Source organism: Chiloscyllium plagiosum, unplaced genomic scaffold (genome assembly GCF_037043375.1).
Source record: "Chiloscyllium plagiosum isolate Xiang-an unplaced genomic scaffold, Cpla_swu_hap1 HiC_scaffold_7, whole genome shotgun sequence".
Taxonomy (NCBI): Eukaryota; Metazoa; Chordata; class Chondrichthyes; order Orectolobiformes; family Hemiscylliidae; genus Chiloscyllium; species Chiloscyllium plagiosum.
This window is the reverse complement of record NW_028270145.1, coordinates 28,651,473-28,939,830: the sequence shown is the minus strand read 5'-3', so window position 1 is coordinate 28,939,830 and position 288,358 is coordinate 28,651,473. Positions and strand designations below refer to the sequence as shown.

The 288,358-nt window shown below is 41.9% G+C and overlaps 1 protein-coding gene and 1 long non-coding RNA gene across 10 annotated transcripts; one reads left to right on the top strand and one right to left on the bottom strand.

Moving 5' to 3' along the window:
* Positions 1 to 122,932: 122,932 nt before the first annotated feature.
* LOC122551425 (uncharacterized) lies at positions 122,933 to 187,310 on the bottom strand. Of its 2 annotated transcripts, none has more exons than XR_006312100.2 (4): positions 187,202 to 187,310; positions 182,411 to 182,805; positions 143,922 to 144,053; positions 122,933 to 134,796 (listed from the first exon to the last, which is right to left on the bottom strand). It is a non-coding gene; the product is annotated as an uncharacterized LOC122551425 (long non-coding RNA). The 2 variants fall into 2 exon arrangements; XR_006312101.2 differs by lacking the exon at positions 187,202 to 187,310 and adding an exon at positions 184,208 to 184,774.
* Positions 186,657 to 273,760, top strand: creb1b (cAMP responsive element binding protein 1b). Of its 8 annotated transcripts, XM_087988876.1 has the most exons (11): positions 187,487 to 187,623; positions 194,407 to 194,472; positions 195,632 to 195,742; positions 196,757 to 196,825; positions 224,124 to 224,240; positions 231,238 to 231,381; positions 241,068 to 241,168; positions 256,411 to 256,550; positions 265,720 to 265,902; positions 268,005 to 268,161; positions 269,169 to 273,760. In XM_087988876.1, exons 5-11 carry the CDS (start codon positions 224,136 to 224,138, stop codon positions 269,311 to 269,313), a joined length of 975 nt encoding a protein of 324 aa, XP_087845002.1. In that variant the 5' UTR covers positions 187,487 to 187,623; positions 194,407 to 194,472; positions 195,632 to 195,742; positions 196,757 to 196,825; positions 224,124 to 224,135; the 3' UTR covers positions 269,314 to 273,760. The 8 variants fall into 8 exon arrangements, with proteins under 8 accessions (XP_087845005.1, XP_087845004.1, XP_087845002.1 ...); XM_043693306.2 differs by lacking the exon at positions 195,632 to 195,742; XM_087988877.1 differs by lacking the exon at positions 195,632 to 195,742 and having other exon boundaries at positions 187,506 to 187,623; positions 194,410 to 194,472.
* The last annotated feature ends 14,598 nt before the right edge of the window (positions 273,761 to 288,358 follow it).

Sequence of the window (288,358 nt, the reverse complement as noted above, 5' to 3'; positions counted from 1 at the left end):
ATGGAAAATTGTCCATACTGTCCAGGAATGTGCAGGCTAGGTGGATTGGCCATGGAAAATTGTCCATAGTGTCCAGGAATGTGCAGGCTAGGTGGATTGATCATGGGAAATGCAGGGTTACAGAGATAGTGTAGGAAGGGTGGATCTGGGTGGAATGCTGTTCGGAGGGTCAATGTGAACTTGATGGGATAAATGGCTTGCTTCCACACTGACATGACCATCTCCAATCAGAGTTTGATATTGGAGCCTGTCCTTGATATACTGTGCGGGAACACATTGACTGAAGGCTGGACTCAACTATAGACTGTTGACATCCATGACAAGCTTCCTGGCTTTGTGTCTGCTAAATAATGAGGCAACGTAAAGGTACTATGCCCTGGTAGCTCTGATTACGTGAGTGGGAGGAGTGCAGGGAGGCAGATTAAAAAGGCAAGGCAGGGATATTGTGAGCATCCAGGTAGGTTCAGGGTGAGTGAGCACTAAGGTAGAAAGTGAGCACCGCCGAGATGCAGTCTGATCCAATCCATGAACTGGGTGCCCGTTCCTGTGTGCAAACTGTCCTTGCAGCATTATTTCAAATTCCAGTTGCTGGTGTGCCCCAAAAGTATCTTTTAACTGCAGATGCGTGCAGTACATGGATTGTGCAGAGGTACCGTGAGGATCCTGAGAGGTTGGAAGGGGTCAGAAGATAGTCATTGTGAATGGGGGCAAGGGTGAGCACAGTTACTGCATGCTTTGGAGCGTGCTCTGAGATGCTGTTGTACTGTTTGAGACAGAGATCTGGAGGAGCAAGCAGTGAGCTGGAGTGACCAGGTACCCACTAGGATTTCTACATCAAGAATTCTCAGTGTCTAGCTCCACGTGGCAGGAGGTAGGATAGGAGGCTGCATACTATTGAGGTGAGATGCGCGGTTAATGAGGCCGACAACAAGGGACAACAATCCCCATTAAAAGTCATCTTGCTACTACCTAGCAAGAATCATGTAATGATGCCTGGATCTCTGTTGGAAAATGCAGCGAGCTGTTCCCATTGTCAAGAAAGGCCCCTCTAAACTTCTCGTGCAATTCTCCCAGATTTCACACCATTGCCCATGTCTTCCATTTAAACTGCCTGGTCTTGCTGTTTTGAAATCCGTCACTGTTTTGCCCATATGACGTAAGCATAGAGGGCAGTGCAGATGGTATTCCCCAATATCAATCCTTTCAGACTCTTTTAGAGCCATATACATCTACCCCCACGCTTATTTTAAATAATAATATTATACATTTGAGAACATAGTCACATTTACTATTACCCAAAACTATGCCTGCTCTCCCTACCATGACACTGATTCTACAAATTCTGATGCTCTGGAGATTCAACTATTCTCCCAGAACACATTCTCTTCAGAGCTGGATGATTGATCATTTACTTGGTTGGAAGGTTGTCGTCTTTGATTTCCTTCTTGACAGTTTGAGGTTGCTACTTTAAACTGGAGGATCCTTAATCTTCTGGACTTCTTTCATGAAGGACGTATTCCTTATTGAAACAGTCAGCTGCTTCTTTGTCCTACCTTGTGTAGTTGGACATTAGTCACCCCTTCTCTGTGGTTGTTTCCTTAGGTTGGATACAGCACATCTTCAAGTAGTGTTAACAGCTTTTTGTTCTCAATCTGTCTGTAGATTTGAGCTGAAACATGTAAGCAGTGTACTTCAACATGTCAATCGATTTGGACTTTCTCCTTCACCTCAGCAATTGTGTTAATGGTGAAACAATTTTGTTCACCTTCTCAATTCCATTATTTGAGAATTGCTCTTGGCTGGACCTAATCTCTGAAAATGTTCCCAGGAATACAAGGAACTCAAATATCCACCTCTGACTCTGAGTTATATCAGTTACAGATTTGTCAGTTAGCTCAAGTGAGGATGCTTTTCATTGGCCAACTCCTTGTTTGTTTTTTTCCCATAAACCTTACTGGTTCCTGCAGACTGAACACTCTTCAGTATTGATAGCAGTGAAAAGCATTTGGGCCAATTCAGTATAGTTACAAGTTCCCAGCTCTTTGGCAATATGAACTGTTGTTTTTAATACCAAGATAATTAACCTAAATGCATTCCCTTTCTTTTGTTTAGGCTTTCCTATGAGTCAAGGGAAATGTTCTGCCAGCTATCCTTTGATAAGTTGTACTTTATTTAGTTTAATTCATTTCCTATGGCACAATGGCTCAGTGGTTAGCACTGCTGCCTTGCAGAGCCAGGGACTCGGGTTTGATTCCAGCATCAGGTGACTGTGTGGAGTTTGCACATTCTCCCTGTGTCTGTGTGGGTTTCCTCTAGGTGCTCCAGTTTCCTCCCACTGTCTGAAGATATGCAGGTTATGTGGATTGGCCAAGCTAAATTGTCCATAGTGTCCAGGGATGTGTGGGCTGGATGGATTAGCCATGAGAAATGCAGGGTTACAGGGATAGGATAGCAGGTCAGGCAGCATCCAGGGAACAGGAGAATCGACGTTTCGGGCATAAGCCCTTCTTCAGGAAAGAAGGGCTTATGCCCAAAACGTCGATTCTCCTGTTCCCTGGATGCTGCCTGACCTGCTGCGCTGTTCCAGCAACACATTTTCAGCTCTGATCTCCAGCATCTGCAGACCTCACTTTCTCCTACAGGGATAGGATAGGCTAGTGAGTCTGGGTGGGATGCTATTCAGAGGATCAGTGTGGACTCGATGGGCTGAATGGCCTGCTTCCACAGTGTAGGGATTCTATAATTACCTGTAGAAGATTGAGATCAAGATGTGCCTCCCACTCAAGAGTGAGAACTGTTGAGGTTTGTACAGGTCTTCAACTATTTGACATGCCCTACATTGGAGAGTTGTTTGTAGAAAAATCTGTTAACACCTTTAATCTTAAGTGTGGTGCTTCCTGGACCATTAATTATATCATTATCACATATAGACAGTATTTTCTTAACCGTAATTGACCACTTGAAATTTATGAGTTGATTATTGACATAAATATCAGCTTGCCAACCATATACGATCCGGATCACGTATTTCCAAATGGAACATGTTAGGTTTTCTTCTGTTGCAGATTGGCCCACATCATGAACCTATTTGTGTGGGGAGTGGTTTGATTTCTTGCTTTTCTGAAACTGCGTCATACTGTGCATATTTTCTGAAAGTGACCTATGGTATGATAGATAAAGCATTAATTTTTAATAGCTGAGTACTCTGTGTGTCTGTAAGGTTTCATTGTTCCACAGCACTGAAAGGGAACATCTGATGCCTGTCCTACCCTCTGTATTGGTTTCACATATCTATCATTTGTGGTTCTGTACCTTAAAGAATTGAATGGACTCTGCTGATCTCCTGTGACAAGTTTGAGCTTCCTCATTTAGGACTGAACTGTGTTGCTCCTGAATCTCTACATCATTCATCATATGATTGGCTTTCTCTGGAGTCAGGTCTCCTTCAGCCAAAAATAAATTTTATAAAAACTTATTAGCAATTTCTAAAACAATTCTATTCTTTATGAATGCTGACTTGAGGTCACCAAAGTCATATTTCTCCACAATTCTGAGGAGATTGTCAATGGATCTCCGGATTTTTCTGAATGCTATTAAATCTTGCTCCTTCAAGAATTTTATTAGTTCTGAGAATGAAGAACCTCTTCAAAAATATCTGTTGCTTCTCTTACCTCTCTGTTGAGGTATAACTTCATCAGCTACACTCTCAAAACTGTATTTATTTATTCAGCTTCTGATTTAGTACCTAGTTTGCAAAGTATTCTGTATATCATAGATTATTTTCTCTAAGATGTCCAACTACAAGGCTTGCTTGGTCTAGCATGATCGAGTAAAATTGCTTCCTGATCTAACTGCAAAAGTACCTTGAAGTTAGCAAGATATAGTTTATTGAACGTTAGCAACTGGTTACACTGACATATTAGACATTTTTATAGAGACTTTGAAGAGATGCAAAGCTGTTCTGCATGCAGGTGCATATGATATTATCATAGACTTTGGTGCTTTTGGCACTTCTCAGTATTAATCCATTCTGTCGAATGTACAACAAACAATGCAGCATTTATTTTGTTTGACATAAAGAAGAAAGAAAATTCTGCATCTGTTTTGCACTTTTCACAATCTCAGGACATCCTAAGAGCTTCACAGCCAATTGAATATTTTTAAACTGCTGTAATGTGGGGAGTATGGTAGCCAATTTTTGCAGACTCATCTGAAAGATAATACTTCTGACAGTGAAGAGCACTCTCAATACTTCTTATATTTTACACTCTTGACGAGCTAACTTGCAGAATAAATGTCAATGCATTTTATAAGTACCAAGTTGATTTCACATAGTCTAATTTTCTTGTGGGGTTAACTGTTCCATGTGTAATTCTGCCTTAAGACCTGGTATCATTCACACTACTTTACTCGAGGGTAAATTAAATTTGTAACTCTATTTATAAGTTTGCCTAAGTCACTTATTTTGAGAGGTGTTGAAATTTAAGTGCAAGGGGAATATGACACTTTCCATTTAACATGCCAGCATGATGTACTTCTAAATCGGTCAGGGCATACACCAGAGATACAGTGCATAGCTCCATGACAGTAGTAACTGATTGTTAGATTAATTCATATGCAAAAGGTTCTCAAGTGATGTGTTAAGATTCTAAACAAATGCATGTTCTTTATTTCCTTATGCTGTCCCAAAAAAGATAGTTAACACCAAAATAAAGGAAAACTCACCCTCCTGTGTCATTGTGGCATTCGCATTTTCTATATTGTCAATCCTCAGGGACTTGCTTATGTTCATATTGCACTTGTACCTTGCGCCATGTAAAAGTGCTGCAAATCCCCTGAATAACTTGCCTTTAGCATCCTAAAATATCACAAGGTGCTTCAGAGGAGTGTTATCAAAGAAAGAAGATATTATGACAGTGAGTGCATTTCTATTTAAGGTTTAAAGAGCTTTTAAGGCTTTCGAAGAGGATGGTAGAGAAGTGGAAAAATGTTTAAGGAAGGAGCTCCAGAACTACTAGACCAGGTAACTGAGAGCGTAGCCACCAATAGTGAAGAGAAGGGACTGGGAGGTGAGCAAGAGACTATGAGTGGAGCAATGTAGGCACCAGAGACAATTGCAGGGCTGGAGGTGCTTTAGAGATAGGGTGAAAGAGAGATTTAAACATGAGGGTAAAAATTATTTCATTTGAAACATTGCCGGACCAGGAGTTGGTGTCAGTGAGCACTGCAGTGATGTGTGCATCGAATTTGAAGTGAGTCAGAATATGGGGGACAGAGATTTAAATATATATGCCTCACAACAAATATTGAGGCAATTTTTCCTTCCTAGTGCTGGTGCCATGTAATGCATAATATAATGTATCCACCAGCTTACCTGAGATCAACACAGACCTGGCAGCAAACCAATGCCTGTGCTAGTCTGTACAGCTACTCACTGGATAAAGGCACTTAGTGGCCCCAGAAGAGAAAATTATTAGATCAGACTACCAAATTAGTGCCAAATTATGGGCAGATTTTTCTGTGCATTTACTACCATCAAGAGCCAAATTGACGCAATCCAAATTAATTTCACATTGGAACTAAATAGCCATTCGGGAGGAGTTGTTGTCTCAATAGCCTGGATTGGACTATGTTCATATGCAACAACAAAACCTTATATTTATGTAGCACCTTTAGTGTAAAAAGATACTTCATAAGACCTTCATCAAAGAAAATTTGATTCCAAGCCATTAAAGCGATAGTAGGACAATTGACAGAAATAGGTTTATAGATGTGTCTTCAGGTAGCAGAGTTAGAAAGACTGAGAGGGTGTAGAGGAAATTTTAAGAATTTGGTGTCTGGATTGTCAGAGGTAGCATTGCCAATTAACAATGGGGTTATAAAATTGGGATGGCCGAATTGTAGGCATGCAGAAATCTCAGAAATCACAGGGATGGAAAAGGTTACAGAGATAGTGATAGGCAAGACCAGAAAAGGATTTGAATGCAAGGCTGAGGATTTTAAGATTTTTGACTATTATCTGAAGCATAGTGTTTTGCAAGGCTTTGTACCTTTTTAGTCCACCCTTCTGCACACCTTAGATGAGACATACGAATCCTTAGAGCTGACAACACAGACCAAGAGAAAAGTCTAATAACAGATGAGTTTGTGCCTTTTCCATTATTTATTTTGCAATTTCCAGCACCCAGGCAAATTATGCTTCAAGACAAAAATATTTGTCAAGCCCGAAGTAGGACTGAATTATTAACAATGATTAATCATTGTGCAGTCGTATTGTGATACCTGAGGGAGCTGCGCCTTGAATAGCCCTTAGAACAATCATTACACGGCTTTGAAATGCACATTAACACCCATCTACAATCAAAGGCGGATGGGAACTCAGCCAATTATCCTCACAGTTATTTATCCCTAATGCGCACTGCCTTTGAATCTCAGAGCCCTTCTGGTATTAATGTATAAAATGAATATAGGCACAGGTATCAAGTCAACCAATGAGTGGGACAAGGCTGGTCAGTGATTTGAATTCACCATTTATTTGCAGCTGTTCTTACATTAGAAGAGAGACCTTATTGAGAAATGTCAAAATTGCCACAATTAGTAGAGGAAGACGTCAGCCCTTAAAAGATTTACAATGATTAGCTTCAGAAGAAGAAATCACAAACATGACCATGACAGATTTAAGTATTGCATGCACATGTGTCAATGCTCCGTTAAGGAATTTTACAAGGAGAGATTTGTTAAGAAGTAATGCCATGATGTGGAATCAATCCTAGAACTTTTAAGAATTGATTAATCCACTATAAAATACATTGACTGGTGCTTTGTGGTAATCAAATGCCTACTGTAATGCAATCACTTCAAGATTATCAAGTAACTATTATTAATCTTTCTGCACTGACATCATTGTGTTTCAGGTGAGGTTAAGCTACACTGGCCTTCCACATTTGCAGAAAACATTGAACGTCTACATAGCTTACGAACAAGAGACCAGTCAGTCCCTCAAGCCTTTTCTGCCATTCAGTTAGTTTATGGTTGATTTCCATCTCAATTACATTAATGCTTAGACAATGCACCAATCCTTTTTGATTCACTGATGCACCAAGTAATTAATTTTGAAAACCTTCAAGTAGAAAGCTCTACTGATCTCTCGGTGTGAAATATTAGCTTCTGGAACAGTGAGCCTCTTGATGTGTTACATGCCAGGGTGGTGTATGTTGATTCTCTGCATGCTTCCAAATTCCAGATGGGTAGTGATCGTAGGAACATAGATTCAGGAGTAGCCTTTCAGCCCATTACACTTATCCTACTATTAAATACAATCAGGGATGATTGAAAACTATGGAGGTCTTTCACTCAGACAATCCCCATTACCCTATACTCTGTTAGTATCCAGAAACCTATCAATCTGTACCTTAAATATACTCGAAGATTGGCCCTATCTGTGATAGGAAGTTCCAAAGGTTCACAACCCCCTGAGTAAAATAATTTTCCTCAACTCAGACCTAAGTGGCGTTCCCCTTATTTTCAAACTGGGCACCCTGGTTTTAGTCTCCAACCAGGGAAACATCGTACCCACATCTACCCTGTCTGTCCTTTTAAATATTTTGAAGGTTTCAATGTGATCATTCTCATGCTTTGAAACTCTTTGAACGTAGGCTCATTTTGCCCAATCTCTCCTCATTGGACAGTCCTAACATCCTGGGAATGAGTCTGGTGAGTCTTTTGACTGACTCATTGTGATCTCCAGCATTTGTTGTTTTCTGGTGCACTTTTATTGCACTCCCTGTACAACAATAGTATCATATCTGAAATGACCGGAACTGCACACAGATGTGGTCCTTGGAGTTAAGGGGAAAGTGAGAACATAAACAAAACTGTCTCAATAACAGGAAGCCAATCACGGTGGTGTTAGTGATGATGGCGGTTGAATGTTTTTCAGACTGAATGGTGGTTTGCAGTAGTCGGTCCCCAGGGGTGTGTTTTGGCTCCATTCCTCTTCCCCATTTTAATAATCATACATAAAAAGTAAGGGTTACTTTTGAAGAAACAGAAGAATTACAGAGATTGTACATTAGACGTTTTCAGCTGGGTGAGGGGTTTTCATAGGGTAGATAGAGAAAAACAAAATCCAACTTCTAGTGAGTGGGTCAATAACCAGAGATGATAGATTCAAAACCATTGGCGAGAGATCCAGAGTGCAGACAAGGAGATTTTACAACTTTTCCCCTGCATTTTCACATATGTCATTCATTGCATCCGTTGCTCCTGATGCGGTCTCCTTTACATTGGGCAGACTGGACACCTTTTCGCAGAGCGCTTCAGGGAACATCTCGGGGACCCTCGCACCAATCAACCCCACTGCCCTGTGGCCCAACATTTCAACTCCCCCTCCCACTCTGCAGAGGACATGCAGGTCCTGGGCCTCCTTCACCGCCGCTCCTTCACCACCCGACGCCTTATCTTCCTCCTCGGAACCCTTCAACCCCAGGGCATCAATATGGATTTCACCAGTTTCCTCACTTCCCCTCCCCCCACCTTACCCCAGTTCCAAACTTCCAACTCAGCACCATCCTCATGACCTGTCCCACTTGTCAATCTTCCTTCCCACCTATCTGTTCCACCCTCCTCTCCGACCTATCATCTTTACCCCTTCCTCCGTCCACCTATTGCACTCTCAACTACCTTCTCCCCAGCCCCATCCCCTCCCATTTATCTCTCCATCCCTGAGGCTTCCAGCCTCATTCCTGATGAAGAGCTCCTGCCCGAAACGTCGATTTTCCTGCTCCTTGGATGCTGCCCGGCCTGCTGTGCTTTTCCAGCACCACTCTAATATTGAGGAGCTTTTACAGTCAGAGAGTTGTTGGGATCTGGAAAGCTAAGCTGAAAAGATGAAGGAAGCTGTTACTGTAAGTTATTCTTAAAGCAGATGGGATAGATGCTTGAGAATGAGGAATATTCAGGGTCAGAGGGACTGAGCATAACTGCTCCTTCATAGAATCAGCACAAGAACAACGGGCAGAATACGTGACTGCTCTGTAAATTCCTAAGATTCAGCGATTCACGTTGGACTGCTTCATTTTCTCTCTGGTTCTTGCCTCTTCCGGGAGATCATGTGGTTTTGGGTGAGGTAGGAAGTGTGTGAACCTTGATGCACAGAGGTATTGCAATTGTGTGACTCAGGCTGGATGAGCCATGGGTTCTTTTCCTGTTTGCCATTGTTCACTAATGGAGTCTTGTTATGAACACAGTGTCTGGTTGCTGAGGTCACAGCTGGATGGCCAGGTCATGCAACAAAGAACATATGTTAGAACAGAATGGGGAAGCAGCTAGCCCTGCTGGAGGGCCTGGTCTCCAACAGGAACAGGAGTGAATCAAATTCCAAATAACTAGCATTATGATATAAAAAGCAGAACGTGCTAGAAGCACTCAGGCACCTGAGGCAACATCTGCGCAGGGACAGAACTAAAGCTTTAGTTCAATGCCCTTTCATCAGCCCTCAGAGGTTCAAGATTTAACATTTTTAGAAACGAAAGCAGTTTTGCCTGAGCAGAATTTTTTCTCTCAATTTATTCAATCAAAGCATTTCACTAACTTGAAAAGATGTCTCTTCATGGCAGGAGGAAACAATGACAAGGTAGAGTTGAGATGGGGGTGGGGGTGAAGGGGCAGACTATATAACAAAAGAGAGAGGAGCAGACAAGTTGAAGACCCCCACGCAGAAGCGGGTGAGGTCAGTGGTGAACAGGTATGGGATTCGGGAGAGGGAGCAGTGAGGCAGATGGAGCAGTAGAGCTGTGTGGCCCTCAGGTCCAAAGGGGCAGGGAGACCAGAAGGACCCAGAAGCAGACAGACCAGGGGCAGAGAGGTGTGGGACTTGGGAGCTTTGGCAGTGAGGTTATAAAGAGCAGCGAGAGTGGAAAGGGTCTAGAAGCAGACAGACACGCAGCGGAACTGTGTGACATTCAGGAGCAGAGACAGCAGGTGTTTGCATGGATTAGTGGGGAGAGAGGGATCCCAGAAGCAGACAGACCAGCGGTGAACTTGTGTGGGAATGACTTGGCCAATATTGGGACTCCATTTCCTCTTCCAGCCCCTCATTATTTCTTCTAAATTGTCTATAACCAGGCATAATGACTTGCAACAGCCCACCTTTCAGCTAGGTTATAGCTATCATATCATTTCATATCATTTCATTTCAAGGAGCTGCTTCTGGGCTACTTAGGCCAAATTATATTTTATCTCAGAAAAATTAACCTTTCTACAGTTCAAAACTTTTATTCCCAGCACATTTTTTGTCTTTCTCCAAAACTGTCCTAAATCTAACTGAGTTATGTCACTATTTCCATTGACAAGATAGTGGCAGAGTAAGATGCTCCAGCCCCAGAGCTCCTCTGTTCCATCCATTCTTTTTCTTTCTTTTTCACTCTTTCTTTTCCCTCCTTCCTGAAGTTTTCTTTTCAACTAATGACTTATACTTACCAGGAAGGGAATGGAGGAGCTGGTGTGCCTCGGAGATGAATCCCAACGCGAAGGTCAGCATGGGGAAGCAGTCCCGGAGCGAAGGTCAGTACGGAGGAGCAGGCCTGGGGTGAAGATCAGCATGGAGGAGCAGGCCTGGGGTGAAGATCAGCACGGGGAAGCAGGCCTGGAGCAAAGGTCAGCACGGGGAAGCAGTCCCGGAGCGAAGGTCAGCACGGAGGAGCAGGCCTTGAGTGAAGATCAGCATGGAGGAGCAGGCCTGGGGTGAAGATCAGCATGGAGGAGCAGGCCTGGGGTGAAGATCAGCACGGGGAAGCAGGCCTGGAGCAAAGGTCAGCACGGGGAAGCAGTCCCGGAGCGAAGGTCAGCACGGAGGAGCAGGCCTTGAGTGAAGATCAGCATGGAGGAGCAGGCCAGGGGTGAAGATCAGCATGGAGGAGCAGGCCTGGGGTGAAGATCAGCATGGAGGAGCAGGCCTGGGGTGAAGATCAGCATGGAGGAGCAGGCCTGGGGTGAAGATCAGCACGGGGAAGCAGGCCTGGAGCAAAGGTCAGCACGGAGGAGCAGGCCTTGAGTGAAGATCAGCATGGAGGAGCAGGCCTGGAGTGAAGGTCAGCATGGAGGAGCAGGCCTGGGGTGAAGGTCAGCACGGGGAAGCAGGCCTGGAGCGAAGATCAGCATGGAGGAGCCGGCCTAGAGTGAAGGTCAGCATGGAGAAGCAGGCCTGGAGTGAAGATCAGCATGGAGGAGCAGGCTGGGGTGAAGGTCAGCACGGAGGAGCAGGCCTGGGGTGAAGGTCAGCACGGGGAAGCAGGCCTGGAGTGAAGGTCAGCATGGAGGAGCAGGCCTGGAGTGAAGGTCAGCATGGAGGAGCAGGCCTGGGGTGAAGGTCAGCACGGGGGAGCAGGCCTGGGGTGAAGGTCAGCACGGGGAAGCAGGCCTGGAGTGAAGGTCAGCACAAAGGAGCAGGCCTGGAGTGAAGGTCAGCATGGAGGAGCAGGCCTGGGGTGAAGGTCAGCACAGGGAAGCAGGCCTGGAGTGAAGGTCACCACAGAGGAGCAGGCCTGGAGTGAAGGTCAGCATGGAGGAGCAGGCCTGGGGTGAAGGTCAGCACGGGGAAGCAGGCCTGCAGTGAAGGTCAGCATGGAGGATCGGGCCTGGGGTGAAGGTCAGCACAGGGAAGCAGGCCTGGAGTGAAGGTCAGCATGGAGGAGCAGGCCTGGAGTGAAGGTCAGCATGGAGGAGCAGGCCCGGAGTGAAGGTCAGCATGGAGGAGCAACCTGGGGTGAAGGTCAGCACGGGGAAGCAGGCCTGGAATGAAGGTCAGCATGGAGGAGCAGGCCTGGAGCAAAGGTCAGCACAGGGGAAGCAGGCCTGGAGTGAAGGTCAGCACGGAGGAGCAGGCCTGGAGTGAAGATCAGCATGGAGGAGTAGGCCTGGGGTGAAGGTCAGCACGGGGAAGCAGGCCTGGAGTGAAGGTCAGCACGGAGGAGCAGGCCTGGAGTGAAGGTCAGCATGGAGGAGCAGGCATAGGGTGTAGGTCAGCATGGGGGAGCAGGCTGGAGTGAAGGTCAGCACGGAGGAGCAGGCCTAGAGTGAAGGTCATCATGGAGGAGCAGGCCTGGAGTGAAGGTCAGCATGGAGGAGCAGGCCTGTGGTGAAGGTCAGCACGGGGAAGCAGGCCTGGAGTGAAGGTCAGCATGGAGGAGCAGGCCTGGAGTGAAGGTCAGCATGGAGGAGCAGGCATAGGGTGAAGGTCAGCATGGGGAAGCAGGCCTGGAGTGAAGGTCAGCACAGAGGAGCAGGCCTGGAGTGAAGGTCAGCACGGAGGAGCAGGCCTGGGGTGAAGGTCAGCACGGGGAAGCAGGCCTGGAGTGAAGGTCAGCATGGAGGAGCAGGCCTAGACTGAAGGTCAGCATGGAAGAGCAGGCCTGGAGCAAAGGTCAGCACAGGGGAAGCAGGCCTGGAGTGAAGGTCAGCACGGAGGAGCAGGCCTGGAGTGAAGGTCAGCATGGGGAAGCAGTCCCGGAGCGAAGGTCAGCACGGAGGAGCAGGCCTGGAGTGAAGGTCAGCACGGAGGAGCAGGCCTGGTGTGAAGATCAGCACGGAGGAGCAGTCCCGGAGTGAAGGTCAGCACGGGGAAGCAGGCCTGGAGTGAAGGTCAGCACGGAGGAGCAGGCCTGGGGTGAAGATCAGCACGGAGGAGCAGGCCTGGGGTGAAGGTCAGCACGGAGGAGCAGGCCTGGAGTGAAGGTCAGCATGGGGAAGCAGTCCCGGAGTGATGGTCAGCACGGAGGAGCAGTCCCGGAGTGAAGGTCAGCACGGAGGAGCAGGCCTGTGGTGAAGGTCAGCACGGAGGAGCAGGCCTGGGGTGAAGGTGACCACAGGGGAAGCAGGCCTAGAGTGAAGGTCAGCACGAAGGAGCAGGCCTGGGGTGAAGATCAGCACGGAGGAGCATGCCTGGAGCAAACGCCCAGTGAGGGGAAACAGTCCTGGAGCAAAGGTTGTGAAGGGGAGCAGTCCTGGAGTGAAGACCCAGCGAGGGGAATCAGTCCCGGAGAAAACCTACCTTGCAGCAGCTGAGAGCTAGTGCAGAGCAGACTGGAGGCTTGGAGCGGAGCAGGGATGGTTGTTGGACTGGGGTCTGGCGTGGGCGGTCAGACCATGTGTGGAAGCCCTCCGCTGAGCTACTGCAATGTAATGTTAATGTGTAATTTGTTTACATCTATCCTTTTAACCATGTCTTATTTCTAACTAATTCTATGAATCACTGTAAAGTAATGCAACTACATTTTTTTTTATTCCTCTTTCTGTATCTAAGATTTGTACCTAGGTACTTTTACCTAAGATGGTGCCATCACAGGCAACATTGTAAAACGTTTCACTGTACTCCTGTATCTTTGTACTTGAGTACATGTGACAATAAAGGATATTCTTTTCTATTTTATTCTACTTTCAAAGAGCTCCCTACTTGCCCAGCTTCATTTCTGAATATTAGGTCCAAACTATCCCTCTGTTGTTAGGCTTTCAAAATTTCTCCTTGATGCAATTTAAGATTTTTGCAACCTCCCTACCTTGCATGAAAGAGCTATCTCAGTTAATATCTGAATAGCTAAAATCCATTGCTATTCATGCCTTACCCTTCTACATTCTCTGAAATCTGACTACATAATCCACACATGATAGCGTGCTTGCCCCTTTTTCACTTGTACCCATATGGTCTTGTTTGATGATCCTTCCAAGGTATCATCCCTCTGCCCTGCTATAATTGATTCCTCGATCAAGATACTAATAATGTTAACTGTTTCTCTCTCCGCAGATGCTGCCAGACCTGCTGCGTCTCTCTGAGTTTGTTTCAGATTTCCAGCATCTGCAGTATTTTATTGGATAGGCTTGGGGTTGTTTTCCTTGAAGCAGTAAAAGATCTGATTGAAGTGTATAAGGTGAGGGGCATTGATAGGGTGGATAAGAAGGCACTTTTCCATTAGTAGAGAGGTCAATAACCAGGGGGCAAAGATTTTAGGTCGGGGTAGAAGTCTACGAGTAAAACTGAGGGGGGAGATTTTTCTCTTATTGGGTCGTGGGAGTCTGAAAATCACCGCCTGAAAGAATGGTTGAGTCAAAAACTCCTAAGTAGTACTTAGATGTTCACTTGCATTGCCATAGCCTTCAAGGCTAGAGGCCAAGAGCTGTAAAATGAGATTAGCATAGTCAGATCTTTGTTGACTGGTGCACACATGATGGGGCAAATGGCCTCCTTTAAATGTCTGTCACCCCATGTGTCTTTGCGATGGGTGAAAATGGGCAACTAAAGAAATGGAAAAAGTGGCAGAGATAACCAGCAACTGGGGACATTTCAACAGGGCACCAGCAAATAGAGGTACGGCGGAAAACAGTAACTGGAGAACTGTGGTATATGTCATTAAATGGTGGAGTTAAGATGTAGGGAATTGTTGGGAGGGTCCAGTAAAGGGGGAAATGGTGAAAGATAGCAGAAGGGGAATTGGGATGAGGGAATAGGAAATGGGCACTTGGCAGAGAGGGGAGCTACTAGTTGGGGAAATGGGAGGGGGCATTTGTAAATACAGTTACTGTTAGATGGCAGCAGTAACTGGGGAATTACTGGACACTTTCCTCTTTAAAAAAAGGCTGACGTGACCTAATTGAGGTCTTTAAAAATTAAAAATCTGTTCATGCGGCAAATACTGAACGTTTCCACTTATGCTGGCGTGTGTTTGTGTGTGTGTGTGTGTGTGTGTGGAGGCGGATGTCTAATCACTAATATGCCCATTAGGATTCCATCAGGGAAAGCTTGTTTAACCACAGAGTGGTTGGAATGTGACACTTACCACTTCAACTGCCACTGTATTTCAGTGGAGTAGCATAGCTATCTTCAAGAGGAAGCTGGAAAAATAGGTGAGGGAGGAAGAGACAGAATGATATAATGAAATAAAGTGAAGGTTTTAATGGGCGTGTGCAGAACATAAACACTTGCACAAACCAGTTGGACGGAGTGGCCTATTTCTGTGCTATAAATACTTTGTAATTATTGTGTACAATGAAAGATGGGCCCAGGGGTGGTATAAGTGGTTCCAGCTGAACTATTACCAGCATTCGCTATCCCAGAAAATGGAAACGATAGCATTGAGTGTGCTTAATTGGGAGAGGAGGTACCGTTCCATGATTCTGCATCAATAAGATGTTAGAAACAAACCAAACAACCGATACCTAGGAATCTGAAGAAGCCCTGGGTATGTGTATTTTTAAATGCATTCTCAGCTCCGCAGCCCTGTAGCAGCAAAACAATGAGACAACCCTGAACACCAAAGCTAGGCAGGAGCCTTCAGAGAAAAAAAAGTAAACAAAATCATTTCCCATTTTCTTTGCCTCCCTCGGAACAACTTGTCAGAAGTGGTTGTCATGAGAGACGCAACCTGCTGCTGCCCCCATCGTGTTAATAAGACTGGTGCCACATGAAAGAGGGAAGGAGGAAGGAGAGAGAAAGCCTGCTTGCCCCCGAGGTGAACAGCTGCTAATGGTTTGACAAAACTGATGATTATCAGCTCTCTCAACCATCATCGCCTCGCCCTCCTGAATGCTCCAGTTAATTTCCAAAATGCCACTGAAGCCACCCGCTACCCACATCTCAATTCTTTTCTCCCAGGTAATCCGGTTCTGGTGTGATTAGCACAGCAGAGCAGTAAGGATGTTACAATGCGAAGGGTAATCACGGGCAAGTGCACTGAGCAGCAGGCTAATTTCTGGCCTCCCACACTCCTGGGGAACTGTGCCTCATTCCAATCTTTCAGCACCTGCATAGCCAAGGATAGAGAGCAGACTATGGCTGTAAGGTGGGTGGTCCAGTCATTTCTGTCAACACCTCCAAGGCTTTGCATTAAAACCTGGTAGCATTTGAAGCACGGCGTTCCTTTAATGCCTTTCATTTCCAAGCATTGGAACTGTTACTTGATTCTCTACTTAATGTGCGGCTGTGGTTTTTTTCTGAAATCTGAAAAGGAAGTTTTACAAGAAGCTGCTGATGCTATGTTATGACCAGAGCCTGGATGAGGTTCCCCAACTTGCTTCCGTTCTAACAGGATGCACCAAATTGTTAAGGTCCCAGATGAGGAGGGATGAAATGGCTACCCTTCTACGTTCACCCAAATCCTTAATAGCAACAAGGTCAGTTTGAAAGAAGATCTGTCTTCCTTGTGGATATTTTTCTCTCAGATCAAATGAATTTGTGCTTTAAAAGGAATTGAATTAAGCAGGCTTTCTTGAATTAACAGAAAAGTGAATTTATAGATACTAAACACATGAAGAAATAATAACGCAGCACATTTACACATAGATTAGAAATGAGAGCTGAGACCAAAAACCATATAAGTTAGAAGGTAAATGGATCACGCTCTGTGAGTCATTTGTGAAGACTAGATAGTGGAATGTTGATTATTGAACAAATTATTTTGGGATTCTTGACCTTACAGCTGAGTGGAAATCCTATTGTCCTGTTCCTTGTTGCTGACTTGCTGGTTAGTTGACTTCTGTAACTCAAAGGGTGCAACTTTTGACAATCTGTAACGCAGAGATGACTAGTGTGGTTGTTCTTCAACTGCAACTTTCCCAGAACACTAGCGCTTGAACCAAATGAAGTCTGTAGCCTAACAGCACATAGGAGCACCTTAGCTTATGAACACAACTCCTTCCACTAGCACACAAAGACCGGGATTGTACTGGCTTTTAATACCTGTTCTTGTGTATCTGTGACATGGGAAGACACAAACATGTCTCCGGTCCACACTGCTGCCTTTTCTCCCTTCATACCCATATCTCTGATATGCCCCAGGAGTTTATAGTTCAGTTTTGTGGTGCATTTCTGCCCTTTTTAAGTCCATCCCTTTGAAGCTTCTGTGAAATCTTCTCAGATGTGACATTCCAGGGCCTTTCTCAGATAGACACTGAATTTACATCTACAGTCATATTTTGGTGGAATGTCCTATTTTTCAAAAATAAATATTGCACTTATCAGTTCAATACATCAGTAAGTACTTCAGGAGTCCTCATAACATATCAGACATACTGTGGCAACCATAGCTTGATGGGTGAAACTGCTACTTCTGAATTAAAAAGGTTTGTCCTTCCCAGTGCCACAGCAGAAACTTGAGCTATGAAATTTTGGTGAACACATTAATGCAACACTAAGGAAGTACTGCTCCATTGAATCAAATCTCTTGATCCAGTCTCTCTGTGAAATATCCCATGGACTATATTTAAGGAGTATATTGAAGTACTTCCTGGTGTTCTGGGCAACTTCTATCCCTGGTATTATAAAAGACAGATGAAAGGTTCATGAAACTATTGTTGCTTATGTGCCCAAGTTGGCTGTTGTATTTTCCATGTTACAACATTAAGTACACTTTAAGAGGACTTCATTGACTGAATTCCAGCATTTTCTTAATGACAGACATCAGGTCATCTGGACTATAGTTCCCTATTTTCTATCTCCTCCATTCTTGAATAATGCAGTTGCATTTGCTAACTTTTAGGGAGTTCTCAGCAGTATCCCGGCCAACATTTGATCCTCAACCAACATCAACAAAACAGATTAGTGAGTCATGATCACATACTGTTTGATGTCTGTAAATTGACTGCCATTTTTCCCACAAAAAGTAGTGAGGACACTTCAAAAAACTACTTCAGTAACTGTGAAGTATTTGGGGAATTTTATGTGGTGAAGAACACTATATAGACATGTTTTACTTTCATTTAGAAAAAAAAATCCATCCATCAAAATATGGTAGCTATGTAGCACTTGAGATTAAGAATTGGGCTACTCACTGGGGATGGAATGTAGGAGCCTATGAGTATGGAGACTGATCCACCCACATAGCAAGAGTCATATCAGAGAATCCAACAAAGCAAATTTCCTTGAAGTTGAGCAAAAGAACCACGTGTGAGGTAAGGAGAAACAATATTGTTATAATCTGACATGTACTTTCTGACAGGATGGTGAAAGCAGACTTCATAAGTTACTAAACAATTCCACCGACCTTAGTGTCATCTGCAAATTTACTAACCCATCCTTCTACGCGCTCATCCAGGTCATTTATAAGAATGACAAACGTCAGTGCCCCAAAACAGATCCTTGTGGTACACACTAGAAACTGAACTCCAGGATGAACATTTCCCATCAACCACCACCCTCTGTCTTCTTTCAGCTAGCCAATTTCGGATCCAAACCGTTAAATCACCCTCAATCCTACCACTGTTAAGATTAATTACAGTTCAGCGACAAAAAAGGAACACTTACAGTTGTATGGTGCTGTAAGCAATCTTAGGAGTATAAAGGTGCTTTGCATCTGTTGGGATCGTCACTGCTTTTCTTTACTTTTCTCATTTATGATTTGGAACTGTGAGCTGAAGTTGAGAATTGAACTTTAAAATTTGAGCAGCAATTTGCTCTGTAAAGATGGACAGAGCAAACAAACTGATGCTTGTTTATGGGAATTGGCCTGGAAAGATAATTGCAAATTAAATATTATTCTAAGAACACTGTAGACGTTTCAGCACCAGGATATGTTATGCTCAAGAATTGGCAGCTAGTTGAATGTTGCACTGGTCAATCCAGGAAAGGCTGGTGCTGGCCAGCCAAACCCAGACGATGTTAAAAAAGAAAGAGATACCATAGATGAACTGGTTTTGCCAGATTTCTTGGTTTGGACAGAAGGGTGTGTGCTCAAAAGCTCCTGGATTGGGAACTTATGTCTTGTTTTATAGTCAGTTGATGAAAGTTCCTAGAAAAGAATCCCAGTTTATAGGAACTAAGGCAATTTTTCTTCAGAGTCTGTCGGAAGCAGTTTGCATTGACTCGTGACTTTGGAATTCAAGCAAGATACATTCCAATGTGCCTATGATAAAATGCATTGATCAAAGATTCCATAAAGACTTGATCCTCATCATTGAATTGGTTACATTGTTTTATTTTCTTATTGATCCTCTAACTGTGCCTGTCTGTTTGAATTCTGTTATCCTTAAATTCTGGTCAGGAACAATCATCTTTCCCAAGATGGCTGCAGAGTTGGGCTCCTCAGCCAGAGCTTGTCCACTCTGTCTGCTTTTATTTTCCTTATTTTTGTCTTATTTTCTGTTTTCCTTACTTACCCTTGAGCTCAAATGGCATCGGCAGCAGCATGGGGCCAGCATTGACCACAAGGGGACCCAGCACAGATCTCAAGTGAGCCCTTACTTACTTTGCCACAGTGAGCACAGGACCTGGCATTAAAATTGCAAGCTATTACATCGGCGGAGGTGACATTGATGAGGTAGGCCCAGCAGCAATAGATAGTGCCTGAGGATCAGCAACTTCCTCTGGCTGGGTCTGGTGTAGACAGCAGTGAGGTGGAGGGATGGCAGTGTTGGCGTTGTTGATGGTGATGAGCTGGGTTCAGCCTGATGGAGTCTTTAAGCTATACCTTTCTACATTTTTCCCTTATTCTTAAATTATTCAAAATGGCTCCAGATTGTGGTGCCATTGGAAATGCTTTTCACCTTTTTACTGTTTTTCACACTGTAAAATATATTTGACAATAAATCATTCATTCATTCAATTGGGCAATTTTGAGGCTCATTGAAAGTTTTAATTTCAATGTGTTGTGAATTTTGATTTGATCTGTCTTGCTAACCCTGTGTCATAATAAAGCCAATTAAGTGATAACTGTGGTAATGGAAGGGACACAGCTGCCAACTTGTGTACAGAGAGGTCCCCCAAGCAGCAACATTAGAATGAGCAGATCACCTTTTATGTTAGCTAAAGAATCAATGTTTGTCAGGATATTGGACAAAAGTCCACTGCTTTTCTTCAAAATAATGCCTTTGGATCAAAACAGAAAAGACGAGTAGGAGCAGGCCATTTGTCTCTCTGAGACTATTCGCCATTTATTATAACCATGGGTGATCATTCAACTGAGTGACCTGTTCCAGCTTTTGCCCCATACTCTGATCCCTTCAGCCCTAAGATCTATATCGAAGTCCTTCTTGAAAATATCCAATGTTTTGACCACAACTGCTTTCTGTGGTGGAGAATTCCGCAGGCTCACCACTCTCGTGGGATTGCTCCTCATCTCACTCCTAAATGGCCCACCCCAAATGCTTAGACTGTGACCCCTGGTTTTGGACTGGTTGGTCATCAGGAAAACCCTTCCCACATTTACCCTGTCCAATCTTGTCAAAACTTTATTGTTTCTGTGGGATCACCCTTCCTTCTTCTAAACTCTGGTAAATTTAGTCCTAACCAATCCAATCTCTCTTCATATGTCAGTCCTGCCATCCCAGGAATTAGTCTGGTAAATATTCATCACATTCCCTTCATCGCCAGAACATCCTTCCCAGATAAGGAGACCAAAACTGCACGCAATACTCCAAGTATGGTCTTACTAAGGCCCTGTACATTTGCAGCAAGGTATCCTTGCTCCTGTACCCAAATCCTTTTGCTGTAAAGGCCAACATACCATTTTCCTTCTTCACCACTTGCATCTGCATGGTTACTTTAAGTGACTGATATACAAGGCCATTCATATCTCATTGCACCTCCACCTTTGCCAATCAATGCTATTTAGTTAACAGTTGGCATTCTTGCTTTTGCTACCAAAGTGAAAAGCCTCATATTTATCCACATTTTACTTCATCTGCCATGCATTCTTCCACTTACTTAACATGTCCAAATCACACAGCGGCATCTCTGCATCATATCAGGGTTCACCATCCCACCCAGAATTGTATTGCCTGCAAACTTGGAGATATTACAGTTAGTTCCCTCATTTAAGTGATTAATATGTATTGTGAATAGCTGGGATCCAAACACTGATCCATGGGCACCCCACTAGTCATTGGCTGTCACTTGGAAAAGATCCGACTCTTTGTTTCCTGTCTGCCAACCAATTCTCTATCCTAATGAAGGGCTTATGCCTGAAACGTCGATTCTCCTGCTCCTTGGATGTTGCCTGATCTGCTGTGCTTTTCCAGTGCCACACTCTCAACTCTGATCTCCAGCGATTGCAGTTCTCACTTTCTCCTAGTTCTCACTTTCTCCTAGTTCTCTATCCATGTAAGTACACTCCCTCCAATCCCATATGCTTTAATTCTACATGTTAATCTGTTTTATGTGAGACCTTACTGAAAGCCTTCTGAAAGTCCAAGCAAACCACATCAACTGGTTTCCCCTTATTAACTCTACTAATTAAATTCCCAAAAAGGTCAAGTAGATATGTCAAGCATGATGTGCCTGCCCTAAAGCCACACTGACTTGATCCAATCCTGCTACCGTTTTCCAAGTGCTCTGCCAATAAATCTTTTATAATGGACTCTAGCATTTTCCTGACTACCAATGTCAGGCTAGCAGCTCAATAGTTCCCTGTTTCCTCCCTAACTCCTTTTAAAATGTTACATTAGGTCCTCTCCAATCCACAGGAACTGTTTCCAGATTTGAAAGAATCTTGAAAGATGACCACCAATGCAGTCACTATTTCTGGGGCCTCTTACTTTAGAATGGGCCCTATTGGGCCTTAGGGATTTATCAGCCTTTAATCCAATCAATTTATGCAACACCATTTCCTGACAGATACTGATTTCCTCAGTTCTTCCTTCTCACCAAACCCTGTGCTCCCCAATATTTTTAGGATGGTATTTGTGAATATAGAACCAAAGTAAATATTTAATTCATCTGCCATCTCTTTGTTCCCCATTATAATGTCCCAGTACCTGTCTGTAAGGGACCTACCTTGTCTTCACTAATCTATTGGTCTTCACATACCTATTGAAGTTTTAACAGTCAGTTTGTATGTTCTCTACAAGGTTACTCTCGTACTCTAGATTCACATTTATTCAATTACTTTGTTCTCCTTTCCTGAAATTTAAACTGCTCCAAATCCTCAGATCTGCTGCTTCTTTTAGTCGAATTGGTATTTCCCTACCTTGGATCCAATACTATCCTCCCTAATTTTCCTTGTTAGCCATGGTCATTAGGGCACTGTTTTGATTTAATTTTTGTGCCAGCCAGGAATTGTTGCAGTTTGCCTGCGCACTCTTTAAATGTTTGCCATTGCCTATCCACCATTGACCCTTGAAGTAATAGCTCCCCAATTGTCATAACCAGCTCGCGGATCTCTTATGTCAGACAAACAGACTTGCATTGGCATAGCACCTTTCAGAATCTTGGAACGTCCTAAAGCACACTATGACTAATTACACATCTTTTCGAACTGCAGTTGCTGTTAAGATGGCAAATGGTATCTGGGTTTTCAGTCTCATTCTAAAAAGTCCCTTTGAGAATGCAGCCATCTCCCTCAATGTTACACTGGAGAGTCAGTTGTTTTAGTGCTGAAGCCTTTGGAATGGGACTTCAACTTGTCTGCATGTCTCAGATACTTATTAATGAGCTACGTGATGAGTCCATAAACAGTATGAATACCCAACAGAGTGTGCAGTGTAAAATTAATGATTATCAATGCAATCACCATCAACTTTATTGAGAAATCGGTGGCAGCTGATTAGAGGGAAGAAACCTCATTGGTCCATTTTGTAATCTAATAAAGCATTCGTATCTTAACAGAAGGAAAGTAGATGAAGTATAAATAATTTAGGGTAGGTAGAGTATTTACGCTATTTATCTCATTGCATCCCTCCTCTGTGGTGAGGTCAAAATGACATGATCAAATGAGAATGTTACATTCCATTGAACAGTACAGATCTTATGTTGAGTTTGTGCCTGGTGGTTTATTACATTATAAAAATCAAATACAGTATGTGGCAAGCAATGCTATCAAACATCTGCCTCAGGCACGGCAATCTCATAATCTTTCCCACTGTCTCCTCCGTGGAAGGGGTGATTCACTCATTAACTGATGGTAGGATTAGCTCTCTCCAGTGTCTAGGGACTGCCTGCTTTACTCACACAGGATTGGATTAACCTCACTCGTAATACTATTAATAATCTATTACCAGAAGCCATGCCTGATCGATTTGCACTCTTGCTGCCACTAAGCAAGACTCTGAGAGGATCAATTTCCATAGGGGATTTACCAGTCTACCTTGAATTATCACCAGGTGTAGCAAGGTGGCATATTACTTACTCTGAGTTATATTTCAAGAATTTTAACACCTCCCTCTTTGTAAGTTCACATTTTGGCACAAAGGTTTGTACAGAGAAAACATTCTATTCAACCAACCGTAGCTCTTAAAATGTTTGCCTTTTTTAATGGGAAATATTCCCTCCTGAAGGCACTGACTGAGACAGGGAGAGAGAAACAGATGGAATTAATGTGATGGAAAGAACCAATAGAGAATGAGAGAGAGAGGGGGAAAGAACAGACAGAAACAGAAGAAAAGAAAGAATAGGCATTTTAATTCAAGGATATTTTAAGTCCAGTGAAATGTTTTTGCATTGCAGTCACTGCTATGTAGTGAAACACAATAGCCAATGTGTACACAGCAAGATTCCATTTATAGCGTCATAGAGATGTACAACACAGAAACAGATGCTTCAGTCTAACTCGTCCATGCTGACCAAATATCCTAAACTAATCTAGTCCCATTTGTCAGCACTTGGCTCATATCCCTCTTTGCCCTTCCTATTCATATACCCATCCAGATGCCTTTTAAATGTTATAATTGTGCCAGCCTCACCACTTCCTCTGGCAGTTCATTCCATACATGCACCACCTTTTGCATGAAAATGTTGCCCCTTAGTTCCCTTGTACATTTTCTCCCCTCCAACCCTAAATCTCTAGTTCTGGACTCTCCCACCCCAGGGAAAAGACCTTGTCTATTTACCTATCCATGCCCCTCATGATTTTATAAACCTCTATAACGTCACCCCTCAGCCTCCGATGCTCCAGGGAAAACAATTTCAGCCTATTTAGCCTCTCCCTATAGCTCAAATCCTCCAACCTTGGCAACATCCTTGTAAATCTTTTCTGAACCCTTTCAAGTTTCACAACATCCTTCTGATAGGAGGGTTAATTATCAGATGTTTTTGATGATGTTGATTGAAAGAAAAATACTGTCTATCTCACTGAAAAGTTATCCTGCCTCAAATACTGAGAATCAAACTCTTCTTATTACCTTTAAATTAGGGGACATGGTTTGAGTTTCATGTGACAGGCAAGTTGAAAGACTGAGATAACCACAAGCTTGACCAAAGGTGTAGACTTAGGTGGCGGAGAAGTTTAGGGAAAGAATTCCAACCCTTCCTGTTAAACCATCGACTGTCATCACAAACAAAGACCTTCTGGCCTGGTGCTGGACCCACCATAACCTTGCACCCTCATTCTCCTTCACTAAATGGGGTCTGGCTCAGTCAGACGTTGAGCGGGGAGAAAGGGAGACTAGGAAAATTGGATCAAGAATAAGAGTTGGGGCAGACTGATGACTGGAAAGACTGGTAATTTCAGAGTTTGAGCAAAGAAGGAGGGATGATGAGATCTGGGATCATCAAAATTGGGGTTAAGAGGAGAAAGGCACAAAGGCGACATGGGATCATGGAAAATGGGATTTAGATGTTTACGGAGACTGGAATCGGAGGTTTGGGAGAAACAAAGTTGAAGTCTGGGGAGGTTGCGCCTTCAGTGTAGAGATTTTGGGTGTGCATAGGGACAGTATTTTGCGCAGTTAGAAACTTAGGCAGTGTGGTGAGCTGGACTAAGTGTGCAGAGATGAGCAACCAGTAACGAAGTCAGTGAAACCTGTAGTTAAATAGTGAATAAGTGTTTCTCCTGTGGAAGAAAAGGAACATGGATTGATGGCACTGATTTCAATGTAATAAATGAGATGGTTTTCATAAAAAAAAGGCAATATTTTCCAGCAGGTTACCATCCAGTGAAAGTGAAAACCAAATCTCTGAGTTTTTTAACTCCATCTTCAGATCAGGTGTTCACTTCATTATCTGCCACCATTTAAAACCAGTTTCCAATTCTATGTGGAAATTTTGTGTTCTCCCCTTCCCTGTTGCTGTTGCATTCACATCAAGCACTCTGCAACTTTTCACGATTATGTTGTTGACTACATTTATTTTCACTATCTACCACCATACGGTAACATATTTATCTATTGACCCATCCACTAAATTCTATTCTCTGTTTACCTCAAATAGGCCAACCCATTTCAAGGCAGGTCACCTATTCTTCAAGCTGAATTAAATGCAACATCTTCCCAACTGACTACAGATCCTCTTGCTACTGTTCTCCAATTTCTTTCCATGTCCTATGATTAACTGCTGTCTTTCATCATTTCCTGAAAGCCACGCTCTAACTGAGTATCTGATCAACACAAATGCAGCTCTGCTTTTCAGTCCCCCAAGCTCAGATTATCAACTATACTTCACAGAGAGACTATCAGAATGTAATTGCGTTTCAGAGGATGATCTTATTTAATACCCTATTACTGCAAATCTGGATTGCAAGGTGAATAATGAACATGAGACTGAATTACAGGGAGAATAATAGATATGTAAGATTGTTTCACAAGGAATAATAAGGTTACCTGAACTGATTTTGTAATTTTAATTTTTCAGCAAAGTGGGTGTGGAAATCTAGAAAAAGGAAAAGTCTATTCATCTCCACAAGCCTATTCATTAGGATCCTAGCTGATATGACCTATATCCTACCAACTTTTTTCACATATCTCATTAACACCTTTGCTTCACAAAAGTTGCTAAATCACAGATTTAAAATTCACAATTGATCTTGCTTCAATTACCATTTGCAGAATATAAAATCTGCTATCCACTCACTGTAAAGGTGTTTCCTAATTTCACTGCTAAAAGGTCTGGCTCTAGTCTTTGGGCAATTGTTTCCTAGTTCTAGATTGGAGCCAAGGAAAAAAATATTTTCTCTCTATATACCCTGTTTGTTCCTCTTAATAGCCAGAAAACTATGAACAAACTACACCTTAAACTTCTAAATTCTGAAGTAGGCAACTCCAGCTTGTATTACATCTCCCTGCAAATTAAACTTTGGATAGCAGGTATCATTCTTGTAAACCTATGCTGCTTTCTCTCAAAGGCTAATATAACCTTCCTCAGGTATAAAACCTAGAACCGCTCATGGGTATTTCAGGTGTGGTCCAAGCAGCAAATCGGTGTACTGAAGCTTGAATTCTGTTCTACCCTTCTGATTCTAATCCTCTACATATAATGGCAAGCCTTTTATTAGCCTTTTGGTCATTGTCTTTATCTCTTTGTGACATCTTAATGATCTCCGATTTGAATGCCTAAGTCGCTTTGGACTCACTGTTTTTAGATTTTCATAATTTAGAAAGTAGCCTTTTTGATAATCTTTAAGTCCAAAGTGGATGACCCCACAGTTGGCTGTCTTGAGATCTCTTGCTGCAGTTCCGCCCATTCGCTTAATGCATCATTATCTCTTTATCTCTAGCCTTTCTAGACTAAGGCCAGTAAAGACTAAGAGGAAGAATTGTCAAGGGGAGGTTACTGAACATGGTGGGACTGGTAGTTCTGAAGTATATTTGCTTTAATGCGAGGAGTATGACAGGTAAGACAGATGAACTTAGAGTTTGGATTTATACATATATCTATGATGTTGTAGCTATTACACAGACTTGGTTGAGAAAGGAATAAGACTGGCAGCTTAATGTTCCAGGATTTAGATATTTCAGGCAAGACAGCGATATAAACGATGTGGGGGAGTTGAAATACTGAATAGGGCGAATATCACAGCTGTACTGAGGGAGAACATCGTGGAGGGCTCATCATTCAAGGTCAGAGAGGTAAGAGCCCAGGAATATGAAGCGTGCAATCACCTTGATGGATTGTACACAGACCTCCAACCAGACAGCAGGAGATAGAGGAATAGATATGCAGATAGATTATGGAAAAAGTCAAAATAACAGGGCTGTTGTGGTGGAGTACTTTAACTTCGCCTATATTGATTAGGACTCCTTTAGCGTCAGGGGCTTGGATGGGAAAGTATTTGTTAGGTGTATCCCAGGTTGTTTTTTGAAAACATGCAAATCATCCAACTAGGGAAAGGGCTATCCTTGGCCAGGAATGAGCCTGGCCCGGTGAACAAAGTTTCAGGAACAGTGACCATAGTTCTGTAAGTTTTAAGTTACTAATGGATAATGACAAGAGTAGTCCTCAGATGAAAATATTAAGTTTGCCGAAGGCTAGCTACCACAATATTAGACAGGAGCAGGGAATGTAGATTGGGGGCAGTTGTTTGAGGGTACATCCACACCAGTTCATTAGATTTCATGACCAGCATGTTCCTTTGAAAATGAAGGATAACGATGGCAAGATTCAGGAACCTTGGATGACAAGAGAAAAAGACAGAGCCCTTGAAGATAGCAGAGAAGAACTCAAACAAGGAATTAGGAGCACTAAAGGGGTCATGAAATGTCTTTGGCAAACAGGATTAAGCAAAATCTCAAGGCATTTTTTATATTATATATATATATATATATATATATAAAGTGCATAGGTTTAGCCAGGGAAAGGGTAGGTCCATTCAAGGACAAAGGAGGGAATTTATGTGTGGAGCCAGAAGTAGCAGTTGAGGTCCTTAACGAATACTTTGCAATGGTATTCACAAAGAAGAAAGACATGGTGGATGGTGAGTCTCTGAGGGGTATGCTAATATTCTGGGGCATGTCCATATAGAAAAGGATAATGTATTTTGAAAAAGCATTGAGGTAGTAAGTCCCCAGAACCTGATGCAAATCTTTGTATCCTCTTTAGTCACAGGAGAGGTCGCAGAGGACTGGAGAAAGCCAACATTGTTCCTTTGTTTAAGAAGGGCAACTGGGACAATCTGGGAAATTACAGGCAGGTGAGTGTTACTTCAGTGGTAGGGAAATTACTGAGAAGGTTCGTAGGGACAACATTTACTCACATTTGGAAAATGTTCTGAGCAATAAGCAGCATAGCTTTGTGTGGGACAGATTGTGTCTCACAAACTTGATTGAGTTTTTTGAGGAAGTGACAAAGCTGATTGATGAGGCTAGGGTGTTAGATGTTGTTTACTCGGACTTTAGCAAGGCCTTTGACAGGATCCCTCATGGCATATTGATACAAAAGGTGAAGTCACATGGGATCCGCTGGGGAGCTGTTAAGATGGATATAGAACTGGCTTAGTCATAGAAGACAGAGAGTAACTGTGAAAGGGTGTTTTTCTGACTGGAGATATGTGACCAGTCGTGTTTTTCAGGGATCAGTACTGGAACCCCTGTCATTGTTATATTGTTTGTAATATATACAATGATTTGGAGGAGAATATTAATGGTTTAATTAGTAAGTTTGCTAATGACACAAAGACTGAGGGAAGTGCAGTTAGCGAGGAGGATTGCCAGAGAATACAGCGGGATATAGATAGGCTGGCGACACAGAGCCTTGCCAGACACCACTGGTCACACCCTGTCAATTAGATTTACAGCTCTTTATCCCTGCTCCATGTCTCCTGCCATTCAGTTAATCTCCTAGCCAATTTAATAATTTGTCCCTTATTCTATAAGCTTCCACTTTAGTTAACAGTCTCTTATGAAAGACTTTACCAAATGCTTCTGAAAATCTATTCAAATAATGCACAGATATTTCTGAGTCCAGTACTTCTGGTAGTACTTAAAAGAAAATCAATCAGGCTTGACCTACCCTTTTCAAATCCATGTGGGTTCTCTTTGATCAGCTGGAATTTTTCAAGTATTCCCTATCCTCTGTTACCGCGTCTAGTATAATTACCTAAAATCAGATGTTAGTCTATAATTTCCCTTAATCATCTTTATAGAGTCATGCAGTGATAGAGTCCTACAGCACAGGGACAGGCTCTTTGGCCCAAACTGGACCATGCCGACCAAAATATCCATCCACTCTAACCCCATTTCCCTGCACTAGGCCCATATCCTTCTAAACTTTTCCTATCCATGTTTATGTCCAAATGCCTTTTAAATGTTGTTCATGTGATCGTCTTAACCACTTCTGCTGGCAGCTCATTCCATAAGCTTAAAATGTTGCCACTGAGGTTCCCTTTTATTCTTTCCCCTCTAACATTAAACTAATGCCCTCTTGTCCTCGATTCCCCAACCCTGGGAAAATGATACAGTGCATTCACTCTTTCTGTGCCTCTCGTGATCTTGCACACCTCTGTAAGATCCCCTCTCAGTCTTCTATGCTCTAAAGAACAACCTCTCCCTATCACTCAGACCCTTGAGTCCTGGCAACATGTTTGTAAATTTCTTCTGCACTCTTTCCAGTTTAATAACATCCTTCCTAGAGCAAGGTGACCAAAACTGAACACAGTACTCTAAGTGCTGCCTCACCAACGTCCTGTATAACTGCAACATAACTTCCCAACTTATATACTCAATGCCCTGACTGATGAAGGCCAGTGTGCCAAAAGCCTTCTTCACTGCCTTGTCTACCTGTGACTCCTCTTTCAGAGAACCATGCATCTGAACTCCAAGGTCCTTCTGCTCCACTACATTCCTTAAGGCCCTACAATTCACCATGAAACTCCTACCTTGATTTGACTTTCCAAAATGCAAGAACTCACACTTGTTTATATTAACCTCCATTTGCCATTTCTCAGCCTACTTCCCCAGTTGGTCAAGGTCTTGCTGCAACTTCTAAGAACCTTCCTCACTGTCCACGATGCTGCCTATTTTAGTGTCATCAGTAAACTTACTAATCATGCCTTGTACATTCTCACCCAAACCACTGATATAGATAACAAACAGCAATGGGCCCAGCACCAAATCCTGAGGCACTCCACCAGTCACAGGCCTCCAATCTGACAAGCATCCTTCCACTATGACCCTCTGCTTCCTACCATCAAGCCAATTTTATATCCAATTTGCTGGCTTCCCCTGGATTCCATGTGATCGAACCTTCCAGAGCAGCCTACCATGTGGAACCTTATCAAAGGCCTTACTGAAATCCATATAGATCATGTCTACCACCCTTCCCTCATCAATCTTCTTGGTCACTTCGATCTCATACACACAAAGCCATGCTAATCAAACCCTGTCTTTCCAAATGCATGTGTACCTTATCTCTCAGAATCTTTTCAAGTAACCTACCTACCAGAGAGGTTAGACTTACTGCTCTATAGTTTCCACATTTTCCTTTGCAGCCCTTCTTGAATAAGGGCACAACACTCGCTATCTTCCCGTCTTCTGGGACCTCACCCGTGGCTAATGATGATGCAAAAGTATAAGACAGAGCCCCCGCAATTTCTTCTCTAGCCTCTTGCAGTGTTCTTTCTTAAGGAATTAAGTGACTTATGCAATTTTTGAAACTAATGTATAGGTTCATGAGTTGAGTGACCATTGGAAAATTGTGGCCTGAATTTTCCAATGGTCAGACAATTGTTTCTGACGTTTTGATGGAAATTGCATGTGGGGACCTTGCAGAACTCCTATCATAGCAATCGTTGAAGGAATTGCTTGGGAAATTAAAGATTCTGACAGGTAATTCCTATGTACCTGGAACCCTCTGAAAGTATCCATTTAGATTGGAGAATTTGGAGGTTTCCACTCCAGTTTAGTACTTATTTACTCAGGAGGAGTTAGACTATTCAATAGCTGGTCTAACTCTTGACTGACTGTTCAACTGAACCACAAACTTAGCACTCACTACCCACCCTCAGACCCCCAACAAACTCCAAACACTGAATCAATATAACCCCCTGGTCAAGAAACCGACCTCCCTTCGGCAACACCTGACATCCACCTCTCCTCAATCCCCCCAACTGTTAAACTGGTAATCTGCCCCAATCCCCTACCCTCCCAGGGACTAAGCATACCACGTGCACCCCTCCCCTCCTGTGACTCAAGACTCCTTCTCCCACTGCCAGATCCAACACCTTTCCTTTGCCAGTGACTCCAACATCCAGCCTTGCTTGCCACTGGACCCAACATCCCCTGTTCTCTCTGAACCAGAACCCACAACCTGCACACTTATTGCTGATAGACCTGACATCTTGCACCCCTACTGCCCACTAGACTGGATCTATCTTGCCTACTCTGTCATCCTAAACACTCCACACTTACCTGGTCCTCTTGCCACTTTGAACCCTGGCATTCTATTTACCTGATGTTCTATCCACCTGGCATCTTACCCTATACCAACTTGGCACCCTGCACAGCAAGCACCCTATTTAACTGGCACCTAACTGCTATCAATCGGTTATTTTACCTTTCTGGCACCCAATCCTTACCCACCTAATATCCTGTGTTCCTGGCACCCTACCCCATTACCCACCTGGCATCCTAACCACCAGCCACTTCAAGTTCACACTTACCTTACATACTTACTGTTTCACAACAGTTGTCAAAGTGTCTGTCTATGATGATGGAACTCTAAATTACAGAATGCAGCAGTGGAGAAGGGGGCATACTTGCACTCCCCAAATGTTCTGGGCTAGAAAGAACCTGGAAGTAAGGCTCTCCATTTCTGAATTTGGCCTGATCAGAATCTCTTGACAGATATATTTTCATTGGTTAAAAAAAAGGAGAGTAGCAATCTGCCTTTGACTGCCGCTCCTCATGATACCTGGGCCTATAATTCTCACCTGTATTTCCTTGAAAACCCCAGACTAGAAACCTTATGGTCCTGGAACTTGTCAGTTACTCATGTCATTATGTTCTGTTATTTTGCTTTTATTAATTCTGGGGAGTGTCTCTCCCTCATTCAGTATCAGTTCCCTTGATTTTTCCAGCATGCCAATGTTTTTCTCTACAATGAAAACTGGCACAAAGAAATTACTCAATATGCTTGCTGTTTCTTTATTCCCATTGGTAATATCCCCATTATCATTAGACTATTCAATGCCCGGTGAAACTCCTGAGTAACTGTTCCTCACTACGCTCTTCTATCCTAACTCAATTGTAAAAATCATTTTGTTCAATTTGGTACCCCTTGTAAATGTCTTTTCATACCCTCTTTCATAGCACTCATTATTTCTTTTGACACTCTTTGCTGTTCTTTGTATCTCTCTTATCTGCCAGGACCTGTGCTATTTCAGACATGTTTGTATCCTTCTCCTTTTACTTTCATGTTGTCACTTACCTCCTTATTTATCCATGCTTTTTTATTTGACAGGTCAAGCTTTTGATCCTGGCTCTGTATCATGCAAAACCTCTTTTTTGGAACCTCACTCACTTAATCTCCTGTCATTTTTCCCATTGTGGCTCATTTTTAACAGACCTTTTAAAAAAAATTCTAGTGATCTGGCCATCACTGGCAAAGCCAACATTTGTTGTCCAAGCTTAATTGTCCTTGAACTGAGTGGCTTGCTAGCCCATTTAGAGGGCACTTAAGAGTCAACTAAGTACCTTTGGGTCAGGAGTCATTATGTTGGTCAGAGCAGGTGAGTTTGGGAAACTTCCTTTCCTAACAAACATTAATGAACCAGCTGTGTTTTTATGATAACCTCATGGTCACCATTACTGACATACCTTTATATTTAAGATTTATGGATCAAATTTGAATAGAATGTAATTGATTTGAACCCATGCACGCAGAGCATTAGCCAGGTACTCTAAATTATTAAACCAGTAGCACTACTACACTGTCGCCTTACATAAACCTAGAATCTGAGTAATTGTTTCCCATTTCTCCCTTTCAAACATTGTGTTGAATTTTATTCTATAATGACATCCCATAATGCCCCTAGGAAAGCTGCCAACTCAGGTTGGGTATATTCCTAGAAGTCTCATCACATGATCTCCTGCTTGACAACATCTGACCCACACTCCTTCTATTGGTCCACCAGCCTGCCACACCATTCTCCCACAGCCAACTGGAAAGGAAATAGACTCTTTGGGCAGAACCTTCCCAGCCTCCTCCAGTCTTCCAGTACCTTACCCGCATCAATCATACAAAAAAGGGACCCAGCAATTTCTTCACTACCTTCCCACAAAGGTCTAGGATACACGTGATCAGGTTCCGGGAATTATCCATGTCCAGCATGTCCTCCTCTGTAATGTGGACACTTTTCAAGATATCACTATTTATTTTTCCAATTTCTCTAGCTTCCATATCCTTTTCCACAGTAAATACTGATGTGAAATATTAGTTTAGTATCGCACCCATCTCCTACAGCTCCACACGGTCTTGTTGATATTTAAGGGGCCCTATGCTCTCCCTAGTTACTCTTTTATCCTTCCTGTATTTATAGAATCTTTGGATTCTCCTTAACCCTGTTTGCCAAAGCTATCTCATGTCCCCTTTTTGCCTAGCTTATTTCCCTCTTCAGTATACTCCTGATGCCCTTATGCTCCAGGAGAGTTGGAATAATAAGTATATATCCCAAATTGGATAGATATAACATACGCCTCTCAGTGATCTGCAAGTTTTCACTATTTTTATATCCTCAATGGTTTACATTAAGGAAGAGAGAGTCCATGCTTTGAGAGAACTCTCTGGTAACCATGTCTTGGACTGCTGTGCCTATGAGTATGGATTGTCACACGTAATGAAGTACGGAGAAAATATTGTTTTGTGTGCTAACCAGACAAGTTATACATAATTATGTAAGTACATCAGAGTAATAGAACAGAATGCAGAATATAGTGTTACAGCTACAGAGAAAGATCAACTCTAATATATGAGAGGTCCGTTCATAAGTCAGATAACAGCAGGGAAGAAGCTGTTCTTGCATCTGTTATACAGTCATAGAGTCGTACAGCATGGAAACAGACCCTTTGGTCCAACATGTCCACGCGCCCATGTTCCCAAATTAAACTAGTCCCACTTGCCTGCATATGGCCCATATTCCTTTAAACCTTTCCTATTCATGTAACAGTTCAAATGTCTTTTAAATGTTATAATTGTACCTGCATCCACCATTTCCTTTGGCAGTATATTGCACATACGATCCACTCTGTAAAAACAGTTGCCCCTCGTGTCCTTTTAAAACTTTCTCCTCACACCTTAAAAATAGGTCCCTGAGTTTTGAACTTGCCCATCCTAGGGAAAAGACCCTTGCTTCTCGTCATTGTATAAACCACTATAAGGTCATCCTCAACCTTTTTCCAGTGGAAAAAAGTCTCAGCCTATCCAGCCTCTCCTTATAACCCAAACTCTCCTCTCCTGGCAATACCCTGGTAAATCTTTTCCGAACCCTTTTCAATTTAATAATATCCTTCCTATAGCAGGTCAACCAGAACTGTATACAGAACTCCAGAAGCGGCCTCACCAAGTCCTTTATGACTTCAACATGATGTTCCAAATCCTTTATTGAGCAATGAAGGCAAGTGTGCTAAACAGCTTCCTAACCACCTTGTCTACCTGTGACTAAATTTCAAAGAATTCTGTACCTGAACCCCTAAGTCTCTCTGTTGTAACAACACTACCCAGGGTCCTTCTTTTAAGTTTCCTGCCCTTGCTTGTTTTACCCAAATACAATATCTTGATTTTTCCAAATTAAACTCCATCTGCCACTTCTCAGCCCATTGACCCAATTGATCAAGATCTCTTTGTAATCACAGATATCCTTCTTCACTGTCCAATATGCCACCAATTTTGGTGCCATCTGCAAGCTTACCAACTATGTCTCCTCTATTCTCATCCAAACCATTTATACAAATGATAAACAAAAGTGAACCTAGTACCGATCCCTGTGGAATACTGCTGGTCACAGGCCTCCAGTCCAGAAAAAAAGCCTCCACCACCACCCTCTGTCTCCTACTATCAAACTAATTATGTATCCAACTGGCAAGCTCACCTGAATCCCATGTGATCTAACTTTACTAATTAGTCTACCATGTGGAACCTTGTCAAAGCTTTTACTAAAGTCCATGTAAATGACATCAACCGCTCTGCCTAATCAATCTTTTTGGTTACTTCCTCAAAATTTCATTCAGGTTTATGAGACACAATTTTCCTCACACAAGACCATACTGACTATCCTAAATCAGTCCTTACCTCTCCAAATGCATGTAAATTCTACCTTTCAAAATCACCTCCAACAACTTGCTCACCACCGATGTCAGGTTCACAGGTCTACAGTTCCAAGGCTTCTCATTCAGCATTTCTTAAATAAAGGCACAATACTAGCCACCCTCCAGTCCTCTGGCACCTCACACATGGTTGGTACGTGTTTTCAGATTTTTGTATCTTCTGCCCAATGGCAAAACTGGGATGGGAGGGGTCCTTGATTATGCTGATTTCCTAAGACAACAGGAAGTGTAGACGGTGTCAATGGAAGGAAGGCTGCTTTACATGATGGACTGGACTGGGCTGCATTCACAACCCTCTGTAATTTCTTGCAGTCTCTGGCAGAGCAGTTGCCATTACAAGCTTGATGCAACCGAATAGGATGCTTTCTATGATGCATCCGTAAAAATTGTTAAGAGTCATTACGGATATGCTGAATTTGCTTAGCCTTCTGAAAAAGTGGCTTGTGTGCTTTCCTGACTGTAACGTTGATGTGAATAGGCCAGGATAGATTGATGGCAAAATTTGCTCCTAAGAACTTGAAGCTCGAGATTACCTCTACCTCAGCACTATTGATAGACCGGGGCATGTCCTCCACGTTGCTTCCTGAAGTCGATGACCAGCTGCTTTGTTTTGCTGACACTGAGAGAAAGATTATTGTCTTTAAACCATGCCACTAAACTGCCTATCTCTCTCCTCTCTCCCTCCCCCCTACAATTGGCACAACCGAGATGTCCGCCTGGAGCTCAGGGGGTAAAGTGGGGAGATAAAAAGTTAAATGAAGGAGTTGGACAGTAATGTGGGGAAGGTCAAACCTGATGGGATAAACAGAGAGGGCAAAGCAGAAAGGTACCTGAAGGTGTGGGGTGGTTATCAACTAGGTTGAGGGCTGAGCCAGCGTCTCACTCTGTGAAATGATACCCCTGTTGCCTTTCACCCCATACAATTCACAGGTATGCAATTGATATGAAAAATGACTGCCAGCACACCTGGAGGGGGCAAGGTACATTTTTGTTTTTACTCTCTGAGGGAGGGTTTTTTTTTGAGTGAGTGAGTGAGGCCTTTCAAGGGGCAATACCATTAAGCAGACACTCATCCAGGACATGTTAAAGATATCACAGAGTTCTTCATGTAAACCTCATCCTTTGAACAACCGTCTTGACTGAAAATCCTGGCCATGAGCACTCGTGACCATCTCGCCTAACGTTACCCGTTAATCCGAGTCACGTGTGCTGCAAGGGTTGACTGGTTCCCATGACTGAGGAGCTGCTTTGTTCCTGATATTGCCCACACAGGCTGATTGGAGCCAGTGGATCCTGACACAGAAGCTGTGGGGCTCTCTGGGGCAGCTGCACTAAAAGCATCCACAGGAATGGATGAGGATCTCTGTGTCAGAAAGCCTAGGAGCAGCCTTGAGCAGATACACTGCGGCCTCTGATTTGCAGAATTTCCAGCCATAAGAACCCTCATGTTGCAGCAGAAACAGAGGAAGCCCACAGTATCTACCGTGAGTGATGGGAGGAGACAGAGACTCTGTTTAGAGGTGGTGGCCAGAATCTGACATCAAGATGCCCAGCATATCTGCAATACAACAGCATGTTCAACCGGCGCCAAAGACAACCATAAGGTGACTCCTTCATATCAGGTAACCACGCTGTCAGGTCTGGGGATTGGAGAGGTGTTGCAGTACTGTACAGATAGAAACTACGTTATAAAGTAATCTATTTTCTAATTTCTCCCTTTCTCAGGAATACTGCTTTGCATATCCATCAGCATCCAAGATTTCTGCAGGACTGCCCCAAACTGAATAATAAAAAAATGTATTTCCCCTAAGCTTTAAAGAGTTAAACCAGATGTTTCTAGCTGAAACCTTGAGGCACAATTGTTTACCTTGCTTAGTTATAAGCTCTTCCTAATATTAGCCAAACACATTTGACCTGAAGGCTTCTCAAACTGTTTTAAAAGAAATCGTCTCTACCACAGAACTACTTAAAAGTTAGTCGTTAAACCTTTCAGATACACGGAAAAACAGTTTTGTCACTATTTCAAAAATCCAAACTTTAAAATAAAATATAATCAATTATATGTAAATCAAACATCTTACATCACACTGTTGCCATTTAGCTGACATCTCAAGATCCAATTGTCCTCGAGCAAAGGGCAGCACAGCGGCTCAGTGGTTAGCACTGCTGCCTCTCAGTGCTAGGGTCCCAGGTTCAATTCCATCCTGTCTGTTCTCCACATGTCTGCTTAGAGTTTCCTCTGGGTGCTCCAGGTTCCTCCTACAGTCCAAAGCCGTGCAGGTTAGGTAGATTGGCTGTGCTAAAATTGCCTGTAGTGTCCGGGTGGGTGAGCTATGGTAAATACAGGGTTAAAGGGATAGGTAGTGGGGTGGGTCTGGGTGGGATGCTCCTTGGAGGATTTGTGCGGATTCAATGGGCTGAATTCCATACTTTAGGATTCTATAATTCAACAGCCTGCGTCCATGTGGCCAACAAAAACAGAAATCACTGGAACAGGTCTGGCAACATCTGTGGAGAGAAAGCAGAGTCAACGTTTTGAGTCCAGTGACTCATCTTCAGCATTGATGGTAGCTAGGAAAAGGTGGCATATACACTGAAGACAGGGGGAGAGAAAGACACGCAAATAAAGAGATGGAAACTGGTAGGAAAGGGAGAAAGAAGAGCTGCTCATAAATAAGTGACAATGGGTTAGCTGGGCTGAAAGCAACCCATGTCAAGACAGGGCCTTGGGTTTGGGAGTGAGCAAAGGACATGGAGGGAGGTTTTCAAGACCCTAAAATTATTGAACTCAATATTAAGTACTAATGCTGCAGGGTCACCTGGTGAAAAATGAGATGCTGTTCTTCCAGGTTGAGTTGAGCCGCTCTGGAACACTATAGCAGACCTGAGACAGCGAACAAGGCAAAAACTGAAGTGGAACGAGGGGGCAGGATGACTCTGAGATAGCAGGAGGTGGTGCTGATGGAGAAAGAGGTTGTGAGTGTGCAAATGGCAGCGCTGTGCATGTGAATCTCAGGGTGTGGCAAGACAGCTGTCTGAGGAGCATTGTACAGTGCGTCACGGAGATACCTGTGATCCTGAGTGGATTCGAAATGCACAGAATGAAACTTGAGTTGGAATCCACGTGGTGTGTGTTTGAGCTGGAGGTGGTCATTGACGAATGAAATTTGGCCGTGAAAGTAAGTTATGGCAAACACTTTATCGAACAATAAGGAAAGTAATGATGATGAACAAGAAGCATGATTAGAAAGGAAATTGTCGGAGAAGTTCAGAACTCCTTCAAGGTGGGAATACATGGGAGAAATGTGACAATGAGTTTAACACTGAAATAAAACAAAAAACTTTAGATAATGAAAATCTGTTTTTGATAGCCAGGGTGAATTCTGTGTGATGTTTTTAGCTTAAATTATAAGTGGTTACCACCAATAAACCAAACTGTAAGCAACTGAGATATTAATGACTGTGGTGTTCGTGAATATTCGAGACATGTTAATGATTGCAAAACAGGTAGGTTGGGAAAGCTGACTTGCCTAAGAGATTCTGAGAACCTAAGAGCAGCATTTCAGCCCGCTGTCAGGAAACTGATGTTTTGTTTCCTGCCCAATTAAGTTCACCCGACTGCCCTGCTAAAATTCTGGTTCCCAATTCCGGACACCTGAAGGTTGTGAGAGACAGGGTTAAAGAGTGAGGGGAGAAAGGGAGTAAGTGGTCTGAGAATAAGAGGAACACCAGGCCCTATGATTTCTCTCCCTGGTCCTAATATTGCCTTTCTGATTTCAAGTCAATTTTTGATTGATTTTGCTCCTGAGAAGCTCTATGGGGAACTTTAAAAGTTGTTACTTTGTGTAGTTCAGCTTTCTAATGGTGTTGCTGATTGCTGCACAGGATTAGTTTTCAGTATTTAATCCGCCTTTGATTTATTCACTTATACCTATTTTCATTCTGCAATTTCTATGTAACCTTATCCAAATCCAGTGCTCCTCCTCATTTGCTATCAAGTCTGACTAACTTGCAATTGAGTTTCTGAATCCAAAAACACTGGGGTTCTGTGTCATCTAGTTTTGTCCCTTCCTCCCACAGGGGCCCTTCTTCCCTGTGGGACAGTCAACACTGCTGGTCATGTCACACAATCCACAGTAGCACTGCTTTACTGAGCTGGTCAGTCACCTTAAGTAATTTCGTCAGTGTTAAGGTTACATTTTCTTTATATTTCACCTTAAAATCTGCCTGTTTTAACCCCACATCATATGCCTGTTCAAGAAGGCTGAGCACTTCTGTGTGAAGACCATTGTTATCATTGAAAGTTCAAGCTCGCCAAAGCTAAAATTATTTGCTTTTTCTCTCTCTATCTCTCTGACAGCACTGCAATAGTCCTTGAAAAGCTTTTCCACTCAAATGTAGAGAATTGGATTCATTTTTCTTGATGAACTGTCTATTGATTTTTGTTTTACAGAACACCGTGGAGAGGTGCTAAGTTGGAGTACAGTACTCGATAATCACATATATCTGAAAGGTATGCTTTCCAGGCCAAACTCCTGCACCCTGCTGGTCTGATTATACTTGTGACGCACAGGTTATCCATTGTACCCTCTGCAGAAATCATCACACCACCTTTCCAAGCTTGTTCCTTTACTGGGTTGCAATCACAAACTAAAACAACTTTATTCCTTGTGTACATGCATAAGGAACAAATGTGCAGTATTCACCAAACTGTTATGGCAGAAAAATAGCTGTTGTTTCTCAACTTCAAAGGAGGGGAAGGGATCATGTCCTTAGCCATAAGGGAAATAAAGTTTGTTAATTAAATTAAAGTCCTAAGCCCTGTTAGATGTTTTCAAATGTTAACAGGATTGTCCTCTGTAAATTAGTAAACATCCAATTTTTAAACCATTGTGCAACAGCACAAATGTAGTTTTTAACAAATGCTAAAGCTCACATAGAAATGACCGTGAACCAGCTTCAAGCTGCAATATGCAATTCTATTTCATTTTCTTTTCCAAGGGAGTTAAATGAAAAACAAAGGCCTCTGGGCATCTTCTTGCATTGTCTTGTCAAGTCTAGCCTGCCGAGTGAGAGCTCTTAACTGAGGCAATGATTATTTAATTTAGAATGTGAATATCTTTATATAGGTTTGTTCCATGTCATCTTCTGGACAGGTTTAGGTACCCTCTGGGAAGTTCAGAGAGTAATTTTCCAGAGCAATTTTCCCTTATTTGTTTCTCTGCCTCAATTACATAGCTGCTTGAGTGAGGGTGAGATTGTGTGTGGTGGGATAGGCAATTACAGGTAGTATCTAGTCCATTGTACTACAGCCACTATGTGGATGGGGCAGGTACAATGGACTAGCTGCTCATCACTTTTATGTCTCAAAAAATAAAGTTTGGAGAATGGCATGAGCGATCCATAACCTGGTCATTGTCCAATATTTGGATACTTGTTAATCCCAAGGAACAACGTTCACCCATCACTCCTGTAATCACCGGCCTGCATTGCTGCATGATGGGGCATTACCTTGATTATAAAATTGTGATTTTTGTATTCAATGCCTCCACAGCCTCACCCTTCCATAGCTCTCTAACCTCTTCTAGTTCTGCCACCATCAAAGATTTCTGTGCTTATCCAATTCCTACCATTGGCACACTCCTAAGCTTCATCCCTCTACAACTGATGGCTGCTCCCTCAGCACAAACCCTAAAATCTGGAATTCCTTTCCTAAATGTTGTCACCTCTTTACCTCTCTCTGCTCCTTAAATTTATTTTGTAGACCTTCTTCTTGAACCAAGTTTTGGGGGTCGCCCATTGTAGTAGCTTCTGAACACTCATTGTGTAATCTTGTTTGGCTCCTGTGAAAATTTACTGAATTACAGGTGCTGCATAAATGCAAATTGTTGTTGTTGTTAATCTGGAGGGTCAGAAAGCTAAAGGAAAACAGATTTCAAATTGGCTAGAAACAATCTGTTTACTGAATCAGTCATTGTAGATAAATGTAATGGGTAAGGAAAGCCATCCAGCTGTTAATCAGCCTATGTGCGATTCTCCTGATGAAGGGCTTTTGCCCGAAACGTCGATTTTACTGTTCATTGGATGCTGCCTGAACTGCTGTGCTTATCCAGCACCACTCTAATCTAGACCCCGATTCTCTGGTCATACTGTGTTCTTGGAGAAGGGAATAAGACAAAAGATTTTCAAAAAATTGATTCTCAGAATGTGGGTGTTCACTGGAAGGCCGATAATTATTGCCTACTCCTCGTTTCCTATGAGATGTCAATGGAGAGCCTTATTCAACCATTATAGTCTATCTGATGAAGGTGCTCCAAGGTCATGTCACATTGCCAGATCCAGAACTTTGCAACAGCGACCTGAAAGGACAGTAATATATGGCTGAATCGGAATGCTGCGAGACAAGTAGGGAACGTGGAAATGATGGTATTCCCATGCGTTTGATGTTTGTAAAATTCTGGATGGTAGACATCAAAAGTTTGAGGAATGCTGCCAAAGAAGCATTAGTGGGTTGCTGTGGTGCATACTGTAAATTATGCACATTGCAGCCAGCGTATCGGTGAGAGTAGGTTTTTAAGTTGGTGGATGGACCTCTGATTAAGCAGACAACCTTGATAGTAAGACGTGTGATGATGTCGTTCTTTTGTTATATCAATTTGTGTCGCAGGGACCAAAAATCCAGGAAACATTGTAACATGCAGGGGATGGAAAGTTCCAAGGAGTTGCTATATTTGACTGTTCCAAAATGTTGGATACATTCAACACTGTTTAGGAACAAGGCAAAGCCTGTTTCAACGTTTCAATAGGTCACTTGAAATAATTACAGGGCCATTGAGAAATAGTTCCCAAGTCACAGTTAGTTGGAGAAGGAGACAAAGTAAGACAGAAGAGTTCAAAAAACTAGACTTGAAACACTAACTCAATTTCTTTCCAGAGATGCTGCTAGACCTGCTGAGTTTCTCCAGCATTCTCTGTATTTGTTTCACTTTTCCGGCATTCACAGTATTTTGCTTTTATAACTCAGAGGCAGGCTCTGTGCTGTAAAGATCTGATCAGCTGTACTGCTGAGAAGGCAACTTAGGACCATTGGCCCTGAGAGTCAGAGCTCAGGAACTGAGTTCCATGAGTCAGTGTGCATACTTAATATTTCAGTATAATTGAAAAAGGAGGTCAACAGTACACAAAAATTAATAGCTTGTTGCAACCAAACTTAAAGACCGGTTAAAAAAAAACAAAGGCACAGTACTGACTTGGTAAAGCTGTATCTGTCAGTAAATTCTGGAGTGCAGTTTCCAGAATCCAAGGGAGTTTAGATCCAGGAAAATAAGGTTAATTACCAGAATATGAGCTATCATTATGGCAGTCCATGATGTAAGTGCTCTAGAGGCAATTTCAAGACCAGGTCATTTGAAGTGAATAATTGGAATCCCTTCTGAAGTTTAAATGAGATGTGGTGATCCATTGTGTCACTAATGACTGGGAATGGGTTGGAAAGGTATGTGGGGCAGAGAATTGCTGGGAAATCCAAGGTTTCTGTCTTGATTGAATTTATGTTTGTTGTGTAGGGAGTTCGATCATGTTTATCTGTTACACATATTTGCCTCATAAGACCATAAGGTATGTTAAGTTTGGGATATTAGAATATAAGTGATATATATTCTGGCACAATCTAAATCTATTCTGTCAACGTTAAAAATCACACAACACCAGCTTATAGTCCAACAGGTTGAATTGGAAGCACTAGCTTTCGGAGCGCCGCTCCTTCATCAGGTGCTTCTTCAAAAGGTCATAACCACCTGACAAAATCAAACTTGATGAAATTCGGTCCAAAGGGGTTGCATGATTAGAAACACTACAATACATGTAGCTGTGATCTCCAATGGGTTTCACCTGATTTGACAATTATTCATTTCAAGCAATATGGCATCCAAGTGTGACCTGCAAGGCATTTTGTAACTGAGTGAGGTACAGCCTCACTCTAAACGCCACTCAACTGCAAGCCAATATTTATATGTGTGGTGTTTTAAAGTAAATAAAGTGTTCTTGAATGTTAGCTGAGGTCAGTGATAGCCCTCCCACCTCTATATCCAAAGGTCATGGTTTCCAATCCCACCCCAGAGACTTGTGCAGATCATCTAATGTAGTGCAACTACTCACTTCAATATTGAGGGTGCATTATATTTTGGAAGTATGGAGTTAAAACCGGTTTTAACTCAGGTGGATGTAAAAGGTCCTACTTGGAAGAACATGAGTGTTCTCCTTGGCTGATACTTTTCTCCTCGCTAAATCAGGTAAAACAGATCACCTTGATCATTATTTCCTTCTCTTTGTCAGACCTTTGTTGTGTTTTAACAATGAACTGGAAAACCACTTCACTCGCTGTACACTACTTCATGATATTCTGAGATCATGAGAAATGCTTTATAAATGGAAGTACTACCAAGTATCAGGAAGCTCCACCAGCTTCAATAGTAGAGCAAAAATGACAGGAGTTTGTGGGTATAATTGAGGACACTGTACAGAGGTTCATCCCCAAGAAAAGAAAGATAATCTGGGAGGGATTAGACAGCCATGGCTGACAAAGGAAGTCAGGAAATGTATCAAAGAAAAAGAGAGATCCTATAAAGTGGCCAAGAGCACTCGGAAATCAGAAGATTGGGAAGGCTACAAAAACAAATAGAGGATAACAAAGAGAGAAATAAGGAAGGAGAGGATCAAATATGAAGGCAGGTGAGCCAGTAATATTAGAAATGATAGTAAAAGTTTCTTTCAATACATAAGAAGCAAACGACAGACAAAAGTAGACATTGGGCCACTTCAAACTGATGCTGGAAGCCTAGTGATGGGAGATAAGGAAATAGCTGGAGAACTTAATAAGTACTTTGCGTCAGTCTTCACAGTGGAAGACATGAGTAATATCCCAACAATTAAAGGGAGTCAGGGGGCTGAGTTGAGTATGGTTACCATTACAAAAGAGAAAGTGCTAGAAAAGCTAAAAGGTCTTAAAATTGATAAATCTCCTGGCCCTGATAGAGTTCTGAGGGAGGTGGCTGAGGAAATAGCGGAGGCGTTGGTTGAGATTTTTCAAAAGTCACTGGATTCAGGGAAGGTCCCAGATGATTGGAAGATCGCTGTTGTAACCCCCTTGTTCAAGAAAGGATCAAGACAAAAGATGGAAAATTATAGGCCAATTAGCCTAACCTCGGTTGTTGGTAAAATTCTAGAATCCATCATTAAGGATGAGGTTTCTAAATTCTTGGAAGAGCAGGGTCGGATTAGAACAAGTCAACATGGATTTAGTAAGGGGAGGTCATGCCTGACAAACCTGTTGGAATTCTTTGAAGAGGTGACAAGTAGGTTAGACCAGGGAAATCCAGTGAATGTAGTCTATCTAGACTTCCAAAAGGCCTTTGATAAGGTGCCACATGGAAGGCTGCTGAGTTAGCATGGTGTTCGAGGTGAGCTACTGGTATGGATTGAGGATTGGCTGTCTGACAGAAGGCAGAGAGTTGGGATAAAAGGTTCTTTGTCGGAATGGCAGCCGGTGACAAGCGGTGTCCCGCAGGGTTCAGTGTTGAGGCCGCAGCTGTTCACGTTATATATTAATGATCTGGATGAAGGGACTGGGGGCATTCTAGCGAAGTTTGCCGATGATACGAAGTTAGGTGGACAGGCAGGTAGTACTGAGGAAGTGTGGAGACTGCAGAAGGATCTAGACAGTTTGGGAGAGTGGTCCAGGAAATGGCTGATGGAATTCAAGTAAATGCGAGGTCTTGCACTTTGGAAAAAAGAATACAAGCATGGACTACTTTCTAAATGGTGAGAAAATTCATAAAGCCAAAGTACAAAGGTATCTGGGAGTGCTAGTCGAGGATTCTCTAAAGGCAAACGTGTAGGTTGAATCCGTGATTAAGAAAGCGAATGCAATGTTGTCATTTATTTCAAGAGGGTTGGAATATAAAAGCACCGATGTGCTACTGAGACTTTATAAAGCTCTGGTTAGGCCCCATTTGGAATACTGTGTCCAGTTTTGGTCCCCACACCTCAGGAAGGACATACTGGCACTGGAACGTGTCCAGAGGAGATTCACACGGATGATTCCTGGAATGGTAGGTCTAACATACGAGGAACGGCTGAGGATCCTGGGATTGTATTCATTGGAGTTTAGAAGATTAGAGGGGGATCAAATAGAAAGTTACAAGATAATACATGGCTTGGAAAGGGTGGACGCTAGGAAATCGTTTCCGTTAGGCGAGGAGACTAGGACCCGGGGACACAGCCTTAGAATTAGAGGGGGTAAATTCAGAACAGAAATGCGGAGACATTTCTTCAGCCAGAGAGTGGTGGGCCTGTGGAATTCATTGCCGCGGAGTGCAGTGGAGGCCGGGACGCTAAATGTCTTCAAGGCAGAGATTGATAAATTCTTGATGTCACAAGGAATTAAGGGCTACGGGGAGAATGCGGGTAAGTGGAGTTGAAATGCCCATCAGCCATGATTGAATGGTGGAGTGGACTCGATGGGCCGAATGGCCTTACTTCCACTCCTATGTCTTATGGTCTTATCGTTCATTGATTTCTCAGCAACAAACCCAAGCAAGCAGACAAAATGCGTCCAGAAACCCTAGCCACTCTCCCCTACATCAAAGGCATCTCAGAAATGACTGCCAGACTACTCAGACCTCTTGGCATCCTGATAGTCCACAAGCCCACCAATACACTAAAACAGCAGCTAATGAACTTGAAATACCCCATACAGACCAACAAGCAAAACTAATGTCATTTACAAAATACCATGCAAGGACTGTAACAAACACTACATTGGACAAACAGGCAGAAAACTAGCCACCAGGATACATAAACGTGAACTAGCCACAAAAAGACATGACCCACTCTCACTAGTAGCCTTACATATGGATGAGACAGGACACCTTTTTGACTGGGACATCACATCCATCCTAGGACAAACCAAACAAAGACATGCATGAGAATTCTTAGAAGCATGGCATTCCAACCGGAACTCTATCAACAGACACATTGATCTGGACCCCATTTATCACGCTGAGAAAAGGGACCAGAAATGACATTACCACATGAAATGACATCGCCAAAAGAACTGACATCACCAACCCAAGGAAATATAAACACATAAATAGAACGTGGGTCACTAACATCGGTGCATCACCGGAGGCTCACTGATGATGTTACCTAGTATGGTGACAAAACATCTAAAAATGAACCTTCTAGCTCAGCGAGCAAACCTACATCCAGAACCTCAACCTGAGATACAAATCTTCTCAAAACTCGCTCAGATGATCTGGTCATTTATTTTCATTAATAGGCCAGAATTAGTCTCCTATCTTTGTTAAATGTCCTCAATCACTCGGTCCCCGTAGACTTGACTGGATTTTGGAAGGTCAATGATGACCAGGGACAGATTAAAATTTCCATTGAAAAGGCAAGCAAATCCAGACAGTCATTGCCCATCACAGAACTGGCAAAAAGAGAGTGCTGCATGTTTACAACTGATAGCGTACATAACAGCAGTGGTCTTAAATGGTGTTTTGAGAAAAAGCATCATAAGCATTTGAAATAAATTATGGAGACACAGATTTTCCTCTCTGAATCTGAGTTTGATTGGAGCCCTGGCCGTTTGAGTGAAAGCTTTCTCTCTCTATTGACTGTGAGTATGGGCAATACCCAGATCCTCTGGCTACATGTCAAATTACCTACCTTGTAATCAGGACTGGGTGACCTAAAGCTGGCAACAGTGCTCAGGGAGGTTTAGAGTGTTACATGCTGTAGGAAATGGCTAAATTAGTATAGATACTGAAGATGCATCATTCAAAGGTTAGATTTAGGAGCCAGGCTGCAATTTTTATACCTGCTCCAAGAGTGCTTAATGTTGTGTTATGTATAATGATAAAGAAAGACACTCATTTATCACATTTCCCCATGACCTCTAGATATTCATTGAAATGGAGTACTGTTGTGAAGCAGAAACCACAGCAAACAATTTGTGCACAGCAAGATCCCATAAGAATAATATAATCATTTTCAGTATTGCTGAAATAAGCCAAATTCTGTCAAAGCTTTTCACCTTGCAGCCATCAGGACAGTTTGCAAGAGTACAAATTCAAGGGAAAATCTAACATTTATACTGCATGACAAAATAATGCTCATGAGTTAGTGTTATGGACCAGATCAAACCTCCTCAAAACATGTCTAGATAGTTTAGACTCTAACTTTTTATTATTTTAAAGGAAAGTGGCATTCCGAATGCAATTCGATTGGTCAAACTGTTCAGCTTCAAGCAAAGCACACTTTATTTCTTACACTACAGTTATATTACAGACAAAACTAGAAAAAAAGAAAAAAAAGGCTTAACTGTAACTCTATCTAAATACTTAACAAAATAGTATATCATTTAATTACTACTAATTAATTGCTCCAATATAGCAGCATTCTACAAACACACTTGGCAAAGGCAAATTCTGGAGAACTCAAAAACATATTCCCAGCAGTAAGGAGAGAACATAAGCTTTTGTCAAGAGACAGAGAGCTGTATCTTCCTCCGAAATCCTCGGTCACCAATTGAAAATCAGAACCAGAAAATCCTGGGTTTATGTGTTCCTCACTCCATTTACTAATGCTTCATTTGTCTGCTTCTGAAAAAAAACACAAAGCCAGCTGCACTGCTGGGGACTCCGCAGACAGCTCTGCTCCAAGTTTACTTTGCTTCGAAAGAAACATAAGACCATAAGACAAAGGAGCAGAAATAAGGCCATTCAGCCCATAGAACCTGCTCCGCCATTCAATCATGGCTGATAAATTTCTCAATCCCATTCTCCCACTTTCTCCCTGTAACCCTTAATATTCAAGAACCTATCTACCTCAGTCCTAAGTATACTCAATGACCTGGCCTCCACAGGTTTCTGTGGCAGTGAATTCCATAGATTCACCACTCTCTGGCTGAAGAAGTTTCTGCTTATCTCCATTCTAAAAGGTCTACTCTGAGGCTATGTCCTCAGGTGCTAGTCTCTCCTCCCAATGGAAACATCTTCCCAACATCTACTCTGTCCAGGCCATTCAGCATTCTGTATGTTTCAATTAGATCCCCCCTCATGCTGCTAAACACTATTGAGTATAGACCAAGACTCCTCAAATGTTCCTTATATGTCAAGCTTTTCATTCCTCGGAACCTCCTTTGAACACCCGCCTAGGCCAGTACATCCTTCCTGAAATATGAGGCCCAAAACTGCGCACAATACTTCAAATGTGGTCTGACGAGAGCCTTTTAGAGCCTCAGAATTATATGCCTGTCTTTATATTCAGGTCCTCTCAAAATAAATGTCATCATTGCATTTGCCTTCCTAATTACTGACTCAACCTGTCAGTTTACCTTGACAGAATCCTGGACTAGAACTCCCAAGTCTCTCCTCACTTCAGACTTCTGAATTTTCTCCCCATTTAGAAAATAGTCCATGCCTCTATTCCTCCTACTAAAGTGCATGACCTCACGCTTTCCCATGTTGTACTCCATCTGCCATTGCTTTGCCCACTCTCCCACCCTGTCCAAATCCTTCTGCAGCCTCCCCACTTCCTCAATGCTACCTGTCCCTCTACCAATCTTTGTATCGCCTGCAAACTTAATCCAGAATGCTCTCAGTTCCTGCATTTAGATTGTTAATGTATCAAGTGAAAAGTTGTGGTCCCAACACTGAGTCTTGTGGAACATCATTTGTCATCAGCTCCCACCCTGAGAAGAACCCTTTTATCCTCACTGTCTGCTTTCTGCCAGACAGCTGAGCTTCTATCCATGCTAGCATCTTGCCCCTGACACCATGGGCCCTTATCTTACTCAGTAGCCTCCTGTGCAGCATCTTCTCAAAGGCCTTTTTGATGTCTAGCTAGATAACACTCATTGGCTGTCCTTAGTCTAACCTGCTCATTAGTTCCTCAAAGTATTCTAGAAGATTTATGAGGCTGAACCCCCCAACCCCTTCACTTTGATGAAACCATTCTGACTTTGGCCTATTTTACCATACACTTTCACGTATTTAGAAATCTCATCCTTCACAATGGATTCCAGGATCTTACCCACGACCGAGGTTAGGTTAATCAGTCTGTAATTTTCCCTCTTTTGCCGTAGCTGCCTTTTTAAACAAAGATGTCACGTTAGTGATTTTCCAGTCCTCTGGGATTCTTCCTGATGCAAGTGACTCCTGAAAGAATCACTAATGCATCACTACCTCTTCAGCTATCTCCCTTAGAACTCTGGGGTGTAGTCCATCTGGTCCAATAATATATTCACCTTCAGTTTTTCTAGCACCTTCTCCTTGGTAATGGCCACAACACTCAGCTTTGCCTCCTCACTCTCGAATTTTTGGGAAATTACTCATGTCTTCCACCATGAAGACTGACGCAAAATAATTATTCAGTTCCTCAGCCATTTCCTTGTTCCACACTACTATCTCTCCAGCATCATTTTCCAGTGACCCAATGTCCACTTTTGCCTCTCTTTTGCTCTTTATGCATGTAAAGAAACTTACAGTCTTCCTTTATATTACTAGCTAGCTCACCCTCATATTTAATCTTCTGCCTCCTTATTTCTTTTTTTGTTGACCTCTATTAGTCTTTGTAATCTTCCCAATCCTTTGGTTTCTCACTGCCCTTCGCTACATTATATGTTTTCTCTTTTACGTTTATGCTATCCCTGAATTCCTTAGTTAGTCATGATTATCTCATCCTCCCTGTACCATGCTTCTTTTTCCTCGGGATGAATCTCTGCTGTGTCTCTTCAATTACTTCCAGAAACTCCTGCCTTTGCTGTTCCCTGTCTCTCCTGCTAGGCTTCTCTCCCAGTCAATTCTACCCAACTTCTCCCTCATGCCTCTGTAGTTGCCTTTATTTAGCTGTAATACCATTACATCTGATTCTATTTTCTCCCTCTCAAATTGCAGAGTAAATTCAATCATATTATGATCACTGCTTCCTAAGTATTCCGACACATTAAGCTCCCTTATCAAGTCGGCTTCATTGCACAATACTAACTCCAGTGTTGCCTGTTCCCTAGTGGGCTCCACCACAAGCTGTTACAAAAAGCCGTCACATAGACATTCCACAAATTCTTTTTCTTACAATCCATCACCAACATGATTTTCCCACTCGACCTGCAAAATGAAATCCCCATGATCACGGGAACTTTGTCTCTCCTACAGATCCCTTCTTTCTCTTGGTGTATCGTGCGCCCCAGCTCCTGATTACTGTTTGGAGGCCTGTACATATATCCAGCTATGGTTTTTATTACCTTCAGGTTCCTCAATTCTACTCACACAGATTCTACACTGTCTGAGCTATCTTTTTGATAGAATGTATATCCTTGAATATTCAGCTCCCAATCCTGATCCCCTTGCAGCCATGTCTCTGTGATGCCCACTATGTCATACCTGCCAATTTTGATATGTGCCACAAGCTCATTTGCCTTATTCCTTACCCTGCATGCATTCAGATATAATACCTTCAGTCCAGTGTGCTTGGTTTGATTGCTAACCCTTTCCATACACTATTTGTGGTTGTCATGGAGATTTTTAATAACCTCTCCTAGTTATGCGATACGCCAGGACTCTGGTCCCAGCGCAGTTCAGATGACGACCATCCCATTGCAACATGAAGTCCCAACTCCTATACTCAATCTGGTCCCATCTTCCCCAGTACTGGTGCCAATGTCCCATGAGTTCAAACCCATTTCTCCCACATCAATCTTTGAGTCACATATTTACATGACAAAACTAATCGTTCTGAAATCCTTTATAACATTAGCAGTCATCTGAACTGCCATAGTGTGAAGGGTTTAGATGGAGAAGAATTTGTTAAGTGCAGACAAGAAAATTTTCTGATTCAGTATGTGGATGTAACTACTAGAGAAGCTGCGAAACTTGACCTACTCTTGGGAAATAAGGCAGGGCAGGTGACTGAGGTGTCAGTGGGGGAGCACTTTGGGGCCAGCGACCATAATTCTATTCGTTTTAAAATAGTGATGGAAAAGGATAGACCAGATCTAAAAGTTGAAGTTCTAAATTGGAGAAAGGCCAATTTTGAAGGTATTAGGCAAGAACTTTCAAAAGCTGATTGGGGCAGATGTTCGCAGGTAAAGGGGCGGCTGGAAAATAGGAAACCTTCAGAAATGAGATAATGAGAATCCAGAGAAAGTATATTCCTGTTAGGGTGAAAGGGAAGGCTGGTAGGGGATTTTAACTTTCCAAACATTGACTGGGACTGCCATATTGTTAAAGGTTTAGATGGAGAGGAATTTCTTAAGTGTGTACAAGACAATTTTCTGATTCAGTATGTGGATGTACCTACGAGAGAAGGTGCAAAACCTGACCTACTCTTGGGACACAAGGCAGGGCAGGTGACTGAGGTGTCAGTGGGGGAGCACTTTGGGGCCAGCGACCATAATTCTATTCGTTTTAAAATAGTGATGGAAAAGGATAGACCAGATCTTGAAGTTCTAAATTGGAGAAAGGCCAATTTTGACGGTATTAGGCAAGAATTTTCCAAAGCTGATTGGAGGCAGATGTTCGCAGGTAAAGGAACGGCTGGAAAATGGGAAGCCTTTAGAAATGAGATAACAAGAATCCAGAGAAAGTATATTCCTGTCAGGGTGAAAGGGAAGGCTGGAAGGTATAGGGAATACTGGATGACTAAAGAAATTGAGGGTTTGGTTAAGAAAAAGAAGGAAGCATATGTCAGGTATAGACAGGATAGACCAAGTGAATCCTTAGAAGAGTATAAAGAAAGTAGGAGTATACTTAAGAGGGAAATCAGGAGGGCAAAATGGGGACATGAGATAGCATTGGCAAATACAATTAAGAAGAATCCAAAGGGTTTTTACAAATATATTAAGGACAAAAGGGTAACTAGGGAGAGAATAGGGCCCCTCAAAGATCAGCAAGGTGGCCTTTGTGTGGAGCCACAGAAAATGGGGGAGATACTAAATGAATATTTTGCATCAGTATTTACTGTGGTAAAGGATATGGAATATATAGACTGTAGGGAAATAGATGGTGACATCTTGCAAAATGTCCAGATTACAGAGGAGGCCTTGAATCGGTTAAAGGTGGATAAATCCCCAGGACCTGATCAGGTGTACCCAAGAACTCTGTGGGAAGCTAGAGAAGTGATTGCTGGGCCTCTTGCTGAGATATTTGTATCAGCGATAGTCACAGGTGAGGAGCTGGAAGACTGGAGGTTGGCAAACGTGATGCCACTGTTTAAGAAGGGCGGTAAAGACAAGCCAGGGAACTATAGACCAGTGAGCCTGACCTCGATGGTGGGCAAGTTGTTGGAGGGAATCCTGAGGGACAGGATGTCCATGTATTTGGAAAGGCAAGGACTGATTAGGGATAGTCAACATGGCTTTGTGCATGGGAAATCATGTCTCACAAACTTGATTGAGTTTTTTGATGAAGTAACAAAGAAGATTGATGAGGGCAGAGCAGTTGATGTGATCCATATGGACTTCAGTAAGGCGTTCGACAAGGTTCCCCATGGGAGACTGATTAGCAAGGTTAGATCTCATGGAATACAGGAGAACTGGCCATTTGGATACAGAACTGGCTCAAAGGGAGAAGACAGAGGGTGGTGGTGGTGGAGGGTTGTTTTTCAAACTGGAGGCTTGTGGCCAGTGGAGTGCCACAAGGATCGGTACTGGGCCCTCTACTTTTTGTCATTTACATAAACGATTTGGATGCGAGCATAAGAGGTACAGTTAGTAAGTTTGCAGATGACACCAAAATTGGAGCTGTAGTGGACAACGAAGAGGGTTACCTCAGATTACAACAGGATCTGGACTGAGAAGTGGCAGATGGAGTTTAATTCAGAGAAATGTGAGGTGCTGCATTTTTGGGAAAGCAAATCTTAGCAGGACTTATACACTTAATGGTAAGGTCCTAGGGAGTGTTGCTGAACAAAGAGACCTTGGAGCGCAGGTCCATAGCTCCTTGAAAGTGGAGTCACAGGTAGATAGGATAGTGAAGGTGTTTGGTATGCTTTCCTTTATTGGTCAGAGTATTGAGTACAGAAGTTGGGAGATCATGTTGCGGCTGTACAGGACATTGGTTAGGCCACTGTAGAAATATTGCGTGCAATTCTGGTTTCCTTCCTATCGGAAAGATGTTGTGAAACCTGACAGGGTTCAAAGAAGATTTACAAGGATGTTGCCAGGGTTGGAGGATTTGAGCTACAGGGAGAGGCTGAACAGGCTGGGGCTGTTTTCCTTGAAGTGTCGGAGGCTGAGGGATGACCTGATAGAGGTTTACAAAATTATGAGGGGCATAGATACGATAAATAGACAAAGTCTTTTCCCTGGGGTCGGGGAGTCCAGAGCTAGAGGGCATAGGTTTAGGGTGAGCGGGGAAAGATATAAAAGAGACCTAAGGGGCAACTTTTTCATGCAGAGGGTGGTACGTGTATGGAATGAGCTGCCAGAGGAAGTGGTGGAGGCTGGTACAATTGCAATATTTAAGAGGCATTTGGATGGGTATGTGAATAGGAAGGGTTTGGAGGGATACGGGCCGGGTGCTGGCAGGTGGGACTAGATTGGGTTGGGAATTCTAGTCGGCATGGACGGGTTGGACCGAAGGGTCTGTTTCCATGCTGTAGATTTCTATGACTCTATGATTCTACGAAAGGCTGGTAGGTATAGGGAATGCTGGATGACTGAAGAAATTGAGGAGTTAGTTAAGAAAAAGGAGGAAGCATATGTCAGGTATAGGCAGGATGGATCAAATGATTCCTTAGAAGAGTATAAAGGCAGTAGGAGTATACTTAAGAGGGAAATCAGGAGGGCAAAAAGGGGACATGAGATAGCTTTGGCAAATAGAATTAAAGAGAATCCAAAGGGTTTTTACAAATACATTAAGGACAAAAGGGTAACTAGGGAGAGAACAGGGTCCCTCAAAGATCAGCATGATGGCCTTTGTGTGGAGCCGCAGAAAATGGGGGAGATACTAAATGAGTATTTTGTCTTGAAATGCATAAAGCTGGATAAATCTCCAGGACCTGATCAGGTGTACCCGAGAACTCTGTGGGAAGCTAGGGAAGTCGATTGCTGGGCCTCTTGCTGAGATATTTGTATCATCGATAGTCACAGGTGAGGTGCCGGAAGACTGGAAGTTGGCTAACGTGCTGCCACTGTTCAATAAGGGTGGTAAGGACAAGCCAGGGATCTGTAGACCAGTGAGCCTGACGGCGGTGGTGGGCAAGTTGGAGGGAATACTGAGGGACAGGATGTACATGTATTTGGAAAGGCAAGGACTGATTAGGGATAGTCAGCTTTGTGTGTGGGAAATCATGTCTCACAAACTTGATTAATTTTTTTGAAGAAGTAACAAAGAGGATTGATGAGGGCAGAGTGGTAGATGTGATCTATATGGACTTCAGTAAGGTGTTCAACACAGTTCCCCATGGGAGACTGATTAGCAAGGTTAGATGTCATGGAATACAGGGAGAACGAGCCACTTGGATACAGAACTGGCACAAAGGTAGAAGACAGAGGGTGGTGGTGGTGGAGGGTTGTTTTTCAGACTGCAGGCCTGTGACCAGTGGAGTGCCACAAGGATTGGTGCTGGGTCCTCTACTTTTTGTGGAAATAAATAAATATAGGGTGCTGCATTTTGGGAAAACAAATCTTTGCAGGACTTCTACACTTAATGGGAGGGTCCTAGGGAGTGTTGCTGAACAAAGAGACCTTGGAGTGCAGGTTCATAGCTCCTTGAAAGTGGAGTCACAGGTAGATAGGATAGTGAAGAAGGCGTTTGGTATGCTTTCCTTTATTGGTCAGAGTATTGAGTACAGGAGTTGGGAGGTCATGTTGTGGCAGTACAGGATGTTGGTTAGGCCACTGTTGGAATATTGCGTGCAATTCTGGTTTCCTTCCTATCGGAAAGATGTTGTGAAACTTGAAAGGGTTCAGAGAAGATTTACAAGGATGTTGCCAGGGTTGGAGGATTTGAGCTATAGGGAGAGGCTGAACAGGCGGGGCTGTTTTCCCTGGAGTGTCAGAGGTTGAGGGGTTACCTTATAGAGGTTTACAAAATTATGAGGGGCATGGATAGGGTAAATGGACAAAGTCTTTTCCCTGGGGTAGGGGAGTCCAGAACTAGAGGGCATAGGTTTAGGGTGAGAGGGGAAAGATATAAAAGAGACCTAAGGGGCAACGTTTTCACGCAGGGGGTGGTACATGTATGGAATGAGCTGCCAGAGGAAGTGGTAGAGGCTCGTCCAATTGCAACATTTAAAAGGCACATGGATGGGTACATGTATAGGAAGGTTTTGGAGGGATATGGGCCACGTGCTGGCAGGTGGGACTAGATTGGGTTGGATCGAAGGATCTGTTTCCGTGCTGTACATCTCTACGACTCTATGTCTCTGAGTGGACTTTGCTGGTTTGAGGCTTTGCCACAGAGAATGCATCCATTCTGATTGACAGTTAGCCGTCAGGCTATGTTTAAACTTTAAACCAGCAGTTTGACTGTGTTTAGCTTTGTGGGTGGGAAATCGTGTCTCACAAGTTTGATTGAATTTTTTGAAAAGACAACCAAGAAGATAGATGAAAGCAGAGTTGCAGGCGTTGTCTACACAGAGTTTAGCAAGGCCTTCAACAAGATTCTGCATGATAGACATGCTTAGTAAGGTTGGATCACATGGGACCCAGGGAGAGCTAGCAATTGGTTACGAAATTGGCTTGATGGTGGGAAACAGGGTGGTGGTAGAGGGTTGTTGTTCAAACTAGAGGCTTGTAGACAGTGGTGTGTCACAATGATTGGAGCTGGGTCCACTGTTGCTTGTTGTTTCTATAAATAATTTGGATGAGAATATAGGAGGTATAGTTAGGAAGTTTGCAGATGACACCAAAATTGGTGGTTATGGATGGTGAGGGAGATGATCTGAGAGTACAACGAGATCTTGATCAACTGGGTCAATGGGTCAAGGAGTGGCAGGTAGAGGTTAATTTAGATAAATGCGAAGTGTTGCATGTCAGTTAGACAAACTAGGGCAGGATTTACACAGTCAATGGTCGGGCCCTGGGAAGTCAAACAGAGAGACCTGCGATTCAGATGCACAGTTCCTTGAAAGTGGCGTCACAGATAGACAAAGTGGTGGAGAAGGCATTGGGTGTGCTTGCCTTCATTGGTCACAGCATTGAGTATAGGAATTGGGACAACATGTTGCAGCCATACAAGTAATTGATGAGGCCACTTTTGAAGTATTACGTACAGTGTGGGTCACCCTGCTATATGAGAGATGTTATTAACCTGGAATAGTGCAGAAAATCTTTACAAGAATGTTACTGAGACTGGAGGGTTTGAGTTATAATGAGAGGCTCGATAGGCTGAGATGTATTTTTCCCTGGAGCGAAGGAGGCTGAGGGGTGATCTTGTAAAGGTTTATAAAATCACGAGAGGCATAGATAAGGTGAACAACCAGGTCTTTTCCCCTGGTTGTGAGTCCAAAACTAGAGGGCATAGGTTTAAGGTGAGAGGGGGAAGATTTAAAAGAGACCTGAAGGGCAACTTTTTCACACAGAGGGTGATGCGTATATGAAATGAACTGACAGAGGAAGTGATAGAGGCAGGAACAATTACAACATTTAAAAGACATTTGGACACGTATTTGAAAGGAAAGGTTTCGAGGGGTATGGGCTAAACACAGGCAAATGGGTCTAGTTTAGTTTAGGAAACCTGGTCAGCATAGATGAGTTGGACCAAAGGGTCTGTTTCTGTGCTGTATGACTCTATGACTCTCGTTACACCATTGTCCTGAGAAATGAACCAATGAATGGCTGTCATCTATTTTGTTGAGCTGGAATGGGCTTAATATGTATACATATTGTTTCTGTTACTTCTCAACAAACAATAACGTGATAATAACCAATCTGTTCCAGTGATGCGATTTGAAGGCTTAATACTGGTCAGGACAAAGTGGAGAGGTCCCTGAGGTCCCATCAGATGTTCATGGTTACTCAAGAGATTAGATGGTGCCTCAGTCTAATGTCTCAGCCAAAAATGGCATTTTCAACAGTGCAGCACTCCCTCGGTACTGCATCAGCTGTGCCAGTCCAGATTTTTGTGTTCAAATCTCTGGTGTGGAATGCAAACCCTGACTTTCTAATTAGAGGTGAATGATACATTTGAGGAAAAAGAATGATCCATGCCCCAGCACTGCTGTGCCTCAGGCTTACTAGCACAATGGCATAATATAATCCCTTGCCCAAAATAAAAAAGAATGAAATGGTTCCAGAAACATTCTACAATATGGAGCTAGACAACTGAGAAGAAAGCAGTCTTCAGTAGGTCATTGTCTCCTGTGAATTATTGGCCACTTTCTCTTTGGCAGAACTAAAGTCCAGTGTAAAACAGACATCCATTCAGTCCCTTCTGTCTGTAAATTGCAACGTCTTTCTTTGCCCGAGGGAGTAGTTTCCAGCCACTGTTTATTTTCTGCTTTTAAAAGCATTGTATTGATTTTGGTTTTCCCATTAACTTTTAACAAATGTACCTGAGAAACTTGAGGCAGGCATTGAATTCCAAGAGCCCTCTGACTGAGTGCTAATGAGCCAGCAGTCACTTTGCTCTGCAGTTATTTTTCGACAGTGCCAAAATAACCTAATGACTTGTTGCTCAGATTTAACCCTGAAAATTAAGGTCAGGGTGGGTAACTTCCTCCCCACCCCCTAACCCCCATACTAGATGTGGCATGTTTTGTCTATTTTTATTAATGGAATTAAAATCTCAGATAAGCTGAACCAAATGCCTATGATCTGAGACAGGCGAATTCACAGAGCAGCGATGAAAGGTTGTCCAACCCAGTCAGGAATTAACTGTTCGAGTTGCTATTGTATCAACACATTGGAATCTTCCAGCAAAGAGGGAGTACGGTCAAGTTCATTCCATTTGTCACATGAACAGATTTTGAATTAGGTAATTGGTTATCTATTAATCATGTAGCTTAGAATCCTTTTTAGCTTTGTTGACTGCTGCTCTGCTTCAGTTAGCCATTCAGGAATTACAATGTACAACTAACCTGTGGACATTCACTGTGCTGCTGGTGGAATATCAAATTCATGCACCTACTGTTTCAAATAATTCCTACTTGAATGAAGCACCATCCACGCTCTTCATTAATTGCACACATTGGATATTGCGTGCACCAATGCTAATTAAAAGCAACCTGAGAAACAGTGTTAGCCACTCAGTACTCAACTTACCCATCTCCATAAATAATTTTCAAGAATAATTCATTGGAAGAGATTTTAATGTTGGAACCAAAACAGGAGAGTTGTAAACCAGACTGTCAATTCACCATATGCCATTCTACATGATCACAGTCAAAATCAACCTTATTTCTACACCAATGTGGTTAAATTACATTGATTAATTACTGTGTTAAATACTGGACCAAACACAAAAATTGCACTTTCTGCTTTTGTTTCACAATTCCAGAATCCACTCTATTTTGATTTTATATTCACCCTTGCTGTTTACTAGGGATGCCTTGGGATGTTTCATAGTTCAATGTGTCTTGGGAATGACAGCATCTCCAAAAGTGAAACACTCCCCAGAACTGACCTAGATATTGTGCTGACGTCTTTGAAGGATAAATCTGCAACCATCTGACTGAGAGAGCACCCACTGAGTAAATACTGGCATTGAAAGCAAATGTCAGTGAAATGAATCAGGCTATTGATTCTGGCCAATTTACAGGTCTAGTAATACACAGAACATGTCACCAAACTCCACCTTTCTCTGCACTTCCAAGACAATTACCTGTAGATTGAATGGTGTAAAAATAACTCTTGCTCCAGTGATAACATTTACTCACTGACATCCCAAAAGAAGAAACGATGACTCTGCTGGAGGACTGTAATGTCAGGGTTGGCCTTGTCTCCGAGGTTTGTGGAGCAGCCATTGGGAAACATTGCATGCAATATGTGATTGCAAATATGGTTCTTCTGCTAACAAAGTGGGCTCAGCATGACTTCAATGCAACATACACCATCAGACAAATACCAAACATTGACATCTTCTGGATTATGTAGTTATTAGTGTCAAGTATCTTAATCTTAAACTGTGGGAAATGTGCACTCAGTGCCACACAGAAAGATCCAATTATTATTCCATTTCATTCCAAAGGACTGAGACAGGCATAGGGGCAAAGGTTACAGCTTTACATGGGAACTCAGTGAAAAAAATTCCCATCTCCCTCCCATCCCTGCCAATGACAATTCCACAGGAATTAAAGCAATGAAACCTCAACGGCTGGGAATGAGTAATCTACAAATCTTGGCCAAAATCAAAAGAAATAAAAATACTTCATTGTCAGTCTAATGTGCTATCGAGATTTATAATTACTTTTCAGTTCTCTAAGATAAGGCGGGGTCTGTGAAGAAATAAACTCCATTTAGTTTAAATTGTCCCTCAGAGAATTTTAACTTCCCATTGGTCTTGTTTATCCACAGCCTAACATTCTTGACAGGGTTTGAAATTACTTCTGCAGAATGACCATAATTAATGAAAAGTTAAGGCTTAAACACATAGTTGATCATAATAGATAAACTACAATGTTATAGTTGCATACATCAAGGAGAAGCTCATCGTGCTGATAATCTTTACCAAAAAATGTTATTAAGTGATGTGAGAAGGTGGAAGCCAGAAATTTGCCTTAAACTGTGACAACTTACTTTTCTAAAGCATCTTTAACAAAATAAAACACCCGACGAAGCTTCAGAGGAGTATAATTAATCCAGATTTGACGCTGAGTCTTCTCAGGTGATTTCAGGACAAGTGACCATGAATATGTTCATCAAAGAGGTCAGTTTGAGGAGTGTCTTGAAGGAGGAAAGGAGGAGGAATTAAAGGAGGTAAGTCCAGACCTTAGGATGTAGGCAGCTGAGAGTACAGCAACCAGTGGTGGTGTGTTTAAAATTGGGGGTGCATGAAGGACTGTATTGGAAAAGTGCATTTTTTAAATTAATAATGGAAGATGGGAGTCATTGGGAGATCCAACGTATAATTCCCTTCCTTAAATGCGTCCTTGAGAAGCTACTAGTGAGTTGCCTCCTTGAACCACTGCTGGTGTATTTACACTCATAATGCGATTAAGTTGAATTTTTCAGTATTTTGGCCCAATGACAATGTAGGAACATATTTACAAGTCTTGATGTTGGTCAGCTTGGAGGTGTAGGTAGTCCCACCTACTGTCCTTTTGTTTCTGGGTGGTAAAGGTCCTGGTTTTGAAAGATTCCAATCTGGGGCCTTGTTGAGTTGCTGAAGTGCATATTGCAGATGCTGGAGAGATGCCATGTTTAAGGCAGTGGATGGGACATGAATCAAGCCTAGTGGTGGCAGAGGGTGGCCCTTGTTGTGCAGTAGCCATCCTTGCAAGATATTTGGCTCCTCAAGCGCAGCAGGATCACAAGAGTGCTTAAAGTTATAGGCATTATGGCAGCTCCCAAGGTACATGATGCATTTTTCTAAGATGTGCTAATGATAAATCTAAAAATAAAATTGGACTGACAGAGTGAAATGTAGGGGAATGGGTCTGGGTGGGTTGCTCTCCGGAGGGTCGGTGTGAACTTGTTGGGCCGAAGTGCCTGTTTCCACACTGTAAGTAATCTAAATCTAAATCTAACCATCACAGATGGAACATTGATAGAATGGAATCCTTCTTTATCAATGAACATGGCTGTTATGAAATGGCCTTCTCTACATGATGTGTGTACAGTTCACAGTGGCTAGGCCTAGGAAAAGTCAACTATGTTGGCAAAGCCTCATGCCCAGACTGTAGCACTGCCCTTGTTACGGGGAAATGTGAAGAAGGAGTGTGATCCAGCACAAATTGCATGGGTAATAACCTTGTTCTATTTGTGAGTCGAGGGTTGAGAGATTTCATAAAAGTCCCCAGTGGTCCCTTGGAGACAACTAGTTGCAATAAAAGTTCAACACAGCTGTCACCTTGACAATTTAGGACAGAATGGCCACCCACTCCTTCATGTCTCAGGTCCCACTCCAGCAATTGGTTTATTTCTGAAACATGTCTTGGGACATCCTCAGTCTGTGGCAAAACTGTGCCTCACTCATCTGGAAGAAATGGCATCGATGATAATAGAATCTGAGCTTCCTGTACCTCCCGCACATCCTGAGGGGACTTTCAGCTGGGACCTCTTCACGTGGTGGCTGTTCAGCAGCTATTGGAGATTGCTGCTGGTCTCTGGTGTGCTGACACAACTATTCCTCTTCCATTTCTCTGCACCCCAGCTGTATCATGGCAACAGCAATGATAACCCCTGCTGTGGCCAGATCCATCATTCATTCTTGCAATGAACCTATGGGTACATAAAGAACAGAACAGACCCTGAGAAATGTGTGCAGTCAGCATTCACAAATGTCAGCTTAACTTATCCTCCCTTACAGTGACACCCTTCCAAGGAGGGCAGTGGAATGCCTGGACAGAGACCTTTGAAATTGGAATCTTATTCTCGTGAATGTTACAATGAGACAGGAAGGGATTGTAAATACTTCATAAACACTGAGATCTTGTGTTCCTAGTCCACATTACCCAAGAAAGCTAACATAAGAGCATGCTGAAGACTAGTTACAGCTCAAGATGAAAGGAATCAATTCCGTGCAACTTACGAGATTGTATAATGGCTTTGCACTTTGTGACCCATGGGTGCCTGTTTGAGGTCACCTGTGATTAGTTTTTCTTTACAGGGCTGATTACTCTGCAATGGCCAATGATGTGGTCGAGATTGTGCTTGTGATAAGGATTTATATCCCACAATGCATACTTGCAGCGAACACATCCAAACCTCCAATCACAGACGTTGTCATCAGATGTGTACCAGCTTCATTGCACCATCATGGCAGATCTCCCACCAAACTAGTTGCCGTCAGACTTATTCATGTCAGTCAGAGGGATGGATGACAGTCAGTCTTTGTGTGAGCAGAATGAAAGTCAAGGGGGAGTTGTCAGAGATATAACTGCTATCGTAGGGAATTGGGGGAATTCAGTGCTGCAGATGTATATATTGCATGCTGTGATTACAGAAGTCTTCAAGCTGCACGTGCGTGATTAATTCAATTCCCACTTGAAGGTTTTCCCATTTCTCAGAATGGAGCCCACGTGCTGAGACAGCACTGACTCCGCCCACTCCAAGTGTGGTTGTAAATGTTTTCAATTTATAGTTCACATTGAGGAGTCATGGAGCCATAGAGATGAACAGCATGGCAACAGACCCTTTGGTTCAACCCATCCATGCTGACCAGATATCCTAAATTAATCTAGCCCATTTGTCAGCTTTTGGCTCATATCCCTCTAAACCCTTCCCATTCTTGTACCCATCCAGATGCCTTCTCAAGTGAATACGGAAGATGAGGCAGGTTGCTCTTGGCACGAAGAGTCACAGGCTCTATCTGATAATCAAGAGTTCTTTCTGAACCTCCATATCCCTTTCAGACACACCATCATTACTGATCTCCCACACGTTCCCCCACACCACTTGAAATAATCATTGCAACTTTCATCCTTACTGCCTGAACTCCTGTCCTACAGTTTAGTCCTACCAACCCTGCACACTCCTCCAGTCATGGCCAATGCAGTGGGGACTGCTGATTAGTCCCCCTCCCACAGTATCCCATGTCTCCCCATGCAATATATGCATCTCAAGCAGTGAATTCCCCCAATTCCCTAACATTGATAAACCCCATTGAGGCTCACACTAAGACGGTCTGTGGTCCACCTCCCCCCTCCACTCCCCCCCCCACCCCCGACCGACATGAATGGCACCAAGTTCGGTGGGAGATGTGCCATGATGGTGCAATGAAGCTGGTACACATCTGGTGTCATTGTCTGTGATGTGGTCACTGCTCATGGAGCATGCCTTGAGGTGGATGTCCAGAGAAGCAAAGAGCAAGCTGCAGTGACCATGTGATCGCTGTAATTATCCTGGCTGGAATTGTCGCTATCTATTTTCTATTTGGAGACTGCGAGAATGGGAAACATTAAAACAATGAGCCAAAGGTAAGTACTAATGAGATGTGAATGCATGCAAATAGTTGAGAAACTTGTCTCACCATTCAACACCTGGTTCGAAAACAGGATATCTGTCTCTTAATGCCGAGAAGCTCCTCACTGACTATCTCACAAGCTCTTCCCAATCTTCTCGCCACAGTTCATGTCATTCAGGGACTGGGAAGGTCCCACCCAATGTTTTTGTTAGAAGATCTTGATCTTGATAAACAAGTAGGTTTAGATTAAACTAGATTCCCTACAATAATGAAACATGCCCTTTGGCCCAACAAGTCCACACAGACCCTCTGAAGAGCAACCCACCCAGACCAATTCCCCTATCATATATCTACATGTGACTAATGCATCTTACACTATGGGCAATTTAGCATGGCCAATTCACCTGACCTGCACATCTTTGGATTGTGGGAGGAAACCAAAGCACCCAGAGGAAACCCACGCAGACACGGGGAGAATGTGCAAACACCACACAGACAGTCACCCGAGGTGGGAATCAAACCTGGGTCCCTGGCGCTATGAGGCAGCAGCGCTAACTACTGAGCCACCGTGCTGCCCCATTTTGTTACACACTATTTAATATCATTGGACTGAATTTTGCTTTTTTTGGCTTCATGCGAATTGTGTCGGTTTGTTTGAGAATTCTCTCCACGACGTCCATTGAGATTTCTCCCCATGTCTTACCAAACTCATCTCAATAATTCGCTCCCCTGTCCCCACAGTATCCCATCCCACATCCAATCCAATCTCCGTCTTACCATACACTAATCCCAGACCAGATCCCCATCCTTTAAGAACTGCTGATGGGCAAGGCAAGCTGCATGATTTTTTGAATGCGCTAATTAGCATGACCAGGTACAGCAAGACAAGGCAAGATGTGGATGCAATGCGCATGGAGGCAGGCTTTAGGTGAGCAAGTGCTAAGAAAGGAACCAAGCAGCCTTGAGATGCAGCCTGATCTATTGTCTGAGCTGGGTGCCTGTCCCTGCACATGAGGTGTCCTTGCAGCAGCCTTTCAGTGTCACTTGCTTGCAATTCAAGCCTGTGCAAATGGGCTGGAAAGGTACCCGACGGCCGTGAGGAGTAGGTGGATGAGACCTGCATGTGGTTGGTGCCCATGGATCATGCCTTAAGATATTGCTTAATGCTGAGCAATGTGGTAATCCTTCAAAGCCAAAGATGAGCTGAAGTCACCAGGTGCCACGCTCTGAATTCCATGTTAAGATTTTCTTGATGTCCACCTTACTTAGCATGTTTAGTATGATAGGAAGCTGAATATTAATGAAACAAGTTAGGGCATTAATAAGACGCATAACAAGCTAAAAGTCCAGTTAACTGGAAACTCACCACTGCCCAGTGAGAAACTTGCCTTACCATTCAACAAATGTAAAAAAGGTGCAGCATGTTGTTCCTGATGGTGAGATGATTCTCGCCCAACTTCTCAGAGTCATACGTATGGACCCTTTGGTCCAACCAGTCCATGCTGATCATAATCCCAAACTAAACTAGTCCCACCTGACTACACTTGGCCCATGCCCCTCCAAATCTTTCTTATTCATGTAATTATCCAAATGTCTTTTAAACTTTGTAACTGCATCCACCACTTCCTCTGGAAGTTCATTCCACACATGTACCATTCTCTGTGTACAAAACGTTGCCCCTCATGTCCTTTTTAAATCTTTCTCCTCTCACCTTAACAATATGCCCCCCCAGGTCTTGAAATCCCCCACCTGAGGATTCCAGCCCAATAATATCTGCTACAAATTTCACCATTTTCCATGTCACTCAGACCCCAATAAGATTCTGACCATTGTATCTGAATGATATCATTATCCACCGTGAATCTTCAGGTGAAAATTAAAAGTAATTACATTTTTCTTTTGAGCTATTTTCAGCTTACCATTGAAATACAATTTTGAATACTCTTGAAAATCAGGCCATCTCCTCCTAAGAACTATCACTTATATTTTGATGGGCAATAGTTAGAATGTGAAATCTGTGATGACATGGCATAGTTGAGATGCATGACAAAGATGGATTTTAGGGGAAGCAAGATAAGTACATGAGTGAGAATTTAGTGGAAAGATGTGGTGATTGGGTAAGATTAAGAAGAGTGTGTGGAGGCATATATGGACCATAAACTCCAATATTAACCAGTTGCACCTAGTTGTACTGCAGACACTATGCAATTCTACATAACTTAGGCTGACTTGACATTAAAAAATTGCAATTGAGAGTGTGTTGCTGGAAAAGCACAGCAGGTCAGGCAGCATCCAAGGACCAGGAAAATCAATGTTTCGGTTCAGAGCCCTTCATCAGGAATGAAACTGGGAGTCTTGGGGATGGAGAGATAAACGGGATGGAGGTGGGGCTGGGGAGAAGGTGGCTGAGACTGCAGCAGGTGGATGGAGGTGGGGGTAAAGGTCGGAGAGGAGGGTGGAGTGGATAGGTGGGAAGGATGATTGACAGGTAGGACAGGTCATGAGGGTGGTGCTGAGCTGGAAGGTTGGAATTGGGGTAAGGTGGGGGGAGGGGAAATGAGGAAACTGGTGAAATCCACATTGATGTGGTGGGGTTGAAGGGTCCCAAAGTGGAAGATAAGGTGTTCTTCCTCCAGGCGATTAAAAAATTGTTGCAATTAAACAATTACAACATAGTGCATTAAAGAACAAAACTCATAGAGGATTTGGCTTCCCTCAATTCCTGAAGTTTTTGCCTCTTTTTCTCTACGTAAATGATTAAGAGAAATTCTGATCAAAAGTTATAACATAGCCTTTAGCTGGATCAAATCCTGGAATTCCATCCCTAAGGGCATTATGGGGCTACCTACAGCACAGGGACTGCAGCTGTTCAAGAAAGCACTTACCACCACCTTCTCATGGGCAACTGGGAATGGGCAATAATTGCTGGCCCAGCCAGTAACATCAACATCCCAGAAGAGAACATAAAAAAAACTCTGTTGCAGATCAAATAGGGAATACATCACTTCCTGTCACCAAGTGAAGGAAAGAAAGCTTAGCTTTAACAGAGTCTTTCATGATCTCAGAGCATCCTAAAATTCTTTACAGACAATGAAGGACTTTGGAGGTGAAGTCAGTCACTGAAATAATGTAGGAAACGCGACAACCTGTTTTTTGACAGCAAAATCCCACAAATAGTCATGTGTCAATGACTTGATAAATTGTTTATTTGCATGATGTACCAATAATGTTTAGAACCCGGGGAGAACTCCCCTTTTCTTCATAAGATAGTGACATGGGACCTTTTACATGTAATTGAACAGTCAGACAGGGCTTAGTGTCTCACCTGAAAGACAGCACCTTCAGCACTTCCTCAGTGGTATTTAAACACACAAACCTTCGACTCAGGTAAGACCGAGATTGCAACCACCGTACCAGGTTTGACACCTTAATCAGCCGAGAGTATCTCTGCAATACTCAAGATCATATCACACCAGACACTGGGAGAGATCTGCAGAAACCAACAGCTTACTTCTGGATTACTCACTGCTAGCATTACTTTAAAATGCCAAAGTAGAGTGAAAACTCTCTTTGTTCAATAGAATATTAGATAGCTGGTGTATGATCCAAAGGCATTATTATGGAGACAGTGCCATCTAATGGACATAATGGATCAGATATTCTTTCCCAGATTTGGGGGCATTAATGTGGAAAATGAGGGGCTTGCGCAACTTAAAGTTGCTTTTCACTTCTGTATTTTCTCCTAGTCTGATTTTTTATTTTTGCCAGAATGTAACAGGAGATGCTCATCATAAGAGTAAGAAGGCTGAGGGTCACACCCAAATATGCAAACAAATTAAGACTGGGAATGTTTTGAAGTGAAGCCGTATTTGGCTTTTTCAAATCATCTATAAATTAACGTCGCTGTACCTGATCTCAGAGAGAGAGTCTTTAAGATTGAGAGAGAGAGCGAGAGAGATAGAATAAGGTTTAGGGACATTTGAGAGGGGCTTTGAGAGAGTGAGGAAGACTTTGGATAAAATGTTTCTAACTTTCACCTGCTCCTGACTTTGACTGTGGATCTGTGTCATGACAGACTCGGAATGATTCCTGGCTGACGAAAATCCCAGTTCTGCATTTGTCTGTTGCAAGAGAACAAATTAACCACAAACGTGGTTAGAAGTCAGTCCGAAGGCCAACACTTCCTACTTACATTCAATCAAGACAAGTACCCAGAGCAGAATCACTGGGACCTGTAATAGCTTCAGAGCTTGAATGGCCTGGTGATAATCATCTTCTGAGGCTCCTACATCAAAAATGAGGACCTGTGATTTAGGAGCCTGTGAAATTGAACTGGAGTTTGAGTTCACATATGCAGGAAAGAAAAAAGAGAGGTATAAGGGGAATGCAGAGAAAGGAGCTCAGGAGACAGAAATCCAAATGTTAAAGTGAACAGCAAAATTAATGAGTCACAATGGGATCAATAACAAACTATTTTGATTCATACAGCCCCTATAATGTAATAAAAACACCCAAGACAATTCACAGGAGTGGAATCAGGCTGTAATGAAAACATGTTTTGTACAAAATAAAATGATTTCTGAATCTATCACTGGAAATCCTAGTTATCTTTTTTATTAAAACAAATATAAAGCTGCAATCCAGAAACTTGAGCTTCTGGAGTTGTATCTCATATTCCAGCACCATTGAGATGGAAACTACTTGTGTGCAAACCCCACCAAAAATAATGATCTCGGGGAATATGAACAAACCATGTTCCCTATTCCATTAGTATAGCGTACACACACTCACATGGCTATTTAACTGGTGGAGATATGCCCTTGGACCTAACTACTTGGAAATGACATTCTGCCCGAGACAGGGATTCCCAGACATGAACTAACACCTACAATTAGAATAAACTGGCCATGACCTTATTTGTATACCTGTGCAGTTGGACAGGGGAAGTCTTACATATTTTAAGCATTGTTTTCTCTACAGAATAGGACAAGAGTTAGTACACGGTGTTAGGGGTAGAGTATTAGCGTGGATTGGGGATTGGTTGACTGACAGGAAGTAAAGACTGGGGAATAAATTAGTGCTATTCTGGCTGGCAATCAGTGACTAGTGGTGTGCCTCAGGGATCGGTGTTGAGACCACAATTATTTACAACCTATATAGATGATTTGGAGTTGGGGACCACGTGTACTGTGTCAAAATTTCTCAATGACACTAAGATGAGTGGCAGAGCAAAGTGTGCAGAGGGCTGTGAAACTTTACAGAGGAAAACATTGATACATTGAGTGAGTGGGCAAAGTTCTGGCAGATGGAATACAATGTTAGTAAATGTGAAGTCATACATTTTGGTAGGAGTAACAGCAAAATAGATTATCACTTGAATAATAAAATGTTGTAACATGCTGATTTGCAGAGGGACCTGGGTGTCCTTGTGCATGAATCACAGAAGGTTGATCTGCAGGTACAAGTAATTAGATTAGATTAGATTAGATTACATTACAGTGTGGAAACAGGCCCTTCGGCCCAACAAGTCCACACCGACCCGCCGAAGCGTAACCCACCAATACCCCTACATTTACCCCTTACCTAACACTACGGGCAATTTAGCATGGCCAATTCACCTGACCTGCACATCTTTGGACTGTGGGAGGAAACCGGAGCACCCGGAGGAAACCCACGCAGACACGGGGAGAATGTGCAAACTCCACGCAGTCAGTCGCCTGAGGTGGGAATTGAACCCGGGTCTCTGGAGCTGTGAGGCAGCAGTGCTAACCACTGTGCCACCGTGGAAAGCAAATTGAATGTTGTCCTTCATTGCTAAAGGGGTTGAGTTTAAAAGCAGAGAAGTAATGTTACAGGTGTACAAGGTGCTGGTGAGGCCACACCTGGAGTACTGTGTGCAGTTTTGGTCTCCTTACTTGAGAAAGGATGTACTGGCACTGGAGGGTGTGCAGAGGAGGTTCATTAGGTTGATTTCGGAGTTGAGGGGGTTGGCTTATGAGGAGAGACTGAGTGGTTTGGAATTCATTGGCATTCAAAGGAATGAGGGAGGATCTTACAGAAACATAAAATTTTGAAGGGAATCGATAAAACAGAAATAAATAGGATGTTTCCACTGCTGGGTAGGACAAGAGTGCATAGCCTCAAGATTAGAGGGAGCAGGTTTAGAACTGAACTGAGAAGGAACTTCTTCACCCAGAGGGTTGTTAATCTATGGAATTCCTTGCCCAGGGAAGTAGTCGACGCTACTTCAATAATTGCTTTTAAAGCTAAGGCAGATACCTTGTTGAAAATTAAAGGAATTAAGGGATATGGTGAAAACGTGGGTAAGTGGAGCTGAGTCCCTGGAAAGATCAGCCATGATCTTATTGAGCAACGGAGCAGGTTCGAAGGACCAGTCAGCCTACTCCTGCTCCGAGTTCTTACGTTCTTATGCTCTTATGTTCTAAGTCAACCCAATGTGACTGTCTCCTGAAGAGTTATCCAGATCTATCTTTAAACCATCTTGACGCCAGAAACATCAGGATCATTGAGGGAAACTAGCATGACCACTGAATTCAGCATGATTGTGTTTTTTACGTAAACATGAAGTATAAATAGCTAAACACTCAGTCAATTGCCAAATATATTCATGTAAACAAAAAGAACCTGTTGGTGTCAAATGAGCAGAAGAAGGAAAGTGGATCCAGTTGACCTTTCCTCCCTAAGTCGTAATATGACAAAAATTGACACCAAACCACAGGAAATTTTAGGACAAACCAAATGTATTACTGAATAGATAGGTTATAGTCAACCTTTTAAAGGGCATGTAGATAAACACAGAACAGGTCATTTAGAATTCCATGTTTCAGGCCTAGACAGTTGAAGGTGTGGCCTTGAATGGTGCGGGCAAGGAAATCATTGCTACAAAAGAGGCAAGAGATGTACAGCACGAACAGACCTTTCAGTCCAACCTATCCATGCTGAATAGAGTCTAGTCCCATTTGCCAGCATTTGGCCCATATCCCTCCAAATCCTTCCTATTCATTTACCCATTCAATTGCCTTTTAAATGTTGCAATTGTACCAGCCTCTACCATTTCCTCTGGCAACTCATTCCATACATGCACCACCCTCTGCGTGAAACAGTTGCCCCTTAGGTCTCTTTTAAATATTTCCCCTCTCACTTTAAACCTATACCCTCTTGTTCTGGACTCCCCCACCCCAGGGAAAAGACCTTGTCTATTTACCCTATCCATGTCCCTCATGATTTTATAAACCTCTTGAAGATCTCTCCTCCACTTCTGACATTCCAGGAAAAACAGCCCCAAACCTTTCAACCTCTCTCACTACAGCTCAAACCCTCCAACCCTGACAACATCCTTGTAGATCTTTTCTGAACCCTTTCAAGTTTCACAACATCCTTCCGATAGGAGGGAGACCAGAATTGCACAAAATATCCCAAAAGTAGCCTTCCAATGTCCTGTGTTATACAATTTTGGAAAGTTGTAGAGTCACTGAGTTAGAAGTTGTGGGTTCAATTCTCTCTCCAAGATCTTGAGCACCCAATCAAAGCTGACTTGAGTGGAGTAGAGAGGCTGCAATGCATGGTCAGAGTTGACCTCTTTCAGATCAGACATTTAACTAAGGCTCTGTCTGTCCTCTTTGGCCAATGGAATGGGTTCAAGTTATTAATTTGATGAAAAGTAGGAGAGTTCTCCACAGTAATCGAGCCAATCTTCAAAGCTTAAATAAAGGCCAAAACAAATTAACTGATCATTATCACTGCTGTTACTGACGTTTTGCTGTGCCAGTTGGTTGCTGCATTTTTTGCATTAGGAAAGTGGCGACACATTAAGAGGGCCCTCACTTGTTTTGGGACATCCTAAGATTATGACATGCATTGTAACAATTAATTTATCACAAAACAGGGGTTGAATTTCGGAAATTTGTTCTTGGTATGATTCAGACTTCAGGAAATTACTGGATAAAGTTGTGAAGATATTGAAGGCTAGAATTTCAGTTCCTATCCCATTCTATCAAATTACCACACACATAAATCATTATTCACATTAGGAATACAGTATATATGGCATCTTGACATGGCATATGACGTCAGGACATCATAAACTGTCTATCACACATCCGGTTGAATTCCTCTCCCCTGTCTCCACCACATTCACATTCAGCAAATGCAAGGACCTCATAGATTTGTTTGTAACAAAGGTTGAGATCATCCATAGGTTGCTTTTGCTGTGTCTTTCCTTTTCCCTAACCCACTTAATCATTTTAACACATTTTCCCTTGTCCTCACGGTAAGCTGGTTTACTTTGAATGTCTCTGGTTCGTCTCCTATCTGAGCATATCCTGTTATTAATTCTGTATTAACTGGGTAGTTAATTGTATTCCGGAGTTGGCATTAACAGAACTTTCACATGTGCTTCTAAATGTTGGAAGAGACCAAGTCTGTCATTTTAGGGTTTAAAAGTACATACTTGTCATGTGCGTTTCTGTAACTAACAGCTTATAAAGTGTATCATCAATTGGCTCCAGTTCTATCCCTCAACATCTGGCTACCTAAAATGAAATATATGAGAATTACTTCCAGCTCTCCCTGTCCAATTTGCACTAATCTGCTAACCTAACCTCCCTTCTTATCCTCTATGATAGCTGTTATTGTAAATGGGTTCCCTCCTTTCAGGCACCGTTGCCCTCCCTTTCAATTCTGCCATCATTAATCTCTCATCACAAAAACCCATTCTGGAGCTTTGCCACCTTCTGCCCCCATCTCTAAATGTTCCTCTCCAAAATCATTGAACATGCTTTGACCTCGCAATATGCACCCATTTTTCTTTCCTCACATGAATCTTTAGATCTGTTTCCAAACATGCTACTGCTGAAATAGCTGACAACTTATTTGACTGTGATCATGGTACCTATCCCAGCTCATCTTTCCCTGCCTGTATACAACCTTTGGCAAATTTGTTTACATTAGACACCCGCAAGGCTTCTCCACTGTTGTCTAGATTAAATGGACTGGACTTGCCCAATTCCATTCTTACTTATCCTGCTGTGGCCAGAGAATCACCTCTCCCACATATTACTGCATGGATTTCCCCCAAGGGTCAATCCTTGACCTCTTCCAACTTCACGTCCATCTGCTAGCCCTCAGTGGCATCATCCAAAGGCAGATAGATTCTATATATATGCTGATAATACCTAGCTCTACATCACCAATTCTCTTGGCGTCCAGAGTCATACAGCATGGGAACAGGACCAATAAACACCAAATTACACTAATCCCAGTTACCAGCACTTGGTGACTGGCATTTACCCTGGCATTTTAAATACTCATCCGGATGCTTCTTAAATATTGTAAGAGTACCTGCCTCCACTACCCTCTCAGGCAGCTTGTTTCATATTCTGCCACTCTCTGGGTGAAAATTTATTTTCTCAGATCTCCGCTAAAAGATTTGGTCCTCACCTTAAACATATGTCCCCTGGTCTTAGACGCGTTTGGCATAGGGAGAAAATTCTCACAATTTACTCTGTCTATGCATCTCATCATTTTGTAGACATTAATCTGATGCACCCCCCCATCCCCACCAGCCTCCTTCTGCTCCAAGGAAAACAAGCCACCCTGTCCAATCTCTCCTCACAACTGAGACTTTCCATCCCAGCAACATCCTGGTGAACTGCTCTGCATTCTCTGCAGTACAATCATGTCTTTCCATTAACATTGCGACCAGAATTGCACACATCTGTGGCCTAACCAACGTTTTATAAAGTTGTAACAAGACTTCCTTGCTCTTATATTCTATGTGCCAGTTAATGAAGGCAATCAACTAGTATGCCTTCTTCACCACCCTGTCTACTTGTGCTGACACCTTCAGGGATCCATGGATTTTCCCTCTTCCTCAGTACTCCCTGGGGACTTACATTTATGGTGTATATCCTTCCCTTATTAGACCTCCCAAAATGCATCTCCTCGCACACAGTTTTCTTCTTTAATCCACTACTTAACTATCTAAATTCCTATTGCAAAACCAATTTCTTTACTTACCCAGGTCATTGGTACTGATATGTACCAGAATTGCTGGCTGTTCACCTTCCACCTTCAAAATGCCCTGCAGCTGCTCTGAGACATCTCCAACCCTGGCAACATACCATTCAACAGTTTCAATGCTGCCACAGAACTGCCTGTCAGTTCCCCTTACAATCGAGTCCCCTATCAGTAAAGCTCTCCTCATCTTTTCCCTCTCCTGCTGTGCAACAGAGCCAACTGTGGTGCCACAAGCCTGGCAGTTGCGGCTTTCCTCTGGAAGGCCATTCCCCTCAACAGTTTGCAACATGGTATATCTGTTTGAGAAGGGGATGGTCACATGGAACTCCTGCACTACCTGCCTACACTTACTCACCATAAATTTCCTCTGATTAAAGATGGAAACATGAAAACCATTCTCTTCAATCCCTGCCATGAACATCATTCCCTATCCATGGCAGTCCATCCATCTCCCTTACTTGGAAAGATAGCTCCTTGACTACCACTGGGCCAAAATGCAGGAATTACTTCCATGTTGGTATTGTAGATCTACCTACAGTGGTTGAAGAAGACAGTCCATCACTACCTTCTCAAAGGCAACCCGGGACAGACAATAAATGCTGTCCCAGCCTCCAATGCCCATGTCCTATGAGTGAATAGGAGGCTGAACCAGGCAGTTCACAACCTTGATATCCTATTTGATCCAGGTTTGACCAGATACCTGTTAAGACTGACTATTTCCAATGCTGTTATATTAACCACTTCTGCCTGTTGCTTGGTTCACATGCTGTTGGCACCCTTATTGAAATCCTTGTACCGTCAGTGCTCACCAAATAAGTACCAATAGCCTTCTGTAACTTACACTAAGTCTATTCATCCAAAACCCTATCATCCGAACTGACTCACATGAACCTTGAATTTTAAATTCTCGCCCTTATTGTCGCATGCCTACCCATTGCTGCCAGTTTCTTGCACCCAAAACCCTAAACGATCTCTAATCTTGGCATTCTGTGCACTCTTAGTCTCCTTTGCTCCACCAGCTGCCTAGGCACTGAATTCTGAGAGGCCCTCTTTAAACCGCTTTACATCTCTCCTGTACCTTTTAAGGTGCTCCTTTAAACATAATTCTTCGGCCAAGCTTTAGGTCACCTGCCCTAATAAGACCGAGGCTTAGGGTCAAGTTGTGCTTGCTGTTGTGGAGAATCTTGGGATGTTTACTATATTAAAGACTCCATATAGAAAGGCACGTTGTCTTGAAATATAAGTCCTGCTGATGAAATCGGTTTACTCAGCATAGGCAGGGGATGGGGTTTGGGACGTTCATACTTTGCACGGTTCAGTAAATTACTGGATGAAGTTGCTGCACTGTTGAGGAGAGATAAGGATTCAGAAATTCATTTACCATCCTTCTCTATCAAAATACAATGTACATAAATCTCTCTTTTTATTATGAGTTCGATATCCTGGGAGCTCAGATCTCTTTTGGTGTACAATTGATGCAGTTGGCTAGCGTTTGAGGAAATGTAATACTTTTCAGTGGAGTATCTCACCCATAAAATGAAGCATTTTTTGCTGAGCCTGATTTATCTGGGTCAGTGACTCGTTGGGGACTCGGCAGTAAATCGTGGCTCCTCACTGTCAGCTCAATGTTGTCGTCTGTCGTAATAACAAGAGAGAAAAATATAGCTGTAAATTACTTCGAAACTCCAAGCCTTTGCTATAAGCAATGGGGCTATCCTTAAACTGAACCAATGGATTAAGGGACGGTTTTTATTAGATCAATTCCCTTTGGCAAGTAAATACACGACAGGTCCCTTCGCCTTTCACGGACAATAAAAATGATCAAAGGGAGCTGTGCAAATGGGAATTGATCATCAGGATTAAGGGCTGGCTGCTGAGTTGAACCACATATAGCATAATATAAATGTTGCTCGTCTGTTTTATAGAGATAGAATCTTATGGTACAAAAGGAAGCCATTGGGCCCATAATGCCTCTGCCAGCTCTTTGAGACAGTCCCTGTCTCCTGCTCTTGCTCAATAGCCAATACTTATCCAATTCCCTTTTAAAAGCTGTAATTGAATCTACTATTACCACCACCTTTTCAGGAAGTGCATTTCTGGTCAGACCAATTTGCTGCATGGAAATAAATTCTCATCGCTCCCGTCCCTGGCTCTTCTTTCAATTATATGCATTCTCTGGTTACTAATCCTCATTCCATTGGAAAATATTTACTCTCAATCTACTCTATATCTCTTTAGTTTTTTTTTGCTCCAAGGAAGTCAATCCTAGCTTCTCTAGCGCCCCCCCGTTATAAGAGTACTGATATCCGATGTCTCTGTTCACACATTTTGTTTCATACCACCATTTTTTACCAACAAGTGCACAAAAGGATTGAAGTTCACATGCTTGCTCTACGTCACTCCTGCCTCAGCTCATCTACTGCTGAAATCCTCAACTCTGCCTTTATAATCTCTAGATTTGACAGTTCTAATACTCTCCTAATGGGCCTCTCATGTTCTTCAGAAACCTGAGGCTATCTGGAATGCGACAGCCCATTTCTAACTCACACAAAACCTACTAACTCAAAGAGTTCACTCACTCCCATACCCATGAACCCTATAATGGGTCCCATTTAATCAATGCATCATTTCAAAACCCGCATCACTATTTTCAAATTCTTCCATGGCGTCACCCTTTCTCATCTCTGTAATCTTTCTCGACACTACATCTAAAATGTAGACACTCCTTCAACTTTGACATCTTAAGTATTCCTGATTTAATCTCTAGTGGCTCTAATCTTTGGAATTTTCTCGCTAAACTGTTCTGTTCCTTTTCCTTTTCCTCTTTTAAGATTTTGACTTAAAACCTACAAACCATGTCTAGTTACATGTCCTAAGAACTCCTTCTGACTCCAGTGCTCCATAATGCATGCATGAAGCACCTTGGAATATTTTATTGCATTAAAGGTGCTATATACATAAAAAAAAGTCTGTGTGATTACATAGCCAACAATGTTGTCTATTAGTCAGTTTTTATTTACTGATCAAAAATGCAAATAGTCACAACCAATTAGCCGCATGTCTAGTGTATTGGAGAGCACTGAATGAATCCGTTTTATTGAACATGACATAGAATCAAGTTAACTAAAGATCTTAAAACAGGAAATAAGCCATTTAGCTTTTGAGTACTCTTGAATTATTTCCACTTCAGGATGCAAAAGTTTGAGTCATGATAGAATTAGTGTTAATATCATGGCTGGAATTCTGTGTAGCTGAGATTGTATCAAATTTCTTATGAAAATAAACAGCCAATGCTGTTGCATAATGAAATGCAAACTGATTCACTGGCAATGGCCTCATGGTATTATTGCTGGACTGTTAATCCAGGTAATGTTCTGGAGACCCAGGTTTGAATCCTGCCACGGCAGATGGTGGAATTTGGATTCAATAAATATCTAGAAGTCAGAGTCTAGTAACGACCATCGCTGATTGTCGGAAAAATCAATCTGGTTCATTAATGTCTTTTAGGCAAGGAAACTGGCATCATTATCTGGCCTAGCCTACATGTGACTGGCAATATGGTTGACTCTTAAATGCCCTCTGGGCAATTAGGGACGGATAATAAGTGCTGGGCTAGCCAGTGATGCCCTCATTCCGTGAATGAATAAAAAATAAACCCAATTGGTCACACATAAATGTATTTATCCAGTTTACTGCACAAACTTCCAAACAGCCCATTGAAAAATCTGCACCATTGTAAAGCCTAAAGTTGGATGAAAGTCAATGTTACTTCTTGCAATAGAAGCAGAAACAAAGCCATGTCCAGAAACTAAGCTGAGAATGAGTCACATTGTACCACTGCTGGCTTCATATTGAAGAGAAAGGTATTTTGGCTGCCAGGAAGAGATGTCGATATTGTAACAATGTACTAAGACACTCAAAATATACTAAGAATTACTACAGATATTGCAAATCTACTGGTGTTTCCCAAAATAAAGAATTTGAAGATCTTGCGATAATTACATGTATGGATGATATGAAGTCAAAAATATTAAAATATTCTAATCATTGTTTTCATATTTATCACCCTTAGAGACTGTGAATCACCACTCCAGCCTCCCTTCCTTTTGTGAATCACAAATACCACTCCTACTCTAAAAAGCAACCTATCATTTTTTCCTCATGTTTTAGATTTCCATGGAACAGAAACTGACAAATACGTAAATTGTTGAAATCGCTCTGTTGAGCCTTCAAATTGATTGGGACATTCCTTTTGCAGGTCAGAGTGGAAACAGAAGGGAGGAGATCACCCATCCAAAAATGGAGTCCATTGATTCACCGTAAATAAATCAACGTGTTTATTGAGAATCAATGTGAGTTGATGGGGACATTGTAGCATCCCAGCTAGTGCATTGCCATATGATAACAATGAAGTGCTGTGCTGAACTCGATAAGCCCAGGTGGAGGAACGGTGAGAAACTCCGAGTCAATTCGGCTGCCCTGATCTACAGAAGGGATATGTAAGTCAAGGTGCAACTCCTTCTTCCTACTTGATGTTAGATTCCATCCTCAGATGCCTTGAGGAGGTGGTGGCAATCTGCTTCTTAAACACGGTAACTTGCTAGCCACTTCAGAGTCAACCCGACTGGTCCCTGACAGAAAGTCAACAAAAACAGCCAAAACAAAAAGCCAAGGTATTAAGAATTTTGGGAAACATCCTCCCAAATTAAGATCAACCCATCAAAGATCCAGGAAGTCTGCTTGAAATAGAATGTCTTGTTTCATTCATCACGTGTCATACATCATTTAATATTTCTACGTTCAGACCCAACATTCAATAAAACTTTCTCCAACTCTGTCGTAAAGGCCACAGTATCAGTTGTGGCTCAGTTGGTACCAGTGGCCTCTAATGGTCAGCCAATTGTTGGGCCAAGTCCCAGATCAGCACAAAATCTTGGCTGAGATTCCAGTGGCAGAAAGAGAAAGTGTGGCACTGTTCAGAGGTGTCATCTTTCAGATAAATCATTAAATTTGGACCCTGTCTGATGTCTCAGGAGGACATGAAAGATCCTACGTTATTCGGAAAAGACCTGAGGAATTCTCCTCAGTTTTCTGATCATCCCCATTGATCTTAAAACTTGGTGACCTTGGTCTCCACCCTCTGCAACTGGATCCTCAGCTTTCTGACCCACAGACCAGAATCAGTGAAGATAGGTAACTGTACCTCCTCCACAATAACACTCAACACTGGAGTTCCACAAGAAGGCATCCTCAGCCCCCTACTGTACTCTCTGTACACTCATGACCATGTTGCCAAATTCTGAACGAACGTCATCCAAAGGTTCGCTGATGACATCACCATAGTAGGACTGATATCTAACAACGATGAGTCAAAATACAGGGAGGAAATAGAGGACTTGTGATGTAGTGCAATGAGAACAACCTCTCTCTCAATGTCAGCAAAACTAAAGAACTGATTATTGACTTCAGAAAGAAAGGAGGAGAACACGCCTCCACCTACATCCATAGAGCTAAGGTTGAGAGGTGGAGAGCGTCAAGTTCCTCGGAGTGATGATAACCAACAGCCTGGACTTCCCATGTAGATGTGATGGTCAAGAAGGCATAATAACACCTCTTCTTCTTCTTCTGGTGGTTCAGGAAATTTGGCATGCCCATAAAGACCCTCACCAACTTCTACAGATGCCCCGCAGAAAGCATACTGTCTGGGTGCATAACAGCCTGGTATGGCAATTGCTCTGCCCAGGACCGTAAGAAATTACAGAAGGTGGTGTGCACAGCCCAGACCATCACGGAAGTCAATCTTCCATCCACAGACCCCAATTACATTGCTCGCTGCTGCAGAAAGGCTGCCAACATCATCAAAGACCCGTCACACCCCAGTAATGATCATCTCTTCCATAAGGCATAATAAACAGAAGCCTGAACACACGCACTAGCAGGTTCAGGAACAGCTTCTTCCCAGCTTAGATTGAGGAATGGACTCTCTAGCCTCAAATAATGCTGATATTGCTAACGTTGATCTTGCCTGGTGCACTACCTGTACAATGTAACCTGTTTGCCTCTGTCTAAATCTTTTTGATCTGTACATCCTTGCTTACAATGATCTGCCTGTACTGCTCATAAACAAAGCTTTTCACTGTACTTTGGTACACATGACAATAAATCAATCAATCAATATCAGTTGCTCAATAAAGATCACCACAAAACATCATCTAATTGTTTATCACGCTTCACTCAGTGTCATTGGCAGCTGTGCCTTCAGCTGCCTCAGCCTTTAGGTCCACAATTCCCTCCCTATATCTGTCTGCTTCTCTGTCCTCCTTTAAGATGCTCCCTTAAACATGCAGCTTTGACCAAATGTTTGGCCATCTGTCCTTATACTCTATCTCTTTTTGTTAAATTTAGCTGGCTAGCACTCCTGTGAAGTGTCTTTGGACATTTAAATATGTTGAAGGTGCAATATCAGTTGTTATTGCTCTTTGTGGGATCTTGCTGTACTCTAACAGGTCATTATGATTTCCACTTTGCAACAGTGACCATACTTATATGCCTGAAAAGCGCTTTTGGCACTACCTAAAGGCACTACCTAAATGCAGGCCCTTTATTTTTGTGGCAGCAATCGTTTTCATTGTGACAGTAGTGATTTTACTGTGCTGATGTCCCCATTGCTTACAGGACAGAGAATTAGCGTTACAAAGATCCAGTTTTTGATTGCACATTTCAGTCCTCGAGGAGACAATTTAAAAATTTCAATAAAATCATATACATACTAGAGATAACATGTTGCTTGTTTCAAATAAAAGACAATTATTTTCCTCTTCTGGTGTTGGGGAGGTGATAGCTTTAGTGGTATTGTCACAGAATTGTAATCCAGAGACCCAGGAAATGTTCTGTCCTCAGGATTCAAATGGGGTATTCCTCGTGTTGCTAGCCTCCAGCATTCTATGCTCTGTCATCTGAAATTATTCAAAACCCTGCTACCTGGGTCTAGTACCAAGATCCCTGTTCATCAATCTGCTTTTGTCCTCACTCTTTGATTCCCATTTAAATAATACCTTGGTTTTAACCTTCTCATCTTTGATTTCAAATCTCACTCTGTGGCCTCTCAACTTACATCCTGTGATCTCGGCGCTCTTCAAAATCCAGCACTTTAAGATATTTCTGATTTTTCTCACACCAGCATTGGCGGGCTGTACTTTTAGCTTTCAAGAAATTCCTTCTTTCAAACGTTTTTGCTTCTCCACCTTAATTTCTTCCTTTAAAACTCTTTTCAAAACCTACTTCTTTGGCAAAGTGTTTGGTCATCCGACCTTGTAGTACCAATCTGGCTCAGTGTCCGGTCTATTTCATAAGACTCGTAAAGCACTTTGGAACATTTATTTTACATTAAAAGTGCTACATAAAGACAGGTTGTTGTTGGTCAACTGACACAATCCTCACTTAAAAAGAAATTAAGTCCATCAATCACAGATATTACTAAGTTATAAAACAGAGCATGAAATATGCTGCAAAATCACACAATAAAGTCACAAAGGATACAACAGCTCTAATGCAGACAGCAACATTCACGCAGCAAAGATAGCTCCAGTGTGCTCATTAATGCCTCTGCCAATAGACTCAATGTTTAATCAGAATCTTGGAAGCATTTATTGCCTCATGAATTCACCAGCGGTCACATCAATCACTTAAATAATGGCTTCAGAGCAAAACAAACCAATCCCCCTTGAATGTCTGGGATTTAATTAAACGAGCAAAGGCAATGTTTCCAGAACTAATGTGAAGTGAGTGTTCTTCTCCTTACAGCAGAAAAGCCAGAGAGGAGATTCAATAGAGGAGTTCAAAATTATGCAGACATTTAATAGAATAAATTGGGGAATATCTGTTTTCACTGGGGGGAGAGGATAGTGCTTTGAGGAATTTGTTTTTTATGAGTTAGAAATCATAGAATCCCCACAGTTGGAAGCAGGCCACTCAGTCCATCAAGTCCACACCAACACTCCAAAGAGCATCTCTGCCCAGACCTACTCCTCCCTTATCCTATAACCCTGCATTTCCTGTGGCTAACCCACCTAGCCTGCATAACCCTGGACATTATGGGTAATTTAGCCTGGCCAACCCACATAATGTGCACATCATTGGACTGTGGGAGGAAACCGGAGCATCCGGAGGAAACCCACGCAGACACAGGGAGGATGTGCAAACTCCATACAAACAGCTGCTCGAGGCGAATCAAACCTTGGTCTCTGGCACTGAGAGGCAGCAGGGCTAACCACTGAGCCACCATGCCAGCCCTCAAGTTGCGATGAGCAGAAAAGTGTTGTCCAAAAGTAAGCAGACTTAATAACTTTCAAAATGAAATTTGGTAAATATTAGTGAAGGAAGAGAGTATGCTGGTGTAGGGAGTGCTAACTGAGAAGTGGAATGAATTTGCCATCTATTTCAGAGAGCTGAAACAGGCACAAAGGCTGAAATAATCTCTTTCTGTGGTTCATTTTCTTACAGTGATGATAAAAGGACATTGAGGAGAAAGTGAGGTCTGCAGACGCTGGAGATCAAAGCTGAAACTTTATTGCTGGAACAGCACAGCAGGTCAGGCAGCATCTAGGGAACAGAAGATTGGACGTTTCGGGCACATGCCCTTCCTCAGGAATGAGCAGAGAGTGTTCAGCAGGAGAAGATAAAAGGTAGGGAGGAGGGACTTGGAGGAGGGGCGTTGGAAATGTGATAGGTGGAAAGAGGTCAAGGTGAGGGTGATAGGTCGGAGTAGGGTGGAGGCGGAGAGGTCAAGAAGAAGACTGCAGGTCAGGAAGGCGGTGCCGGGCTGGAGGGATTCGGCTGAGACAAGGTGGGGGGAGGGGGGATGAAGAAACTGGTGAAGTCCAAGTTCATCCCCCTGTGGTTGGAGGGTTCCCAGTCGGAAGATAAGACGCTCCTCCTCCGACCGTCGCGTTGTTGTGGTTTGGCGGTGGATGAGTCCAATGACCTGCATATCCTCGGTGGAGTGGGAGGGGGAGTTGAAATGCTGTGCTACAGGGTGATTGGGTTGGTTCGTCCGGGTGGCCCAGAGGTGCTCTCTGAATCGCTCCGCAAGTAGGCGGCCTGTCTCCCCAATATAGAGGAGGCCACACCGGCTGCAGCGGATGCAGTAGATAATGTGGGTGGAGGTGCAGGTGAATCTGTGGCGAATATGGAAGTTTCCTTTGGGGCCTTGGAGAGAAGTGAGGGGGGAGGTGTGGGTGCAAGTGTTGCACCTCCTGCAGTTGCAAGGGAAGGTGCCGGGAGTGGAGGTTGGGTTGGTGGGGGGTATGGATCTGACAAGGGAGTCGCGGAGGGAGTGGTCTCTACGGAAAGCTGATAGAGGAGGGGAGGGAAATATATCCTTGGTGGTGGGGTCCGTTTGGAGGTGGCGGAAGTGACGGCGGATGATGCGCTGTACATGGAGATTGGTGGGGTGGTAGGTGAGGACCAGTGGGGTTCTGTCCTGGTGGCGGTTGGAGGGGCGGGGCTCAAGGGCGGAGGAGCGGGAAGTGGAGGAGATGCGGTGGAGGGCATCGTCGATCACGTCGGGGGGGAAATTGCGGTCCTTGAAGAAGGAGGCCGTCTGTGTTGTGCGTATTTTGAACTGGTCCTCCTGGGAGCAGATGCGGCGGAGACGAAGGAATTGGGAGAATGGGATGGCGTTTTTACAGGGGGCGGGGTGGGAGGAGGTGTAGTCCAGGTAGCTGTGGGAGTCGGTCGGTTTGTAGTAGATGTCCGTGTTGATTCGGTCGTCTGAGATAGAAACAGAAAGGTCTAGGAAGGGGAGGGAGGAGTCCGAGACTGTCCAGGTGAATTTGAGGTCGGGGTGGAAGGTGTTAGTGTAGTGGATGAACTGTTCAACCTCCTCGTGGGAGCACGAGGTAGCGCCGATACAGTCATCAATGTAGCGGAGGAAAAGATGGGGGGTGGGGCCAGTGTAGTTGCGGAAGATGGATTGTTCCACATACCCTACGAAGAGGCAGGCATAGCTGGGGCCCATGCGGGTGCCCATGGCTACTCCTTTTGTTTGGAGAAAGTGGGAGGATTGGAAAGAAAAGTTGTTCAGGGTGAGGACCAGTTCAGTCAGTCGAAGGAGGGTGTCGGTGGAAGGGTACTGGGTGGTACGGCGGGAAAGGAAGAAGCGGAGTGCTTTGAGTCCTTCGTGATGGGGGATGGAGGTGTACAGGGACTGGATGTCCATGGTGAAGATGAGGCGTTGGGGACCGGGGAAGCGGAAATCCTGGAGGAGGTGGAGGGCGTGGGTGGTGTCACGGACGTAGGTGGGGAGTTCTTGGACTAATGGGGACAGGACCGTGTCGAGGTAGGAGGAGATGAGTTCGGTGGGGCAGGAGCAGGCTGAGACGATGGGTCGTCCGGGGCAGTCAGGTTTGTGGATTTTGGGCAGGAGGTAGAAACGGGCGGTGCGGGGTTGTGGGACTATGAGGTTGGAGGCGGTGGATGGGAGGTCCCCTGAGGTGATGAGGTTATGGATGGTCTGGGAGATGATGGTTTGGTGGTGGGGGGTGGGGGTAACCCCAACCTCACCATCAAACCAGCTGACAAGGGAGGCGCAGTAGTAGTTTGGCGCACCGACCTCTACACCGCTGAGGCCAAACGCCAGCTCGCAGATACCTCCTCCTACTGCCCCCTTGACCATGACCCCACCCCCCACCACCAAACCATCATCTCCCAGACCATCCATAACCTCATCACCTCAGGGGACCTCCCATCCACCGCCTCCAACCTCATAGTCCCACAACCCCGCACCGCCCGTTTCTACCTCCTGCCCAAAATCCACAAACCTGACTGCCCCGGACGACCCATCGTCTCAGCCTGCTCCTGCCCCACCGAACTCATCTCCTCCTACCTCGACACGGTCCTGTCCCCATTAGTCCAAGAACTCCCCACCTACGTCCGTGACACCACCCACGCCCTCCACCTCCTCCAGGATTTCCGCTTCCCCGGTCCCCAACGCCTCATCTTCACCATGGACATCCAGTCACTGTACACCTCCATCCCCCATCACGAAGGACTCAAAGCACTCCGCTTCTTCCTTTCCCGCCGTACCACCCAGTACCCTTCCACCGACACCCTCCTTCGACTGACTGAACTGGTCCTCACCCTGAACAACTTTTCTTTCCAATCCTCCCACTTTCTCCAAACAAAAGGAGTAGCCATGGGCACCCGCATGGGCCCCAGCTATGCCTGCCTCTTCGTAGGGTATGTGGAACAATCCATCTTCCGCAACTACACTGGCCCCACCCCCCATCTTTTCCTCCGCTACATTGATGACTGTATCGGCGCTACCTCGTGCTCCCACGAGGAGGTTGAACAGTTCATCCACTACACTAACACCTTCCACCCCGACCTCAAATTCACCTGGACAGTCTCGGACTCCTCCCTCCCCTTCCTAGACCTTTCTGTTTCTATCTCAGACGACCGAATCAACACGGACATCTACTACAAACCGACCGACTCCCACAGCTACCTGGACTACACCTCCTCCCACCCCGCCCCCTGTAAAAACGCCATCCCATTCTCCCAATTCCTTCGTCTCCGCCGCATCTGCTCCCAGGAGGACCAGTTCAAAATACGCACAACACAGACGGCCTCCTTCTTCAAGGACCGCAATTTCCCCCCCGACGTGATCGACGATGCCCTCCACCGCATCTCCTCCACTTCCCGCTCCTCCGCCCTTGAGCCCCGCCCCTCCAACCGCCACCAGGACAGAACCCCACTGGTCCTCACCTACCACCCCACCAATCTCCATGTACAGCGCATCATCCGCCGTCACTTCCGCCACCTCCAAACGGACCCCACCACCAAGGATATATTTCCCTCCCCTCCTCTATCAGCTTTCCGTAGAGACCACTCCCTCCGCGACTCCCTTGTCAGATCCATACCCCCCACCAACCCAACCTCCACTCCCGGCACCTTCCCTTGCAACCGCAGGAGGTGCAACACTTGCACCCACACCTCCCCCCTCACTTCTCTCCAAGGCCCCAAAGGAAACTTCCATATTCGCCACAGATTCACCTGCACCTCCACCCACATTATCTACTGCATCCGCTGCAGCCGGTGTGGCCTCCTCTATATTGGGGAGACAGGCCGCCTACTTGCGGAGCGATTCAGAGAGCACCTCTGGGCCACCCGGACGAACCAACCCAATCACCCTGTAGCACAGCATTTCAACTCCCCCTCCCACTCCACCGAGGATATGCAGGTCATTGGACTCATCCACCGCCAAACCACAACAACGCGACGGTCGGAGGAGGAGCGTCTTATCTTCCGACTGGGAACCCTCCAACCACAGGGGGATGAACTTGGACTTCACCAGTTTCTTCATCCCCCCTCCCCCCACCTTGTCTCAGCCGAATCCCTCCAGCCCGGCACCGCCTTCCTGACCTGCAGTCTTCTTCTTGACCTCTCCGCCTCCACCCTACTCCGACCTATCACCCTCACCTTGACCTCTTTCCACCTATCACATTTCCAACGCCCCTCCTCCAAGTCCCTCCTCCCTACCTTTTATCTTCTCCTGCTGAACACTCTCTGCTCATTCCTGAGGAAGGGCATGTGCCCGAAACGTCGAATCTTCTGTTCCCTAGATGCTGCCTGACCTGCTGTGCTGTTCCAGCAATAAAGTTTCAGCTTTGATAAAAGGACATTGCCATTTGTAGAGGTGAACATTAAAGTTTCCAAGTTCAGTAGCTATGCGGAGATCTTAAGACTTGTTCTGAAGAAGAGTCCCTGGACCCAAAACATTTAAGTTTTCTCTCCAGAGGTGCTGCTAGACCTACTGAGCTTTACCAGCTACTTGTTTTTGTTTCAGACATCCAGCACCTCTTTTTTTTATTCTGGAGATCTTAAGAGCAGGCATCCACATTGACGTGCGTGGTTCAGTGATGTTCTGAGCAATCACCTTGGGGCAAGAATAGGGACAGTTACTGTTGAAACCCCCAGTTGGGTTGCTGACTTGCAGACAAGGAGAAGATCCATTTGAACCTGCCTAGAAAAAAGAATGTAAGGTATGTTTCCCAGGTTTCCCAAACTAAACTAATCCCATTTGCCCGCATTGGCCCATTTCCCTCTAAAACTTTCCTATTATGCATCTGTCCAAATTAGTTTTAAATGTTGTAATTGTACCTGCCTCTACCACTTCCTCTGGCAGTTCATTGCATTTACACACCACCCTCTGCGTGACAAAGTTGCCCCTGGGTCTCTTTTAAACCTATGCCCTCTAGTTTTGAACTCCCATACCTTGGGGAAAAGACCTTGGCTGTTCACCCTATCCATGCCCCTCATGACTTTATAAACTTTATTTGAAAGCTGAAAGCCAGAAAACTGACACAAGTCATGGCATGTCATAACGTGGCTCAGGCAGTAAGTGGTTATTGACTGGAGCACCACCATAGCCAAAGATAAGATGCTGGGGGTGTGTATGTGGGAATCTTAATGGCAGACCACAACAAATGTCTGTGGGAGCTAATACAGCCTTGTTAAGAAACAAAACAGAGATTGCCAGAGTTCAGGAGGTCTGGCAGCATCTGTGGAGAGAAAACAGAGTTAACTGTCTTCAGTGACTCTTCCCCAGAACCAGGAGATGAAGTTATCTTCATGCATCCACGGAATGATTTTCTGATTGATGATTTTTCCAAAACTCGATAGCTGAAACTGCTACTGGTATTCTTACTTTAAAGGTGGAAACTGAGAAAAAAATCTTTCATTTCGAATAAATTAATTCTCTCTTTAAAAATGAATCTTTTAATTATTTACTTGATCCTTCTGAAAGAATCAGCACTGTGTAAGGATTTTCTCATCACAACACTCTGATGATCATTTGCATTTGGAAGCTAAGATACCATCAAAGAGCAATCAGCCATTTTCATAGAAAAATGATTTTAGTTTTTTTAATATTCATTTGGACATGGCAGTGACAAATCAAAATGGGAATCGGAAACCACTGCCAAGTAAAACATCAGCATGACAGCCAGACAGTTCCATGTTTTGAAGATGAATGGTTACTGAAAAATATAAACAGTGGCTGAAAACATACAAGTTTAAAAAAGTACAGAGATGGGTGTTGCACAACTTATGCTTCATTCTCTCCTGGTCTTCCTTTATTCTTATGAAGGAGGATGATTTGCATTTTTCAGGACACCCAAATTCAATGATGGTGATGTACTTCTGTACTCACTGTGGAATTACAGCTGCCAATCTGTGCATTGTGATATCCCACAAACAAAAAGGCGATAACATGAGGACAGACCAGTCCTCAGTTTAACAATTCATCCAAAAGACAGTGCCTCCTGGAAGTAGTGCAGTGCTTTCTTGACACTCCTCTGGAACGTGATCTGGAGTTTGGGCTCAATGGTCGGGACTGGGCCTGAAATCCATTCTGTTGGCTCATGGTGAGAGGGACACCGATTAGGCCATAGCTAACCACTGTGGAACCTGGTTCTAAATGTTTTCAGCACATACAGCGAAGAGCTTCTGACATGATTCGCAAATTGGCTGAAATGGGAGGGAAAAAAACAACATTTTACAATTGTTGCATACAATCAGTGTGATCAGTCCACTGTTAAATATTTTTGGGAGACTCCAGCACCACATTAGAATTCTAATCACTGTTGTCAGCATTTAATGTTATGTGAAGACAAACGCCAAAAGTGAGCTGCAGGCCAGAGAACTGCAAAATGGCTGTTTTTATTGGCAGTCGACAGACATCCTGATCAAAGCAGAGACTGTTGTTCATGCAAGACTTTTCTTGGCAAATTGTTTATGCTTCTGCTAAGATTTGTCTCCTATGGTCAAACATTACAAAATGACTAGGTGACAAAAAAGCTTTCGGGGCCTCTTTTAGCTTAAATCAACATCCGGCTGCATGGAAACTATTAATGGTAATTTACAACGCAAGACTAGGGTTGCCAACCCTACAAGTTTTTAGATTAGATTCCCTACAGTGTGGAAACAGGCCCTTCGGCCCAACAAGTCCACACCGACTCTCCGAGGAGAAACCCACCCCCCTCTGACTGATGGACTGAACAACTATGGACAATTTAGCATGGCCAATTCACCTGACCTGCACATCTTTCCATGTGGGAGGAAACCGGAGCAGCCGGAGGAAACCCACGCAGACACGGGGAAATGTGCAAACTCCACACAGTCGTCCACAGCTGGAATTGAACCTGGGACCCTGGCGCTGTGAGGCAGCAATGCTAACCACTGAGCCAATGTGCTGCCCAACTGACTTCTCACCTCCAAACAGCCCACCCAGGCAAAACAGGATATTTTTCCCCAAGCTTAGTATTTTACTACTGATAGCCAAAATGCATTCAAAGAAAAGTCATACAAATTACATAAAATACCTACATAGAAGCAGCCATTTGGCCTATTGAATCCACACTGACCCCCCCAAACAGCATCCAACCCAGAGCTGCCACCTCACCATATCCATGTTTTTCCCACAGCTAATCCACCTAACCTACACATTTAATACTTAACTCTTTGAGCCTGGAGAATTGGCAAGCCCATTTTTTTCTTGAGTTCTATGCCCAAAGGCTGAGACTTTGGTGATCACTCTTTAAACCATGATCAAGCGGCGTGCCCTATTTTTCTACAGGTAGAGCGAGGTGGTAGGTCCTAAGTTTACCTTGGCTGGACCAGGGATCGAACCCTGTTCTTTTGGTATTAATCTGATTCACATGCCAGTGATTGAGCCAATTAAGGTAACCACTCCTCTTCTCCTCCCACCGACCCCTCTCCCCCCTACCCTGACTCCCCCACCTCAGTAATCAACATATAATGCAAAAGTAAGGCCTGTATTTTTGTTCACTTACACTGAAGTTGGAGATTCACACACGAGTAAGGTCCTCCTACAGCTGTTGTTAAATCTTGGACAGGGAGGGTGAAAAGGAGATATATCGTATATTTAAAATCCTGAAGAGATTTGAGACTGGACATATATAGAAAGAACCTTTTCCTACGTGCAGCTAGGTCAGCCACCAGACAGCAGATCATGTGGGTGATCCAAATTAATTACCAAAAAGACTATGGGGGAATATGAGAAGACCTCTTTTTTGACAGAGCAAGTTGCTTTGTCCTGAAACATGCTGCCTAAAAGGGCAGCATAAGCAGATTCAAAAGTGGCTTTCAAATGGAATTCGGATAAATACTCAAAAATGAACATTTGTGAGGCTGTGGGAAGTGAAGGTCATTCATCAGAGTCAGAAGTGACATCTCAATGAACGAATTGTCTCACTAATCTGTTCCTCCTTATCCTTCTCAATCTGTCTGCAGCCTTGGACATGACCATCCATACAATTCTTCTTGAGTGTTTCACCGATCATCCACCTGGGGGGAGGGAATGGGGAAGTGGGGTGGGCTGCATTTGCCTGATTCCATTCGTATCTGTGTAACTGTTGGCAAAGTAATATCCTCAATGGATTCTCTACCAATTCCTCAGGCCTCCAATCCACGCCCCTTCTGATTCTCATCTACCTGCAGCTCAGCCATCATCTGAAAACATGGTATTAGTTTTAGCATACACTTTGATGACTCAGGTCTACCATATAGCAACCTCTCTTGGCTCTTCTACTTTCTGAATAATTAGACTGCCTATCCAATTGTCAGTGTTGAAAATGTGATGCTGGAAAAGCGCAGCAGGTCAGGCAGCAGCCAAGGAACAGGAGAATCGACGTTTCGGGCATAAGCCCTTCTTCAGCCCTCTCCTGTTCCTTGGATGCTGCCTGACCTGCTGCGCTTTTCCAGCAACACATTTTCAGCTCTGATCTCCAGCATCTGCAGTCCTCACTTTCTCCTATCCAATTGTCAGTACCAATGAGCAGAAATGGTGTCCAGTTAAATTTCGGGAAGACTGAAGGCTCCCACAATGTTGACCTGAGCTCATCAAAACTTCAAGTACCCATATTCCAGCTCATGTCAGGTCCAGTTCACACATCATCCCTGTGCTTGCTGATTCACTGTGGTTTTCAGTTAAGCAACATCTCAGTTTTAAAATTCTTATCCTTGTTTATAAATTTCTTCTTGTCCTTGCCTTCCGCTACTTCTGTTATCTCCTCCAGCTCCAAAAACCTTCCAAGGTGGCTGCACAACTCCAGTTCTGGTCTCTTGGGAATGAATCCCTGACTTTAATATTACTTTATTCTTTCATGGGATATGGGCATCATGGGCAGGGGCAGCACTTATCACCCATTCCTCGTTGTCCTTGAACTGAGTGGCTTGCCAGACTACTTCAGAAATCAAGAGTCAACCACATTGTTGTTGCGTCTGGAGTCACATGTAGGGCTGACCATGGATCCAGCAGATGGTGTGGGTGCCCAGAGCAAATAGCAAAGGGAGCAATATTGGTAATAAAGGAGAGGTATGTAAAATATGTGTAAATGTTTGCTGTGAAAGTCAGAAACTGGGTCCACTTTAATGAGAATAAAAGCTAACAATACGCAAACAAGACATGGCTGTGGCAGAGGTGGGGTTATAGTTAAAATGGGGGGGGGCAGAGATCATGAAGTTGTTAAATTCAACATTGAGTTCTGGAGGTTGTAAGGTGCCCACGCAGAAAACAAAGCTTTCCTCCAAGCTTGCGCTGAACTTCATTGGAAAACAGAAGAAATGTCAATATGGGAGTACGGTGGATTTTTAAAATGGTGAGCAAATTGAAGTTGGGGGTCATTCTAGCTGGCAGATTTCCTTCTCTAAAGGACATTTATGAACTAACAGTAGTCTGGGTCTCTGGATTACTAGTCCAATAGCATTACACTACGTCACATTGATTCCCTTCTGGCTCCACCATGTGCCTTCAAATACCAGGGTGTTAGGGCCTGGAATTCCTTTCTAAACTGCTCCACCTCTCTCTGTCTCTGTCTCTTCTCTTAAGTCACTCTCTATAACCCACCTCTTTGATCAAGCTTTTCACCATCTGAACTATTGTCATTGTATTTTGTTAAGTCTCAAAGGTTGGTTCATAGTACTTCTGTGAATGGTCTCGGAGTGGTTTACTATTTTAAAGGCATTACATCAATGCAAGTTGATGTTGATGGAAAGAGCAAGGGAGGAATTGATCAACTCTGTCAAAAAGGCCGAATGGCTTCGTTCTTTTTCTGTAAGATTCCACAATGCTCCTGCAACTCTCAGTGCCTCAGACAAGTTGGAAATGCAATGAGCAGCAGAAGAATAATTCATTCTGACACTAACTCCCCTTACCAGGCTGAAATAGCATGTGGTGTGGGAGGGGTGTGTAGTTTGAACAGGAAAATGACTTGACCCCATCCAATTGTGTTACCTACTTAGATCTGGATATTAACCTGCTCCGTGGAGGACCCAGCACAGCTGTGTCTGAACACGCAGAGCAGGGATAAACAGCGGTTTCCCCTTTAAGACTGGGACCCACTGCGCAATTTGCTCACCACATTATCACAAACACACTTTTCCATGCAACATCAATGAATAACCTTCCAAGCGTGAACCCTGGCTGAACATCTCACTACATAATCCAGGTACAACACAGCCAATGGAAACAACCAGTACAGACCTGTGAGCTTCCAAATCTGTGTGATACCGCACTGCGACTCCTCACAGAGGCAGAGTGCTGGTTCCCTGTGCCCTGGCAATTAGAAGTCTGACTCATGGCATAAGGAGAAGTAAAGACTTTCGTTTACATCATGCCTTTCAACATCCCACTGCACTTTGTAGCCAATAAGTCACTTTTGAAGTGTAATCACTGTTGTAAAAGGCAGCAGCCAATTTGTGTAAGCTCCCACAAACACCAATGTGGTATTGCTCGAAGAATCATTTTTGTTTGTGTAATGCTGGCTGAGGAATAAGTATTTGCCAGAACAGACCTGCTCTTCTTCAAGATAGGATCGCCAACACCCACCTCGGAGAGCATACTGAGTCCTCCTTCACATTACAAACATACAACCCAGAAGCAAGACTACGTTATTCAGCCCCTCAAGCCTGCTCCACCATGGCTGATCTGGTTGTAACCTCAAATCCACATTCCTGGTTACCCCTAATAACTTTTCACCGGCTTGCTTAACAAGAGTTAATTTGTCTTTGCCTTCAAAAATAGTCAAAGGCTCTGCTTCTACCTGCACTGCATCCTGCCTTTTTCAGAGTCAGAGTTCCAAAAACTCATAAATTGTCTAATCTCTGTTTTAAATTGGCAGTGATTTATAAACGGAGCTGAAAATGTGTTGCTGGAAAAGCGCAGCAGGTCAGGCAGCATCCAGGGAACAGGAGAATCGACGTTTCGGGCATAAGCCCTTCTTCAGGAATGAGGAAAGTTTGTCCAGCAGGCTAAGATAAAAGGTAGGGAGGAGGGACTTGGGGGAGGGGTGTCAGAAATGTGATAGGTGGAAAAAGGTCAAGGTGAGGGTGATAGGTCAGACTGGGGTGGGGGCGGAGGGGTCAGGAAGAAGATTGCAGGTTAGGAAGGCGGTGCTGAATTCGATGGATTTGACTGAGACAAGGTGGGGGGAGGGGAAATGAGGAAACTGGTGAAATCCGAGTTCATCCCTTGTGGTTGGAGGGTTCCTAGGCGGAAGATGAGGCGCTCTTCCTCCAACCGTCGTGTTGTTGTGGTCTGGCGATGGAGGAGTCCAAAGACCTGCATATCCTTGGTGGAGTGGGAGGGGGAGTTGAAGTGTTGAGCCACAGGGTGGTTGGGTTGGTTGGTCCGGGTGTCCCAGAGGTGTTCTCTGAAACGCTCCGCAAGTAAACAGCGACCCGAAGTTTCAGAGATTCCTGTAAAAGGAAATATCATTTCTGCATCTACGCTACCCAGACCCATCAGGATTTTATGTTTCAATCAAGTTTCCATTTACTCATTTAAATTTCAGCAGGTACAAGCCTAGCCTGTGCAACCTTTCCTCATAACTGGAATGGGGAGGTGGTGTTATAGTCTAGTGCGCCTTATCTGAACTGCTTCCAACACATTAACATCCTTTTTTAAGTAAAGCAGTCCCCAGGTTACGAATGGGTTCCATTCCTGAGTATATTCATAAGTCAAATTGTATATCAGTCGGAACTCAATACAGCAAAATATAAAATAACAATTTGTAAATACGAGCATTCATGTCAGATCCACAAAATTAATAATAATGTGGAATCTTGTTTGTAAGTATGAGCATTCATAATTTGGGGACCACCTGTACTGTGTACACTGTCCTCCAGAAGGGGTCTAATCACTGACGCATAACCTCTCTGTCTCACTTGACAACACTCTCTCAGTACTGACACTGTTAGTCTGGACTTTGTGCTTGTGTTTCTAGTGCAGAGTTTGAACCCATAGCCTTCATTATCAAAGAAAACAGTACCACCCATGTTGCACAGCTAACAACAATTGCTGAAAATGGAATCCATTCTTTATGCCAGCTTTGGTAGATTAAAAAAAACAATGAGAGGAGAACCTTACACTTGTAGAGCACCATACACATTCTCAGGATATCTGGAAGCAAATTACAGGAAATGAATTACTCCTAGGCGTGCAGTCTCTTTAATGCAGGTAAATGTTGCAACTGATTTGTTACAGACCCCAAAAGAAGCAAGCAAGTTAAGTGACCATTTAATCTGCACATAATGGCTTGGGATTGGGGAAAGAAAGCAGGAATTAAGAGAACCTCCTGGCATTCCTCAAACATGGATCTTATACGTTTCTGGAACAGAAAGACCCTGAAGTGATCAATTACACATGCATCACCCTCAGTGCAGTATTGAAATGCCAGCCAAGGTCAAACACTGAAGTCTGAGAGTGGGGCTTGACATTAGAAGGTTCTAACTAAGCGGGAGAGTGTTACACTGAGTCAAACTGAAATCTCTACTGTCTCTGCCAGTCTGGACAAACCTCACGAAATGATAAATCAACTTTTTTGCTTCACCACTATCTGATTTCCAGGCTTGGAAGTAAAGACGAAGATCAAAGCTACAAAAATATACAACACAAATTGCGCTCACACACATATTTTATATTGTAAGTACACTCACACACAGGAACAGATAAGCATCTGAACTGCAACAGCAGCCAGACTTCATTGGATGTAATGCAATTTGAGACATCCTAAGATCAAAAAAGCTACTGTAGAAGTCCAGATTTTATAAACAGATACACACACACACACACCCGCACACACAAATTGGCACTCACTTTGCTATCCCCTTTACCCACAAGAGTTTTTAAGGACCTCACACTTGACACACTGATCCAGAAGTACATGAATTGTCTGAGAAATGTTTCTCTTGATGTGGAGTTCAGAATCCAGTACTTTTAATACCAGGACTGTTTATCTAAACAACATGTTATTCTACCAGACATGTCCTGCCAGAATAATGTGAAAGGGCACCTACATTGTCTATCTCTGTGAACTTTGGCACCATTATTTTGCAGATAGATGCCGTAGTTAAACTTCTTTCCTCACACACTTCAAATCAAAAGCTCAACTTCCTCCATGGTGTACCCAATGACCTCGATTCCATTCAGTTTACTCGACTCTCCTGACAATGCTGACACACTTTGAGGCCTTCATCTCTTCAGCCCACGCAGCAAACAGCCAGGATGAGGAGAAAGCTGCAGGCTGACCTTCAGCCTGGCAACCACAAAAAGGATAACAGGGGTCGTGAAAGGGAGCAGTGAGGAAATGCTGATGTCTGAAGACATTAAACATTCAGACACTATACTAATCCAGCCTTCACTAACATGATGAAAGAGGTTGCTTAAACCTGCAAAACCCTTAAATAAACATCAGGGCCCTTGCATTGTGAGCAAGGAAAACATATATTATTAAGATGACACAGTTGTTGGCATTGACACTGAATCAGCATCTTAATCAAGAAAAGAATTCAAACAGATTTAGTTTTATGAGGTTTACTTTTTACAGCAGGGAAGGTTAAGGGCAGATTAAGTAGGGGGTCACAATGATGAAGGGTTTTGAATGAGTAGATTAGAATTAAACGATTTCCAGTGGCAGGACGATTGGGTAAGCAGAGACCACAGATTTAAGATAATTAGCTATTAGATAATTAGGGATGAGGAGGGAAAATGTTAAGGAGAAACATTTTTTGCAACAAATTGTTGGCATTTGGAATCTGTTGCCTGAAGGAGAAATGAATGCAGAGGGTAAGTAGATGCAAAATCCCCCAAAAAATGAAAATGACGGTTCTGGTGCAAACTGGAGTTCCAGATTGAACAGTTCACTCATTTCTAAATTCTATTGGATTCTCCTTAATCAGATTAACACTTGAAAAGGAAACATTTGCAGGATTAAGGAGAGAAAGCAATATGTGAGACTAATGGGATAACTCTTCAAAGAGATGGTGTCAATGGGTCAAACAAGCTCCCTCCATTGCTGTTTGATTTGTATGACTGGAGATCGAACATGAAATTTACCCGTAGGAAATAATAGTAGCTGAAGCATTTTTGCCTAATACCTTGCACTATACAGACTATGTTGATTCCCAGGCAGGAACGCAGGTAGTGCCAATGGGTTGGTATTTCCAGATCAACCCAACACACTGTAGCGCTATCAATGAAGAGACCCACGTGCACCACTCAACTAATGGCCCACAGCACTGCCTGTCCCCAGGCAATTGACATTGTTCACATAAAAACAGTGCCTGTGTCATTTCCCCAGTGTCTTCCAAGGAATGTGGAAAATAGGCAAGAAAAAATAGCATTTACATGCAAGCAAACCTCTTGTCATTTAGTCCTGATTGCAGAGCTGAGCAGACAAGGCTCATTAAAAGCCGTCAGCGCTGTGCCAAGTTTCATCTAGAGTTCATGGCATAATTCAAGAGGATAATCATTTCTGTGTGAAGCATTAAGTTTTTTTTGTGTGTTCAGTATTTTGTGCCGGGTTTAATTTTGATTGGATTCTTGATTAAGTGATTACACAGGCTGCTCTGGTGCAAAGATCTGCAAATTGGCTGTTTTCGTCTGAAGTCTGACAGCCGTTCTGATCCAAGTGCACTCCTGATCCAAATGTAAGAAAAGTGCTGGCAAAGTGGTTCCCCCATTTATCAGGAGTCAGCTGCATTCTGTTTCTCATGTTTTAAAGATGCAAAATTCTAGCAGGCTCCGAAGAGCGGGGAGAATGGGGGATGGGGAAAACAGCACCTTCAACTCTAAATGTTGTTTCTGACAGAGCTCAAAATAAAGCACAATAGACTAACTAGTAATAACCAACCTAGAACCTCCCTGATAAATCTACAAATTTCAACCTTCATCGTTCACAAGTTCTTACTGGTTATTTTGCTTGTGCTTCTAAATCCAGTTATAAGTATGAACTAATCTACCTTGTAGAGAGCATGTTGAAGCTGGAAAAAGGACCACAACACAAGATCTTGTCGAACACTCCAGTGCAGTAGTGAGGGAGGGCTGCATGAGCTCTGTCTACTTACCTGGCTTCAACCCTTCCTATTGAATATCCCCAGCATCTTGACTTGTGATGGAAAAGAATGCAACTATTTTGCTTTCTGCAGGAGAAAGTAACAGTCCTTTTCATGGATAAATTTAAAGTTTGACCTTCCTTTTGAAGTTGAAAGTGCATTATTGATACTTTTGAAGTTCATAAATTTGGGGTTCTTCCTCTTTAAGTACTCTAGAGGTCTGCCACACATGTAAAAGAGGTCCAATTTTCCGATATACCAAAACTTATTACCTCAAAAATCTAGAAGGACAAGAGCTGCAGATGTATGGCAATGCAAGCACGTCCATTCTGTCCTCCAACTCACATGCAATCCTCACTTGGCAGTTCCTTCATTTTCTTGGGGTCAGAGTGCTGGAACTCCACACGCATGGAAACCACAGAACTGTGAGAGCACCTTCACACTATGGACTGCAGTAGCAGTTCAAGAAGGAGGATCACTGCGACAACTTAGAGACAGGCAATAATTGCTGGCCTTGCTGACAACTTCAACTATGGAAGAATTAAGTCTTTTGAAAGCAAAAAATGGTCCTAGTGCTGCCCAGCTGACAGCCTGCTGTAGACAATCTACTAGGTAACCCATGGCAGCCATTAGAAACTCATTTTTGCTTTAGCTTCCTCCAGACCTTCCTAGCAACATGAACTGTCACTTCCATAGACATTGGCAACACAACTGGTACCTCATCGAACTGACCGAAATTCAATTGTGGATAGTGGACTATTTGAACAAAAAGGGTATCACAGTCAACGATAACTCCATCCCGAGAAATTCTGAGATAACAGGAGTAGGATCGATTTTCCCCATTTTGAATTGTACTTTCTCTGACCATGCAATCACACCAGCACTACACTGTCTATTATGTCTAACCAGGTATGGGGCCCAGCTTTGCCTGTCTCTTTGTTGGCTACGTAGAACAGTCCATCTTCCGTAGTTACACTGGCACCACTCCCCACCTCTTCCTCCGCTACATTGATGACTGCATTGGCGTCACCTCGTGCTCCCGCCAGGAGATTGAGCAATTCATCAACTTCACCAACACATTCCACCCTGACCTTAAATTTACCTGGACCATCTCTGACACCTCCCTCCCCTTCCTGGACCTCTCCATCTCCATTAATGATGACCGACTTGACACTGACATTTTTTACAAACCCACCGACTCCCACAGCTACCTGGATTACGCCTCTTCCCACCCCACCTCCTGCAAAAATGCCATCCCATATTCCCAATTCCTCCGCCTCCGCCGTACCTGCTCCCAGGAGGATTAGTTCCACCACAGAACACACCAGATGGCCTCCTTCTTCAGAGACCGCAATTTCCCTTCCCACGTGGTTAAAGATGCCCTCCAACGCATCTCGTCCACATCCCGCCCCTTTGCCTCAAACCCCACCCCTCCACCGTAACAAGGACAGAACCGGTGGTGCTGACTTTCCACCCGACCAACCTTCGCATAAACCGCATCATCCAATGACATTTCCGCCACCTCCAAATGGACACCACCACCAGGGATATATTTCCCTCCCCACCCATTTCCGCTTTCCGCAAAGATCGTTCCCTCTGTGACTACCTGGTCAGGTCCACGCCCCCCCAACAACCCATCCTCCCTTCATGGCACCCTCCCCTGCCACCGCAGGAATTGCAAAACCTGCACCCACACCTCTTCCCTCACCTCCATCCAATGCCCCAAAGGAGCCTTCCACATCCATCAAAATTTTACCTGCACATCCACCAATATCATTATTGTTGTATCTGTTGCTCCTGATGCGGTCTCCTCTACACTGGGGAGACTGGACGCCTCCTAGCAAAGCGCTTTAGGGAACATCTCCGGGACACCCGCACCAATCAACCCCACGGCCCTGGGGCCCAACATTTCAACTCCCCCTCCCACTCTGCCGAGGACATGGAGGTCCTGGGCCTCCTTCACCGTTGCTCCCTCACCACCTGACGCCTGGAGGAAGAACGCCTCATCTTCCGCCTCGGAACACTTCAACCCCATGGCATCAATGTGGATTTCACCAGTTTCCTCATTTCCCCTTTCCCACCTCGCCCAAGCTCCAACCTTCTGGCTTAGCACCGCCCTCATGACCTGTCCTACCTGTCTATCTTCCTTTCCACCTATCCACTCCACCCTCCTCTCTGACCTATCACCTTCATCCCCACCCCCATCGTACTCTTTGCTACCTTCCCACACCCTCCTTTCTGACCTATCACCTCCATCGCCACCCCCATTCACCTATTGTACTCTATGCTACTTTCTCCCCACCCTGACCCCCCTCGCATTTATCTCTCCACACTGCAGGAACCCTGCCTCTATTCCTGATGAAGGGCTTTTGCCCGAAACGTCGATTTTCCTGCTCCTCAGATGCTGCCTGACCTGTTGTGCTTTTCCAGCACCACTCTCATCTATTATGTCTATCCACCAATCCAGCAAACAGGCTTTGCCTGATGCGTGATGTTTCCAGTGAATACATTGGTAGGAAGCATGGACTGGATGCAGTGGCAAAGAATAATGGATAGTAGAATTGGACTAAATCTATAGTGTTCCATCAGTTACTCCCAGGTCAGATGCAGCATAGATTTGTTGAAAAGTAAATTAACAAAGTGCTCCATTAACCCATCAACCTTTTACCAATAAAGATACAAAATGGGCTTAGATTCAAGGTGAAAGTAATAGGGTGGTTGTTATGGGGGACTTTAACTTTCCTGATATTGATTGGGAAAGCTATAGCTCAAGTTCGTTAGATGGGTCAGTGTTTGTCCAATGTGTGCAGGAGGGTTTCCTGACACAATATGTAGATAGGCCAACAAGAGGTGAGGCCATACTGTATTTGGTTCTGGGTAACGAACCAGGCCAGGTGTTAGAATTAGAGGTAGGTGAGCACTTTGGGGACAGTGACCACAATTCGGTGACTTTTACTCTAGTGATGGAGAGGGATAAGTGTGCACTGCAGGGCAAGAGTTATAGCTGGGGCAGGGAAATTATGATGCAGTGAGGCATGACTTAGGATGTGTGGCTTGGAAAGGTAAGCTTCAAGGCAAGGGCGTAATTGATATGTGGAGCTTGTTCAAGGAGCAACTATTGAGTGTCCTTGATAAGTATGTACCCGTCAGGCAGGGAGAAAAGGGTCGTGTGAGGGAGCCGTGGTTTCATAAGGAATTGGAATCCCTTGTTAAATGGAAGAAGGCGGCCTATGTAAAGATGAGGCGTGAAGGTTCAATTGAGGCGATTGAGAGTTATAAGGTTGCCAGGAAGGACCTGAAGAGAGAGCTAAGAGCAGCAAGGAGGGGACATGAAAGGTCCTTAGTTGGTAGGATTAGGGAAAACCCTAAGGCTTTCTATAGGTATGTCAGGAATAAAAGAATGACTAGGGTAGGAATAGGTCCAGTCAAGGATAGTAGTGGGAAGTTGCGTGTGGAGGCTGAAGAGATTGGGGAGACACTGAATGAATACTTTTCGTCAGTATTCACTCAGGAACAGGACATTGTTGTCGAAGTGAATACTGAGTCACAATTAATTAGAATGGATGGCTTTGCGGTATGTAGAGAAGAGGTGTTGGAAATTCTGGAAAGGGTGAAAATAGATAAGTCCCCTGGGCCTGATGGCATTTATCCTAGGATTCTCTGGGAAGCAAGGGAGGAGATTGCAGAGCCATTGGCCTTGATTTTTATGTCCTCGTTGTCTACAGGAGTAGTGCCAGAAGATTGGAGGCTAGCAAATGTGGTTTCCTTGTTCAAGAAGGGAAGTAGGGATAACCCTAGTAACTATAGGCCGGTGAGTCTCACTTCTGTTGTGGGCAAAGTCTTAGAGAGAATTGTAAGGGATAGGATTTATGAACATCTGGATAGGAATAATGTGATCAAGGATAGTCAGCATGGTTTTGTGAAGGGCAGGTCGTGCCTCACAAACCTTATTGAATTCTTTGAGAAGGTGACTAAGGAGGTGGACGAAGGGAAAGCGGTAGATGTGGTGTATATGGATTTTAGTAAGGCGTTTGATAAGGTTCCCCATGGTAGACTACTGCAAAAAATACGGAGGTATGGCATTGAGGGTGAGTTGGAGGATTGGATTAGGAGTTGGCTGGCTGGAAGAAGACAGAGGGTAGTAGTTGATGGCAAAGGTTCATCTTGGAGTGCCGTCACTAGCGGTGTTCCGCAAGGATCTGTTTTGGGACCATTGCTGTTTGTCATTTTTATAAATGACCTGGAGGAGGGGTTAGAAGGTTGGGTGAGCAAGTTTGCGGATGATACGAAAGTCGGAGGAGTTGCAGACAGTGAGGAAGGATGTGGCAGGTTACAGCGGGATATAGATAAGCTGCAGAACTGGGCAGAAAGGTGGCAAATGGAGTTCAATGTAGCTAAGTATGAGGTGATTCACTTTGGTAAGAGTAACAAAAAGATGGGGTACTGGGCTAATGGTCGGATACTTGGTAGTGTGGATGAGCAGAGGGATCTTGGTGTCCATGTACACAGATCTTTGAAAGTTGCCACCCAGGTAAATAGTGCAGTGAAGAATGCATATGGCGTACTGGCTTTTATTGGTAGAGGAATTGAGTTCCGGAGTACTGAGGTCATGTTGCAGTTGTATAAGACTCTGGTGCGGCCACATCTGGAGTATTGTGTGCAGTTTTGGTCGCCATACTATAGGAAGGATGTGGAGGCACTGGAACGGGTGCAGAGGAGGTTTACCAGGATGTTGCCTGGTATGGTAGGAAGATCGTATGAGGAAAGGCTGAGGCACTTGGGGTTGTTTTCATTGGAGAAAAGAAGGTTTAGGGGTGACTTGATAGAGGTGTACAAGATGATTAGGGGTTTAGATAGGGTCGACAGTGAGAATCTTTTTCCACGTATGGAGTCAGCTATTACAAGGGGGCATAGCTTTAAATTAAGGGGGGGTAGGTATAGGACAGATGTTAGTGGTAGGTTCTTTACTCAGCGAGTCGTGAGTTCATGGAATGCCCTGCCAGTAGCAGTGGTGGACTCTCCCTCATTATGGGCATTTAAGTGGGCATTGGATAGGCATATGGAGGTTAGTGGGCTAGTGTAGGTTAGGTGGGCTTGGATCGGCGCAACATCGAGGGCCGAAGGGCCTGTACTGCGCTGTATTCTTCTGTGTTCTATGGTGATGATTCCCTCACACAATTTGGTCAATTACAGAAACAGCATTGAATAATTCCCTTTCTGCTGCTATATCAACTATTTCTAACTCTGATACTGACACGGGTTAATTGGGAATTACTGGGTGCTTCGACTCTTTGATCAACTTTCAATTTCTACCATTAAGGGAGTATCCTTCACTGGCCAGGTTCCCAATCTCATTAAGGTTCCAATCCATTCAGTAATTTCAGGAAATTGTTCCTCCATTCCAGCTCTCACCTTCACCTCATTTTACACGCCCATTCTAGCGATTGTCCATCATAGCTACATCCTGTCCAAAATGGCATGGAAGCCCCTCTCCAAGTGAGCTTTATAACAGAAATTTGAATTTGTGTAACAGCTTTTAACACAGAGAAATATCAAGTGCTTAATCAGACAGAAACTGAAATCTAGCCACATGAGGACAGGTAAATTGTAAGAGAGGCGTGGGAGAGTAAAGAGATATGGAGTTTTATTGAGGAAATCCCAAAGGTTTGGATCCAAGCAGCTGAAGGCACAACAGAGAGAAAGAAACCAGACATTCACAAGAGTTAAGAAATAGGAGAGGGCAGTCATCTCAGAATGTTGGAGAACTGCAGGAGATTAAGAGATAGGGAGGATTAAAGAGATGGAAAGGAGAGGCCATGAAAATACTTTAACATCAAAACAATATTTTTAATTGGGGAGTTTTAGGAACGCGAGCTAATATAAGCATTGAATGCAAGTGTGATTGGTGACCAAGATTTGGTGTGAGTTAAGATGTGGGCAGCAAAGTTTTGACAGAGTTGGAGATTAGAGAGTGGGTTTTGGGGTGGCATCTATGAGAGCAATTTGTCTACAGGTAACAAAATTATGGGCGTGCTTTTCAAAAGCAAATGGCATGAAGCAGGGTTGGAGGTGGGCCATGTTAATAAAGGTAGATGGTGTTGGCAAGGGTCTGGGGTCAGTTTAGAGTCACTCTCTGACTTATCCTTTGCCTTTCTGGCCCTGGGGACATGCATTCACTGCCATTTGGCACTTTACTCAATATCTCACTTCATTGGAAAGTGGCTACTCTACAATCGACCAAATAGTAACTGCACTGGAAGGAGAAGCAATAATCTTTTCCCTTCAGTGGGGGATGTCAAGATGAGGGAGCACATTTTTAAGGTGAGAGGAGAAAGATTTAAAAACAAAAGACGAGAGGCAACTTTTTTTTACACAGAGTGGTTAGTGTGCGGAATGGACTTTCAGAGGAAATGTTGGATGTGGGCACAGTTACAAGGCTTAGAAGACATTCATAAAATCATGAGGGGCATGGATAGGGTAAATAGACAAGGTCTTTTCCCTGGGATGGGGGGAGTCCAGAAATGGAAGATGTATATTTAGGGTGAGAGGGGAAAGATTTAGAAGGGACCTAACAGGCAACTTTTTCACACGGAGGGTGGTGCACGTATGGAATGAGCTGCCAGAGGAAGTGGTACAATTACAACATTTAAAAGGCATCTGGATGGGTATATGAATAGGAAGAGTTTAGAGGGATATGGGCCAAGTGCTGGCAAATGGGACTAGATTAGGTTAGGATACCTGGTTGGCATGGATGAGTTGGACTGAAGGACTGAAGGGTCTATTTCCATGCTGTACATCTCTATGACTCTATGACTGTACGACATTTGGATAAATGCATGACTAAGAAATGTTTGGAAGGTTTTGGGTCACTTGCAGGTAGGTGGGACTGGTTTAATTTGGGATTATGGTCGGCATGGACTGGTTGGACCGAAGGACCTGTTTCCATGCTGTATGACTCTATAATAACATGATTTACAATCCTCCTCAGGATGCAGCCCTCCCCCACCCTCCACACCCATGGCTCTCACGGTTGGATGGATGAGTTACAAGATGTAATGACTGCTGGTTGGCAGGCAGCACTTGACCTGGAGCCAAGTCATGCGATTTATCATGTGGAGGTCAGTGAGAGACAGCAGCCACTCATGGGGCTGATAAAGCACATCTCCAAATACATATTAATAAAGACAATGCAGGCACTCAATAAAGAACCGAAGCATTCTCAAGCCAGCATATGCCTGCTGTAATCCAAGACCTGCAGCATGATTTACTCTGTGCATTGTGACCATGGGGTTCTATGCAAATAGGTAGGCACCGCCGTATTTTGAGCCACTGGAATTCTATTCATTCAGGAAACTCTTACATTTATGTAACGGTTTTTCACAACATTGCAAAATGCCTTACACCAAATAATTACTATTTATTGAAGTGCAGACACAGTTCTAATGTAGGAACTACAGCAACAGCCTGCATTTATATAGCACCTTTCATGCATTAAACTGTCCCAAAGTGCTTTGGAATGCAGTGTAATTTTTGTTTGCTTGGAGCCATAGATGGTGATATTAGATCAGGTGACCAAAAGATTGTCATAAAGATCAATTTTAAGAAGCATTTTAAGGATGGAAAGTGAGTTGGAGAGGGTTTAAGTAGAGAATTTCAGAACTCAAGGCTTGGTCGTGGGACTAAAATCAGAATTTGTGAAAAGGCCAGAATTAGAGGAGCAGATATATCAGTAGCCAGAGGAGCAGTAAGGCTATGGGGGTGATTGAAAACAAAGCTGAGGATTTTTAAATCGAGACATTATTTAATCAAAAGCCAGTTGACACCAGCAAGCATAGGGACTAAGTATTAATGTAACATGACAAAGCTCACTATAATATCCTTTGTCACAAGTTCCTGTTCTGTGGCCTACACATCCCACATGTACACATGATGTTTTTCCACTGCCATTGGGAGGCATTGCACCTCTTCCTTCTACTCAGGCTTGAGATTCCTCTTCTTGTCAGTCTGTTTCCCAGCCTTCACTCCCCTACCAGAAAAAATAGTTTCTCTTTATCTAGAGTACCAATTCCTTAACCATCCTGAGCACCTCAAGTATATTATCCCCTCTTAATCTTCTATACTTCTTTTCTCATTTTACATGAACTACTTATTCTCAAAGATTCATATCCAGAAATACAATAATGACTAAAAGCCAATACTTTTTTGTCTTAATTTTCCGAGCATTCATGTCTACTTCAACTCTTTATTATTCCCTGCTTGGTTCCTCTGTATTGATAGATGCATAAAATCCAGCTGCAATGATTTAGTAACACATTACGGGTTTAACATAAAGGAAAATGTTTTAGCTGATCCCTACTGTAAGTTATTTAGATTTAGATTAGATTACAGTGTGGAAACAGGCCCTTCGGCCCAACAAGTCCACACCGACCCGCCGAAGCGAAACCCACCCATACCCCTACATTTACCCCTTACCTAACACTACAGGCAATTTAGTATGGCCAATTCACCTGACCCTGCACATCTTTGGATGGTGGGAGGAAACCGGAGCACCCGGGGGAAACCCACGCAGACACGTGGAGAACGTGCAAACTCCACACAGTCAGTCGCCTGAGGTGGGAATTGAACCCGGGTCTCTGGCGCTGTGAGGCAGCAGTGCTAACCACTGTGCCACCGTGCCGCCCACAACGGTGATCATTGATGGCATTACTCACAAGGCCACTGAGGTTGAAGAAATAAAGTTCCCCTTTTTATTTCACAGGATTGGACATTGCATTTAGCTATCTTCTTTGGGGAACTGTCCCAGGGCAAGCAATGTCAAGGGTGATCAGCACGAAGGACTCTCTGACAAAGCACTTCACAAATGTTTGCATTGCAGACCACATCTCTTGGGAAAACAATACAGCTGGGCCAATGGGCTGAGAAGTGGCAGATGGAGTTTAATTCAGATAAATGCAATTTGGGAAAGCAAATCTTAGCAGGACTTATACACTTAATGGTAGGGTCCTAGGGAGTGTTGCTGAACAAAGAGACCTTGGAATGCAGATTCATAGCTCCTTGAAAGTGGAGTCACAGGTAGATAGGATAGTGAAGAAGGCGTTTGGTATGCTTTCTTTTATCGGTCAGAGTATTGAGTACAGGAGTTGGGAGGTCATGTTGCGGCTGTACAGGACATTGGTTAGGCCACTGTTGGAATATTGCGTGCAATTCTGGTTTCCTTCCTATTGGAAAGATGTTGTGAAACTTGAAAGGGTTCAGAAAAGATTTACAAGGATGTTGCCAGGGTTGGAGGGTTTGAGCTATAGGGAGAGGCTGAACAGGCTGGGGCTGTTTTCCCTGGAGCTGTGAGGCAGTCGGAGGCTGAGGGGTGACCTTATAGAGGTTTACAAAATTATGAGGGGCATGGATAGGGTAAATAGGCAAAGTGTTTTCTCTGGGGTCGGGGAGTCCAGAACTAGAGGGCATAGGTTTAGGGGTGAGAGGGGAAAGATATAAAAGAGACCTAAGGGGCAACTTTTTCATGCAGAGGGTGGTACGTGTATGGAATGAGCTGCCAGAGGAATTGGTGGAGGCTGGTACAATTGCAACATTTAAGAGGCATTTGGATGGGTATATGAATAGGAAGGGTTTGGAGAGATATGGGCCAGGTGCTGGCAGGTGGGACTAGATTGGGATGGGATATCTGGTCGGAATGGACGGGTTGGACCGAAGGGTCCGTTTCTGTGCTGTACATCTCTATGACTCTATGACTAATATGATTTTTTACCTTTATCTCATTAAACTATCTCATTTGTTGTCAGGGTATGAGATATCAAGGTAAGTGCCTGAAACATTGTCAAGTAATTAAAGTTTAAGGAGTAGCTTATAGGAGGAAAGAGATGCTGGGAGCTTTAAAGCAGATTTCTGGGGCTTGTGACTTTAGTTCATGAAAGTACAGAGGTCAAAAGTGGAGCATCAGAATTTGGGGGAATGCAAGATTAGCAATGACTGGACCTGTGGAGAAGTGGTGGTGTAGGGTTAATGTCATTGGTGTAGTAACCCACAACTCCAGACACACATTCTTTGGATAGAGGGTTGGGACACAGCAGATGGTGAAATTTTGAGTTCATTTTTTTTTAAATCTGGAATTAAATGGCTTAATGACATTCATGTCACCATTGCCAATTATTATAAAACCTCTTCTGATTCACAAATTTCCCTTAGGGAAGGAAATCTGCTGTCCTTACCCAGTCTGGTCGACATGTGACTCCAGATGCACAGCAATGTCATTATTCTCAATTGTCCTCTGAAATGGCCCAGCAAGCCACTCAGTTCAAGGGCAATTTAAGGTTAGGCAATAAATGCTGCGTGACCAGTGATGCCCAGAATAGAATAAAATTTCAGGGATCATGGAAGGCAATCTGGTATCATCAGCCATGCCTAGAAGATGGCATGGCTGCAGAGGTTCTCCAAAGCATCAATAATGCCAGTATGACCTGCTGGTGCTGTGGACCTCGAGTTAGGCCTGCATTTGGTTAGATCCATCAAGTTCTTTTATTGGAAGCTATCCTGAAAATACTCTAGGCTGACTCATCTGAATTTTCCAGTCTGTACATAGATGAGATTCTCCCTTACAGTTTTGCCTTTTTAAAAAACTTTCATTACTTCTTCCAAATATGCTCCATCCTATTATGTGGCTACCATTAGGGGGCCTGTACATCTCTCCCATGAGTTACTTCCTGCCTTTAACTTTTCTCATTTAATCCCAAACGGTTTCCACATCCTGGTTTCCTGAACTTGGGTCATCCTTTCTATTGTGCTAGTATCATCATTAACAAAGAGAGCCACTCCTTCACCCTTTATTAGTTACCTGTTCTTCCTAAATGACACGCACCCTGCAAGGATTAGATCATTCTGCGGCCTTGTCGCTGTAACGACTGCCATATGATAATTATTCATTTCTATTTGCACTGTCAGTCCTCTGTTTAGTCTCAAATAAGGTGTGTTCAGATTCAAAGCCTTTTTGTTTAATCCTTTTATTCATCTTGTAAGTTATTGATGGAGTTGTAGACAGGTTCAAAGGGGAGACATGGCATGACCACTTGCAAAGTGATAATGTACAGGGTAATGGGAGGAGGTTCAAGAGTTACGCAGAGTGATGTTGAGAGGGTCGAGATTGCACCATGCGTTCCTAAGGTTAATCAAGCATTCACCTGCCTAGTCTAGCCATGGACTTGCACAAATAGAAGGCCTGGAGCCCGCACTGGAGAAACCGATTGTGCACTATGACATTTTGCTGGATGAGTCGGAGGAGAAAGGCAGTACGAGGAAAACTGGCCCAGATAGCAATCGTGACATAGACAATCCCCTCATAGTTTATGTATTGCAATGAAATGTAAAGTACTCTGTCAGACGTGAATTACATGACCCAATAACATGCAACAGTGCATTTTGTGTCCCTTAATTCATTTATGCCGATCTCTTTTCAATGTACACAAAACACTGAATCATAGGCTTGTTTGTGCAAGCAATAGTCATTTTGGTTCAAGTCCAACTGTCAACCAGTTCCAACCAAAGAAAACAGAAGGCAGGAAGATTCAGAATTCCTGTTTTCCCCAACTAATGTCTGATTTAGAACATTGAGTCATTGAGGAGTCACTCGGAGCCCCACTGATAAAACATAGTGTTTCATCGCCACCATGTGGCAAAAAGAACAAATAGCCAGAGAAAGAAATACAAGTACTTGGACAAGATCTGACCAATTTTCCAAGCCCAGCAGCTAATCTTTAAAATTTTACATCTATATTTCATAAAATCAAAAATAAAAGCTTATCACACAAGGCAATTTAACCTGCAGTGAATCTGAAGAATATAAGGTGAATTACACTCAGGTAGGTAATGGTAGGGAGACTTTTCAAAACCATGGATGAGTCCTTAGAATGTGCAAGGACAAAGAGTAAAGTTGGACGATTATCAGTTAGAGAAGTGTGAACTCTAAGGTCTTAAACAGAAGAGTTTATGAAGAAAGAAAGGAAGATGTGCATTTCTATAGTGCCACTCACAACCACAGAACACTGCAATGTGTTTTTGGATCAATGAAATACTTACTGATGGTAATGTGGGAAATGCAATGGACAATTTGCAAACAGCAAATTTCTGCAAATGGCTATGTGATAACTGGCAGACAATCTGTTTTAGTGATTTTGGTAGTGGAATAACTGATGGTCAGGTCAACTCAGCAGAATTCCTCTGCCCTCCTTCAGACTATACTGTGGGAACGTCTACATCCACCTAAAAGTGCAGGCCGTTTTTCTTTAAACCAGAATATTCGTGTATCAAAACAAAGAATTACAGATGCTGAAACCTGAAACAAAGACAGAAATTGCTCAAAGAACTCAGCAGATGTGGCTTAATGGTTAATGTTAACTCTGCTTTCTCTCCATGGATGCTGCCAGACCTACTGAGTTTCTCTCACACTTTCTGCTTTCGTTCCTCATGTATTCTGCACAACATGTTTACTGGAAGAATTTGTTGGTGTTATATCTACATGTTTACCCTTTTGGGTTGCACCATTATATAACTATCATTATGGTGAAACGTGGCACAGAAACATGCCAATATTTTCACAGCAAACATTGTAGCTAATTGGTCATTTTTGGCAAGAGAAATAGCAGAAAATGTTGATTTTGCTTAAGTAACAATGAGATGCAAAACCTATTTCCTGGGAATTTGTGCTTTAAAGATGTAGTTGCAGTAATGGAATCATTATATTGGAGCAATATAATGCTCCAGGAAATTCATACTTAAGTGACTGGATCAAGTTATTGTGAATTAAACATTATTTTCAGATTAGCTGCACATTTCAGAGGTCCTTTTGTGCTGTTTCAGAAGATTATTTGATGCCTGGGCCAGAACCTCAGCAGCTTTTGAACTCAATCTAGTTAAATTATTGATCTTCAGGAAGCTAATAGTTATTTTAGTTATAAGAATGTAATTAAACATTGAAGAATGGTTTCTGTGTGGTCAAAGGCCAAAGGTAAATGAACTACCAGAGGACCCAGTGATCAATCTTCACCAATTAATTACTGAGGTATTAGAAACAGTTAATATCTTAATTACCTGACCATTTTCAAGAATCAATTCAATTCAAATGAACATCTGGTGTCAGCCATGGAGTACTGATAGCATTCCCAACTCTGAGTCAGACCGTTGTAGGTTCAAGCCCACTCCATAGATTTGTGATTTGGAGATGCCGGTGTTGGACTGGGGTGTACAAAGTTAAAAATCACAATCACACATCAGGTGATTGTCACCTGATGAAGGAGCAGCACTCCGAAAGCTAGTGTGCTTCCAATTAAACCTGTTAGGCTATAACCTGGTGTTGAGTGATTTTTAACTCCATAGATGAGTACATAAATCAGTATTGAGGGGGCGCTGCCTTTCAGATGAGGTGAGAAACCAAATACTTGCCTATCCTCTTCACAAATGATCCATCACCACTGAATAAATGAGTTCTCCTGGCCAACATTTAACCCTCAAGCAATAATATGAAGTCAGATTATCTAGTCATTATGCATTGCTGACAGTGCACAAATTGTCTATTCGCTTCTAGATTATAACATAGATTATATCTTGAAAATAATTCTTGACAACGACAGGTTGACAAGGTGGCAAGATGGCTCAGTGGTTAGCACTGCTGCCTCACAGCGCCAGGATCCCAGGTTCGATTCCAGCCTTGGGCGACTGTCCGTGTGGAGTTTGCATACTCTCCCCATGCCTGCATGGGTTTCCTCCGCATGCTGCAGTTATCCCCCAATCCAAAGATTGTGCAGGTCAGGTGAACTGGCCATGCTAAATTGCCCATAGTCTTAGGTACATTAGTCAGCGGTAAATACCGGGCAGAGGAATGGGTCAGGGTGGGTTACTCTTTGGAGGGTCAGAATGGACTTGTTGGGCCAACTGACCTGTTCCCATATTGTAGGTAATCTAATCTACAGTCAGTTCTGATTTAACACAGTAGTTCCATTCTTGTGCAACCTCATGTTACAAGAAAATCGTGTAATAGCAGCACCATTTAAACTAATCGGCCAAAATCGTGTTATAAGCAATACATGCTTTAAAAGTTTGCAATATAGAAACAGTGTCCCCAATTCATCAATCGTGTTATCCCGAATTTGCATTAACGAAAAGTGCATTATCGCAGAATGACCTGTACGTGCTTTTGGGTGTCCTGGGGTTGTGAAAGGTGGAGTAAGAATGGAAGGCATTCTTTTCCATTGGCCAAGCTGATATTTATTGCCCCTAGAATGTGGCAATGGAGCTTCCGAACCATGCTGGGCCATATGCAGATGTTTCTTGTTTGATTTTATTAGGTAGGGATCATTGCCTTTTGAACCATTAGTGATGATGGAGCTACAGTAAATATGCAAAGAAATGTGCAACTTGAAGAGGAAGAGATGATGATGGCATCCTCATAATCATAACAATATAGTCATCGCAATTGTAATCATAGTCATATAGCATGGAAATAGACCCTTCAATCCAAATGGTCCACACCGACTATGTTCCCAAACTAAACTATTCCTACTTGCATGCAGATGGCCCATATCCCTTCAAACCTTTCCTATTCATGAACTTACCCAAATGTATTTTGAATGTTGCAACTGTACCTGCATCCACCACTTCCTCTGGCAGTTCATACCAGTGAATCACACTCTGTGTAAAACATTGCCAATCATGTCCTTTTAAAACATTTTTCCTCTCACCTTAAAAATATGCCCCCTAGCTTAGAACTGACCTACCCTACGGAAAAAGACCTTTGCTATTTACCCTATCTTTGCCCCTCATGATTTTATAAACCTCTATAAGTCTTCCCACAACCTTTTGCACTCCAGTGAATAAAGTTCCAGCCTATCCAGTCTATCTTTATAACTCAAACCCTCCATACACAGAAACATCCTGGTAAATCTTTTCTGAACCATCTCCACTATAATACTATTCTTCCTATAGCAGGGTGACCAGAACTGCACAGTACTCCAAAAGAGGACTCATCAATGTCCTGTACAATCTTAAAATAATATCCCAATTCCTATACTCAATGGTCTTCTTAAACACCCTGTCTTTCCGTGATGCAAATTTCAAAAAATTATGTACCTGAACCCCAAGGCCTCTCTGTTCTACTACCCTACTCAGGGCCCTACCATTAGCTGGATAAGTCCTGCCCTTTTTTTAATATTCGTTTATGGGATGTGGGCATTGACTAGGCCAGCATTTATTGCCCATCCCTAATTGCCCAGAGAACAGTTAAGAGTCAACCACGTTGCTGTTTGTTTTACCAAAATGCAATACCTCACATTTATCCAAAATAAACTCCAACCAGCACTCCTTGACCCAAATGATCAAGATATCTTTGTAATCTTAGATAACATTCTTCATTGTCCACTATAATACCAATTTTGGTATCATCCACAAACTTACTAACCACACCTCCTGTACTCTCATCCAAATTATTTATGTAAATGACAAACAAAAGTAGTGATTATATGTGCTATTGTAGTAACCTTGGTATGTTTTTGTGAGACAACCTTGTAGAGCCAAGAGTTCTAAAACTGTGGTATGTCTGATGACAATATGTACTACCTGTTGTACATACCTCCAACCAGAGTACACCCATGATATTGGGAATGGATATTGAATTTGATGAAAGTGAGGACTGCAGATGCCGGAGATCAGAGCTGAAAAATGTGTTGCTGGAAAAGCGCAGCAGGTCAGGCAGTATCCAAGGAGCAGGAGAATCGACGTTTTGGGCATAAGCCCTTCTTCAGGAATGAGGAGGGTGTGCCAAGCAGGCTAAGATAAAAAGTAGGGAGGAGGGACTTGGGGGAGGGGCGTTGGTGGAAGGAGGTTAAGGTGAGGGTGATAGGCCGGAGAGGGGGTGGGGGGGGGGGGGAAAGGTCGGGAAGAAGATTGCAGGTCAAGAAGGCGGTGGTGAGTCCAAGGGTTGGGACTGAGATAAGGTGGGAGGGGAAATGAGGAAGCTGGAGAAATCTGCATTCATTCCTTGTGATTGGAGAGTTCCTAGGCGGAAGATGATGCGCTCTTCCTCCAGGCGTCGTGTTGCCATGGTCTGGCGATGGAGGAGGCCAAGGACCTGTACGTCCTTGGGGAGTGGCTGAACACTTTAACTCCCCCTCCGCCAAGGACATGCAGGTCCTTGGCCTCCTCCATCGCCAGACCATGGCAACACGACACCTGGAGGAAGAGCGCCCCATCTTCCACCTAGGAACTCTCCAACCACAAGGGATGAATGCAGATTTCTCCAGCTTCCTCATTTCCCCTCCCACCTTATCTCAGTCCCAACCCTTGGACTCAGCACCGCCTTCTTGACCTGCAATCTTCTTCCCGACCTCTCCGCTCCCACCCCCTCTCCGGCCTATCACCCTCACCTTAACCTCCTTCCACCTATCGCATTCCCAACGTCCCTCCCCCAAGTCCCTCCTCCCTACATTTTATCTTAGCCTGCTTGGCACACCTTCCTCATTCCTGAAGAAGGGCTTATGCCCGAAACATCGATTCTCCTGCTCCTTGGATGCTGCCTGATCTGCTCCGCTTTTCCAGCAACACATTTTTCAGCTCATATTGAATTTGTTGACAGTTAACCAATGCATTCTATCCTACCTGGTGTTGAATGTGTTTTGTTGTACCTACCCAGGCCAGGTTCCGACTGCTTTGTTATGAAGAGGAGTACTGAATGGAACTCAGTGGCTCATGAGCAACATATATTTATACAATACAGAATACAGAATACAGAAACAGCTCAATGCTCATCACAGAAGCAGAAATGGTGAAATATAAATGTTGAGTCAGAGCTGAACATATTAAGAATGGTGACGAAAAGCTTGATCATTGAGGTGTGGTTTAAGGAAGACTCTACATGAAGAGACAGAGGTGGACAGGCAGAATGGGTGAAGGCACAACAGCAGATGATGAGGTGAAATGAGATGAGCATGCACAGAGTGTAAAGTTCTTAAAGGGTTGTAAGAATCAAGAAGCTTGCAGAAGGGCAAATTCATGATGGGATGCAACCCCAAGGCTTAGAATTTTAAACTGGAAGGCTTGTGACAACTTGAAGTTAATGTAATGTTAATGTAACATTGAACACAGTGTCGATTACTAGAGCAGGATATGACATTGGCACCAGAGCTTTTAAAGAGTTGAGGTGAATGTAGGGCGCAGAAGGTTTCTCACAAGGGTATTGGAATTCGAGATCTAGATTCCCTATAGTGTGAAAACAAATTATTTGGCCCAACAAATGCACACCGACCCTCCGAAGAGTAACCCACCCAGACTCATTTCCCTCTGACTAATGCACCTAATACTATGGGCAATTTAGCTTGGCCAATCCACCTGCCCTGCACATACAATATAGAACATATAACGTTATAGCTCAGTACAGGCCCTTCGGCCCTTGATGTTGCGCCAACCTGTAAAATTTATCTGACGGCCATCTAACCTGCACCATTCCATTATTATCCATACGTATGTGCAGTGCCCATTTAAATGCCCTTAACATTGGCAACTATTACTGTTGCAGGTAGGCTGTTCCATGCCCCTACTACTCTCTGAGTAAAGAAACTACCCCTGATATGAGTCCTAAATCTATCACCCCTCAATTTAAAGCTATGTCACCTTGTCTGAGACTTCACTATCTGAGGAAAATGGCTCTCTGTCAACCCTATCTAACCTCTGATTATCTTATACATCTCGATTAAGTCACCTCTCAACCTTCTTCTCTCCAATGAAAACAGCCTCAGTTCCCTCAGCCTTTCCTCTTAAGACCTTCCTTACATACCAGGCAAAATCCCAGTAAATCTCCTCTGAACCCTTTCCAAAGCTTCCACATTCTTTCTATGATGCAGTGACCAGAAATGTACGCAATACTCCAGGTGCAGCCTTACCAGTGTCTTGAACAGCTGAAACATGACCTCGTGGCTCTGAAACTCAATCCCCCTACCAATAAATGGCAACACACCATGTGCCTTCTTACCAAACCTATCAACCTGGGTGGCAACTTTTACGGATTTATGCACCTGGACACTGAGATCTCTCTGTTCATCTACACTGCCAAGAGTATTACCATTAGCCCAGTACTCTGCATTCCTGTTACTTCTTCCAAAGTGAACTATCTCATACGTTTCTGCATTAAACTCCATTTGCTGTTTATCAGCCCAGCTCTGCATCTTCCCTATGTCCCTCTGTAACCCACAACATCCTTTGGCACTATCCACAACTCTGCCTACCTGAGTGTCATCTACAAATTTACTAACCCATCCTTCTAAGCTCAAATTCAGACCATTTGTCAAAATGACAAACAACAGAGGCCCCAAAACAGATCCTTAAAGCACACCACTAGAACTGATGAACATTTGCCATCAACCACCACCCTCTGTCTTTTTTCAGCTAACCAATTTCTGATCCAAACTGCTAAATCACCTTCAATCCTGAAACTCTATATTCTATGCAATAGCTTACTGTGTGGAACCTTATCGAACACCTTACTGAAATCCATATATACCACATGAACTGGTTTACCTTCATCCACCTGTTTTGTAACCTTCTCGAAGAACTCAATAAGGTTAGTGGGCCAAGACCTACCCTTCACAAAACCGTGTTGACTATCCAAATCAAAAAATTCCTTTCCAGATTATAAATCCAATTTCTTATAACGTTTTCCAATACCTTACCCACAACTGAAGTAAGGCTCATTGGCCTATAATTACCACGGTTGCCCTGACCCCTCCCCCCCCCTCTCTTAATCAAGGGAATATTTGCTATCCTCCAGTCTTCTGGTACCACTCCTGTCAACATTGATGATATAAAGATCAAAGCCAAAGGCTCTGCAATCTCCTCCCTGGCTTCCCTGAATTGAATTGAATTGAATTTATTGTCACATGTAACAGAGGTATAGTGAAAAGCTTTGTCTTGCGAGCAATACAGGCAGATCACATAGTTAAGTAGCATAAATAGTAAATAATAGGTAAACAGTGACAAAAACAAAAACACAGCTACAGGCGAATGTTAAGAGTTTGTGAGTCCATTCAGTACTCTAACAACAGTAGGGTAGAAACTGTTGCGAAACTGACTGGTGCATGTGTTCAGGCTTCTGTACCTTCTCCCTGATGGTAGAGGTTGTAGAAAAACATTGCCAGGGTGGGATGGATCTTTAAGAATGCTGATGGCCTTCCTTGGCAGTAGATTCAGTAGATGGATTCTATAGATGGAAGATTGGCCTTTGTGATTGGCCGGGCTGAGTTCACCACTCTCTAACCATCTCTGATCTTGAATGCTACAGTTGCCATACCAGGTAGTGATCCATCCAAGCAGAATGCTCTCGATGGCGCACCTATAAAGGTTTGTAAGGGTATTCGTCGTCATGCCAAATTTCCTCAGCTGGCATGAGTAACATCCCACCAAAAGTCAATAATGAGTTCCTTAGTTTTGCCGACATTGAGAGCTAGGTTGTTCTCAGTGCACCATTTTTCCAAGTCTTCCAACTCCCATCTGTAGTCTGTTTCATCGCCATCCCAGAGAATCCAAGGACAAATCCCATCTAGCCCAGGGGTCTTATCTATTTTCAGATCTTCCAAAATTGTTAAAATCTCCTTTTTGTCAACTGCAATCCCATCTAATCTAGAAACCTGTATCTCCGTATTCTTACTAACATTGCCCTTTTCCAATGTGAATACTGATGAAAAGTACTCATTAAGCGCTTCCCCTATGTCCTCAGATTCCACACACAATTTCCCACTACTATCTTCGATTGGCCCTAATCTTACTCTAGTCATTCTTTTATTCCTGACATACTTATAGAAAGTCTTAGGATTTTCCTTGATCCTATCTGTCAACAACTTCACATGTTCCCTCCCGGCTCTTCTTCGTTCTCTCTTTAAATCTTTTCTGGCTAACTTATAACTCTCAAGCCCCCAACTGAGCCTTCGTGCCTCATCCTCACATAAGCCTTCTTCTTCCTCTTGACAAGAGCTTCAACTTCTTTAGCAAACCATGGCTCCCTCACTCAACAACTATCTCCTTGCCTGATAGGTATATAATTATCAAGGACCTGCAGCAGCTGTTCCTTGAATAAGCTCCACATTTCAAGTATGTCCATCTCCTGCAGTTTCCTTCCCCATCCTATGCATCCTAAATCTCGCTTAATTAAATCCTAATTGCCTTTCCCCCAGTTATATCTCTTTCCCTGCGGTATATACTTATCCCTGCCCATTGCTATTGTAAACATAATCGAATTGTGGTCACTACTGACAAAGTTCTCTTTAGATTGTAGGAGGAAACCGGACCAAACCCACACAGACACAAAAAGAATGTGCAAACTCCACACAGACAGTCGCCCAAGGCGGGAATCTAATTCAGGGCCCTGGTGCTGTGAGGCAGCAGTGCTAACCGCAGAGCCACCGTGCTGTCCAATTGCTGAGTCTAGGAGGGGAATAAGGTATGGATGAAGGCTTCAGCAGCAGTTAGCTGTGAGAGAGATGCAAAAATGTAATGCTAGCGAGGTGGAAGGAGGAAATTTCACAAGAAATATAACATAAGTTTTTACATTCAGCTCAGAGTTAAGTAGATTGTGACATATCTGGTTCAGCCTAAGACACTGACCGGGAAAGAGTTGGAAATGGTATTAAGGAGATGTAGTCAGCATGGAAAGCAAAGATGATGGGCCAATCTTCACGATAATTAATTGGAGGAAACAATGGCTAATCCAGAATGGAGTTTGGAGATAGAGTCTAACATAAAGCGGCAGTGAGAAGGTTAACTGAAATGGTGGAAAGGTCAAATTTGGTGTCACAGCGCACTTGTGGAAACTGAGCCTATGCTTTCTGATGATACCACCAATGATCAGCATGTAGGTTATGACAAGGGAAGGCAGTGATAGATCCTGAGTCAATGATACAAAGGCAGGAAGCAAAGCCAGTGCAGGAGATGCTCTGAGCAGATAAAAGTGGAACCAAGCAAGGGAAGTCCCATAGTGTTAAACAACAGAGGTGAGGCAGTGGAGGGGGCTGGTGTGTCATATCATAGACTGCAGACAGGTTGAGGAAAAATGGACGATATGTGAGGGCGGTTACATCGTCCCAGTTTAATTTGTGTCCTTCGTTGTCTGTGTGGTTGGAAATGAAAGAAGTGCTGGTCATATGACAGGAACCTATCACAAATCATCTCAAAGTGTCCTTGTAATGAAATTTTGCATTTAAAAGGCAGCTGGTCTTATCATTCTGCATATTTTCTCGTAATTGTCTTATTCCCCCTAAACTTTAGCCAGCCTGGAACATGCACTAAAATCCTGCAAACCCCTTTGATTTGTTTCATAGATTAACTGTAACCTCTTGCAACTTGTCCAGGCAATGCATCATTGTCTTTCCAGAGTCCATGAGAGTGCAGTACAAACAAAATGAAAATGCTAGCAAAGAGTGAGTCAGAACCCAACCACACCATCAACAGCTGCTATTCAAACATAATACGGCCTTGCCCCTGTGCAACAAGCTCATTTTGGTCATATAATTGTAGATTTAATAACTGAAGATTGGGTTTGGAAGCTTTGTAAGTTTCTCTTGTTTTCATGATCTGCTTTTTTCAATATCACTGTTTTGATCATTTATTGTGCTTATTGTTTTTGGTTTTTTTTTGTTCCCATATTTAAAGAGTTTTCTTACTAGTTTTTGTGCAGTATTCAAACTCCAACATGTTCTTTGCAATGTAGATTTCTTCCACTAAGAAATGTGTTTATTTCAGTTACCTGCATTGTAATATCCTTTCTGAGTCTTCCTTTGCCTTTTTTTTCAAACGTGTGGATTGCTAATTGGATTCAAAGTCAATTGATGTCTTTGAGGGTTTCAACAGTACTTCTCAGAACATCTTTTGAGAGCTTTTGATGCCTAATTTGAAAAGTTAAGGACTTTTTGGAAGTTTTGACACCAAGGAGATGATCCAATACCTGAGATACCAAATATCTTTCTAATATTTATGAGAACTATCAATCATTCCAAATTAGAATATTTGATAGCTTTGCTATTTATAAGAGCAAAATTAACATTATGAAAGCAAAATTAACATTAACGTTTTCCAGTAAAGAATGGTGAAGATAGAATATATGTTGTGTTACTGTTAAGGTAGAGTGGAAACATCACGTGGGAGTCAACTATAAATCTCCATGGTAAAACTGCCAGTTCTATGCTTTAGAAGGAATGTTCATGCAACACAGATGTAAACATATTATATAAATGTCTACTGTTTCAACTTTTCTTTTTTAAACTTGCACTGTGTGTCATTTCATTGCACATCGAAAACTCCTACATCTTCTTCATGGAATGTATCCATTTGAACACTACTAACTCTTAGCTGCTGCATCTGTTCCACCGTAGGTGGCTTCAACAGTTAGAAAACAACAGATCAAAAAACAGTTGCTGCAGCTGCATCAGGCTTTGAAAGTCACCTTGCAGTTCTATATTCTAAGTTGCTAGCAAGAACAGTAGCATGTAGCCAAACAAAAATAACTTCAGAGGAGTACTTTTTGTTGTCCAGGCAAACACCTTCATCTCGACCATCACCACATTAACATTGCTGGTCTTCAACTCTACAGCCACTCAGTAATTTCTTTAATCATGGCTCCCGACATTTCTCTGTGAAGAACTTGCTTAGCAATCTTTGAATCTCTGCACTCCCTCACCTCCAAGTGGCTTTACTAACTCCTAATGTGCCTTACTATGTGAGTTTCATGGATCTCAATCTTTCCTTACCCTTCCCCATCACGAGGGATTGCCAGCACAGCCCTCACAACCAGTCTCGCTTTTCTCTGGCCTTCTCCTCCTTCTTTCTTTGTCCTTTTCTACCCTATGCACTTCACCTTGTTCCCAAATACATAATATCCAGCCTTATGAGACTTTTCATCTTAATGTTGTTCTCATCCCAAGGTAAGAGAATCAGAATAATGAATAGATATTCCAAATTGGAAAGGTAGAATTGTGCCTCTGTGATCAGCAGCTTTTCACCATATATATTGCCCACGATTTGAGAGAACTCAATGGTAACCATATCTTGGTGACCCTATGGATAAAGATGTTTGCCAGGACAACAAAAAGTACTCCTTTTAAGTTATTTTTGTTTAGCTACATGCTATTATTCTTATTTGATTTGATTTATTATTGTCACATACTGAGTTACAGTGAAAAGTGGTGTATTTCATGCTAACCAGATAAATAATTCTTTACATAAGTACATCAGAGTAACAGAACAGAATGTAGAATATAGTGTTACAGCTACAGAGAAGGTGCAGAGAAAGATCAACTCTAATATATGAGGTCCATTCAAAAGTTTGATAACAGCAGGGAAGATGCTGTTCTTAAATCTGTTGGTACCTGTTTTCAAACTTTTGCACCTTCTGCCTGATGGAAGAAGGTGAAAGACAGTATAACTGGGATGGGAGGGGTCATTGGTTATGTTGGCTGTTTTCCCGAGGCAGTGAGGAGTGTAGACAGAGTCAATGGAAGGAAGGCTGGTTTTTGTGAAGGATTGGGCTGAGTTCACAACTCTCTGTAATCTCTTGCAGTCTTTTTGCCATACCCAAGCTGTGATGCAACGAGATAGGATGCTTTCCATGGTGCATCTGTGAAAAATTGGTAAGAGCCATTGTGGACATGCTTGCCTTCTTGGCTGTATCATTGACATGGATGGACCAGCTTAGATTATTTACTCCTAGGAACTTGAAGCTCTTGATCACCTCTAGCATCATTGATACAGGCGAGGACATGTCCTCCACTCCACTTCCTGAAGTCAATGACCAGCTCCTTTATTTTGCTGCCATTGAGGGAGGGCTTGTTGTCTTTACACCATGCCACTAAGCTGTCTATCTATTTTCCCTGTTCTGTCTCATTATTGTTTGAGATCTAACCCATAGAGTGGTGTCATTAGCAAATTTGTAAATGGAATTAGAGCTGAATTTGGTCACACCGTCGTATATTAGTAAAGAATAGAGTCAGGGGCTGACTATGCAATGTTAAGGATTATTGTGGAGGAGGTGTTGTCACCTATCCTTACTTCTGTGGTCTGCACATCAGAAAGTTGAGGATCCAGTTGCAGAGGAAGGAGCAGAGTCTGAGGTCTCAGAGTTTGGAGATGCATTTGGATAGAACTATGGTATCGAAGGCTGAGCTAAAGTCAGTACAGTATATAGGAGTCTGACGTAGGCGGCCTTATTGTCCGGATGGCATCTGCTGTGGACCTATTGTGGCAGTAGGCAAATTGTAGTGGATCAAGGCAATCTGAGGAGCTGGAGTTGACACGTCCATTACTAACCTTTCAAAGCACTTTATAATGATGAATGTCAGAGCCACCAGGCAGTAGTCACTAAAGCACATTTCCTGATTTTTCTTTGGCACCGAGATGATAGTAGCTTTCTTGAAGCAGGTGGGAACCTTGCATCATAGTAAGGAGAGGTTAAAGATGTATGCAAATATTCCCATCAGCTGGTCTGTGCAGGATCTGAGTGCAGGGCTGGGGACTCTATTCAGGCCAGTCACTTGCCACGTGTTCACCTCCAGAAGGCCAATCTGACATCTGCAGCAGTGAACCCAAGGCTGTCAGGGCAGGTGACATCAATTTACTGACCTTCTGTTCAAAACGAGCATAGAACGCAATGAGCTCATTCAGGAGAAAGGCATTGTTGTCACCGATTCTACTCAACTTTGCTTTGTAGCCCATTATATCGTGTGATTCATATTTGTTGTACAGCATTGTGCTACAACAGTCTCTCACATACACATACAACAGCAGCTTACACAACAAACACACTGGATCTGCTTCAACCAAATGACTATGTCTCAAAGTTTAAGGGGAGCAGTCCTCAATCAAGAAAATGTCATGACTGAGGTGTACTGGCACATTAAAGTCCAATATAGCGCCAGACTCAGTCCAGGGGCTAGGTCACAATCAGTATTGGTGTGTGGGCCAATGAGGGCCAGAGAATTTGTATCATGCAATCTGGGAAGTGGATCACAGTCAGTATTGCAGGCCCAGTCCTGTCGTTGTTTGAGATCTGGCCCCAATACGTTGGTGTCATCAGCAAATTTGTAAATGGTGTTAGAGCTGTATTCAGCCACACAGTCTCTCACTGTATAAGGACTATAGTAAAGGGCTGAGTACGCAGCCTTGTAGGGCACTGTGTTGAGGATTATTGTGAAGGAGGTGTCACTGCCAATCATTACTGATTGTGATCTGTGGGTCAGGAAGTCAATGATCTAGGTTGTCCCTTTATGGATCCTACATTCTCTTGGTTCTGTAGGACATTGGGTGTCTCCACTAGCACTCGTAGAGGCTTAGTGTTTTTTAAAGTCAACCTCTCCAAAGATGCAATGACACATCTCTAGAGTAGGTGGGACTTGAATCTGGGCCTCCTGGCTCAGAGGAAGGAACAGTACCACTGCACCACAAGAGCCCCCAGTGCTTTCTTACCAGGCTGCCTCTGTTTCAAATGCCTTGCAGCCTGAGTGTGACCTTAACTTTTTGTAATACTGTTAATATTCACACTAAGACATACATTATCCTGAACACATCTATCTAGAGTTTCTCTTCTGTTCCATGTCGAGCCTGAATCACATGTTTCTCTCTCGGCTCTGGTCTGCGGCTGTCAAAATAGCATCATCATTATTCTTTTCCTGTAATATGACAAGGTATACATCCAAGTTTGCTGACAAGTCAAAGTTACGTGGCACAGCAAACAATGGATAGAGGATGGGAGCAAGAAGTCACACAGATATTAATAGATTGAGTAGACAATATTATATGAGATAGACTTCAATGTGGGGTCATCCACTTCTAGACTTAAAATGGATCAGTTTATTTTCCAAAAAATGAGAAGCTGGAGCTTTGGAAAGACAGAGATTTGGGAATTCTTGCAAAGAAATCATTAAAGTCTAGTGGACAGCTGCAAAAAGTATTTCAAATGCTAATGGAATATTGCATTGTTTCACAAGAAAGATGAACTTACCCATTGAATTGTCTTTTGTGTTTTTAAATGTCTTCATTAATGTTTATACTTGAAAGCATATTTTGCTTCAAAAGATTGGGTTTCTGCTGGATTTTTTTTTATTCCACAATTTTAAGAGAAAAAAAACCTTCAATCATGCATGCATCCCAAGGATATGATGTACACATTGCCCAGTTTTCACCCAGTTATTTCATCAGAACTAACAATTGTTAGCTCTTAAGGGCCAGGCTACATCAGACTGAAGAGAAAGTGAGGGTTGCAGATGCTGGAGATCAGAGCTGAAAATGTGTTGCTGGAAAAGTGCAGCAGGTCAGGCAGCATCCAAGGAACAGGAGAACAGAAGGGCTTATGCCCGAAACGTCGATTCTCCTGTTCCCTGGATGCTGCCTGATCTGCTGCGCTTTTCCAGCAACACATTTTCAGCTACATCAGACTGAAGAATGAACAATGACGTTAACAGCCTCGTAGTGTAAGAATATTTAGCCAATTTCAATACCATGTTTGAAAAGGAGAAACACCAAAAATATGTTATAACAGTTCAAGCTTGAGGCAAGGCCAGCTCCAACATGATGAGACAGATGTGGTCCACAGTAAACTGGGCAAACTTGTTATAGAATCATAGTCATAGTCAATAAATAAAATAACAGAAGATCTGTGGGAGCTGTTTAAAAAAGAATTTGAAATGAAACTGCACCAGTTCAAGCTTGTACTTGTTAAAGAAATAAAAATGGATGACTGAACAGCTGTTCTTTTAACAAGTGAAAGAAAAAATAGACAAAAAGCACAGATCTTGGTAAATGAAAGAGACATAAATGAAAGATCGTGGTAAATGAAAGAGAAAGAACTGCAAGACTGACAAAACAGTAGGCATTACACACAGAAAACATTCAAAGAAACATATAAGGAAATATGTGAAAATCAACACAAAACAAATTTTAATAATTATTTTAGAAATAGTGTGGTTCAGAACAATATTGGTCCCTCAAGACTGACAATGGTGATGTTTTCAAAAAGGAAATAAAAGAAATGACAGATGTGTTAAAAAATGATTTGCAGGAGGGGAAGAGAATAGCATTCCAGGCATAGCAAAATGATTAATATTACTGAGTCAGAGAAACGAAGAGTAATTAAGAACTAATAACATTCAAGCATGACAAATTTCCAGGAACAAATGGTATTCATTCCAGAAGAAAATAGGTGAGAACATTGCAGAGGCACTAACTGTAGCCTTCCAATGTTCACTTGAGTCATTCATTTAGACTAACAATGCACAATTTACAACCAGCTACTTGAGAAAGGTGAATTACACATTGATTAGTTATCCTAACATATCAAGAAATTGCTAGAGTCCATAATTAAGAATAGGGTGACTGAGCATTTCCAGTGAACATTTTCAGCTGATTAGACGGAACCAGCTTAGATATGTAAAGGTTACATCATCCCAGAAAACCTGATTGAACCTTTTTTTATAAAGAGGCATCGGAAGTAGTGGTAAGGGAATATCTAAGGATGTTATTTATATGGATTCCAAAAAGGCATTCAATAATGTCTTTCAAACAAGAAAGATAGTTAAAGTTGAAAGGGATGGAACTAAGACAAGTTATTAATGTGAAGAGTTCTGGACATCGTGCCTTAGGAAGAATGAGCTGGATTTTCCAAGGAGACAATCTTACACAGATTGGAATTCCTGTTTTTCTTCATGAAAGAAGGGAGCTCTGCAGTTCCAAGAGGAGATTCCGATCAATGTTCCTTCAGAAATGCAGAGGCGTGCTTCTATTCTGACAGTTTTCATAGCGTAGACCTGTCATAGGAAAGAAAATCACGCCGGCCCTTCACTGCAGACAGCTGTCGAATGTGGAAATTTACAAGTCCGTTTTGACAGCTGCTGTCAAACCATATATAGAGAAGGTAAAGTGTGATGTTGGGGTGTTAGCAGGGTACAGTGCCAGCTGCAGAAATTGCCAGATAAATAGGATGCCAGGTTAGTAAGGGGTGGGATGTGGGTGAGTCAGGTGCCAACTGGGTTTGGGTAGGATGCCAAGTGGGAAGGATGTAGGGTGCTAGATGATAAGGTAAGTGCCTCAATGTTTAGGATAGGTGAGTATGATTGGATGGGGGCAAGGAGGATGGTCTGGGATCTTTGGGTTTGGCTATAGGAGGTTTGGGTCCAGTGGTGTGAGAGAGGTGAAGGATGGTTGGGTCACGTCAGATGGTAGACGGGAGGTTCCAGAGTCAGGTCCCAGGAATGGTGAGTTAGGGTCTGGATTTGTAAGTGGTCTGGGAGAAGTATAAATGGCGGTGTGTTGAATAGTTACTCAGGAGTTAAACTATGCATTTAGTAGTCTAACTTCTCCTGAGTATCAATTTATTTAATTTCATAGAGATTAAAGTCTCTGATTTAAATGGAAACTTTTGGAAGATTCCAGGTGCAGAGGAATTACCCAGCAGGGAAATTTAACTTCCTGGGCAATGACTTTGGAATCTGCTACAATGGGGATTCATGCATAACTCCCACCTGCACTGGAATAATGACTGGACAGTGGAAAATCCAAGTCAACATATTAGACTAGAAGAGTGCAGAATGATAATTGCACTCCAAAAGTTAATGTTTAAGAATTGCACAAAAATGTAGAACTATATTGCTGGAAATTATACCATGCTGTCTACTTGGGGACAACCCAGCGGGCTCAGTGGTTATCACAGCTGCCTCACAGGGCCTGGGACCTGAGTTCAATTCCAGCCTTGGACAATTTCTGTGTGGAGTTAGAAGGGTAGGGTTGGTGGGTCTGGGTGGGATGCTATTTGGAGGAGTGGTGTGGACTCATTTGGCCAAATGACTTGCTTCCACACTGTAGGGATTCTATGAAATACCATTCTGAAACGCCCTCTTTTAACTCCCTTATGCTGGCTCATCATACAGTATTACCAGCTCTTTGTTATATGAAAATTTTACATATTATCACCACCCCCACCCCCTCATCCCATTGCTGGCTTGGCATAATTATGAGGCAAAGTCAAGTACATGAAATTTGGTCAGCCACGGTCGTGCTAAAAGGCAGATGAACTTGAAGTACGAAATATCCTCCTTTTGTTCCTGTGTCTCTCACTGTGTTAACATTTGAAAGTTCCTTCTCTTTTTCTGTAAAGCTTCTGGAAATAATTTCAGAGAAATTATGAATTTTCATAAATATTTTAGATCTGTGCTTTACTCTCATTAACTCCTCAGCAAAACAGAAGTAAACACAAACAGCTGGTTTGCACTCTTTGCATTTCCACGTTTCCTGCTCAACATGATGATTTGCAATCTGGCAGTGGGAACAGTCAAATAGCCTTCCAGCATAGGAGACGACAATTTGGATCATTTTGACTGTGCTGGCTGATGGTTAGGAAAGAATATGAGATGGTTTATATTTAAATTAATTTTGTTTCCTGAAAAGTCACTTTTAGTTTTACATATAAATTCATTTAATTTCCTTGAGTCACTTATGAGGTTTAACCCATTTTATTAAAAAATCCTCAAACTTTGAAGGAAAAGTGTGTTGGTTAATGTCTGTTTAGAAACAAAGAGAAGCAAACATTTACATGCCACCTCAGGACCATTACAATCAATGAAGTGCAATGTAGCTATTTAGGATCAAACTGTTCAGAGATATTACTACACACCTCTAGGGTAGGTGTGACTCGTACCTGGGACAGCTGGTTCAGAAGTAGGGATACTACCATTATGTCCAAGAACCTCCCAAATGAAGTATGTCATACCGTTTAGGTAACTCCTTTTGTAGGATGGCACGGGGGCTCAGTAGTTAGCACTGCTGCCTCACAGCGCCAGAGTCCCAGGTTCAATTCCAGCCTTGGGCGACTGTCTGTGTGGAGTATGCACATTCTCCCTATGTGTGTGTGGGTTTCCTCTGGGTACTCCAGTTTCCTCCCACATTCCAAAGATGTGTAGGTCAGATGAATTAGCCATGCTAAATTGTCCATAGTTGTTAGATGCATTAGTCAGAGGGGGGTGGGTTACTCTTTGGAGGGTCGGTGTGGACTTATTGGGCTGAAGGGCCTGTTTCAACACTGTAAGGAATCGAATCTAATCTAATCTAATTGAGCAGCTAATTTGCATACAGCAGTTCAATTAGACACAATCAGCTAAGTAACCAGGCAATTTGGTTTTGAAGATTTTGGTTGAGGAAAGAACATTGGTCTGAACAAGCTCTCCTGCTTGTCTTTCACATCAGTCCAAGAGGACAGATGAGGTCTTAGTTTAACGTTTCTACTATAGGAAATATGCTATTAAACTTGAAAGGGTTCAGAAAAGATTTAAAAGGATGTTGCTGGGATTGAAGGGTTTGAGCTATAGGGAGAGGCTGAATAGGCTGGGGCTACTTTTCCAAGAGCATTGGAGGTTGTGGGGTGACCTTACAGACATTTATAAAATCATGAGGGGCATGGATAGGGTAAATAGCTAAGGTTTATTTCCCATGGCAGGGGGAGTCCAAAACTGGAGGGCATAGTTTTAAGGTGAGAAGGGAACGATTTAAAAAGGGCAACTTTTTCAAGCAGAGGGTGGTGTGTGTATGGAATGAGCTACCAGAGGAAGTGGTGAAGGCTCGTACAGTTACAATATTTAAAAGGCATTTGGATGGGGACATGATTTAGAGGGATATGGGCCAAATGCTGCCAAATGGGTCTAGATTAATTTAGGATATCTGGTCAGCATGGATGAGTTAGACTCAAGGGTCTGTTTCCGTGCTGTACATCTCTATGACTCTATAACTTCTGACAGTGCAGCACTCCATGGGTTCAGTAATTTCACAAACAGAATTCTTCTGATGCAAATTGGGAAATTTCATGCCCATAATTTCCTGCTGATTAATTTAACAAACAGAAAATTTACACTTAGGTGCCTTGATACATCACTCACTTCCCCTCGGCTGTCTGTCCAGCCCTGAACTTCCATTTTTTGTCCATCTCCTCTCAAAACTTCTAGGAGCACAACTTACATGCAAGACCCACTTCCTGATCTTGCAACCCTACCTTCCCCCGAAATTGCTGACCACCAACCATCCAATTTGGCCCCCCGCTCATTGACATTGTAAGTGCTTTGCTCTATTCACATACTATGGCCCTCTTGAAAAAAGAAATGCCCCTGAATTCATGTCCTTGCAAGTTACCACCCTGGCTCTAACCTCTCTCCCTTTCCAAATCCTTGAATTCTTTTGTTGTCTCCTAAACCAGTGTCCAAAGTGCCATAATATTGTGTGTATGTCTCTAATCAAGAGCCAACAACTGCAAACTGTCAGATATTATTGCCAGCCCACAACAGTCTGCAGTGCAGCACTACCCCCACATCTGAAACCACCCCAAATTCAACCTCAAAGTTCCAAGTTTAATCATTTGTTCATTAACCACTGCTAACAACAGGCTGCTACAGACCCCAAACTCAATCTTTAATGATGTGGTGTATTACTTTTATGTTTTAGTTGATGAGGTTGAGCAATACAAGTCAGGAGTATGAAGTGGGGTGAAAGGACAAGGGTCGAGAGTGTAGTGCTGAAAAAGCACAGCAGGTCCCCTTGAAAGGACAAGGGGTAAACTGAATAGTGTGTACAGATGTAGTTAAATCCCCAAAGTTTGGCAGAAATACACCAACAAGTAGGGATTTGTAGACAGGTACAAGAACATTCCAGGAACTAAAAAATGGTCTGCAATGTCTTTTGTTCCCCCACCTTTTGTGGAAGTGTTGTCCTGGGTGTGTGCCAAAGGCAATATTCAGCACAAACCTCATGTCCTCTCTCAGGATGATAACTTGTGGAATTTCACCACTGCCTCTATTTTTATCTCTTAACTAGCTCAGCCCATACTGCAGCTGTCCATGTTAAATAGGTGTAGCTTGAAGCCTTCATGGTTCACAACAACTCAAGGGTGTCCTGAGAGGCTGGGAGGAAGTCAACAGCCTTCTGCCAGTCATGACTCAATCAGATGGGTAGCACTGTGTGGGAGTACGAGGACAGGCACTGAGGGATTACACAAATAATTCCGTTTGTATAATTTAATGTTATTGAAAAATTTCCTCTGGACAGTTTTTGTCCTTGGATCCTGGTCAATGGGAGACTGTGCTGGGGTGTTTCATGTGGGTGTGACTGTCAGAGATCTACCATTTGGCACTATCAGGGAAAATAATTTAAATGAAAGTAGAATCAAACCATGAGCTCATAGACAGCCCTGCCAACATTCTGGCAATAGTACTAAAGGCTTGTGCTCCAGAACTTCTCACTTCACCAAGCTGGTCCAGCACAGTTACAACACAAGAATTGGAATTCTGGGTAATCAAAGATGGAGGATGGGAAAAAAATTGTGGTTGTAAGAGCTGCTCTGATTTTGCGGTATTTTGGGTGTTGGAGGTAATTCCTTCAAATTCCAGGAGCAGGAATTACTGTTTTAAAAGCTGTTGCATTGTTTGGGAACTTTGGGGAAGAAAGATCAAAACAACGGCACTTTTAAACGGAGAAACACAAAACAAAAGGCAGTGACTACATGGTTAGTGAGAGGGAGAGAGAAGAAAACCTACACTGCTAACTGACACAGCAGTGAATCTGCACAGTTACTACCTTTGCTGTTCAAGTTCATGTATTTCTGGATATTGGAGTGCACCTAGGAAAAATTAACAACCAGCGAAATTCACAGCTGACCTTGGAGGAACTTGTGTTGCAGAGCTCGCAGCACAGGAATAGCTAAGTGCATAGTTTTAAGTGTAACATTGCTGTCAGTCTACAGTAATGCGTAGGGTGGGTTATTTCTTGATTATATGTTTTATTGAGATCTGTCACTTGATTAAATTTTAAAAATATAAAACGTATGCACTAAGTTAGCCTGGAGCACTGTTCTATAGAGCAAACAGACAGTGCTATTTTCTGGGTCTGTAGATTGTGACGGAGCAAACAGCCCTTTAGGAAAGTGACATGCTCTTCCTGTCAGATGTGGGAGTTTAAGAAGAGTTTCCATGTTGTTGACGATTATGTCTGCAGGAAATGTCTTTGGTTGTGAATCCTATCAGAGCACATGGATCGGTTGGAGTGGCAGTTAGAGGCAATAGGGAATTTACAAGAGCTAGAGGGTGTGATGGATAGCAGTTACAGGAAGGGAGAAAAACCACAGATACAGTCAGGTAGATGGGTTACCTCCAGGAAAGGTAGAAGAGGGAGGCAGGTAGTGCAGGAGTCTCCTTTGGGTATCCCAATTACAAACAAGTATGCTGTTTTGGAAAAATGTAGAGGGGTGATGGACTCTCAGGGGAATGTAGCACGAACAGCCAAGTTTCTGGTATCGAGACTGGCTCTAAAGTAATGAGGAGTACGTTGGGTTCCAAGCGATCGATTGTGCTAGGGCACCCTCTAGTCAGAGGCACAGATAGGCGTTTCTGCAGCACAGCAAAAAAAACAGAATGATGTGTTGCCAAGATCAAGGATGTCTCAGAGAGAGTGCAGAATGTTCTCAAAGGGGAGAGGAACCAGCAAGAGGTCCTCATATACATTGGAACTAATGACATAGGAAGGGAAAAGGATGAGATTCTGAAGGGAGAATATAGAAAGTTAGGCAGGAATTTGAAAAGGAGGCTCTCGAGGATAGTAATATCTGGATTACTCCTGTTGCTACAAGCTAGTGAGGGTAGGAATAGGAGGATAGAGCAAATGAATGTGTGGCTGAGGAGCTAGTGTATGGGAGAAGGGTTCACAATTTTGGATCACTGGATCATTGTGAGGTAGAAGTGGCATGTACAAGAAGGACGGATTGCACCTGAATTAGAAGGGGACTAATATACCGGCAGGGAGATTTGTTAAAGCTGCTCAGGAGTATTTAAACTAGTAAATTGAGGGGGCTGGGGGGGGGTGAGACCCAGGGAAATAGTGAAGAAAGAGATCACTCAGACTGGTACAGTTGGGAAAGGGAGTGAGTCAAACTGTCAAGGCTGGCAGGAACAAAGCAGAGAACAAGGCAGGACTGATACATTAAACTGCATTTATTTCAAAGCAAGAAGCCTAACAATGAAGGCAGATGAACTCAGGGCATGGTTAGGAACATGGGCCTTGGATATCACAGCAATTATAGAAACGTGGCTCAGGGATGGACAGGATTGTGAGAAAGTGAGGACTGCAGATGCTGGAGATCAGAGTCGAGAGTGTAGTGCTGGAAAAACACAGCAGGTCAGGCGTAATTCGAGGAGCAGGACAATTGATGTTTTTAGTATTAGCCCTTCATCAGGGGCATGGATAGGATAAATAGACAAGATCTTTTCCCTGGTTTGTGGGAGCCCAGAAGCAGAGGGCATACATTTAGGGTAAGAGGGGAAAGATATAAAAGGGACCTAAGTGGCAACTTTTCACACAGAGGGTGGTGCGTGTATAGAATGAGCTGCCAGAGGAAGTGGTGGAAGCTAGTACAATTGCAACTTTTAAAAGGCATCTGGATAGGTATATGAATAGGAAGGGTTTGGAGGGATATGGGCCGGGTGCTGGCAGGTGGGACTAGAGTGGTTGAGATATCTGGTTGGCATGGACAGTTGGATTGAAAGGTCTGTTTCCATGCTGTACATCTCTATGACTCTATGGTATGTACCCGATTATGTGGAAACTTGCCCAAGTATATCCCATACATAAAAAGCAGGACAAATCCAAACCTAGCCAATTACCATACCTTCAGTCTACTATTGACCATCAGTAAAGTGATGGAAGGGGTCATCAACAGTGCTATCAGGCAGTACCTATTCAGCAATAACCTGCTCAGTGACGCTCAGTTTGAGTTCTGCCAGGGGTTGGGGTTATATTAGCACATAGGAAAATGGTTGTGGTTGTTGGAAATCAGTCATCTCTGCTCCAGGACAGCTCTGCAGGAGTTCCTCAGGGTAGACTCCTAGGCCCAACCATCTTCAGCTGCTTCATCAATGACCTTCTTCTATCAAAAGGTGAGAAGTAGGGATATTCGCCAATGATTGCACAATTTTCAGCACCATTTGTGACTCCTCAGATACTGAAGCAGTTCAAGTTAAAATGCGCAAGAGCTGGACAATATCCAAGCAGCAAGTAACATTTGTGCCACACAAATGCTAGACTATGACCATCACCAATAAGAGACAATCTATCCACCACCGCTTGACATTCAATGGTGTTACCATCACTGAATCCCCTACTATCAACATCCTGGGGATTATCATTGACCAGAAACTCAACTGGACTCACCACAGAAATACAGTGGCTACAATAGCAGGTCAGAGGCTAGGAATACTCAGGCAAGTAACTCACTTCTTGACTCCTCAAAGCCTGTCCACTATATACAAGACACATGTCAGGAGTATGATGGAGTACTCCCCACTTGCCTGGATGAATGCAGCTCCAACAACACTCAAAAGAAGCTTGACATCATTCAGGACAAAGCAGTCTCTTTGATTGTCATTACATCCACAAACATCCACTCCCTTCACTACTGATGCTTGGTAGCAGCAGTGTGTACTACCTACAAGGTGCGCTGCAGAAATTCACCAAAGATCCTCAGACAGCAACTTCCAAACCCACAACCATTTCCATCCAGATGAACAAGGGTAGCAGATATACACCACCACCTTCAAGTTCCCCACCAAGCCATTCACCATCCTGACTTGGAAATATATCGCCTTTCCTTCACTGTTGCTGGGTAGAAATCCTGGAATTCATTCCCTGATAGCATTTGGATCAACCCACAGCAGGTGGATTGCAGTGGTTCAAGAAGGCAGCTCACCACCAACTTCTCAAGGAGAAAGTGAGGACTGCAAATACTGGAGAGACAGAGTCGAAAAGTATGGCACTAGGAAAGCGCAGCAAGTCAGACAGCATCCAAGGAGCAGGAGAGTATTCCTGAGCACGTTCCTGATGAAGGACTTATGCTAAAACATCGACTCTCTTCCTCCTCGGATGCTGCCTCACCACCTTCTCAAGGGCAACTAGGGATAACCAATAAATGCTGGTCTATCCCGCAATGCCCACATCCCAAAACAAAATTTTTGAAAAGTCAAAGAGTCATAGAGAGTTAGCACAGAAAAAGGCTCTTTGGCCCACTGTGTTCAAACCAACCATCCAACATATAACATTCCAATCCCATTTCCTGACACTTGACCTGTAGCCTTGTATGCTATGGTGCTTCAAGTGCTCATTTAAATACTTCTAAAATAACTTGAGGATTCCTGCCTCTACTCCCCAGTTTGCAGAGTTCCAGATATCCACCAACCTCTGGGTGATTTAATTTCTTTCCCTCAAATCACCTGTAAACCTCTTGCTCCTTACCTTAAAACTGTGCCCTCTAATTATTGAACCCTCTTCTACGGACAAAAGGTTTTGTCCCTATCTACCCTGGTCTATCGCTCTCATATTTTTGTGCACCTCAATCCGATCTCCCTTCAGCCTTCTCTGCTCTGAAGAAAACAATCCCAGTCTCTCTTCTTAGCTGAATTTCTTGAGCCTAAGGCAACTTCCTGCTGAATCTCCACTGCACCCTTTGTAGTGCAATCACATTTTTCCTATAATCAGAACTGCACACAGTATTTCAGTTATGGCCGAACTAATGTTTTATATATAGCACCATCATGATCTCCTTGCTCTTACATTCAATACCTTGACTTATAAAGCCACTTTTCCCAAATTCCTTATCTATGCGTCTTGCTGTCTTCAAGGATCTGTGGGTGTGCACACCAATCTACCTCTGATCCTCTGTACTTCCTGGGGTCTCACCACTCAATGTTTACTCCCTTGCCTCATTAGTACTCTCAAAAAGCACCACCTCACCCTTTTCAGATTAAATCCATTCACCTCTGTTTAGCCCACCTGACCATATTGTCCTGTATTCTAGGGTTTTCTCCTTTGCTACCTACCCTGCCACCAAGTTTTATGTCATCCGTGAACTTACTGATCATACTTCCCACATTCACATCTGGATCATTAATATACACTTCAAACAGCAAGAAACCCAGCACTGAACCCTGTGATCCTGATTGGACATAGGATTTAAGTCACAAAAAACACTCCCTTTGATTATCACCATAAATGAGGTCCAGGACCATCCCTTTTCTTATTGGAACATGTTCTTTGACAAATTATCTGATTAGACGAAGTCCAGGATAATTCCTGCCTACCTGCCCATTCTCTTCCTCCCAAGCTCTGTATTTTCAAGGTGCCAGGCATTGTTGACAGCTGGATGTAGATGAGTTGAGATCACACAAATGAAGTCTGTTATCACCAGAATTTAGAAGGTTAAGGGGTGATCCGATTAGGGAAAAACAGGATAGATAAAAATAAATGATATCCACTGGTTGGTAATTCTAGAACTAAGCAGTGTAGTGTAAAACTTAGGGCCAGACTGTTCAGGAGAGTTGTTAGGAAGCACTTCTACATACAACGGGTGGTAGATGCAGATGCTTGGAACTCTCTTCCTCAAAGGGCAGTTTGATGTGAGGTCTGTTGTTAGTTTTACATCTGCGATAGAACCTTTTTCTTAAGCAAAGGTATCATGGGATATGGCCAAAGATAGGTATATGAAGTTAATCCACATGTCAGCCATGATGTCATTAAATGACAGAACACGCTCAAGGGGCTGAATGGCCAACTCCTCTTCCAAGGATCCTATACTCATGCTTATACTACAGCCAGTCTAGATTTCTCCAGGAGTCCTGAAGACAGTTGTCATGACAACTGTAGCAAGATGAATGTGATGCCAACACGATATTCTTGGTATGGTCACACACCAACTATATGTCTATAGGATGGTTCCTCTACCCCTATCTGTGGATATTAGGGGTGCACAGAGCAACATGTATGCAGGTGACAATTTCCTGCACCATTGGGAATCCCACTAACCCAATAATGTGTCATGCCTTCTCCTTCTGCTCGTCTCTCCTAAGCAAGGGGACCATATACTGTCCTTGCCTGCAACAGATGATCTCTATGACTTTACAGACACACCAATGAACAGCATGTGTGGACATGTTTCTTTTCCTCTGCTTGGATGGGTTTGAGTGCACCAAACGTTAAAGTGAACTGACAGGGCGATATTTGTCATGTTGTGAAGCTCTGGTTCGGGTTGTAGGACGTAGCACAGTTCAGTGAGCACCTTTTTGTTCAACTCAAATTGGCTCAGGCACTGCTGCTGGGTCAGAAGTAGGTTGGAGGAACGTCCCTGAAATCTGTTAGTGAATAAAGTCTTCTATGTAGAGTGTTCCCCACCTTCTCCCTCTTCACAGAATGCTCTGCGTCTCTTCAGTCTTCTCTACATTTCACGGTCACTCTGCAGACAGAAAAACAATGTAACCACAGATATCATACCTCATTCACCAAATGTTGCATCTTTCCTGACTTTAACCACAAGGTCTCAAAACCATCTCTGAAAACAGAGCACAGTACTTCCACAAACCCAGCCTCGGTAGAATTAAGTCAAACAGCATTTAATGTGCAAGTTGGGACCTGACCTTTGAAATGCTATTAGTGCTGGGCCTCACTTGTAGCTGAACATATGTTCCTGGTGGAATGACAAGTGAAAATGTTGAGTGGAACTGCATGGTCCAGTTTTGCAAACCGTGCGTCTGTACAGCTGACTGATGTGATGGCAGCTGTAGTTCAGGGGCTTCCTCAGCACACACGGGACACATGCATGAATACCTTTACAACAATGAAGCATTACATGGGCCTTGTCAGAAATGACTGGAGATAAAATTTGCATAAACTCAAGGGCACCTGGTTCCCATGCAATATTTTCAGTGGATTTCACACTAATGATCCTTAGGGAAGTATTTTGGTAAAAAGGTGAAACAAAACCGGTGCTGTGTAAGTAAGACACTGTTGTTCGCAAGTCTGGTTTTAGCATGCAATTTTGATCCTCATAGTTGATTATCATAATTTGCACTTGTCTCAGGTGTTAAATCACGAAACTACAGATTTAAAATTCAAGTGTTGTGCAGTACAATTATGGTATCCAATGAACACAGTCCGCAGATTTCTCAGCAACAAACCCAAGCAAGCAGACAAAACGCATCCAGAAACCCTAGCCACACTCCCCTACAAAGACATTTCGGAAATGACTGCCAGACTACTCAGACCCCTTGGCATCATGATAGCCCACAAACCCACCAACACACTCAAAAAGCAGCTAATGAACCTGAAAGACCCTATACAGACAACAAACAAAACTAATGTCATTTACAAAATACTGTGCAAGGACTGTAAAAAACATTACATTGGACAAAAAGGCAAAAAATCAGCCACCAAGATACATGAACATCAACTAGCCACAAAACGACATGACCCTCTCTCGCTAGTATCCTTACATACAGATAAGGAAGGACACCACTTTGAATGGGAGAACACATCCATCCTTGGACAAGCCAAACAGAGACATGCATGAGAATTCCTAGAAGCACGGCATTCCAACCATAACTCTTATCACCAAACACATTGGACCCGATTTACCACCCCCTTAGAAAAAGAACAAGAAATTACATCACCCTAGGAAATGACATCACCATCCCAAAGAAACCCAAACATATAAATAAAAAGCGGGAATCATCAGCAATGCTTCGTCCAGAGGCCCACTGAAGATGTTACCTAGTATGGTGATGAAACGTTTGAAAATGAACCTTCCAGCTCAGTGAGCAAACCTACATCTAGAACCTCTCCCTGAGCTACAAATCTTCTCAAAACCTCCACATTCAATCCGAGAAGGTCAGTTTAAGTGGCAATTAGCTCCTTGAAAATCATCTAAGTGGTCATGCTTGCTTCAACTCCTTTACCACCATGTTTTCAGTTAAATGTGGTCTAAGACTGGCACTTCAGCTCAATATCAAAATCAGAAATTGTTGGAAAAGCTCTGCAGGTCAAGCAGCATCTGCAGAGAGTTCTGAGAAATGTTAACTCTGCTTTCTTTCTACATATGCTTCCTGACCTGCTGAGTTTTTCTGATTTTATTTCTGATTTCCAGTGTCAGCAATTTTTTTTATTTCCACTGAATATACTTTCTTGGTCACCTAGGAAGCTCTTCTGCACCTTAGGGTGGCATGGTGGCTCGGTGATTAGCCCTGCTCCCTCACAGCGCCAGGGACCTGTGTTCGATTCTAGCCTCAGGCACTGTCTGTATGGAGTTTGCACGCTCTCTCCGTGTCTGCATGGGTTTTCTCCGGATGCTCCAGTTTCCTCCCATACTCCAAAGGTATGCAAGTTAGGCCCCATAGTGTCCAAGGATGTGCAGCCTAGGTGTGTTAACCATGGGGAAATGCAGGGTTACAGGGAGAGGGTAGGGGCAGTGAATCTGGCTGGATGTCCTTCGGAGGGTCCGTATGGACTCAATTGGGCTGAATGGCCAGCTTTCACACTGTAGGGGTTCTATGATTCTAAGTGTTAAGTGAACCTTAAGAGAAAGTAGACATCTGGTGATGAGAGGTCTACATATCTGCATTTACACCTAAGTAATTGCTCAACTCGATGTATTAACTTGCCCTTCCCAATTAATTTGTGTCTAGTTGGGAAACTTGATGCTTCATAAACTTAACAGCAAATACCAGTGAGTCAAGTTGAGTCCATAAGTCTCTAGTCTGGGAGAGTGCATGGCTGTAGCAGCCATCTTCCTTCTCCTCACTTTAGATGGAATTGCTACAACTTCAGCATGTGCCCTCACACAGGGAATGATGCCTCACAGGTCCTGTAACCACCCAGCTAGGTGCAATACAACTTGCATGTTCATAGGGACACTGAGGCAGCAGCATTTCTGATTGGTCAGCGGGCAACCACCAGTACAGAGATCAAACACAATATCAGACATAAAGAATACAGGGAGGAGATTCATGGATCAGAGGTGGAAGCTGCAAGTCACTGACATGAACAAAAAGTTGGAACCTCATCCAAAAATTAATTGTACAATAAAGTTTCGATATCAACAAGCAGCATTCAAAGTGGGAGGTGTAAGTAATTATTTATTTTAAAAGGAGTGGAGCTCAGCACTGGAATGTGAGACTTTCTATAGGGCTACTGCAGCATCAGATGTCCAGTTATGACCTATTGCTGTATATCTGCCTTCAATTCACAGCTAAGAAGAATTTGAACATTCTTCCATAGCCTCCGATTCTAACCTTGCCTCAATAATGCTTGAGAGGGCATTGTGCTCTGATTAGCATCTTGCGATTAAAGCCTTTGGAACTGGCACATTCATGTAATACCTCACCTTCTGATTTGGCCAAGGCACAGTCTTAGGGAATGCAAACCAGCGCATGACAACTACAATAGGTAGGTTCATTAAATATTTTTAAGATGGAGGTAGATTCTTATTAGTCAGGGGAATCAAAGGTTATCAGGTGCAGATGGGAATACAGAACCCAAAACACAAACCGGTCAATTGTGATCTTATTGAATGGTGAAGTGGGCTCCAGGGACCTAATTCATATGTTTGTGTGCAATGTGCTCACATACAAAATGAAAGTTGCAATGACAGGGTGACTGCTGTGTGAGAAGGGGGAAGGGGGGTGTGGATGTTGAAGAGGGGGTCTTCTTTAAGCTGCTTCATGCCAAGGAAACATGAAATTGTCAAAGCATCATCTCACATGAAGTAAAAAGTACGAGTGAAAGGAAGAGCTATTAATCAGAAATGAATGAAATCCTGATGTCGTAAATGCCTCCACACTCCTGTGGGTTTGCTATCTGGTCTCTTGAGCAAGTTTGACACTACCCTTTTTGAGGGCACTACCTGGAATTTCATGGGATAGGATGTCCAGGCTGTGGCATCCCTTTACTAAGACAATGGACTTTCTCTTTATATTCGAACAGATTGGTTGGAACTGGAGACACAAAGGCAGAGGTCAATGCAGCTGAACTTTCTGTGGTATTGTTATTGCAAAAAATCTGCACAAAACACAACAAATTCTGCAGGGCTAACAGGAATAGCAGCCAAGTGCTGCACAGCTCCCAGAGGGACAAGCAATGGGACAGAAATCACCACGGGGTGAAGAGCTCTGGGAGTGAAACTGGATTTACACATTTAGATGCAGCTATCTGCAAGTAACCAAGATGCAGTGCAGAAGACAATTGAGATGTCATCATCTAACAACAATGTTAATGGCAAGTCCTAAAGGCGGCAGGCGTTATTGATGTATCTGGAAACAGATCACCTAAGGGAGAAACTGTGGGGATGTCAGATACATTTCACAATCCTCAATTCATAAGTGAATCTGGGATGTCACCAAAGCTCTCTTTGCTAGAGCCTGCTTATTTATATTATTCCTCTTTGACAGTTGTTAGTTAAGCAGCCAGACATTACTACTCTCAGCTATTGCTGGCTTCCTACAGATGCAGCGTGTAATTACTTTCATCAATATAGCTAAAAGATCACCCTATCACAAACAGTGGTCTTCATTAACAGAAGAGAATTTGAATTCATGAATGTTTAACTCAGTAAAATCATGTCAGTCAAATATTGCAGGTTTGCCAGAATATCATCTTAAAGGCCCTTGGTCTACACAAGGATGGTTGCTGAGTGACAAACAATATTGTTCCACATCTGGCTGATGGTAGCTGTAAGACATCCTTAGACTGCCAGTGGAGGAGAGATACAATGCTGCCCACACCTCGATTGGGTCGATTGTAGAATAGACTGTAGACCACCTGAAGCTGAGGTTCTAATGCTTGTTCTGTCAGGCATGCCATAGAGGATATCCAGACAGGGTGACCCCATGATGTGTTGTACTATGCACTCCACAAGCTCAGTCTCCAAACTAGGGATTGTTTTTGCTGAGGAGGTGATGCAGATGCATGGGGAGTCTCTGTGCAGGAAGCTGAGGAAGGCCAGGAGGACTGTCAAAGAGAGCAGGACAGGGTAACAGTCAACCAAGTCCAAGAAGCCAGAGGGAACTGTGTAGCCACCCATTACAAGGATGACTGCACGAGGTTGACATATTAAAATTGTAAGTAACATTTTGATTTGCACAAGGATTCCTCAAGGATTGACTTGTTTTTCTATTTGATGTACATGATAAAATGTTGAATTCATCTTTCTGCTATACGTCCAAACCCTCACCTCTGCAAAGTTTCCAGTGTCTGAGCAAAATGTGCTCTAGGATGACATTACTGCGAAAGTACCTGATGTAGTGAACACTTACACGATTTCACACTCCTGGATTCAGCATAACATAATTACATATGAATGACATCAGTCACGTTATTCCCCAACAAAGGCTACTGAGATGTCCCTCATCCTGAGAATGCCCCACATGTGTTGAACCATCACTATCCTTGCAGTGCTTCAGAATGCAGTGAAACCCTTACATTGCCTGAGCATCTCTCTGACAAAACTTCCACAACTTGGACTGTGATTTGTGCATCTATTTCCTCCAATGTGCTGCACTAGGATGAATGTTGAACTTGCGAGATGTCCACTGGTCACTTCACAGCCTTAGAGGTTACAGTGTGTCTTTGACAATTCCAGACATGGAACAAACTTTTTCCTCTTATAATCTTGGAAACTGCACAGATTCTGCCATCTTTCCAACAAGGTGTATGTTTAGGGTCCAGTAAATATACACTCCAGGATCTGGCTTCTCCCTTTTACCTTATTGTTACTCCCACAGAAATGAGATACACCAATCGTGGCATGGCTGCAATCTCTAACATCTAGATGTGAGGTTCTCTGCATACTTGCACTTTGTTGATTATGGAAGGTCCACTGTAACACAGCATATCCTTTTGCTTGTTGAATATGATCCACATAGAGTCATAGAGATGTACAGCATGGAAACAGACCCTTTGGTCCAACCTGTTCATGCCGACCAGATATCCCAACCCGATCTAGTCCCAACTGCCAGCACCTGGCCCATATCCATCCAAACCCCTCCTATTCATGTACTCATCCAAATGCCTTTTGAATGTTGCAATTGTACCAGCCTTCACCACTTTCTCTGGCAGCCCACCTTACAACCACCACCCTCCGCGCGAAAAAGTCACCCCCCAGGTCCCCCCCACATCTTTCCCTCTCACTCCAAACCCACGCCCTCGGATCACTTTCCCTACTCTTATTGGGATAACAAAACTACTGGAAAGGCTATAACAGTGCAAGTGAATATATATTTACATGATGCAGAATATTGTAAAATGGTTGAACACCGATGTACTCTCAAATATATTTTGTCTTTCTCTCTCTCTCATTATACCTAGAGGAAGGCCTGAGTTGCATGGTGTGGGTCGATGAACCTGCTGTATGGTACGTACACAGTGACTTTGAAGGTGTTGACAGTTACCCATGAATGCTTTGGGCCTAGAGAGCCCCACACCACAAGTGCAGGTTCACCCACCTGGGCAGGTGCTGCTGGGGATACCGGGGTCACAGGCAGTGGGGAGGCAGAGAGACAGGGTACCTCTGAAGTGCCATGAGATGAAGTTGCCGGGGTTCCCGTCTGTGGTTCCTCCTCCGTGTGGGTGCCTATTGTCATCACCCTTGTGAAAATAGGTCATCTCGAGTCAGGTGGAGGTACCTTTATCCCATTGTCACTATACCATTGTTGCTAATCTCCACTGGCTAGACCAATTGAGTGCAGGTTTTGAACATGTATCAGACATAATAATAAAACCACTCTAAGGTAGCTGCCACTCTTTACATGGAAACAGCTAAGTGCTCGCAAGGCGAAGTCCCCACAGTAGTAAGAACATTGAGCAAAAGTAGACCATTCAGCCTGTAAAGCCTGTTCCACCAGTCAAAAAGATCATGGCTGAATCGGTTTGTGTTTTGAATTCCAGATTTCCATCCACTCCTGCCCCAGATCTTTACTCTTCTGCTCAAAATTAATCTATCTACCTTCACCTTAAAAATATTCAATGATACCACTGTCTTGAGGCAGAGAGTCTGTGTGAAAACATTTCTCCTCATCTCTGTCCTAAAAGGGCTGCCCCTATTTTGTAAACAGTGCCCTTAGAGCCACACTCACCCTCAAGGGGAAACTCTTCAAGACCATTCCAGATCTTGTCTACTTCAATTTCGTAACCCCTCACTTTCCTACGCTTCTATGGAAATAAGCCCTGCCTGTGCAACCGAACCTTTGTCAAGCTAACTGGCCTACAATTCATTGTTTTCTGCCTTTATCCCTTTTTAAAATTCATTTGTGGGACGTAGGAATTACTACCTGGGCCAGCATTTATTGCCCATCCCTAGATGCCCTTGAGAAGGTGGTGGTGAGCTGCCTTCTGACTATTCTACCCTTGAACAGAGATTTTATTTATTTTTACTTATTTGTTTCAAGTCCAATGGAACCTTTCCGGAATCTCGAACATTTTTCAAAATTAGCAACAATGAATCCATTTCCTCATTAACCACCTTTTTCAAGCCCTAAGTTTAAGTCCATGAGAACGCAGGGACCTGTCAGCTACAACTCCACCAGTTTGTTCATTACTGCTTCCCCAGTGATAAGTTCACTAGGTTTGTCTCTTCATTCCACCTCCTGTTTAAAGGTACTATTTGAATGATTTTTGTATCCTCTACAGTGGAGACAGAAGCAAAATATCTGTTAAAGTTATGTGCCTTTTTTTGTTATCTATTATTAGCTCCCCATTTCTCACTACCATTTCTCGCTGTCCATCTCTACACTTCTAATTTCCTTTCCCATTTCAACATATAATCTGTAATTCCTTTGTTCTGACTAATCTTTTAATCATTCTCTGAAGTTCTTTATATTTTGTCCACTTCTTATTTGGCACGCCACTCACCTTTTGTGCAATTATATGCTTTTTCCTTTAGTTTGATTCTTTCCTTTACTTTTTAAGTTAATGACAGATGGCGGATCCGCCCTGAGAACTAAGTAGGAATGTAGTGATTCTGAGTATTCTGAAACTGCCCCTTGAATGCCTGCCATTGTTTATCAATTGATCTGTCTCCGAAGCTCAGTAGTGTGTTCATTTCAGCTAGCTCAGCCCTCGTGCCCATATAGGTGGCCTTATTCATGTTTGAAATACTAGTCTTAAACCCACACTTCTTTCTTTCAAACTATGTAAATTCAGCCATAATGTGGTTGCATGTGGTAACTTGCATTGACTCCTCCATCTTTGATTCCGAAAAGCACACTTACCTGATGCTCCCCTAACTCTCTCTGCAGGTGAACTGTGTCACGTATGGCATGTCTTCTGCATGGGGCTGAGCATGTATGTGTCAGAGACCTCAGGCAATTTTTCCTCCACCAGATGTCAACATCAGTGACAGAATAGGCCCTGTGTCTATTTGAACTTAATACTCCTGAGGTGACAATCCTGTGCTGCTGAATGTTGCGGGTGGATGCCTTGTCAGTTTTTACTGTTTTGTAGCAGTGACTGCAGAAGGACTGGGCTTGCAGAATCCGAAGTGGTGCCTAGCTGGCCCATTTGAGCCAGGAAAGTCTGGCCACTCTTGCTACCAGTGATGAGAATGCCCAGCTCCCTCCCCAAGCCATTTGCTGAGTGACTCACATCGTACCTCGCTTACATAGTGAACTGAGAAGGATGCATTATGTAATTTAACTCCCCCTGAAGCATTGGCAGGTATGCTGTTGTCCAACACCCTCAGCATCATACTTTAACTTCAAAATTTTACTTTAAAATTAAAAGTAAATAACAAAGCATTTTCACACATAAATGCTGCGCAGTAGAGTTTGGTCATTTTCTGCTCTGCACGTAACAAGCCTCCATCGTCTCTTTTGATAACAGAAACCCTTTCACTCCTGGTACCATTCTGTTAAATACCCTCTGCACCCTCTGCCAGTCTTTGACATTCTTCCTAAATGATGTTCCTTGATTATCATGACAAGATTGCCAAAAACTGGCTTTTTTACGATGGACTAAACAGTCGACACGATTCCCGACATGAAATGATTGGCCCTGCATTCCAATGCACAAAGAAAATAAAAAACGCAAAACTTCAACTTCCCTGTGCAATATTCACAACCAGAATGATGTCTTGACCTGATGACAAAAAGTTGTTAATGATCTCTCCCGAACAAGCAGCAACTGGAAGCATTTCTCCAGCAGAGTAATTGAATTTCTGACACATGCATTTGTCTGAGTCTCATTACTGCTGAGCTTGCACAAACACTGACCGTCCCCAACGCACAAGGAGCTTCTTAATTCACTTGTAATTTTGCTCCACGACTGTTAAAAAAATCCTGATGAGCTCCAGGGTCACAGTACGTGGATCTTCCTCAGCAGTGTGACTGCAGCATCTTCTTAGATGATGAACTAGGCATTTTTTAATATCAGTTTTCTGACAAACATACACACACATTATTAATGTGAATTAGGTGAAACTTAATCTAGTAGATCAAACGACATTGACAAATGTTTAAATGCTGCACATTCTTGTTCCTCACTTCCACCCATCCGTTATAATTTGGAGTATTTCAAAATACCATTTTTCTTACTCACCCTCAACAGCAGTTCTAGTAAGCAGATGTTGCCTGCTATCATGTTAGTGTTGCATCATTTTGTAGTCTTCTCTTGCATACAGAATATTACAGGTAAAATGAACTTTCTTCTTCCTTTGCAGTAATCTGCAAACTAGAAACATAAGGTTTTCCTACTATATGAAAAAGTACAGAACCATCTTAACTAAAATAATTACTAACTTATGCTGCTTTAGTTGGGTTGACATCACTGATTAATATCTGTACTCTACCAACATTTGTATGGTTGGCACAAACCAAACTGGGCACGAATTAATGAAATACTTGTCTGGAACTAACCAGGCTATACTTGACCTGTCATTATGCAATGAAATAAGGATTAATCAATGACCTTATAGTGCTCCCAGGTAGCAGTCATCAAGACAAGACATTTAAACCTAAAGAAGGGAAATGATGGGGGCATGAAAACAAAGCAAGCTAAAGCGAGTACAAATTAGGTTAAGGGATTGATCAATAGAGATGTCATGGGGAGATGCTGGGACTTTTACCCCTGAAGTGTAGGAAACTGAGAGGTGATCTTATAGAGATTTATAAAATCATGAGGGGCATGGATAAGGTGAATAGCCAAGGTCTTTTCCCCATGGTAGGGGAGTCCAAAATTAGACAGCATAATTTAAGGTGAGAGGGGAAAGATTTAAAAGGACCTGAGGGCAGCTTTTTCACATTGGCGGTGGTGCATAAATGGCCTGAGCTGCCAGAGGAGGTGGTAGAGGCCAATACAATTACAGCATTGAAAAGAGATTTGGACAGGAACATGGATAGGAAAGGTTTAAAGGAGAATGGACCAAACATAGGCAAATGGGACCAAATCAGTTTAGGAAACCTGGTTGACATAGACACGTTGGGCTTGTCTGTTTCCATGCTTTTTACCTCTATGACTCTATAGTTGATATTTAAGCAAGTTTCAGAATAGACATGATTGATATATTCTAATGATAAAGAAAATGTAAAAGAAAAATTTCAAGGAGGTGACCCTTGCAATGAAATAAAAAAACAACTTAAAGGTGACATCAAACTTTTAAAAATGCACATAATTACATAAAGATTGATGGTGGGTCAGGAGATTGGACAGAATATGAAAAACAGCAAAGGCTGGCTAAGATTAACAAGGATTAACATCGCCCTGAGGTGCCGTTTTGTACTGAGCAACATAGAGACTGTTTGCAGCCAATGGCAGACCTGAAGTCTCCAGGTAAACTCTCTGATATCCAGGTCGAAAATTCTTGACCTCTAGCTTGTTCAGCTCATCGGATAGGATAGGAAGCTGTGTACTAATGAGGTGAGATGCAGTTAATCAGGTCTTTAACAAGCAGTAATTCCCTCTAACTGACAACTCACCAATGTCCAGTGAGAACCTCCTCACTTCCTACTGAATGCTTAAAAGAAGCAAAGGGCTTCACCCACCATCGAGATCATCCTCACTGAACCTCTCACACAATTCTGCCACAGATCTCTCCCATAGCCCTGTTGTTCAGGCCCCTATTAAATGCTGCCCTATGAGTTTCAATAGATATTTTAAAAAGAAAAGGGTGAACATAATAAGCATTGATATGACAGAGGGTGAGTCTGGAGATTACTAATGGAAAATAGGATGATTGCAGATGAATTGAACAGGTATTTTGCAAAAGTCTTCACTACAGAGGAGCCATGTAACAGAAAAAGCTGCAAATCAGGAAGTGAAAGGGAAGCTGGAAGTCAAGAACATTGCAGTCAGCCAGGAAGCAGTACTGACCAAATTGTTGGAACTGCAAACTGACAAGTACCCAGGTCCTCATTGACTTCATCCTAGGGACTTAAATGAAGTGACTAGTGAAACAGCCAATGCATTGGTTTTAGTCTTTCAAAATATCCGAGACTTGGAGAAGATTTCATTAGATTGGAAAATGTTTGAAGTTATTATGGCATTTAGAACAGCTCAAAGTAATCAGACATAGTCAAGATGGTTTTGTGAAAGGAATTCATGTTTAAATAATTTATTGGAGTGCTCTGAGGAAGATAAACGGGAAATGGTGGATGTACTATATTTAAATTTCTACCTTGACAAGGTGCCACATCAAAGTTTAAAGAGCAAAATGAAGGTTTATGGTGTAGAGGGTAACATATTGACATGGATAAAACATTGCTGAAAAATGTGTTGCTGGAAAAGCGCAGCAGGTCAGGCAGCATCCAAGGAGCAGGAGAATCGACATTTCGGGCATAAGCCCTTTTTCAGGATCCTGAAGAAGGGCTTATGCCCGAAACGTCGACTCTCCTGCTCCTTTGATGCTGCCTGACCTGCTGCGCTTTTCCAGCAACACATTTTTCAGCTCTGATCTCCAGCATCTGCAGTCCTCACTTTCTCCTAATGGATAAAACGTTGGCTAGCTGACAGGAAACCACATACGAACATAGAGGTCAGTATCTGGTTGGCAAGATGTAATGAGCAGTGGACCACAGGGATAGATGCTGGGGCTGCAGCTGTTTACAATTTATATTAATGACTTTGATGAAGGGAACAAATGTATTGTTACCAAACTTGCTGATGAAACAAAATTGACAGAAAAGTCAATTGTATACAGGTTGTAAAGATGCTGTTAAGTGAGTGGGCAAAGATCTGGCACATGGAGAATAATGTGGGAAAATGTAAATTGACCATTTTGGCAGGAAGAATAAATAGGAAGCATATTATCTAAATGGTGAGAGATTGGAGAGCTCTTAAGTACAAAGAGACTTTATGTGCGACAGCATGAATCACAAAATGTTAGCATGAAGGTATAGCAAGTGATTAGGAAAGTTAATAAATATTAAGTTAATAATTGTAAGGGGAAATGAATACAAAAAAAGTGAGATTTTGCTTCAGTTATACAGGATTTTAGCAAGACTCCATCTAATGCACTGTGCAAAATATTAGTCTCCTTATTTAAGAAATACTATAAATACATTGAAAATAGTTCAGAGATAGTTTACCAGAATAATAATTGGAATGGGCATGTTGTTTTATGAGGAAAGGGTGAACTGGCTTAACTTGTATCTGCTCAAGTTTGAAAGTGTAAGAGATGACTTAATTGAAACATAAAAGATTCTGAGGGGTCTTGCCAGGATGAATGCAAATGTTTCCATTGAATAGCATGGGTGGCATGGCAGCTAGGTGGTTAGCATGGCTGACCTGGATTTGATTCCGACTCAGGTGACTGTGTGGAATTTGCACGTTCTCCGTGTGCCTGCGTGGGTTTCCTCCCACGGTCCAAAGATGTGCAGGTTGGGTGGATTGGCTGTACTAAATTGTCTGTAGTGTTCAGGATCTCTTGAGCAGGCACGTTAGCCAAGATAAATGAGGGATTACTGGGATAGGGTAGAGGTCTTGGTGCAATGCTCTTCAGAGGGTCAGTGCAGATGTGGTGGACCAAATGATCTCTTTCTGTGCTGCAAGGATTATATGATTTTATGAGACAATCTAGAACTATGGGTCACTGTTTATAAATAAGGGGACATCCATTAATGACAGAGATGAGGAGTGTTTGGAATTCCTTTCCTCAAAAGGTGGTGGAACTAGAATCTTTGAATATTAAAGCAGAGGTAGATGAATTCATGATAGGCAAAAGAATAGTTATGAGGTGTAAGCAGAAATGTAGAGCAATAGATCATCCATGATCTTCTCGAATGTCAGAACAGGCTGTAGGGATGAATTGACCTACTTCTGCTCCCAACTAAAATGTTTACACAAATGTTTGTATATATTTCTGGAAATGAAAACTTAATAAATGGAAGTAAAGGAGGCATTGGAATCCTTCAAAAAATTCAGATCCAATATTACAGACATGCACTGTGCTCTTTGGTGTCGTGTGTGCCTATAGTGCTCACCATGAGCTCTAGGGCAAGGTCAATTAATGAACATGTTATTACAGCACCCAACTGTTTCCAATGATTGGCATGGGTAACATGGAGGCTCAGTGGTTAGCACTGGTGCTTAGCAATGCCAGGGCCCTTGGGTGACTGTTTGTGTGGAGTTTGCACATTGTGTGTGTGTGTGTTTTTTTTTTACTCTGGGTGCTCCGGTTTCCTCCCACAGTTCAAAGATGTGCAGATTACATGGTTTGGCCATGCTAAATAGCCCACAGTGTACAGGAATGTGCTGGCAAGATGGATTAGCTATGGGAAATGCAGGGTTATAGGGATAGGATAGGTGGGTGGGTCTGGATGGGATGTTGATCAGAGGGTTGGTGTGGACTTTACAGGCCAAATGGCCTGCTTCCACACTTTAGGGATTTTATTATTCTAATTTGCACCATACGTGTAGCACATGGGTAAGCTGACAGTGGAAGGGGCAGCACTGTCATGACACAGAGACAGGCAACCAAACTAAATCAGCCTTTCTAACTCTGCATTCACAACACCTTGAAATTAAAACGTTCGAAGACCCTCAATATTGACCCCAAAACTTAAACAACAAAATAATCTAATTGATATTTAAAACTAATATCTTTTGTTTTCAGTCAAAAGACAGACAGACAAACAAACACAGTTGAAGGTTAAAGAAAATAACAAAACTGGCCAAATTACTGAAGCGGTTTTCACGACACATTGTTCCACAGGCATATGTGATTGTTTCTTAGTTCATGTTCTGAAGATGTCAATCAGAACCACCTTTTCAGCTCATTCAAAGGAAGTCAGTAATACTTACAATTTAGTTTCTATTCTCTGAACATCCAATAGCTCATAACAGGAGGTTAGGCAGGGAGCTTTCAAATCTTCAAGCTGCAGTATCGACAGCCAAATTCCTCTCCCAGAAAGCACAATCCAAAACCTAGTTCAAAACTCTGGCTCTCCCTGTTGGACTGACCCGCTCCCCATGGGGTCCCAGTTACCATTCAGCATTTGCCTTCTGTTGGAGTATAATATTTCTTGCAAACTTGCTGCAGCCAGTTCCTAGATACTGACTTTATTATGGACAAACACTTGCTATCCATTTAACCATACTATTCTTTGCCGATGTCAAACAGGCTGAGGAACCTTTTGATCAAGAACTATTCTGCTATTAACTTCCAAACCTAGCCTCACAAACAAACAACACCTTATTTGCTGTGTTTTATTATTAGCACATGCTGCTGCCCACAGTCCAAAACTCACAGATCTTAGTTCACAATCCAAAACCAAAACTGATACAAAAATAAATTTAAAATAGTAAAAGATCAGTGAGGGTTCCGACAGTATGATCAACTGTCAGCAGATCATCAAATTCTGTCACGTGTCTTCAGCATAAAATATAAGCCAATACTCCCAGTGCAGTACTGAGGAAGGTTGCACTGCCAGAAGCTAAAACTAAGGCTTAATTAGCTCTAATGGAAGCAGCATTCTTGCTAATACAGTATTTATCTGTCAATAAACACCAAGTTCTGTTCACTTGTCACCACTACGCTCACTGACATGTATTGTTCCTCAGTTCAGACAATTTACAAGTTTAAATTTCTCAGTCTGTTCCTCATATCCCTCCATGACATTGTTCCACCCCGTATTGAGGGGCATAGATAAGGTGAACAGACAAGGTCTTTTCCCCAGGGTAGGGGAGTCCAAAGCTAGAAGGCTTAGGTTTAAGTTGGAGGGTAAAGATTTAAAAGGGACCTAAGGCGCAACTTTTTCATACAGAGCATGGAATGAGCTGTCAGAGATGGTGGTAGAGATTGATACAATAATAACATTTAAAAGGCATCCGGATGGGCACATGAATTGGAATGTTTTAGAGGGATTTGGGCCAAATGCTGGTATATAGCACTAGATTAATTTAAGATATCTGGTTGGCATGGAAGTTTTGGACCAAAGAGTCTGTTTCCATGCTGTACATCTCTGTGACGATGACTCTATATCAGGAATGCCTTCATTCCTACAATTTTCTTAGATTTTCTCTGGTTTTCCAGTTCCAGCCTCTCGCACATTTCAATGTTAAATCATTTCCCCTGAAGCTCAACAATTGCCTTCCTACATGCTTTAAGTGTTTCTTAACACCTAATGTATTGAGCAAGCTTGTGATCATCTGTCCTGACATTTCCTTATTTATTGAAAGCACAATATAAAGGCAGGTTGTTATTAAAAACAGATCATTTAGCTCTGGTGGTGGTGCTGTTTGTACATGTACAAATTGGCTGCCTTATATGTCACAAGTTACTATATTTCAAAAATATTTTATTCACTGGGACATCTGAGATCATGAAAACACCACGAAAATCATTCTTAATTATTAAACATACAAACATACAAAATAAGAACAAAAATAGACTATTGAACTACTGAGCCTGCTCTGACATTCTGTAAGATCACAGCTGACCTGTTTGTGTTTCAAATTCAATTTTCCTAACCTCCCCTGATAACCCTTGATTCCACTGTGTAACAAGAATCTATTAAACCACTGTCATTAAAATATTAAATTATCTCACCTCCTCCACCTTCTAAGGCAATGATTCCCAAAGTCTCAAAACCCTTAGAGAGAATAGAGTTCTCTTCATCTCTAACCTGAAAGGGAGACCTCTATTTTCAAAATAGTGCTCCCTTGTTCTAGACTGATCTACAGAAGAAAACATCCTTGCTATATTCACTTTATCTAGTTCATTCAGGATCTTATATTCTTCAACCTGCTATCAATCTAGAAAACATCCTCTGAATTGCCTCCAATGCATGTATACAGTTTTCAGGATAAGGTGTCATCAATGCCCTGGATAACTGAAGCACAACATCCTTATATTGTTCATTTCAATTTGTAATAAATGATAGCATCACATTAGCCTTCTTGATTATGTGCTACTCCTGCAAATCAATTTGTTGTGACTCAGAATAAGTAAATCCCTCTTTACATTGGAATTCCAGTCATTCTCTGTTTAACTAATAATCTGCTTTTCCGTTCTGTCAAAGTGAACAGTTTCACATTCTCCCACTTTATAGTCCATTTGCTAGATGTTTGCCCACTTGCTCAATCCATTTATGTCCATCTGCAACTTTCTTATGTCTTCTTCACAACGTACTTTCCTACCTATCCTGGTGTTGTTTGTGAACTTAGCTCCCAAGCCTTTGCTCCCCTTATCTATGTCGTTGAAGCAAAATTTAAAACTTGAGGCCCTAACACAGTACCCTCTGGGTCTCCATTTGTCTCATCCTGTCAAATAGCCAAAGACTCATTTATGCATATTACCTGTTTTCTGCCAAACAGTCAATCTTTATAGATATAGAATCCCTACAGTGTGGAAACAAGCCCTTTGGCCCAACAAGTCCATACCGATCCTCCGAAGAGTAACCTACCCAGACCCATCCCCTACATTTACCCCAGACTAATACACCTAGCCTACACATCCCTGAACACTATGGACAATTTAGCATGGTCAATTCACCTAACCTGCACATCTTTGGATTGTGGGAGGAAACCAAAGCACCCGGAGGAAACCCACACAGACACGGGGAGAATGTGCAAACTCCACACAGACAGTCACCCAATGCAGAGATTGAACCTGGGTCCCTGGTGCTGTGAGGCAACAGTGCTAACCACTGAGCCACCATGCCGTCTATGGTAATGTGTTACTACTTACCCACTCATAATATAACCATTAGTGAGATTTTATTTTCCACAATAATCTTTGATATGGCATCTTGTCAAATGCTTTCTGGAAATCCAAGTCTTGCAATCACTTCTTTATCCACAGGACATGCTACTCAGAATCACAGACTCACAGCGCAAAGGACACCATTCAGCCTATTGTGACTGCACTATGGTATGAGAATTTTGAATTAATGCTCATCTCCTGACTTTTCTCTGTATCTCTGCATGTTCCTCCTATTTTAGTAATCACCCAATGTCCTATAGAATGCCTCAATTCAATGTGCCTTCAAGACTTCTATTCCATGCTTTCCACATCCTAAACTAACCTTTGCTTCTTTTGCAAAACTCCTTTAAAACGGTGCCCTCTAGTTCTCAATCCATTTACCAGTATTCACTCTGTCCAGACCCCTTATGATGTTGAAAACTTCTATCAATCTCCTACTGGCATCATCCTCTCCAAAGGAAACAATCCCAACATCTCCAATCTTTCCTCTTAATTGTAGTGTGTCTTCCCTGTAACCATTTTCATGAACCACTTCTGCACTTTGAATGCATTCACATCCTTCCTATAGTGTAGCTCCCAGAAAGGTATACAAGACACCAGCTGAGGTCTGACCAGTGTCTTAGTCGTAACAGTCTCCGGCCTGCTAAACCACAGTTAGATTGCCAACATGGCCAAACAGCAAGGAATGCTGGGTACACTGGCCACTCTGAAGTCACAAAACCCAGACACCAGACACAAACATCAACTAGTGCTAATGACATTAGCTAGTGTAAACTACATATCCTGTCAACAGCCATCCTGGCTGGACATATCTCATCGACTAAACAAAGAAGGAATGCATATTAGCAACAGACACTCAAGCTTAAAACGATGGAACAAACATTAACAGGGCACTTAGTGATTAACAAAGCTATCCAAACCATCAATAGCCATTAAGCAGAAGCGAGAGGAAAAGATATAAGAATAGGACATAGAGAGTCATGCAGCATGGTGGTACAACCAGTACATGCCGACCATAATCCCAGCTAAACTAGTCCCACCTACCTGTGTTTAGTCCATATCTCCCCAAACATTTCTTATTCGTATCCTTATCCAAATGTCTCTTAAATGTTGTAACTATACCGGCATCCAACACTTCCTTTGGAAGTTCATTCCACACACAACCATTCTGTGTAAAAAGAATTGCTGCTCATGTCTTTTTTAAATCTTTCTCCTCTCACCTTAAAAATATGCCCCTAGCCTTGTAATCCCCCATCCCAGGTAAAAGACATCTGCCATTCACCTTATCTATACCCCTCATGATTTTATGAACCTCTATGGGGTCACCTTTCAACCTCCTATGCGCCAGTGAAAAATGTCTCAGCCTACCCAGCCTCTTCTTATAATTCAAACCCTCCATTCTCAGCAATACCCTAATAAATTTCTTCTGAATCTTCTCTGACTGAATAATATATTTCCTGTAACAAGGCAATCAGAACTGGACACAGTACTCCAGAAGAAGCCTCATCAACAACCTATACAACCTTAACATGACATCCCAATGCCTATACTCAACGGTCTAAGCAATGAATGTAAGTGTGTTACACGCCTTCTTAACCACCATGTGTACATGTCGCAAACTTCAAAGAATTATGTGCCTGAACCACTAGATCTCTCTGTTCTACAAAACTTCCCAAGGAGAAAGTGAGGACTGTAGATGCTGGAGATCAGAGTCAAGAGTGTGTTGCTGGGAAAGCACAGCAGGTTAGGCAGCATCCGAGGAGCAGGAGAATCGATGTTTTGGGCATTAGCCCTTCATAAGTCCTGTTGAAGTAACACACTCTTGACTCAAAACTTCCCAAGGCCCTACTTTTGCCCTTGTTTGTATTACCAAAACCCAAACCTCACATTTATCCAAATTAAAGTTTGCCTGCCACTTCTTAGCCCATTTACCCTAATGATCAAGATCTCTTTGTAATCTTAGATAACCTTCTTCCCTGTTGACTACACTACCAAGTTTGGTGTCATTTGCAAACTTACTAACCATGCCTTCTATATTCTCATCTAAATAATTTGTATGAATGACAAATAAAAGTGAACCCAGCACCAATCCCTGTGGAACACCATTGGTAACAGGCTTTCAATCTGAAAAGCAATCTTCCACCATCACTCCCTGTCTCCTACTGTGAAGCCAATTATGTATCCAATTGGCAAGCTCATCTTGAATCCCATGTGATCTAAATTTACTAATTAGTCTACTGTATGGAACCTTGTCAAAGACTTTACTAAAGTCCAAGTAAACAATGTCTACTGCTCTGCCAACATTAATCTTGATTACTTTCTCAAAAACCTCAATCAAATTTGTGAGACACAATTTCCCTCGCACAAAGCCATGCTGACTACCCCTAATCATTCCTTGCCTCTCAAATTGCACGTAAATCCTATATTTCTGAATTACCTGCAACATCGTACACACCAATGAAGTCAGACTCAAAAGTCTATAGTTCCCAGGCTTCTCCTTACATCCCTTCTGAAAAAAAGGTAGAACATTAGCCACTCTCCAGTCACCCAGCACCTTACCTATAGTTATAGATGAAACAAATATTTCTGCAAGGTACAATGCAATTTCCTCCCTAACTTCCCACAATGTACTGGGATACAATCAGGTCCCAGAGATTTATCCACCTTTATATTTTCAAAGGCCTCCAGCACTTCATTTTCTGCAAAGTAAACCTTTTCTAAACATCAATATATATTTCCCTGAGTCCTCGAGCCTCCATTTCTTTCTCCACAGAAAAAGACAGATGTGAAATATTCATTTAATATCTCTCCTATTTCCTAAGATTCAACACAAAGACTACCTCTCTGACTTACTCTATCTTGTTGCTCTCTTGCTCTGAATGTCCTTGTAGAATCTCTTTGGATTATCCTTGGCCTTATCTCCTAAGGCTATTGCATATCCCCTCTTTGCCTTTCTGATCTCCCTCTTAAGAATGTCCCTACACTCTTTACACTGTTCAAGAGATTTATTTGAATCCAGTTGTTTATATCTAGAATATGAATTTTTTTAGTTTTAACTAGAAAACCTCAATATCTCTAATCCTACTAGCCTTACCTTTCACTCTAACAGGAACATAATGACTCTGAACACTTGTTATCACATTTTTGAAAGCCTCACACTTATCAGACATCCCTTTACCTGCAAGCAGTCTACTCCAATCAACTGCAAGTTCTTGTCTCATACCATTAAAATTTGCCTTACTTAAAATTTTTAACGTTTATGGAAAGCTTATCCTTTTTCATTCCTATTTTAAAAAAAATAGAATTATGATCACCAGACCCAAAGTGTTCCTCTACGATCACTTGTCACTTGCCCTGATTTATTACTCAAGAGAAGGTCAAGTTTTACTCCTTCTCTCGTAGAAATATTTACATTTGATAAAGAAAATTTTCTTGAACACATTTAACACATTCTTCTCCATCCAAACCTTTCACACTATGGTAGTCCCAGTCAATGATTGGAAAATTGCCTACTATTACAACCTTATTATTCTTAAGTATGTCTGACATTTCTCTACATATTTATTCTTCAATTTTCCTCTGACTGTTTGGAGGTCTGTGGTATAATCCCATCAAGATGATCATTCCTTTCTTATTTCCAATTTCAACCCATATATTTCCACTAGACAATTTAAAAAAATATTTTCCCTAGTTACAGCAGTAATGTTTTTCTTAATCAAAAACGCCACTCCCCCTCCTCTTTTGCTTCCCATTCCTATAGCATCTGAACTCTGGAACACTCAGCTGCCAGTCCTGTCCATCCCTCAGCCAAATAATAGCCTTGACATCCCAAACCCATGTTCCTAAACATGCTCTGAGTTCATCAGCCTTACCTCCAAGACTCCTTGCATTGAAATAAATGCAGTATAATATTTCAGAGTTACTTTATTCTCTGACTTGCTCTGTCTTTTCTAATTAACTTCTTTTCAGATTCTAAAACATCCTCATCTACCTATGTACTCTGCTACTTAGGATTACCCCCCAACATAACAGTTTACAGTCTCCCTTCACAGAATTAACAAATCTCCCCGCTAAGATAACAGTCCCTTTCCAGTACAAGTGAAACCCATCCTTTTTGAACAGTTGTTTTCTGCCCCAGCTTAGATTCCAAGAACCCGAATCCCTTAACTTTACGCCAATTTTTCAGCCATTAATTTATCTCCTTTATCCTTTTATTCCTTCCCTCATTTGAGCTTGGTACCAGGAGTAAACCAGTGATTACGACTTTTGAGGTTCTCTTTTTTAATCCTCTACCTAACCTCTGATGTTCACTCTGTAAAGCCTTAAACTTTTCCCTAGGTATTAATTCCTCCCAATGTTTACATTAATTGCTGGTTTCTCACTCTCCCCTTTAACGATATGCTTCAAACATTTTGAAATGTCCTTAGCCCTGACACCAGGAGAGCAACATATTATCCTAGATTTACATTCACTGCTGCAGAATCTCCTGTCTTCTCTTTGGCAGGAGATTGCTTGTAACCATTATTCTTTTAAATTTTGTCAAATCCTGCCTAACATAAGATTCATTCTCAGTGCCCAAGGTCTGACTGCCTCTTCTGTTTCCTTCTGAGAGACTATCTTTTTCAACAGTACCCAAAACTGTGTATTTGTTTGAGAGGTAACTAGCCACAAGAGACTTCTGAGCTACCTTTTTACCTTTCCTGACAGTCATCCATCTAAATGACTGATCCTGCTGTGTAGTCATTTCTTTAAATCGACTAGCCATTTAACTCTGTCTCGTGTATGCCCCCAATGACATTTAGCCTAAAAAGAAGCATCTTACAATAGCACCTTATACATAAAATAAACTGCCTTTCTTTACCCAAAGAATTAACATTAAGCATGCAAAAAATAAAAAATAAAAACATTTAAACATATAAATCTTAAATAAAATCAACCACTGAGCTGAACAATCAAATTAAAAACAAGTTCTCCTCAAGTGGTCCAGTAGATAGCATTCAATCTTCTAATAAAGAAAACTCATTTCAGAGTTGTCCTCTTCAAAAGCTCTAGTAAACCAACTCCTACTAACAAAAACTTTCTTTGCAATCTAAAAAACCTCTCTCTAGCAATGTAAAAAAAACTCTCCTTCTAAGCATATAATTTTTCTTAAAAAAAAAGCCATCCATGTGTAGACCTCTCCAAAAGCTCTGTTAACATAACTCCATTTGAAAAAAACTCCAAGTGATTTTTTTTTGTTTTTGTTTTGTATTTGTGACTCTTAAAAATCCAAAAATTAATCAAAATTAAAATCTTGTCATATTGAAATGTAATAACTGTAAGAAATGTATGAGTAAATCTAGAAGTAAGCTTGCAATCTCAAGAGCAGCAGCAAGATCCACGCTACTCTCAGTCCACCATTTTCAGGGTCTGAAGATCGAGCAGGAGAGCTGCCTCTACCTGTTCTCTCATCTTTAATGACTTATGTACATAGGTCTTTATACACCTGCACACCATTTATAATAGTACCACTTATTTTATACTGATTCTCCATGCATCACTTTACACTTCTCTACACTGAGCTTCATATGACACCTATCCACCCACTTTACCAATGTGACGATGATATTTTAACATGCTATACTGTCCTCCTCATAGTTTACAATTGTCCCAAGTCAGCAAATTTTGAAACTATCCCTTGAACGCCAAGCTCAAGATGATTTATATATGGCAGGAAAAGCCAAGTCCCAATACCGATCCTTGGTGAACTCCTTCACAAACCTTCTTCTAGCTCACAAAACACCTATTAACCATTAATCTCCATTTCCTAACTGTCAGCGACTTGTACCCGCATTGTCCCTTTCATTCGTGACCTCACAGGTTTGTTGTATGTCATTGTCTCAAACGTCTTTTGGAAATCCATGAACTCCTTTAAAGAACTCGAATGAATTAGTTGAACACCATTTCTCTTTGACAAAACTATGGGGATTATTCCAAATTAAAATTAGTTTTTTCTAACTGTGCAGCTATAATCTTTTTAATGATTCTAACACCTTCTCCATGGCAGAACACAAGCTAACTGCCCTATACTTTCCTGTTTTCTGCCACCCATCCTTCTTGTGGGGTTATATTTGCCACTTTTCAGTCCAATGGAATTTTTCCTGAATCTGGTAAATTTTGGAACATTAACACTTATGTATCTACAACCACATTATCAAGGTCATCACTAACTAATGCAGTGATACCATCCTTAATTAACAGAGTTGCCCCTTCACTTTTTCATATCTTCCTATTGTTGTGAAACTTGTGCAACTTTACAGGATGTTGCCAGGGTTGGAGGATCTGAGCTACAGGGAGAAGCTGAACAGGCTGGGGTTGTCCTGGAGCGTCGGAGGCTGAGGTAAACCTTATAGAGGTTTACAAAATTATGAAGAGCATGGATAGGGTAAATAGACAAAGTCTTTTCCCTGGGGTCGGGGAGTCCAGAACAAGAGGTCATAGGTTTATGGTGAGGGGGGAAAGATATAAAAGAGACCAAAGGGGCAGCTTTTTCACGCAGAGGGTGGTACATGTATGGAATGAGCTGCCAGAGGATGTGGTGGAGGCTGGTACAATTGCAACATTTAAGAGGCATTTGGATGGGTATATGAATAGGAAGGGTTTGGAGGTGCTGGCAGATGGGACTAGATTGGGATGGGATATCTGGTCGGCATGGACGGGTTGGACCGAAGAGTCTGTTTCCATGCTGTACATCTCTCTGACTCTATGACTTTTCTTGAATGTCATTTCCCCCCTCAATATTTAGGAACCAATCCTTGTCATCATACAGCCATGTCTCCATATTGGTCATAAGATCATATTTATTTACTTCAATGTACTCTATCAATTTGTTTACTTTGCTATGAATGCTATATCATTCCGATACAAAGTTCTTAGTTTTGTCTTTTTTGTTATCTTTGTAACATCTGGTCTTCATTGTTGGTGTATTCCTATGTTTTTCTCTCTGCCCCTTTCCTGACATTTTCTGACCTGCATTTCCCATATTATGATTTTCCTGTTGTACCTTATCTCTACATCTTAAATATATTACATCTTTTCCCATCTGATCGCTTGCCACTATTATTTCATTTGAAACCTTGTTTACTTCCCTAGATTTAGTTTGCAAGAACAATGGCCGCTGCATGGTTCAGGTAAAGACCATCCCAATGGTAGCAACATATAATTTAAAAATTAAGGGACATACTACTGAATCCTGTGGGATCCTAATGGAAACAGTTTACAGACACAAATAAGCCTGTTGACCATTAATTTTCGTTTCTAGTCACTGATCTAATTTTGGTCTCAACTTGTCAATTTCATCCAGATTCCACAGGTGTTTAATTTTCTGATCAGTTTTCAATACAGAACTTTGTCAAAGCCATGTCAAAATCCATATAGACCACTACAAGTGTGACACTCTTATTGATCCTTCCTGTTAGCTTCTCAAAAAACTTGATGCAGTTAGTCAGAGTCAACTTTCCCTTTACCAATCAATGCTGATTGCTTTAGATTAATTCATGCTTTTCTAAATGATGACTGACATTGTATCTTTCAGACCTTTACCAATAATTTGCACATCACCAAGGTTACACTAATTAGTCTGTAATTGCTGAGTGTATCCCTTTCTCCCTTTTCCAGAAACAGTGTAATATTAGTCTGTAGCCTAAGAGGATTGCAAGATGATATTCAGAGGCTCAGTTGTTTCCTCCCTTGCTTCATTCAGTAGTCTAACACAAATTTCATCTGGGCATGGTTACTTCTGTGAAAATAGATATTAATTTGTGCACATTAAATTCATAACATTTGTCAAATTGTCCAATGTATGAGCAGTAAGGAGAGACTAGAAAACTTGGGTTGTTTTTCTGGAGCAGTGGAGGCTGAAGGAGTCTATAGGGTTATGAGATGCATAGATAGAGTTGACCGTCTGAATCTTTTTCCCAGAATTGAAATGTCTAAAACTAGGGGGGATTCATGTAAGATGAGAGGGGGTAAGTTCAAAGGAGATGTGAGGAGCAAGTGTATTACACAGAGAGTGGTAGGAGTCTGGAATTCTCTGCCGGGTTGATGGTGGAGGATGATACAATAGGAGCATTTAAGGGACTTCTAGATAAGTGCATGAATATGCAAGGAATGGAGGGGTATAGACCAAGGGCAGACAGAAGGGATTAATTTAATTTGGTGTCATGTCCAACACAGCATCATTGGCCAAAGAGCCAGTTCCTACGCTATACTGTTCTATGCTCTAAAATCCTCAAAATGCAAAATCCACTCATTCCTCATTTCCACTGCACCTGTTACTCCAACAGATTGTTCAAACATGATTTCCTTTTCATAAAACGATGTTGACTCTGCCTGATAACCTTGAACTTACCCAAGCGTCCTGCTGTGTGTTCATCTTGTCTTCTATCTCCCTATTTTAATGGATAAAGAAGTCACATTTGCTACCTTCCAATCAAATACAGCCATCAAGAAAGTTTTGGAAAATAAACACCAATGCATCATCTCACTAGCCACTTCTTTTAAGATGGAAAAAGTCCTTCAGGACAAGATAACTTGTGAAACATATCTTCCATGATCCTGTTGATTAGCAGAGCAGGCTGCAGGGGCTGAAAGGCCTACTTCTGCTCCTAATTTATACATTCAGCTGGAAACTGAAATTCTATCCTGGCAACTTGCTTTGACTTATTTTGCAAATTCATCTTCCAGCTGTGACCGCATGCTATGCTTTCCTCTATTGTCATACTTAGAATCATAGAATTATACAGCATGGAAACAGACCATTGCGTCTGACCATTCATATTAATCAGATATCCTAAATTAATCTAGTCCCATTTCCCAGCACTTGGCCCTTATCCCTCTAAACCCTTCCTATTCACACACCCATCCAGATGCCTTTTAAATGTTGTAATTGTACCCAGCTCCATCTGGCAGCTCATTCCATACACAAACCACCTTGTGTGAAAACATTGCCCCTTGGATCCCTTTTAAATCTTTCCCCTCTCATCTTAAAGCTATGCCTTAAAATTTTGCCCTCCTGTACCTGAGACAAGGACCTTGGCGATTCATCCTATTCATGCCCCTCATGATTTTATAAACCTTAGAAGGTCACCCCTCAGCCCATTCAGCCTCCCCCGATAGCTCAAACACTCCAACCCCAGCAACAACCTTGTAACTCTTTTCTGAACCCTTTCAAGTTAACAACATCTTTTCTAGAGCAGGGAGACCAGAATTGAACATAGTGTTCCAAAAGTGGCCTAATCAATGTCCTGTACAGCCTCAGCATGACTCAATGCACTGACCAATGAAGGCTAGTGTAGCAGACAACTTCTTCACCAGCCTGTTTACCTGCCACCAGTGCAGCATAAGATCAGCATTACCATTTAAAGCCAGCCAATCACTTATAGTGATCATTAAGACAACAGGCTGAATCAATCAATATAGGTCGGTGCAGTGTGATCGTGGAACAGAGTGCAATAATTGAAATTTGCTGCAGGTAGAACTTTGTAGCAGAAGGGGAAGCAAGTGCTTCTGTTGGCCTCTGGTATTTGTAGTGTTTATGTCACTACAACACATTTAATTTAGTATGCCCATGAAACACAAAGACTGGTGGAGTTGTAAGCCAGAAAAGGGCCAGTATGGTGCCTGGAATATTTGCTAGTGCGATTGTTGGAGAGGGTGTAAACTAATTTGACAAGGGATGGGAACCTAAGATTAGAGAAACAAAAGGGATGGAAGTTTCAGGGATCTGAGCAACATAAGTTATAGTCATAGAGATGCACAGCACGGAAACAGACTCTTCGGTCCAACTTGTCCATGCTGACCAAATATCCCAACCCATCTAGTCCCACCTGGCAGCACCCGGCCCATACCGCTCCAAACCTTTCCTATTCATATACCCATCCAGATGCCTTTTAAATGTTGCAATTGTACCAGCCTACACCGCTTCCTCTGGGAGCTCATTCCATACACATACCACCCGCTGCGTGAAAACGTTGCCCCTAGGTCTCTTTTATATCTTTCCCCTCCCACCCTAAACCTATGCCGTGAGTTCTGGACTCCCACATCCCAGAGAAAAGACTTTTCCCTATCCATGCCCCTTATGATTTTATAAACCTCTATAACGTCACCCCTAGTCTCTGACGCTTTATGCGAAGTAGGCAAGGAATATGGGAGGCAATGGAGTACTGATACTAGCGCTGGACTGTTAATCCAGAGGTAAAAACAATGACTGCAGATGCTGGAAACCAGATTCTGGATCAGTGGTGCTGGAAGAGCACAGCAGTTCAGGCAGCATCCAACGAGCAGCGAAATCAATGTTTCGGGCAAAAGCCGTTAATCCAGAGACCCAGGTAATGTTCTGAGGACCTGGATTTGAATCCTAGCTCAGCAGATGGTGGAATTTGAATTCAATAAAAATCTGGAATTAAGAGTCTACTGATAACCATTTGTCGGTTGTTGGAAAAACCCATCTGGTTCACCGATGTTCTTTTGGGAAGGAAACTGCCATCTTAGCTCATCTGGCCTACATGTGATTCCAAACCCATAGCAATGTTGTTGACTCTTTACTGCCCTCTGGACAAATAGGGACGCTCAATAAATGCTGGCCTAGTTAGTGATGCCTACAACCTGTGAATGAATAATCATAAACATATCCCATCTGACTTGAACATTCCTGTGTAGACTGCAAGGTTACAAGTAAGGAAGCTGCACTTATAGCAATGTGGAACAGTACATAAAATTATCACTACAATATGTGATAAATGGCTGTAATGACCAACATAGGACATTGTACAACAGACTGAAAATTAGAGCAGCCCACATATTATGTGGCCAATTCCTGCAGTAAGATCAAACAAATTCCTCAGCATGAGAGCAAACATTTGTTAGCCTAAGAGCAACTCCACCTATACAAAGTGGCCTTCACATTAACAGCAACTCCCTAACCCATCACCCTAAACTATGGATGGGAGAGTGCTATCATAGCTGAAAAATGTGTTGCTGGAAAAGCGCAGCAGGTCAGGCAGCATCCAAGGAGCAGGTGAATCGACGTTTCGGGCATGAGCCCTTCTTCAGGAAAGGGCTGAAGAAGGGCTCATGCCCGAAACGTTGATTCTCCTGCTCCTTGGATGCTGCCTGACCTGCTGCGCTTTTCCAGCAACACATTTTCAGCTCTGATCTCCAGTATCTGCAGTCCTCACTTTCTCCTAGAGTGCTATCATAAACAAGAATGAAAAACTGGGGAGTGCAACCTCCAATCAGTCGTCTGTTGTTGTTTATATTGGTGGCTATCGGGACCTTCGACTCAGAAATTAGTCTAGTATTTTATTTGGGCTTTGATCAGGCACTGATTTAGATTTTATATGTCAAGTAAGTTTTCCAAGGATTGGCATGTTCAGCAGTCAAAATGAAGCTGCAGCTATTGGCTCCATAAGGTACGTTCCTGTGTCAACATTCTTTGTGGGAAAAGAGGAACAGGAATGCATTCTCCGATTAATAAGGAGCCTTCAGCTTCCAAAGTGTATTCTGCAGCCGCTCAACCCTGCTTTACTGCAATCCTTGATATCAGCATCAGAACCTGAACAGCTACATTCCCTCCAGCTAATCGTGCCTTATGTAACCTCCTTCCTCAACAATATCAAGGCAACAATTTTTTATCTTAAAAAATCATGTATTTATATCATTTATTTCGAAATATGCAAAATAAAAAATCTAGTGTTCTGAGCACATCATAGAAACAGAGAAAATAGGTGCAGGAGGAGGCCATTCGGCCCTTTGAGCCTGCTCCACCATTCATAATGATCATGGCTGAACAACCAACTCAGTACCCTGTTCCCATATCAAGACCCTTCCGTACACGTTTCTCCCCATACCTTTTGATCCCTTTAGTCCTAAGGACTATATCCAAAACTTTCTTGAAAGTCTTCAGTGTTTTGGGCTCAACAGTTTCCACTGGTGAAACTATTCTCCCAACCTGCACTGTGTATTTAATGTTAACAAGCCATAACTTCTACCTTGGTGCTTGTTTGGAGATAAGACTTAAATATCTGGATGTTTCTCATTCCTTTTGGCTTTACTTGTTTTATTTCTGCTGTTTTTGTTGTTCCAGTTTTGTAATTAGATTCCCTACAGTATGGAAACAGGCCATTTGGCCAATAAGTCTACATCAACCCTCCAAAGAGTAACCCACTCAGACCCATTTCCTTACCCTATATTTACCCATGACGAATGCACCTAACACTATGGGCAATTTTAGCATGGCCAATTCGCCTGAACTGCACATCTTTGGACTGTGGGAGGAAACCCACGCTGACACAAGGAGAATGTGCAAACTCCACACAAACAGTCGCCCAAGGCAGGAATCAAATCCAGATCCCTGGCACTGAAGCAGCAGTACTAACCACTGAGTCACCGTGCTGCCCAAGTATGTAACCAAGATGGGGCCATCGAATGGCGACTTTGTACACTTTTCACTGCACACCTGTATTCTGATACTTGAGTACACGTGACAATAAAATCTAATTCTAATATAATCTAATTCTAAAATTATCTCTTTTGTTTTCTGCACGAACCAAGGGGATGTTCACAGTGGTCACATTCAAGAGGTCTGTCCTGCAAGACATGCCCTCCTCTACCTCTGAGGAAGAGAGCACAATGGCTCGGAGGAAGCATCGGTAACACAGTCAGCCCAGGCAGGCGGGGATCCTATGATGGCAGCACTTCACAGAAATGCACAAACAGATAGATGAGCAGCAGGCAGGTTTGTCGGCAGCACCAGGCAAACTGAAAACCAAGGCTGCAGAACTTGCAGCAAGTCTCCTCTGTGGACAGATGGGCTGCTGCCTTGGAGAGCCAGATCCAGCAGTCTCCATATCAGCTGGATATGAACACAGATCAGCTCCAAATCTCTAATCACTGGGGTTCAAGGTGAGAGCAGACCAAAGGGATCTGCACTTCACTCCAATTTCCCCTTACACAGAAAGAGGTATTGGTTGGTGCTGGTAGGCACACAAAGGAGGAGGAACCACACAGGCGAGGAAACTCTCATTATGTCCTGCGGTGTTTGAGGCCTTCAACCTCCACCTTCCCTGTCATTCTCATCCCTGTTGGAATTCAAGCTGAGGAAGGTGAACCTGTCTCTGGGCAGGGCACACTCTGGCCCTTAGAAATCCTGCTTGGGGTGGGGGGAGGGTCACGCCAATGTCAACAGGCACCAGTATTGGGCAGATTCCCTCCACCCTGGCAGTGCACCGTGGGACTGCACTGAGACATAGTGAGAAGGAAAGAAAAAAGATCTTCTGAGGGCACATAGTTGGCACAGGTAACAAGTTGCCAAACATAAGTTTTCACAATTGTAAATATATATTCCCCTTTCATCATCGTCTGTGCATTTGTGTGTGTGTGCGCCCGTCTGACTGTTACTTTGGCAATTATGGTCTATTTATCCAGTGAGTCATATATTGTCAGGCATTTGTGGTGTTTATTCATTATCTTGTACAAGTGTACTGAACCTGGATTGGAGATGTGCCATGAGAGTGTGGAGAGGCCTGCACATGCTGAATGCCAGAGTCCAGTGGTGGTGTAGTGGACAGTGAAGAAAATTATTTCAGAGTACCGATGGGCTAAGGAGTGGCAGATAGAGTCTAATTTAGATAAATGTGAGGTGTTTTATTTTGGTAAAACAAATCAAGGCAGGACTTATAGAGGTTTATATTATCAAGAGGAGCATGGATAGGGTGAATAACGAAGATCTTTTTCTCAGGGTGGGGGAGTCCAAAACTAGAGGACATAGGTTTAAGGTGAGAGGGGAAAGATATAAAAGGGACCTGAGGGACAACTTTTTCACAGGAGGGTGGTGTGTATGTGTGGTGTGTATGTGTGTGGAATGAGCTGCTTAAAGTAGTGGTAGAGACTGGTAAAATTATTACATTTATAAGGCACCTGGATGGGTACATGACGAGGAGGCTTTAGAGGATTGTGAACCAAATGGGACTAGATTAATTTAGGATATCTGGTCAGCGCAGACAATTTGGACTGAAGAGTGTTTCTGTGCTGAACAACTCTGCCTCTGCGAGTTAGGGATAGGAGTAGTGGCTGCTGATGTCCAACGTGGAGGTCTGGTGGAGCAAAGTGGCCTGGGCCCACCAAGTGCTTGCTTTGACTTTTATGTTGGGAATTCTTGGTGTCTGGATTCCATCTAACATGAGAATCTGCATATTAGTGAGCAGATTAGGTCATAATGAGGGTGATAGTGAGTGCTAATCCCTGTTATAGGCCTCTTCACTGCTCACTAATATGAATCTTGTCTCAACAGCCGAAATTTGATTGAAAAACATGGTTTGTTGCTCCCGATGTAGAGAAATGCCTTGCACAATACATTACACAATTCTCCTAAATTTCTCCTCATTAATCATATCATTTAGAACCTGGGAAGGCTCTGTCCTATGACTTTATGATTAGAAGAAATTTTTTGTCCCCAAAATTACTGCATTTTCTACATAGCAACAGCAGTTTTATGAAAAAAATGCTTCCTCGGCTGTGTATAGTGTTTTGGGATATCCCAAAGTCAAATACAGTTTACATTTAATTTATTGCACTGATATAGGCCTTTCAGCCCATCTGGTCAATGTCCATGTTTATTTGAAATTTGTCTCATTTTATATTATCTCATCCTATCAACATTTTTTTTGTAGTTTTAAAAAATTCATTCATGAGGTAGAGGCATCATTGATTAGGTCAGCATCTATTGCCCACCCCTAATTGCCCAGAGCTAAGAGTCAAACGCATTGCTGTGGGACTGGAGTCACATACAAGTCAGACCAGGTAAGGATGTCAGATTTCCCACCCTGAACAATATTAGTGAACCAATAGGATTTTACAATGGTTTTGATTTTAAATACACAACCAACAGTACTTCAATGGTTGGCATTAGACCAACTTTTTATTGAATTTAAATTTCAGCATTTTCCATGGTGAGATACAAACCCATGTCCTCAGAACATTAACGCTGAGATCTGGATTTCCAGGCCAGTGTCAATACCATGATGCCTCAATCTCCCCTGAGGTTATCTCCTAACTTATCAAGCTTTGCAGTAAAGTTGTTTTTTTTAAATGCATCTTGCTATTAAGTAATTGTATACAATACTTGGTGTTCGGAATCTAGTTCTAAGTGACCCAAACTATTCCTTGAATTCTAATTTGTTAACACCTACATGTTGCACATAATTTGAACATTTACACTCAAGAACTTCTAACAGTCATCTGATTTAAGAGATGACATCAGTGGGATGGGATATTTATACATTTCATATTTTTCACACAACAAATGCAGATAAAGTGCTCTCTATATAATAGTTATGGAGGTTAAAATGCTGCGTATAAATGGATGATTTGAAAATTGATGTTATTATTTGCCTGTTGAAGTCATATTATTTGGATTCAGGACACCAGGGAATTAAATTTTTAATCTAAGGCTGGGAACCCTACACCTAGAACATTTCTGGGTACTGCTCATGGGTTGTTATCATCAGTGATTTTTAAATGTAACTTGCCTCATTTATCCAATATAAGTTTGGTGCTTAATTAACAGTGCCAACAGCAGCTTGAGGCGGGATCCAGAAATTGTGAAAAGGTGAGTAGCAACCTTAACTGGGGTTGACAATTGCTAAGGAGATAGCTTGGGAGAGTTTACAGAGGGCCAGCCTTAACACAGACGGGCAGGTGCAAGGTTCTCAGTTGCCTCTCTTGAGATGTTAACTAAGGCAGTCACTGAAGCATGAGATATTGTTCTTAGCGCCCATTAAGTAAATTCTAAACCCCCTCCACCAAGACATCAAAGGGCTTAAATTGAGGTCTTACAAAAGTCAGAAGTAGAAGAATGACCAAGAAGACATGGATCCAATATTGCAAAATAGTTCAATGGATCGGTAAGGTCTGGGGGAGTGAGTGGTAGCATCACCCTTTGACCAACCTCAAAATCTCAGCCACATATACACTAAGTGAGTAGAGTGAGGGCAAATAGCTCTCCCTTACATGGTCAAAGCAAATCCTAGTTGAATTACTGCAGAGTTAATCATCCTCCCATATGGGGTAAAACATCTCAACCAGGATCAGAAATAGGCCATTGGGCCGCTTGAGTCTGCTTCACCATCTGACTCACCTGTTTTGTGTTATGAATTCCACAGGTTGACAGAGGACAGAAACAGCCAGGCTTTGCTGAGAAAAGAGGATGCTCATAGAATCCCTACAGTGTAAAAACAGGCCCTTCGGCCCAACCAGTCCACACCAACCCCCCAAAGAGTATCCCATCCAAACCCATTTCCCTACCTTATTACTCTACTTTTACCCCTGACTAATGCAGACAACCCACACTTCCCTGAATACTATGGCCAGTTCACCTAACCTGCACTCCTTTGGATTGTGAGAGAAACCAGAATACTGGAGGAAACATACAGACATAGGGAGAATGTGCAAACTCCACAAAGACAGTTGCCTGAGACTGGAATCGAACCCAGGTCCCTGGTGCTGTGAGGCAGCAGTGCTAACCACTGAGCCACTGTGCTGCAAAGATCCCAACTCTGACACTTTGGAACCCCACTCCACTTTGTTACTGCCTCTTTCATTCCATGGTCCTTGGCTCTTCCTGTAGATCTTGAGCCAGGTGAGTTCCTGAATGTTGGAGATCCTTCAGACACCGCAAAGTGATTTGCAGACAATCCAACCCATGCAGCATTCACTGTTTTTGTTTAAGATTTCTAGTATTTGCAGGATTTTGCTTTGATCTCCAAGTTTATATTGTTTTTCAATGTTCTTCCTTCTAAAATGCATCACCTCACACTTCTCTGCATGGAATCAAGTTTGTTACCCATCAACCCATTCCATCAACTTGTCTATATCCTTTGGAATTCTACACTGCCTTCCTCAACTACTATCTTCAATTTTTATGTCATCTGCAAACTTTGAAACTGTCCTGCCCACCAAGATCTAGATCATCAATATGTATCAGGAAAAGCAAAGACCCTTTAGAACTCCACTCCACTTTGTTGCTGCTCCTTTCATTCCATGACCGTAACTTTCCCGACATCTTCCCTCACAGGTCTGTGTATAGCAATGTCTTAAATGTCCCATGGAAGTTCATGTATACTGCATTAAAGGTGCAATCCTTATTTGAGCCTTTCTGTCACCTCCACAAAACACATTGGCAAATTAGTCATGTACCATTTCCCCTTTAGGAATCCATGCTGACTCTTCCTAATTAACCCACCTTTTCCCTAATAACTCTATCCCAAATAATTGCTTCTAGAAGCCTCTCCATTACTGAAATTAAATTGACAAGATCTATAATTGCCAGCTTATCCTTGCAACCTTTCTTGAACAAGGCCGTAATGTTTGCAAATCTCCAGTCCTCTGGCACTTTCCCCAAACCGAGGGAATACTGAAAGTTTTTGATCAGTGCCCCTTATGTTCCACTCTCGCTTCCTTCAACATCATTGGATACATCCTGGTGTCTTGTAATCTTGAAGTAAGGACAGTCTATCCAACACTTCTTCATTTTTCAATTTTGAACCCTTCTGGAGACAGAGGAGGATGGATCCTCTCGCACCATGGCATCGCCCGCTTTGATAATTACTGATGCAGAGTGTTCATTTAATACCTCAGGCATTTCTCCTGCCTCTATGTCTAAATCCCCATTTTCTTGTTTAATTGACCCCACTCGTCCTTTTGCCATTTTAAAAACTCATTTGTATGCCTACAAAAGACTTTGGGACACCTCTTAATGTCGGCTGCCAGTCTTTTATTATAACTTTTCCTTGCATCACTTATTTAATCTTTCCCCCCCCCCCATCGGTTCTGAATTGCCTTATGTACTTCATTTTTTCTTCTTTATCTTAATTTATATCTCCTTTGTCTTGCAGGAAGCTCCGGATTTGATTGTTCTAACTTTCCCCAATGAGGGAATATTATTGTTCAGTCACAGTTTCTCCCACCAACCTTGTTCCAATCTATCCTGCCCAGCTCTATTCTTGACCCATTGAATGTAGATTTCTGCTAATTGATATTTCTTATCCTGGACTGACTAATGCCATTCTCTACCATCATCTTGAATCTTACAACATTGATCACTGCCTCCTAGTTGTTCCCCTATTGACACAATCCACTTAGCCCACCCAATTTCCAAGAATCAGACATTATAGTCATTCATTTCTTGTTGGTCTGGACACGTATTGCTGCAGGAAATTCTCCAATCATGGAATATTTGCCTCTCGTAGATACTTGCAGTAACTCCGTTTATTTTTGGGTATTTAAAGTTCTCCATGATAACTACTTTATAATATTGACATCTCATTGTAATTTTCTGGCAGATTTGTTCCTCTGTAGCATTCTCACTCATTGCTAGCTTACAGACATTAATGATGAAGAGCTTATGCCAGAAATGATGACTTTCCTGCTCCTCAGATGCTGTCTGACCTGCTATGCTTTTTCCAGCACCACACTTATCGACTCTGACTCTCCAGCATCTGCAGCCTTCACTTTTTCCTGGCCTATAGACTACACCTAGCAACAATACTGCACAATTTTGTGAGCGTTTGATGGAGAAGTCAATGTTTTGGGTGTAACCCTTCTTCATGTGGAACTGGAACATTGGCAGTTATTTGTACATTCTAAGGAGTCATTTGGGTAAGTTCAATTGTGGTGGACAGTTCTGTTACAAGACTTCAAACTAATTGCAACTTGGGAAGAAAACGTGAAGAATTTACTGGTAACTACAAACAATGAACAGTACTAAAAGATGCTGTTTAATTCAGTTGGTCCAGAATGATGTTTATGCTCAACAATCCTCCGCCTGCCCATCCTCATCTAATCAGCATGAAGTTCAAAGAGCCAAAAGCCAACTTCTGCTCCTAAGTTCTCCACATGGTGGCCTGGAAATATTACATGTTGTATTAGATTTGAATATCTACAACTCCAAAGTGATTGGCATATATGAAAGCTAAAAGTAATTTATCGCTGGAATGTTGGTTTTAAACGTCATCTGATTTTAAACTCAATTGATTCCAATTAAGAGTAATAACCTCATAGGGGTTGGGGTAAGGTTGATGATCCATGTGATCCGATAGGCTTCTATTCCCCAAGTTATGCTGAAATTGTCTACCCCACCCACTGTTTTATTGAACAAAAACAAAGTGCAATTTGCCGCTTCTTGAATCTTTCCTTCTGGTTAGTCTTCAGACATTAAGCCTAAACCTACTTTCACTATTTATTTCCCAATTTATTTATACTCACCTTTTGGTTCAGTGGTGCCCTTTCACCTGGAACCTGGTCTTTATGTTTATCCATTTTTTCTGTGCTAAGTTGAAACATTTTGTGTTTGAAAGAGTTAACCTCACCTGGATTCTGTGCAATTTGTCAAAGAGGCCACAATCCGAACACCCTGACATGATCATACATGCATGCATGCATCTGGAGCTCCACAGGCTCATGTTTATAGCTAAGTTTTGGCACTGCCAAAGTTAAGGTGTATTCTGGTCTGTTTCTTCCAATTCTATAAAGTTAGTTCACTCAGATTAGGGAAAGTAAAAACTTTCTTCAATGTCAGACTGACACAAGATCATTTGGTTTTAAATATTAATGATATTAGATGGATATGACATTAACTAATATATTGTGGCTAACATCCCTTTCATCATGCAAATATGTTTCAGTTGATATTATAAAATATAGAAAGATGTGTATTTATATAGCATGGCAGCTTTGGATTAAAAAAAAATGGTTTTTAGCCAAATAAATGCTCTTGTAATAAAGGAAGTACAGTAACAAATGGCAAGGTCCCACAAACAACAACGTGATAATGTCCAAAGTAATCTTTTTAAAATATATATCTTTTAATATGTGAACTGAGGGATAAATAAAGGCTTGAATACAGGGAGAGAACACAAAAATTAGGAACTGGTAATCCACAGAAATCAGTGCTGCTGCCACTTCCATTCATAGAATCTCCATAGTGTGGAACCTATTAAAATTAGGAGTAGGAGGAAGCCATATGACCCATCAAGCCTGCTCCACATTCAATACAATCATTGCTGAAGTACTGCATCAGTTTTCACTTTCCTGCCATATTCAACAATCTATCAATCTCAGTTTTGAATATACTCAATGACTTCCAAAGATTCACAAGCCTTAGTGGAGAAATTTCTCCTCACCTTAATCTTAAATGGCTGACCACCTATCATAAGCTATGAACCACTGGCAGGAGAAATAGTTTTCAACAGCTACTCTCTTGAGGTTTCAGAAATTGATCAAAGACTCAACAAGATGACCTGTCATTCTTCTAAATTTCAGAATATAGACTCATACTACTCAATTCTGCCTAGTAGGATAGTCCTCACATTCCAACAAACAATCTTTCAAATCTTCATTACATCTCCTTTAAGACTAGAATGTCGGTCCTTGGGTAAGTGGACCAAAATTGAACAAAGCACTTCATTAATACTCTCACCAAAGCCCTATATAATTGCAGCATCCTAACTTAAATGTAACTTCTTTATCCTCATTTTCAAGACTTTGCCCCTCTCAAATCTCCAAAACATCTGGTCTATTGTGCATTCCTAATCATTATTTTAAGACACTTTTTTAAAACCTACTACTTTGACCATGGTTTTGGTCTTCTATTGCCTTACATGGCTTGGCATTGTACTTTGTTTTATAATAATTCTGTGAAGAGTCTTGGAATGTTTCATAACTTTAAAGATACAATAAAAATATAACTTGCAATTGCATGTCATGTCTGGATGTTCACCTTCCAAGGTTTTGTACTAGGTTTACCAAATTCATCAACACCAACCTTTACTATTCAGTCACTGCTGTCAGAAAATCCACTTTTCCATTCTCATCCTACCAAATTGTGTAAGTTTACACTTAACCACATTATACTCCATCTGCTATCTTTGCATCAAATCAATATTCCTTTGATCCCTCTCACAGCGAACATTGTATCAGTAACAAGTTTGGTGATATTACACTTGGTGCCCTCATTTGCAGCAACAATTCATATTTAGGAATCAAAATAAATTTTTTAAATTTCCAGATGACATTGAATTGGGTGTGATAACTAATACAAAAAAAAATGGGATAAGTACAAGGAGCATAATATATGGGTGATGTGAATACTGGACAGTATGAGGACTTAGTGTTATAGAGTCATACAGCACAAAAACAGACCCTTAAGTCCAACTTGTCCATGCTGAATCAGGTTTCCAAAGCTAAACTAGTCCCAGTTGTCTGCATTTGTCCCATATCCCTCTTGCCCTTTCCCATTCGTGTAACTATCTAAATGTCATTTAAAAATTGTAATTGTACCTGGATCTACAACTTCCTCTGGCAGTCATTGCACAGACACACCATCCTCTGTGTGAAAGTTGCCCCTCAGCTCCCTTTTAAATCTTTCTCCTCTCACCTTAAAAATATGTCCCCTTGTTTTGAACTCCCCCACTCTAGGGAAAAGACCTTTGCTACTCACCTTATCAATGCCCCTTATGATTTTATAAACCTTAATAATGTCTCCCTCAACCTCCTGCGCTCCAGTGGAAAAAGTCCCAGGCTAACCAGCCTCTCCTTATAACTCACTCTCCTGTCCCAGCAACTTTCTGGTAAACCTTTTCTGAACCCTCTCCAATTTAATAATATCCTTCCTATAGCAGGATGACCAGAACTCCAAAAGTGGCTTCACCAACATCCTGTATAACCTTAATATAATGTCATCAACTCCCATACTCAAATGGTCTCAGCACTGAAGGCAAGCATGCTGAATGCCTTCTTAACCACCCTGGAATCTGGTTTCCAGCATCTGCAGTCATTGTTTTTACCTTCTTAACCACCCTGTCTACCTGCGACGCACCTCTCAAAGATCTATGAACCTGAACCCCTAGGTCTCCCTGTTCAACAACATTACCCAGGGCCCTACCATTATAAGTTCTGTCCTTGTTCATTTTTATTAAAATTGCATTTGAATTACCAAAATTTATCCAAATTTTATCCATTCGCTATTCCTCAGCCCATTGGCCCAATTGATCAAGATCCCTTTGAATTTTAGGTAAGCTTCTTCACTTTCCACTATATCACCAATTTTGGCGTCATCAGCAAACTTACTAATGATGCTTCCTAAATTCCCATCCAAATTGTTCATCTAATGACAAACAACTGTGGACCCAGCACTGATCCAAGGCCTCTAGTCCGAAAAACAACCCTCTACCAACACTGTCTGTCTCCTACCGTCAAACTAATTTTGTTTCTGATTGCCAAGCTCACCCTGAATCCCTAACTTTACTAATCAGTTTACCATGTGCAGCCTTGTCAAGGCTTTACCAAAGTCCACGTTCTCAATATCTACCGTTCTACTCTCAGCTATCTTTTTGATCACATCCTGAAAAAGCTCAATCAAGTGAGACACAATTTCCCACATCAAATCTTACATCAAAGCACAAGGCCAGAAATCAGATTCTCACCATCGAGTTCAACTTTTACCATTAAATCCTCCCTCCTTATGAGATTACTTTCACACCAGCAAGTGAGAAGCCTATCGGTATCTGTTTTTGCATTTCATTAATTACCCCACTTGCCAAAATTAAGTTCCTGCAATTGAGATGCTCAGCAGTTCAGAAATTCAACTGTATAAACCAAATTCACACCTGGTGAACTTTGCTGCCTCTACTAATGCCTTTGCAAGGCTCCTTCTATTTACTTTAATAACTGCAATAACTACAGTAGTTGCCTCCAAGTTAAGTAAGGCATGATGGATTTCCGGTTAATTGCTCCACCCAATAGCAGCTAGATAATAATTACACTCTAGATAACCAGGGAACTGACACATATTTTACATTCTGGACCTCTCACAAGTGTCAGCCACTTGAAAGGCCCTCAGACTCCCAAGGAAGAACGCTGGGCAATAAGGGATAACCCCTCCTTAAGATATTGTCAAATTGCCACTGAGGAGAGGGACAATGTTGTCCATGCCGCAAACAAGTTCACTGTGGAACAAAACATAGTTTTCCTTAAGGGGAGGCATTGATGCCTTGAATCAGTGCCATCTAATATACCCAGCCAAGGTATTGTCCCACATCATTGTAGTGACCTGTGTCTTTTACAATCTCAGTCATAAAGGCAAGATCTGTGGGGTTAGAACATGAAAAAATGAGAGGAGATCTCTGAGGAGGAAGATGAGGGTCAAAGTTTGGAGATGGGCTAAGAGGGGTGTCATAGAGAGGAAGACAATTCAATTTGTTTGCTAAGCCCTAGAGTCCAGATATAATATTATCGCCAGCAACATCCAGAATGACTGACCTGTGCTGAGACTTTTTCTATTCCTGCTATGATTTCATTTGTGCACTTGGATGCAGACTTTTGCTCACCGTATGGAACATTTCACAAGGTTTGACTGGATTTGGGTTTGATTGTTTACTTTTTCCTTTTAACTATGAGTCTGATATTCTCACCTCCGTGAAAGATAAAGTGCATGCACAAGCCTTCCTATGGACAGGCATTAGTGCTAAAGTACATGTGACAATGTCAGCACTTCCGTTACCTCATTATCATGGAATGTCTGCATTAAAATTGTCCTTGGACAAAAGATGAGGCCCACTGAGAATGTGTATTGGATATAAGCAGGCAAGGAAAGAGTTAAGTTCTGAGTTTTGTGAAACAAATGGCACAGCTGAGCATGACTCAGATCAGGTAAGAATTTACAGTTAACAATGGGGTGCTGGAGGCAAAGGTGATGGGTTAACCTGATGGAAAAGCCGTCATTATGTCGAGCCATTTAACAATATTGGGATTAGAGTCCCCTGGGGGGGTTTGGTTGAGGTTTGAGCCCTCTGTGTTTAATTGGGGTTCGAGTTTTGTGTTTAGTTGGGGTTCAGGTTCTCTGTGTTTAAGTGGGATTCGGGTTCTCTGTGTTTAAATGGGATTCGAGTCCCCGTGAGGAGGAAAGTGAGAAAGGGATTAATGTCCCCTAGTGGCTAAATTTGAGGCTCTGCGAGTCTTCGTTCTGAGAGAAGAGTGGCTTGGATTGCAGTGCCATGCGGTCCGCTGCGAGGGCTTTTTCCTGTAATAAGTGTAATTTCAATGAGAGGATGCAAAATAAAGAGAAATGCTGAAATTAAGGTTGTACTAATATTTGGGTTGAAAAAGGAACGTTTCAATGTAAATTGTGCCATACTGAGAGTGTTTGAAGTTTAAATATGTTGGTTTGTTAAAATACTGGTTCAGAAAATCCTTTTAAGTAACTGTTTTGCCTTGTTTGAATCAGGATCTCAATTCAATGTGTTTTGTGGGCTATGTAATAGGGCAGATTTTGTTTTTACATTGAAATTAGAACATAGAACATAGAACATAGAAGAATACAGCGCAGTACAGGCCCTTCGGCCCTCGATGTTGCGCCGATCCAAGCCCACCTAACCTACACTAGCCCACTATCCTCCATATGCCTATCCAATGCCCGCTTAAATGCCCATAATGAGGGAGAGTCCACCACTGCTACTGGCAGGGCATTCCATGAACTCACGACTCGCTGAGTAAAGAACCTACCCCTAACATCTGTCCTATACCTACCCCCCCTTAATTTAAAGCTATGCCCCCTTGTAATAGCTGACTCCATACGTGGAAAAAGATTCTCACTGTTGACCCTATCTAAACCCCTAATCATCTTATACACCTCTATCAAGTCACCCCTAAACCTTCTTTTCTCCAATGAAAACAACCCCAAGTGCCTCAGCCTTTCCTCATACGATCTTTCTACCATACCAGGCAACATCCTGGTAAACCTCCTCTGCACCCGTTCCAGTGCCTCCACATCCTTCCTATAGTATGGCGACCAAAACTGCACACAATACACCAGATGTGGCCGCACCAGAGTCTTATACAACTGCAACATGACCTCAGTACTCCGGAACTCAATTCCTCTACCAATAAAAGCCAGTACGCCATATGCCTTCTTCACCGCACTATTTACCTGGGTGGCAACTTTAAAGGATTTGTGTACATGGACACCAAGATCCCTCTGCTCATCCACACTACCAAGTATCCGACCGTTAGCCCAGTACCCCATCTTTTTATTTCCACGTATGGAGTCAGCTATTACAAGGGGGCATAGCTTTAAATTAAGGAGGGGTAGGTATAGGACAGATGTTAGGGGTAGGTTCTTTACTCAGCGAGTCGTGAGTTCATGGAATTACCTCACACTTAGCTACAGTGAACTCCATTTGCCACCTTTCTGCCCAGTTCTGCAGCTTATCTATATCCCGCTCTAACCTGCCACATCCTTCCTCACTGTCTACAACTCCTCCAACCTTCGTATCATCCGCAAACTTACTCACCCAACCTTCTAACCCCTCCTCCAGGTCATTTATAAAAATGACAAACAACAATGGTCCCAAAACAGATCCTTGCGGAACACCGCTAGTAACGGCACTCCAAGATGAACCTTTGCCATCAACTATTACCCTCTGTCTTCTTCCAGCCAGCCAACTCCTAATCCAAACCTCCAACTCACCCTCAATGCCATACCTCTGTATTTTTTGCAGTAGTCTACCATAGGGAACCTTATCAAACGCCTTACTAAAATCCATATACACCACATCTACTGCTTTCCCCTCGTCCACCTCCTTAGTCACCTTGTCAAAGAATTCAATAAGGTTTGTGAGGCACGACCTGCCCTTCACAAAACCTTGCTGACTATCCTTGATCACATTATTCCTATCCAGATGTTCATAAATCCTATCCCTTACAATTCTCTCTAAGACTTTGCCCACAACAGAAGTGAGATTCACTGGCCTTTGGTTACTAGGGTTATCCCTACTCCCCTTCTTGAACAAGGGAACCACATTTGCTAGCCTCCAATCTTCTGGCACTACTCCTGTAGACAACGAGGACATAAAAATCAAGGCCAATGGCTCTGCAATCTCCTCCCTTGCTTCCCAGAGAATCCTAGGATAAATGCCATCAGGCCCAGGAGACTTATCTATTTTCACCCTTTCCAGAATTTCCAACACCTCTTCTCTACATACCTCACAGCCATCCATTCTACTTAATTGTGACTCAGTACTCACATTGACAACAATGTCCTGTTCCTGATTGAATACTGACGAAAAGCATTCATTCAGTGTCTCCCCAATCTCTTCAGCCTCCACACACAACTTCCCACTACTATCCTTGACTGGGCCTATTCCTACCCTAGTCATTCTTTTATTCCTGACATACCTATAGAAAGCCTTAGGGTTTTCCCTAATCCTACCAACTAAGGACCTTTCATGACCCCTCCTTGCTGCTCTTAGCTCTCTCTTCAGGTCCTTCCTGGCTACCTTATAACTCTCAATCGTCCCAATTGAACCTTCACGCCTCATCTTTACATAGGCCGCCCTCTTCCATTTAACAAGGGATTCCTCACACGACCCTTTCCTCCCTGCCTGACGGGCACATACTTATCAAGGACACTCAATAGTTGCTCCTTGAACAAGCTCCACATATCAATTACACCCTTGCCTTGAAGCTTACTTTTCCAGGCCACACATCCTAAGTCATGCCTCACATCATCATAATTTCCCTGCCCCCATCTATAACTCTTGCCCTGTAGTGCACACTTATCCCTCTCCATCACTAGAGTAAAGGTCACCGAATTGTGGTCACTGTCCCCAAAGTGCTCACCTACCTCTAATTCTAACACCTGGCCTGGTTCATTACCCAGAACCAAATCCAGTATGGCCTCACCTCTTGTTGGCCTATCTACATATTGTGGAGAAAGTGAGGTCTGCAGATGCTGGAGATCAGAGCTGGAAATGTGTTGCTGGAAAAGCGCAGCAGGTCAGGCAGCATCCAAGGAACAGGAGAATCGACGTTTCGGGCATAAGCCCTTCTTCAGGACCTTATGGCCTCACCTCTTGTTGGCCTATCTACATATTGTGTCAGGAAACACTCCTGCACACATTGGACAAATACTGCCCCATCTAACGAACTTGAGCTATAGCTTTCCCAATTAATATCAGGAAAGTTAAAGTCCCCCATAACAACCACCCTATTACTTTCACTCTTCTCTTGAATCATCCTCGCAATCCTTTCTTCTACGTTTCTAGGACTATTAGGAGGCCTGTAAAAAACTCCTAACAGGGTGAGCTCACCTTTCCTATTCCTAACCTCAGCCCAAACCACCTCAGATGGCGAGTCTTCATCCATCGTCCTTTCCACAGCTGTAATACTATCTTTGACAAGCAATGACACACCTCCCCCTCTTTTACCCCCACCTCTGACCCTACTAAAACATTTAAACCCTGGAACCTGCAACAGCAAATCCTGTCCCTGTTCTACCCATGTAGAATATTATGTCCTTTTTAAAATTATCAAACTTGTAACCTTAAAACAAATTGATTAAGTGCCTTGAGCCCCTGATTTGTTTCAAATTGTACAATGCCCATTTTTAAAAAAACAGTTGGGTCAGTGGTCATGCTTTAGCCAGATGTGAATATTGTATTACAATAACTTTGCTGCTGTGTTTTGAATGCAGAGTGCTCACAAAAAGAGTGCATTTTTAGTTTGATGTTTTGTTAAGATTTTCTAGAGAATATTAGAACTTGATGTTGAGCTGCTTAACTTCTGTTAATTATATTTAAGACTTCATTGCCCTCCTTCATATTGCAAATTCAAAGAATCTCTACCAAAGTTGCCATGTAATTCCGACTGTTTTATTTGGGAAGTTTTAATTGGAGAACATATTTTAAAATATTCAGCATTTGTTTCCCATGAACATTTGAGATTTAAATCTGAACTGAAACTGCCTCTTCAATTGCTAAAGCACAAGATACATTTTGTTGTTTTCTTGCTGTTCCAGACTTTTGAAATACTTTTACTGACAGCCTCCACATTAGCCAAGTATCAATTTGTTAAAAGAAAATAATTTTTGAATAACCTGAATGGAGGCACCCGAGGGTTTGATTTTAGGACCACTGATTGTTATTTATAATTGAATGAATTGTTTAGGTAGTACAATTTAGAAGTTTATGGATTGTATAAAACTTGATAATGTCATAAATAGTGAACAGAGTATAAGACTACAAGAATTCAAAGAATGTTGAAATATGTAGACACCATTTAGTAGGGTTAAATGTGTGACTGTCTTCATACTGACAACCACCTTGGCGAGGAAGGAATGAGAGAGGACATGCAAAGATACTTTCAGCAGCTAACATCTTCTCTAGACTTTCTCGATTCACAGGTAAAGCACTCCTTCGGACCACCATCCACCCCTCCACAACCTGATCCAACAGATTCAATCAGCTTCCCATGATCACAAAATGTGAAGAAATTAACAGCGGTGAAAAGGAGGCTGGTACACTTTTTGTCAGTGACTTTCCTATGGACATTAAACTACGTGAGCTTTACCTTGTCTTTCGATCATCTAAGGGATATGAAGGTTCACTGATCAAGCTAACATCACAACAGCCAGTTGGCTTTGTTACATTTGACAGCAGAGCAGGAGCAGAAGCAGCAAAGAATGCTGCATTCACCTAACATGCAGTTGCAGCTGCTGCACTGCACACTCAGATGCACTAGTATCCTCCATCTGAAGCAACTCTGCAAGGACGGAAGTCTCATCAGTTTTGTGAAGCATTTAACTGCCCTTATCCAAGAATTCAGATTTCTCCGTGGAGTGATGCAGAAGTACAGACTGAATTTTGCTTTCTGTTTGGACTTTACTAAAGGAGATTTTGGAGAACTGGTTCATTTCCACTCGACTTGGAGGGGGTGGAGTGGTCACTAAGGATTGTGGATTTAATAACTTTACTGGTGATTTTTTTTCGACATGGGAGGATTCTTCAAATTCTATTTACTGTAATGGACTAGTACTTTTTGTTGTTATAATCATTGTATGCTGTGTCAATACCTCGCTTAAATTCTGGCTGTCAGAGTCTTTACAAAGCTAGTAGTGTCATCTTGGTGGTTATAATAAAATGATAAAAGGAGGGAATGGGAATATGCATAGGGTATAAGTAAGCAAGGAAAGAGTTAAGTTCTGAGTTTTGTGAAACAAGAGGCTCAGCTGAGCATGACTCAGATCAGATAAGAACTTACAGTTAACAACGGGGTGCTGGAGGCAAGGGTAATGGGTTAACAAAGTGGAAAACAGTTATTATGTAGAGCCGTTTAACAATATTGGAAGCATTCAGTATGCAAGGTCAGCTAACAAGGGGAAAAGTATCCATTGTATGAATCCAGTTAACAAGGTTAAGAACATTCATTGTATAATAGTAAAGGACTTGGTGTTTGCTATTGATACTCATTGATTGTAACGGTCACCATTAATATGTATGTTGCCTTATCTGGATGCTCCTCCCTGTAAAATGACTATGTACTTCATTAAGAAACTGTTCTTCCACAGAAGACCAGGAACCTATGTCCCTGCGCACATGGGCAAATGTTCTCTCCCCCTCCAGGGCCCAGAATAAAGATGGAGGAGGTAGAATTATACTGTGGCTCTCAGCGTTCTGCTTCAACTGAGGGGGGGGAAACAGGTCAACACCACCAGGAAGTTCACTTATGTCCCATACACCCTCACTATCCCCGAAGTGTTTCAAAATCCAATGGGCCTTCCTTGTATCTTGGCAATGCCTGAACATTCTCACTAACAACACTTGCAATTCCATGGTTGTGAAATGTGGGTACACTCACTCCATTTGGTTCCAAAGTGATGCTACATTGATATTTCTGTTATCCATTTCTTTCCTTAAAAATGTTGTAGTTGGCTTTACACATGTTCTCCCCTTTGTCAGTGACCCATTACCTCCAGAAGCTGAGGCCAAAGAGGGTGAGCCTACATCTGTACAGAACACTGTCAGCAGCCAGTGACCTTTAAGCCAAAATGCCAGTGTATTCCCTCCAAAGTCTCAAAGTCAACAAGGTCCCTTCTCATGTGTAAAGATGACAGATTCAGCCAGCCTATAAAGTATGTGTGGAGGTCTACTAATTTGGCATCTCAGCCCTTGGCTCCTTTTTTATTGTTGTTACCCTGGTGTCCCAAAAATCCATCTGTACTGCCTTGTCTGCAATCCGCAATTTATGTGTGTGGTTCCCTGATGGATGAAGCTATTTTCAGTCAGTCACTTTGCTGATTATGAGAGAGGAATTAGGATGTGTCAATTCAAATGTAGTGCATCTTTTTGCGATATGAAGACACTCCACAGAACTTTCTCTGCTCTACTGAGACACTAAGATAACAATAAATGCTAAGACAGTGCAAATGAGGATGTATTTACAAAAGAGCTTAACTTGTACATCGATTGAACACCAAGGTCACTGATGAGCTTTTAGAAGGATTTTTTTTCCCTCTTCATCCCACTACCTCTATATGCTGGCCTCCTCCCAAAGCTTGGGAGAAGGGACCTTGTTGACTTTGAGACTTTGGAGGGAATACACTGGCATTTTGGCTTAAAGGTCACTGGCTGCTGACAGTGTTCTGTACAGATGTAGGCTCACCCTCTTTGGCCTCAGCTTCTGGAGGTAATGGGTCACTGACAAAGGGGAGAGGAGAGGCAGAACACATCTGGATGTACTGAGATGGAGCTGTCAGGGTGCCTGTCTGTTGCTTCTCCTCCCTGTGAACACCGCTGGCAACATGGCTACCTCCCTGAGGATGTGGGGAATCTGGAAGGAGGTTGAGGTGCCTTGTAACCTGTTGGCTCGCCACATGCTACGTACCCATAGCTCAAGTAGCAGAGTGCAGGACTCAGTTCATATCTAACCACTGAGGGTTTTGCTAGATCTCGGTTGCCAAGGTAGCTACCGCACTTTTCAGGGAGGCTACCAAATGCTCATAGATGCTGAACTCATTACAAACCTGAGTGTGTGGACAGATTCTTCTGTCTTTTGTTCTAGCCTTCAGAGCCCCTCTAGCACATCTGCCTGATGTTCTCCTGCAGGTTATCGCCAAGAACAGAAGTACATTTACTGCATTAGGTGGGCAGGTGCCTGGTCTCTAGTAGTTCTCAAAGTGTCACGGACTCAGATGTTTCTTCCTCGAATGGCTGTGGATACATGTCAATGATGTGTTCAGCAGCGTATGTCCCGTGGGTCTACTCCACTTAAATTAACACTTAGGTGACTGCCTCTGTCCTGTTTTAGGAAAATGCTTGCAGATACATCCCTCGCCTTCCTCCTCAGAGATGGTACTGATGCAGAGGGTCTCAGGTTGTGGTCTCTTTTGATGTGTAGATTCCAGCATGGCTCTTGTGCCTGAGGAAAAGACAATAAATCATTAATCCGTGAAGATATTCCTCATATGGTGTGGTGACAGGGTTAAATGAAGGACGGGAAAAAGCTTGTGAGGTCAAACAGCCTTTTTCAGTTGTAGACCTTATGTAATTAACCTCTTCTTAATCATAATAATAACATGGGAACACTTACAAAGACCAAAGAGGAAAATGGGTTCCTGATTTAACATCTAATCTGAAAGCCAACACCTGAATGCATTGCTCTCTGTGTACTGGACTATGGTGAGAAGAATCATGTTCCTTGATGGAGGACGTTTTACCCAAAACGTCGATTTTTCTACTCCTCGGATGCTGCCTGATCTGCTGTACTTTTCCAGCACCACTCTAATCTTGACTCTAAACACCAGCATCTGCAGTACTCACTTTCGCCTGAGAAGAAGCATATGGCAACTACTGCAGGCTTATAACAATCATTATGGTAATTGTAATAAACCAAATATGGCACCACAACAAAATGCAATTAAACGGCAAGTTTATGTGAATAACGGTTATTCTGCTAGTAGGTATTCAATTAGAACCTCACAAAAGACAAGTAAAGCACCACATAGCCCCAACTAGCTACACACCATTTTAGAATTATTCATGTTATTTTGAAATGGTATTCAGAAATTTGTCTTTTAATTTTGTACTTCTGCATTTTAAAAGATTCAAGGCAGCATGGTAGCTCCGTGGTTAACATTGCTGCCTCACAACACCAGGTTCAATTCAAACCTTTGGCAACTGTCTGTGTGGAGTTTGCACATTCTCCCAGTGTCTGCACCAGTTTCCTCCCACAGTCCAAAGATGTGCAGGTTAAGTGGATTGGTCATGCTAAATTGCCCATAGTGTCCAGGGATGTGCAGGCTCGGTGGATTAGCCATGGGACGGGATAGGTCTTGGTGGGATGTTCTTCAGAGGGTTGGCGTGGGCACGATAAGCCAATGGTCTGCTTCCACACCATTGTAATTCTATGATTATGCTTTGCTCTGAGTTACCAACAGCAATCAAGCAATTATTCAACATTGTTCCACAATCCAACCTTAATCCTGCATTTAAATAGCATATTTCATGATCATAGGACATCCCAAAAGCTTTGCACCCTATGACGCCAATTTGAAGTATAGTTACTTTTGTAATGTAGGAAATATGGTAGCCATTTTTTCTCACAGCAAGTTCCCACAAACAGTAATGTGACAATGACTAGAAAATCTGTTCTTGCACTGTTGATTATGGGATAAACATTTGTCAGAACACCAAGGAATAATTTCCTACCCTTTTTGAGATCTGCACAAGAGTACTTCTGCATTTTAAAATATTCAAGGCAGCATAGCTCAGTGGTTAGCATTGCCACCTCACAGTACCAGAGATCCGGGTTTGATTCCTACCTTGAGCAACCGTCTGTATGGAGTTTTCACATTTTCCCCGTGTCTGCGTGGGTTTCCTCCCACAATCTAAAGATATGCAGCTTAGGTGAATTGGCCATGGTAAGTTGCCCATAGTGTTCAGGGATGTGTAGGCTAGGTGCATTAGTCAGGGGAAATATAGAGTAATAGGGGTAGGGGAATGGGTATGGAGGGTTGGTGTGGACTTGGGCCAAATGATCTGTTTCCACACTGTAGGGATTCAATGAAATGGCATAACATCTCATCCTCCAATACAACACTCCCTCAGAACTGCTGCTTCACTACCTCACGAATGACCTTGTGGGGTCAGTCTTTGTTTTTGAGCTCAAGTCCTAAAGTGAAACTTAAACCCACAGCTACCCGAGTTTGAGGCAAGAATGCTATTCCTTAACCATAGATTGACTACTAGGTCCTAAAGAAGTCATAATGCCACCCAACAAATTTAACTAAAGTATCACTCCCCCATACACTAATCATTCCGATTTAAGAGGACTTAAATCATTCCTCTTATCCAAGCACTTTAGACTTCTTAACCTGACTTCAGGTGGATGCAGAAATCTCGGTTTTTATTGTTCATTCATGGGACGTGGCTATCATTTGCTGGGCCAGCACTTATTACCCATCCTACTTGTCTTTGAGAAATTGTGAGAAGTAATGAGCTGCCTTCTTGAACTCTACAGTTCATTTGCTGTAGGTGCACCCACAATGCTGTTAGAAAGGGAGTTTCAAACTTTTGACCTAACAATAATGAAGGAATATCAATATATTTTATGATGGTGAGTGGCTTGGTGATGGTGGTGGTGTTGGGCGGGGGGGGGGGGGGGGTGGGGGGGGTGGGAGATGACAGGTGGTGGTTTCCCATGTATCTGTTGCCCATGTCCTTGAGGTCACTGCAGATGGTTGAACCCAAGACACTATTCTGAGGAACTCCTGCAGATGTCCTGCACTTGAGATGACTGAATTCCAACAACCATCACCGTTGTTTGTGCAGGTACGATTGCAACCACCAGTTTTCCTTCTGATCTCCACTGACTCCAGATTTGTTCGGGATCTTTGACACAACATTAAGGCAAATGCAGCCTTGATGTCAAGGACAGTCGTTATTACCTAATCTCTAGAATTCAATTTTGTACATTTTGAACCAAGACTGAAATGAGGTCAGCAGCTGAGTGGCCTTGTGGAACCCAAACTGATCATCAGTGAGCATGTTTTGATAAACAAGCACTGCTCAATGGTACTGTTGATGACACCTTTCATCACTTTACTGATGATCAAGAGTGTACCAATGGTTCATTATAGCTGGGTTGGATTTGTCCTGCTTTGTGTACAGGACATAGCTGGGTAATTTTCCACATTCTTGTCGAGATGCTGGATGTTGGCATGGGGAAGGTATTGGTAATCTTCATTTTTGAATCATTGCAGTCCATAGGGGAATAGGTATATCCACAGCACTGTTAAGAAGAGAGTTCCAGGATTTTGACAAGCCACTCTTAAGGAAGTGATATAGTTCCAAGTCAGGATGATTATGTGGATTTGATTGAAACTTACAGGTGGTGCTATTCTGAACTACTGCTTTATTCCTATTAGATAGTAGAAATTACTGGTTTTTAAAGGCATTGTCCTAGGAGCCTTGGCATGCTGCTGCAGTACACACTGCTGCAACTGTGCATGCATAATGGGGATGCCAATCAAGTCGGCTGTAGAGAATATCATATGGGGAGACAGCATAACAGGGAGGTGTCATCATAGAAATATAGAAGCAGGAGCTGCCCATTCAATCCTTTGAGCTTGCTCCACCATTCAATATCATCATGGCTAATCACTGAGTTCAATACCCAAATCCTGCCCTCCGCACATATCTCTTTATGTTACAAGAGCTAAATCTACTTCCTTCTTGACAACATGACCTTTTGGCCTCAACCATTTTCTTTGGTGAAGAGTTCCATGGACTCACCATTCTGGATGAAGAAACTTTTCATCTTACACCATTGTCTAAACTGAGATGTCACATTTCTTTATAAAACATTAAGTTATCTCAGGCATGTGTCTTGAAAGAAGTTCTGTGATTTACCTATTAATGAATCAAAATCTGCAACCTATTCTAAAAGATGAAAGACTAAACAGCAATCTAGGTTTGTTCAATATACAGCATCAGTGTATGACATTATGATCTTTTGCTATAAATTCAGTGCCCTATGATCCTACTCCACCTGATGACGGAGCAACGCTCCGAAAGCTTGTACTTCCAAATAAACCTGTTGGATTATAACCTGGTGTCGTGCGATTTTTAACTTTGTCCACAGTAAAAAGGTCTACCCCCTATCCTTCAACTTTGACTCCTGATTCAGGACTTCCCCCTACTATCTGGAACAGCCTTGCTGCCACTAACGTGTCCAGTCGTGTTAGAATTTCAGATGTTCCTGTCACAGAGATGGAAGAAGGGAATATTACGAAGTAGGAACAGCAATGGTTAGGATGAGGTGGGCGGGAGAGCATGCCATGGGAGGGGGCGAGGTAGACTTCATATATGAGCGAGTCGTGATTTGAAACGGCGTAGGGCGAATCTTCAATCTTCACAAAGTCGTCGCATTGCAACAGGGGCGCCGTTTTTAACCGCGGTTCTTTTGCAGGGTCTCTCCAAGTGAGTTAATATTTAATCCTCTCCAATGAAAACAAACACGGGGGGGCCAGGAAAACCGCGCATGCGTACATTTATACCTGGCCGTGGGGGGGGAAGCGCGGCGCGCACGCGCAGTAACCGGTCTGTTCCGTTAAAGAACCGTTTGCGCGTGCTCACTTTCCTTTGCCGGGGTTCACGTTCGTTTATTTTGTTTTTGTTCATCCCCAGTTACATACCCTGATGGTTGGGGGGAGGGCGAGAGAGAGAAAGAAAAGGAAAGGGTGTCTGTTTTTTCTAAAGGAAAGAAGCAGAACTGACGTAGGATGAGATTCGGAACCGATTCAAACAGCGTGTACCTGGCGTGGTTCGGCGCAGCCCCGTGTGGGAACGCGCTGGGGCGGTTGGAGTTTGAAAAAGGGTTCGGGTGGCTGGGAGGGAGTGGGATTGCGCGCCTGCGCAGTTCGATCCGAAAGACGCTCGGCCCATTGCGGTGGAGTTTCCGCCGTGGGGGGTGCGCACGCGCAGTCGCTTCTAGCGACTGCGCGTTGTGCGGGGAGATTGGCGACTGCGCACAAGTAGTTTGCTCCTTCCCTTTCCCCCCCTCCCCCCACATCTCCTTGCCTTTCCTCTGTCTGCGCCGGGAGCGACTCAGTCAGAGAGAGAGTGTGAGTGAGTGAGTGACGCGGTGGAGGTGTAAGGGACTGACGCGGTGTTTACGTCTCGGTGTGAGTGTCCAGTGGCAGCAGAGAGAGCCGGGGACTTGAGGGAAATAAAACCGGTAAGCGAGATAAATCGAAAGAGAGAGAGATGGGTTGGTGTGGGTGTGGAGGGGCGGTGTTGAGGAGGAGGAGGAGATGGTGGTGGTGAGTGAATAGCAGCTCGGATCCGAACAATGGCGGCTGGCTTGTTAGAGAACAAGGCTCCGAGATCGGCAGGGGAAAGAGTGAGCGAGAAGGGCTTTCTGGTTCTCCCCGTTTCTACTCCAGGAACAGCCTCCAGCAATGTTTACATCGAAATGAAAACACCCCCTCCTTCCCCTCAAACCAATCATCCCCCATTCTTCCCCCCCCCCACCCGCTTTGGAAAAAAAAAGTCCCCGCCAAAAATCTTGTGCATTAACGACCACAGCCATTTCTCCCCCCCCCCCCCCCCCTCTACCTTTTGGCTTCTAAAGACATTTTAAGAAATGCATCCACCAGAGAAACTGGCTTGTTCCTATTGCAACACCACTTTTCTATACCCCTCTTAATTTGCTGTTTAAAAGAAAATGGGCGTCGCACCACCACTGGCAACAAGAAGTAAGAAGACCACGAGTCGGTGTTTCCTGTGCCATTGCTGTCATCTGTGCACGTTTTCTTTTAAGTCTCCCCCTCCCAAAAAAATCGCACATTGCCCTGCCCGTTTTTCGGGTCTTGGTACGCAAGAACCCCCTGAATCCTGAGGTGCTGAAATGAAATTAGACAAAGCATGTTCCATTATTTGAATTCTTCTAGCAGTGCAGCAATCCATTTCTTCTAAAAGTCTTCTAAAAGTGAAAGAATGTAGTTCAACTACTGTTACTGATCTTGTATTCTTACAGGGTATCCTCAGAATTAGCTGCACGAATAATACACTTTTGCCATGATGAATGGTGCCACAAACAGCTTTTTTAAAGGGTGAAACTGACATAATAATGCAAATTGAAAGTTAATAGAGTATATTTAAACCCTTGTGACATATCATGGATATCTTGAACCAGTTCAAAATTAAATTTTTAATGCAATACTTTGAAGGCAGTTGAAATATTTATTGTTTTATAGTAATCCTGTATATCTGTATACAGTAACATGAATTCTGAAACAATTAACCAGGTGCAGGTATGCAAATATTCTTTGCATATTTCCTGTGGGATCTTCATTTTAAATGCTGTGTTGGCCTAGACTTTCCTTTACTGTTTAGTACAGGAATAAACAAAGGACTGACTTGAAGTAATATCACTTCAGTTAGTTTTACCATCAGGCTTTTTGTTAAATGAAGTAATTGCTATTCTCGCAATGCAATATTCAGAAGTCTCTCAGAAATATTTTTGTCTGAATTTTACATGTTTTTTTTTCTGACGTCCTGATGTTATACAGCCAGGTGATGCTGTGCACGTTAGTCAGATTGTGAATTCAAATGGCCCACGTGTAGTAATTATATTTGGTTATTGATATCTGTTCCAGTCAGTGCTTTAGAAACTCTTTATTTTAATGTGGTCTTTGAGAAGAGATGCATTTACTCTCTTTAGTTACCAGAGCAAGAGTTGATGATGGGGGTCATTTATCAAAGTTTTTTTTAAAATGCAGGTAGGTTTTAAGTTAAAGTACAGTATCTACCTTTCAAATATTTTGATCAAAGTATTATTTTATTGTAATGTATCAAATAGAGATTTACATAAGATACCTTGATGTCCAGTTTGTAACTTCAAAACTCCATGAAAACCCCACGGTCTGTAATTTGGTGAGATTGTAGAACTTGCTGCTTAGAGCCACACAGTGGCTAGAGCATGCACTACGTACAGATCTGTTCAGATCATAACAATCTTCACAGTCTCAATTTCTGCAAGAACCGCCACCCCCCCCCCCATCCTCCAATTCTTTACAAATCCTATCCTTGGCCTTGGCCATAGCCCTTCCACTCAAATGTCACTGTGGATGATTTTTTAAATAGTTCCCTCTCCTAACAGTAATTTTCACCCTCCCATTTCAATCGGATAATCTAGTGTCATCTGTTCACTAGCTTGATCCATTTTTGAATGAGTTTAAATGTCTTTTTGCTGAGCATTGGGAATACAGGCCAAGGTCCAAAACTGTAATCTTTCCATCGCCTCCTACAACTGTATGTTTGTCTGAAACAGATGGTTTCCAGCTTCTGCATTTCTCTTAAGTCCAAGGCTAAACTTCTGATCATGACAGCTACTTACATAATCATTCAAAGTGGCTGCCTCCATCTCAGCCCATGATTGGGTAAAATCTTCACCTATGCTTTTGTTGCTTCTATATTCTGCTGAACTGCATCCTATCCTCTACAATGCTTAACTTATACTCATTCAAAAACCTGAGCTATTATCCTGTCACCCCACCTAATATCACCTTTGTTTCAATGGCTGTTTAATATCTCTTACTCTTCTGAAGACCCTTAAAATTATTTTTTCTGTTTTGAGCTAAGTAAATTCGTTTTGGGATGTCCATAGCTAGCAATTTTAATGACAAGTGTATGACTGAGTATTGTAATTTCAGGAGGTGAGGCTTGGCGATATGAAGCAGGTGATGATACTGTTGTGTATGAGATATAATCTCTACTGTATTTAACACAGATGTCAGTATCAAGAAAGTCTCTGTATTTATATGGATCCAAATTTATTATTAATGAACTCAGGATCATACTTCCTTCCTGTTGCGTGCTTCAGTGGTATGTCTAAATCCTGTACTTAGTGTTATTGAAAATGAATGGTTGTAAGATGTATAGGACAATTATTTCAAAATATAAGGAACATATCCAGGTTGTCCTTGAATTATAGTGTGTGTTCTTTTTCATTTTGATATGTTTTGCAAAGAGCAATCAGACTTGAAGGATTATAGTGTACCAATTCTTGCAGTTAGGGAGATGAAAAGTACATGTTTTTTATGTGGGGTCTTTTCATGGCCACTATATGTAAAGTGCTTTGCAGCCAATGAAATAATTTTATTGAAGTGTGTTAATTGGTTACAACCTTTCCTGCGTTACAACAGTTTACATCCAGAAAGGTCCCAGAATCAGCATTGTGATAATAAACAAATAACCTGTTTCACAAATGGTGCTGGAGGAATTCACCTGAGAGCTCTCCTCTGCTCTTGTTCAAAATTGTGCCTGACGAGAGCTTGAGCTAGTGCATCGTTCAAAAAAATGGCTTGTTTTAGATTAGATTAGATTACTCACAGAGTGGAAACAGGCCCTTCCGCCCAACAAGTCCACACCAACCCACCGAAGAACAACCCACCAATACCCATTCCCCTACATTTACCCCTTCACCTAACACTGCGGGCAATTTAGCATGGCCAATTCACTTAACCTGCACATTTTTTGGACTGTGGGAGGAAATCGGAGCACCCAGAGGAAATCCACACAGACACTGAGAATGTGCAAACTCCACACAAACAGTTGTCTGAGGCGGGAATTGAACCCGGGTCTCTGGCGCTGTGAGGTAGCAGTGCGTGCCACTGTGCCGGCCACTAAATCCTGCACTCTCTCTACTGCCATGATATGTCAACCCTAAGGTTTTAGTTGTATATGCAAATAGGAGAGAATTCGAAATTATATCGTTGAGACTGTCTATGAATTGTGGATGAATTAGCTTTGATTTTTGTCGTCTTTACTGTTGAGATACACAAGTGGATAATTGTTTGTTGGAATTCTATTGATTCCACTGATTGTGGAAAACGTCCAATTATGAAAGCTAAATGAATAAATTATTGAAAAGCAAAAAAAATCCTTCCTTAGAAGTTGACTATCCTAGGTATCTTTGGTTTCTATTCTTACTCGTGCAGTTTATGGGCATGTTGAAAAGTTAAAACAAAATTTTTCAGGATTGTGAACTGCACAAAGGAATTTAATAAGTCATTCAGCTTAAGAATAGTTTGATTTTTTTAATATATAAATTCATGAGACATGAGGTCCACAAGGGTAAAGATATGTTGATCTTTAAAGGTGGATGAAGAAAAGGATTTGGTGATTATTAATAGTTTACTGATAAGAGTTTCACATAAACATATTACGATCTCCATTTGCTGTAATGATGCTCAAGGGCGTTTGATTGCGAGTTGAAACAAGTTATTCTAACCTTTATACATCTTTGATAAAGCCACCTTGAAATGCTATGTGCAGTTTATCTTCAAAAGAGTAATTGCTTGGTTAAGTGTGACAATAATTCCACAATTTGAGGATCCAGGCTATGAAAGGAGACTCTCAATTGGGCTGTGTTCACAAGAAAAAGATTGAGGCAAGATGCATATTTTTAAAACACTGTGTTACATAATGCCTATACAAATAGGTCACTTAGCTTGCACAGAATGCTAAAACAGGTTGAGAGCGTAAGACTATGACATCTCTGACATGAGGTTAAGAGGTCTGATGTTTATTTCTAACCCCATAGACTTGTGAATTTATGGAACAGCTTTCCACATAAAACACTAAGTGCAGTGCTTGTTGGTATCGTGAAAATTCAAAGTAGGATAAGAATCATTTGGGATTGGAGTTGGGATTTACCAGTAGAACTGAATATAGACAGGTAGCTGCCTGCTTTTTTTGAGCATATTCCTGAATTTTGAATACCGCTTTGGGAATATGATGTCAGGCCGTCATCTTGACCCTCACTAGTAGCTTACAGTTTTCGACCAATGATATTTAGATTTACAATTCTGCAATGGCCTTTTTTTTCCATAGCGAAAAGCATTTTTGTATGGGCAGATTATTAGTCTGACTGTCAGCCCTTTTGTTCATGGGTTCAGGCTGTGCTGGAGAGACTTGAGCACAAAGTCTTTTAGAGTCATAAAGATGTACAGCATGGAAACAGACCCTTCGGTCCAACCCGTCCATGCCAACCAGATATCCCAACCCAATCTAGTCCCAGCCCATATCCCTCCAAACCCGTCCTATTCATGTACCCATCCAGATGCCTCTTAAATGTTGCGATTGTACCACCCTCCACCACTTCCTCTGGCAGCTCATTCCATCTCTTTTACATCTTTTGTGGCACCTTGGTGCAGCACCATGAATGTTCAGTGGTTTAGAACACCCCTGTTGCCCTCAGGTGGTCATAAGATCTTGTGGCACTACTTTGAATAAAATTAGGAGAGTTCTCCCTGGCTTCATAATCAATGTATGTCCTTGACCCAGCATTAGTAAAGCTAATTATTTGGTTAACACAGTTTTGGCTATGGGCTTTGCTTTTCATAAATTGGCTGCAATGTGTCTTTCCTTTAAAATTGTGGCTATACTTCAGAAAATATTTTAATAATTACAAAGCATTTTGGGATAACTTGAGGTTTTCAAAAGTACTATATAAATACAAGTCTGTTCATTCTGCATTCTTAACGGTTGTGCTGTCTGTTATTTGGCTCTGACCATTCACTCTTTCTGCCTTAGATGGCTTATGCTCTTCTCAGCGTAGCTCTCTAGGATTGTGATAGTATGCAGACATTGTTATCAGGTCAGATTGCAGTTCCCATGTCCTCAAGGAAGGGAAGTGACTGTGCAATCTTAAATATATTCAGGAGTCAAGTAAGTAAAGCCCTCAGCCCTTATTTTCAAAGATTACTTACCAAGTACTGTTTAGAGAATACATGAATAAAACAGGTCTCAATACATTTTGAACTGAATGCTTAGAGATGTGAGATTGCAGTGTAAGGTCAGTTTTGTAGTACTGTGTCCATTTATACTTTATACACTGTTCCATAAACCAATGAGAAGAGCAAAAGCTCTGGTTATAAGGACCTAAATGACGTTATTTTTAAGTCACTAAATATTCAACTCCTTTGAATTGGATGTCCACAGCATGCAGCTTTTAGTTATTTAACAGAAATTCGCTGTCTGGCTCTATTCATAACAATGGTCAGATGGAAGCAGAATATAAGCATTGATAAAATGAGGTCTAGTTTTGTATTCGCGTCTTTTCACACTGATACAGACTTAAAGTCTTGTTATACAGTATGAATTCACAGGCTCCTTAATCCGAACATTGGAATTGTGAAGAAAATATACTACAGCCCTTGTACTGTGCAGATAGTTATGGTAGGTGTACATGATGCAATAATAATGGAGTTGTTGATGAATCATAGCAACCAATTAGTCTGCTAATTTGCATCAGAGCCAGATAGGATGCAAAGAAAACCTTTGGTGGTGAAGATGTTTGGGAATCGTGCACCAAGGTCACCTGTTCCTCCCAAGCATGGTTCACTAATGATATGATATCTTGTATACATGTACAGTTGATCCTAAAATATTATTTTCTGAAATAAATCTTTTATATTGTCTCAAGAAAAATCTCTGTTGACCAACCTTCACTTTTTCCGCATTGCTGAACATTTGTTTTTATGGTGAAGGATATGTTTGCACTGTTCAAGCTTTACAAAAAAGTAGTTAAATGCTCTGCATGCTAGAAATCTGAACCAACAAAGAAAAAGGTGGAAGTAGTTAGCAGGTCAGGCAACATCTGTACAGAGAAACAGTTAATGTTTCAGTTATGACCTTTCTTTAAAATTTTGGTGAAAGGTCGTCTTGACCTTCTCACCACAGATATTGCTAGACCTGCTGTTTGTTTCCTGCTTTCTTTTTGTTTGGAGCTTCAAATAAATTTACATTTTTACCCCATCTTTTGCATCCTAAAAATATACCTGATTGCAATAAATTCTTTTGAAGTGTAACCAAGGCTTCTCAGTTATCACATGGCAGCCATTTTATGCACACAATAGCCCTTGAAGCAGCAATCAGATTGATCGATCATTAATTTGTTTTGATGGTGATTATTCAAATACAAATATTTTTTAAACCTTATTTTGATTAAAAGCAGGAAAGACTGAAACAGCAGGGCAGACCGTATTTGTGGAGTGAGAAACAAAAGTTAATGTTTCAGGTCAGTGACGTTCCATCAAAACTGCAAGATATTTGTGCAGTTTTGAACCAAGTGTATAACTTTCTTTTCAATTTCATATTTCCAATATCTGCAATGTTATTAGTTAATTTCCCCTCTTTTGAATGTAATAACACATCTGAGGGTTACCTCAGATTACAACAGGATCTGGACCAGATGGGCCAATGGGCTGAGAAGTGGCAGATGGAGTTTAATTCAGATAAATGCGAGGTGCTGCATTTTGGGAAAGCAAATCTTAGCAGGACGTATACGCTTAATGGTAAGGTCCTAGGGAGTGTTGCTGAACAAAGAGACCTTAGAAAGTGGATAGCTCCTTGAAAGTGGAGTCGCAGGTAGATAGGATAGTGAAGAAGGCTTTTGGTATATGCTTTCGTTTATTGGTCAGAGTATTGAGTACAGGAGTTGGGAGGTCATGTTGCGGCTGTACAGGACATTGGTTAGGCCACTGTTGGAATATTGCATGCACTATTGGAAAGATGTTGTGAAACTTGAAAGGGTTCAGAAAAGAATTACAAGGATGTTGCCAGTGTTGGAGGATCTGAGCTACAGGGAGAGGCTGAACAGGCTGGGGTTTTTCCCTGGAGCGTCGGAGGCTGAGGGGTGACCTTATAGAGGTTTACAAAATTATGAGGGGCGTGGATAGGATAAATAGACAAAGTCGTTTCCCTGTGGTCGGGAAGTCCAGAACTAGAGGGCATAGGTTTAGGGTGAGGGGAAAGATATAAAAGAGACCTAAGGGGCAACTTTTTCATGCAGAGGGTGGTGGGTCTATGGAATAAGCTGCCAGAGGATGTGGTGGAGGCTGGTACAATTGCTACATTTAAGAGGCATTTGGATGGGTATATGAATAGGAAGGGTTTGGAGGTATATGGGCCGAGTGCTGGCAGGTGGGACTAGATTGGGTTGGGATATCTGGTCGGCATGGGCGGGTTGGATCGAAGGGTCTGTTTCCATGCTGTATATCTCTGTGACTGTGTGACTCTGTATCAAGCTGCAAAACTGACAACATTCCACTCCTGTGAAAGCCCAAAAGATGTGCAGTTAGATGTTTCAATTGTGGATTGGATCATGTCCAATTTTTGTTATAGTCACTTATAGCAATGGTGAATGAAATGCTAAGCATCTTCTGCTTTCTTCATAGGTAGTGCTACTCTCAACAGCATTTGTGATTTATCTGCTTCCTTTGCTTGTATGTCACATACAGATGATTGCTTTAACTGGAATAATGTCATTTGCAGATGCTTTGGAACAGGTAATGACAGTCTTTTGTGGTCAGACTAAATTGTCAGTTTGTCTGTTGCTCGTCAGTGTTAATGGACATATTTGCTAGGAAAGTCAATGGCCAGGCAGTCTTTCTCAATGTGAGTAGCATCATTCTGTTTATGTTAATGACTAGGATGCACAAGCGCACGATTGTTGTTGCTACTTTCTTTTGGTTGCATTTGTCATTTACATTATAGTATTTCAGCACTGGCATTGCCATCATCAGTTGCTTCATTTTGGGCAATTCTGTTTTTGTATCCCAAAACCACTGCCGATCTTTGGTAGTGAGTTGACATAATGATTCATACTCTGACTACAAGTTGGGCAAGACATTTGACAAATCCAATCAATCATTGTACATCTGTTGGCTGTTGCATTGCTGTTTTAGGCCTCGCTGTTTCAGAATCCAGGCAAAGAGCTATGGCTCTCATTACATGACCTGTGTAATTGACTTGTTTAATTGCAATTTTTTTTCTTGTTTAGCTTCAGATTCATCTGACATGCTCAGTCTAGTATTGCACTAGATTTTATAGTGGTCAGCAATGACTTCTTCCATTGTAACTGTGCACCCTAAGCTAGTAAATATTGAATTATAGTTTCAATTTCACCCAATTTATCTCTCCACTACAGGCACCCTGCCTCTATTCCTGATGAAGGGCTTTTGCCTGAAACATCGATTTTCCTGCTCTTTGGATGCTGCTTGACCTGCTGTGCTTTTCCAGCACCGCTGTAATCTAGAGTCTGGTTTCCAACATCTGCAGTCCTTGTTTTTACCAATCTGTTCTCTTGGTCAAGTATGGTGCTATCATATAGCTTCAACCGTCATGTTGGGTCAATTTGCACAGATCATGATGTTACGTGACAAGCGAGTGTGTATCTGACACCTGATGTTCTCATTCAGTTTTGACCAAACTAATCTGTTGTATGGTATACAGTGATTCATCAGAATCTTCAGCTGATATCTATCCAGTAACCATCTGTACCTGCTTGTGCTTCCTTCTAGACGTACATTTGTTTGCAAAATAATTCAGCTTCTTAGTGAGAAATCTACTTGCCCCATGCCTGAGGACAGGTATGTCGCCATCCTTGAATAGAAATATCTTTTGCCTTATGAATTTATTTGTCTAATTATATTCAGTCGTATCTTGTGTTGTATTGTGTAACAGATCCAGTTCTAAAGTACTAGTGAGCATGTATTAATCTCGGTTCCTACAAGTCTAGTCACCTTTCACAAAAGCCTTTGGGGGTGGAAAAATGGAAAACTCTGAACTTTTTCAACTGTTCCTCCAAAAGTAGGCTACTTTAAAAAGCAATGAAGTGTTCAATCAGCGATGATCATATTGAATGGTAGGTCAGGCTTGACAGGCTGAATGGCCTACACCTGTTGCTATGAACAGGGTGTGTTGCTACCGGGGTTGAAATAAGTTCTGATATTTTCAAATTTAGAAATTCAGTTCTGGTGCCATACTGGAGCTTAGATTTCTTAGTTTTCAGTCAATATCTTGTGGTAGAGCTCACATGACTATGACAAGCCAAGAGACACAGTGGTACAATATTGCATTTCTATCCCAAATACTGCCTCCTTTATTGGATGATTATTCATCTTTACAGAGCTTCGTTCTCTAGCCACGTTTTAATTTGGCAAAAAGGTGTATTTTTAATACATCAATTCCATATGATTAATGCATTTTGTTATCTTGGCTTTCTCAAAAGGCCACACAGGTCTTTCAAATTATTTAATTAATTTCCTGTATACACATAGTGTTCCATGCATTAAGTTTGACTGATGCAAAATCTATCACAATATCACTTACTTACATCAGCAAGTGTTTAAGGAACAGAGAGAATTACAAAGTTCAGTGATGTTAATATTCTCCTGTCCCTGCTTGCCAAATTTCTCTATCTTTTGCAGATATGTTTGGGCTTATACTGACTTCTGATTTCAAATGTGTTTGTAACTCTTTTTTTCTCTGTGAGGATATGTGGGATTGTATTGAATAATTAATGTGTTAGGGTAAGCCATAATGTGTCAAATATGTCCAAGTGAACTTGATAAAGTAAATCTAGTGTAAGTTATGGTTCCTTTATGACTATCAATAGTCATCATATTACCAGGCAGCATGTAAAATCTATTTATAGTTGCTGTAGGTTTGAACAGGGTGTGTTGCTACTGGGTTGAAATAAGATCTGATATTTTCAAATTTAGAAATTCAGTTCTGGTGCCATACTGTAGACTTGCTTTTAAACGTGCAGTGTATGTTTTTAATATATATTGAAATAATTTGGAACACTGTTTAATGTATTAATACAAAAATGCTACTAACAATTCATCTGTTCACCAAAGTCAGTTGATAAAGGATCTGTCTCAGGTGGGTTAAAACCAAAGGTTGGTCAGTAAAACAATAACTGAAGAATGGGAGCCCTTCAGAAAGGACTTAGTTTGGCAACATACAAGAGCTTTATGATTGACTAAAAATTACAGTGAAACAGAAAGAGGCTTATGATGGCTGCCTGTTCATAATTCAGAAGAGAATCAAGCAACTTAGAGTAAGTACTGAGTAGCATCGAAAAAGTAAATTAAGAGCAGAGAAAGCTGTATGAATAGTTCATTAGGTCCCATAAAAGAGAACTCAAATTCTTACAAATGTGAACAGTAAAAAGGGAATCAAAGGAAATTTAGGACTGAAAGGAGATAATCTCTTTTGACACAAAAGAAGACTGGAGTACTAAATAAATACTCTGGCCATAATCTCTTTGTTAGGGGAAGAAATGTCACCATAAAGGAGGAGATATTCAATAAATTGGTACAGGTAAAAATAGATGAAGAGGAGCAACGTAAAAGATTTGTGGCATTCCAAAGTAGAAAAGTCCCCTGTTTGGGCCTGGAATATCCCAGATTCCTATAAAGTGGATGAGCTTAAATTGCTGAGACTCTGCTCACAGTCTATCATCTTAGACGTAGCAGAAGCCAAATACTGGAGGAATTCAGAGGTTACAGCCCTGTTTTTAAAAAAAGGAGAGAAATAAACAGATGACCAACTGACCTGAAACTGAACTTGACTAGCCGTATAAATGCTGTAGCGACAAGAGCAGGTCAGACAGTAGGAATCATGCAGACTTTAACTCACTTCTTGGTTCTCCAAAGCCTCGCCACCATCTACATGGCACAAGTCAGGAGTGTGGTAGAATACTCCCCCTTTGCATAATGATAGTAGTTCCAACAACACTGAAGAAGCTTGACACCATGCCGTACAAAGCAGTCCACTTGACTGGCCTCACATCCACGCACTCACTTCCTCCACCAGCAATATGCAGCAGCAATGCTGCACCATCTGTCAGAAACACTGCAGAGATTCACCAAAACTCCTTAGACTGCACCTTCAAAGGCAATGACAGCTGCGATATAGAAGGACCAGGGTAGCAAATAAATGGCAATACCACTACCTGCAAATACAGCTCCAAGACATTCATTATCCTGATTTGGAAATACATTGCTGTTCCTTCAGCATTGTGAATCATAGTCTTGGAACTCCTTTCCTATTAGCATTGTGACAGTACCTATGCCATAGACAGACTGCAGTGATTCGAGAAAGCAGTTCACTAGAACCTTCTAAAAGACCATGCCAGATGGGCAATTAGTGTTTGTCCATCCAACGTTGTCTACATCCCATCAATGAAAAAAAGTCAAGTCAATTCTAGAATATTTTACACCCAAGTACTGCTTAATGAAATGCAACAGCCAGTGTGTAAGCAAGATGAAATATTACTTAGTGAAAGTATTGTTCAGCATCTGAATCCAACTCCAATGTACGAAATTCCCTCAGACATGCTCAGAGGGCTCATTCATGTACTAACCATCATTAAGCACAGATATATGCTGCATCACAGTTATAGAATGAGTAGTACCGCCAATTTCCCAACAAGACATAACATGTCAAGTGTCGGGAGAGGGTACCAGATTGGAACTTTACGCAAATGTCATTTTTAATATGGATAGTAAAAGTTCAGTAAATGGTCTTCAGAAACTGATTAAAATACATTGTGCTGTAAATATAGGAGGTTGTAAAACCTTAATATTTCCTCTGAAGTCTAATTGGAGTCAGTATTAATTCATATATTTACTGAGTCCCTCAAACTCCAATCTCGCTGAACCAGTTATTCCTTTCTTCACAAAGCTATTCCTACTCCCAACTTGTTTTCTTGTGTGTAGTGCATGTTAATTTCAGATCCAGTTATTTTTTTGTAAGCTATCAATAACAACACAGAAACAGTACTTTCAGCTTTCTATATGGTTCTGTTAACACTTGTGCAGAAGTACTAAATTTGCAATTGCTACAATATCACTGTGACATTAACTCCAGTTGTTCTATTGGATATCAATCTCACCCCCAAGTTTGATCCCATTTATTAAAGTCCTGAAATACTTTTTCAACCATAAGATGTCAAACATTGCTCAATTGGGAGCTCACTTAGTCTGCACTAAATATATTATTAAGACAGTGCTGAGGGAGGTCTGCATTGTACTGTACCATCTTTTATAAGAAATGTTAAATAAACCTGTCCTTTTAGGTGGAACTAAAATGTTACATTATACTGTTTCTAGGAGTAGAAAAGTTCTTTGGTGTCCTGGCTATTCTTTATCCCTCAACTAACATCACAAAAGTAGGTGAATGGATCATTGCCACTAATGGGTGAGTGCCTGGCTCTTGCCTGCAGTCTACCATGTGGAACCATGAGAAGTTCAGCCATAATGACAAATTGTGAACTGGATTCCTGTTAAGATGGATATCCATGTTTGTTTAATCACAAAATAAAATGGTCTTGGATTCCAATCTTCATTTAGTTAAATACACTGCCAGCTCTCACAAGTGAAGAGTTGTGGTATTCCTAACACTTTGCATTGTTCACAGCATGAGCCATCTCAGATAAATTAAGGGATGCTCAACCAGACTTAGATGAGCGCAGTAATTTTGAAGAGTGTTGGCTGCAGGAGTTAGAGTTCTGGAGAGTTAGTCTATGGAGGAATTGAAAGCAAGGATGAGAATTTAAATGGATGAAACACTGCTGAGCAGGTGTGAATCATGGGGATGTACAGCACAGTTTAGACCCTGACCAGATGTCCTAAGTTAATCTAGTCCCATTTTCCAGCATTTGGCTCATATCCCTCTAAACCCTTCTCTTCATATGGAACGAGATCATGAAGTCAGCGTGACGAAGGTGAAGAGTAGGCACGGTGTAGATGATGAACCCACGGTGACTGGTGGTCTTAGGTGCATTTGTTTTAATGCAAGAAGTTTAGTAGGTAAGGCAGATGAACTTAGCGCTTGGATTAGTACCTGGGAGTATAATGTTATTGCTATTACAGAGACTTGGTTGAAGGAAGGGCATGATTGGCAATTAAGTATCCCAGGATATAGATGCCTCAGGTGGGATAGAGAGGGAGGTAAAAGGGGTGGAGGAGTTGCATTACTAGTTGGAGAGGATATGACAGCTGTGCTGAAGAAGGGCACGATGGAGATTGAGCAGTGAGGTAATATGGACAGAGCTCAGAAATAGGAAGGGAGTAGTATGAATATTGGGGCTGTGCTACAGGCCTTCCAACAGCGAACATGAGATAGAGGTACAAATATGTAAATAGATTATTGGAAGATGTTGTAGCAGTATGGTAGTTGGTGTTAGGAGATTTTAATTTTCCCAACATTGACTGGAATTCACTTGTTGTTAGAGATCTAGATGGAGCAGAATTTATAAGGAGCATCCAGGAGGATTTTCTCAAGTAGTATGCAAATAGTCCAACTTGGGAAGCAGCCATACTGGACCTGGCGTTGGGAAATGAACTCAGCCAGGTGGTTGGAGTTTCAGTAGGGGCTTACTTTGGGAATAGTAATAGCAATTCCGTAAGTTTTAGAATACTCATGGACAAAGACGTGGGTGGTCCTAAGGGAGTGCTAAATTGGGGAAAGGTCAACTATACCGAAATTCAGCAGGAGCTGGGGAATGTAGATTGGGAACAGCTGTATGAAGGTAAATCCACATTTGATAAGTGGGAGGCTTTTGAAGAGAGGTTGATTAGAGTGCAGGAGAGACATGTCCCTGAGAAAATGTGGGATAGAAATGGCCAGATTAGGGAACCATGGATGACAGGTGCAATTGTGAGACTAGCTAAGAGAAAAAACGAAGCGTACATAAGGTCTAGGCGACTGAAGATAGATGAAGCTTTGGAAGAATATTGGGAATGTAGGACCAGTCTGAAACTAGGAATTAAGAGGGCTAAAAGGGATCATGAAATATCTTTAGCAAACACAATTAAGGAAAATCCCAAAGCCTTTCCTTCATTTATACACATAATATGGAGCAAGAGGGTAACTAGGGAAAGGTAAAAACAAGGACTGCAGATGCTGGAAACCAGTTGTCCTTGATTGGGCCAACCCTTTCCCTAGTTAGGGTCTAGGTTAGAGTGGTGCTGGAAAAGCACAGCAGGTCAGGCAGCATCCGAGGAGCAGGAAAATCGACCTTTTGGGCAAATGCCCTTCATCAGGCATAGAGGCAGGGTGCCTGCAGAGTGGAGAGATTAAAAAAAAATTCTCCACTCTGCAGGCACCCTGCCTCTATTCCTGATGAAGGGCTTTTGCCCGAAACGTCAATTTTCCTGCTCCTTGGATGCTGCCTGACCTGCTGTGCTTTTCTAGCACCGCTCTAATCTAGACCCTAACTAGGGAAAGGGTTGGCCCAATCAAGGACAAAGGAGGAAAGATGTGTGGAGTCAGAAAATGGGTGAGATTCTTAATGAGCACTTTGCGTTGGTATTCGTCAAGGAGAGGGACATGACGGGTATTGAGGTTAGATGTTTGATTACTCTAGGTCAAGTCGGCATAAGGAGGGAGGAAGTGTCGGGTATTCCAAAAGGCATTAAGGTGGACAAGTCCCCAGGTTGGGATGAGATCCATCCTAGGTTACTGAGGGAAGCAAGAGAGGAAATACCTGGTGCCTTAACAGATTTCTTTGCAGCATTCTTGAACACAGGTGAGTTCCCAGAGGACTGGAAAATTGCTAAATGTTATCCCCTTGTTTAAGAAAAGTAGCAGGGATAATCCGGGTGATTATAGACCGGTGAACCTGATGTCCGGTGTAGGAAAGCTGTTTGTGAAGATACTGAGGAATAGGATAGGAAACATGGTTTTGTGCAGGGACAGTCATGCCTTTACAAATTAATAGAATGCTTTGAGGAAGTGACAAAGTTGATTGAGGGAAGGGCTGTAAATGTCATATAAATGGACTTCAATAAGAGGTTTAATAAGGTTTCCCATGGCAGGCTGATGGAGAAAGTGCATGGGGTCCAGAATGTATTAGCTAGATGGATAAAGAACTGGCTGTGAACAGGAGACAGAATGTAGTAGTGGAAAGGAGTTTATCAAAATGGAGAAATATGAGCAATGGCGTTCCACAGGGATCTGTGCTAGGACCACTGTTGTTTGTGAAATACACAAATGATCTGGAGGAAGGTATAGGTGCTCTGATTAGCAGGTTTGCACATGACACAAAGATTGGTGGAGTAGCAGGTAGTGAAGGGGACTGCCAGAGGTTACAGCAGAATATAGATAGATTGGAGAGTTGGGCAGAGAAATGGTAGATGAAGTTCAATCCGGGAAAATGTGAGGAGATGCATTTTGGAAAATCCAATTCAAGAGCAAACAACTGCGGTAAATGGAAAAGCCCTGGTGAAAATTAATGTACAGAGATCTGGGTGTTCAGGTCCATTGTACCTTGAAGATGGTAATGCAAGTTGATAAGTGTTGTCAAGAAGGCATATGGCATACTTTCCTTAATCGGAAGGGGTATTGAGTACAAAGGTTGGCAGGTCATGTTACAGTTGTATAATACTTTGGTTCGGCCACATTTGGAATACTGCGACAGTTCTGGTCGCTACATTACCAAGAGAATGTGGATGCTTTGGAGAGGATGCAGAGGAGGTTGCCTGGTATGGAGGGCGCTAGCTATGAAGAGAAGTTAAGTAGATTAGGATTATTTTCATTAGAAAGAAGGAGATTGAGGGGGGGGGGATTCTGATTGAGGTCTACAAAATCATGAGAGATATAGACAGGGTGGATAGCAAGAAGCTTTTTTCCCCAGACTATGGGACTCGATTACTAGGGGTCATGAGTTCTAGGTGAGTCATAGTGAGAGGGGAAAAGTTTAAGGGAGATATGCTTGGAAAGTTCTTGATGCAGAGGGTGGAACATGTTGCCAGTGAAGGTGGTAGAGGCGGGACAATAGCGTCACTTAAGATGTAACTGGACAGATGCATGAATGGGCAGGGAGCAGAGGGATACAGATCTTTAGAAAATAGGTTTAGATAGAGGATCTGCATTGGTGCAGGCTTGGAGCGCTGAAGGGTCTGTTCCTGTGCTGTAATTTTCTTTGTTCTTTGTATACCCATCCGGATAACTCTTAAATGTTGTAATTGTACCAGACTCCAACACTTTCTCTGGTAGCTCGTTCCATACATGCACCACCCTTTGGTCCCGGTTAAATCTTTCCTCTCTCACAATATACCTCCACACCCTAGTTTTGGACTCACCCACCCCAGGGAAAATACCTTATCTATTTATCCTCAAAGTTTTTTTCAACCTCTTCAAGGTCACCTCTCAGCCTCCGACGTTCCAGGGAAAACAGCCCAGCCAAATCAGCCTCCCCCTCCAACCCCGGCAACACCCTTGTAAATCTTTTCTGAACCCTTTCAAGTTTCACAACATCCTTCTGATCAGATGGAGACCAGAACTGCACAAACTCTTCCAAAGGTGGTCTAACCAATGTCCGATACTGCAGTAACATGACCTTCCAACTCCTATACTCAATGCATTGACCAATAAAAGTAGCATACCAAATGCCGTCTTCACTTTCCTACCTACCTCTGACTCCACTTTCGAGGAACTACGAATCTGCACTCCAAGGGCTTTTTGTTCAGCAACACTCCCCAAGACCTTTCCATTAAGTGTATAAGTCCTCCACTGATTTGTCTTTCCAAAGTGCAGCATCTCACATTTATCTAAATTAAACTCCTTCTGCCACTTCTCGGCCCATTGGCCAATCTGATCAAGATCCCATTGTACTCTTGGGTAACCTTCTTTGCTGTCCACTACAACTCCAATTTTGGTGTCATCTGCAAACTTACTAATCATACTTCCTAATCATACATCCAAATCATTTATCCAAATGACAAAAAGCAGTGGACCCAGCACCAATCCTGTGCACACCACTGATCACAGAACATATAGATAAGAACTAGGAGCAAGAATGGGCCTTCTGACCCTTTGAGCCAGTTCCACCATTTAATAAGATCATGGCTGATTTTTTTTTTGTGGCCTCAGCTCTGCTTACCTGCCCTCTTACCATAATCCTTAATTTCTTTATTGTTCGAAAAATTATTTCTCTTAGCTTTGAAATGATTTTCTGAGAAAGCCTTGACTACTTCACTGGGCAGGGAATTCCATAGATTCACACCCCTCTGCGTGAAGACATTCCTCCTCAATTCAGTCCTAAATCTGTTCCCTATAATATTGACTCTATGCCAACTTGTCATAGTTTCATCCGCTAATGGAAACACCCTCTCTGCTTCTATCTTATCTATTCCGTTCATAATTTTATATGCTTTTATAAGATTCCCCCCTCATTCTTCTAAATTCCAATTAATATAATCCCAGTCTTCTCCATCTCTCCTCATAAGCAAACCCCCTCAACCCCCCCACAGGCCTCCAGTCTGAAAAGCAACCCTGCAGCACCACCCTGTCTTCTATCTTCAAGGCAGTTTTGTATCCAGATGGCTAGTTCTCTTTGTATCCCATGTGATCTAACTTTGCTAACCAGTCTACCATATGGAACCTTGTCAAATGACTTGCTGAAGTCCATATAGGCCATGTCACCCGCTCTGCCCTCCTCAATGAGCAGAAGACGTACAGAATGTTGAGAGTGAAGACTAGCATCGGAGTACTTTTACAAAAAGTAGAGTCTGAAAAGCCATATGTGTTAGAATAAACAAGTATAAGTAATAATGGCATAGATGAATGTTTTGCAGTAGATAGACTCATGGAGTCATAAAGCATTGAAACATCTTTCCTATTCAGGTATCTGTCCAAATGTCTTTTTTTTAATTCTATAATTGGACCTGCCTCTATCACTTCTGCTGACAGCTCATTTTATATACACAACACACTGTGTGAAAAAGTTGCCCCTCAGATTCCTTTTAAATCTTTCCCCTCTCACCTTAAACTTATGCCCTCTAGTTTCGAACTCCCCTACCCTTGGAAAAGAACTTGACTATTCACCTTATCTATGTCCCTCATGATTTCATAAACTGCTACAAGATTAACTGAGTGTGTCAAGTTGGGTGCTGTCACACAGATAGAAATGGGCGTTCTTAGTAATGGCACTGCTATGTGCTCAAAGCCCATTTTGGCATCAGATGTAATATCAAAGTAGCAAACATTGGTTCAGCATCAGAGTTGGGAGTGATGGAAATCACTCAGTAGAGAGTGGAAATTTGTAGTGAGCATTGAAGACAATGGCTTCAATCTTGCTGATGTTTAATTGAAGGAATTCTCCCTATCTGCTACTGGATGTCTAACAGTCTGTTGATTCAGAGAATGGAGGAGTTGAAAAAAGTGGTTTTGAAGTAGAGCTGGGTGTTACCATGTAAAAACTAACACCCATATTTTTAGATTATGTTGCCGAGGGGCAGTGTGTAGATTAAAAATGGGACTCTGCCAAGGATAGATTCTTGTGAGATACCAGGATGCAACAGTGCAGATATGGGAAGAGGGAGCTGCTGTAGGTCATACTCTGGTTACAGTTGCACACTGAAGAATGGGTCTAGACAAATTGCACTGGAAAAGCATTGAATTAGCAGACACTATGGCAGAGGCTGAACAAGGAATGTTATATTTGTGATATTCATCTTAGCATCATTTCTATGTATATATGTACCTTTTGTGGCCTTTTTTCGAATGAGTCGTTTTAAATTCATTCGTGAAATGGGAGCCTCACTTATTGTCCGTCCCTAATTCTGCTTCATGAGGTGGTTCTGAGATGATTGAGAAGAAGATTTTTCTTCACACATTGCAGTCTGCATGGTACATGTGTTGCACACTGGTGTTTGATAGGAGGTTCCAGGTCTTTAACCCAGCTGTAGAGACCACATGTGCAGCAAGTGTTGGCTGCTGAAGGAGCTTTAGTTTAGAGTTGATGAGTTGGTATCCAAGTGAGGGACAAGGCAGGGAAGGAGGTACCTGGTCAGTGTTTTAGGAGGCAGTCACGTTTGATCCATGTTCACAAACAGGAGAATGTAATTAAGAGTGATACAGGTATGGGGATTCAGAATTTAGCTTTAGACGAGCCTAAGGTTGTTGGAAAGATACTTTGAGTCTGTTCACAAGTATATTTGTATGTAAGTTGGGACACAATTGAAGACAATATAAAATATCTATTCATAAGTTCAAGAAATCTTTGTACATCAGATCTTTAAATTACATCCTTGAATGGGATTATGTTCATAAATACAAACATTACTAAATCAGGCATTTGTAAGTTGGAGACCCCTAGAACTATTCTCTGCAGCAAAGACAGATCCCCAAAAGCTGTGTTGCTTACCTAGTGCCAAGGTTCAGGGTATATCTCTTGGTTGGAGAGGAGCTTTGAGTAGAATGATAAGGATCCAGTTGTAATCCGATTAATTATCAACGATGTACGATTAAGAAAGAGGTTCATCCCAAGGGATTATGAGCCGCTCAGGTGCTAAATCTTAGAGGCAGATCCTCGAGAGTAATCATCATTGGTCACAACCTGAGCTATGTGCAAATTAGAGCCGGGTAGGCAAATTCTTGACTCAAAGATTGGTATGGGTGACAAATGTTCTGACTTTTGTGGCACTGGCACCATTGTTGAGTAAAGAGACAGTTGTCCTGTTGGGGCAGGCTTTGTTGGGACTAGTGTCCTGCTGAATCATAAAACTAGGATTGTACATAGAACGAAACATGATCAGATGATGAGTCATGTTTAAAATAAATGAGAGCAGAGGTTCAGGGTAGAGAAGAGGCAAACAAAATGTGTTCAAGAGTAGAAAATATACACAGATGAATGCTGCAGAATGTAGGACCAAAGTTAATTAAAATAAGAAGACAAAATCTAATGTTCTTTACCTGAATGCAGGTAGCATGTGTGATATGGCAGATGAATTGACAGCCTAAATAGAAATATGTGTGTGACTTAGTAAATATTATGGACATGGGGTTGCAGGTTGACCAAGACTAGGAATTCATTATTTGAGGGTATTCAGAATAGGCAAAATGGAAAAGGACATGGGGTAATTTTGTTAATAAATGGTGTCATTGCAGAGGTGAGTCGTGATTATAGGTGGGACAGCTCACGATGAGTTTGGTGGAAAGAGGTAGGTAGTAGCAAGGGAGGGAAGTTTAGGGTTCTGAAATGTTTGTCTGAGACACAGTAAATTGGAAAGTATTGGGAGGTGTTATGGTTGTTTTAATCTGCTCATTGGCTGCCAAAATCAAACAAGCAAGGATAATCTCGACGAATCTGTATAATGTGTCAGGGATTGCTTCTTTGAGCAGTATGTTACAGAACCTACCCCAATTTTAATGCTTGTTATGTGCAGTGAGATTGGATCAATAAGAGATCTCATGGTTAAGGATCCTTGAGGGAGTAGCATTCCCAACATGGTAGAATTTCACATTCACTTTGAGAGAACAACTCTAGTCTCAATCCAGTGTCCTCAACTTAAGTAAGGACAGTTGCATGGTATGATTATGGTGTTATCTAAGATTGGCTGGAAAAATAGACTGGGGGGCAAGTCAGTGGATGAGTGGTGGTAAACATTTAAGTAAATAGTTTATATGCATAAAGTTACAGTGAAGTGGCAGATAATTCTAACCAATGTTTTGCATTGGTCTTCACAGTGGAGGACAGTATAATTATGCCAAATGTATTAGATAAGCAAGGTATTGATAGGAGGAAAGGTCTTGTAATAATCTCTATCACAAGGGGAAAAGTATTTGACAAATTATTGGGACTGAAGGCAGACCGGTCACCAGGACCTGATCCCCTGCATCCAACTATTTTATAGGAAGTGGATGCAGAGAATGCAAGTATGGTCAAAATATTCCAGAAGACTGTACATCGAAAGAGGGTTCCAGTGTTTGGAAACAGCTAATGTGATACCTTTTGTTTGAGAAGGTAAGCAGATAACTGTAGGCTGATAGTTTAACATCTTTTGTGGGAAAGTGCTGGAGTCCATTTTTAAAGAAGAAATGGGACATTTAGGGAAGCTTAACATAAGCAGACTCAGCATTGATTTGAGAAAGGGAAATTATGTTGGACAACTTTTTGACATGACAAGCAGAGTTAATAAACGGGAACCATAGAAGTAGTGTTTTCAAATCTCTAGAAGGCATTCGATCAGGTGCAGAGTAAGATTTTGCATAAGATGGGAGCTCACAGTATGGATTGAGAGTTGGTTGATACACAGATAGCCAAGGTGAATATGACTTTTTCAGGTTGGTACGGCAAAGCTATTGGTGTGTCAGAAGGATAATTCCTGGAGCCTCAGTTTATTAACTATTCCTATCAAAGATGTGGAGGAGAGGGCAGTGTGTATTGTATCCATAGATGGTGATGAAGCAGAAATAGGTGGGAGGGACATCTAATGAAGGCAAGGAATCTACATCAGAAAACGTAGATAGTTTGTGATGAGGCAAAAACCTTGTAAATGGTATTTAAAGCAGGAAAAGTGTTGGGTCGTTTACTTGAGAAGGAAGAATCAAAAGGCAGACCATTATTTAAATGGAAAGATATTCCCAAATAGTGCAGGGTTGAGGGGTCTATATGTTCTTGTACGTGCACAGTATGTCATTTATGAAGCAAATGGAATTTTGGCCCCTATTGTTAGGGATTCCAAGTTAAGAACTGGAACTTTTATTCTGCATCTCCTCTAATATTACCTTTTGCGTCCCAGTGACATCTGGGAAGTGAAACGTAATAGGTTCACACGCCACTCAGAGTGTGGAGTCTCTCTGGGTGGCTGTGCAGCTTAAAGAGAACGTTAGTCATCTTAAAACTGTCTCGGATGTTGAGGCTGCACCTGGAGTACTGTGTACTGTTTTGGTCCCTCTATTTAAGAAAGGATGATTAAGCATTGGAAGCAACGCAAAAGTGATTCACTAGGCTGTTTCCTGAGGTGAAGACATTGACTTATCAAGAATAGCTAAACTGATTCGGCCGTTATCAGTTTGGAAGAATGAGCTGTGATCTTTATTGAAACATACGTGAATTTGAGTAGGTTTGACAAGGTAGATGAGAAGATATTTCCATTAGTGGAGGAAATGTAGTTCGAGAATAAAGGAACGCCCATTTAAAGCTAGGGTGTGAAGGAATTTCTTCTCCAAAGGTATTGAATGTCTGAAATCTCTGCCATAAAATTGTGGAGGCTAGATCACGGAAAGTAATTAAGATGGGGTAGATTTCTTTTTGAAATATTGGTGAGTTGAAGTCTAAGCTGCGCTGTCACGAAAGAGGAGTTGAAGTCTCAACAGATCATGATTTAGGAGTCAAATGACTGGTTTCTTTTCTTATGTTCTTGGGTTACTTGAAAGCAATATTGTTCACATGTGCTTCTGTCTTTGTACTTTCAGAGATTGTGGGTATTCAATATGCTACCACAGAAGTAAATTTAATGATGTATAAGCTGCCTTGGTTCATTGCATCGTGATTATATTACTGGATTGGAAGTATCCTGAACTAATAATTTGGAGAAATTAGTTCAAATCCACTGTGGCAGCTGGAGGAATGTATCGTTGAATTAATAAATAAATTTGGGATTAAAAGCTAGTATCAATAAGGGTGCTTGTTATAAAACTCCATAGCTTTTTTTTTTATTGTCTTTTAGGGAAGGTATTCTACAATCCTTACACAACCTGATTTACTCCTCAGAAATAGCCTAGTAAGCCATCCAATTTTTATCAAGGAGGGGGCTGAGCACTATAGGAATGAGAAAGAATAATAAATACTGGAATCGGTAGCAACATCCACATTCCACTTATTAATTGTAAACAAAAGTATTTTGCTTATCTCTATTTAAAATGTGTTTAAACTGAACAGCCTAAGAGTGATGATAATTTACATTGATGTGAATTTCAAAATTGACAGCTGTAGTGTTTTAAACGTCTGCGTTATTTTTAGGTAGGAGCTGTACTAATTAGTTTACATCTATAACTACACTAAATGCAAGAACATGTCAACATCACTAAAGCAAAATACTGCTGGGAATCTGAAATAAATATCATCTTGTTAATGTTCAGTTATGCTTTTGTGTATGCAACCTTTGTAATTGCCTATAAGCGGTATGGTATGATAGCTTGCAGTAAGCATTGACTACAGCTGAAAGCTAGTTGCATTGTATCCAATTTCGTTCATTTCATTCAATGGTAATCTATAACATTGTTTATTGTAATTTCATTCAATGATAATCTACAACATTGTTTATTGTAATATTGCTGTTTGCTACTTTGTCCTTCTATAAAGGTGGAGGGCTGTTTCAGCATCCTTTAAATTATGACTGATTTTTGCACTGCAGGTTAACTGGATGAAAAACAAGTAGTTTACTGAATTATAAACTGAAAAATCAAAACGTTGTGCATTAGCTGCTCATCAGTATAATGAAAGAAAGCTGGTTGCAAGTATTGTGTCAGAAGAGCATGGCTGATACTTTATCTTGACAAATATAGCCACTAGTACAGTTGTCGAACTAATACCTCCATCTCTGTAATTACAAGGGGAAAATCTGAAGCTAGTAGCAAAAAAAGTTAAACTGCTGTATTGCATATGAGTGGGTGATTCTTTTCTTTTTTCACCCCCCCTCTATTCTTGAGGACACTGACTTCATAATTTCATCATTGTAAACTGAAGCTTTACAAAAATAATATTGACTATCACCTAGCTGATATTTTCCATTATTTGCTATGCCTATTGATCGCACAAGCTATTGGTCTGGTGTTCAGTCATTGGCACCTCCTTCAGGGCACTTTTGATTTCTACAGCCGCCATCCTTTTAGTGGTGCTAAACTAATGAATGAGCTTTGACTACCCTTATATATTGGTATGCTGTAATACCTTATGGAAGTGTTACAGTATAGAAGGCCATTCAACCCATTGTGTTCATGTTCCTCTTCCTCAAGAGGAATTGGTATACTGCCATATCCTGCCGTCTTCCCATTTCTCAAACCAATCCCAATCTTTATATATTTAGAATATTGGAACCTTTTTGAGCAACCACTGAGTTCAGGTTTGCATTCCAACCTTAATTTGGTTGCAAAATTTGCACAGCAGTTATATCTCATTTTCACATATGAAGTGTTTCCCTTTCTTGAAGGAATCTTCTATAGTCTTAAAAGTCAATTAGTAACATGTGAGAAGCTTTGAGTGCTGACAGTGCATCTTATTTCCCTGATAACGATGAATCAAATGACCTCCTTAATCGTGGACTGTATTTTCTTTTGCTTTATTAAACATGTAGTGCAGTTACATGTAAGTTCAGCAGCACTTGGACATTTTTAAAAAAGAGCAAGGATACATCATATGGTCCCTTGAGCTTGCTGAATCATTCAGCATTATGGCTGATCATTTGTTTCATCTCCACTTTACCACTCACTGAAATCCTTAATTTCCTGAGAGATCAAACATTTATCGCTGCCAGGTATGCTTTTTGATGAAATATTGACAGTCCTGTAGGTGGATAATTCCAGAGATTCACATACCTGAGGAAAGAGATTTCTACTCACCTTCGTTCTAAATAATCACTCACTTATAATGGAATTGTACTTCTGTGTTTTAGCCAACCTAGACAGGGGAAACAATATGTGTCCTACCTTTCCAAGCCCCTTGAGAAACTTGCGTCTTACAGTTAAGTTTCTTTATTCTGAAGAATATGCCAAATTTAGTCAGCCTTTCAACTCACAACCTAACCTTCCGCATTTGTGCTGCACTGTCTCTAAGGCAAGTATATATGGAGACCAAAATTCTTTGTGGTCCTGTGCTCAATCTACTTGCAATGAAGACAAGTGTGCCATTTGCCTTCCTAATTTCTTTTGAGTTTGAAGCCTAATTTTGTTCTCCTTTTATAAATGTACCCATGTGCTGTTCAATATCAACATTTACAAATTTCTCACTGAGGTTTTGGAGAAAATTTGTAGCTCGGGTTATGGATCACGTTGTAAGTTTGCTCACTGAGCTGTTAGATTTGTTCTCTGGCGTTTTGCCACTATGCTGGGTAACATCATCAGAGTATCTTCAGGGAAGCACTGGTGTTCTGTCCTGCTTGCTATTTGTGTGTCTTGGTCTGTTGTGGTGGGTGATATCACTTCTGGTTCTTTTCCTGAGAGGTGGTAAATGGGGTCTGATTACCAACCTCTCAGGAAAAGAACCAGAAGTGGGTGGCACAGTGGTTAGCACTGCTGCCTCACAGCGCCAGAGACCCGGGTTCAATTCCCGCCTCGGGCGACTGACTGTGTGGAGTTTGCATATTCTCCCCGTGTCTGCGTGGGTTTCCTCCGGATGCTCCGGTTTCCTCCCATAGGTCAGGTGAATTGGCCATGCTAAATTGCCTGTAGTGTTAGGTAAGGGGTAAATATAGGGGTATGGGTGGGTGCGCTTCGGCGGGTTGGTGTGGACTTGTTGGGCCGAAGGGCCTGTTTCCACACTGTAAGTAATCTAATCTAAGTAATCTAGATATCATCCACCACAACAAACCAAGACACGCACACATCAAGCGGGACAGAACACCAGTGCTTCACCGGAAACACTCTGATGTTACCCAGCATGGTGGCAAAGCGTCTGACAACAAGTCTATCAGCTCAGCGAGCAAACTTACAACCAAATTTCTCACTTTTTCAAAAAAGCATTGTTTTTCTAGTCTTACTGTCAAAGTGAATATCCTCATACTAATCCACATATTTGATCTGTCATCATGTTGCCTACTCACTCAGGCATCTGTCCCTATGCAACCTTTTTGTGCACTCACACCAAATATTCTCACCTGGCTTTATATTCTACTCCTTTCCTGAATGCCCTTGGATTTTTGACAACTAAGTATCCATTTCTTATGGGTGGTATGCAATTCTGATAAATGATTTGTCCTCATCTAAATGTAAACAATTGGGAATCTGAAAAATTGTAACTAGCCTTTATTTTCACCAACATGAACTTTTCATGTAAACAAGGATGGCTTGAAATACAGAGCCAATCATGTGGCATTGTGCAGAAGAGTTAAGATTTCAGATTGAAGACATATAAAGCTTTGGAAAATGTCGGAGATATCATGTATTCTTCACTAAAGCTTACTGGATCTGGTAGTTCTACATTTAAAATTTTGTTTCTTTCTACATAAGCTGCTTGACTGCTGACTATTTCCAGCAATTCTAGTTGTCACAATTTTTCAGCATCTTCAGTATTTTGGCCTTCAAAAGTGAATAAACGTTTAACTTTTAAAAACTTGAATCGGAGGAAATTTGTCTTCAAATTGGGTAAGGTGGATCACAGTATGGCTGAGAAGAGCAGCAAAGGGAAGTGCTGCAACTGTCCGCAAAGCAATGCAACAGGAAGTCAGGAAAGGAACTGGCAATAATAAGCAAGTGCCTGAATACAAACAGATCTTTTTTTCTTATTTTGTTCACAACTTAAAGGTGATGATTTCCAAGGTTAGTTGACATGTGAAATGTTAGGTGCTGTGCAATAATGCATTTTAAACAGGTGGCAGGTAGGCTATGCATTCCTTTTGTGGAGAATTCTGCTTCACAGGTACAGGTTGCCTATCATATACATGCTGTGGAGTGAATTTTCAAAATAACTTCAGCATTTGAGATTGCGTTTGTGTAGCATTAGGATATGTAGTCTGTTGCTTTACTAAGCACAGCATAGTTATGAAATTATACCTGAAGGATTCCTCATTTTGCAGTATGCTTTCCTGTATTTGTTGGAGGTGGCAGAATATGTGGGTGGCTCTTGATTATACATCATTAATTCATTTTGTAAATTTTTTTGTCATTAACAAGAGAATTGTCAGTGTTGAAGAAGAGTGCTTTGCCTATTTTTAACACTGCTGATATTTAGCACCCCCAGGGTCATTGTGGTTTCTATTGTGAATTTTCCACAGCAATCTCCAGGGTGCCTTTATGTTAAAATGTAAAGCAGTCTTCATTCTGCATTGGCACTGAATATTTGTGATGAAAATTGGGGCTAGGGCCCTCTAGTGCAATGTGGAGCAATATCAGCCTCCTTGATGATTAATTTAACACTGGGTTTTAGATTGCACTAACTGTACGATTGTAACAAAGAGGTTCTCTCTTGTTTCAAAGCTACAGATGTAGTGTAAATACACCATGGCTTGCTCCTGTTGATTTCTACCAGATAGTAAGCATGTGCCATGATTATTTATGACCCATCTTTTTTGAGTCCAAACAAATTTTTCATGGCCATCCTTCACAACTAAAAAGAATTGGTCGTTTTGTCCAGTGAATTTGATCTGGAAATAAAAGACCAGTTATTCAACTCACTGACGCAGGCATTCTCCTAAGGATTTTATTTTATTGGAACTGCTTTACTAAATTGAAGTAAGCGAGTGCAGACCACAGTTGTTGTGGCAACTGTAACAGCTTAATGAAATGACATTCAATGGTACCCATCTGAGCAGCATCTGGAACATTTTAGGATAAGTTTTATCTAGTAATGTTTGTCTGAAGCCTTCCAACTCTTGCCTCATCCATTTTAAACTGTAATTTCATATGATCCTGGTCCCTTAAAACTGAACACACTGACAATGATCAAATATTTAAAAATCTGCAAGTAGAACCACCAAAATATTTGCGGCTTCACTATTCATAGAATCGTAGAATTCCTACAGTCTGGAACCAGGCCATTTGGCTCATCGAGCAGAGTACAATGATTTTCCCCTGAGTTTTTCCATTCTCGATGAACTGGAGTAAAGTTGTGTTGTCACCTAATAATTGATCCAAGTGTTGACACCCACTGTGTCGGAGAATGAACTGGAGGCAATGCAGGACTTAAAGCACACATAGTCAAGTTAGATACTTAATGACCTGCACCAAACATAATTTATAACGACAACAACATCAAAACCTTGTGACAAAAGTAGACCTTTTCCTCAATCAAATGCAGTGAGCGGTGGAACATTACATCTTTGACAGTGCTTGAATGTATGGTTGACAAGGGAATTACACAAAATGTTTCCATTCTCATTTAAACTTGGCACATTCAGCCTTGCAAGAAGACTAGAAATAGTGAAGGATATTGAAGTTAGGCAATATTTGTCAACATGTTGTCCAATAAAAACGCTTGGGGAAAAATATATATTCAGACTAAGCTCTACGTTGTCACTGTAAACAGGAATGCATTGTCATGGCTGGGATATGCTAGATTCTTTTGGGGGAGGGGGGGTGGTTTAATTATTTGCAGTAAAAAAAATTGCTGAAACATTTGGCATGTAATCTGAGAGGATTTGGTCTAAAGGGAATTATCTCATGTTTTGTACCTTTGGTGATCGAAGGGGCTGCAATTGTACTGCAATCACACCTCTGGAATATTGTTTAAAAGCAGATATACTTCTTAAATAATTGATTTTATCCTGTTCTTTGAAATAAGAGTAGAGTCCACTGAGGTGAGGGTAAGACTCAGTCTTTGAATAGTGAGGCAGCCCATTATGACACATGAACAAATTGTACAGAATACAAAACTGAAGGAGATGGCTGGTTGTTCTTCACTGTGTAGTTGTAACGTTTACTGCAGACCATGACCACCACCCAATTTAAAATTGATCTTGTTCTCTGCCATAACAATAAAGAAGATTGAATTTGAAGTTGTTAATTTTTTTCACAAAATAAAGATGTCATATAGTTGACTTCAATAAAGAGTAAAATGAACTTCATCAAAGAACTATTTTGTGCCCTTGAGCTAGTTCTCCTCAGTATGCTTTGATTTTTTCTGTGGCAGTTATTGTGTCAGCTGTCCAGGAGTATGCCATTCAGGCTGTGGAGTCTGCTCCTCCATTCAGTGAGATCATGGCTGATCATCCACCTCAGAGTGATGTTGCAGCTGCAGCCAGACAGGAAAGTGGAAGGTATTCTGCCTCATTCCTTGTGCCTTACAGGTGATGGAGAGACTCAGAGAATTAGGTGCTGAGCCGCCAGCAGAATGCCCAACCCATGATTGACAGTGCCACATCATTTATGTTGTTGGGCCAATAGATTTTCTGTCAAGAGTCCCACAGGATATTGATTCTGGATAGCTATGACAGTACTGTGGTTGAATATTAAATTATGAGAATGTGTGAAGTCATCCATTTTGAATTCACAAAATCCAATATTTTCTTAGAGATTGGGATTAGCAGAGGATCAAAGGGATTAATGTGTCCATCTGCACATCACCAATGCTAGTGTCCAGGTACACGTGGAAATTAAAAAGTTCCTTTTTTTATGGAATGTGGTCTTTGCTGGTCAGGTCACTATTGTTCATCTTTGGGTTGTGAACTGTCTTCCTTAGTCATAATCCATGTGATGTAGATATATCCATAATGCTGTAAAGGTGAGAGTTCAAAGTTTTTGGAATAAGAATAGTTTGGTGCTTGATTTTGACCAGCACAGATTTGGCCTTTTTTTGTGCTGTAGATCGCTGTGACTTGAAATATGAGTTCAAGTCTTGCTCACAACAATTTGAGCATATAGTCAAGACTGACATTCTAGAGCAGTACTGAGAGTGTTGCACTTTTTGAGCTGCCGTCTTTTGGACAAGCTGTTAAACCATGTACTACCAAGTATTTAGGCTTTGGATTTGTGGCTTCTCTATTCAGCAACAACCTTGCGTTAACCGTTGCTGTAAAACATGCTGAACAACACTTGATATCAAGCCATGTCCAGCGATATTAGCACATGTGAGTTAAAGTTTGGTCTGAGGTTTGAGAAGTATTTTGCAGGAGTGAGGAGCAGAAAGGTTTATCAGGTGGTGATATCAAGAAAAAAGGTAGAAATAGGGCCATCACTGGTGAAGTGAGTAAAGAGTCAAAAAGCCAGAGTTGAAGGTGTATGGAGTTCACAAAAGATTTCGAGCTGGGAAAAGTTAGTGAGAGAAAAGTATAGGCAGGAAACCATTTGGAAATCCGGGTGAGAAATTGATGTATTACAGTAGAACAATGAGCAAACTCAGTTATTGGGGAGTAACAGGGCAATTTACCAACTTAGCTATCATCTGAAGGAGATCAAATATTTGAACATTGGAATTTCACTTGTTTAGAATTCTGATAATGGGAAATACTTTTTTAAATCATGGAATCCCTGCAGTGTGGAAGCAGGCCATTCGGCACGTTGAATCCACACCGACTCTCCGAAAAGCATTCTACCTCTGCCTACTCCATCCCTGTAACCCTGCATTTTCCATGGCTTATCCACTTAGCCTGCACGTCCCTGGACATCATGGCAATTTAGCATGGCCAATCCACCCAAACTGCACATCTTTGAACAGTGGGAGGAAACCAGAGCACCCAGAGGAAACCCATGCAGACTATAGGAGAATGTGCAAGCTTTACACAGTCACTCGAGGGTATAATTGAACCCAACTTGTAAACCCTAGCATTTGATTGCCTGTTTATCTTCTCAATTAGTGACTTGTGCAGGGAAGTCTGGAAGCAAAATTAAATAATGGGCCTATAACAAATTAGAACAAAATATTTTGTATTGCACGTAAAGTTGGCTGTAGTCAACAAGTGCTTGTACATGCTTCCTTTAATGTTATGAATGACTTCTGTTGATGTACTATGTGGAATAAGATAATTATAGTATTAAATTAATTCAGTTTTAACAAAGCCAAGAAAAATGGTTCTAATCTAAAGATATCTGAACCACTTATGCAAATATGAAATTGTTAAACAGCTGTCATTTTTTCTTGCACAATGTAAGGATAATTTATAAGCATCTGAACAGAGTTTCCCACATACTAACTGACTTCCTCACTGATATGTGCCAGGGATCTCCCTCCATTTAAAATGTCAAAGGAATTGAGAAACTTAAATTGATCCTAAAGGGACAGACTAATAGTGAAATTTAAAAACAAACACAGTTAGTTAATATTAATTAACTCTTCAAGCACAGGGTTTCCTTTGCAACCTTGAGCATGCTTTTCGTTTAAACACATTAAAGTATGGTGTTCACCTAAATTACCAGAACATAATGGTGTTTCAAAATTTTGGGTTGAAATATAAACTTCAAAGTAAATGTAATATTTAATAATGTTTAATCTTTCGTGCAAGGGTAAACATTTACAGGCAGTAAGAAGTCATGTATACCACCTGATTCAGTTGTATTATTAATGTGTGCATTGCACCTTATTTGATACCTTTATTGGTTTTTTAATGAACACTTTATCTTTTCTGAATTCCCAGTTTTAACATGGGTGCACTTGTATCTGAGTACTGCACATTTATGGTACATTGTGTGAGCATCAATGTTGTCTATTCCTTTCCAATAGTCTATCAAAGTAGAAGTTTTATAATGAAAAAAACAGTAGCTACTTTATCCATCCCTTTGTATGCATTCCTGACATTACTTAAAGTTGTTTGCTTCTAGAGGCTGTGCAGACAGTAATATTACACTTATGAATGTGCTCATAACTTTGTAAACTACTCAAAACAGAATCTGTGGAAAACTGGCTTTTGCCTGGATTGCTAGAGTAGAACTTACAAACATAGGCTCGAAATTTATCTCAAAACAGCGGAACAGAATCAGATTGGCCATCAATTATTTGGAGTGCTTGATTAATTTCTGTGGCTGCATTATAATTGAACACCAAGAAACTGGTGATCAAATACCACCCACCCCCTGGCAGTTCAGTGCTGAGAGTACAGCGTTGTTGGAGATTTTCTGATTTCAGATGAGATATTAAACCAGATACTGTACCTGTTTCCTCTCAAGATGTTAAAGATCCCATTGGTTTACTTTAAGTGCCAGGACTTCTCCCTGGTGTCTTAACCAATGCATATTCCTTGCTGAAAATCAGATTATTTGGTTGTTATTGCATTGATTTTTGGGGGGTGGGGGAGGTGACCTCCCTGTGTGCAAATTGGTTGTCACATTTCCCAAATGACAAGGCTGACTGCACTTCAAAACTGCTTTGCTGTCTGTTTTCACATTAGATCCGTCAGCTTGTTAAAAGCAAAGTTAAAAATCTCACAACACCAGGTTCTAGTCCAACAGGTTTATTTGGAAGTGTTTCATGTTAAAAGCAAGTCTGTTCATATTTTGATACATCAATGGTAGCTGTTCACTTTCAAATAGCAACTGCATTTGATTTGTTGCATTAAGTTCCCATCTCATCAGTTTGAATGGGATATGTGGAATAAAGAGATTTCAGACAAAATCTTTCACTTTTCCCCTCTCTTCAACAAAGAATCATTCAACTTTCTTAAAATCTTGAAATTAAAACTCCAGAATTGTGTCTACCTTCTTTGAAAGCTGACATTTTATCGACCATGATTATCGAAGGCATTGGCAGGATATCTTGCAATGCACAGTTATACTTTAGCAAGTTAGTTGTGCACAAGTACACATAGCTTTACATGTGTTATCATCCTTATCTCAAAAAAAAGTTGAGCTCATTGGTCCTGTCAAGCATTTGAATAAATAAGCAAGTAAACTCTGGTTGCAAGATTGATAGTGAAGTAGTGACTTAATCAAAAGCTTGCAACATACCTTGCAATGTTTGCAAAACCTTGTCAAAAACTCATCATTGAACTTATTCCATTATTTTTGGTCTGTATTTTCAACTGAAGAAATTAGTTTATCTCTTCGGAGCAAGATGTTTGGTGCCTAATTGGAATTTTATTTTGCTATTCTGAGCAAGAATGTCACAGCCAACTTCCTTGCTGCTGTAGCTGATTGTTATCATAATCAGTAAATGTGAATCCCAAATCCAGGTAGAAAAATTGAGTCCAATTTTGGTTTTGTCTAGCTCTGTTTCTTTCTATATATGGAGATTGTAAAAGACTTTTATTGGGCAAACCTGATGTTAACAGAACCTGTTTGGAGATGAAGCATATATTAAAGGATGTATGCACTTAGGCCATAAAAAGTTAAAAGTTGAGAAGTGCTGGAAGCTATGTGAAAATCTATTGGAGTCCAAGGTAATAGTCCAATCCAAAAGTGGAGACTGAAGAGCCAGAGCTGCTAAATAAGTTGCTTTGATATGTAAAAGATCTGACAGCAGAAGATCTGCATGTGTTAATTATCTTGACATCAGAAAGGTTGTGGTTCCAGCTGGTCTCTCACAGGGGATGGTGATGATATTGCAATTAGCTCTGCCTCCTACCATAGGATCTTACTAAATGTGTTCATGATGTTGCAATGTTGCTTTATGTTGAAGTCCGTACTGGAAGACTGACCAAAACTCTGTACATGCTACATACCAACCCAAGTGATATGCACGACTGAATTGTCATTGAAAAGCCATGTTTGCACTTTTTAAAACAAATTTGAATGTTATATTCTAAACTTGTGCATTTTATAGACTAGTGACGAAGCCAAAGAATCTTCAACGTACTGTGCATAGATCTGCTTTCTCGCCCATGTGAAGCCTTTTTCAGCGTATAATCTGTGATCTGTTGGAGAAGTAATTCTGCCTGTGATTGTAGCATGGTGTAGGTTTTTAAACTTGGTACTTGACTTTCACCAGTAACTTCCTTCCTGTTACACTCATCTCAAATTAATATTCTGTTGCTCTCACTCTATTTCCCTAATCTACTCTCTAGATCTTGAGTCTCTTATTAGATTTCTCTTAATTGCAGTGGAAATGTGTTCTACTTTGTTTACCCTGCCTTTTGAATATACCATTTCACAAAGAACAATTTAAATTTAAGGAGCAGATTGCACCATTGAATTTTTCCTATGAGTTTTGACTTGAATGTTATTTCGCTTGAGATTTTTTGTTGCCTTGATACTGAATCAGGAAAATTTGAGTCAATCTAGCCCTGCTCAGAATTGGTGGGTGTCTGTGTCCACATCTGTTCCTGGGTTAGAAAAGGGAGGTTGGGGAGTACGACAGCTCATTCTGGAAAATACCCAGTGAAAGGAGATGGCTCCGTAATGAACCCCTTCATTTTTTTTTTGCATGAGATATTTGTTATGGAAGCTGCAAATATTCAGGATGGTCACTTGAACCTCGAATGAAAAAGTCACTAAAACCTGAGAGTTCATCACCTTACACAAAGAGAAACAGAAATAGGGTGAAATTAAAAACTGAAATATACTTGAGACAGAAGAACTCTGATATCAATCTTGTGCATGTATGTTATATACATTCACCAGCCATTTACTTTATAGTTTCCAATCCTAAGGAAAATTCATTAGATATGGCATATTTATGTGACTGTCACGAGTCCAGTTAAAATACATTAGTGCATCTACTGAATATAAATTCTATTACAATGGTGCAATGCAGGTATTCAATCTTTTGTGAAAAAAGCCTCCCACTTAACATCTGAACCTTTCACTGTGAACAACTCTGTAACTACCAGCTCTATGCCAGCAACATAGTTGGCACAATTCTTTGCTTTACATTCCCACCCTGCCACTGTCATGCCCCAAGAAACAAATCTGTTCAATATATTGAGGTTATTTAAATTAGTTTCCCTGTCTCTTTCTTCATAACCCAGAAATATTTTTCAAGTATACAATAATTTTTTTAAAAATTTTGCAAATTACTATTAAACTTGTGCCCTGGAAGTATTCCAAATTGTGCAACAACCCAGTACCTAAAAAGAAATCTCATTTCCCCTTATTTTACCAGTTGTGTTAAATAAATGTCTGGTTATTGATTCTCCTGTCAAAAGTAACAATTTCTCCTTGGCTCATGCTGACCAGATTAATCTAGTCCCAAGTTGCCAGCACTTGGCCCATATCCCTTTAATCCTCCTATTCATATACCCATCCAGATGCCTTTTAAATGTTGTAATTGTACCAGCCTTCTCCATTTCCTCTGGCTGCTCATCACATACATGTGCCACCCTTTACATGAAAATGTTGCCCCTTCAGTCACTTTTAAATCTTCCCCTCTCACCCTAAACCTATAGCCTCTAGTTCTGGACTCGTCCAACCCAGGGATAAGACTTTTTCTATTTACCCTATCCATGCTTCTCATGACCTTATAAGCCTCTATAAGGTCACCCCTCAGGCTTCAACGCTCCAGGGAAAATGGCCCCAGCCTATGTGTCACCCTATAGCACAAACTCTTCAACCCTGGCAACATCTTCTCTGAACCTTTTAAAGTTTCACGCATCCTTCTTATATTTAGTTCTCCTTCTCACCCATCATTTGAACGCACCTATTTAATAAGTATGTAAGTTAGCTCGCTCAGCTTGAAGGTTTGTTTTCAGACGTTTCATCACCATACTAAGTAATGTCATCAGTGAGAGTCTCCAGTGAAGTACTGGTGGTGTATCTCACCTCTCTATTTATAGGTCTTGGTTTCTTAAGGTGGGTTATGTTATTTCTGTTTTATTTTTCAAAGCAAGGTAGATAGGATGAAAGTCGATGGGTTTAGTGATGGTGTTTTGATTAGAATGCCATGCCTCTAAGAATTCTCATGTGTGTCTTTGTTTTGCCTGTCCTAGAATGTGTTGTCCCAGTCAAAGTGGTGTCCTCCTTTGTAAGACTGCCAAAAGACACAGCCCACTATCACTAGTTTCCATACATACAGAACAAGAAAGCCACCACTTTGTGTTGTCCCAGTCACACATCCTAGGACAGGTGAAACAAAGACACACAGGAGAATTGTTAGAGGTATGGCATTCTAACCAGAGCTCCATCACTAAACACATCAATCTAGATCCTATGTACCTTCCCTTTTTAAAAAAAAAACAAATGACATCACCCACCTTAAGAAACCAAGAACTATAAAGAGAGAGTTGGGACATACCATCAGCACTTCACTGGAGACTCTCACTGAAGATGTTTCCTAGTATGGTGACAAAACGTCTGAAAACAAACCTCCAAGCTCACAAGCTAACTTACATACTTATCATCAACCTGAGCTACAAATCTTCTCAAAAATCATTAACACCTATTTAATCTCACCATTGCCTTTCCTGTCCTAAGAAAAGCTACTGGAATGTGACTTCAGAAACAGAAAGCAGCACATTTTGTCAAATAACTTGCCAAAAAACCTGATGAGAAGTGGGCACCTGCTTTTCCAATGTTGTACTGCCAACTGTAGTGTGTGTTTCTCAGGCCCTTATTCTGTATTTTCTGGTACTGCAGGTAAAGGAAACAATGGATTCCAGTGCAGATGCTCAACATGGTGACACTCCAATTTCAGAAACTGAAACCCACCAGCTAGCAGTTCCGACACAAGCACAGCTTGCAACTATTGCACAGGTATTTCTCAATGTCCGTAACAAATGACACAAATTGAGACCACAGATAACGCCATTATTCCTAGTTTCAGTTTATTAGTTCTTGAGATTTCCCAAACATGCCTTAGAGCGATGAGCTAACTGGTACATTGCATATGGAACTCTGCTTTCCCTTAATGAGTTTCAAAGTCCTCTCTGAGAAAGTTTGTTAATCACTGCCAGAGTGATAGTGCCACCTTTTGTCACATTTTCAGTATCTGCGTCTATGGAGAGGAAAATCAAAATAAGTTCCTGTGTCTTGCAGATCCAGTAACAGGCTCAGTAATAGAATTGCCATTGTTCAGTCAGAATGCTATGCATTCAGATACTAAGTGTTGTGGTGTCAGAAGTTGGTTATTTGGATGAGATGTTAAACAAAGATGAACATCCTTCTCGGGTGTGAATTGTTTGACAAGAGTTTGGATGGTTTTTGCTACTGTCCCGGTCAATATTAATTTCTCAATAAATATCACTAAAAGACATGATGTGGTTGTTGTCTTGTTGCTGTTTATAGGTACAAATTGCCTGCATTTTTATGCATTAGTGAATGCACTTTATTGGCAATTAACCACTTTTATCTCTGGTCCATGAGTTTGTTTTGAGTAAGCATAAGACATTTTTGCAGTGCAGTTTATGGAAAAGGCTATATTTGTGTCCAGCTGAATGATTGACCCAACATGTCCAGAGAGTATGTTATTTGAAGCACCATAGTTTACTGATATCCAATGTACATCTTACCAGTAAAAAACTTATTTTATATCTGATCCCAATTTATTTGAAGACGGACCATTTGGGTCGAAGTTTGGAGTCTTTTGTATTCCAAGATGGTTCCTTTTAAGTGAAACACCCTAATAAAACTGATTCCATGTTCTTTCAAAAGCAATTTTTTATCAAGTCAATTTTCCATGCAAAGAAAGAGGTTATTGATTTTTATCACCCTAGCCCCTAAATCAATTCAAACCTTCATGGCCAACGTCATCACTGCCATGTATTTCTCAGTCCATCAGAAGACAAATTATGCATACTTGTCATGATAGTTAAAAGCCAACCTGTTTATATTGCTCCATTTTCTACAATAACTTGATTGTGAAAAGTTAAAGGATCAACAATTTCCAACACATTACGGAAGTACTTACTAGCTATAAAGTGCATTTTGCACATCCTGAGATTGTGAAAGATATCTCAGAAATTCAAGATTTCGTTTTGAGTGAACAATAAGCATTACAAGTAAGAACATCATCTTCACTGTCAAATATCTCATTATCACGTACAATCTAGTCTCATTTGCCAGAGATGCTGTCCATGGAGCCATACCAAAGTGTAAGTCATTGACCTCGGACGATAAGGAAAAGATGTTCGAGATCAAAATTGTTATCACCAATCTGGTGTTAATTACTCCATGATCCTCACTGTTGAATTGCAGTCTCGAGCACCGTGCTCAAGGTGCTTGAGACCTTCTGTCTCTTAAAGCAAAGATGTAACTTGTACATCTGGAGCTATGCAGTTTTTAGTGGTGGCATTGGGCCATTCTCTATTATTTTTTTCAAAATATAGTTACACTTTTGAATGCTTCATTGCCATCATGTGCCCTCATGAAATTTTCAAGCTATGTGTCATGGAGCAATGCTTCAAAATGGAGTATCATTCTACTGTATAGATAAGCCTAGCAATGAAAGGGCAAGATTTTGTCTGTTCAGAACATGAGATACATTATCATTCGTCATCCTCTTCCAATTACACTCTTCCATTGCCCATGTCAATCAGATTGTACAAGCAAGAGAGGTACAATCAGATCTCTAGCATCCCCAGTCTGGTGTTGGTGACAGTACAATTGATGACAAACAATCGCTGCCCTCAATCCAAGGTTATACTCAATGGTGCCATTCCTATATCTTGGGTCAACATCATCCATGGACATAGGACCAACTTTCATGTGTATGCTGATGGCATCCAGCTCCTCTTTATTTATTCCTCATTCTCTTCAGTGTTCTATTTTTTTTCTTCTCTGAATTAATTGACAGTTGCTTTTCCCTGCATTACACCAGTGATTACTCTAAAGGCAGATCATTGGCTGTGAAAGCACTTCAGGATATCCTGAGGTTAAGAAGCTCAGGATATAAAATATTTTTCTTTAATAATTAGTCAAAATTGTGTAAAGAAGCTATACACCAACTCTTATTTGTTTTCCTTTTATTCTTCTACACTGATATTAAATTGTTTCTTTGTTTATAATACCTCATTAGTTCAAATCTAAAAGGCATTTTTGATCCAAATGTTTACTGATATCCTCAAGATCTTGAATCTAAATTTGTGTCTCAGTGGTGTGAAGTCTTGCTGTACCAGACGACCTGTTGCTAGTCTCAATAAATTCTGTGTTACCACATATATTCCCATTTTCATTATGCACTTCTTGTGCGTCTCTGGCCCCTCTTTTAATACAGGAGCAAATAATTTTTTGAAATCAGATTGCCTTTTGTAAATGGAGATTTTATTTTTGAAATCCCCACTTCTCCCTCCTCAGAACAAACTCTACTCAAAAGAACTCATCTCTGCCTCCTTTTTTCCCTGTCTTTCTGTCTCCTCTTTTCCCTGTCTTTCTGTCTCCTCTCTTTTTCCTTGTCCTTGAATGTGTTGTCACCTTCTAGATTTGTGCCACTTAGTGCTAGAATCTCTTTTTGGATGAGTTACTACGCTCACAAGTTTGGGCTAAATGCTTTTGGAAGAAGTTACTTCTGGTTCAAAGTGGTCTGAATAAATGTTTTTGACTATTATATTATTGCCCCATGTTACTTCTGCAGTCTTTGACATAGGTAACCAAACTGTCTGCCACCAATCTGGCTCTGTCATTGCCCTGTTTTGTATTACTGCTCTAACTTGTTTCAATTCTAAGTTGTAGCCAGCTTGTGTATCTCAAAGGCATCTATTTCCCAACTCTCAGCATCACATCTGAGTTCCCCATCAAACAATCATGGTCCTGTCCTTTCCCATAACCAGATAATGCCCCTTGGTGATCATTTTTAATTGACAATTTCAACATCAAATCTTGGAATCCCTCCAGTATAGAAGCAGGCCATTCTCCCAATCGAGTCCACACTGACCCTCTGAAGAGCAACCCACCCAGACCCACCATACCCTAGCCCTGTAACCCTGCATTTCCCATGGATAACCCACCTAGCCTGCACATCCCTGGACAATATGGGTAGTTTAGCATGGCCAATTCACTTGACCTGCACATCTTTGGACTGTGGGAGGAAAGTGGAGCACTCTGAAGAAACTCTAGCAGAAATGAGAATGTGCAAACTCCACACACACAGTTGCCTGAGGGTGGAATTGAACCTGGCTCCCTGGCGCTGTGAGGCAGCAGTGCTCGCCACTGTGCCACCCCATGTGCAGCCCATACTACACCACTGTTTTTATTGACCCTCCTTTTGTCTGAGCTGTCAGGTACCTGTCTAACATCCAGTCTTGGAAGATAGACAAATTCCTCCAGCCACACATTTAAAGGATTGAAGCCATGCTCATTGGCCCTCCTACAAGCAGTCTACCTTCACCACTGACTCCCTTTCCCTTCCTGTTACTACCTTGCTCTGAGCGATGTTATGTGCATATTTGATGCCCTGAGACCATGCGACAACATGGCTAATCCTGATAATCCTCAAGACCATTTTGCCTGTTTTTTTCTCCATTACCCTTGATTCCTCTACTGATTAAAATTCTTTCTATCTCAGCCTTGAAGATATTTAACAACCCAGAGGTCTGTGTAATCACCACACTCTGAGAAGAAAATTCTTCCTCATTCCTGCTCTAAATGCACACCCTCTTATTGTGAGATTATGCTTCTAGTGCTCGACTATTGTGCAAGGAAAGCCAACCTTTCCTCATTTATCCCTTCAAATCCTCTAATGATCTTGTGTGTTTCAGTAACGTTGTCTCATCTAAATTTCAGTGCATACAATTCCAAACCAATCGACCTATTCTTATAAGAAGATCCCTCCATACATGAGAATAGCCGAGCATACTTTCTCTGAGTAGCATACTGCCCTGAATCCCATTATAATTTTCCTTTTGGTAAGGTGTCCAATACAGTTGTTCACAGTATTCCAATTGTGGTCTCACTAGTGTCCTCAATAGTTTTAGCTAGACCTCCCTATTTTCTCAAACTGTTCCCCTTGAAATAAAGGCTGACATTTCATTTGCCTTTCCAATTACCTGCTGAACTTGTATGTTGGAATTTTATGATTTATGTATGAGGCTTCTCAGATGCCACTGCTGTATACTTTCTCCAGTCTTTCTCCATTTATATAATATTCAGCTCCTGTTATTCCTGCCAAAGTGCATAACTTCATATTCACTATATATTTCATCTGCCAAGTTTTTGCCCACTTGATTATCCACACTACTCGTTTTCCTACCTGTTTTTGTCATCTGCAAAGTTGACTACAGTATACAAGTCATTATGTCTGCACCCAGCACCAGTCCCTGTGGCACTCTAATTTACAACTTGCCATCCTGAAAATGCTCCCAACTTTATTTTGTACTAGTTTGCCAAACCTCTATCCATTCTTATTATACTGCCTCCAGTGCAATGGGCTTTCTTAATATTGAGTAGCCAAATGTGTGGTATCCTACCAAATACCTTCTGTATTCTTTCCACAGCTACCCTTTTGTCTACCCTCTTTGTTACCACCTCAAAGAATTCCAATACACTGGGAATTTTGGAGGCATGATTTCTGTTTCACGAAGCCACGCTGACTCTGCTTTGTAATTGTCATACTGCATGGAAACAGACTCTTTTGGTCCAACATATCTGTGCCAATCAGACTTTGCAAACTGACCTAGTCCCATTTGCCAGCATTTGGTCCATTATCTCTCTAAACTATTCCTATTAACATATCCATCCAGATATCTTTTTAAATGTTGTAATTGTACTCTCCTCCACCACTTCGTTTGGCAGCTCGCTCCATACACACACCACTCTGCATAAAAATGTTATCCTTCCAGTTCTTTTTAAATCTATTTTCTCTCATCTTAAACCTCTATCCTTTAGCGTTGGACATGACTATTTATTTCCCCAACTTCCCTAGCTTCAATGTCCTCTACAGTTAATACTGATGTAAAATTTTCATTTAGTATCTCATTTATCTCCTGTGGTTCCACACACAGACAGCCATATTGATCTTTATGGGGCCCTATTCTCTCCCTAGTTACACTTTTGCCCAAAATATGTTATAGAATCCCTTTGGATTCTCTGTAACTCTATTTACCAAAGCTATCTCATGTCCCCTTTTTACCCTCCTGATTTTCCTCTGAATTATATTCCTCCTGCCCTTATACTACTCTAGGAATTCATTCGATTGCAACTGTCTATACCTGTCATTTGCCTCCTTTTTCTTAACCAGAGCCTCAATTTCACTAGTTATCCAGCATTCCCTACACCTACCAGCCTTGCCCTTCACACTAACAGGGACATACTGTCTCTGAACACTGATTATCTCATTGTTAAAGACCTCTCCCTTCGCAAACGTCCCTTTATCTGCAAAGAATCTTCCCCCAATCAACTTTTGAAAGTTCCTGTCTAATACCATCAAAATTGGCCTTCCTCCAATTTAAACTTTAGATCAGGTCTATTCTTTTTCCATAACTGTTTTAAAACTATAGAATTATGATCACTTGCCTCAAAATATCCTCCCATTGACACCTCAGTCACTTGCCCTGTCTTATTTCCCAACAGAGAGACAAGTTTTACTCCTCCTCTGGTGGTTACATCCAAATATTCAATAAGAATGTTTGTGTTTTTTTTATAAGTAACAAATTCCTCCCCATCCAAGCCCTTAACACTATGACAGTCCTGGTCCATGATTTGAAAGGTAAAATCCCCCACCATTAAAGTCATATTGTGCATTTCTAAATACACTGCTTTTACAAAGCATATGTCAAAGTATGCGAATAATATTTTCCAAACGTTGGATGTTAAACTAACTGGCCTGTATTTACTTGTTTTTGTCTCCTACCTTTTTTAAGTAAATGTGTTACAAGGGCAGTTTTTCAATCTTCTGTGACTTTCCCAAAATCTAAAGATTCTTGGAAGATTTCTGCCACAGCAACACACTGCCTCTGTGTAGCTACTTCCTTTAATATCCTAGGATGCACCTCATTAGCTCCAGTTTGATCCTGAGCTGTTATTTATCTACTCTATTCCCCTCTGTGCATTCCTAAGCTTATTCACCAAACCCATATTCATGCCATTGTCCCATCCAAATTCAACTATTCAAGTGTATTCTTGATCAGCCTCCCAATCTGTTTTCATTATTCATCTTGTCATAAACTCACCACAGCCTTTCTAATATTTATTTTTGAATAATAGCTTGAATTTGTACTGTGCATCATTGGATTGAAACAATTGACACTGAACCCAGGAAGGGCAATTTAATGGATTAATATAAATCAGTATAGTTCAGTGACCATAGGAGCACCTCCTAGAAGAGTGTTTATGTACATGACCTCAAAATTTCATTAAAATTAAATGAAATTTGTATTCAGCATGTTTTTTTCCCCATTTAGATTAGATCACTTACAGTGTGGAAACAGGCCCTTCGGCCCAACAAGTCCACACCGACCCGCCGAAGCGAAACCCACCCATACCCCTACATTTACCCCCTACCTAACACTATGGACAATTTAGCATGGCCAATTCACCTGACCTGCACATTTTTGGACTGTGGGAGGAAACCGGAGCACCCGGAGGAAACCCACGCAGACACGGGGAGAACGTGCAAACTCCACACAGTCAGTCGCCTGAGGCGGGAATTGAACCCGGGTCTCTGGCGCTGTGAGGCAGCAGTGCTAACCACTGTGCCACCGTGCCGCCCACCAAGTTCAATTTAAAGTATCTAATATTTGAATGGAACACTCTAAATTAAGTTATTCTTTTTAATGTGGACTAATTGCAGTAATCATGTTTTTGTATTTGATGTTCCTAGGTAACCATGCCTGGGATCCAATCAACAACAAGTCCAGCAGTAACTTTAGTGCAGTTGCCGAATGGGCAGACTGTTCAAGTCCAAGGAGTTATCCAAGCAGCTCAGTCCTCAGTCATACAGTCCCCTCAAGTTCAGACTGTTCAGGTAAGCCCCACATCATGTTACAAAGTGTATGTTATCTTGATCCAAATTTTAAATGCATGTATGAAGCATGACAAAATTAGTTTGAAGTGTAGCTTATATTGTCTAAACATGAGGCTTTTGTTAAAACCTGGATACAAATGTGGTCCACAGGTGAGTGAACAAACTTTGTTTTTTCAGTGTTTGTTTTGCACTATTTGAATTTTTCTAGTTATGGTGCAATTCAAAATTTATTTTGGTTTTTACCATAAGCAAGTTCAATAGATTTTGCCTTGTTCTGAATTTGTCCAATAAATTCCTTGACTATAAGCTCATCTGTATTCTCAAATTATTGTTTAACAGATACACTTTTTATTTTGGAGTGGCGTTCATTAATCAAAATTGTTCACGAGCATGGAATTTTGGCATTCAAGTATTTGATCTTTAATCCTGAATGCATTGTTCAAAATAATCTTGTTTTGCTCAAGCACTCCTCTTGAAATTTCTCAAGGGCAGATTGTTTATTTTGATGGGCTACTATTTCAATTTCACTAACTCCTTTATTAGTTGATGTTGTTACTCAATACCATTGCCTTCTCTGTTTGTGTTGATGTATGGAGAACTTGAACTCTCTCAGAAGTAGGTTGAGAGAATTATTCAAAATCCTCAATTATCAATTTCTCCAATAAACTTTAAGCCAAAACAGAAGGAAAGTACTACTGAGATGCGATAATCACTAATCCAAATCTTTTTTAAATAAAACTGTACAATGTTAAATTATGCAATTTACTTAGTGTTCAAGATAAGTATCAAATGCATTTTCCTCCCATTATTAGCCCCTGAACTCTAGCTTTAGCTGGACACTCCACATTGATTTGCAAGGAATCTATTGCTGCAATTTTCCTGTTCCCATTCAGATGAGTAAGACTGCTTCTCCAATCACATGTTCTCTCTCATTTTTTGCTGCTGATAAATCACAATTGGCAGCAAGTTTGAGAGAGAACTGGTTTGTGAGTAAATGGAAATGGCTTGTTCTTATGCCTACACAATAGAAAGGAAAGAAAAGTGTCTTCTAAGTATTTGCCCTAGTGACTGGATTTTCCCAGAGATATCAAGAGAAGAGTCTCCCTGCCTCAATGTATTTTGGGGCTACTTGAATGATTGGTCCTTGACCATTGTACCAAGACAAACAAAGGAAACTGTTCTAACTACTGTTCTAACAGGAGCATCGAAAACTCAGAGAAGGCTAAGCTAGATGTCTGTGAAATTAGATAGCATACTGGAAATTATGATTTCCCACAATCCTAACAAAGTAATTCATGATGCCTTTCAAATATATCAAACGGGGAGACGTTTCATTTTCAATGATGGCTTCACCATAAAATCTTTTCACGTTTTGTTGTGAAAAATAACTATCTCAGCCAATAAGCTGACTCCCAACAAAGGTTTCGTATATTTTAAATTTATTGGTCCGTGTAATACTTTTAACAAGCTGCTGGTGGAGATTTGTATCGGCAGACTTAACTTCGAGATATTGGTACAGTGAATCAAGGTTATGTTCTGTGCTCGTAAACAATCCTGTCTCTTAGAACAGAGGACTTAACTGTGCATGTGTTTTACAATAATTATAGTTTGCTTAATACTTTAGGATTTTTATAGCGACAGTGGAACTAGATAGTGAGCACAACTTAGATGCAGTTTACAATACACTGGTGGTCAGTACAGAAACTGACTCTTCTGTTTATTTGGGCCATGTTGTTTATGCTCTGAGTCTTTCACCTTATTTCAACTAATCCTAAAAACATTCTTGTGTTGTTCACCCTCGTGTTTATCTAGCTTCCCCTTAAATGCAGCTATGCTATGTTCCCCAACTACTACTTGGGTGAACACATCCTATGGTCCATTTGGAAGAACTCCATGGTCCAGATGTTCATTATTTCGCTCGCCTTGGTGTGCGCAATGGCAGATTGATGAGTAAGCGTGGGTGGAGAGGAGGAGATGGTTAGCAGAGTAAGCTTGGATTACATAAACATTTGGAATTAATTACTGGCATAAACAAAGCAGAAGAAAAGAACTGGTAAAGCTAAAACAGTGTTGGTTGAACAGTAGGTGACTCACTTCCCTTGCAGCATGTATTCCCTAGTGTGATTTGTCTGCCTTATTTTAACTGTCTTGAAATTACTTTTCGACAATCTATAATCTGTTGAGATTCTTTAATTTTAATTACACTGGTTTGACATTTTGTTTTTTCCTTTCTATCCTGATGTAATTCTCAACTTTCTTCATTCCTTTAGCTTCCATATTACAATGCAAGTCTCATAAACCCAGTTAAATTATAATTTCTGACTAACTAGTTTTTATTAGCAGAGGTAGGGTATAATCAAAACTCCAGGTGAATTCATTGAGCGGAATGAAGGGAATTTCATAGAAATCTATAACATTCTAAGAGGATTAGACTGGGTAAACACAGGAAGGATGTTTCCAATGCCATCAGGAGTCCAGAGCCGGGATCACAATTTAAGATTGCCAGATAGGTCATTTAGGGCTGAAATGGAGAGAAATATTTTATGGAGAGTGGTGAGCCTGTAGAAGTCTCTGCCACAGAAAGTAGTTGAGGCCAAAAAATTGAATGTGTTTCGGGAAGGAGTTTGATATAGTTCTTGGGGCTAAAGGGATCAAAGAGCATAGGGAGGAAATCTGCTATGATCGTGTTGAATGGCAGTGCAACCTTCAAGGCAAAATTGAGGCCACCTATTTTCTATATTTCTGTGGGGAAATTGTAGTTAGTATGTATTGGGGAAAGGGATCTTGAGGTTTAGTAGGGGAGCTCCATATCCGTAAGTCAGTAGTAAAATATTGAAAGGGACAAGATGGTGATTATGACAGGATGCCTTTGATGGAGTTCAGTATGAATTATGACTTGAGGTCAAAAAGGAATACATTTCAGAATTAAGCCAGGAGGCAAAGGCAGCGATGGTTCAAAGAAGGAAATCATAACCTTAATGGTGGACCACATGTGCTTTGAAGCTTAGTTCAGTGTCCTGCAGAACAATGAAGTTGCACACTATCTGCCATTGAATTGAAATGTAAGTATTAAAGAAAACAATTGTAGTGTGAATATCTTATGACCCACTGTCTCATGTAAAAGATTTGTATCACACAAATTCAGCACACAGGAGGTGAATATTGGCCCAATATGTCCCATTTGAGAAAACTATCCTGCCTTATCCAATTTTCCAGCTATTTGTTCAAGGTTTTGTAGCTTATAGTATTGATGCATATGCTAGTGTTAAATGTAATAAGTATTTCTGTCTTAACCACCCACTCAGGGAGTTAGCTCTACATAGGCAACAGTCTGAGTCAAATAGTTCTCAACTTGCCTCCTAAATCTTTTACCACTTCACTTTTTAAATCATTGAATTTTGATAATTAATCTTTGTGCCATGGGAAACAGTTACTTCCTACCTATTCGTTCAGAACTCCTCATAATTTTATACAGTTCAATAAATTTCCCTCCGTCTCATCTTTTCAAAAGAAAACTGTCCCAAACTATCCAATCACTTCTCGCAGCTAAATTTATCCATTCCTGACAGCAAAGTAATCGATCTCCTCTGTATCCTCTCATGTGATCACTTCTTTCCTGTGATCAGACTATAAACTATAGACAAGATGTGACCTAACTAGTATCTAGTATAGTTGTAGCATATCCTTTCTGATAAACTGGTGGGGTGTTGTCACATATTGTAAACAAATTAGAATTGCACACTCTTATGTAAGATCCAAGGTATTAGCCTTTTTCTGTTATACTAGTGATTTCCAGCAGCTGATTTCATTCTCCTAACAGCTGTGTGAGGCATCAAATAGTTTATCTTGATGCAACTAAAATTTCCCCTTTCCATCCAGAGTGGTGTTGGGTGGAGGATTCATTAATTTCAAACTTGTGGGTTGGCAGATGAATGTGAGAAAGGATTGAAAGAAAAATGCACCAGTGTGGTCCACGACAACATTCTCCCGAATTTTCTTACTAACTGCGTGGGCCTCTAGGGAACATTGACCACATCCATAGCAAATGTTGGCTGCTTGAGGAGCTTTGTCTGAGTTGATGAGCAGGAATCCGAGTTGTGGACACTGCAGCACGTCAGTGAGGGATAAAAGTACCTTTCGTTTCAGTGGGCAGTCAAATCTCATTTCATTTAATTGCATCAGTTTGATCCACAGTCAGAGACAGGGTGGTGTGACTGTGAATGAGGCACATAGAGGGATCTGAAGCTTTAGCTTTGGATGAGCCTCAGCCCATTTCCTCCTCGAAGTACCAGGTTCTTGCTCTCATTTTAGGTGAGCACAGACTGGTTTACTCATTCTCAATGCAACCACAGCGCTGTGGACAAAGAAAAGAGTAATGTAGTTGTGATAGGGAATAGCATAGGAGAATAAATAGAGTTTCCTGCCCCAAAGATAAGATCCCAAGACTATTTCCTGTGGTGCCAAGGTTCAGGTGATCTTGTCTGGAGCAGAGCTTGAAGTGGGATGGAAAGGATCCTGTTGTCCATGTAGGTACAAACAACTTGGGAAAGATTAGAAAACAAGCTCTGCTGAAGGATTGAGAGCAGTTTGGGGCTAAATTTAAAAAAAACAGCTACAAAGGCAGCAATCTCTGGAATACCACCTGAAGCATAGGCAAATTAGTGTAATGTTAGTAATATTAGAGAGATGAATGCATGGCTGCAAGATTGGTGAGGGGAAAATGGGTTGAAATTGACGGACACTGGCTAGAAGAGAGAGCTGTACTCTTGAGATGACCTTCATCAGTGTCATGGTGATTCATGTATCTAGGGTTTGTAAATAGGAATTTAAACTAATTCATTTATGGGTGGAGTTTTCAATTGGATAGAGTATTATTTTACAAAATCAAAAGCTATGAGAATAGAAGCACGGGGTAGTGTAGAGATGATTGATGATTATAGTGTGACATGAAGGAGTAGAAAATGTGTTCAGAAGAGTGTAGCAGAAATTAGAGCCAGAGTCCGTAATGTTTTTTAGGGAAGAAAACTGCCAATTGCACCTGTATGGCCTGCATGTGACTCCAGATCCATAGACATGTGATTGACTCTTAACTGATCTCTCTGCAACTAGGGATGGTCAATAAATAGCCAGTGCTGCCCTCATCCCATGATTGAATAAAGAGGAAAAAAGTCATCATGGTAAATAGTCAAAGCACAAGCCTCTTTCTGAATGCATGCGACATTTGTATAAAAAGGTGCATGAATTGACAGCAAAAGTGGAAATAAATGACTATGGCTTGATAGACTATTGTGGTGATGTGTTGCAGGGTGACTGGGAACTCAAGGGTATTTAATGTTCCAGAAGACAAAAGGGAGGTGGGCTAATTTTATTAATAAAAATAAAATATGTGTGCTGGTGAGTACTTTAATGTATGTGTAATAAGTTTGGGTGAGAGTAAGAAATTGCAAGAGAGAGAATCCTGGGTGGGAGTCGTATATAGGTACCGAAGAGCTGAGTCTCAGAACTGAGTAATAAATGAAAACGGAAGAGTGTAAGAAAGGTTCTCGGATTGTCATGGGCAATTTTAATTACATACTGGCTGGAAAAATCAGATGTACAAGTGTAACATGGGCATTTGTCGAATGCATCAGGAATTGTTTCTTTGCACAGGATATTTTAGAACCATCAATATGTAATGAGATAATGTTAACGAGAGATCTCGTGGTTAAGATGTTCTCGGGGAATAGCGATCACACCATGGTAGAATTTCAAATTCAGTTTGAAAGAGAGCAACCAATGTTTCAAGCCAGTGTCTTCAAATTAAATAAGGGCAATTACAGAGGTATGAAGAAAGTTATCTAAAGCTGGCTAGTAAAATAGACTAGGAGGAAGGTTGGTGAATGAGCAGTGGCAAACCTATAAACATATATTTCATAATAGAGTGAAAGTGATGACTGCAGATACTGGAGATTAGAGTCGAGAGTGTGGTGCTGGAAAAGTACAGCAGGTCAGGCAGCATTCGAGGAACAGGAGAATCTGTGTTTCGGGAAAAAGCCCTTCATCAGGAATATATTTTATAATACTGCGCAAAAAGTGTTTTCTGTTAAAAGAAAGACTCAACATGAAGCATGACCCACTGTGGTTAACAGAGGTGGTCAAGGAGAATATCCAGTCAAAACCTAAAGCATACAAAGCAAAAATGAGTGTTAGGGTATAGAATTGGAATTTTTTTAAAAAACAGCATTATGTGATTATAAAGCTAATAAAGAAGGAGAAATTTATTATGAAAGTAAATTGGAAAGAATAGAAAAACAAACAGCAAGAGCATCAGTGGGAATCTAGAAAGCAAGAGAGCAACTGAAGTTGGGGATTCTTGGAGGATGCAGCTGGGAATTAATAACTGAATATGGAAGTTGCAGATTATTTAAACAATATTTTGTTTGGTCTTCACAGTGGAAGACACTAAAAATCTGGAAGATACCTGTAAAGATGCTAATGGTGGGAAAGATTTTCTAACAGTGTCAATCACGGGACAAAGTATTTGACCAACTCATGGAACGAAAGGCATACGAATCACTAGGACCTGATAGCCAGCATCCAAGGGTTTTCTGAAATTGCTCCAGATGTAGTGGAGGCATCGGTTGAAACATTCCAGAAGGGTTACAGAGATTGGACAATTGCTAATATGACATCCCTATTCTAAAAGGGAGGAAGGGAGGGAAGCAGGAAAGTATAGGCTACTTAGCCCAACATCTGTCATTGGGCAAATGCTAGAGTCCATTATTGAGGACCATGTCACAACTCGCTGGGATCGTGCACTGGAAATCAAACCCTACTTCCTGTGGTTGTTAAAGTTTACCAGATTTTCAGACCCAGATTAGCAAAAAGCGCTATGTAGTTTCATAGTTAAGAATTACTACTTATTAAATGTAATTAGACTCTTGCTACAGGTAAACAACTATATACCATTGACATAGAACTCTATTAACTGAAGGTCTTAATCTGTTGTAAGTTCCCCCTTACATACAAATAGATATTGGCAGGAGAACAAAAAAAAATGGATTACGGGTGGAAGAAAAACTGGGACAGAAGTTGGTGATCTTTTCAGAATTGCTGTTGCTATCAAAATGATCTGGTGATCAAAATGCTGCTGCTTGTTTATTTTTCAGATGCTTCCAATGGTTTGCCAGGGATGCAGGGTGGCTGGTTTGCTAATATAAGGTCTTTGCCTTACTGACCAGAAATAGACAATAGGTGCAGGAGTAGGCCATTCTGCCCTTCGAGCCTGCACCACCATTCCTGTTCCTATCTTATCTCCATAACCCTTGATTCCACAATCCTTGAGAGCTCTATCCAACTCTTTCTTAAATGAATCCAGAGACTGGGCCTCTACTGCCCTCTGGAGCAGAGCATTCCACACAGCCACCACTCTCTGGGTGAAGAAGTTTCACCTCATCTCTGTCCTAATTGGCCTGCCCCGTATTTTTAAGCTGTGTCCTCTGGTTCAGCACTCTCACCCATCAGCGGAAACATGTTTCCTGCCTCCAGAGTGTCCAATCCTTTAATAATCTTATGTCTCAATCAGATCCCCTCTCAGTCTTCTAAACTCAAGGGTATACAAGCCCAGTTGCTCCAGTCTTTGTGTAAGGTAATCCCGCCATTCCAGGAATTGACCCCGTGAACCTACGCTGCACTCCCTCAATAGCCAGAATGTCTTTCCTCAAAATCACAGCTTGCAGCAACTATTGAAGGAAAGATAGACTGGTTTTCTTCAGGAGAACAGAGAGAGAGCTACTGAGCTGCTGGTGGTCTGAAGGCTTCTCAAAATCTTATTAAAAGATGCAAACTGTTCAACTTCCTGAGAACCAGTGACATTGTTGGCGGGCAGAAATCCTTTGTCATTGGTTTGTAGACAAGTGACCAGTTAACAATCTGCTATCTGTTGTCAACCAAATCTTCATTTGTACACAGCCCTTTGGTTTCAATCTGCCTGCAAGCACTACTGTGTTTGCAATGAGTGTCATGTTACTGTACTTTTAACCTATACAGAATTTTCTTACAATTCCTGGTTTTTAAAACTGGTCTTTTCTTTAAAAAGTATTTAAAAGGAAAAATGCAGTGAGAAAGACTTAACCCAGTCAAACAGATACTATGTTTGACAACTTGGCTAGATTTCTTTGAGGATATATCAAGCAGAGTTGATAAAGGGGTCCCAGTAGAATGATTGTATTTGGATTTCTAGATGTATTTGATAAGATGCTATGTAAAAGGTTATTTCGCAGGTTGGTGCTCATGAAGTTGACAGTGGTGTATTCGCATGGTTTGAAGATGAGTTAACACGACACGTTTGGGGTTAATCAGTCTTTTTCAGTTGGGAAAGACTTGACTAGTCACTTGCACAAACATTAGCCTTTGGTCCTCAATTATTTATGTTCTGTAATAAGTGATCTGAGGCAAGGATAGTGTGTGTCTCAATTTGCTGATGGTACAAACTAGCTAAGAGGGCATGTTGAACAATCTGCAAGGGGGGGGTAAAGGTTGTATGAGTGAGCAAAAAATTGTAACATGGAATTTAACATAGGAAAGTCTGAGATCATGCACTTTGGTAAGAAGAATCAAAAGCAGACTATTTAAATAGAAAGAGACTCCAAAAAGTGCAGTGCAGTGAAGAATGATTTGGTTGTTATGCATGACAGATTAAAAATGTTAGCATGAAGGTGCAACAATAAGAAAGAAAGAAGGCAAATTAAATGCTGGCCTTTATGGCTTCGGGGTTGTAGATTAAAAGTACGGAAGTCTGTTACAGTTGGACGGTGTTGGTGAGGCTGCACTTGGAGTACTATGTAATTTTGGTCCTTCTATCTAGGAAAAGGATATGATAGTATAAAGAGTGTTCAAGAGATTCACTAATCTGTTTTTTGGATGAGGGGTTGACTCATGAAGCATGGTTAAAAAATTCAGTCTTTTATTCATTTGGGTTTAGAAAACTGAAGGATGGTCCTTTTGAAATGTACAAGATTCTGAAAGGGTTTGATAGGGTAGATGTTGAGAAAATGTTTCTACTAATGAGGAAGCCTTGAACTAGTGAGCATAGTTACAGAATAAAGGGTACTCATTAACACTGCAATACAATGGAGTTTCTTCTGGAGGATAGTGAATGTCTAGAGTTCTGTACCCCAGAGTTCTGAAAGCTAGATTACTGAAAGTACTTAGAATATGAGAAAGTTGAGGGCTCTTGATGAGTTGGCATGAAAGGCCTGTTGAGGCATGGGGCAGATCAACTTTGGCCGTGTTGAATATCAGGCCAGGCTCGAGTGACCGAATGGCCTACTTCTGCTCCTGTTTCTCATATTCTCATTGTGCTGCTGTTTAAAAGACCTTACTGAGAACAAATGTACTGCTTAATCTTCTACACTGACAGCTTCAACTGCTTGAAAAGCACTTCACTAGCTATGAAAGGTGTTGAGATTTGGAATTTATAAATCATGCTATGTAAATGCAGACATTGTTTCTTGTATGGAGCATACAATTGGTTAGGAAAATATCTGTGAACAAATTCTTAGTTATAACACCTCTTATATTAATCCAACCTTGCTCTGAAAGCTACAGTTTAGCCGATAAGCTATTATTGAGTGTTTATTTTGGGGCTATATTGTAAATTGAAAGAAAAGTGGACAGGAAGGATACTGAGTTTTGTTTTGTTTCAGATCTCTACTATACCTGAAAGTGAGGACTCCCAGGAATCTGTGGATAGCATGACTGACTCTCAGAAACGTAGAGAAATTCTATCGAGACGGCCTTCATACAGGTAACAGCTGATATGGTCTATTCAGGGATCTCTAATGTTTAAAAGTAAGCGGAATATTTAATTCTAACCGATAGCACTATGCCACAAGATTTCACTTTTTTAAAGTAAACTTGCATACGAAACAAATTAAATAATGCAAATGTGATTTAAGTTAACATCAAAGCTTAAAGAATAAAACCACAGGATTTTACCACTTGGAACTAGCAATTGTCCAATGCACAAAACATGTACAGCTTGATTCTAACACCCATAATTAACATGGTAAACATGGATAATGCAGTGTGATGGAATCCTTCACAACACACACTAAATATCTCGTGATCATGAAAGATCCCATAGATTTGTCAGCAACTCTTCCCAGACATTAATGAAATGGGGCATCAAACTTCATTTAAACTTTGTAGACTGGTTACAGCTCATGTTTGCTGATCTGGCCTTGCAGCTCCCTCTCAAGTTGCTCCTTTGTGGACTTAACTACTTTTTGTTTGTAGTCTATCATGCTCCTTTCCTGGGTCCATGCTGCTCTGGCCTCAAGTCCATTCCTGGTACTCGTTTATGAGTGGAACTCCAACTCCTCATCTGCAGTTGACTTCAACAAGCCAGACCTGCATTGGATTCCCTCAACACCCCACCCCTACTCTTCTTCCACTCTCTCCTCTCGAGAGTTCCAATCCTGCTCAGTTGCATCAAGGAAATTATGCTTGGGCACCTTTTGGCCTCACTGTTTCAGCTCAATCCCTCCTGTTCTAACCTTATCAGACAAACATGAGTCTCCTTTTGAGTTGCCATTTCTTTCGTCTTGAGCTGCAGCAATTGAATTACCTTACCATATAACTTTAATCTGTTCGGACTTAAAATTTAGTTTTAAAGTTTAGTGTGAATCATGAGCGAGATGCTTGCAGCACAGAGAACTTATTATTTGCTCTTTCTCTTAATTAATTCCAGCTTGAGTGTCTGGTTTGCAAGGAGCTTTGATCTATAACATTTTGCGCAGCTTTCTGTATAGAATGTCTGAGGTAGCTGGCACATGGGAATGCAACTGTTCACAAGTCAGTGTTCGAATCAGATAGCACCTGTCTTTCAATATTTCTTCTTTGTCGCTGGATCAAAATCCTGAAAGCCCATATCAGCTCTGTGGGAATATCTACACCACGTGATCTACAGTGGTTTGAGAAGGCAGCTTGCCTCAATGATATTAAGATATAGCTAATAAATGATAGTAGCAGCCACACTTCGTGAATGAATTCTGAAACATGAAGAGCTACTTTAATCCCATCTTAAGCAGTGGAAATGAGTGCCATTAATTTTCCTACTTCCAATTTTGAGGAAAGTTGAAATGTGCTTACAGAAAGATTGTGTGTTGTTGGCCAAGTAGGGAAAAGGAATTAAACAGAATGTGCTGTAGAAACACAACAGGTCTGGCAGCATCTGTGAATGTACACAATGCTTTGAGTTCAGAATCACTACTTAGGCAGTTGTCTTCTAAATAATATAGACAAGAAAGATTCTGATTTGATCCCTAACCACATCCTAGCTAAGACAGAAAATGATGATGGCTGTATGGGGCTCCTGAGCTAGTGAAGTATGTATTTCATGGTTTTCTCTCTCAAATGTCTGTTTATGCTGGGCATTGGGTAGTGAAGTGGGGCTAATTTGTATTATGATCTTTTATACTTTGTATAAACTCCAACTCTCAATGTCTGCATGCAAAAGTGACTGATGCTTTGTACACGTTTTTTTATTCACAATATGTCGGAATTGTTGCCTTGCACTGTTCCTTGGAAACCATGGCTGTATATCAGCTGAGAAAGTGCACACACATTCCATTATCCTCTGTCCTGTTCTGTTTTAAATATACTTAGTTTGCGTCAGAACAGTTGAATATAGAGGGCACAATACTGGGTAAGCTAGCATTTAGTTTCCATCCCTATTTGCCTTGAGAAGTTGGTATTGAACTGTATTCCTGAACTCTGAAGTCCATGATGGCTAGCTACACTTGCAGCACTTTCAGCAAGGGTGTTCAAGGTTTTGGACTCAACATCAGTAAAGGAGCAGTGTAATGGGTCTACATCTGAATGGTGCAGGGCAGGAAGGGAGTATTCAGATAGTGGTGCTCCCATGCATTTGTTGCAGCCCTCCAAGGTGTTAGAGGTTGCAGGTTTGGTAGATGATGTCTGAATAGCTGTGTTGAGCTGCTGCAGTACATCTTGCAGAAGGTCCACTCAGTTGCTACTGTCAGTAGAAAGCAAGTAAATGTTGAAGGTGGTGAATGGGGTGCCACTCATGTGAGCTGGCTCGTCCTGGATGATATCACCCTTCATAAATATTGTTAGAGTCCACTTCATCCAGGCATGTGGAGAGCGTTCCATCATAATCCTGATTCGTATTATGAGATGATGGGCATGTTATGGGGAATCAGGAGTTTAAGTACCTCAGAATTACTAGTTTCTGATCAGCTAGTCGCCATTCAGTCCAGTTCAGTTTCTCGTCAATGCAACTATCAGGCTGTTGTTAATGGGGGATTCAGCAATGGTAAGGCCACTTAACCCAGCCTGATGAAGTTGTCCAGGTCTTGCTGCATGTTGACAAGCTGCTTCAGGAGCTGAGGAATTGGAAATAGTTTGAGCAGACGTCCCCACTTCTGAGTTATTATGGAGAGAAGATCATTGATGAAGCAGAAAAGATGGTTACAATACAGAGGAACTCCTGCAGCAGTACCAGTGTTGTAGATGTACTGTACAGCTTGACTAGGAATATGGCTAATTTTGAAGCATAAGTCTTCAGTACTTCTGCTGCAACCCTGTCAAGCCCTTCACCTTTGCAATATCCAGTATCCTTCAGCTGTTTCTTGATATTTCGTGAAGTGAATTGAAATGGCTAAAGATCGATGCAACTGTGCTACTTTGCTCACGAAGAGGCCAAGACAGACATTCCGCTTGGCACTTCTGGCTGAAGATAATTGCAAATGCTTCAGTCTCATCTTTTGCACTGATGTGCTGGGTTCCCCTGTTATCAAGGATTGTGCATTTGTGGAGCCAATGATTCGTGGTGTTGTGGTTGTCTGAAACCATTTATGCCTGCCTTGAACAGAACGGCAGAACTTGATTTGATGTATTGTTTATGGGACTGCTTAGCTCTGTCTATTGCAGGCTGCTCCTACTGTCTTGGCATGCCTGTTTTGTAACTTTGCCAGGATGCCACCTCTTGTTTAGGTGTGTGTGTTGCTGCTCCTGGCATGCCCTCCTGTACTCTACATTGAGCCCCAGTTTGGTTATGGTAGAGTGGTGGGATATGCCAGGCCATGAGGTATTTGGTTGTAGTTGAAAATGGCTGCTCTTCTGATCTGGATAGAGGTCAAATAAATATTTTCCTCTTGGTTCTTTTCCAAATGCTGCACACCCATTCTAACAGAGATGCTGCCCTTTAGGTCTTGGTCAGTCCATCAGTAGTGGTCCTACTAAGTTGTTTTTCGTGTGTATTCTGTTTGCTTGCTACATCCGATGCTTAATCCAATCCATGTTCAGCATGGAAAATAATTTAATCATCTGCTGATGGGGGTATGACAGGAGGTTTCTTTGCCTATGTGTGACCTGATGCAGAGAGATTTAATGCTGACTATAAATCAGCGTATGTCTGATGCCCATGAGACAATAGTTATCGCAGTTTTTTTTTTAATGTCAGCATCAAGTTAAACAGCAGCCAGTCACAAAATACATTAGTCTGAGAGTAATGTCATTATTTGTGTGCTGTGCCTGAAAGCAAGTCCTTGACTCGTTTTACTAATGCTTCCCTGAGTCATATGTTTCGCAGTTTTTCAGTGGTGTTTGCCATTGCCTTTTACTCTCTGACAGGACATGATTGCAAGGCTCAAGTCTTGCTTAACCAGAATGGGAACTGAGCCCACATTGGTGTTATTTTGAATCACGTGCCAGCAATTAAGCTAATCAGCCCCTGATGAGTTGAATCCATAGTAAACAAAAATTGGGACTTCCTCAGTTATGTTTTCTCCAACATATTTTCTGTCAGCAGATTAATGAGGGGAATTTTCTTGTTCTCGCGCTTGAATTTGCTCTGATGTTGCTTTATTAAATTGCTTTCCAGCATGTTGACCCTAAAAAAGGAATTTTCTAACTGAGGATACAGCAAATTACAAAATACTCTGCCACTGTTTATAAGTCAGTGAGAAATTGAGAAATAAATTTGTAAGGAGATCTGTTAACAACTGTACGAATATTACGGTGGTTGTGGTCGGGAATTTTAACTTTGTAAATATAGACTGGGATTGCCATAGTGTTAAGGGTTTAGATGGAGAGGAATTTAAGTGTGTACAAACTTTTCTAGTTCAGTATGTGCATGTACTTACTTTTGGGAAATAAGGCTGGGCAGGTGACTGAGGTTCTGGATTAGTGGTGCTGGAAGAGCACAGCAATTCAGGCAGCATCCAAGGACAGGCAAAATCGACGTTTCGGGCAAAAGCCCTTCATCAGGAATAAAGGCAGAGAGCCTGAAGCATGGAGAGATAAGCTAGAGGAGGGTGGGGGTGGGGAGAGAGTAGCATAGAGTACAATAGGTAGGTGGGGAAGGAGATGAAGGTGATAGGTCAGGGAATAGAGGGTGGAGTGGATAGGTGGAAAAGGAGCTGGGCAGGTCGGACAAGTCCGGACAGGTCGAGTTACTGGAGGTTAGAAACTAGGATGAGGTGGGGGAAGGGGAAATGAGGAAACTGTTGAAATCCACATTGATGCCCTGGGGTTGAAGTGTTCCGAGGCGGAAGATGAGGCGTTCTTCCTCCAGGCGTCTGGTGGTGAGGGAGCGGCGGTGGAGGAGGCCCAGCACCTCCATATCCTCGGGGTGACTGAGGTGTCAATGGGGGAGCACTTTGGGGCCAGCGACCATAATTCTATTAGTTGTAAAATAATTATGGAAAAGGATAGACAGGATCTTCAAATTGAAGTTCTAAATTGGAAAAAGGCCAATTTTGATGGTATTAGGCAAGAGCTTTCAAACTTTGTTTGGGGGTGGATGTTCGAAAGTAAAGGGACTGCTGGAAAATGGGAAGCCTTCAGAAATGAGATAACGAGAGTCCAGAGACAATATGTTCCTGTTAGGGTGAAAGGAAAGGCTGGTAGGTAGATGGAATGCTGGATGACTCGAGGCAGTGATTTTGGTCGAGAAAAAAGGAAGCATATGTCAGCAAATCCTTAGAGTATAAAGTCAATAGGAGTGTACTTAGGAGAGAAATCAGGAGGGCAAACAGGGTTAAGGAGAATCCAAAGGGACTTTATAAATACATTAAGGACGAAAGGGTAAGTGGGGAGAAAATAGGGCCCCTCAAAGATCAGCAAGACATAATGTGTGGAACCGGAGGAGATGGGGGAGATACTAAACAGTTTTGCATCAATGTTTACTGTGGAGAAGGACGTGGAAGATGCAGAATGTGGGAAAATAGATGTTGACATCTTGATCTTTACAGAAGAGGTGTTCGATGTCTTAAAACAGACAAAGGTGGATAAATCCCAGGACCTGACCAGGTGTACCCTAAAGAAATGGGAAGCTCAGAAAGTGATTGATGGGCACCTTGCCGAGATATTTGTATTATTGATAGTCACAGGTGAGATGCTAGAAGACTGAAGGTTAGCTAACTTATTGTGACTACTTAAGAAAGGTGGTAATGAAAAGCCAGGGAACTCTTGATCAGGGAGCCTGACATCAGTGATGGGCAAAGTTGTCGGAGGGAATCCTGAGGGACAGGATTTACACATATTTGGAAAGGCAAGGATTGCTTGGGGATAGTCAGAATAGCTTTGGGCGTAGGAAATCATATCTTGCTAACTTGAGATTTTTTGAAGAAGTAACAAAGAGGATTGAGGGCAGAGCAGTGGATGTGATCTATATGGACTTCAGGAATGCTTTTGACAAGGTTCCTCATGATAGACTGGTTAGCATGGTTGATTACATGGAATGCAGGGAGAACAAGCCATTTGGATACTGAACTGGCTCGAAGGTAGGTGACAGGGTGATGTTGAAGGGTTTAATAGAGATAAATGTGAGGTGTTGCATTTTGGAAAGGCAAATCAGAGTTGGACTTCTACACTTAATGATAAGATCCTGGGGAGTGGTGCGAAATAAAGAGACCTTGAAAGTGATATCAGGTAGATAGAATAGTGAAGAAGGCATTTGGTGTGCTTTCCTTTATTGGTCAGAGCATTAAGTATAGGAGTTGGGTGGTCATGTTCTGGCTGTACAGGATATCGTTTCGGCCACTTTTGGAATAATATGTGCAATTCTGGGTCTCCCTCCTATCAGAATGATGTTGTGAAATTTGGAAGAGGGGTAACCTTCTAGAGGTTTATAAAATCATGAGGGACATGAATAAGCTAAGTTGATGAGGTCTTTTCCCTTGGTTGGGGAAATCCAGAACTAGAAGGTGCAGGGTTAGGGTGAGAGAGGAAAGATTTAAAAGGACCTAAGGGGCAACATTTTCATGCAGAGGATGGTGCGTGTATGGAATGAGCTGCCAGAGGAAGTGGTTTAACATTTGAAAGGCATCTGGATGGGTATACGAATAAGTAGGGTTTAGAGGGATATGGACCAAGTGCTGGCAAATAGGACTAGATTAACTTAGAATATCTAGTCAGCATGGATGAGTTGGACCAAAGGACCTGTTTCCGTGCTATACATCTGTGATTCCCAACAGCTAAAAAAGAGGAGTTTGGCTCCAAACACACTTCAGATCTGTATCAGAATTATCTTATTAGTCCATGTTTTACAAATCATGTGGATCCAGTGTGGCTTTTCTTCTAAGTTATAAAGTAATAAAACATCCCAGAGTAATTCACGCAAGCATAATCAGATAAAATTTGGTGCTGAGCTACATGAGGAAGCAGTCTTGCCCCCAATTTGATGCAAGACATAAGGCTTAAGCAATGCTTTAAAGAAGAAAGCGATAGAGACAGTGGCTGTGGAAGGCACGGCCACCAGTGGCGGGACAGGAAATCGGAGATGTGAAAGAGACTGGAATCCGAGAAATGTAGAGTTCTCTGAAGGTTGTAGAAATGCCTAGGTAATGCCAAAAAAGTGTGCTGACGAAGAGTCATACTGGACTCAATGTTATCTCAGTTTCCCACTCCACAGATCCAGCATTCTGTCTGTTTCAATGCAAATAAGGATATTGAAGGGAATGACTGGAAACTCCTCTTCCCCATTTCCTGTTAGCCACACGCCGAATTTAAGTACTATTCATGTTTGACCTGGCTTCCAGCCAATCATAAACATCTGTTTTCTTCTGTACATTGTATGACTCAACTTGAAAATATGATGATTAGCTTTAATTACTAACCAGGATATTTGGAGAGAACTTCTGTATTCAACATAACCTACTGTGTTCACATTGTAGCAAAAGGTCTCAGAATATATTATTGTTTGTCATCTAACGACTCAATATTGGAAAGTTGCACATTATTTTACCTGGTTTTACTATGCTACAGTCTTATGAAATGCCACTTAATAAGTGAAGTGACTAATCATCTGTGGAGGGATAAAAATGAAGATGCGTTCATATAAAATTGACATATCCTGAGGGCCAGTTCAAGCACTCCCAGTGGAGTGGGGTCATTTGTTGGCAGCCTTTATGCCATGTTCCAACTAATAGCAACATCCCAACTGATCCCATAGTGAAACTGGCTTGACAAACAATACAATTTATTTTCTGCTATTTATTTACCATGTTGTTTAATTGCTGAATATACTGTCATGAGGATATTGACGTTCTTTCAACAAAATAACAGTAGTTTATTGCACACAAGAGAAAATCAAGTCAGGATCTTTTAAACAGCAAACTGTCTCAACCGCATAAGAGTATAAAACATAGGAGTGGAAGTAAGGCCATTCGGCCCATCGAGTCCACTCCGCCATTTAATCATTGCTGATGGGCATTTCAACTCCACTTATCTGCACTCTCCCCATAGCCGTTAATTCTTTGCGAGATCAAGAATTTATCAATCTCTGCCTTGAAGACATGTAACGTACCGGCCTACCTGCGCTCCATGGCAATGAATTCCACAGGCCCACCACACTCTGGCTGAAGGAATGTCTCATTTCCATTCTAAATTGACTCCCTTTAATTCTAAGACAGTGCCCAAGGATCCTAGTCTCCCCACCTAACAGAAACAGCTTCCCAGCATCCACCCCATTCTAAGCCATGCATTATCTTGTAAGTTTCTATTAGATCTCCCCTCAACCTTCTAAACTCTGAGTACAATCCCAGGATCCTCGGCTGTTCATCATGTGTTAGGCCTACCAATCCAGGGATCATCCGTGTGAATCTCCGCTGAACATGTTCCAGTGCCACTATATCCTTCCTGAGGTGTGGGGCCCAAAATTGGACACTATAAAGCTCGAGATAGGCCCCATTTAGAATAAAGTCTCAGAAGCACATTGCTGCTTTTATATTCCAACCCTCTTGAGATAAATGACAACATTACATATGCTTTTTAATCACAGACTCAACCTGCAAGTTAACCTTTAGAGAATCCTGGACTAGCACTCCCAGCGTGAACAGTTGCGGCTCCAACACTGAACCCTGCGGGTCACCACATGTCACTGCCTGCCATTCCAAAAAAAAACATTTTATCCCAACTCTTTGCCTTCTCTCAGACAGCCAATCCTCAATCCATGCCAGTAGGTCACCTCGAACACCATGAGCCCTTACCTTACTCAGCAGCCTCCTGTGGAGCACCTTATCAAAGGCCTTTTGGAAGTTTAGATAGATAACATCCACTGGGGTTCACTGGTCTAACCTACTTGTTACCTCTTCAAAGAATTCAAACAGGTTTGTCAGGCATGACCACCCCTTACTAGATCCATGTTGACTTGTTCTAATCCGACCCTGCACTTCCAAGAATTTAGAAATCTCATCATAAACAATGAATTCTAGAATTTTACCAACAACCGAGGTTAGGCTAATCAGCCTATAGTTTTCCATCTTTTGACTTGATCCTTTCATGAACAAGGGGGGTACAACAGTGATTTTCCAATCAGCTGGGACTTTCCGTGACTTTTTGAAAGATCACAACCAACGCCTCCACTATTTCCTCAGCCACCTCCCTCAGAACTCTAGGATGTAGCCCAATTGGAGCCAGGAGATTTATCAATTTTTAGACCATTTAGCTTTTCTAGCACTTCTTTTGTAATGGCTACCATACCCATCTCTGCTGCCTGACTCTCCCTAATTGGGATATTACTCATGTCTTCCACTGTGAAGACTGACACAAAGTACTTAAGTTCTTCAGCTATTTCCTTATCTCCCAGCACTAGCTTTCCTGCATTAGTTTGGAGTGGCCCAATGTTTACTTTTACTTCTCATTTGTTTCTTATGTATTGAAAGAAACTTTTACTATCATTTCTAATATTACTGGCTAGCCTACCTTCATATTTGATCCTCTCCTTCCTTATTTCTCTCTCTGTTATCGTCTATTTGTTTTTGTAGTCTTCCCAATTTTCTGATTTCCCAGTGCTCTTGGCCACTTTATAGGCTCTCTTTTTCTTTTTTACATTTCCTAACTTTCTTTGTCAGCCATGGCTGTCTAATTCCCGCTCCCCACCCAAACCTCAACCCCCAGGATAATCTGCCTTTTCTTTGGGATGAATCTCTGTACTGTTCTCAATTACACAGAAACTCCTGCCATGGTTGCTTGACTGTCTTCCCCACAAGGCTCTGTTTCCAGTCGATTTTCATCAGTTCCTCTCTCATACCCCTGTAACTACCTTTATTTAACTGGAATGCTATTACATCCAATTTTGTCTTCTCTCTTTCAAACTGCAGACGGAACTCTTACCATATTATGATTGACGCCTCCTAAGTGTTCCCTTACTTTAAGATCTTTTATAACGTCTTGCTCATTATTTAGCACTAAGTCTAAAATAATCTGCTCCCTTGTGGGCTCCATCACAAGTTGTTCCAAAAAGCCATCCTGTAAGCATTCCATGAATTCTCTTTCTTTGGATCCACCAGCAACATTATTTACCCAGTCCACCTGCATATTGAAATCCCCCATGATCACCATGACCTTGCCTTTCTGACATGCCTTTTCTATTTCCTGGTACATCTTGTGCCCCTGCTCCTGACCACTGTTAGGAGGTCTGTGCATGGTTTTTTTGGTCTTTATGGTTCCTCAACTCCACCCACACAAACACCACATCATCTGACCCACATCATCATTCAGTGCCATAGATTTAATTTCACTCTTAACTAACAAGGCAACCCCGCCCCCTCTGCTCACCTCCCTGTCTTTTTGGTATGTTTTAAGTCCTTGGATGTTTAACTGCCAGTCCTGAACCCCCTGCAACCACGTCTGTGATGCCAACCACATCATAATCATGCACAATGATTTGTGCCGTTAATTCATCCACTTTGTATGAATACTACAAGCTTTTAGGTAAAGCGCCTTAATGCTAATTTTCTTATCCTCGTGATTTCCAACATCTCTAGTAATATTTCCTAAATTAACCTACCTTTTTGCTGCATTTCCATTCTGCCTTGAACTTAAACCCTGGAAGAAATTGAGTACTGCAGATGCTGGAGATCAGAGTCAAGATTAGAATGGTGCTGGAAATGCACAGCTGGTCAGGCAGCATCCAAGGCGTAGGAAAATCAACGTTTCAGGCAATGACATTTCCTGATGAAGGGCTTTTGCCTGAAATGTCGATTTTCCTACTCCTCTGATGCTACCTGACCTGTTGTGCTTTTCCAGCACCATTCTAATCTTGACTTTGAACTTAAACCCTGCACACATGCTAATCTGCCTCTAAACGTCGATTCTCCTGTTCCCTGGATGCTGCCTGACCTGCTGCGCTTTTCCAGCAACACATTTCCACCTTTCCCATCACACTCAACAGTGTGATTGTGTCCCCTTATCTTTGCTTTTTATCCCACTAGTCTCCGCATTCAAAGATTTTCCTTCATTTCAGACAACTCCAGCAGAGCGCCACCACCAAATACATCTTTCCCTCTCTCCACCGTCTGCATTTTGCAGGTACCATTCCCTCCAGGAACACTAGTCCATGTCTTGATGACCATGAATACCACCCCACCTTCCTGTGGCACCTTTCCTTGTAACCACAGAAAGTACAACACCTGCTCCTTCAACTCTTCCCTGCTCACCATTCCAGGGCCGAAACAGCCTTTTCAGGTGAAACAGCATTTCCCCTATACCTCTTCCAATCTGGTCTATTACATTCACTGCCCCCGTTGTGGCCTAGTCTACATTAGAGAAACCAAACTTAGACTGAGTTTGCAGATCACCTCCAGTCCATGTGCAAGCATGACTCTAACTGCCCCGTAGCAGGCCATTTTAATATCGCATCCTGCTCATGTCCACTTGTCTGTCCTCTGCATGCTGCAATGCTCCAGTGAATCACAGTGCAAACTGGAGGAACAACATCTCATCTTCAGACTAGGCACTTTACAACCTTCTGGACTTAGATTGAGTTCAGCACCTTTAGATTGTGTCTTTATTCCCATTTATTTCCCTTTTGTTGCATTCTTTGTCACTGTGTCCTTTCTCTCCTTCCCCCACACCATCTGTTTCCAGTCTGTCAGTTAGACGCACCATTGTTCTGCCATTCTCATGTTCAATCACTTAATCTGCATTATCAACACCCTTTCTACCTCAGCACTCCATCAACCCTGCAACTTGTAAAACTGTTGCATAAATTCTGCCCCCTCCACATTAACTCTGATAAAGACTCATCTAGAATCGAAGCAGCTGTGGAAAGAGCAGGTCAATGCTTCCTGACCTGCTGTGATTTCCATTATTTCTTGTTTTCAGTTCAAATGGTTTCAACACATTATTTGCCCCCAGAATTATTGTTTGCAGACACTCAACCTGGTTAAAGTATCATTCTGACTCTTCTGTCTCTAACTCTGAGATTGCAAGCACTTCCTTTTAGTGAGTTTCTGCACGTTGATCAGATACGATTCTTTGTACCTGAGACATACAGTTAGGCTACGTTACTGACATTTCTGATTTGCGTCATTGTTAAATAGCTTTCTTGTTGGTATGGATCTTTTCTGCTGAACTGAACCTGCTTCTGTCCGTTCATCTGTAATCATAAATGCTCACTTAAAAGATACTTAATTATGGACTCATGGCTATGCAGCATAGAAACAAGCCATTTGTCCCACTATTCTGGATCAGTGGTGCTGGAAGAGCACAGCAATTCAGGCAGCATCCGAGGACAAGCAAAATCGACGTTTCGGGCAAAAGCCCTTCATCAGAATAAAGGCAGTGAGCCTGGAGCGTGGAGAGATAAGCTAGAGGAGGGTGGGGGTGGGGATAGAGTAGCATAGAGTACAATAGGTGAGTGGGGGAGGAGATGAAGGTGATAGGTCAGGGAGGAGAGGGTGGAGTGGATAGGTAGAAAAGGAGCTGGGCAGGTCGGACAAGTCCGGACAAGTCGGGGGATCGTGTTGCTGGAGGTTAGAAACTAGGATGAGGTGGGGGAAGGGGAAATGAGGAAGCTGTTGAAGTCCACATTGATGCCCTGGGGTTGAAGTGTTCCGAGGCGGAAGATGAGGCGTTCTTCTTCCATGCGTCTGGTGGTGAGGGAGCGGCGGTGGAGGAGGCCCAGGACCTCCATATCCTCAGCAGAGTGGGAGGGGGGAGTTGAAATGTTGAGCCACGGGGCGATTTGGTTGATTGGTGCGGGTGTCTCGGAGATGTCCCCTAAAGCGCTCTGCTAGGAGGCGCCCAGTCTCCCCAATGTAGAGGAGACCGCATCGGGAGCAACGGATACAATAAATGATATTAGTGGATGTGCAGGTAAAACCTTGATGGATGTGGAAGGCTCCTTTAGGGCCTTGGATGGAGGTGAGGGAGGTGGTGTGGGCACAGGTTTTACAGTTCCTGCGGTGGCAGGGGAAAGTGCCAGGATGGGAGGGTGGGTCGTAGGGGGGCGTGGACCTGACCAGGTAGTCACGGAGGGAACGGTCTTTGCGGAAGGCGGAAAGGGGTGGGGAGGGAAATATATCCCTGGTGGTGGGGTCTGTTTGGAGGTGGCGGAAATGTCGGCGGATGATTTGGTTTATGCGAAGGTTGGTAGGGTGGAAGGTGAGCACCAGGGGCGTTCTGTCCTTGTTGCGGTTGGAGGGGTTGGGTCTGAGGGCGGAGGTGCAGGATGTGGACGAGATGCGTTGGAGGGTATCTTTAACCACGTGGGAAGGGAAATTGCGGTCTCTAAAGAAGGAGGCCATCTGGTGTGTTCTATGGTGGAACTGAGCATCTGCAGTCATTGTTTTTACCTCGTTGATTTGTCCCACTATGTCTATGTTGTTCAACGAACACAAAACTATATTTAATACCATTTACCTGCACTTGGTCCATTGCTTAGTATGCCCTGCCATTTTAAGTATTCATCCAGATGCTTTTTCACTATTGTGAGTACCTGCCTCCACCACCCTTTTGGAAAGCATACTCCATATTTGTACCACTCTCTGGGATGATAAAACTTTCTTTGATCTCCTCTAAACCACTTGCTGCTCACTTTAAACTTGTGTCTTCTGGTCTTTGACCTGACTGCCAGGAGGGAAAGGGTCCTCAACCTCCGCTGTCTAAGGAAACCAAACCTAGCCTACTCAGTCTGTCCTTTTCATCTGAGACTTTTCATCCGAGTCAATAGCCTTATGGATCTCCTCTGCACCCTGTTCAGTGCAGTTGCATTTTCCTAATAGTATGGTGACAACATTAACTACTGGATTCCAAAAATAGCAACTTTAAATGGATTACATGCAACCAAAACCCTGATGAGGATTGCAGATTAGGAAAATTCCTAATTTAGAATCACTCAAACTCTATCCCAAAACATGAACAAATTTAAAAAAGCATTCAAAATCACAGTCAGAGCTGGTTGCTCTTAAGATGACATGTCTGTGCAAGAGGCAAATAAATCTCTTGCAAACTATATGATCTCTTGCAAACTATATGATTCTATTGTGCAAGTATATGAAGAAGTTTGTTTTGCTTCCTGCATTATCTGACCAGGTAGTGTGTCTAATCATTTAGCTTAAGTCATGCGATTTCTTGGAAAGGCTGATTTTACTTGATGCTTCAAGAGAGTTTATTACCATTCTTTTTAAAAAGAAAAAGTCACCTTCATAAAACCAAAATCCTGCTTGCTTATCCCAAAGTTCCCAAATTAAATAAAATGTTATAATCTTTCATATCATCAGCAAAATACACCAATGTCAAATTAGATGAAGAACCCATTAGATTTTGCAAGCATTTCCTGGAGCAATGTTAATGACATTCTAGGCCCAGTATATGCAGCAAAAAGTCCTCCATGTTGATTTGTAAATGAGTAAATTCGTAGAATTGCTTTTCTTTGGCAAAACATGTCTTTGCAGCTTTGATATCAGATATTTGTCTAAATATTTAATTTATACAAAAGGTTCTCCTTCAAGTTCCAGACTTTACTGGAGAATAAAGAAGTAATCAATTCTAAAGTACCTTCTATGCTGCTTCATAATTAACCATTAGGTAGAGTGCAGAAGGACTGTCCTTTTAACATTCTAAAGCACTTAATTGGTGCCTTATCAGTCAGAATTTGACACTGAGCCATAAGAGGAGATAATTAGAACAGGTGACCACAAGCTTGGTTAGAGAGAGGTTACCAGCCTGAAATGTAAACATTGTGTTTCATTGATGCTGAGTCTTTCAGGCATTTTCTGTTTGTACAATCAAAGGCTTGGTGAGTTTGGAGCATTTTGCAGGAAGGAATGGAGAAGTTTCGGGAGTAAATTCCAGTGGCAGACTTTGTCATCCTCTGACCATTGGTGACTGACAGAGGTGGGAGAAGCCAAAAGGCCAAAATTTGAGAGCTTACAGTACTTGTGGGGCTATGGGGAGTGGTAAAGTTAGGGAGTAGTGTTGAAAGTGAGATGAGAATTGTAAACGTGAGACTTTACAAGATCCAGTGTAGATCGGGGGCATGAGGATGATTGAGCTGAAATTTGGTGCTACTCTGCTTTTAAAAAATGACTGCTATCAATATTTCTGGAACTTTGTTTTATGCTGCAACTTTAGTTTTTGTCCTGAAATGTCATCTATTAAAAGTTAATCATTGTTTAATGTTTGGTTTGGTTTGGTAGGATACATTTTAGTGCATCTGTATTTTAGCTTGAGTCTATTTATTGAGATTTTCTTTTGTTCCTTTTGACAAATTATCTTGTTGCATTCACTTTTAAGGAAAATCCTGAATGAACTTTCTTCTGATCCCCCTGGTGTGCCAAGAATCGATGAGGAGAAATCAGAAGAAGAGTCTGTCTCAACTGTTACTACAATGACGATGCAGACACCCATCTATCAGACTAGCAGCGGACAATACAGTATGTGCACACTTCAATTCCGATCTGAAAGAAACATTACCAATTCATTGCATTAATTACTGTTGTGGCTAGGAACTTTATATCAGCAGAGGTGTGTGTATATTGCTGGGCTGCATTTTTGTTTTGTTTACATATGACTACACATGAGAAGCTGGAATATACCACTCAGATCCTTGAGCCTGCTCCGCTATTCGTTCAGATCATGGCTGATCTGGTTACTCCACATTCCTCCCTAATCCTAATTAATCTTTTCATCCACTTGATTATCAAGAATCTATCTATCATTGCCTTAAAAATATTCCGCTTCTGTTACCTTTTGAGTGTGAACTTGCAAAGACTTATGACCCTCTGTGGAAAAAGTTATCTTTTTCTTCGTCTTAAATAGGTGACAACTTATTTTGAAACAGTAACCCCTAGGACTAGGTTGTACTACCAAAAAGGAACATCATTTCCACAAGCACCCTTTCAAGGGCCACTTTGTCCCCTTTTTTTTAATGGAAAGGTACCCAAAAAACTATATACAATTAACAATTTTAAAGGTCTTCTCAAACAGCCAAAAAAAAAGCCATATCCTTTACATATACTTAACCCGAGTGGATTATTATCACCGTTATAAAAGCTTTAAAATTTCTTATCAACTGATGAGGGTCAAAGGCATTGTCAACTCTGCGCATTCACCAGCTGTGATTTTTTTTCTCTCTCTCTCTCTCTCTCTCTCTCTCTCTCTCTCTCTTTCTCTTTATATTATATATATATATATATATATATATATATCTTATCTATCTAATCCTATCTATCTATCTATGATACACAAGGCGCAGACTAACTAACTGACATTTCTCACTGAATCCAAGACACCTTAAAACTTCTTTTCAGTCTGATGGCCTGGAAACTTCCACAGGCTTTTTTTTAAATTGCCAGTCAACTGGAATGAATCTTCTGAACTGCTAGGCATGTACCGTGGCCATCTATCTCCGCATTTTGTAAAGGTTTCACTCAGTAAGCACTTTACAGTTATCTTCACAGGTAACTGCCTAATTATTTAACTTAAGTCACATGTTTTGTTGGAAAGCTGTTTTAGACTCTCCATTCAAAAAAGGTTTATTGATATCTTTTAAAATAAAAATCACACATGCAATATTTCAACCAAAAAATCCATTTTAACACTGCTTTAGAACAGAGTTTCCAAACAATATACAGTTTCATCACCTGCATACTAACCTTTTGGGATTCATGCATTAGAGCACCCAGATCCTTTTGCATCTCAAAACTCTGCAATCTCTCACTGGAGTGATTTAGATGATATGCTATTTTTGATATATTCTTCCTGTCGAAATGAAGAATTTTACATTTTCCCATATTGTACACAATTTGCCAGATCTTTGCCCACTCACCTGACACATCCAAATCTTTTTGGAACATCCTTATCTTCTCTTTAAAATTTAGTTTCCAACATATCTTTGTGTTGTCTTTGGTTCTCTTCATCCAATAATTTATATGAAGTGTAAGAAGTTGAAGCTGTGATCCCCGTGACATACCATCGCTTGTTATATTTTACCAACCAGAAAATGACACATTTGTCTTCTACTTCCTGTTATCTAGTCGATCTTCTATCTTTGCCAATATGATACCTCCGATGCCATAAGCCTTTCGTTTTCGCAGTAAGCATTGAATTAGTACTTTCTCATGTAAATAATGGAAGTCTAAGTACAGTGGTTTCATTTCAACCACAGCACACATTTACTGCCTCCGAACACTCCCACACAGTAGCTACTTGCTTTCTTTTCATCTGTACCCAAACTACATCTATAGCATGGTTACCTGAGTTTCTGCAATTGTTTCTGTTTTGCAACTGCCATCATTAATTAAGAGTCATCCCTCCCTCCAACTTATTTGGCTTTCTCTTCTTCTTAAATAACATGTCCCTACAATATTCAGGCCCTGATTTATATCATCCTGTATCCTAGCCTCTGTATCGGCAATCAAATTGTACTTCTATTTGTGCTGTCATTTCATCTGTTCTGTTCTGGTTAGCTGTCTGTATTCAGAGATAGAGCCTTAGATTTTGTCCTTATTTTTGTAGCCCCTATCCTTACCTGTCTTATCTGACATTGATTAGATTAGATTAGATTACTTACAGTGTGGAAACAGGCCCTTCGGCCCAACAAGTCCACACTGACCCGCCGAAGCACAACCTACCCATTCCCCTACATTTACCCCTTTTACCTAACACTACGGGCAATTTAGCATGGCCAATTCACCTGACCTGCACATCTTTGGACTGTGGGAGGAAACCGGAGCACCCAGAGGAAACCCACGCAGACACAGGGAGAATGTGCAAACTCCACACAGTCAGTCGACTGAGGCGGGAATTGAACCCGGGTCTCTGGCGCTGTGAGGCAGCAGTGCTAACCACTGTGCCACCGTACCTTGAACCCACTTCAAATGTACATCCCTAAGTATGAAATATTTTGGGATATCTTGAGTTGTAAATGGTGCTATTTTAGAAGTAAAAAGCAAAAGGACAATGAATGCTAGAAATCAGGAATACAAACAAATTGCTGGAAAAACTCGGCAGATCTGACCGCATCTGTGGAGAGAAGTAGAATTAAATTTTAGGGTCCAATGACCCTTCTTCAGAACAGACAACGATGTAGAAATGCTAGTTTGTCTTCCCTTTAAGTCTTTTTATAGAGAACCCAAAACATATGAGCAGGTCACTTAACTAGCCTGTTCTAGTGTTTTTACGCCAAATGGATCCCCTTCCACTCTACTTTTTCAAATACTATTAGAATATGTTGTGGTTCTGTTCGCCGAGCTGGGAATTTGTGTTGCAGACGTTTCGTCCCCTGTCTAGGTGAAAAACTGACAACCGGAAGCGGCAGATTCAAACCACTACAAATGCCGGAGGAAAGATCACAGAAGCGCTTCACAGGAGGCTCCCAAGCACAGAGGATGTCACCTAGACAGGGGACGAAACGTCTGCAACACAAATTCCCAGCTCGGCAAAAGAACCACAACAACGAGCATCCGAGCTACAAATCTTCTCACAAACTTTGAACTATTAGAATATCCCTGGGTGCACACATATCTAAACTTCACCTTAAATGGATTAGTGCCTTTCACCTTAACTTTATGTGTGGCAAGTTCTGTATTCTAAATTCTGTGTTGGTAGAGCCTTTGTGAATTAATTGCAGTTTCGTTTTAGTATCTTTCATAATATATTACTTTTAAGTTTGGAATCCCCTACTTGTGAAAACATTTCGGCCTACCCTATCAAACATCTTTACAATCTTAAAAGAATTGCCTGACCACCTTCAGAAATTTATGCACGTGAACCTCCAGGTTCCTCTGTTTGTGTACATCCTCAAAGTTGTATCATTGGACCTATATTACATGTCCACATTTCTTCTCAGAAACAAAATTCATGACCTGACAGCAATAATGAACAATAGTAGTGAATGGCAATTGGACACCATTAACTGTTACTTCGGTTTTGTTTTGTTCTACTTCAGCCACTAATGTTGAACTACATTTCAGTGAGCATCGAGTTAATGGTAGCGATGCTTTCACTAACAGGGGGAACTTGAAGATTGGGGACACGTTTTTAAGATGAGAGGAGAGAGATTTTAGAAAGGACATGAGGGGCAAGTTTTTTTGTTTACACAGAAGGTGGTTCGCATGTGGAGTGAACTTCCTGAGGAAGTGGAGGGTGTGGTACACTTACAGTATTTAAAAGACATTAGATAAGTACATGAATAGGAAAGGTTTGGAGGGATATGGGCCAGGAGCATGCAAGTGGGGCTAGTTTAGTTTGTGAATATGTTCAACATAGATGGGTTGGACCAAAGGGTCTGTTTCCATTCTGTATGACTCCATGCCTCTAATTCTATCAGGTCACCTCTGTCAGAGCCCCAGTCTATTATGTTTTCTGATGGTTATACCATCTTCTGGTGTAATGGGTAACAGTAAAGTATATTTAATTAGTGTTCAGAACCAAATAACTGAATTTACAGGTTGATAGCTATGATCTTACAGCTGTTACAGAGACATTGGTACAGTGAGATCAATGCTGGGAACTAAATATTCAGTGACTTTTGTAAACAGACATAAAGGATAGTGGGGTAGAGTTGGTACAGGATGGAATAAGTACAAGAGCAAGAAATGAAAAAGGGAAGGTGACATTGATAGTGTTGACAATGAAGGTAAGTAACAAAGGCAGTGCATTAATCACAAGTGACTTTGATCATGTAGATTGGGCTAGTCAGATTAATAGAGGTAGCCAACAGGAAGAGGCTATAGTGCGTACTTTTTTACTTTATTTATTCACAGGCTGGGCGTGTCGCTAGCTAGGATAGCATTTGTTGCCCATCCCTAATTCCCCTTAAGAGTCAACCACATTGCTTTGGGACTGGAGTAACATGTAGGCCAGACCAGGAAAGGGCTGTAGTTTCCTTCCTTAAAGAATATTAATGACCCAGGTGGGTCATCGTTAGACTGTTAATTCCAGATTTTCTTTAAGTTGAATTGGAATTTCACCATTCACTATGGTGGAATTTGAACCCATGACCCCAGAACATTATCTGGGTCTCTGTATTAATAGTCAAGTGATAATCCACTAGGCTAATGTCTTCCTTAATTTGGTATAGTTTCCTAGAACAATATATTGTGGTCCAGGTTATTTTGGATCTAGTGATCTGTAACGAGGCATGTTTCATTTATGATGTCAGAATAAAACAGTGACCATAAAATGGTAAAATTTAACATTTAGTTAGAGATGAAGGACTTGGGTCAAAATAATTGTACTGAATTTAAATAAAGATAATTTCAAAGGAATGAGGGCAGAGCTGGCTAGAGCAGACTGGGAAGAGTTTAGCAGCAAAATCAGTTGAGGACCAATGGTAGACGGTGGCACAGTGGTTAGCACTGCTGCCTCACAGCGCCAGACACCCGGGTTCAATTCCTGCCTCAGGCGACTGACTGTGTGGAGTTTGCACGTTCTCCCCGTGTCTGCGTGGGTTTCCTCCGGGTGCTCAGGTTTCCTCCCACCATCCAAAGATGTGCAGGGTCAGGTGAATTGGCCATACTAAATTGCCTGTAGTGTTAGGTAAGGGGTAAATGTAGGGGTGTTGGTGGGTTTCGCTTCGGCGGGACGGTGTGGACTTGTTGGGCCGAAGGGCCTGTTTCCACACTGTAATCTAATCTAAATCTAAAAATAGTTCAAGACATGCAGCAGAAAAGACTTATCCCAGTAAGGATCAAGGATTCTAGGAATGGGATAGGCCACTGTGGTTAACCAGGAAAGCTAATGATAGCATAATTTTTTTTAAAGCATACAATGTGGCAAAGATTAGTGGTAAGCCAGAGGATTGGGAATTTTTTAAAAATGACAAAAGGATGTCAAAGAAAGGGACAAAAATAAACTTTGAGGATAAACTTGAAAGTACTATCAAGATGGACAGCAAGAGTATAAAATGAAGAAATGTGAAGGGAGAGGGAAGCCAAAGTGAGCATTGATCCATTTGAGAATGATGCTGGGAAAATACTAATTTGTAACCAGGAAATGGCAGATGAGTTGAATAAACACTTTGCATCAGTCTTCACAGTAGAAAACTCTAAAAGCATTCTAAAAATTACTATGCAATCAAGGGACAAAGGGAGTAGCGGAAATAAATACAATAACTATCACGAGAGAAAAAGTGCGAGGGAAACTAATGCGGCTAAAGACCAATATAAGTCCCTTGGATGGCAATCTGGAAGTAGCAAGCTGCCACAGGGATCCGTGCAGGGGCCACAATATTCATTGATAACGTGCTTGAGGAAAGAGAATGCACTATAGCTAGGTTTACAGATTACCCAAATGTAGGTGGGAAAGCAAGTGGTGAGAATGACAGAATCTGCAGAGGAATGTGAACAGGTTAGACGAGTGGTCAAAAAAATTGACCATTGGAGTGCAATGTTCAAAAATATGGTTTTTGGCAGGAAGAACAGAATCTGAATGATATTTAACTGAAGAAAGATGACAAAGCTACAGGGGCAGTTGGGAGTCCTTATGCATGAATCACAAAAATAATTACGTTTAATGGTAATAGAGAAGGCAAATGGAATGTTGGCCTTTGTTTTCAAAGGGAATAAAGTGTAAAAGTAAGGAGGTTTTACTCCAGTTATACAAGATACTAGTCATACCACAGCTGGGATCTATGAACAGTTTTTGGCCCCTTAAGGAAAGATATACTGCCATTAACCGTAGTCAAGAAAAGATTTACTAGGCTGACGCTGTGTTTGGAGGGTCTGTCTTATGGAGAGAGGCTGAGTAGAATGGACCTGTACTCATTGGAATATTTTTTTAAATGAGAGGCAACTTTGTTGAAACATGCAAGGTTATTGGGCTTGACAGGATAGATGCACATTGTTTTCCCTTGCAGCAAAGTCTAGGACTAATGGCCATAATCTCAGAATAAGGGTTGCCCATTAAAGACAGAAATAAAGGTAAATGTCTTTTGTGTGTGGTGAATCTGTGGAATTGTTCACTGTAGAGGCTGGGTCAATAAGTGTATTTGTTGAATGAGATATATTTGTAATCAGGAAGGGAATCAAGGATTGTGGGAAAAAGTCAGGAAAGTGGAGTTGAGGGCTTTCAGATGAGTCACGATCTCACTGAGTGGTGGGGTAGATTCGACAGGCTGAATGGTCTACTTCTGCTGGCATGCCTTATGATTTCGAATGTTGTAGATTAGAACTCTACCACAGTGCTCTACCTATTGTCCATTGAAGCTTCTGTGTAAATTTGACATCACCTTCAATCATATTCTAAAGGTATAGAATTAAGGTTTTCAAAATGGTGAAGGGAGTGAACTCAGTTGGGTATGTTGTTTGAAATGACAAAGGGCAGAGAGGGCCAAAGAATATGCATGTAAAATACATATGACTAATTGGATATGCAAATATGGTTAGCTGCATTACTGATTTACAAAATAAATGTATAAGATGTTTTTAATCCCTACAGAGTGGAAACATTTGTTGGTTATTATTTGATCTCAGTTTTCCCGCACATGGCGTGGCACATCTACTAAATGTCAAAACTCATTTAACAAAAGTCATCAATCTAAAAAGTTAAATCCATTTTCCTCTCTGCAGATGTTTCAGATCCTTGGAGTGATTCCAGCATTTTCTATTTCTCCATACATGATGTCATAAGGGCCACCAAAAAAAATTTGACTTGTAAATCATTTTGCTGCTATTTGTGGTACCTTGATACGTGCAAAACAACGCCGTAACACAACTTAATATATTGATTTGATCCAAAAAAATGAGTCTTTGCACTTGAAACATTAGCTTTGTTTCTGTCTCCACAGATTTTACCAGATCTACTGAGTTTATCCAGAGTTTTCTGTTTTTATTTCATATTTTGGCATCCATGGTATTTTGCTTTTAATTAATAAACTGCTGGGTCTTTTCCTGACTAATTTTCCATATGTTTGTATTCAATAAGCAGTTTGCTAAAAAGCAGTTTGTTAATTGTGAGCCACACTGGGGTGTTTCTGAGAAACCAGATTACAAACCATATAAACTTATTCTAATGGTAAATGAGCATTACTTTCTACCTTCACAGACCTTAATCTCTGTCTTTGTATTACAAAAATCTATTTGTCCCACCCAAGTTGCGGTGTCTGCTTCAGATGTAATGAACACGAGATATTTATAACACAATGTTCAGTTTATTTTGTTGAATGTAGCTATGTAGGGCAGGAACTTGGCAAGATTTTCACAGACACTGTTTCTCGCTTCAAAAATTAGAATCAACTGGTAACTTTGGAAGTAAAGATGATTGTGACAACTCATTCTAATAAATAAATTAGGTCTGGGCTGTTAGTACAGTAACTGTATTGACAGTGATAGATAATTATATGATCACGTGGTCACAATCCACAGTTATTGTGAATTTAGTGGCCATTGTAATATAAACGTTGTAGAATGTAAGCATTGATAGAGACCTTGCAGCCCATTATCCCCATGCCATATCTCTGAAAGGGCCAATTAGCCCTGAAAGTGTTTCCATTTCCCTCTTGAAAGTTACTATTAAACTGCTTCCAGCACCTTTTTTCAGACACCAGTGTGTTCCAAGTCACAAGTTGCTTCATAACAAAAGTCTCCTGGTTCCCATTCCTTTTTGGGTTTTTTTTGCTAATTATCTTCAGTATGACACTTCTGGTTTAGACCAGAACCCAAGCCAGAGATGTTCCCATCCCATGAGTGAATTTTTAAAAATTCCCCTTTATTCTCTCTGCTCTAAGGAAGACAATCCCAGTTCCTCCATAGTGAATGGTCAACGTGCATTCTTCTTGTATCATGTTCTTAAAAGGATTAGTGCAAATGCCTGGAGGTGCCATTGTCAACCCTCCGTTCAAATCAACCTCTTCTCTCCTGTTAACCTTCTAGCCAACTTGGATTTCTCAAGTTGTGCTTGAGAAGGGAGTCCAAATAAAAATTGTCATTGATAATCTGTCCAGTCCTGCTGGAAGTGGAGCAGTCGAGTGCTGAGAACACTTTATGGTTGAACACTTCTCTATCTGGTTGAAGCACCAGGAAAGTTGAAGAGAAGATCTTGCATTGCTCCCTAATAACAGCTAAATGAAACCTGCCTACTTTTAATATTAAATGTAACATTTAATGCTTTTATGTAGAGCCCGTACTTGAAACTTTCAATAGATGTTTGTTTTCTGACAATATTCTGGTTTGTTAATACAATGTTCCAGTTCTGTCTTTGTGTGCATTGCCATTTCTCCCTGTTTTGGCATTGGTGGCTTAAGCTGCCTTGGTTCGAAGATTTGGAATTCCCTTTCTAAACCTTGCCATCTTGAACTTTTTTCCCTTCCTTTAAGGAATTCCTTGACACCTTCCTGTCTTTGATCAAGCTTTTGACCACTTCTTCTAATATCTCCTTATGTGGCTTAGTCTCCAATGACACTGCTGTAAAGCACCTCAGCTTTTTAATATATTAAATGTACTACATGAATACAAGTTTTTATTGTTGCTGATTGAAATTTTAACTAAAAGAAACATTGCAGAAATATACAGTGTGACAAAGAGGCTTTGCAAAGTTGTTGTGATTTTAAGTTCTTGTATTTTATTTAATGCTTCCATTGACCTTGTACTTTACTCTTGTCAGTTGCTATCACACAGGGGGGAGCAATTCAGCTGGCCAACAATGGTACAGATGGAGTGCAAGGACTCCAGACACTAACAATGACCAACGCAGCTACAGCCCAGGGTGGAGCAGCCATTGTACAGTATGCACAGAGCCCTGATGGACAGCAAATCTTTGTGCCGGGCAGCCAAGTGCTTGTACAAGGTGAGTTGTTTTGTCAGGTGCTTTTCACTAACAAAAGGTTTCCGTTTCTCCTGCAATGCCGAAAGCGTGCCTCTGATAGACTAATTTGCTGTGGAGCCTGCAAGTCTAAAGAATTAGATTGAGATCGCTTTTGCCAGAGGCCATTCTGTTGAGATGGTGGATACTTGTCTGAGCTTTGTTGAATCATTCAATTTGGTGTACAAGTTGGTGCTAAGAAAAATGTCATGATGTTTAATAATACCAGTGTGTACTGCAGCGCAGTGATGCGCAGCCGAAAGCAGGAACCTGACATGAAAAATATTGCAAGTCTTAAGTTTATATTGTGTGATTCAGTGGCCAATATATCAATAGAACTTTTACAAACTCGGTTCAAGTATTGGTTTTGTCATATGGTGAAGAGCTTTGCAAAGAGGCAGCTGCATTTTCCGTTATTGATCAGGTTAATGTTGAAAATGTACTTTTCCTCAGTGAGATTAGTTAAGCAGCAGCATGTTAATGGAGTATAAGCATTAAGTGGTGTTTGTGCATTTTGAATAAAGCTTGGTGGAGTCAGATAAAGGCAGTAGCAAGAATTATATTCTGTATCGGCTATTACAACATTTTAATATTTTCAACTCATTTGAATTTTTCTTTGAAATGGATCAGCTAAATACAAGTGGAAGGAACCATGGATCGTGAAGGCTTAGCTGTAATGGCCCTCAAAACTTTGTGACCTATTGTTTCCTTAAAAACTGACTGAAAGAATTCTGGAACAATGGGTATGTAGTTGGCAAACAAAGACACTTTCAAGAAAAGGAAAATTAGATATCTAAGGTGGTAAATTGATGAATTGAGAGTGGACTTTTTAAAGAAAGATTGTTTGCCACAGGTAATGTTGTGAAGTAACAAAAAGGTGCCTCAGTTAAGTGAGCTATTTATAGTGCAAGGTGGTGTGACAAGTCACCGAGAGATCATCATTTGATTGAAAAAGCAAGAGTCTGATCACATGAAAGAAATTAGCTTGGAGTGGATGAGGGAATTGAGGTAATGTGCAGTCTCTAACAAATGAGCAGCACGGTCGCTCAGTAGTTAGCACTGCTGTCTCACAGCACAATTCCACTCTCGGGTGACTCTCTGTGGAGTTTTCACGTTCTCCCTGTGTCTGCATGGGTTTCCTCCAGATGCACCAGTTTTCTTCCACAGTCGAAACATGTGCAGCTTAGGTGGATCAGCCATGCTAAATTGCCCAATGCGTGCTGGCGAGGTGTATTAGCCATGGGAAATGCATAGTTATGGGGACAGGGAAGGGGGTGGGCTGCCCTTCGGAGTGTCAGTGTGGAATTGATGGGCCGAATGGCCTGTTTCCACACAGGGTTTCTGTGAGGACTAGTGGTTATCATTTTAACCTTGCTAGTCCCAGGGCATCACGGCATGGTTATAATCTAATAGCTCAGCACAAAAAAATGATAAATATTAAGATTGGACTTTATTCAGCCTTGTATTATTGACACCGTTAAAGCAAATGACTGCGGCCTTGAACTGAAAACGGTGGCATTAATTGGATTAATACTGGGTCCCGTATATGAGAGCACATACCACTCAGGTAATCTGAAATGCTAGGGCTCAGAACAAAATTAATCTCCTGATTTAAGTATAACACCGTACATTTACACCCCCAGCCCAAGTCTGTTGCAGGCATTACGTGTTAAGTACTCAGAAAATAAATGAAGAAATTCAACATCCAGAAGTAAGTAGTTGTAGAATTCTGATCTGGATAAATGGAGTTCCTTAAGTAATTAGTAATCAGAGATGTGCTAACCAGTTGTCTGTAGAATCCATGCAAAGGAAAAGTCTCCATAGTCCCAGAGGACCATAGGGCTGCTGCCTGATTAGATAAAAATGACTAGTAATGAGGTTAACCTGAGGGTCATTGTACCTCTGGTGAGGGGTGGGGTTGAGCAGGTGGGATCTTTTCTGGTAGCCTGAGCCAATGCTACTGCATCGCAAACCAGCTGTTGAGCCCACTGAGCTAACCGACCCCATTTAATGTGTTAGGATATTTACAAAGTTAACATCTGTATGCCTGTTGTCTCTTGATGTTTAACGTTTTTTTTTCTACTCAGGTGCTGCTGGAGATGTCCAAACCTATCAGATCCGTACAACTCCTAACTCCACTGCTGGCCAGGGAATGGTTATGGCATCTTCACCAGTCCTGCAAAGCCAGCCCCAGAATGCTGAAGAAACCACTCGTAAACGTGAAATCCGCCTCATGAAAAACAGGTAGTTTCCCTTTCCTTTGATCCTGTAAACTGCTGGCTCTGTCCTCATTGGAATGACCTTTCAGGTCCTCTAAAAGAAATTTGTGACCGTGGTGGGTGGGGATTGTTGATGGGTCAAAGTACTACCTGGCATAACCACATCTTAGCTCTGTGCGAGCTACACTGATCTCATCTGAGACAACAGTTGCTGCAATTGGTCTTACCATCCTTATAGTAGAGTCATTAGCTCGACCTCCTGGTCTTCATCGCTAAATCATGAATCCTATGGCAATGGCAGAGTGCAAGCATCAGATGAGAGGAAAATAAGATTTCACTGTGATGTCCGACATGCTCAACATTTATTTGATATGGGACTGTACAAGTGCATGGTGCTGCAGGGAGCTATTCAGCCAGGCTTGTCTCTGCCAACCTTTGGCCAAAGTAAGTTGAATCTGTCTTACTGTTATCTGTCCCTGCATAGAAGATTTAATAGGGTCTGACTGAGATATTCCCTGTGGCTAAGAATCCCCTGTAAATGAACATTTCTTAAAAATAAATTACATGAATGTGTCTTCCCACCTTTTTTGTTTTAAATTGATTACTCCTTGTTGCTGAAATCCCAACCAAAAAAAATTTTCCCATTTGTCCCCCTCAATTTAGTTTCTATGTCAATATAGTTTCCTTTAGTTTTCTCTTCTACAGTGAACGTAGTACCAAATCTGTTAAATGTAGTGTATTTAAATTGTCAAACCCAATCATTTTGATTCTAAAGAGTTATTTAAAGCAGAAAAGGAAGACGGTTAGGAAGGACATTCCAGGGCTTATGACCTGGACGCCTGAAGACAGGGTTGCTAATGGTGAGGTGAAACAAGCAGTCAAGAGTTAACAAGCATCGCAGTCTTGAGAGTGGTAGGGTTTGCGGAACATGTCAGCTTGAGTCCCTGCTTTAAGTTGGGGATATGAAGGAAAGGGAGCAGGCAGTAATGTTGAGTGCTTGTTCTAATTTCTTGCTTTTTCCACACTTTTCAGGGAAGCAGCTCGAGAGTGCCGTCGCAAGAAGAAAGAATATGTGAAGTGCTTGGAGAATCGGGTTGCTGTTCTGGAAAATCAAAACAAGACGCTCATTGAGGAACTGAAGGCACTCAAAGACCTGTATTGCCATAAATCCGACTAGCACGCCATTGTCATTCTTGCGAATGATTAACAGACTTGCCCCAAAAGACTATTGGCATGAGCTGGGCGACTCTGCTACCTTTTCTAACGATTTCTCTCCTCCATGGGAAAAAAAAGTTTAAAAAAACTGCATGGATGCAGTTCCGGCAGCTGCATGCCCATGCACCAGGGGATCATGCATCGGATTGTGGGATCCAGCCTGGTCAAATCTTTCTCTGTTCCAAACTCAAGATAGCGTGGAACCTGGTTTGGGCAATTTTTTTTTTCACATGAACATTTTTATATACAAACTAACTTATCGGTACAAAAAAAAATTCTTGTCTAGCGTGACCAGGAAAGATCACAAGCAAACATTTTCGTTTATAGAATGTCTTTTTCACCTCCCTCCTCCACCCCCATCATTCTTTTTTTTTTCTTCTCCTTGTTGCTCTGGGGTGCAATGTTGCTGCAATCATCCCTTTTGGGGTAAGAGTTGTGTCGCCTCAACCTTGCTTTTGTGGCACCTTCGGGCCTGTACAGTTAAAGGCACACACTCGTGAGGCAACGCGGATGGCTATGCAGTCGTCTTCTCACCAAGCCATTTGTACGATGCATCAGATTGCAACCCAGCGACAATACAAAACCACACCATATAATGTTGCATCAGAGGGGTTGGCCTATGTTGGAACTGAAGATCCCTTTTATCCAGAGAGTTGTGGATCTTGTACACCTAAACTGCTTTGCTTACTGGCCATTCAATTAATCACGTTTTTTAGTCTGAGCTTAAATTTTAAAAGTTGTGTTGGTTTGCATTATATACATATATATATTATATATATATATATTTTCCTCTCTCTTTCTAAATGGTGTTGTGATCCAGCCAGACCGTTCTGTCAATCAAACTGAGCTGACTGAACCCCTGCGTGAGGCTGGAAGGAATGTTAAGTTGTGTATTTATCATTCAACAAGAAAAAGTATGTGAGGGACTGAACCATAAAACCAATTAATGCTGTAAAACAGCACCCTGAACGAAGTGGGTGTAAAGTGCTGATTTTTTTTTTGGGTGGGGCAGACGAATTGTTGTGAAACTGGTCACCTTGTTTGATGCCTTTGCACTGTATTAATAACACTTTACATTTTTATACTGTATATATATTTCTAAAAGAAGTGTGACTCTGCAAGGAAAATATAGAACTAGAAAAGGCTAAGGGTTTGTGATACAACCCCTTCACCACTCTCAGTAGAGAGAGCATTGCTGTTGCATCAATTTGAGGCTCAGCACCTTGATTCCAACCCCCCCCCCCCCCCCCCCCCCACCCTGCAAAATAAACTAGCCCAGTGCAAATTTTAAAAGAGCAATCTAATTTTTTTTTGTTTTGTTTTAATACTGAAGCTGTTATATTACAAAAAAATAACAAGACATGCTCCAAAGGATGTTACAAAGTGAACAACGCACCAGTACTTCGAAAAGGTCAATGTTTGGAGGAAGGATAATGCCCACCCTAAGTGACCATTTAAGAATACCCTGCGCATTGTGTAATTTGAATCGTGCAAGTTAAGCAGTTCTAGCTTCTGTCAAATAGTAATCTTGACCAAGACCAAATTTGGCACTGAAGTCAAAATCAAGTTCAATAATTTTACTGCCTGAACAACACCTTCCTTTTCCTTTACGTACCACTGAACCCTATCATGACATGGATTGTATTCAACACAGCCAACCTGTTTTCACCCACACATTGTCCCCATTATCAGCTTTTCTTCCCTGGTTTACTATCAACCATCCTTCTGTCTGATGTCGCTCTATCTTTCTGGGCTCTGTGTTTCAACAATCAACTCTCAGCCCTATCCCACCACCACCACCCCCAAGTCATCAAGTGCAAACGTCATCTTTTCTTAGTTACCGTCAGTTCTCATGAAGTGTCAGTGGACTAGAAACATCAATTCTGTTTCTCTCCATAGATACTACATAATATGCTGGCTTACAGGTAGGGCTAAGAAAATAGAACAAAGGAAATATGGAGAGCTGGTGCTAATGAGATGAATGGAATGACCTTCTGCACTGTAACAACTCCATGATTTGGGGAAAACCTTTAAATTGTAGTCACCGTTTTAATGTAGGAAATAGTGTTTTGCACGTAGCAAGATTCTGCAGCAATATGATAATTATTTTGTAATGATGATTGAGAAATTGAATTGTTCAAGGTATTTCCTTAGTTGCTTTTTTGATAGTAACAAGGGTGTCTCATGTTCCCTCTAAGGGTGGTCACAACCTTCTGCATCTGCAAAATAGCTTTTTTTTTGCAAGTCAAGTTATAAACTGAAATGCAATACTGAACATGTTTCAGAAATGATTGAAATTTTCAAACCGAAACTACCTATATACTTGAAGGGAAACAGTGATGCAAGGGGAGGATTTTATGAACTAATAGCTTTTTTTAAGGAATCAGTGCAGGTACATGGAGCAGATTGGCCTTCTATACTGTATGATTTGATGACAACCCCATTTGCAAAGACAATACAGCTGGAAAGCAAAATATAAAAGTCTCCTTTTAAAGTTCAAAGAAAGTTGACCTTTTAAAAAAATTTCCATTGCTTCTAATTGCACAACAGCCGTTCTGCCCTGGAGACCCAGTTGAGACTGCTTGTCTCTGGTAGAATTTATAGTTGATTTAATTCAACTAGCAACTTTCTTTCAGGTCAATTCATCATCTGATTCTCAGTTCCAACAACCAGAAAGCTTTACAATTTCCTCACACTTTATAAAGGAAACTTCAAAAGACCATTTTTATTTCTTTTGCTTTCCCCATATTTTAAAAAATTCAGTTTTAAATAAAGCATTTATGTTTAAAACCAGTCTTTTGATGGGGAATGTTCAGAATCCTCACAGATTGAGAGATTTCGATCAACTCAATACAGGTACTTGAACTCCTTTTAACAGGGATGGCAAAAAAAACAGGAGAATTGAAATTCTTACACTGGGACTTATGATGTGAAAGGGTTGTAGAAGCATAGAAGAATTCAGTGATAGAGAAAAGGAAATTGAATAAATACAGAAAGCAAACATTTGTAGTGCTATGTGGAAAGTGTGGGTGTGTGAGACTAATTGAATTGCTCTTTCAAACCACCAGCATTGGCATGATGGGACAAGGAGCCATCACCTGCGTGCTGTACAATGCTATTGTGTCTGAGTTTGTCTCCTCAGTGATTATTTTATCACTCGTATTCTGAGCTGGTGCTTAAAAATAACCAGTGGTTGGTGGAAAAAGCTTAAGGTTTTTCGGTACACGATCTGTGTCTTGGGGTGTTAAGTGACAAATCGGCTATTTCCAGGATGTTCGCTCACGACTCAGTAGCAGGGGGTGTTTTGAAAATCTTGACAATAGCTCTGCCTCTTGCCTAACTTCCAAACAATAAGGATTCATTTTTGTACTTGGATGACGGTATGTTTTCCCTGGTTCTCTTTCAGCAGCTACAAACAATTTTCCTCTTGCATTAGACAATCACTCGTTGAATCATACAGTCAAAAGGGCCACAGTCCCGCGCTCCAGCTCTTTTTCTTGTCACCCCGCAATTTTTTTCCTTTTCAAGTATATATGCAGTTCATCTCGCTTGTGATTTTTTAGCTAGCTGCCTTGAATTTGTGTCTTCTGGTTTATGTAACTTGGCAGTGTCCCCTTAATTAATCCATTGAAATATTCATGAGTTCCTGAACAGCATCCAGTATTCCACCCGCCCACCCCCCCACAACTTTTCATCAGTTTGTCTGACCATATGAAGCATCAGAATGCATGCATATAAATATCCAGTAGGAGTTATTGTATTTTATTGTGAATTTTAGTATTGCCTGCTTTTCCCTTTCCCTAACCCAAGCTAAATTTAATGACCCTACAAACTAGATTGATTAAGATTAGTTAACACAGCAACAATCAAAATTACTTTTACTGCCCTATATAATCTTAGCCCTGGAGGACTGTTGTGATATAGTGATAATGTCCCTACCTCTGGGCTAGAGGGCTTGGGTTCAAGTCTCACTTGCCTTGATCATGTGCCATGCCATGTCTAAATGGGATAGCTTGCAGAATGGCTATGATTGATAAGGTGATAAACTAGTTTTCTGGAGAGCCCTGTATAATTTCCAGTACTTAATAGCAACACCAGGTTAAATATAGTGGTGTAACATTAACATCAGAAATTACACCGTTGGAGTTTTCAGAGACACTGGTTGGTGGTTTTCTGAAAATTCACATTATTTTGAGCTTTTTTTAAAATTATACCCCAATGGGAATTCCTTTCAGTAAACTCATTTCTCTTCCAAACACATTCCTTCAAATATATTCATTAAACTTCTGGGCACTTTTTCTGATAGATCCTTAGGTAGTGAAAACTGGATTTTGATTTTTTAAAAAACTTTGCTAAACATCCCAAAGGTGCTTTGTTTTGGTTAAATAAAACAAAGTAATTTATTGCAAGCTTTAGTGCTATGACGATTGTTTTAAATGATGTCACGTCAGGAATTATGCTCACATGCACCATCACCTGTTTAGATTCTATCACCAAAAATGTATGGTGAAGTTCCTCACTCAGACATTTGCTTCTTCATAGTAATTAGTTGAAACCATGCATCTAAAGATACCATATATAATAATTTTGTTTGAATGCTTCAAAGTTGTGCTTAGGGGTTCTACATTGAGCTGAAGAAGAATGTAAAAGTTTTGGTAAGTTGAAAATTCCCCAAAGGATGCTGAAATCAGTATCAACTCCAAAGTTCATGTATCAGTTCTGATCATACTACAATAGTACCAAAAACCCAATTGGTAACTGGAAAGATATTTTTCAGAAGAGTTCATTAGTTCATTTCCAAAGATCAGAAGTTAAAGCTATGAGAATTATTTGGACTCATGGGTTTTTTAGGTATCTGCTGCGGGTTAGTTTTTAGCTTTCACCCCTGAGTTAGAAGTTTGTTGGTTCAAAACCCAATTATGGATATGCATACAAAATAGTGTAGTGTGAGACAGTATTGCAGTGTTGGACATAATGTCATTGGGATAAGATACTGTTAAGTCCCACTTGCTCTTACATATGTATATATATATTTTTTTTAAAACCCTGGTGACACTATTTTGAAGAGGAACAAGCAATTCCTGGTGCCCTGGGTAATGTGTTCCTTTAATACTTTAATACTGAGGAATAAACATTAGCTCATCACATTGCTGTGTTTGAGAATGTACAGTGCACAAATTATTTGCCAGGTCTGTGACATTACAACAGTGACTATACTGCAGAAGTGCTTTGGTCCTGTAGTCATCATAGATGCTATTTAAAAAGTACTTAAGTAATGTATGATTTGGAGATGCCGGTGTTGGACTGGGGTGTACAAAGTTAAAAATCACACAACACCAGGTTATAGTCCAACAGGTTTAATTGGAAGCACACTAGCTTTCGGAGCGACGCTCCTTCATCAGGTGATATTCACCTGACAATCACCTGATGAAGGAGCGTCGCTCCGAAAGCTAGTGTGCTTCCAATTAAACCTGTTGGACTATAACCTGGTGTTGTATAAAGTAAAGTATGTTTTCCAAAGTTATTTCTTCATTCAGAGCTTTCTTGGGAAGAAACAAGTGTTTTGTTCAATTTCTGAAATTTCTGGTGAGGTGCCACTGTAGTTCCCTCATGGGACCTTAGTGATCCTGAGAGAAATAAATTTCATGCATTTTGAGTCCCCATAGTATCCAATAGTTTGGCAGCATTCCTCAAAATGGCCTTTGAATATAGTCACATCAAGGAAGCAGCACCGTTTGTGTGTTAAGAGGTGGAGCTCTGCCTCCACAGTGTGCTGTATCTATATAATCTACATTTAAAATAATGTCCTTGGTTGCAAAAGAGAACTTCTAAGAGTATTCAGCACTTTCATTTCTGGCCTTTACTCTGCAGCGATGTAAAATAATGGCCCAATTTGGATTTAGAAATTGCACCCATGGAGAGATTCAGCAGCTGGAGTAAACTGGAAGATATGGGGTTTATTGGGGAGAGGCTGAATTGAGACCTAGACTCTTCAGTATATCACCTGCCTGAGGGACGAACTTTTCAGCAGCAGCAGGTCAGGGTTTACTCTAGTTTGAAAAAGTAATAGTGATGTCACAGGAAGGATAACAGTCTTGACTGCTGACTATTGCTGCTTTGTTTCTTCCTCTGATTTTGTAACTATATACAAAAATTACTTATGTGAAGTCAACAAGTGCCTGACAGAACTATTTTTTAAAAATTAATTTGCATTGGCACTTAATGGATAGGTGACTGACAGGGCAGGTCTCACTGTCTCTTAAGGCAAGATATTCAATGTGTGAACTCCAAAATGCTGTTTGTGTCCTTGATAACCACATATAGGTAGCTGAAAATGTGTTGCTGGAAAAGCGCAGCAGGTCAGGCAGCATCCAAGGAACAGGAGAATCGATTCTCCTGTTCCTTGGATGCTGCCTGACCTGCTGCGCTTTCCCAGCAACACATTTTCAGCTCTGATCTCCAGCATCTGCAGTCCTCACTTTCTCCTCAACCACATATAAGTAGTTTCATCAAGATTTCAAAGATTGGTATGACGATGGTGTATCTATGAGATTAAGAATTTTGTAGGTAGTATATTTATAAATGTAATTTCCAACAATTTAAATATGTAGAGGGGGAATTAAGTACCTCCAGGCAATTTAGTATTGGTATTTAGTTGTGAAGACTGATGAAAGTGAGACATTATCTGAGGGTTGCAACCAGAGACAAGGCCATGGCAGTATGGCTTGTGATGTGAGGCTATAATGGTATTGCTTCCACAAAAACAATTAGCAAGCAGAGCCCCTAAAGTAGTATTCTTTTTGGATGCTATCCTGTGCTGTGTGCAAGTGAATGTCGAAAAATGATTGAGATGAATGTGTAATTGGCAGGAATACTTCAGATTCCAGAGGCATCAGCTCCAACTGCTTGGTCGGAGGTTGGTTGTTCGGTCGGTCACAAATGAGTAAGGTAGAATGACAGCCCTTGACATCAAGGTTGCATTCAACTGAATGTGGGATCAAAAAGCCCTAACAAAACTGGAATCCATGCGTATTAGGGTGAAAGCTCTCTGCTGGTTGGAGTCATACCTGACACCTAGGAAGACTGTTACAGTTGGAAGTCAGTATCCTGAGACTGATAAGTGTCCTAGGCCCAGCCATTTTCAGCTGCTTCATTAATGATGATAGAACAATGTTCGTGACCATTTATGATGACTCAGACACCAAAACAGTTCAATGTAACAAGATCTGGACAATATCCAGTCTGATAGTGACTGGTAGCAAGTAACATTTGATAGACATATGCCAGGCAATGACCACCTCCAATAAAAGACAGTCTAATCACTGTACCTTGACATTCAATGATGATGCCATCAATGACCACCACCACCCACCTACTACTAATACCCTTGTGGGCTTATTATCAACTGAACTTGCTGTGTAAACATAATGGCTACAAGAGCAGTTCAGAGGCTAGGATTACCATTGTGAGTTACTTACCTCCTGAATGAAGCCTGACAGTTATCTACAAGGCGCAAGTCAGGAATTTTGTGGAATACTCCCCACTCATGACTTCACATCATTCACAACAAGGTAGTCTGCTTGATTGACATAATATCCACAAATATCCATTCCCTCCACCACTTCTACTCAGTAGCAGCAGTGTGTACGATCTACAAGATGTACTGTAGAAGTTCACCAAAGTTCCTGAGACAATACCTACCAAACACATGACCCCCTACCATCTAGAAGGACAAGGGCAGCAGATATGTGGAAACATAACCACCATGTTTTCCCTTTTAAGCTACTCACCATCCTGACTGGGAAATATGTCTCTGGGTCAAAATCCTGGAATTCCCTCCTTAATGGCACTGTGGGTCAACACACATCACATGGACTGCAGCATTTCAAGAAGGCAGCTCACCACTGCCTTTAAGGGTAACCAGGGATGGGCAATAAATGCTGGCCAGCCAGCAATACCCATGTCCCAAAAATAAAAACACACCTGTATGAAAGTTGGGATCTGTCTGCAGTAGGCAGGTTGAAGCCAAATGGGTGCCAGGAACAATTTGCTTTTAATGCAATTTGCTAATGCTGTTGGTGTGGGTTGGAATGAAGTGGGCAGCTGGGAGAGAATCAGAAGATGGGACTGGCAAGGAATACCAAGGTCCACACAATAATGGGAGAAATGGAGATCAGGCAATACTCTAGTAGGAAATTAAATGGGTTCAAAGTAAATAGGAAAGTAATAAAGTCCAACCTGGCAATATTGGTATGTATGTGAATGTGTAGAGTATGGCAAATAAGTTTGGTGACATCCATCCAGAGGGTATGCTGTGATAATAACGAAGATCTAGCTCAAAGATGTGCAAGATTGGCTATTAAATATTCCGTGAAAGAAGGTTTTCAAGAAAGGAAGGAGGAGATTGCAGTGTTGGAGAGAGAAGGTGCATCAGAGCTGTCAAGATTTGGCTAGGCCGAAGGAGCAATTGCTCAGCCACTAACTAATGGAAATATGTAGGTGAGCAAATTTGCAAGGAAGCTAGAGTTGCAAGAAGTGTGGACTTATCATAATGGGGAATATTTAATTATGCAAATATAGAAATGGATGGTAGTCGTGTAAAAAGAAAGATGTGTTCGGGTTCAAGAAAAAAAAAATCTGCAGCAGTCTGTTTCCAGTCCAGTGAGAAAGGAGACACTGCTGGACCTGGCTTTTGGAAATGAAATGGATTAAGCAGTCTGGGGGGATCATTTGGGCAACAGTGATCTTTGTATCATAAGGTAAAGTTGACTATGGAAAAGATTCAGAATATGAGTAAGAATAGATAATTTGGGATAAGCCAATGAGGTGAGAATGGATCTGACATGGATAAATTGACAGGCATCACTCACTGAAATGCTGCTATCTTCAAAGTGCAGATTGTTTAGGTGAAGTCGAGACCTTTTACCTCTCTCATTAAAATTAGGGCAAATAAATCCAGATGACAATCGAACTATGGGTTAAGAAAAACAAAACTCATGCTTGTGGCAAATGTTACATAGATAATATACAATGGAGAACTGGGCTTAATATAGAAGGTTCAGGGGCAGTTGGAAATTAAATGAGAGGCAAAGAGAGAGTATGTGAAGACAGCTGACATAAAGACAATCCAAAAGACTTCTATCAGCATATACGTAATAGAAGAGTAGAGACAGGAGCCATTGCTAAGGTATAAAATGAATACTTTGAATCTCTCTTTACCAAGGTAGAAAATCCTGCGTAGATTTGGTGAAAGAGGAGATGGTTCAGACACTTGGGGTTTGAACTCGAGAAGGAAGAAGTACTGCGTAGGCAGTTTGCATTTCTGCTGAAGGGCTGATGCCTGAAATATCAATTCTGCTGCCTGACCTGTTCTGCTTTTCCAGTGCCACATTTTTCGACTCTGATCTCCAGCATCTGCAGTCCTCACTTTCTCCCAGTTTGTACTTATATTGGTCAGGAGCCACAACCAGATGAGATGCATCCAAAGATAGTAACAAAAGTGTGAAAATTGAGAAAAGGGATCATTTTCCAATCTCCCTTAGACTTGGTTGGGGGACTGGAAAATTACAAATATTACATTCTTGTTCGAAAAGGATGCAAAGGTGAGCTCAGCAACTATAGGCCAGACCATAACCTCAGTTCTGAGGACATTTCTACAAATAGATTATTTGAGGCAAGATGAATAGTCACTTTGACCGGTCATTGAGGGAAGCCAGCAAGGCTAGCTGAATACGGAATTGTGCTTAGCTAACTAGCTATGGTAAGAGTCAGAGGTGCTGAGGGGAATGTTTCTGTGACGTAAGTTTACTTTCAGAAGGCATTTGATAAAGTGATGCACAACAGACTTCTGACCAAAACTCTAGCTCATGAAATAAAAGAGACAGCAGGGACAAAACTGCCTGAATAGCAGGAAACAGAATGAACTGGTTGATGATGTCCCTATGTACTCGAGGGAAAGATTACAGTGAGATTCCCTGAGGATCAGTTTTAGGACTGCAGCTGTTTCTGATATAGGTATATATATGTGACCACAGCCAAGAGAACGGGGCATGATTTCAAAATTAGTGGAAGATATCAGAAGGACGTGGATTTGTAGAATGAAGACAAAAAGCAGATTAAATTTAAGACAGAGAAGTGTGAAGTGCTTCTTATTCATAGAAATAAAGCGTTTAAAATAGAATACACTCTGGAGCACACTCTGAAGGTGGTGTAGGAACAGAAAGATATGGGTACATGCATAATTTGTTAAACAACTTTCTGATTGAGGATCAAATTACTGCAGATGCTGGAATCTGTACTGAAAACAAAAATGCTGGAGATCACAGGTCAGGCAATATCCGTGAAGAGAGCAAGCTAACGTTTCGAGTCTAGATCGTTAAGAAAAAGGAGGAAGCATATGTCAGGTATAGACAGGATAGATCGAGTGAATACTTAAAAGAGTATAAAGACAGCAGGAGTATACTTAAAACAGAAATCAGGAGGGCAAAAAGTGAGCATAAGATAGCCTTAGCAAATAGAGTTAAGGAGAATCCAAATGGTAACTAAGGAGAGAATAGGGCCCCTCGAAGATTAGCAAGGTGGCCTTTGTGTGGAGCCGCAGAAAGGGGACATGAAATAGCTTTGGCAAATAGAATTAAGGAGAATCCAAAGGGTTTTTACAAATAAATTAAGGACAAAAGGGTAACTGGGGAGAGAATAGGGCCCCTCAAAGATCAGCAAGGCAGCTTTTGTGTGGAGCCACAGAAAATGGGGGCGATACTAAATGAATATTTTGCATCAGTATTTACTGTGGAAAAGGATATGGAAGATATGGAAAGAAGGGAAATAGATGGTGACACCTTGCAAAATGTCCATATTACAGAGGAGGAAGTGCTGGATGTCTTGAAACGCACAAAGGTGGATAAATCCCCAGGACCTGATCAGGTGTACCCGAGAACTCTGTGGGAAGCTAGGGAAGTGATTGCTGGGCGGCTTGCTGAGATATTTGTATCATCGATAGTCACAGGTGAGGTGCCGGAAGACTGGAGGTTGGCAAATGTGGTGCCACTGTTTAAGAAGGGTGGTAAGGACAAGCCAGCGAACTATAGCTCAGTGAGCCTGACCTCAGTGGTGGGCAAGTTGTTGGAGGGAATCCTGAGGGACAGGATGTACATATATTTGGAAAGGCAAGGACTGATTAGGGATAGTCAACATAGTTTTGTGTGTGGGAAATCATGTCTCACAATCTTGATTGAGTTTTTTGAAGAAGTAACAAAGAGGATTGAGGGCAGAGCTGTAGATGTGATCTATGTGGACTTCAGTAAGGCATTAGGGTTCCCCATGGGAGACTGGTGAGCAAGGTTAGATCTCATGAAGTACAGGGAGAGCTTGCCATTTGGATACAAGAACTGGCTCAAAGGTAGAAGGCAGAGGGTGGTGGTGGAGGGTTGTTTTCAGACTGGAGGCCTGTGACTAATGGGGTGCCACAAGGATTTGTGCTGGGTCCTCTACTTTTCATCATTTATATAAATGATTTGGATGTGAGCAAAAGAGGCATAGTTAGTAAGTTTGCAGATGACACCAAAGTTGGAGGTGTAGTGGACAGCAAAGAAGATTACCTTGATCAGATGGGCCAATGGGCTGAGAAGTGGCAGATGGAGTTTAATTCAGATAAATGCAAGGTGCTGCATTTTGGGAAAGCAAATCTTAGCAGGAATTATACACTTAACGGTAAGGTTCTAGAGAGTGTTGCTCAACAAAGAGACTTTGGAGTGCAGATTCATAGCTCCTTGAAAGTGGAGTCGCAGGTAGATAGTCATAGAGATGTACAGCCTGTAAACAGACCCTTCGGTCCAACCTGTACACGCCGACCAGATATCCCAACCCAATCTAGTCCCACCTGCCAGCACCCGGCCCGTATCCCTCCAAACCCTTCCTATTCATATACCCATCCAAATGTCTCTTAAATGTTGTAATTGTACCAGCCTCCACCACATCCTCTGGCAGTTCATTCCATACACGTACCACCCTCTGCGTGAAAAAGTTGCCCCTTAGGTCTTTTTTATATCTTTCCCCTCTCACCCTAAACCTATGCCCTCTAGTTCTGGACTCCCCGACCCCAGGGAAAAGACTTTGTCTATTTATCCTATCCATGCCCCTCATAATTTTGTAAACCTCTATAAGGTCACCCCTCAGTCTCCGGCGCTCCAGGGAAAACAGCCCCAGTCTGTTCAGCCTCTCCCTATAGCTCAAATCCTCCAACCCTGGCAACATCCTTGTACATCTTTTCTGAACCCTTTCAAGTTTCACAACATCTTTCCCATAGGAGGGAGACCAGAATTGCATGCAATATTCCAACAGTGGCCGAACCAATGTCCTGTACAACCGCAACATGACCTCCCAACTCCTGTACTCAATACTCTGACCAATAAACGAAAGCATATACCAAACGCCTTCTTCACTATCCTATCTACCTGCGACTCCACTTTCAAGGAGCTATGAACCTGCACTCCAAGGTCTCTTTGTTCAGCAACACTCCCTAGGACCTTATCATTAAGTGTATAAGTCCTGCTAAGATTTGCTTTCCCAATATTTATCTGAATTAAACTCCATCTGCCACTTCTCAGCCTATTGGCCCATCTAGTCTAGATCCTGTTGTAATCTGAGGTAACCATCTTTGCTGTCCACTACAGCTCCAATTTTGGTGTCATCTGCAAACTTACTAACTGTACCTCTTATGCTCGCATCCAAATCATTTATGTAGATGACAAAAAGTAGAGGACCCAGCATCTCTCTTACCCTTCCTGGTGTTAACCCATCTCTATGACTGTATCTGAGACTTTCCTCCCTTCCTATAACTGCCATCCATCACATGCTGTTAAATAGTGAAGAAGGCATTTGGTATGCTTTCCTTTATTGGTCAGAGTATTGAATACAGGAGTTGGGAGGTCATGTTGCGGCTGTACAGGACGTTGGTTCGGCCACTTGGAATATTCCGTGCATTTCTGGTCTCCTTCCTATCTGAAAGATGTTGTGAAACTTGAAAGGGTTCAGGAAAGATGTTGCCAGAGTTGGAGGATTTGAGCTAAAGAGAGAGGTTGAATAGGCTAGGGCTGTTTTCCCTGGAGTATTGGAGGCTGAGGGGTGACCTTACACAGGTTTATAAAGTCATGAGGGGCATGGAAGGATAAATAGACAGTCTTTTCCCTGGGGTAGGGGAGCTTAGAACTAGAGATCATATGTTTAGGGTGAGAGGAGAAAGATATAAAAGAGACCTAAGGGGCAACATTTTCACTGAGAGGGTGGTACATGTATGGAATGAGCTACCAGAGGAAGTGATGGAGTCTAATACAATTGCAACATTTAAAAGGCATCTGGATGGGTATATGAATAGGAAGGATTTGGAGGGATATGGGCTAGGTGCTGGCAGATAGGACTAGATTGGGTTGGGATATCTGGTCGACATGGACAAGTTCGACTGAAGGGTCTGTTTCTGTGCTGGATATCTCTATGACTCTATGACTTTTCACCAGAGCTCTTCGTCTTTCTGATTGAGGATTTTCTGACTGAAACATTATCACATTTTTCCTGTCTCCTTGTAGTATTTCCTGCGTTTTTTGCTTTTATGTTGACATGGACCCTTGAAGATTCTCTTGGCAACTTTACAGTCCTCCTTGTTAAGTGCTCTGTAATGGGCCAGGTGGCCAGGCATGAGCCCCCTTCGCTGCCACCCATTGGCATGAAAGTCGTTACTCCTCAGCACCTCCAGCAAGGTCCTCACCACTGCAGATGCCATCGGTTCTACCAGGTACCACACTAGCCCCAACTGAACTCCGCTGCTATGAGGCTGCTTTGAGCAACACCTCACCGATACAGTGGCTGCTGATACTGCTGGTTCTCAAACTGGGCCCAAAAACATCACTGCCACTTCCATGAATTTGCGCTGGACACAGATGCCACCAGAAGCCCAAACTCTCTCCGACGCTGCTGCCATGTGTTCACACTACTGGACCCACTCGAGTCTGCGCTGCCTAGCCTACTCGAAAGTCCATGCTGCTGGGCCCACTCGAGTCTGCACTGCCGGGCCACTCGAGTTCACACTGCTGGGCCTACTCAAAACCTCAGTGCTGGGCCCACGCAAGTCCGTGCTGCTGGGCCTATTCAAGACTTCACTGCTGGGCCCATCTGAGTCTGCGCTGCTGGGCCTATTCAAGACCTCACTGCTGGGCCCACTCAAGTCTGCATTGTTGGGCCTACTTGCTGCCAGTGCAGTCGCCTCAAATGAACTCTTCAACAAGTGGTAAGTAAAGTAAAATAAAATAGAAGAGAAAGAACAAATGAGAGAACAGAGAGCAAAAAGATGTGGACCCACCCAGTAAACTCTGTGCTTCTGAGAAAGTATATTTCTGTCAGTATAGAGGTCATTAGATAGCTATGGAGAAAGCAGTCCATTCAAGCCCTCTGTATTCACACATCCAATCCATCATCAGAATATTCAATGTAATCTATGGTTCAGATGTGGCAGCCTCTGGAAAGCCCAGTGTTTATTGTCTACCCATAGTTTGCACTTGAGAAGGTAGTGTTCAACTGTCGTCTTGAACTTCTGCAGTCCATCTGGTGAAGAAAGTCTCATAGTACAGTTCTGTAGGAACATCCATGTTTAGACCCAGTAAGGTAACAGAGAATATGTGTCCAGGTGAGGAAGATGCATGATTTGAAGGAGGCAGTGGTGTCCATTAACACTTGTGTGTTTCAATTAGTAGACACTGTGGGTAGGACAGACTTCTGACTCAGCAGGATGGCGGTGATTCTGTAGAACTGCTGTGGACAGCCTTACCTTTTTACTTTTATGTCTAACAGCCAAGGCATACGGGTGTTTTTGCCATCCCTGGCCAACTTATGTGATGGAATTATTAGTTTAAAACCTTACAGAACACATATTTGTTACTATTTGGGAGTGGGAAGGATGCCAAAGGAGAAAGGAGCGAGTAAACAACAGCAGAAAGGAGACTCTCCTGCAGCACCTACCACATCAGAGACTGCAGCAGCAGCAGCCGCCTCTCCTGAAGCCCCCAGGGACCTGACAGACTCTCAGGAATTGGCTGTGGCGATGGAGAGACTTACCATGAAAGTTGGGGCTGCGATCGAGGAGATCTGTGGGGAGATTCATGCCCATGTCCAACCTATTGTATCCATGCTGCAGAAGCATGAGCAGGAGATCCAGGGCCTCGGGAAGAGGCTGGAGGAGGTGGAGGGTCAAACTAAGGCCTTGGAAGCTGTGATGGAGTCCTCATCCAGTCGGATCCAGGTGCTGGATCGAGAGGTGCGGGTCTGGAAAATCGAGGTCGGAGGTTAAATCTCCGAATTGTTGGGCTCCCTGAAGGTGAGGAAGGTGAGCAGCCAGTCAACTTTTTTGAAAGCTGGCTGCCGAAGGTTTGGGCCTTCACATCGAGACCAGCAGGCTGCAGATTGAAAGGGCTTATCGGGTTACAGTGCACAGGTCAGGTGCAGTGCAGCACCCCCGCCCGGTTCTAGTGCAATTCCACTCACATAAGGACAAGCAAAAAGTCATAAAAGCTTCCAGATCTCTGGAAAAAGATCAGCAGGCACTGTTGTACAAGGGGTCAAAAATCATGTTTTACCTGGATTTCTCTGCAGCTGTAATTTGAAAGAGAAAGTCCTTCGATGAAGTTAAAAAGAGGCTGAGGAACCTGGGCATCCAGTACTCCATGAGATACCCCGCAGTGCTCCGTTTCAGCCACGAAGACTCAGTTTATCCAGTTGACTCAGTGGATAAAGCTAAAAACTTTGTGGACACTTTAAAACAGACGGATTGGCCTGAAGAATACGGTTAATGTTTGTTGTCTTTTCCTTCTTTGCCCATGTCTTCCCTTCCTGGTTGTTCCTTTCTTTCTCCCTAATAATTTCTTTTTTTTTGGAAAGGGGGAAAAAACCTTGGAATAAGTTGTTCCTTTTTTTTAATAACTGGATTTTCTGATGGGAAATTTTGTGGATGTTCTTTGTTATCTCCCCCTTTGTTTTTGGTTTGTTCTGTTTCTCTTTTAGTCACAAGTCGGGGTGACATGAGGCCAGGGATGGTGGAGTGCTCATCCTGACTTGGTCTTTTTTCTGTTGATTTAAGGATCATCTTGTTTTTTTTTTCTGGCCTAAGGCTGGGGCAGAGTCCGGGTTTGAAGGAGCTGTAAAGGAGGGGATGGGTAGGGTGAGTGCCCCCTATGGGCAGGGGGTAGAGTCTTCCATTCAAGGTTTTATAGTTGGGTATTTTTATAGTTTTTTGGTAGTAATAGTTGTTCATTGTTATGATAGAGTAGTTTTTGTATATATAGTTCTTCAACTCTGAGTCTTTATTTACATGTGCTCGGCGCTCTGTAAGCAGGGTTCTCCCTCCAAGGGGTTCAAGGGTCTCTGCAAGGGGATATGGCTAAGTGTCTTGTTAAATGGTGCACCTGGAATATTAAGGGAAGTCATTCACCTATTAAAAGGAAAAAAGTGCTTTCTAGCCTTAAGAGGGAAAGTGCTTTGTTGCAGGAAACCCATCTTGATGATGGGGAACACCTAAAATTACAACAGCAGGTTATGATTGGGTATTTTTTTCATCCTTTACTACTAAAAGTAGGGTAGTGGCTGTACTTATCCAGAAAAATCTTCCATTCACATTATTAGAGCAGGTGAAAGATGAGCAGGGATGGTTTGTGATACTTAAAGCCCTGATACGTGGGAAGGAATATGGCATTTTAAACATCTACGGTCCTCCTCCAGGACATCCCCTCAAATGTTTGATTAGTGCTTTCTCTAAGTTCAGTGCTTTTGGAACATGGCACATTATTATGGGGGATGGGGGATTTTAATTGTCTTTTGGATCTGACAATGGACAGGATGCCTTGTGGGCCCCCAACTATTTCTTTGCAGGCCAAGCAGGTGGTTGAGTTATGCGAGGAGTTGGGGCTGGTAGATAATTGGAGAGGTCTTCACCCTACCAGCAGGGACTTCACCTATTTTTTTCTGGGTCCCTCGGCCCTTCTGGATTCAATTATGGGCCGTAGAATTGGGAATATAGCTATCTCTGATCATGCGGCGGTATATTTGGAGGTTAAGGCCAAGAGTGAGGGGCTAGGTTTGTGGCACTGGCGTTTGGACCATTTTCTCCTTAAGGATTCCAAATTTGTGGAATACCTTTTGAAGGAGTTTCAGAAATTCTTGATTATCAACTCCGGCACGGCTAGTAGTCCGTCTATTCCAAGGGAGACCACTAAGGCCTTTGCTAGGGGATTAGCTATTTCCTATTCGGCTAGCTGTAAACGACAGAAGGAGGAACAGCAGCGTCTACTTGAGATGCGGTTGAAAGCTGCCAAAGCAGCACATTTTACATGGCCTTCAGTGACTAAGCTACAGTGGATCAACGGCCCTCCGGCTGCCTTGAATTCAATACTGACATAAAACGCAAAAAAAAACTTGCTTTTGCTAGACAAAGGCTGTTCGAATATGGGGATAGGCCAGGGAAGTATTTAGCGTACCTGACTAGGAAAAAGCGTGCTACCCAATCCATTTACTGCAATCAGAGACAGCGCGAGGTCCTTACATACGATGCTAAAAAGATTAATGAGGCTTTTCGGAGCTTTTACTCTGAATTGTATCGGTCTGAAGGTTGTGAAGACAGGAGGGCTAAAATGGAGACTTTTTTTAAGAACCTGGACCTCCCAGGGGAACCTTGGAACAGGCCTCTTTTCTTAATGCTCCCTTGACAGTTCAGGAAATACAGGAGGCAGCTAGGCAACTTCAGAGTGGGAAAGCGCCTGATCCTGATGGTCTCCCAGGTGAGTTTTATAAGGAGTTTATAGGGATTCTGTCAGGGCTGATGTTGGTGATGTACAATCACTCCTATGTGCATGAATGCCTACCACATCTTTGAGAGAAGCTAATATTTCCTTAATTCTTAAGAAGGGGAAAGTTCCTGAGGATTGTGCCTCATACAGGCCCATCCCTCTATTAAATTCAGATTTCAAGATTCTGTCCAAGATCCTGGTGCTGAGATTGGAAAAGGTGTTGCCCCATATTGTTAAAGAGGACCAGACAGGCTGTATAAGGGGCCATAGGTCCTGTAATAATATGAGAAGGTTGTTAAATATGGTCCAAGTATGTCAGCAATGATCAATTCAGGAATTGGTGATTTCCTTAGATGCAGAGAAAGCATTTAACCGGGTGGAATGGCCGTATCTTTTTTATGTCTTAGAACAGTTCGGGTTGGGTGGGGTCTTTGCTAGGTGGGTGGAGGGTTTATATCGCCACCCTCTGGCCATGGTCATAACCAACGGGGTGAAGTCTGGAAATTTTAGGATTGGTAGGGGTAAGGCTGCCCCCTCTCACCATTGTTGTTTGCGTTGGTGATAGAGCCACTGGCAGAACGTCCACATAACCGCTCCGGAAGTGGGATTGAGAGCACACTAGATTACACTGTATGCGGGTGATGTCCTTCTGTTTTTTTTCAAACCTGATGACCTCTGTACCCCATTTGATACAATGTATCAATTCATTTGGGGCTATTTCAGGATATAAGATTAACTTTGCAAAATCGGAGGCTGTGCCTTTGGGGAACCTTGAGGATGTGCCAGAAGTTGAAGGTGGCTCTAAGTTCCCTTTTAAGTGGTCACGGGCAGGGTTCTGGTACCTAGGCATTTTTATTACCCCCAAGTTTGATCTGTTATTTCGGACTAACTTTGCTCACTTGCTCGACAATGTTAGGTGAGATCTCCAGAGATGGGTGGCTCTTCCAATTTCATGGCTGGGCCGAATATCTCTCATTTAGATGAATGTTCTTCCTCGTTTGCTTTATCCCATGCGTATGCTCCCTATAATGTTTCCCAGGTCAACGCTGCGGAAGCTTATGGGATGGTTTGGTTCTTTTGTCTGGTATAGTGGGCGGCCCCTCATCAAACTTACTAAATTGCAGTTGCCACAAGGAGGGGGAGGAGTTGATTTCCCAGACATCAGGATGTATCAATTGAGTTTCC

Bases quoted from the DNA above. Each gene is read 5' to 3' on its own strand.
- creb1b (XM_043693301.2), top strand. The intron at 256,551-265,719 runs GTATGTGCACAC...TACTCTTGTCAG, and splicing joins GACTAGCAGCGGACAATACA to TTGCTATCACACAGGGGGGA. The intron at 265,903-268,004 runs GTGAGTTGTTTT...TTTTCTACTCAG, and splicing joins CAGCCAAGTGCTTGTACAAG to GTGCTGCTGGAGATGTCCAA.